Source organism: Juglans microcarpa x Juglans regia, chromosome 1S (genome assembly GCF_004785595.1).
Source record: "Juglans microcarpa x Juglans regia isolate MS1-56 chromosome 1S, Jm3101_v1.0, whole genome shotgun sequence".
NCBI lineage: Eukaryota > Viridiplantae > Streptophyta > Magnoliopsida > Fagales > Juglandaceae > Juglans > Juglans microcarpa x Juglans regia.
In genome coordinates this window covers 24,957,127-25,239,927 of record NC_054595.1, presented here as the reverse complement: position 1 = coordinate 25,239,927, position 282,801 = coordinate 24,957,127, and the positions used below count along the sequence as shown (strand labels likewise).

Sequence of the window (282,801 nt, the reverse complement as noted above, 5' to 3'; positions counted from 1 at the left end):
TAAAATGTATTAATAGAACCCTAACGATAACTCCCAACAGTAGCCATAGATCACCTTGAATAAATGATTGGAAAATTTTACCAAAAATTCTATTTTTTAATTGATGTACATATAATAATATGTTTATATAACACAATTTAATTAAAAATTTTAAATTTTAAAATTTTTTTAAATTATTAATAAAGTTTTATTAGGAGTAGATTAAAGTTGTGTTTAAATATTAAGTTGAGTTGAGTTGAGTTGAGTTAAGTTAAGATGATAAAATATTATTAGAATATTATTTTTTAATATTATTATTATTTTAAAATTTGAAAAAATTAAATTATTTATTATATTTTATATTAAAATTTAAAAAAAAATTATAATAATAAATTAAAATAAATTGATGATTCAAACCAAATCTAACTCAAATTTGACCGGAAGCTTTTAAAAGTATTAAACAAACAGATTGTTGAAAGATTTTCTAAAATGACAGTCATGTCTTTGTTTGTCTTTTCATATTTAAAGCCTGTTTTTTCCCTGAGTTTCAACTTTTATCTTAGGGTTGAAATTTGTGATGGAGGTTGAAAAGCGGTGTAATTGAAGGGTTAGAAGGTAACTAAAGATGCAACTTTAGGGTGAGTCGCATTGGACTTATGATACGGTGGAAATAATGCGATGTTAAATCAATATTGGATTTTTCATCTTTTTTTTTTATATTAAATTCCGATGCACTAATTATTCTATGGTGCGATTCTTAAGCCATCCAAAACGAGTGGTTCCTCCATCACGTAATTTCTAACTCTTTCTAAAGTGGCGGGAAAGACATTCCTCTACCACCCTATGAAGAAGTGAGTTCATATAAGATTTTGATTAAGGCGAATATTTAATTCATCTATATGCAAGATTTTCAAAGTTACTTCATAAGGGTTATCAAATGACAAAAAATAAATAAAATCTATTATATATTATAAAATGTTAAAGAGACCGATAAAATGTACCGACGCATATTTCTCTTTTTTTAATATTAAAAGAAAAAATAAAAATGAACATCGCTAACACCCTCTTTATATATTTGGTAACAAAGTGGTAGGAATGAAAATAGGAAAAAAAAAATTCACATGGTGATAACATGGATTAGGGATTTGTAAAGATTTTATCCAAACTCTAAGGATGATGGTGAAAATATTTTATTTCATCTCATCATTATAATTTTTTTAAATTTTTACAAAAGAATATAATAAATAATTCAACTTTTTTAATTATTAAAAAATAATATCTTATTTAACTTTCAACATTCATCTAAAATTATCACATCTCTTCTCACTAGTCAAACTCTCTAAAAATTTAAAATCAGAGAAGGATAAATTTATAAAATGTAAATTTTATAATATTTATTAAGTATTTAATGATGATAAGAAAATTCATGTAAATAAAAACATGTAATAATTATAAGTTATATTTTATAAGAAATGTTATTCATCGGTTACTGTTCACTCTCACATCCTATCTCTATAATCTTTTTATAAGATATGAATTTATTTTTTATAAAGTGTAAAATATAAATTAATAAACAATGATTGATGAGACAAATTTTTTATATTTTATATATTTGTCTCTTCCACTTTTGAAAAACACATGCTGCACTAGTACCTAATTGGTTCTTGTGCATGCTTTTTATTATGGGTAGTGCTACTCTCATAGAGGAAGTCTACCGAAACTATCAATAGGTAAAAGTTTTTTTATCTTTTTTATTTCAACTTTTTTTTAAATTTTATTAAATATCTTTTAAAAAAATAAAAAAAATATATATTCATTTTTAAATAACTATTTAACAATTAAATAACAAAAATAAAAATGCATTCGGTGGCCACCTTATGTGGGAGAAGCAATTTCCTTTTATTATTTCATAAACCCAGCTGGTAATCTCTGGGATGAGGCCCAGGCCTCGTGCAAATCTGCCACACAAATGTAACTTTCCAACCTTAGGCTCGGTAAAAGAATTTGGTCCATAAATATAGTCTTTATGAAAAGACAATTTGATCCATAGGAATAGGATTGGGCATAGATATCGAGGTCCAGTGAACATGGAAAAATGGGCATCGGGAAGATAAACCCAATGTTCAACGTTTTCTACTCCATACTCATGGTCGTCTGTCTTCATGTACCGGATGACACATGCGCAGAATTTATCCGTTAATTTTTTTTTAAAAAGAAGAATCTTTTTGCACTTTTTCATAATGAATTTATATTTTTATAAAAGACATGCGAGAATTTATATATTTAAGATTTGTATATATCATTATTTTTGTCTATAAGAGATATCTTTCGAGCGTTACTAATTGTATTGAGTTCGTATTAAACAAACACGTTCTATGCTAAGAAGTTTTTTACGTGCATATGGCTGTTTAACTTTTATTTTCGTTTGAATCATAAATTTATCTCAATTTATTATTATAATTTTTTTAAATTTTAACATAAAATATAATAAACAATTCAATTTTTTTAAATCTCAAAATAATAATAATATTAAAAAAATAATATTCTAATAATATTTTATCATCTCAAATCAACTTAACTCAATTTAATTTAACATCTAAGCACAACTCTCGTGTAAAAAGGAAAAATAAAAAAACAAAGAAAGAAGGTAGGGGCCTCTAGGCGACATTCTGCATCAGTTTCCACTGAATTTGAGCAAAACATCAGCTTCCACTGCATGCAATTTATTTATTTTTGTAGATTCATTATTTAAAAGAGAATTGCAGAGTTTGGTATTGGGTGGAAGATGATTGATTGTTCATGGAATGCATTATCCCCACAATTCAAGAACCCAATTTGCCAATTTACTCTATTGGACCCTTTTCTTTCCCCCCATTAACAAGCACAAACTCAATTCATCTTATCAAGAAGATAGTAAAAAGTCAACTTCAATTTATTAATATTAAAGTAATATTAGATACAGTTATATATTATGTAAATAAAATATAATATCTTTAAGAAGTATGAAATTTAATATTAAAAAAATAATTTTTTTCATATAAATCTTATATTTATTCTCTATTTTTAAAATGAGTATATTTTATAACTACAAATATTACTTTTACGTGAACAACAACGCATTTGTGCAAACCAAACCAAAACAAAACACGGGGGAGAGAATGAATATCCGTAGATAATATAAACTTGTTGTATTAAATATTATCCGTAAATAATATAAATCAAGCATTAAATAAGTAAATTTCACATTTTATGTCTATATTTTTCTAAATTATAGAAAGTATTTAAATAAAGATATCGTAAAAAATTATTTTTTAGAAAAAAAACTTTATTTCGACCGAATATTATAACGTTTTTCACTTTCGGAGTGGAGTGGTTGGTGAGTGCGTTTCAGAGGTGGCCAAAGTGAATTCAATTCCCCCAGAATATTCTCTTCCCGCGTCTTTTTCTCGTTAGCAGAAGCCTAGTATTCACAGTTGGATATCCCGATCAGTCATTAAAGTCATTAAATCCTACGACCGAGAAATGGATATCTAGAGCAAGCCACTGTAAACAAGGAGTCCTACATAATCCACGAAACGTATACCACGGATTGATCATGAAATATTCCTTTTATAATTCCGATTCCGAAAGAATTGTTGCGCTTCTCGTCCGTATACTTCTTTCCCTACAAATACCTTTACCCGTTGGGGTCATTTTGCACACACGACATTAGTTTTTGCCGGGGTGTTTGAAGAGTGGTTCTAGATTTCTGGGTGTTAGTGTTCTTGTTGTATTAATTCTTGGGAAGCAAACAATGGTCGGAATCGTGGTGGTTTTCGACTTTGACAAGACGATCATCGACTCCGATAGCGACAACTGGGTGGTGGACGAGTTGGGTGCCACAGACTTGTTCAATGACCTCCTCCCTACCATGCCTAATTGGAACTCTCTCATGGTACGTTCTCAGATTTCTTCGTGACGAACTCAGATTAGTCAGATATCATGAACAAGCATTCTAAGGAGTGATCAGGACTTTCTTGTTCTGTTCAGAGAAGAAAAACAAAAAAGAACTGATGTTTCTTTTTTTTTCCCTTTTTTTTTTGTTTTAAATTGACAGGATAGGATGTTGAAGGAGCTCCATGCACGAGGGAAAACCATCGAGGATATTGCTGATATATTCAAACGGATACCCATACATCCCAGAATTGCCCCTGCTATCAAAGCAGCCCATGCTTTAGGGTACATCTCTCTCTCTCCCCTTTCTCGTTAGGTTCTTGGAAGCTTTTTAGGGAGTGAAATATATGGTGGCAATGGAACTTTTTATTTAGGTGTGATTTGAGGATTGTAAGCGATGCAAACACATTTTTTATCGAGACCATTCTGAAGCATCTTGAGTTAAGGGAGTATTTTTCTGAGATCAATACGAACCCAAGTTTAGTGGATGAAGAAAGGAGGCTAAGGATCTTTCCCTACCATGATTCCCACAAGACTCCTCATGGCTGCAGTCTCTGCCCTCCAAACATGTGCAAGGTATTATAAATTCCTTACTTTATTTGTGGGTGACAATAGATATATAGAATCCTATCCTCTGTTGGAGCCTAATAAGGTTGGAACAGATTATAAAAGTGTTTTTTTTTTTAATTTATTATTTTATTTCTTTTGTGACCCCACTTATAATATGTGATTCAATAGCTTAAAGATTGTGATAAAATGTCTTGACTTTTGGCTGATTATTATGCCTTGTGCACTAAAGGGTCTAATCATAGAAAGGATACAAGCTTCTGTGTCCGAGGAGGAGAAGAAGTTCATGATCTATCTTGGGGATGGGAGTGGAGATTATTGCCCAAGCTTGAAGCTTGGAGATGGAGATCATGTGATGCCGAGGAAGGGTTTCCCCGTGTGGGATCTCATCTGCAAGAACCCCCTTCTTATTAAGGCTGAAATACACGAGTGGATAGACGGAGAAGACCTTGAACGCATCTTGCTTGGCCTTATTAACAAGATCATCTCCATTGAAGAAACTGATCAGTTTATTTCGGCCGAATACAAGTTGCAAACCATATCTGTGTCTGCTCATGAATCTCTTCCGAAAGCACTCTCTGTTCAGCAATAGCTAGCATAGCTTCCAGTTTTAATGTTGGACGTAGGTTTGTGAATTGTGTTGTTAATTAATGAAGAATGAATCCATATGAAATACGTCCTATCAATCTCAGTTTTTTTTGTGATTAACATGAACGTGCTTCATTAGAGTTTGATATGCCGATGACAATTGAAAAATATAAATAAACGTCATTTGTTACAATATTTTACACGGATGAATATTTTTATAAAATATATTATAAAAATATTTTTATTTTATAATATACGTTATGTTGTAAAATATGTAATAAATGTGTTGTGCCGTTACTCATGCCTATTTATTGCCTTCAAAAGTTTTCTTTTGCTTCTTGACTCTTGTCCCGAGTCCTGTCTTTCGTTTCGTCATTCATGGGATCTTTCTGTGAGGTGTTTTTTTGTTTTTTTGGCTTTTGTGATTTTCTTTTACAATTTTGTGTTTTTTATTATAAGATTTTATTCATCATTCCACACCCCATGCTAGGCCTGCAACCCGACATGAAATAACCTGGTTTGTACCCGATCCGACTCGACCCGAAAGCAATTATTTAAGGCGCCAAACCGATCCGATCTGACCCGATAAAAATGGAATCGGGTCGAACCCGTATGACTCGACATTTACTGAAGAAACCCACAGTTCCCAGCCCAAGCCTTCAACAGACGCTGCAACAAAGCCCACGACCTCAGCCTAGTTGCCTTCTCCACTTCATCTTTAACTCGAGTCATCTATTCCCAGATCTAGGGTTCCAACATGTTACAGTCAGCGGTTTGAGAGGTAAGAAAGGCAGAATCTTGGAGGTCTCGGGAAGGAACAAGACGAAGAAGTCTGGTCTGAAGTGAGAAACCCCCTTTTAAATCCCAACCTGTAGTACTGAAGTGTTACACAACATTTGATCTCCATAATTTCTCCTTTCCCAAACTACATCCTCGATCTCTTTCATCGTCCACTTCAATCGTTTAGTTTTTTTTTTTTTTTCCTGACTCGTTGGAATCGGATCCGGTTGGCAGTTGGCACAACACAAATGGTTATTTGTAGTTCGTCTTGTTCGACGAATGTCGCCACGACCAAGCTCATCTAATTACAAGACAGTCTGCTTCGATTGCTAAGGTTTCTTATGTTCTGCAAAAGAACCCCAAGTTTACTCGAAGAGATAGACTTCGACGACATTGTATCCATGGTAAACGAAGATGAACAGCTTCAAAGTTCAACCTGCTCTGTTTTATTTTGCTTTGCCATTGAGGAAGTTGAAGCAACCACTCCAACCCGAAGAAATGGCTACATTGGCGGTGAGAAATTTGCTACATTGATGGTTGTAGTGAAATGGAATTTGTTTTATTCTGCATTGATGAAGGCAAGTGGAGGTGAGAAATTTGCAGAGTATCACAAACTGAGAAATTTGCAGAATATTTGGGCGGCTCGGTTTTTTTGCACAGCCCTACCCCATGCTTATAAAAAATATCATCATATCTTATGAAAAACATTCCTAAACCTTGTGAAAAAGTTATAATTATAGAGTGTGGGAGTGAATAATGATTAATGCTAATAAATCCTTTATTTTAGAGAGTAAAAATCATCTTAATGTTTAAAAGATATCTGCATAAAACATGATCTCTCTTCCTTTGCTATTGCCAACGCTCCGTCCTTTGAATCCAATAAAAGAAATCTCAATGCAAGTTAAGTCGGCAGATCATACATTTCACGTCGTTGACATGGTAAGATTTAATTTGTAAAAATATTTAATTTCAAACTTTTTTTACAAAATGTCAACAGTAGAATGATTCTTCCATACCGACTTGTAGATGTAATTTCTCATTTCAATATAAGAATAAATCAATCTTCTTCCTCGCTATACTCATCATCACCTAATTCATTAGTTGTAGGGATTTCGGTAGGAATCTCTTTTGCAGCTCGACCAATATTCAGCCACAAGATTAGAGAAAGAGGAGTTGGTCTTCATAAGTTTTGAAGGCTCATCGTACTCCACCAACTTCCCTGCGATACAATTATTTTTACGTATTTTTTATACACATTCTATTAATGTGATTGATTGTATCATTATTTTTTAATATAAAATAATTATTTTAGTCATCACATCAGTGAAATATAAAAAGAATATATAAAAATGATTGTATGTAGCAGAACTCATCGAAAAATAAGAAGCATACTATGAGAGAGGACCATGACCATGTCACTGTCAATAACTGTTGGAACTCTATGAGCTACGGTGATCACAGTGCATTCTGAGAACTCCTGCCTGATAATTCTTTGTAGAATAGCATCGGTTGCAGAATCTATGGAAGCAGTAGCTTCATCAAGAACTAGAATTCTATTCCTCCTAAGAAGGACCCTTCCGAGACAAAAGAGTTGGCGTTGCCCTGTGCTCCAGTTGTCGCCTTCTTCACTCACTGTTGAACTACCAGGATTAGATAAAGAAATACAGGCAAATCTGCTGTAGAATTGCATCTAATTTCGACGGAAATAGGTAACATTCTAAAAAGGGTTCACCTCCAATCATTAATGCTTCATAGAAACCATCAAAGATTGTTCGTTAACCTCATAAATTTAACTCACCAGATGACTCTAGCAGATTTGGCAGGCTGCTAATTGCTGCCTTGAGCTGACACTTCTCCAAAGCCTGTATGCAAATGAAAAGGGTTATCAAATTATCTAAGGGAGTTTATTCAGGGATGGAATCAGAAAATTTGGTACGATTATTTTTACAAAATTTTTCATTACATCCTATTTTATCTAATTATTATAATTTTTTTAAATTTTTACGCGAAATAAAATAAACAATTCAATTTTTTCAAATCTTAAAATAAAAATAATATTAAAAAAATTTATTTTAATAATATTTTATTCAACTTTTAATTTTTATCTCAATTAATCTTATTTCATCTATCAAATCAAACTAGGCAAACTTTTTAAGTTGGAGGGTGGAGAACTAATTTTTATTGACCTCAAAAATTAATTTTTTTTAATGATTTTTTGAAATTTTGGGGGCCCCAAGCTTAAGTTGGGTCCGCCCTTGCTCACCTTCCATATTTCATCATCGGAGTAAAGGCCTAAAGGGTCCATGTTTGTTCGAACGCTACCCCTGAATAAAGTTGGTTCTTGAGGGATGATGCTTAGCCTTGTCCTCAAATCTTTGAGACCAATGGAGCATATGTCGAGTCCATCTATAAGAATTCTTCCACTTTCAGGCTCTACTAAACGAAATAAAGCACTTATTAATGTAGATTTGCCACTTCCTGTCCTTCCCACAACTCCAACTCTACTGCCTTCTCGGAATGTGCAAGTAATTCCCTTGAGAACTAGGGGAGCAGTTTGACGATATCTTATCTGAAACCAGAATAAACAAATAAAGTCATCACATTTAAGAACACCAGGGAGCAACTTCAGTGATGAAATTACTCAAATAACTGATTGATCTTCTTACATTGAGAGCTTGCAACTCAATCCTCCCCTTTGAAGGCCATGAAGATGGTGGTCTTCTGCCCTCCACAATATCTGGAGGCTCTGAAGATATATGCATGAATTGTTTGATCCGTTCAACTGAGATAATATAGTTGGATAAGTTGCAGAACCATCTTGTCAAAAAGACTTGAGTGCTTGTTAGGGTCAGAGCATATGAAAGGGAGAGTGCCACAAGCCCTGCATAAACCAAAAGAAGGGCAAAATAATTATCGTTTTCAGAAATCTAAAATTCGTAATTTAAACTAATGAACCGATATTACCTGGGGCTACAAAACCCTTAGGAAGTAAAACTAGGAGAAATGCTGTGGCGAAAAGGGTCAGGTTTTGAAGTGCTTCTACTCTTAAAAGTATCCATTCCATGGCAGCATTAGAATGAAAGAAAAGTCTAGCATCTGTGTCGATGAGTTTTATGTAGTTTTGGAAGAAGCTGTTCACCATGTTAAAAGCTCTGATATTGACTACTCCAAGTGATGTCTCAGCTACATAATTCATAATGGGAGCTTTTGTTGTTCCATTGATCCTTACTAGTTCTCTTGCAGAAGCTAGATAGTAACCCTATTGCCAAATCCACAAGTTAGGTACTTTATTCTATCGGTGTAGCGAGAAAGGTTGAAGAAATCAATACACTGAAAAATTGATTCTACCTGAAAATATGTTACAGCTGCCGTAGTCAGGCTGGCTACAATGACAACTTGCCATGTGACTGCGGCCATGATTCCAATCATTGTAAGAAACTCAATTGCAGAAACCACCAAAAATACCATTGAGAAAGGTATGTCAAAATCCAAAATACTTAAATCTGATGAAGCCTGTGAGATATAAAAACTGACATGAATGTCTGAAGACAATAGCTGGCCATAATGGTTAGACACAGTTTAGAGGGTACACAAAATGGCATGGTTTCAAGTCCTGCTGAGTTTGAAGAAATCTTACTCGGGTCAGAATTCGCCCAGATGGAGTTGAATCAAAGAACAGCATGGGAGCTTTGAAAATAGCATTGGTGAAACCCGAGAAGAAGGCTTTAGAAGCTTTCAATCCGAGATGGGCTGCGAATAAAGTCCTTAGATACACAAAGACAGCACTAAGTGCTGAAGTCACTGTGTAAACTCCAATCAACATGCCAGTAGTAATACTAGGAATTTGAATGCCTAGAGCTAGCCAATAAGTTGCAGCAGCCTGAAGGGCAACAAAAATAGACTGAGTTATTAAGCTTAGGCACAGAAAAAATGTCCCCTCTGAGACCTGAAGGTAGTCCCAGAATGGTTTCCATCCAACATCACCAATCTCTGTCTTCTCCTTTTCTGTTAGTTGTATTCCCGGCAAACATTCAAAGAAAATCTCCCCCTCGCTGTTTCCCTTCGTGAGGCAAGACCCTTGACACACCTCTATCTGAACAGAATCTACTTTCTGAGAAGATTCTACTTGGCTCTCGTTGTGTGAAGTATTGAGTACTGTCATTGCATCTCTATGAGCGTTAACAAGCTGTTCAAATGCAATCCCAGATGTCAAGAGCTCCTCATAGCTTCCTGATTGATTAATTTTCCCGTCCTCCATAACCTAAAAAGTGCAAAACCATGTCATCGATTCTATTTACCTAAAACACATGCATACATTAGTAATGCCAGTGTGTGTGTGTGTAAACATTAAATATCAAAGAACTTTTACCAGAATATGATCAACATTTTGGAGAAATTCCACCTGATGAGTCACTAAAATGACAGTTTTCTTTTCTAGAGCAGCCATGACACAGTTCTGCAGTTACATCTTTTTGAAATGAGTAAAATTAATAAAACCGAAGCCTTTGCCAGTTTCCATGGTCAAGGAGGATTTTTCTTACGTTGAATAAATATGCAGCAGTATGTGCATCTACTGCACTAAAGGGGTCATCCAGCAGATAGATATCAGCATCGTTGTATACTGCTCGAGCAAGTTGGATTCTCTGTTTCTGCCCTCCACTCATGTTGAGCCCTCTCTGACCTATCTCTGTGAGATCGCCATGATCGAAACTATTTATATCTTTATCTAAAGCACATGCTTTTATGGCTTTCTCATATCTTATCTGATCTATAGCCTGTCCAAAGAGTATATTATCACGGATTGTCCCACTTTGGATCCAAGAAGTTTGAGAAACATAGGCAATTGATCCATATACATTGACCTGTTGACATATATCAAAAGATAAAAATCAGTCACGCGTATTTAGTTCATGATAAAGAAAAAATGTATATTTTTTAAGTTGTAACTCACAGTTCCTGAAACTTTCGGTATCTCTCCAAGTATAGAATATAGGAGAGATGATTTCCCAGCTCCAACTGGCCCACAAATTCCAATTTTCTTCCCCGGATTAATTTCCAGATTTATTTCTCTGAGAGTTGGAGCCATGAATTCTGAATCCCAGCTGAAATTGCCACATTGAATTTTAATACTCTTATCCAAAATCTGGGATGGAGTTCTAATGATTTCATCATGTTGGAGCTCATCATCAAGCAGAAAGATATTTAGACGATCCAAAGAGACCTTGACTTGGATCAAAACTGAAAGACCCTCCGGTATCAATCTGACAGGTTCTCCCATGCATCTTAATGTTGCAAGAATTGTGAAGATTGTGCTAGCATTTAGTGGAGCACTTCTAAGAATGGCACATCCCAAGAAGATAACTGAAGAAATGATGGTTGGAGACGTCCAATACAATAATGTGCCATAAGCCTTTTTAAAATGTGCTTCAGCCAACCATTTGAATTCGCTATCACGAAGGGATTCAATCAAGTTCTTGAATTTCTCTTCCCATGATTGCAACTTTATGATTTTCATACTGTTTAGAATCTCAGAAGTGGTTCTGAGCCGCTCATCCTGGGCAATCATAAAGTTGGACTGACACTTCTGTAGTATCTTTGCAAATGGAAAATTAAGAAGGCCACAAATAAGAAGAAAGATCAAACCAGGAAAAGCGCCAATACCTACAACAGCAAAGAGGACACCAATGCCAAGAAAAAGTTGCAATCCAAAACTCCATCCTGAATGGAACCACCACGGAAATTCACCCATTCTGTAGGCATCGACTGCTACATAATTCACAATCTCCCCTGTTGAGTGCCTTTTCCTTCCCAAGCTCGTTAGCTTCAACTGCTTTTGATAGATTGCCACCATTAAGGCTGATCTCATCCTCATTCCTGACCTCCTTGAGTGGAAGAAGCAATGCCTTTGAGACAATGACTCTACCAACTTAGCAAGAATTAGACACCCTACTATACAAAGACCTTCAAATAGATCTTTCTCATGGCTATTTGCATGGTTCACGAAAGCATAGAGTATCAGAGGTGAAACGACCACAGAAATTGTCCTAAGAAATGCACAGATGGCAACAAAAATATTCTCTCTAAAATATACTTTTGCAATGGCCTGGAGAACCAGGTTGCTTGGTTTGTTTGAGACCCCCTTCCTCAGAAGGGATTCCCATGTATCAGAAAACTTCTGGTAGGCTAAATTGGCTTCATCTTCTGAAACTAGAGAAGGGATGTCTTCAAGAGCCAATGACTTAGAGTAACCAAGGCAAAGCAAAGAATTAATCCAAGAAAATGTCAACCTACTAAGAAAACTGGCCTGGCCTAGTTCAGTTTGGCCAATGTCGGACTTTTTGTCTAATAGAGGCTTGGATAGACTCTTCTCCGGGTTCTGTTGGGATATCAAGTGAGTGATGTTTCCACAAGCACAAAAGAGAAGTAAAAAGTTTACAGACCATGGCACCGTGTCAAAAATCTGAATGCTACGTTTTCTCAGTAGAATTTCGATGTTTAGAGCTGAAACTAGTAAAAAGCTTAACACCCACCAAACTGAGTTAAAAGTCTTGATCCATTTGAACCTTTGAACCAGCAAGGAAACTGTAAAAGAGACCCAAACCAGTCCTCTTACAAAGAAAATCAACGAGCTCAGATGATTGAATTCATCATTTTTGGCTATGAGATTCCAGAAACTGGCACTGAAATATGCAGTGCTAATAAGAGCACAACAGATTGAAACAACTATTGTGACCAAGTCTCTTCCATTAGAACCACTGAGGTAAAGCTTTCTTCTAGATTCTATAACCAAAATCAGATAGAAGACACAGAGAAGCAGAAGATTAACGCCATCTATGAAAGATCTTTGAATGCAGTAAGTACCCAAATCAAATTCTCCATCACATTTCCAAGAGAGCGCTCCTACATTTCCATTAATGAAGGACGCAAAAAAGTCAAAATCATAAAATTTAATGAAATTATACAGCTTTCAAAAGTATAAGAGTAAATAAACTCCATTTCATTCACTAAATGGCAAGAAAAAAGAAGGATCAAACTTGAAAACGAAAGGCAATGAATATATCAGAAAGAATGGCACTTGGGTTTATTGTCTGCAAGTGTCGACAAACACAATTCGTTATTTCATAATATAAAAAGAACCTTTCAAATTCCATTGCAAAACAACACAACACAAGCAAAGTAAGTTGCTATTGGATGTACGTAGAGTACCGAGTGAATTTCCGAAGGAAGCCATTGTTGTTGCTGGAACTTCTACGGTCAGCTTTGATCATTTAGCAGCTCGAAAGCCTATTAATAGGAATAACACTCGGAAGTATACGAGTAACTTTCTCCAGAATCAGTCCCCAAGGCATGCGTATCATGTTCAGAATCTTACGTTTTTCAAAAGAAAACTTGTTTGTTTTGGATTGCTCGTTAAATTGGCAACTTAGCTCAGCATGCAGCAGGCCAAGTGTTGGTATACGTGTGCATGCATTTGTTTGTTTCTACGACTACTTGTACGTATAAATATTCGATTCATGCATTCCTTACAGGCCCTCCGAAACGGCCCCATAATTGGATAGCACAAGCACTCAGGCACAGCCTTCCATTAAATTTTCTCAAAGCTTGAAAAGAGCCTTATCATCTCTAATAATTTTAATTAAGAAAACAACGTACACTTTGTTTTTTAGCGTTATATATTTGTATAATATTGTTGACGTGATATTCAGTCGATCAGTGGAAAAACACATTCTTCAATTACCAGCGTTTGGAGAATATAATTTTTTTTTTAAGTACTAGTTTAGTGTGGATGGGTTGAATGAATTTTAAACAAAATTTGGAGATTACATTATGAAGTGGGGTGGGCCGTGAGTATTGGATATGGGAGATTCAACAAGCATCGTAAGATCAGTGTTAGAGAAGCCCAAGACATACGAACGTTTGAGAGAGAGAGAGAGAGAGAGAGAGCAGCCTGCGCTACAATGTGCTCCTTTCCCACTGATCTTCTTCTGTTGTGTACGAAATGGGCTGAACCCAACCAGCCTACAGCAATTAGATTCGATCAGGTTTCAAAAGAATTAAAACTGAACAAGTCATGCTATTTATAAGTTGAGTAATATTAGATATAATCGTAGAGTACGTAAGTATTATGTAATTTTTTTAAAAAAAATAAATTTATTATTAAAAAATTATTATTATTTATATAGATCTTATATTTATTCATTTTATTTTTTTTTAAATCGCACAATACTTACATACTCTACGAATATAAATATCATTTCTTGCATCAATATACTATTTATTGTAGGATCTCCTTTAATTATAAAAAGTAAAAAGACTATTTATTAGTATATGTGGCATATCTTTACATCATATACATCACCGGCGTGTCCTGGACCCTGGTGTGTCAAAATATATATGAACTTGCAAATATAATTTTTCATTCTCTTTATTTGCTCTCTATCAATAATAGCAAAGATCAAGCGATAGGAGGAGAGTATTCACGAAGAAATATTTTATCAATAAAAATAATAATGATTTATTAAATTATAAAACTCTCTTTATTATAATAAGTCATAAATCGCATCAATTTATACATTTTTTTGTCATGATTTTTGTAGGCCTATCACTTATTGGATTCGCAAATGGGTTCCGTCCAAAATTAACAAGATGTCGGAGAGAATCAATATAACCATCCAAGTGTAAATCATCTATTATCTCTTCTTTGGACGGTCCGGATTGTCTTTTCTAGAAACCACGTTCTCCCTTGTTGTGTTATTACTGTATGCATGATACTGTAATAACCTTTTAGTCACACCAATTTTAACTTTTTTTTTTTTTTTTTTGAATCAAAACAATCCTCCGAATTTCATTAATAAGAATCATTTACAGCTTTTTCCTGTAGAATCAAACTATACAGACCCTCAGGGCCATCTTCCATCCATATCAACTCTTCACTTACATTCAATGAAAACTTTGTTAAAAGATCAGCTACTTTGTTTGCCTCTCTAAATGTATGAGTAACACGCCATTGAGGTCTGTTATATAGCAAACCCCGTATATCTTCAATTGTCTGACCTCTTCACTCCCAATTTTCTTCTCTATTGTTTACAGCTTTAACAATGCATAAAGCATCCCCTTCTAATTCAACTTCACCCATCTGCAACTCATCACACATCTTCATAGCTTTCCATAGAGCAGTAGCTTCCGCTTGAGCTGTTGTCATGACACTTGGTTTTGGTATACATGCAAATAACAGAATATCCCCTTTTTGATCTCGGAACACGATCCCAATCCCCATCCTCTTACTACCCTTCAAAAAGGCAGCATCCCAATTTATTTTTGTCACCCCCTCCCTTGGTTTTTTCCATCTCACCTCCCCTCTTTCTATAAAATTTCTTCTAGGGCATTATGCATTATTTGCTACTGTGTACTCAGTCCTTGTCATTTCAGCTTGCTTAAAGATACTAGCAGGACTATTGAAGCATGATTCAAATATAAATCTGTTCTTCCTTAACCAGATATTCCTCAAGACTATAGCAGTCAATTCCAATTCTTCCATACTCAAAGATTGTGACATTTTCCTCCATACAAACCCAAAATCCTATTCTTCTGATGGCCATTTTTGAACTGGACTTCTATTTTCTGCCCAGACATCCACTGCTGCAACACAACTCCATAAAACATGACAAATAGTTTCTTCATACTGATTACATATAGGGCAGCAAGGATTTTCAAGTATTTTCCTTTTAAGCAAGTTCTTTCTAGTTGGCAGGCAATTATTTAAAACTTTCCAAATGAAAAGCTTTGTAACCCTCGGGACATTTAATCTCCAAACACCATTCCATCCTTCATCTCCAAGAAAAACCCTCGAGGAGTCCCCTAGCAACCCTTTCCTCCTCTGCATTTCAAAATGGTAAGCAGATTTCACATTGAAAACCCCACTCTTAAAAGGTGCCCAAATTTGTTTATCTGGCCTACCAGCTCTACTGACAGGTAAACCACATATAATCCTAGCCTCAACCTCATTGAACACTTCTTTCACCAACTCCTCTTTCCACTCCCCCTTATCTCCATCAATGAGCACTGCCACCTTATCAACCTCATTTAAACACTTGATGGGAGATTTTATTTTATAAGAGGATAGTTGTGGAATCCACCTATCACCCCATATTTTTATACTCTCCTCATTACCAACCCTCCACACAAGCCCCTCTTTTAATAAGTTCAAAGCCCCCCACAAACTCCTCCAAATTAATGAAGGTTTACTACCTAGCTTTGCCTCCAACAAACCAAAAAGTTTAAAATACTTGTCATGTAAGACCCTGGCTGTAATAGATTTAGGATTTTTAAAAACTCTCCAACACTGCTTTGCTAGAAGAGCTTTATTGAAACTCTCAAGTTCCCTAAATCCAAGGCCACCACATTTTTTTGAAGCTCAGTCTCAACCACACTTTATCTTTGATTCCTCTAAAAGTATCATATCTAGATTTCCCCACCATTGCAGGTAATCCTAGATACTTTTCGAAGCTATTCTGAACTCGAGCACCCAAATCTGTTATAATCCTTTCCCAATCCCTTTTCCTACCATTTGAACTAAACATAATAGTGGTTTTCTATTTGTTTAGGCACTGCCCTGACGCCCTTTCATAAATTTTCAAAATGCCCCTTATTTTCACCCATTCCTTCCAACAAGCCCTTCCAAAAATGATGCAGTCATCAGCAAAGAGGAGGTGAGTAAGCTTTACTCCACCTCTTGCCACTGCCACTCCTTTAATCAACCCTGGCCCTTCAGCCTCATTTATCAAACCACTCAAGCCTTCAGCACATAATAGAAAAAGATAAGGAGAAAGGGGACAACCCTGTCTCAGCCCTCTCGATGGAATAATCACCTCTCCAGATTGTCCATTCAGCAACACAACATAGGAGACAGTGGTAATGCATGTCATGATCAAATTAATCCACCTCCTTCCAAAGCCCATTTTCACCATTATTGCCTCAAGGTAACACCACTCTACTCTGTCATAGGCTTTTGAGACGTCTAACTTCAAGGCCATTGTCTCCATCTTACCCTTTAGTCTGGTTTTCATAGAGTGAAGTGCTTCATAGGCTGCCACTACGTTATCCGTGATTAATCTATCAGGGATGAAGGCACTCTGATTCTATGAGATCACACCATTTAACACTTTCTTCAATCTATTTGCCAACATTTTTGCAATGAGTTTGTACAAGACGTTGCACAAGCTTATTGGCCTGAAATCCCTCACCACCATAGGCTCAGACAGCTTTGGAATCAATGCTATGTACTATGTACATGAAATTCAGAGATTTTTCAAACTTGCCATCATTCAGAAAACTCAAAGCTGCTTTATTGATCCCTTCACCCACAGTCCCCCATAAGTTTTGGTAAAAACAAGCACCATATCCATCTGGGCCAAGAGATTTATGAGGACCCATGTCTCGCAAAGCTACCTCCACTTCCTCCTTACTAAAGCTTTTTTCTAACTTCTCATTCATATAACTTGTTATTCTTTTATCAATGGGGCATATACATTCCTCAATAGCCTCCCTTGGTGGGGATTCAGATATATACACTTCAGAAAAATGCCTCTTAAAAGCTTCAGCTATCTCATTTTCCTCAGTTCTCAATACTGATTGAGCATCATTCACAAACAACACTCTGTTTATTTTCTTCCTCTGATTGGCACAAGCATGGAAGAATTTTGTATTCTTATCTCTCAATTTGTACCAATTCATCTTTGCCCTCTGTTTCCATCTTAGATCCTCCTGCTCAAGCAACTTCCCAACCTCTTTTTGCAGTTCTCTCAGTTCAACTACAGCCTCGGGACCCTCCATATCTTGCAATTCCTTTATCCTCTTTGTTAACTGCTATAGATTCCTTCCTATTTCCCTGTCTTTCTTTCTGAATTCTTTTGTTAACTCATCACTGCATTTTGACAACAGATTCTGCACATGTTTAATTGGCTCTAGTGTTAAATGCTTCTTTTCCCAGACTTTTTTCACAACCCCCTCACAATCATCCTCCTTTAGCCAGCTGGCCTCAAATTTAAATAGAAATCTTCTTCTCCTCTCCTTAAACTTTTCAATACTAGCAGTCATTAGCAAAGGTTTATGGTCTGAATTTCTTGCAACTAGACCTTCCACCTTGACTAAATGAAAGCTTCCTCTCCATTCCTTATTTGCTACATATCTGTCTAATCTTTTTTTTTGTAAAAGTATGATCAGCATGACCATTACTCCATGTAAAGCAATCCCCCACATAGCCCATATCAAATAGCTCATTTACTTCTAAAGCATCACGAAACATCCTCATCTGACCCTCAGGTCTCATCTGTCCCCCTTTCTTTTCATCTTGTGTCAAAATCTCGTTAAAGTCCCCCGCCACACACTAAGCTCTTCCCTCCCTAGGTTTTAAACTGGACAATAGCTCCTATGTGAACTTCCTCTTGGCAGCCTCTGGGTGCCCATAAAAACCAGTAAACAACCATTCTTTTCCATTATCATTTTTAACCATGGCATTAATATGCCATTGAGAAAAATTGATAATCTCCACCAAAACTTCACTAGTCCAAAAGAGAACCAAACCTCCCTTCCTTCCTAAAGAATCAACCACAAAACGGCCCTCAATTTTTAACTTGTTTTTTAACCCCTCTATTCTTCCTGCTTTCACCATTGTTTCTATTAGAAAAATCAAGCTTGGCCTCCTTTCCTTAACCATGAGGTTAAGGTCTTGAATTGTTCGTGGGTTGTCAAGCCCTCGGCAGTTCCATACTAAGGTTTTCATTGGTCTTGGTGGGGCTGCTCAGTAGCCTCCACCATACAATTTGAATCCATACCTTCCATCCCAACACTTCCCCTTCTCAATTTTTTTCCCCTTCTCTCCGTAGTTCTCATCCCGTCTGCATTATCAATAGCATTTCTTTTCAAAATCAAATTAGAAGGTTGAGACTCACCATAGGTTTTAAGGACACGAGCCCTCCTCTTCCAGTTACTAGCTCTTCCCTTCTTTTGTTCATTAACATTCATTAAGCTTGCTGAGTTGGATTCACTATCAGTAGCAAGTGAGAGGACCTCCTTAGGATCTTCTGTTGAGCTCACTGTTTTTGGCACCAAAGTTTGTTCTACTTTGATCAACTTCTGCTTCTCAACCCCTTGAGTCATCTCAACCACCTCTGTTGTCTCAATACCATCTTCCATGCTCCCCTTTTCCTTCCTCAATACACCTCCACCTGTCACCTCCTCTCCATTTTCCCCTTGATCAGTATTAGTGGAATTCCTTCTCATTCCCGGAGCTTTTGGTTACCTATCTGCCCGATTAAGTCTAACTGTTGAGGCCCTCATCCAAACTCCAAACTGTTTTGAGTCAATATCTTCATTTATATCCCCCAATTCTCCACCCAAACACCCCTTCTTTGAGTGCATTATACAACCACACCGAAAGCATTTTCTAGGTAGGTTTTCATACCTAAATGGAATCCAAAGCTGCTTTCCTTCAAAACTCACTGTTCTTCCTCGGGCTAAAGATTTTGTAAGCTCGCACTCCACCTTCACCCTCAGAAAGCGACCCCAAGCCACCTCATTCTCCTCACCTTCCACTTCTAGAACCTTCCCAATGGATTTACCAATCAATTCCCCCTTCTTGCAATTCATTCCTCCAAGCGGCAGGTTGTACATCTAGATCCAAAAGGTTGCCATTGTGAAATCCAAAAGGTGAGCCTGCGTACTTCCATCAAACGGTTTAAGGGCAAACATATGATTGTCAAACAGTCATGGGCATCCCGCAAGAACTCTGTTTCTATCTCCACGGTTTGCAAAGGTAACCACAAAAGTATTTGTTCCAATCTCAGTAAATTCCATACTCATGTTTACTCGCCAGATCTTCTCCATCATCTTCCTCACAGTTTCCTTACCGATCGTTCGATCTGAGCATATTTTCCCAACTAAGCTCTTTTCCCCCTTTCTCCGTAATTCCTCCATATTTCCCAAATCCACAGTTATCAGAATGCTCTCCTCATCATCCAGTCTTAATCGCTCCCATTTGACTTCAATTTCCTCCATCTTCGATCTTCACCACCACCGTCAATGGCTAACTTCAGCTCCCCTTACTCTACACGAGAATAAAGGAGACTAACTAACTTCTCCTCTGTCGCCTACTGGAGGAGAGAGAGAGACTTTTTTTTCTGTTAGATGCATCCACACCAATTTTAACTAAGCTGTAATATTAGAAATTGATAAACACGTAATTATTTTAATGAAATATAATTTTGTAAATTTATCTTAAAAATATTAAAAAAAAGTATTATCATTTTACAAAAATAATTATTCAAAATGTTGCGTGTATGTCAAGTAAATATTTTATTATACACTGGCTTGAAAATATATATATATTTTTATAATATTATGTTCTAGACTAGGCTATTGCCGTAAAAGTCAAAACATTAACTTAAATCCAACAACTTGTCAAAAATAGAATTGTCATTGAAACCTTTCTATGCCCGTCCTCTGCAATCAAAGATACGCAAACCAGCAATAAACGACAAACACATTCCATGTCCATACAGAACATCTGTTAATAAGATGAAATACAGTTGGGCACGACATGTTTTTTTTTTTCGTTGTGAGCAATTCAATGCTAATCAATTTGTCACCTCTCACTCATTTTTATATTAATTATTTAGATATATCACTCATACTGAAAATGAGAAGAATAATAATATTTATAATTTTAAAATATACAAATTTCGCATATATTTTTTTAAAATTTAAATAAGTCTGAAATTTATATATAAAAATAATTTTTAATAATATATTACATATATATTTTTTAAATTAAATATATTAAAATTATATCCAACATTACTCAGCTGTAAAAAAGGCACGGAGAATAATATCACGTTTTAATGGAAAAAAATTGCGGAAACGGGGGATAAATAATTGAAGCTGGTCTTATCAAAACAAAAGGAAGTTGGAAAGCTGTTCTCGTGGGCATGTCAGAGTGTCTTGTGATGGACTGGGCATTCTGAGCTGTAGATCAGTAGCTTTAAAGACAAGAAAGGCCCAGCTACATTTAATGAGCCAACTATCTTTAGAGGACCGATGTGTGATGGATCGTCAAAATCTTTATTTTTCTTTGTGTTTTTTTATTTTTTTGGGTAAGCTTGTCTGGTCAAAATCAAGAGTATGATTTTGGCAACCCTTAAATAAGGAAGGTGATATAATTATTATCTTTTATTATCTATTTATTTTTTTAATATTTAATACTTTTTATTTTTTATTTTATTTAATTGTTAAGAAAGTGATTATTAATAAATTTATATATTTTTAAAATTTTTTAATAATTAAATATGTTAAAAAAATACTTTAAAAAATGATAAAAATAAATAAATATATTATAAATAATAAATAGATAATAAAAGAGTAGAAAGCTATCATTACTCTTAGATAAATAGACTTTACTTTCCCAACGAATAAAGGTACTTAATTTCAATTTTAGAAACGCCTATCCCAAGATACCTAAAAATTCCAGAGTAGAAATAAATACAACTGTCATACCATACTACTCACTGCTTTCTAGGAAATTGGATAGTATATAACAAAATTACTATTAGTTGTACTTTCAATTTTCGTGTTTTTTATTAGTTTTGAGGGTAACTGCTACATATATATATATATATATATATATATATAAAGAAGTTATATAAAATAAATTTATATATTTATGTGATTTCATAAAATTCTTTAAATTTATTTTGTAAAAAATTTATTTTATAATCTAAAGTACAATATCAAAACACATCAATTTGTAAGTTTATTTTTATACATTTCTTTAAAAATAAGTCATATAGTTTTTCATTTATTTAATGTTAATATTAAGAAAGAATGAGAATATAATACTAAAATATAATAAATAACACTTATCAAGTGAGAATTAATAAAACGAGACGTTTTCATTATACTAATTTGTCAAACATACTCAGTAAATATTTTAAAAATAAAATTATACTCATCAATCATCCTTACACCATTCATAATTTTTTATCCTTAACAAGTATGTAGTGTAGAGATGATGAGAAGACAAATTTAATTAGTTTAACATAAATAAAAATAAGTGTAATGTGTAGAATGATGAATAGTAAAACTCTATAAAAAATAATTCATATAATACTCTCTTTACTCAAAACCTCTAAACTCAAAACATCATTAAGGAAATTAAGATCCCTCGAAGTTTGTAGATGAATTGTATGATTTAGAATGAGTGAGAGATATGAACTTGAAGTGAATTTTATAATATTATTCAACGTCTAATAAGAAATAACTCCGAGTATCCTCCTTTTGTGCCAAAATGATAGAATTTAAAAGTGAAAGAAAAATAGTCACTTATAATGAGTTATTTAGCCATTATTAAATATTTAGGGCATGTTTGCCAAATATGAAAACTTAGAAAAATTTCAAAATTTCTCATAACTTTATTTACAAATATTACTCGAATACAAAGTATTTTTCTAATTTCTAATTTTAAATTTTTTTATCTAATTGTTACCAAATCATTACTTAAAAATAAAAATCAATACAAATTTTATAAATTTCAAAACAAAACACAATAATCAATATAAATTTTACAAAATTAAAATAAAAATTATATTAAAAAATTATATTAAAACAATTTTTTTAAGTTTTATCCACCCACTCTCACAAAGCTCAATACAATACTTATTTGCAACATATTTTTATTCAATTATTTTTTCCTTTCATTTTTTAAAATTCAATAAAGCATTTTATTCAAATTATTTCAATATTATTCACAAAATTTTATAATATTTTTTTGATTTAAGCATCTAAACATGCCCTAGTTTAAGCAGAACCTCGAAGGATAGATCCAAATTCTCAAACAATGAATCATATTCCAGTCAACAAAATCAGGTCTTTGTTTATATTAGATATACTACGGGGATTTAAAAAATAAATAAATACAAACTATCGGTTTGAAAACAGGATTTAACTTTAATTATAAAAAATTCTCAGTGTCTGACGAGCTTATGAAATTGAGGGTCCTTGTCCCCATTTAATAAATCCAACTAAAAGACAAAGAGAACTTTCGGACGTGCTTGCGTGCAATCAACTTAATTTAATTAATTGCTAAAGTCTAAAATATAATTTACATATTAATGTAAGATAAATTAGGCAGCTGATTAGTTTGGAATGTAGTAAGATGCCGCTTCTAAAATAACTGACCTCACTTCGAAAAGCCAAGTTCCGCACACCCTCACACAAATATTTAAAAAAAATAATTTAACTACAATTTTTTTATTTATAAATTAATATTTAATATATCAAATTATAAATTTATTTTTTATTATAAAATCTTTTACACGCATATGGTACTCGTTCTCATTTAGTTTTGTTGTATATATAATTTTGTAATAATTGAGCAATTCCTTCTTGTGAATTCGAGTAAGAGGTTTGCAATTCATAATCTCAACATATTATATACTATATTTTTTTTTTTAATTTTTAAAAATTATTGTCAGTTTTATTTATTTTAAATCATTTAAACTTTTCTATTCATCATTTATACACTATATATTTGATAAAAATTAACAATTCGAATAATTTATTCACTTGAATTTGAATAAAAAGTCAGATGGCACCATCATTTAACAATCTCAATTTTAAAAAAATAATTTATTACTCATCATCTCTATATAATACACATTATATTTATATTTATTTTTTATTTTTTATTTTTTATTTTGTATAGTTTTATTATTCCTAAACTAGTCGAGTTTAGTGTGGGGTGATAAGGAAATAATGGGTAAAATTTTATAAAAAAAATTTAAAAAATCGTACGGTCGATAACAGTATTTTAACTGACACGTTCCCAGATATGCTTTTGTCTCCCTTGTATAACTAATTAGCAAGCTAAGACATAAGACAAAAAAACTATTTCATTTCGTAAAATTAGCATTAAATTAGTGTTCATAAAACAACGTAAAAGTCAAGTCCTCGAAACGCACGGAGTAATCAAGTGTTTCGCAGGTTCGAAAGCTGTAGGATCCTGAGCACGTGTCAGCGACCGATACGCCGTCGTTAAGTCGCAGTCCCCATGCAGAGGAGATAAATGATAAATCAAGCATTGGTTGGGTTACAGTTTACAAGGGGGAGTCTAGGGTAACAGCAGGCGGCCTATGGGGTTTTGCGTGGGGAGGTGACGGAGTAAACATTCGCGTGGGGGAAACGGGTGAACGTGACAGGTAAGGTGATGGGTGGGGTGACTGGCGAACTATTATCTAACCCCAGACGGCGATTGGTAACGGTGGTGGGGCAGATCTGTGGTACTACCTATCGTAATGTAGTTGGAGGTGGGCATGGTGGCGCCAGGAATGCTATTGTGAGCGCTGGGCGTATGGTTGAGAGATCACAACGGGGTTTGCGAAAGGGTATATTTCAGGTGTTATTTACGATTGTGGGATTGGGCCTGTGCGCTGAAGACGGGGTTTTGCAAAGGAAAGCATTGAGCGCTTCTATTTATTTTTGTGCTAAACTCGCGTAGAATTATTTATTTATTTATTATTATGTGAGTAATCGAATCCAAGGCTTTTATTTTAAAAGTTTGAGTGTTATGTCATCAGATCATATGTTTTAACAGTTCTAATAAAAGTTTGAAGTAAAGTAGAATTTATAAATTATTTTTATAAAATTTATTTATTAAAAATATTTATTTTTACTTTTTAATAATACTATTGAATAGTAGTACAAGATTTTAGAAATTGAAGGGGATATATATTTATAATTTTATACCATTCTTTAATTTGAAATAAAAGTATACCGGGCTGAACTTTTACCTTTCCGTCAAAAGCCAGATATTCCTCAGCCGCGCCAGCACAATTTTCAAATCTGAAATATCCGAGATATAAACGACGCCGTGTCATTCAGGCCACGACTGTGTGGAAGCTTGGAAGGGCTAATTCCGAAATAAAGTCCAAAACCAGGGGTATTGATATAGTCAAGAGTACCCCAACTTGGGGGATCCACAGAGAAATCAGCGGAACCCAAGTGACTGTGAGTCTGTGACTCATTTTGCAGACACAGATAATAAGAGGTGCATATATTTGTGTGCATGTAGTGGTGGGGGTGATGGACTCTCTCTCTCTCTCTCTCTCTCTGGGTTTCAAATTCAATCTTTCTTGCTTTAGTACGTGTTTGCGTTCTGCTCTGATCTGACGTGAAAGGAGTAGAAGAAAACAGTATAACTATCTCTTCTTTGTGTGTTTTTTTCTTCATGTTTTCTTCTTGATTGGTACTCTTTTTATATGTACATTTTTCTTAGCCGATAAATTTGTAAGGCTTTGCTGCTAAATGTGTGTGTGTGTATGCATGTTCGCGCTACTTAAAATTATTTCCTGAAGTTTCCTACCGTTTCTCAGGAACCTAACAAATATTGTCTTCAATTTCACGGTAGCGATGACGACCAGATTTTTAATGCGGGTTGTGCAGTGCTAGCAGACGGTGGAGTTTTGAAACCAGACTTAGTTTGATATTTTCCCAGCCAGTGAAACTTTTTTGCGGAGATTTACTGTCATTATACTGCCTCTCCGCCTCTCTGGTCATTTCCTTGATTTGATTGTATTTTGGTTTGACATGGAGCACTCCTAGTACTGGATTCAGTAGTGGAATCTTTGGCCTACGTTTTCTTAATTTCGTTTCCAGGGGAAAAAAAACAATCCGAGTTGCATCCAAATTCTGACAGTTTACTTTACCCTTTAAAGCTGTGTGTCTCACCGTTTTGACCAATTGATTTGAACGCTCGCCGGACTTCTACTTTCACAGTTGTGTCGTCTTGTGTTTTGTATCGGTTTGCATACCAGTGTTCGGATTCTCTTACGTTCGAGGCTTCAATCCTGGTTCTTTCTTTTTGAGCGAAAAGGGTAACTAGATCCAATGACGACATTGCCATTTTGAGAATTTTTATTCCAACAGTTCACTGGTTCAGCGCAGGGAAAAGTGACGTGAGGAGGGGGGTTTACAAAAGGGATTCGTGTGAAACGGTGAAAGGGGTCTTGTCATCTGTTGCTCTGCTAGTTCGGAATGGAACGATGAGCATGTCGTTCGTACATGTCTTGGAACCCAACATGGTGGGGGCAGAGTAATAATCCTTGTGGTTTTGTTCGTGTCGCTTTACTCATGTGCTGATGTGCTTCCGTCCTTGTATTGAAATGGTTCTGATGGGTTTCAACAATTGGATCTGTTGAACAAAAAGGTTTCTTCGTAATTGTATTGTCCATGAGTCAAGAACAGAAGAGAGGGAAGCAGGAGAAAGGCTCGGATGGAGCCGAGAAGGTTGTCGTTGCGGTTAAGGCATCGAAGGAAATTCCCAAGACAGCTCTGGTGTGGGCCTTGACCCATGTTGTTCAACCCGGGGACTGTATTACATTGCTTGTGGTTGTCCCTTCGCAAAGTTCCGGTATGTTTTCCTTGCCTCCTTTTGATTTGTACTCCTTTTCTTATCAAATTTCAGTAATTGCTAGTGATGGATGTGTTAATGCCTGTTATTGGAATACTTTTTCATATCGCTTTGGCACCTTTATTATAATTGGTGCTTTCCTTTTATTCCTTTCCCTTCTATGTTTCTGAGGATGTTAATCTTTATGTTGATTCCTCTCGAATCTATTTTGGTTTAATGTTTGGTTTTCTGGAAAAGTAATTCGCATTTTCCACACTGCTGGTCAACGTTGCTACTATTGGATCACTTTCAATTAATGTCAAGGAATGTGATACCTATTCTGTTTCTTGGGTTGTTGGGGCTGGATTTCCTTGCCTGGCCCAGAATTTATTGCAGTTTATGAAGATCACGTGAACCTTGGGTCCTCCCTCCTCTACACTGCAATTATAGTTTGCTTTCGGGAAACTAAAAATTTTTTGACATAAGTAATTAAATCCATCATTCGTTTGGCTAGTAGAGTTATTATGTTAATGGTGGTTTAGGGAACCCGTTGTCACACTGAAACCTTCGGTTTCAACTTTCAAGGTCCAGAAATTCCTGCGAGTTCTTTTTCATTTTCCAACTTTTCTGACTGATAGATAAACGCCAACTGACAAGTTTATTTTGCCACAATTCTTCAGGAAGAAAACTATGGGTTTTCCCCAGATTTACTGGGGACTGTGCTGGTGGTCACAGGAAATCTCATTCTATGTCAAGTTCAGAGCAGAACTGTGAAATTACAGATTCTTTCTCCCAAATGATCCTTCAACTTCATGATGTTTATAATCCAAATAAGGTAATATTTATTTCGAATCTTCAAAAATTTGCTTCTCCGGGTGTCAATTCCATGTTTCTCAAACTGATTCTGTTTTGTAGATAAATGTCACGATAAAAATTGTTTCTGGATCACCTTGCGGTGCAGTGGCTGCGGAGGCCAAAAGAGCTCAAGCCAGTTGGGTTGTAATAGACAAGTAATATTTTATTTCCTTTTTTTACATTCTAATTCGGCCTATATGTCTAAGCTTCTGAGGGGCATGAGGTCTTCATTAGTTCTTTCCTTTTGATATCTTGAGATAGAATTTATATTCTTACTTTTCATTGTGTACTCTGGCCTGTCTAATTCAATCAACTCTTTTTGAACAGACAGCTCAAGCATGAGGAAAAACGATGCATGGAAGAGTTGCAGTGCAACATTGTGGTTATGAAGCGTTCCCAGCCAAAAGTACTTCGCTTGAATTTGGTTGGATCACTTAAGAAACAGCCTGAAATAGCTCGTCCTTCACCTTCTGAGCTAGATGAAGCATCTAAAAAACATTCTAAACGGAAGAATGATTCCTTAAATTCTATTCGAGGGCCATTCGTGACTCCAACTAGTAGTCCAGAGTTAGGGACACCTTTTACAGCCACTGAAGCTGGAGCTTCATCAGTTTCAAGCTCAGATCCAGGAACTTCACCATTTTTCATCTCAGAGATGAATGGAGATCTTAAGAAAGATGATTCACTAGTCATTAAACAAAACCAAGATCCCAATGATACCAATTCAGACACAGACAGTGACCATTTATCTTCCTCTTCATCAAGTTTAAGGTTCCAGCCGTGGATGGCTGAATTTCTAAGTTCTAATCTTCAACCCTCACAACACATAGATGGAAGCTCAAAGAGACATATTGATGAGCCTCAAACATCAAAATCCAAAGCTTTACTAGAGAAGTTCTCAAAACTTGATGGAGAAGCTGAAATTGGAATGCTGAACTATGGAACTGATATAGACTTCAGTGGAAATGTGAGAGAAGCAGTATCCTTATCGAGAAATGCACCTCTTGGCCCCCCTCCATTGTGTTCTATATGTCAACACAAGGCACCTGTTTTTGGAAAACCTCCAAGGTGGTTTAGCTATGCTGAACTGGAGCTTGCTACAGGTGGATTTTCACAAGCCAATTTCTTGGCAGAAGGAGGTTTTGGATCTGTTCATAGAGGTGTATTACCTGATGGCCAGGCAGTTGCTGTCAAGCAACACAAATTGGCTAGTTCTCAGGGGGATCTTGAATTTTGCTCAGAAGTAGAAGTTCTGAGCTGTGCTCAGCACCGAAATGTTGTCATGCTGATTGGGTTCTGTATTGAGGACAGAAGAAGGTTGCTGGTATATGAATATATATGCAATGGGTCACTGGATTCTCATCTATATGGTAATTTTATTGGAATTGGGGGGGGGGGGGGGGGGTCAACTTGAGACCGTAATGCTATTTCATTTACTGAAATATTTTTCTTTTAAAACACAGCTTAAAGCATATGAACTTTGGCAGGTACAATGTGGAACCTCTTATTATGCTGCTTCTGAACTTGATGTTGCATGTAAAGAAATCTGAACAAACTTAAAAATATTTCACTTAATTGCCTTTAAGACCTACTCATTCTCTTTTTAATATAATTATTAACAGTTTTATTTACACATCATTATCATCTCAGATTTTTAGCATTAATTAGAATTAAGTTTCAGAAGTTAAATTTTTGCTGGCAACTCTAGTTGTCAATGTCACAAGGATTCGGCTTCGTTACAGGACGGCATCAAGATCCATTAGAATGGTCTGCACGGCACAAAATAGCTGTGGGAGCTGCTCGGGGGCTACGATATCTTCATGAAGAATGCAGGGTGGGCTGCATTGTTCACCGTGACATGCGGCCAAACAACATCCTCATCACCCATGATTTTGAACCACTGGTATGTCAATTTCATATAGTCCTATCTAATTTGGAGAAAGTCAAATCTGAAGACATCGTTCTTCGCTGTAGCGTCCTTAAACATCAATCAGAGCCTTTTTTTTCAAATTTTAAAGATCCCCTTGATATTGAGATGTTGCTTTAGATGTTTTTCAAGTTGTCAATTGTGTTATTACACTTTTCACCGTGTAGAGAAATTGTTTAGTGTTGTCATCTTGGTCCAACTTGTGCTTTGCAAGGTTGGGGATTTTGGCCTGGCAAGGTGGCAGCCTGATGGAGACACGGGTGTGGAAACTAGAGTAATTGGAACATTTGGGTAAGAATGACAACTTTTGTTTTTATCTTATAATTTCCCCATTCAATTATAGAATCCCATGAGCCATTCTGCTGCGCTGTAGGTACTTGGCTCCAGAATATGCAGAAAGTGGCCAAATCACAGAAAAAGCCGATGTTTACTCTTTTGGGGTTGTATTGGTGGAACTTGTTACAGGAAGAAAAGCAGTAGACCTCTACCGTCCCAAGGGCCAGCAGTGTCTAACGGAATGGGTACGGTTTATTGCATTCTAATTATTTTTCTGTTGATCCATAATGGCATGTCATGCTTTCTTGTGAGTGCATGCCTAGTAATGTAAGAAATAAAAAATAGTGCCCAGAAACATGCTTAACTCCTGACAAGGCCAAATAGAAAATCGAAATTGTAGATTTTGTGGTGGTTGCTCCAGCTGTAGGTTCTTTGGTTGATTCTTTGTGATTTACATATGCTTTTGGATTTGGTGCAGGCACGCCCATTGTTGGATGAATATGCCATTGAGGAACTTATTGATCCACAATTGGGGAATCGATATTCAGAAAATGAGGTGTATTGCATGCTGCATGCTGCATCTTTATGCATACGGAGGGATCCTCATTCTAGGCCTCGCATGTCACAGGTAGAGAGAACATTAAAAGATAACATTTATCGCTCCTTAATTTTGATTAAACACTGGGGAAAGGTTAAAAACGCCAGCATGTCATGTTGAAATCCTGTTTCTCTGGTGATAGGCAACGCATAGTTTGCAAATATCACCCAGAAGAAACACTAATCAGACGTGGGAACAAGTTGCTTGCCTATAGGGTTTCCTATTTTGCAAGCTAGAATCGGAGATAAAGAAGTCAGAAAGAAGGACAATTGGATGGAAGTAGGAATCAAACTAGTGGCCAAAAGGCTAGATTTTTTATTTTATTATATTTTTTGAATGTTGTACGATCAGTGGGAGCCTGTTTCTTGGGAGAAAGCAGGTTCGCTGTAGGTATTTTATGGGTTTTGGGATAAATTTCAATGGGGAAGTTCATAGGTATAGGAAGAAGTACTGTCATGAAGTGGGCTTTGAATTTCTGAAAACTTGCTTTAAATTATCTTACAGTATTTCCTTGCATACTTGCAAAGTTGAGCCAGTTGTCACTGTCATCTTTCGTTTACCTATTTTACCTTCTTGTGGTGAAGGTGCTCCGCATATTGGAAGGTGACATGGTCATGGACCCTAGTTACATGTCAACACCTGGATATGATGTAGGAAACAGGAGTGGTCGGATTTTCGCAGAGCAACAACAACAATATAGCGGTCACCTAACGAAAGAGCTAGAGGCAATGGAAGGGCTTAGCGGGAAGCTGTCTCTTGATAGTCCAAGGCCACCTTGTTGGGAGAGGAATAAGGCAAGAAGGACTTTATGTGATGATCATTCGTAAACAACCTCACCCCTTCATAACTATTGCCAAGTAATGGCACGCCAAATTATGTTAATCTCTCTTCTCCTTCTCTCTTAATCTCTTTGTTTCTTAATCTTCTGTTTCTGTTTAGTATTTTCTTCTCCCGTTTATATTTTGGTTATGTACAGAAGGGGTAGTAGGGAATGTAGCAAGGTCTTGTAATTCTTTTGGAAATGAAGAAAATGGTTTGAAATGGCCGCGTTCAAACTTCGGTGAATGAATATAGGGTTTTGCTATACATCAGCCACTATTCACTCCCACACCTCACACCTGATAGTCTTTTTTTTTTTTTTTTTTTTTTTCCCATAGTCGGGCGTTTTTCATAGAATGTGAGGTAGTGAATAGTAACTGATGGAAAGAATTATTCAATATATATTGTCTGGGGTTATATATTCTATCTCACTTGTAAACCTGTCATCTAATATCAAATCATGGGATGATGAGAAAATAGACGATGAATATATTTTTTCTATTGTCTGTGATGGTTTGCCTATGCATTATCAGAGTGGGATGTGAATGTGCAGATGACACGCAAGGTATGCACAACACATTTATATGTTTGTTCAGAATGAAAGGGGATGGCTCAGATGCTGGTTCACCTTTTTTTATCATGCCTGAGTAACTAACTACACGTAGTTAAGATCTTTAAAGATCATCTTTGAAATCTTCTTGTCGTAGCTTGATGTTTTAAATATAACCCTCATTTAATCAATCTAGAAAAAAAAAAAAAAATCCCTCCAAAATAATGGTTAGTGGATGGTCCGAAATTGAACAACATTACTCGTTTTTATTGAAAAAGGGAGTGTCGGAGAATTCGATTACCAGACATTTCTAGTAGAAAATAAAGACAAACAACATCCAGCTCTACTACACGTTGCTCAAATCTTTGTTAAGAACCCAACTCCTTATTTTTAATAAAATGATTTGTGTAAAGATGTTATATTAAATTTTTAAAAATAAAAAAAAAAGAATAAAAGTATTATAAAATTAAAATATTGTGATAATATAATTTTTATTTTAAACTTAAAAAAATATATAAATTTTGCTACTTATCACCCCACACACCAATACTTTTTTTTTAAAAAATTGTTTTTGATTTTATTTTTCTTAAATTAATTGAATTTTTCTACTCATAATTTATATATCACATATTTGATAAGCTAAAAATAAATAAATAAAAAATAGTATGTTTAGATGATAAATAAAATTTTTCTTTTGTAATGGGACCATCACATCTTGCATAATGCATTGCTGGTGTTGTCTTTTATTTTTATTTTTTTGTAAAGTTACATTTAAAAAAATAATAATTCTATATACAATCGAAGTACGTAAATGTCGTGTAATCGCTTTGAAAATTATTAAAAAATTAATTTTTTTCATATGAATTTCACATTTATTCACTTTTTTTAAAATGATTACATAACGATTGCACAAATCACGATTGTAAATATATTTTTTCTTTAAAAAAAACCTAAAAAAAAATTAAATATATTACCCTTTGTGGCTTCCCAAAGAAGTCGGAGAAGATTTGAACCACCCCTTCAAAGCACCCAAAAAATACGTAGCATGACCAATTATACCAACAAATTTCATCGATTAAAAGTCATAAAAAAAACTGGAATAAAACAAAAGCAAATTGGTGGAAAATTACAGAAAATTTAAAAAAGAAAAAGAAAAAAGAAACTAGATGAAAAGGAAGCGGAATTAATTAAGTAGATCCAGTGAAGCCAGCAGCCTCTTCGTCCGAGTACAAATCGTCGGTCTTCCTCACAGCCGCGTGCACCAGTATCACCACCACTGCGATCAACAGCGCCACCAGGATATTCACCGTCGCGTGCGTCAACAACAAGAACACCACCGTCAGCACGGCCAACACAATCAGCACCACCCTGTCATCGATTGTCCGGTTGAAGATCACCAGCGGCTCATCGCGCAAGAAGTACAGGAACAGCCACACGGCCATCATTACCACGAACACGATAAGCGAGATTGGGTGCCACAGCAAGCTGAGGAAAAGAATCAGCAGCGCCACGATGGCGTAGTTCATGCGGAAGAAGGCAACGTTGGTGCGGACCCTGGCTATGGCGTCGGCGACGCTGGCGGGGATGCCAAAGGAGTGGAAGTTGAACATGAGCTTCCATGGACGGCGAGTTCCGAGCCCGGTTTTGATTCTCTCTTTGGCACGCGAGATGTACTCAAGGTTTGTGGACGGTCCGGGTGGGGAAGAGGTCGGAATGGTGCCGTAGGAGGTCATGCTTGTTCCGGCCCTGAAGCTGTTCGAGAATTTGATTCTTTGTGGGGGTTAAAAAAGTAGGGAGAAAGGGGAAAGATGGATTGGGGAGAATTGTGTGAAAGGGAAACTTGGGGAGGTGGTGTGTTTAGAGAATAGAATTTTGGAGTATAAATTAGGGAGAGGATATTTCGGGGCTTATAAAAAGATAGACGGGTCATGCGTGTGGTGACCGAGTGAGGTGCATTTCCCGGAGAGAAGAACAGGGGCCATCAGCCATGGAATCTGGACGTGATTTCTCTTCTTGTGGGTACACTTGGGTTCTTGAAGATCAATTATGACCAACCCAACAACGGATGGGAGAATATCAATTATGGTTAAACCCCAAATCGGGTTCGGACAACAGCAAAATTCCCAAGAAAACAGGACAAAAGTCGACAAGAGCGGAAAAGCTTGATTTTACATCCATGAATGAGTTTCATCGTGTGTACTGGAGAGGAGATTGCGGGTGTATTTTCGATATGTGGAATGTTTATTTATGTTATTTTAATGCTATTAGGAGAATGAACATCGAACACCCCTAAATGCCACTCTCGGGGATTCTGACCCGTAGCTTTTTGTGTAGATGCCTGCTCCACCCAAATTATTTTAATATTTTTAAAAATTATGATTTTTTTTTTTCAAAAAATTAGTAACTCTGAAATATTGTAATGTCTAATAAATAACTATTTCTCCATTCAACTGTATGCTTTTTCCTATACCAAATTAAGACAATAAAATTAAGGAAGATTAGTTCCTGACGTGGTTATTTGGACATTGCCATTATTTTTAAGTAAAAAGATAGACATACAGTCTATTTTACAACTCTTTATATAATTATGTTTTAAATTAAATATATTTTTATAAAATAATTTATAAAAGTAAAATAATTTTACAGAAAAGAAATCTCATTTTAAAATGTAATTATATTAAGAGTCATAAAAATGATTGTATGTGCATTATGGATACTAATAGCCTTACATTTTCTTTACCATCGAGTTATTAATCAACCAATATTATCATGTAACTTGATTAAAAATAAATTTAATTATAAAAATTGACATTGTTTTACTTTTTGAGTCAATTTTTAGAAAATTAAATTTTTTAATTAAATTACATGATTATATTGATTAATTAAATTTATTTTCTTCTAGATTATGCAATAAGATTATATTCTATAAATTTTAATCCATATTTAAATAGCAAAAAGAGAAAAAAAAAAAAAAAAAAAAACTAACTGTGTAATAAATCATTAGTAAATTAAGTATGAGGATATCATTGCCCGTGTATTATTACTCTATTTTGATCAAATAGCAAAACTATTGAATTGTATAGCAAAACAAACCAATATTCATTTACACGAGAGAATCATAAATTTTAACATTGTTTTCGTTTAATTTATTATTTATAATGGTTTCAAAATCAAAGCCCCGACTTAGTTCTTCAACAACTTTCAAGCAATTATTGAGCTGCAAAGGAGTTTATGACACTCGTAAAAAATCAAATTTTGCTCTTGCTCTCTACGGATACAAAGCACGAGGAATCAAACTTGCATTAGAATAAAATTTCATAAAGGTGCAAATGTTTTGGATTTACTTATAAGTTATACATCCATTTTGTATTAATTTCTCAACTCTTTTATTTACACGCTCATAACAGTTACGAAGAACTTATCCCGTTTGGATTGAGAATCCATCTCAATTCATCTCATCTTATTCTTATAATTTTATCAAATTCTCACACAAAATATAATAAACAATTCAACTTTTTCAAATCTCAAAACAATAATAATATTTAAAAATAATATTCTAACATTATTTTATTCAACTTTTAACTTTTATCTAAAATCATCTCATCTCATATCACTATCCAAACGAGAGTTAGTACATTCTTTTCCCATTCTTTCACTATTGATTTGTAAAACAAGTTTAAAATTTACCAAATAAAAAGCATTCTAAATAACAATTGTCTAGATGTTGTTAGTTTCTAACTACTCATTCATTTTTTCAAAGAATTGGGCAAAATCCTAATTTTATTAGTAAATTATCACTTGTAGTGAATGAATATCTTATACAAGGAGAGCAAGATGTAACAATTAAAATCCTATAACTCAAGTCAGGCGGCTCAATGGTAAGGCCATTTAGGCCATTATCTAAGGCCCCCACCCTATGTAAGGCTCCCCAAAATAAAAATGAGATGTTTTTTTTTAAATTTTTGAAAAAAATAATAAACACCATTTAATTAAATAAGATTTTAAATAATTTTTATAATTTTCGACGCGTGGAAAGCTCCATAATATTAAATTTAATATTTAATATAATGATTTTTTTTATATAAGTAATACAATAAATTATTTATATTTTAAATAAATTTTTAAGATATTGTTAAATTGAGGCACAAAATCTGTGTTGAAGCCTCATTTTAAGTTATTACTGTAAATATAAATTCACAAAAAATGTATTTAAATATTTTAAATAAAATCTCATTTTATTGAACATTTTGAAAATATTTCATATAATAATTTATATTTTATTATATTATAATTACGAATAACTCATTTAAATTTCACCTTATATCTCAATACAACTCGGCTTGGCTCTTAGCTACAATAGAAAACTACTAATAATTAAAAAATTATTATAAACTGATATAAAAAATTAAGAATATCTACACGATTCAAAGTAAAAAGACGTTTGGGGAGCTCCAAAAATGGAGTAAACATGGACTAATCGTTCATATATGTTTGAGGATAAATAATAAGAAAAATATTAGTCATCATCACGTTAACTATCATTTTCTCAATATTTTCTTTATGAAATATTAAATAATCATGATCAGTAGATAATTGAATACAAGAAATAAAAATTTTAATCATTTAATATTACGAGAGAACGATAACTAACAGGAGGATGGGGTATATTAATTAAGAAATAAAAACAAAATAATTGGAAAGGTTGATAGGGTGCACGTGCATGGTAATGATTTCCTCGTTTTCCCTCCGGGTAATGCCAGGGATCCCGCTGGGATCCCGTCGGATCATCCCGTTCCAATTTTTTATTTTTATTTTATTTTATATAGTAATTAAAAAAATATTATTTAATAATAATGTGAATTTTTTTTCTTTTTTAAAAATATATAAAAGTTTTAAAAAAATGATGTGAAAAAAAAAACATAAAAAACATTTTAAAATATTTTTGTACATCTTTTTTAAAATATTTTTTTAATCACCACGTAAAACAAACCTAAAAAATAAAATAAAAAATTGGAGCGGGATGCTCCTACGGGATCCCAGCGGAATCCCTATCATTCTCTTTCCCCCTTGAGTGTGGTCGTTGCGAAAGGGCCAAAAACTTTCCAACTAATCTTCTAAGTTCTAACGAAGGATAAGTGGACTCTTGTGCGGATGAGACCACACTAAATGTCGTGGGGACGCCAAATGATAAAAGCCTTTATTAAAAGGCAACGGAAAATGAACCTCCAAAAAAAAAAAAAAAAAAAACAAAGCCTGCCGACTTGGCCACCTCCCAAGTGAATTACATCCTGTAAAAGGCTTTCCCCATCCCTGACACTGAATTATGATGGGCATACTATGTATATATAATTGCATCCTCCTCTTTGCCATATGAGATAATCGTTCTTTTTTTTGAAAATAAAATGTATTACAAATCAAACTCGTTACTGACATTTACATATGCAGTATCAATTCGTATAAATATATTTATATTTTAAATTTATTTTATTTCCGTTAAGTGTATTTACATGCCAACTTTTAGGCTTTGTTTACAATCTAAAATCATCTCAACTCATTATTACAACTTTTTCAAATCTTAATATAAAATATAATAAACAATTCAACTTTTTTAACTCCCAAAATAATAATAATATTAAAAAATAATATTCTAGCAATATTTTATCATCTCAACTCAACTAAATTCAACTCAATTCAACATCCAAACGTAACTTTAAGAAGTTATTTGGAAGATGTTTTATCTCATCCAATCTCATTTTATTATTAAATATTATTCAAACACAAATACTTATCAATTTCAAATATTTAACCTTTTATCTAATTATTAAGTAATCATTATAACTTTTACAAACTTGTAAAACATAAAAAACAATTAGACTTTTCAAATTTCAAAACAACTATAATATTAAAAAATTATATTTAACTTTTTCAAATTTCAAAACAAATATAATATTAAAAATTTATATTATAACAATATTATAACTTTATAATATTTTTATTTAACTTTTTCTCACATTTTTCAAAACCTAATAAAATATCATAACTCAAACTATTTCACCATTATTTCTAAGTTGAGAAATGATAGTTACAGTCGTAAGTATGCAAGCGCCATGCAATCATATAGAAATAATTGAATAAATACATAATCCTCATGACAAAAAAATTAATTTTATAATAATAGATTCTATTTTTTTTAAAAATGATTACACAACACTTACGCACTCAATACATTACTTAGTAAAGTACTCTTCTTGTGGAACAATTTTTGTTGCTGTCGGGACAAAAAAATAAAAGAGAATAGAGTGACTATAATAGAGAGAAGCTTAGATAGTGGGAGGTCCCATATGCTTCTTCAAGTCAGTTTTGAGCCATAACTTAGACCTAAATTTTACTAGAAAATTCAGTGAATCTATCAACTAATAACAATAGTGTAAGGTAAATTCATACTCAAATTTGAACTTGGATCTAATACATTCAAAACCATTTACGATTAAACCAAAGAATATTGAGCTACAATAAGATACTTGTGAAAAAATCATTTACAATAAAATTTGTTTTAGAAAATTATTTTAGATAAAATATGAGATTTTCAGTTTTGATATTGAATAGTGGGTAATATTATAAAGGTATGCTTGGAGAATGAGATGAGATGAAATTTTTGTAAATAATAATAAGATGGTTTATAAATAGTAGTGAGATAGTTTGAGTTAAGGTTTTTTTTTTTAAAAAAAAAAATTGGGAAATGATAGAGAAAATCTTGAATATAAATATTGTTAGAATATAAATTTTTAATATTATTTTTGTTTTGAAATTTGAAAAAATTAAATTATTATTTATTTTAAAGTCTAAGAAAATTGTAATTATTAGTTTGAAAAAATCGTAATAATTAATTTATGAAAAAAAGAGATTATATGAGATGGAATTGGATCAGAATTATTATCAAACATAGATAACAATACTCTTTCAAAAAAAGACAATACAACTTCCCAGGGTCTTGTTTGTATAATCCAAGTCTTTTTGTTAAGATATAAATTGTTTATAGTTGGGCCTGAAGAAATACCCAACTTTTGTGGAGTAATCCAATGTCCGTGATGCCATGACTAATCTCAGACGGGACAAACCTATGCCATCTCAAAACATCCATCGCAACATCAATTTAGAAGGTTTTTTTTAATTTTTTTTGGGTAACCTTACGAAAACTAGTTATCCCGCATCCGAGTACTAATACATTGGTGCGTAAGTCCTGTATATTGAAAAAGGGTAAAGTGTATCATTAAAAAAAAAAAAAAATTTTTATATGAATTTGAGATTTATTTAATATTTTCAAAATGAATATGAGAGATCTGCACATCTTAAGCTATAAATATTATGAAAAATAGTAAAGTGTATCATTAAAAAAAAAAAATTTATGTGAATTTGAGATTTATCTAATATTTTCAAAATGAATATGAGACATCTTAAGCTGTAAATATTATTTTCAATTTTTTTTATTAAAAATGATGCAAATATAAAGCTACCTAACTCGTAGTTTGCAAATTTATTTTTCTAAAGTTTTTTTATAGACTTAGGCGTCGTTTGGTTATATAGATGAAATGAGATGACAATTATATGAATAGTATGAAGATAATTTACGAATAGTAATAAAATGGTTTGAGTTAATATTTTTATGAGGTTTTGGGAAATGAAAGAGAAAAAATTGAGTAAAAAAATTATAAAGTTAAAAATAGGATTATAATATAATTTTTGTTTTGGGATTTGAAAAAAATTAATTATTTTTTGTATTTTGTTTGGAATTATGGAAAAATTGTAATGATAGTAATGATTATATGAAAAAGTTGAAATTTGAGATTGAAAAATGTTTGTATTTAAATGGTGTTTGGATATTAATATGAGATGAGATGATTTAAAAGCTTTATGAAGAACTAGGCCTTAGTCATTCATTTAAAAAATAATTTTTTTATGTGGATTATTAATTTATCTATTTTGTAAGAGTAATGCTACATATAGTCATAGAGTATGCAAGTACTGTGCAGTCATTTTGAAAAAAAAATGAGGTCTACTATTAAATAATTAATTTTTTATGTGAGTCTTGTATTTATTTATTTTTTTTCAAAATGATTACATGACACTTGCACACTTACGACTGCAACTATCATTTCTCATTTTTAAAAAAACAAATATACGAAACTTACATACCTTAGAATTGCAAATATCAATTCTCACTATCTTTTAATTAAAAGGGATGCAAATATAAAACCTTCATTTGCAAATTTATTTTTGTAAAACATTTTAGAGATTTGCCAGTTTGGATCCCAAACCCGAACCCATCCCATCTCAATTCATTTTATCTAATTATTACAATTTTATCAAATTTCAACATAAAATATAATAAACAATTCATCATTTTCAAATTCTAAAATAGTAATAACATTAAAAAATAATATTCTAATAATATTTTATTCAACTTTCAACTTTTATTATAACTCTACTCAACTCAACTCAATTTAACATTCAAACGAAGTCTTATTATTTTATTTATTTAAAAAAACCACAAGCCTTTATCTCTAAAATTTGCTTCAATAGATTAGAGATCCATATACGAATTTATAGTTAGTCCAAATATTGAAATTTATAGTGAAACTTTTACATCATTCTCTTTCAGTTGTTAGCTCGAAGAGCATCTCAATGAAACGAAGAATTGAGATGCTTGGAATTTATGTAAAAATGTTATGAACTTATTTGGTAAAATTCATCTTTAAAAACTAATTTATAAGGGAAGGGTGCTTATGAGTTTATAAACTATCAACCAATCACATACTTAGTCGATGTGGGATCATAACAACCACCACGCTCAGCAACCGACATCCACGGCGGTCCCAATGCTCACACAGGCTGGCTGTGTGCTAGGTCTTTTCCTAGCTCCAGGCGAATACTGCCATGCCGGCATTACCCCCGTGCCGCATGATTGCAACGCAATCGTCGCAACATGGCCTTAGACATAGGGTGGCTCTAATACTATTTGTTATGAATCCACTATGTATAACTCATCCTTAAAAACTAGCTTACAATGAAATTGTGCCCAAGGGTTTATAAACCATCAATCAATCTCATACTTAGTCGATGTGGGATCATAACAAAAAATTATAGGGAGCGGCTACTATGCCGCCCCATTTTGACAGCTGGGCATACCGCCCAGCGTAAATTTTTTTTTTCTTTTTTTTTTCACATTTTTTTAACATATTTAAATATATTTAAAAAATAAAAAAATACACCAATACACTTAAAATCACTTCCTTAACCACTAAGTAAAAAAAAATAAAATAAAAAAATAAATTTTGACTCGGGGTCAAATAGAGGTGTCAAATTAAGGAGGCAAAGTAGACTTTCTCAAAATTATAATGAGTGCGCTCGCCATCCAAAAAAAAAGAAAAATGCTTGTTGCAAACGGGCTGACATGGAGATATTTGATGATAGAGAGACCGAGCTGATAAGAGAGAGTTGAGGAGAGAGAGACCGAGCTGATAGGAGAGAGAGACGACTTGAGGAGCGAGAGATAAAGAGAATTGATGAGAGAGAGAGCCGATGAGAGATAACATGTGCATTTAGAGAAAGAGTAAATAATTTATTTTAAATATAATATAGTATGGATGACTACATGCCGATTATATCTATCGATTATATATATATATATATATATAAAATGATTTGGATGAACGTATATAGCAATCGCCACGTCAGCCCACCGCGTCAGGTACGTGAGGAGCACTCAGCACATGAAAGTTAACCGATAATAATGCACATCACGGGTGGGGCCACGTAGTCTGACACTCTGAATTATCAACCACGTCCGTCCATTCCTTGTAAATTTTGTTCCCGACTTCATATTTCAGTGAAAAATCCAAGTACATTGTCTTCATGTATCCACCGTAATTTGGATAAATAGAAGATAATTATATAAGATTTAAGTAGTTTTTTTTAATATTTTAAAGAGCAATATTTTAATTAAAATAAATTTAATAAAAATAATTTAAACATAATTTAATATATATAATACATTAAATCATAAAATTATTTTTATTATAAAATAGATTTACTTATATCGAATCAAATTTAGTTTTAACACTTCTCCATTTTTAATAAATTGGGGTTGCCAGAATGATTATTATTATGCCAAAAACTTGCATAAGCACTAGTATTAGTTTAACTAAACGTTAGTTACGTTCAAAATATAGATAATTTTTGTCAAAATGACTTGTATTGAACTCATAAAAAAATATATAATTTAAATTTTGAGTTACAGTAATTCTAAAATCTTCTCTAAATTTAAAGAAGTACAGTTCATCCATCAAATCTTCTCCAAATTTAAAGAAGTACAGTTCATCCATCAATCTATATTTTATTTCTAAATAATCAATAATAAGAATTAAAAATTATATATCTGCTATGTGTATCTGTTGTGTATATCTACTGTGTAATAAACTAAACATTATGAAATAAAAAAATTATTATTAAAATATATTATATTATATGACTTTGAATTACTAATATAGCGTAGACTAATTTATTTAAGATTTTGGCTTAATTTTGAGCAAATTTTAGACTTAACTTTGGACGAATCCAATGATTGGTTCATCTTTCGTTTTTGGTTAGCCATTGCTGCGGCTTTGTGACCTGTGTCCCTATCTCTTTCACCGCGACTGCGTCAGTGTACGCTTTTTGCAAAAGACTCGAAACTAATAATCATTGATGTATGGTTCGAATCTGAACACGTAAACGCAGAGAACGCAGAAGGGCTTCTCCTCTTTGATGTATGGTCTATTAGGAAATGGAATCTACTCACAGCTCTCTGGTCCTCTATCTCTCTCTCTCTCATATGATTCTCAGTTTTTATTTTATTTTTCCTGAACTGCCTGTTTGGTTCGATAGAAAAACTTGGGGGAAAATATTTGGAACGTTACGTGTCTTGGGTTTCATTAAGGATCTCGGTGTCTGTTCTATTCCCTCATGTTCTTGGTAAACGGCAGAGAAAACTCGTAGTATTTTCCATCTGAAGTTGGATTTAATTCTCTTCTTTTGTTGGTGAATTGACCAGGTATCAAGATATTGCATGGTGGGCATACTAGGCCAGACGCTATGTGCCGTGGTTAGACCATTCGTGGGCTTCATTGAAGCCCAAATAATCAGCTTAGCGCTCTGCTTTGGTCGGCAGCATCGACGCGACTGCTTTCGTTACTCCTTTGATGACATCGTCCGTCTCGCTAATACAACTCTTTGTGCGCGCAATTCTTCTTTGTTGTTGTTGCTGCTGCTGCTTCTGCTTTTTACCTGGGATTCGTCACTTCGTTTCTTGAATAAAATTTGATCATTTTGTGCTTGATCCGTTTGCAGTTACTATCAATGAAATTGAGGCGTTGCGGGAGTTGTACAAAAAGTTGAGTAATCTTGTCATTGATGATGGTCTCATACACAAGGTAATCCTATTCTTTGTTACCCAACTAAAATGGCAGAAAAGTAATGAGACATGTTAGTCAGGATGAGGAATTGTGATGCATTGCATTGCTCTTCTGAGACTGGTATGATTTTGAGTTATGTTTGATCTATAGAAATTATTTGCCTATTTGGGGACAGAATACCTGTTATTTTTATATGTGATAGATTATCTGAGAGGCAATTATATAAGATACGCCTAGAAAGTTATTCCATTACTCTCCTTATATCCAGTTAGGTACGAGGTATGTGGAAGTAGATTTTTTAAGCTAAAAATGGGTATCCTGAGCAATTTCAATATCTAGGTTCTTTGATCATCCAGTAAGTCGTTGCTTATCTATATAAGATGTTTTTGCATTGTCTCAAATGATTGGGCTTTATAGCAAAATTGCTGTTTAGAATTACTATCCTAGAAAACTATATCTAAATTTGTAATCCATTCTGTTTGATTATCGTTTGAAGGAAGAGCTCCAAGTGGCACTATTGAGAACTCCAGCAGGCGAGAATCTTTTCCTGGACAGGGTAAATTTCCTGTTATGCTTATGCAGTTATGCTCAACTCTAATTATCAGCGTATCATTTTCAAGACTCAATTACCTTTATAATTCGTATTGACGATATGATCTGCGACTCAGCTAAAAAGAAAAAATAAAAAATCTGTGACTCAATTAGTTCATTCAATGGCTACCCTTTTTTATTAGGTATTTGATCTTTTTGATGAAAAGAAAGATGGAGTCATTGAGTTTGAGGAGTTTGTTCGTGGACTCAGTGTTTTCCATCCTCGTGCTCCTGTGGAGGACAAAACCGATTGTTAGTCTTCAAGAAGCTATTTGCAGTTTTTTTACCGTGTGCAATCATAAATCTGATCTTTTCTGAATTGGTAAATCCTTTTGTTTTCTCCCTTGCATCTATGCAGTTGCATTTAGGTTGTATGATTTGAGACAGACTGGATATATCGAAAAGGAGGAAGTAAGTAGCTCTTGTGTCAAAGTTGTTCATGTATTTACTATTTAGTAAGTAAAATTATTTTCACCGTTCATCCATTACTGATGTATGTGCTTCAGGTTAGGCAGATGGTAGTTGCCATTCTTTCAGAATCCGGTATACAGCTGTCAGATGAAGTTCTTGATACTATCATTGATAAGGTGAGGATTCCATGTCTAAAACCATTCTTCTGATATTATATCTTTAGAATGTTGTGCACTTACATTGATTTTTTTTCTTTGCTTAGACATTCACTGATGCAGATGCTGATAAGGATGGCAAGATTAACAAGGAAGAATGGAAGGATTTCGTAGTTCGGCACCCAACACTTCTGAAGAACATGACGCTTCCTTATTTACAGTACCTTGTTTTCATCCACTTACTAAGTTCAATACTATCATTATCTTCATTACTGTTACCAGCCCCTTAAAAATTGTTCTGTAGGACATCTACTTTTCCTCTTAAAAAAGTTGCTTGTTAGCAAATACCTTTTATTTTGGTTCCTTTTCCATTTCTTGTAAAAAAAAAACAAAAAAATTGGTTCCTATTCCAAGCCCAGTGATTGGTTCCTTTGTTAACAGTGAAGGAAAAGAGGAATACTTTCTAAGACTTTCAACAAATCATGATTTGGAATTTCTAGTTCTGTGTATCTCTGGTTAATGTCTTAAGGAGCATGGTTTGTTTTCTTATGGAAGTTTGCCTGGGGATATTGACAGTGATTTTTTGCTCTATTACGGTTTCAGCGAAACTTGGGTAGATAACGGAAATTTGGATCTTCTGAACTAGTTGATGTGGGGATTGTACACGAAAACGAATAATTGTTTTTTATTTATTTATTAATGTAACATCTTGGCAATCTAATGGAAAATAATTTAATTCATACCAAACTAACATGCTGAACCTTATTGGACTGGATGTTCATGACTTTTGATTCTGTTGGGACTTTGTTATCTCCTCTTCTTTTGAGTTGAGGGCAGTGTACAAGCATTTTCTGGTACTTAGGCATCAATCTTTCCCTTGTAACTTTAAACCTAGTTATTTTTTCTAATGATTTTGTCATTTGCCAGGGATATCACGGCAGTGTTTCCAAGTTTTATTTTCAACACTGAAGTTGATGACTGAACAATTTTGGCAACACTACAGTCTACAGCGAGGCAAAATGTTGAAAACTGAAAGAGAAAAGCTTCTGCTGCATCAGGGACTACTGTTTCAATCTTCCATTAGTGTCAGATTGGTTTTGTCTATACTGCCTCAAGGGTCCGCTCACTCCAAACCGATACAGACACAGAGGCTGGCCAAACCCAATGCATCATCAACTGTCAATGATCAATCCATGATTTCCAATAGAAACTTCATTGGCAACAAATATACCTATTCTTTCAGACGTATTCATCAAAATACTCACTTTTGTTCAGCATGTGGTCTGTATAAACTTTTTTTTTTCCCCCCTTTTGGCCTCTCTCTCTCTCTCTGTTTCTTTAGCCGACCCTTCCTTTACACCTCTCCTATTTACTGATGTCATGACCTGGGTGTCATGACCTGGAATGAGGGAAGCCTGTTTATTGGGTATTCACGGGACAGTCATTTTATTATTAAACTAACGTAGACGACACACCATTTACATCAATAATAGGACATGACTTTGATTTATAAGAAAAAAACTAAAAGATTAATTTTGTTATGACCTGCCTAATAGAGTCTGAGAATGAGGAAACTTTTCCCTGTATTTCATTTACAGATAACAAGATATTTATATAAGAGGAAGAGAATAAAAAATGGTTACATAATAATAGAGACTTTCTCTGCAGTACTTTCTAGAGTATTCTTATTTTCTGTACAATTATCATCTAGCTTAATACGCTCCCTCGAGTCTAAATGGGTATCTAACACATTGAGACTCGACCGAAAACGAAAAAATTTGTCAGAAACTAAAGGCTTAGTAAAAACATACGCAATTTGATCTTTAGAACTAATGAAAGAAATAGTCAGACTCTAAGCAGCAGCCCAATCTCTGATGAAGTGAAAATCAACTACCATGTGCTTTGTTCTTGGGTGATACACAGGGTTTGCAGCCAAATAAGTTGCTCCAATATTGTCACACCACAATATTGGAGCCTTCGATAAGTGAAGACCAAGTTTAGAAATTAAGGTTTGGACCCAGATGACTTCAGCAACGGAAGAAGCAAGAGCCTTGTACTCTGCTTCTGTGCTGAAACGTGCTACAATATGCTGCTTTTTCAAGCTCCATGAGATCAGATTTCTGCCAAGGAAGATACTGTAGCCACTAGTGGAATGACGGTCGTCTGGACAACCCGCCCAATCAGCATCAGAGTATGCTTGCAACTGAAGAAAGGAACTTGAAGACAAGAAAAGGCCAAGATTAATTGTATGCTTGAGATACCTTAGGATGTGTTTTACTGCAGTCTAGTGAGGCATTTTCGAGTTGTGCATAAACTGGCACACCTTGTTAACCGAGAAAGAAATATCTGGCCTAGTTAATGATAAATACTACGAAGCACCAACAATACTACGATATTGATGAGGGGTCATCAACATCAGGAGAGTCAAGAATGGACAACTTGAGAGAAGCTGCCATAGGCGACGTTACTGGCTTAGCATGTATCATCTGATCCTTTATGTACTTCCGTTGAGAGAGTAAAACACCAGTGGGTAAATACTCAAGCTCTACTCCAAGAAAAAAAGACAATTTTCCAAGGTCTTTAACGGGAAAAGCAGTACCCAAATCAACAATTAATTTATTTGAAGCAGAGGTATGTGAAGAAGTAATGACGATATCATCTACATAAATGTGGATATCACCTTGATTGAAAATGAAGAGCGACGAATCAGCCCTGGATGAGTGAAAACCGTACCCAACAAGCCACGAACTCAGCTGAGCATGCCATGCCCTGGGCGCTTGCTTGAGTCCATAAATTGCTTTGTGCAATTTGCAGACATAGGTGGGATGGCCTGCATCAATGAAGCCCTGATGCTGTTGCATGTACACAGTATCAGTAAGAGGGTCATGCAAAAAGGCATTCTATATATCAATCTGTCTCAAAGTCCATCCATGAGAGATGGCAAGGGCAACAATCAAACGAATGGTGGGCATCTTTACTACCGGACTGAATGTTTCATCATAATCGATGCCATGTTGCTGATGGTACCCCTTGGCAACCAAGCGTGCCTTCCTTTGTTCAAGTGACCCATCTGTGCACAACTTAGTCTTGTAAACCCAGTGACACTCAAGCACATTTTCAGCTAATTCTGGCGGCACAAGACTCCAGGTAGAGTTACGAGTGAGAGCAAGAAACTCTTGTGACATGGCATGTTGCCATTCAGGCCATTTTGAAGCAACAAAGAAGCTTGATGGGGCATTGGGTACAGTGACAACAGTAGTGAAGCAATTTCGGGATGTGTATGGTACAGTGCCATCATGAAAGGTGCGAGGACGTGAGAAATTAGTACGGGATCTAGTGATAATGGGAGACCTAGGAGGAATTAGAGGAGAGGAGTCAGGTGCATGATAGGTAGGAGACGAACTGAGAGTAGGCGATTGAAAAGAGACAGAGGGATTAGAATGGGGGTCGTGAGGTTGAGGGTGAACTTTGTGAGATTGTAGGTGGGCCTGGGCCTGGGCCAAGAATTGATGGAGTAAGGAGTGGAAGAGGGGCTACGGAAATGGGAGGAGTTGGAGTGGAATTGTTGGGCTTGGACCGCATTTGAGAAAAGGGAAAAGAATCTTTAGCAAATAGGATGTCCCTAGAGATATAAGTCCGATTTGTTTTGAGGTCAAGGCACCGGTAGCCCTTGTTGTTTGGGCTATAGCCCAAAAGCAGACATGAGGTGGACCTGAATTGGAGTTTATGATTATTGTATGGTCTCAAGTTAGGCCAACACTCACACCTAAAAACCTTTAAAAAATTATAATCAAGAGGACGATTATGGACAAGAAAGTAAGGAGTTTTTTTATTTAGAGTTGGAGTGGGTAAGAGATTGATTAGATAGATTGCAGTCTCAAGGCTTCGACCCAAAAAGTTAATGGAAGTGAGGCGTGGGCCAAGAGGGCAAGCCCGGTTTCTACAATATGTCTATGTTTGTGTTCAATTGGACCGTTTTGCTGATGTGTATGAGGGCAAGAGAGACGATGAGTAATTCTAAATTTTTTACATATTGAAGTGAGAGGTATAAATTCCTCTCCTCCATCCGTTTGTAATGTGATTAATTTAGAATTAAACAGTCGCTCAATGTAAGGCAAGAATGTGGTAAAAATATTAAAAACATCTAATCTAAATTTGATAGGAAAAATCCAAGTAAATCGAGTATACGCATCAACAAAAGACAAATAATACTTAAAACCATTTCTAGAGACATAAGGAGCTGGACCCCAAAGGTCAGCAACAAGTAATTGTAAGGGCTTTGTATAATGGGCCCGACTAGGACTAAATGGTAATTGATGATTCTTGGCACAGGGACAATCTGAGCAGGTGAAAGAAGACTCAGTGGGGAGAAACTTCAAATGGTTGTTGCGCAGAACATGAGAAACTAATTTAAGTGATGGATGGCCCAATCTGTGATGCCAGTTGGCTATGGAGGTGCGTTCACCGAGCTGAATAAAAGGAGAAATGGAAGATGGTGACGCCGATGGAAAAACATAGAGGCCGTTTCGACTAGGTCCGGTGAGGAGGGTCTTCCCGTTCTGTTTGTCCTTCACAGAGAAGTGAGAAATATGAAATTCGAAGAAGCATTGGTTGTCAACACAGAATTTGCATATAGACACAAGATTTTTGATAATGGAAGGAACGTGTAATAAATCATGAAGAAGAAAAGAAGAGGTATGAGAAGAGAAGGAGGAGTCACCGAGATGCTGTATTGGCAAAGTTGATCCATCACCAACCCGAATTTGCTCATCGCCATTGTACTGCTCCGAAGACAAATTCAGGTTGTGAAGATCATTAGTCACGTGGTGAGTAGCTGCTGAATCTGGATACCATGAGTCATCAGAGAATGATCTAGACGAAGTGTAGTTTGCCGAGAAGGAATGAGGGGCATCAAGCTGATACGAATGGTTAAAGCAATACCGACCCTGTAAGGCAACGTGACCCTGTTTGTTGCACACTTGACAGGTTGGGCAAGGGAAAGCCTGTTGAGGTGCTTGAGTGTGGGAGGAAAAATTTCGTCCACCCCAAGAGAACGAGCTAGATCGCCCACGCCCACTTCTGCCCTGTCTTCCTCCATGTCCGCGAGAAGGACGATTTCCAGTAGAGATAAAATTAACCGATGGTTCAGTGCCATTTCCATTTTTATTAGCCGAGTGCACCTTCCATAAGGGATAGGCGCTAATGTGCACCTTCCATAAGGGATAATTTTTGGAGGTAAGTTTGGTGGTCACAATATGGGAGAAAGAGGAGATTACAGAGGTATTTGGGACAGACGAATTTGAGAGGGCCATGGATCAGAAAGAGACAGCTAGTCATGCTGCTCTGATACCATAACAGAGTCTGAGAATGAGGAATACTTTTCCCTGTATTTCATTTACAGATAACAAGATATTTATTCAAGAGGAAGATAATAAAAAACGGTTACATAACAGCAGAGACTTTCTCTATGGTACTTTCTAGAGTATTCTTATTTTCTATACAATTATCATCTAGCTCAATATTGCCATGTGAATGCTAAGGAGGAATTATCCTCTACTCCGACATGCAAATACACACATTTATTTATGAAAAATGATAAACACATCATTTTTCACAAAACATTACATAACTATGTTTTAAAATGAAGGGTATTTTGTAAAATATCTTATAAAAGTAACATCATTTTATAAAAATATTTTCACTTTAAAACATGTGTTGTGAAATATGTTGTGAAATATATTGTGAAATGTGTTGTGTGTGTATTGTTACTCAAGCCAGTCACAAAGTCGAAGAAGCCACTACCTAGAAAGCGGAGGTTTTTTCATAACTGATTTTTTTTTTCCTTTCTCAGCCAAGAAGCCATTTTTAATATAAAGAAATGATATTTGCAGTTTTAAAGTGTATAAGTATCGCGCATTTCTTTTAAAAAAAATCGATAAATTTGAGTTCACATAAAAAAAAAATATATTTTTTTAATTATAGATCTCACTATTTATGCATCCTAAAACTATATTTAACATTACTCGTTTTTATAGATTTATTATCGGCAAGTCTCACCTGTCTTAGTTGGATGTACAATGGTTTTATGTTGATTTCATGTATGAGGTGTTTTTTTTTTTTTTTTTTTTTTCATTTAAAAATACTTAAATCACCACATTACACCTCGAAATTATAAAATAAATCTCGATAGTTAGATCTAAATGAAATGTATTATTTAATAGTCAACGATAGTGGTTTATACTTTAAGATGCGAATTATAATATGTTATGTTGGATGCTTTAAGGATGACAAATACATTTAATATTTTTTAACATATCCATTTCCTATTCCTCTGCCTCGATTTGTTAGCCCATTCGCGTTGGATTTGGATTATGAACGAAAATACAGAATTTGATTTGATTATTATTTTAGGAGTCGTGCTAGGGCCACGAGGAGTCTAGGAAATTGTCTACCGAGTACTTTTTTTCTTTTTTGTTTTTTTATCAAACATTTTTTGAAACTATTTAAATATTTTTAAAAATAAAAAATTTACAAACTCATTAAAAAATAATTCCTTAATTATTAAATAAAAAAAATATAAAACAATTCGGTACAAAAATTTGGTGGATATCTTCAGTGGGAGTAGAGTTTTCCTTATTTTAATTAATTTTATAATTATTAAATTAAATAATTTAATATTTATAATAATCAAAATACTTATTTTATTTTTCTACATAATTCTCCTCTAAATATAAATGTATGCTTTATACTTAATTACATTTAAAAATAATAAAAATGTAATCCTCAAAACCTTCTCCGTTCTCCTCGCACTCTCTTCTCAATCTTAACTTTTTCTATATTTTAAAATTACTATCAAATGCATCATGAATTTGTAGTCTTTTTTTCACTATTTTTAAATTTCATTCAAAGTGACTCAATATCGAAAAATTATATTCATTATCTTTATACTATATATTATATGTAATTTTTTATTTTTGTCTTTAATGTATAAATATACATATTTACATATTAATATATATGTCTTTAAATAGAAAGAAAAAAAATAATAAATTATGTATTGGTATATAGGGTTAGAGATGATGAGTAAAAGTTTTGACTTAAGAGAGAGCTTTATCCGGAGAAGCAAGGAATCTAGATATCTTCCGTATAGACATTGAAGGCCATCATTTCGTGGTTGACCCGAATTAAGAAAAGCTGGCACAAATCTATAATTATCATTTTGTCATGAAGTCCAACACGAGTTGAATTGGGACTGTAACCTGTCTATGTGCAAATTATTCTTTGAATGAATATTTTCGTATTTATCTACAAGTTATAGTCCGCCGAAATTTAAATTAAAAAAAAGATTTTTTTTTTTTCTCAACAAGTTAGTTATTTCATTATAAAAATTTGGAAAAGAAATACATAATTTGAGTATTAAAATATTACAAACCAAGAGGATCATTTTCACTATAAAATTTCAGCAATGTTAGTGGAATGGTGGAGAAGGGTAAGTTTCCATAATGATGATTGGAAGTAGTCTATTGCGTAATTTCATGCGCACATCGATTTTGTGATCGATCAATTTTACTAACAACTCAATCTTCAAAGGATTGAAGCATATATCTTGAGTCCTATGAAATATTTTGAATTTTCCAATCAAATCTAGAATTATAGTCTGAAATGGAATTAATCACTTATTGGGAGTCTCTTTCAATTTGTAATTTTTTTTAGATTTATGTGATGTGCCTCTTGGATGCCTTCAAATGCCGTTGTTGCTTCACCCACAGTAGGATTGACGTTGTTAATGAAACTTGTGGTAACGAAGATGGGGCTGCCATCACTTGATCTGCAAATGGATGTTGTGGTGCATCCTTTTCCTCTAATTGCCACATCAAATTTAAGCAGGTTAAAGTCTTCTCTAATAATGTGTGCTCTGACTATAGGATGATCAAACTTCTTAGCCCAAGCTGAGAAGTGGTCCGAGAAAAGAGAGGTTATAGATGAGACAAGCTGAGTTGGTGACGGTTTGAAGGCTGTGTGGATGACTTTGTTTTTTAGGAACCAAATGCAGTCCATAGCTAAAGATGCAAAGAGTTGAGAATTTTGGGACTCTTCTTTAGGAATTAAAAGAGAGTTTGAGGGATTGAGGATGTTGTTTATCCAGATTATGATGGGAAACTCATTAAATTCTGAGATGTCAATGGGCCAACTTGACTGCCTCCATGAATTCTGGCAAAGGAGCAGTTGAAGTACAGATGGTGGAGGGCTTCTTCTAGTGATTCGCAAAGGGGACAGAGTATTTGATCACCATTAAGATTGATGACTATTTTGAGAAGTGATTTTGTAGGAAGAATGTTATGAGCAACTTTCCAGATTAGAAGTTTGAGGCAGTCTTGAATTTTGAGTTTCCACAGCTTTTTCCAAGATATGTCTGAGACAATTGTTTCGGAGGTATTAACCAAAGTTGCATAAGAAGACTTCACAGAGTAATTTCCTGAATAGTGATGAGTCTATTTTATTTTATTTCGCACTTGGGAAAAGTTATGCCTTAATAGAGGGATTTTGAGAATTTCTTGAATTGAATGTGGTGAGAACAGGGTGTGTAGAAGGAGAGAGTTCCATCTCCTAGGTTTCTTAAGTGTAAGCTCAACAACCTTGAGGTTCAGATCAGTGATGGGATTATCTGGATTTGGTTCAGGGATGTGAGTGTCCATTGTTGGAATCCAGGGGTCTAACCAGACCCGAGTTGAGACCCCATTGTTAATCTGAAAGCAGATACCCTTTTTGAGAAAAGTTCTATGTTTTAAGAGGCTTTTTCAAGAATTAAGAGTCAGATGACTTTTGCTGAATCTCAAAAATGCCGAAATTTTTCAGATATTTCTTTGTTAAAAAATCTTTACAGGGGCTACTTGAGTTGTTGATGAGGGACCAGATGAATTTCATGTTGAGGGCATTATTGAAGAGATGACAGCTTTTAAGACCAAAACCACCAAGATATTTTGGTATACAAATTGATTTCCAGGATTTTGGGGTGAATCCTTTAGTAGAATTCTGATCCTTACCCCACTAGAATTTTCTGAACATGCTGTCAATGTGAGTGGAAACAGATTTTGGCATTTTGAGGGTAGTCGTAATGTATGAGGGGATTGAAGCTGCCATAGATCTAATGAGGGTTGTTCTGCTAGCTTGGGATCAAACTTTTGTTTTCCACCCCTGAAGTTTGTTTTCGATTTTTTCAATGGTTTCTTTGAAGATTTTTTTTTTTAAGGCCCAATGAAGAGTGGTAGGCCTAAGTATATGAGTTTTTAGGGGCAAGTCTTGAAATCCAGAAAGTTTTTGATTTCCCTTTTTGATCAAATTGGAGTATTATTGCTAAAATGGATAGTGGACTTGTTGTGGTTGATCTTTTGACCAAACCAAGCAGTATATGTATCAATGCAGTGAGCAAAGGCAGCTGCTGTGGAATGGTTTACCTTCCCAAATAGAATGAGGTCATCTGCAAAGAGAATGTGTATTACAAAAGGACCTCCTCTAGATATTTTAATACCTTCAAGATGGTTGAGATTTTCTTCTCTAAAGATGAGGCGGGAGATGACCTCGCTTCCAATAATGAAGAGGAATGGGGAGAGTAGATCTCCTTGTCTGAGAACTCTTGATGGTTGGATAAAACCAGAAGGTGAACCATTTATAAGAATGCAATAAGAGATCGTAGACAAGCATTCTTTTATCCAACCTATCCATTTTTTACTAAGTCTTTGAATTTCAAAGATTTTGAGGATGAAAGGCCACTCCATATAATCAAAAGCTTTTTCCATATCAATTTTGATGGCCATAAGACCATTTTTGCCTTTTTTTCTTTTTGAGAAAGTGAAAAATTTCTTGGGCAAGGATGGTGTTATCTTGTATAAGGCGACTCGGGACGAAAGCTGATTGGTTTGGAGAGATGATTAACGGGAGAATTGCTCTAAGTCTATTTGCAAAGATTTTTGCAATCACTTTATAACAAATATTTACCAGACTAATTGGACAGAAATGATGGACCTAATTAGGAGAGTTGACTTTTGAAATAAGGGCAATGTTTGTGTGATTTATTGCCTTGAGCAGCTTCCCTTGGGTAAAGAAATTGATGACGGTAGCTATGGGTAAAAAAATCTATTTACAAGTTGATTTATGCATCTCGATTTAAAATTTTACCCATCAATTAACTTAAAATTTTATTTTACAATTTATTTATTTTTATAATTATAATAGATATCGAGTACAAAATACTCATATTCTAAATATTAATTTAATTTAATATGATTTGTCTATGGAAAGGCGTATGGATGCTATGAAGAGAAATGTTATAAGGAAGTCTTACATTATATATTTTCACTTAATCAACATGTGATTTGTTATTTTTATCTTTATATTTAAACACATATTTAATATTAAGATAAAAGAATAAAAATAACGAATCACATATTAATTAAGTGTAAATATGTAGTAAAAGACTTAAAACATATAGAATTTCTCATGTTACAAACCCAATGTCACCCTCACATTAGCTGGATTTCGAATTGTGTTTTGATTTTTTGGGTTGACAGCCAAGAGGAGCAAATTAAAATTAGATAATAGTAATTAATAGAGCTGTAAATAAATTAGTCTGTTCGATAGCTTGCTTGGTACTTGTTCGGTTAAATTCGAATCGAACTCGACTTATAAAAAAAAAAAGTCCACCCATGAAAGCAGATACTTGCTCAATTAGTAAATGACATATACCTGACAAAATTTGACTCGACTCGGCTAAGACTCGTTAAGGCCTGCACGTTTATGCCCGAGTCGACTCGTTAGCTTGACTCGATTAAAACTCATTCATATATTGATAAATATATATATATATATATATATATATATACCTATGTATATAAATATATATATATATGTATTAGCTGATAATATAAGCATAATATTTTTATAATTAAATATATAATATGTAACATAATTACTTATGTCTATATATTGAATATATTTCATAATTATATTTTATCATTTGTACAATAATTAGTCGATAAGATTTAATAATTTCATATATTAATATGTGGGAACCATATATGAAATAGATATATACTATCACATTATGTGTATGTATTAATAATTTTTGTGGGCATATAATATATTGTTATTATGGATAAATATCAACTAGTTAGATATTAATTATTTATAAATTTTCAAAATCTTAAAATTCAATTTTATCTATCTATCTAATTTATTAATTATTAAATCTTATTAAAAAAATAATAAATAAATAAATAATTTGAGCTGAGCTTGAGCTCAAGTTAGGAATTTAGTTTACCGAGTCGAGCTCGAACAAAGAATAAATAAAAATTTTGAGCTCGAGCTTGAGCATTATGAGTCGAGCTGAGTTCGACAAGCCAATGACCGGCTTGGCTCGGCTCGATTATAACCCTAGACTAATGATTAGGATGGGGGACCCCCTAGATTCCCAACTTGTGGCTACAAACAGAATCCAAGTCAAAAATACCGTTAACCCCAACATACGGGGCGTAACAATATGTACAGGCCAGAGAAAAACTGAAAAGAGTAATTGAATGTATAAATGATTTAGTTTTTTTATGAATGAATGTACAATATGTGAGAAATGTTTTATGAAAAATGAAAATATTTTTTTTTTTAAAAAAAAAACCCGACTTTATAATGTATTCAAAAGAAGTGAATGTTTTATGTAAAGTATATAGAGGAGTGATGAATGTATGAATAGAAACCTATGTTAGTATATTTTTACAGTATGAAGTAATGTTTATTGAGTCTTCGACTCATTTTGTTTTTATGTATGTCCCTCCCCCTCTTAGACATGGTCTAAGAGAAGAGTGATAGAAGCCTAGGCACATTTTATGTAATGTATGAAAATCAATTTTTGTAAAATAATTTTTAATTTAATTTAATTTAATAATTTTCAATGTAAACCCTTTTTTAATTTATAGAACATGTTTTAATTTTAAATATAGAACCTTTTATATCCTAAAAAAAAAAAAAAAAAAAAAAAGAGGTTTGGTAATTCCCTCATTTTCTAAAGCTATTAAAGTCATAGACCAACCTCATCCCATCTCTAGTGTTCATTCCATCTCGACACGGAAATGCAGGAAACCGAGAAAGACTTTGATGTACTGGTTTATGATTCTATCGTAGGAAATGGATTCCCCTGATTATAGCTGTCAGGTACTCTCTCTCTCTCTCTCTCATACGAGTCTCAGTTTTTTTATTTGTACTTTTTATTTTATATGTTTCCTGAACTACCTGTTTGGCCCGCGAGAAAAAAACAAGGGGGGAAAATATTTGGAACGTCTCATGGTTTGGTATGCAGTCTCAAAGGCTACGAGACGTATACGAAGAAAGGACCATTTTATAATTATTTCATTCTTTTTTCTATTGTTGTAATGAATTTACGATCCATATTTTCTCAGCTCTTTTGTTAATTGGGCCCAGATTGAATTAAAATAACATCTTAAAGAAGGTCCACATGCTCATACAGTAGATTTGTTTGAAAATAACATAATTTTCAATTATAATTTTTCATCGTAGGTTGATTTTTTTTTTTTTTTTTGTATTTATTCATTATAAAATTAGAATCAGAAAAAAAAGCCTCGTTTCGAATTTTTGCCTCCTTGCTCTCAGCCTATATATATCGACTCTTTTTGAATCTCGGCGTCTATTCCGACTCCATTTTCCTGGCAACCGAACAGAGAAAAAACTTGCAGTATTTTTTCTATCTGAGGAGTTTGGATTTAACTCTCTTGTTTGGTTGGTGATTTGATCAGAAATCAATAGGCGACAGGCTATTTGCCGCAATTAGACCACTCAGGGGCTTCATTGAAGCCATAATCTTCAGCTTCGCTCACTGCTTTGGTCGCCAGCTTCCGCGCGACTGCTTGCATGAAGACTCCTTCGATGACCTCGACTGTCTAGCTAATACAACTCCTTGTGCGCGCAATTCTTTTGCTGTTGTTCTTGTTGCTTTTTTTTACTTCTGAGTTGTCACCTTCGTTTCTGGAATATAATTTTGATCATTTTGTGATTTTTATCTGTTTGCAGTTACTGGGAATGAAATTAAGGCGCTACGCGAGTTGTACAAGAAGTTGAGTAATCTTCTAATTGATGATGGTCTGATACACAAGGTAATCCTATTCTTTATCACCCAAATCGTGATGGCTCATCGTGCTGAAATGGCGGAATTTCATAGATTTTTTGAAGCTGAAAAAGGAACCTTGAGCAATCAATCAATAATCAGGTTCATTGATGGTCCAGTAACCGGGGCCAGGGTTGGACACAAGCCACCACCCCAAAATTTTGAGCTATTTTCTCTATTTTTTTAAAAAAAATAAAGAAAAAATCGCTACTCATAAATATAGAATAATGTCATTTCTTTAAATATATATATATACACACATTATTAAAATTGATAATCTAACCTAAAACCTTATAAAAGTAGTATTTCTATATTTTTTTAGTCCAAATATTTTCTTATTTTCTTACGCTTCATCTTTTCTACACATCCTCCCCGAAAGACGAAAATCTGTACTCGCCATTGCCAGTAAGGCCGTAACCCATCTCTGATCTGTACAGTATATTTTTGGCAATTTCTCAAATGCTTCTGCTTGTTTGTCATTTGAAGGAAGAGCTACAAGTGGCACTATTGGGAACTAGAGAAGGCAAGAATCTTTTCCTGGACAGGGTAAATTGTCTGTCACATTAATGCTTAACTCTTTATAATCAGCGTATCCTTTTTCCAGACTTAATTACGCTTATATGTTGAATTGCTGATATCAATTGTGATTCGGTTAATTCATTCAGTGGCTACTACCCTTTCTCATTAGGTATTTGATGTTTTTGATGAAAAGAAAAATGGAGTCATTGAATTTGAGGAGTTCGTTCGTGCACTCAGTGTTTTCCATCCCCGTGCTCCCGTGGAGGACAAAATCGATTGTCAGTCTTCACGAGCTATTTGCAGTTTTTACTCACTGAATTTAGAGATGTCAACTTTTATTATTATTTTTATATGTATCGGTTAAAATCCATTGATTTGTTTTCTACTTTGCATTTTTGCAGTTGCATTTAGGTTGTATGACTTGACACAGACTGGATACATCGAAAAGGAAGAAGTGAGTAGCTTTTACACTCTCGTCTCGGGTATAGTCAGGACTTTATCCTAAACATCTGGTGCCAATTCACAAGAAAAAAAATAAAACCAACACAACTCCCACCAAAAAAAAAAAAAAAATCTTATGAAAAATGCATTTTACGGACATTTTTCTCTTGAGTAACGATAGAGACACAACTCTTTTACATTTTATTTTAAATTAAATGTATTTTTTTAAAATAACGATACAAAAATGTCTTCCATTTAAAGCAAAATTGCAAAAAATAAATAGAATTAAATTGCACAATAGGAATGTGTCGTCATCATTTTTGTTCCTTTTTCTTAAGCATGTATTGACCGAAAATATTGTAACACAATTAAATAGGAAGAACCAAATACACTTCTGACTCCGTTTAGATTCAAAATTCGTCTCAACTCATCTCATTTATTTATTATATCTTTCTTAAATTTTTATATATAAAATATAATAAACAATTCAATTTTTTTAAATTTTAAAATAATAATAATATTAAAAATAATATTTTATTTATCTCATCTAAAATTATTTAAATTTATCTCTAAATGTAAATCAGACTAAGTCTCGTTTAGTTTGAAAGATGAAACACAAAATTTTAAAAAATTTTCTAAATTTATCGGACATTTTTTAAAAATAAATAATTATTTTTTATCTCATCTTACCTAATTTTATTTTATTTTTTATTATTTTATTACTATCTATCAACTGTATTAGTGGATCCCAGTGGCAGTAAATTTCTTTACGAATAAATGACTTATTTTATCACTTTCGACAGGGTTGGGTCCCAGTGGTTAACAGGTGCCAGTGGCAGTAACGTACTAACGCCGAACTGTGTGGAAAAAAAATAAAAAATAAAATAAAATGCAACACAGCCTACTACTAGTGGGTCCCAGTGGCAGGAAAACGGAAAAAAAAAATCCAAAACAAAACGCAACACATGCAGCCTACCACTAGTGGGTCCCAGTGGCAGGAAAATTAAAAAAAAAAAAACGAAACGCAACACAGCCTACCACCAGTGGGTCCCAGTGGCAGGAAAATGAAAAAAAAAAAAAACGAAACGCAACACAGCCCAGGTAAAAGTAAAAGAAAAAACAACGGCTGTGGGTCTCACAATCACAAATATTTAAAAAAATCAAATTAATCTCGTCTCATTTCTATAAATAAATACAATTTTATTTCTTCTCATTTTATCCATATTTAACATATCTCAATACTATTTATACATATTTTAAAAATTTTCAACTTATTTTTATCTCATCTCTAAAAATAAATTAGGCCTAATAGAAATATATTTTTTCGATAGTATGCCTCCTGTAGTCAACCGGATACTTGTTCTATGTGCTTCGAAAGATGTGAACGTAGCATGTCAATTGCTCATGTTTTCATCCACTGATACCGGCAGGAATTTTCCTGACAGTCAATTTTCGCCGTCAATTCATCACTGATGTATTTGCTCTCAGGTTAGGAAATTGGTAGCTGCTTTTCTTTCGGAATCCAGTCTACAGCTGTCAGATGAAAGTCTTGAAGCTATCATTGATGAGGTGAGGATTCAAAAATTCATTTTCTGACATTTTATATTTATACTGAGATGAAATAATTTAAATAAATTAAATAAAATATTATTTATTATTATTATTATTATTTTAAAATTTTAAAAAATTAAATTATTTATTATTTTATATAAAAATTTAAAAAAATTATAATAACGAAATAGAAAGAAACTATTTATATATGTTTGAAACTTGTGAACTTCCATAATCCATTCTTGTTTAGACATTCTCTGATGCAGATGCCGATAAGGATGGCAAGATTAACAAAGAAGATTGGAAGGATTTCGTTGTTCGGCACCCAACACTTCTGAAGAACATGACGCTTCCATATTTACAGTAATTCCCTTCCATTCACTTATTAATTTCATTACTATCATTACTATAGTTTTAACCATTGAAATTTTATTGACTGTATAACATCTGCTTTTCGTCTCCCCCCAAAAAAAAATACTGTTTAGAAAATCCTATCATTTGGGTTCTTTATCTAAACCCTTAAAAAATGATGTTATTGAAAGGAAAATGGATATCCGAGACAAAAATAATAGACCAACAATTTATTTACAACTTGGATTAGAATAATATATTTTTAAAAATTTTGGTTTTGACTTTTATTTTGATTTGATGTAATTAAATATTTAAGAAATATTATTTTACTAACAACTGTAAATGAGATGCGACTAAGTTGTAAGCTTATCAATACCCTTTACGAAAATGGTTACTTTGCGAGACTATCAACCTAGCAGGTTTAATTTATGTACTGTGTATATCCTGTTTATGTTTTCAGGACCATGGTTTGTTTTTTTCTTTATTACTCTGTTAGGCTACTCAGAAACTTGGGAAAAATAATGGGAAATTGAGTCTTATGAAGTAGTTGAAGTTGGGATGGTACAGAAGAATGAAGATTCGTGCTGTAAATCACATTGGATTGTAAAACTTAACTAAGATGGGCTAAAATGTATGGGCATTTGATTATCTAACCCTTGGTTAAATTTAACTTTGGCTAAAAATCTATATAAATTTGATAGTTACCGTTACTTGGCTAAACATTAAGATATTTTACTCTATTTTTTGCAAACTTCAGTTGGTTGCTTGGTTAAAACATTACAGTATTATTGCTTGGATACTGTTGTTTTTGTATGAACTGAATTATTTTGGAACAATGTTATTATGTTAAGATATTTCATGTGATTGTTTTGGAACAATGTTAAATATCTTGGAACACTGATATATTGTAATAATATAGAATTTATTTTGTATGTTGATTAATCATTAGCTTCATTTTATTTTTTTGAACATTGGATAAAATAATCATTAGATAAATGTATGTTGGATAGAATAATAAACATGACTGCTTTATAAAATAAAATGAAGAAATAATAATAAAAATATATTATTTTAATAGTTTAGCCAAACTTATAATAAGTAATCCAATGTGGGATGCACTTGAAATATGCTAATAACTAAATTAGCTAAAAGTTTAAGTAGAAATATAACCAATCCAATGCTCTCCGTCATCTAGGATCCTCCCAAGGAGCCGCCACCATTATGGTCATGTCTAGATAGAGAGTACCAACCCCTGCTCTCACTTCTAAGGAAAAACAAAATCATGATTCCGAAACGTTTTGGACGTGATGTTTATGACATTTGATCGGGTCGAGCTTTTTCACTAGGATTATTCTCTGCTATTTACCCACAAGATTTCCCCGATGATTTTGATCGTGTCGAGCTTTCTTTTTTTTTTTTTTTGTTCTCTAATGATTTTGTCGTTTACCAGGGATATCATGGGCACGGCAGTGTTTCCCAGCTTTAATTTCAACACTGAAGTTCATGACTGAACACATTGCCAACGATAAAGTGAGGTTAAAATGTTGAAAATGAAAGAGAAGCTTCTGCTGCATATTTTGGACTACTGCTGGAAATGAATTATGTAGCTTAAGTGGCATGCGTAAGTACACTTGCCATGAAATTCATTGTGCTTGTAAAAAGTCAAAACACAATTATTTTCTTCTTATTTTAACCGATATGGAGACCACCTGATATGGGTTATGCTTGGTGCGTTACTACACTTGCAAGTACAATTTTTCTTTTGTTTACACTGCCTCTACTCCAAAACCGATACATACCACACGAGAGCATCTTACAATTTTTCTTTTGTTTACACTGCCACTACTCCAAAACCGATACATACCACACGAGAGGGTTAGATGCATGCTTGGTATATTGGGGGGTCATGGATCATGATACATGATGCAGTATGCACTCCGACAGATGCCACCAGACAAGCCTATTATAGCTGAGGCTAGCCAAACCCAGTGCATATAATCTATCTATTCAGTTCATTGCATGCAAGTAGGGGTGTAAAAATTAAATAGAATACAGAAAATTAGTATTACTTATAGTGATATAGTAATACTAATTAGTATTAGTATAACTATCAGTGATATAATTATACTAATACTATTATATAGTTATATTAATCTATTATATAGTTATATTAATCACTATAACTATATATAGTATTAATATCACTCTTTAGTATAATATATAATATTAGTATCAATGTATTATTATGTAATATATAATCCATAATGTATAACATATAGTATTAGTATCACTATAATATATATATGTAGTAGTAACACTATAATATATAGTATCAGTATATATTATAAGAGTTGTAACATAATATATGTAAAATAGTATAGTTAACTTAATATGCTAGTATTAATATCACTATAACTATATATAGTATTAATATTACTATTAGTTTTGGTATAGTCTATATTTTATAAATAGAAAACTGGGATTGCTCAAGCCAATCCAACCTCCATGAGAGACCTCAAAAATTACAAATTCCAAATATACCTTCTGCTCTCCTCTTTTACATTTTTATTCTTTTGACACTATAATAGATGAAAGCAAATACTAAACTAACAGCAGAAATAACCTCCTCCGTCACAAGATAGAATGCTGCTTACATAAAATGTAGTGTTTTGATACTTGCAATACATAAATAAAAGACACAAGACTCATCATAATTAAAACGCCATGTATTGAACCTTCAACAAATCAACAGCTTGCACCAAGTCTAGCTCCACACATCATTAAACCATCCTTCCTTACGCATCGTTTTGCATTACTCTAGAAAGCTACTGCTCTGCTGAAGGTTCAATACAAAACGTTTTAATTATGATGAGTCTTACATCTTTTATTTCTATGTTGCAAGTGTCAAAACACTACATTTCACGTAAGCAGCGTTCTATCATGTGACGGGAAAAGTTATTCTTGCTGTCAGTTTAGTATTTGCTTTCGTTTGTTATAGTGTCAGCATCAGAAGAATAAAAACGTAAAGGAGGAGAGTAAAAAATATATTTGGAACCTTTAATTTTTTAGGTCTCTCATAAAGGTTGGATTGGCTCGAACAATCTCAATTTTCTATTTATGAAATATATACTATACCGATATTAATACTAATACTATATACTATACTAATAGTGATATTAATACTAACATATTAAATTAACTATATTATTATACATATATATTATGCTATAATTCTTATAATATATTAATATATACTAATACTATTAGTGTTACTACTACATATAGTATGTATATATATATATATATACACTTTATAGTGATACTAATACTATATATTATACATTATGAATTATATATTATATAATAATACATTATTACTAATATTAAATACTATACTAATAGTGATATTAATACCATATATAGTTATAGTGATGTAGTTATAGTAAATCAGTGATTAATATAACTATATAATAATATTAGCATAACTATATATTAGTATTTATTATAGTGATTTTAATTTAGTATAACTATATATTAGTATTAGTATAACTATCAATATAACTATATCACTGATAGTTTACTAATACTTGTATTACTATATCACTATAATATCATATTGTGATATAGTATTAATATAGCTACTAATATTATAATAATCTATATAGTTCTTTATATATATACTTAGATTAGATTGCTAATACTAATAGTATTAGTATTAGAGCATAAAATGTAATTAATATATTAATGTATATTAATATTACTAATGTATTATATATTTATCAAAAAGAATATATTGACAATTTATTAGGCCATAAAATGTTATTAATAACCCTATTACTACCCATCTACCACCCAAGTGCATTTCAAGTTTTTTATTTTTTATCATTTTATTTTAAGTATTTTTTTAACATCCTTGATCACTAAGAAAACAAAATAAAAAATATATATAATTTTACTAATACTCACTTCCTTAATCATTAAGTAAAATAAAAAATTAAAAAAAAATCAAATACAAAAATAGTAGTAGATGAATAGTAATAGAGCAGTAACCCTATCATTATTCAAATTATAATCACATCTTATTTATAATTATAATTTATATTATTATATATAATATAAAAATTATTATATTTAATATTAAAAAAATTAATTTCAAATATATAATATACCGAACCAGCCCGTTCCTAAAAAATATAAAACCATGACCAGATCGGAATCGATTAGTTTTCTAAGGAAACCGGTTCCACCGATTCGGACGGGTCCGAACCGATTTTCTAATTAATTTTTACACCCAATGACATCCTTTTCTACAGCCTTGGGCCTTGAGCCAGACTTGTCTTCAGGAGCGGAGAATCGCAACTGATTTTATTATTTATATTATTTTCTTTTCTCATACTCTGATCTACAGTCAAGATCGTGACATCGATGTTGTGAAATGAGGCGGCCATATTAATATACCATCCCTTCACCGTACATTTTTAAACGATTTCTATTCATATCCAGCATTTACCAGTATTATCCCCGTATTCACTTCACCTGTTCGAGCTGGACTTAAGAAACAAACGTGTTCGAAAAATTTGTTCTGTCGTTGGAATCAATGTTTCGACCCAGATTAACCAAAACTAAACTCCACAAAATTGTGTGCGTGTTTAAAAGAAAACATCGAAATTGAGTCTCGGTATCAACTTTAAAGAGTACCATTCAAATATTTAACTTTTACGCTTAAGCTTCGAAAGCCTATTTTATTTTTATTTTTTTGCAGCAAAACCATCCCAACCCCTCAGCTCGGCTCAAGATCGGGATATCTAAGAACAGAAGCAAATCATGACGTATAACGACCACGACAGTCACAAGGCACTCCTCTCCAAAGCTTCACCTCCTCCCTTGATAACATCCTTAAAGCAGCTCTTAAAAAAATTAAGAAAAGTGGAAGAAGAGGGGTAATGTGGGGTACCTGGCTGGTCTTTACCCTGAATGAATGAAAGCTGATTTGAGGTTTCAAGAAAACTCAGTAAACCCCAGATCTGCCTCTGGAAAACAATTTCCAGAAACGGCAAACTGCTGCTGCTGCTCCGGTAATGTGGTTGGAATATATCTGCTGCTTGCCTAAAGCACTTCCAGCACCTTACAGAACATGCAGTAAGGGGCAAGCATGTATGAAAATTGCTGAAAGCAACCAATTGTGATGCTAAATATCCACTAAAAGACCATTCAGCCAGCATCGCATAAGTTTATCTGACTCATCCTTTCCCTTCCCCTACCTTCCAAGCAAAAGTACCAGCCTTCTATCTGCAGTACACAATATTAATAAAATCAGTGAAAATCCACTAATTGGAAATATCAACAAATTACATACAATTATAAAAACGCACTCCTAGGAAGCATGTAACTTTATATAGGCATCAAATTACCATAGTTCTACAATAATGTATTAAAGGGTAAAACGTAAACCAGCCAACTTAGTGGCACCAGACATGCACACAATACCATTTGGTTCCATATCCACAGTAAAATTTACAGCTCATATATCCTGAATTATTCGAGTCATGCCAGCGGATCATAAGACTCCTACCATGCAAAGAGCCTCAGAGACCATCAAATTCCAGAAGGACAATCCCAACTTTTGCTAATTTAATGCTAATCCTGGTACATCCGACCAAATTACTTTGATCACCATAGTGAAAAATATATTGTGACCATATAAAACCACTCTCTTCAAACCTATATTGAACAGATTACACTAGGACAAAAATCCCCATGAAGCAACAAAGCCAACCCACCATCCGTTACCAAACAATCAGATTATAACAAGCTAGATGTATGTAATTAGTCTACCTAATGGATCCAAGTCAATAGAGTGGGCATGTATATTCAAAAAGCACATCTACTACCAATATTTAAGGTCTAAGTGCTGAACTTGAACCATACCATATTTAACTTATGGTCTTCAATCGATCAAGAAAAAATTATGGTCTTCACTTCCTTAATCTATAATTTCATTTGTGAGACAACTAGGCTCATGCATCAGATAAAATTGGAACAATAAAGAGCCACCTGTGAAAAGAACCGGTTTTCTGCTCTACAGTAATCAGGCATCTCCAGCCCAACATCAGATCATTTTGAAGATTATATGGTACAGAAATTTGTAAATTCTTTTGCCACTGGCCACCGATACCATAAAAATCCAACAGGCATCCACCAGTTTCAATAAACTCCAAGACAATCGTCTCTCTACAATTATTGGATCTAAATGAGAAGGGAGACCCGATGTGCAGAATGAGACCATTATAAACAATCAAAATGGTCAAAAGTTCCCATCTTAACCTCATAAACTACAACTTTGGCATACTAATCTGGACGTGCACTACAGGCTAAGACCATAACAGCCTGTCTATCACGGAACATACTGAACATTTCTCCTTCAAACAGAGACTATTTTTCTAACTCCCAGCTCCTTCATATATATCTATATATATATATATATATATAAATCCAACAATTTATGTAACACAGCAAGATATTGAATAATTCCAAAGAACTGACATTTTAGCTGCTATTCCAATACTACCACTTCTGATTACATTTAAGAGGTGAATAATTCATCAAAACCTGATAAACGCATTTAAGTTCGGTGGCACAGTGCAAAAGCAAACTGTGAAAATATCTTTACGGATCCCTGGTGAAGCTAATGAACAAATAACCCCAAAAATAGCAGAATCAGGAGCACAGATAAGGATCTTCCAGTGAAAAGGCTAGTGAAGTTTATAATAAAGTTAATACCACTGAATGTGAGATTTGATGTGTCAATGGGTATATAGCAGTTATAAAGGCTAAAATGTTAGGATAAACAAAGGGCCACAACAACGACCAAAAACCGAGAGCCTACTGAAAGTATAGTTCTATATGAAAGCAACACAGAGGCCCTAACCTTAGGACACCATAGGGACATGCAACCAGTACTTCCATACCAATAACAAGTCTAGTTAGGAAAAGAAACAAATCCAGACCCATGCAACTGTTAAAAGGGCAAAATACTTGCCTATGAAGCTCAAATCAGCACAGCCTCTTCTCACATGGCATGGCCACCATCATTTCTTCCAACATCCCAAGGTCCTTTCGATGGTTGGAGTAATTTCTTACTCATGGAAGTGGCCAGATATCTTGACTGCCGAAGAGTTTACAGGGTTAAGACCCAACTAAAGAAAGAGAAACTTTGTAATGACATGAGTCAAGCTGAATTGTATAACTCGTAAATTTCCAAACCTGTTTGCAGAGGGTATATAACCATGATAGAAGAACACTCGTAAGAAGGCTGTCCAAGAAATTCTAAAGCCTGTGTCTATAATATATTCTTACCTCCATTATGCCACCCACATCCACTATCATCCAGATCCAAAAAATTAGTCATTCAGATAAAAGAAACAAACCTTATAATCCCCTTCCAACAAATTAGGAACATGCAGCCTCCAGTTCCTCCCTCCATTTTGGGCAAAAATTCCCACTTTCAAACAAAATTTTATCAGGTATCATAAGCGAAACTTCACACATTTTCGGAATCGAGTAAAACATAAATCCACCATCAATATTGTTGGGAGAAACACCAGAGATAGCCGCCCTTTGATGCACTCTTTTTATATTATATGTAACACAGCATGATGATACATCCTTTGAAGAGAAGTAAGCCTTAAATATTATCATTTTTTATTCTTTTAATCGACTAGGACTCTCTCCTCTTACCATTTAAAATATACGGAGCTATGATTCTAAAAACTCTTCGCCTGAGACTTAGACTGTCCGGACCATCTAGAGACTTAAGAGTCTACATGATAGCCTAAATATTGATGGACCCCTCAAACTATTCTTTTGAGAAGCCAGCACTATCAAGAAAGACAGATCAATGGCAGCCCGTCATCATAGTTTCACATCAATTCCTCGCACAGATGATGCTCCAACATCATCTTCCCATGAATGCTTGTTGTGGCCAGTGCTTCCTTGGTCTTGTCTCCATAAAAAAGTACCATGATTTTGTACACTCAATTTATGATAACAACAAAACAAGACCCATCTATGACAGATAAATGAATGAGACAAAAACAGAATTCATCATTACATTCAATGAATTTTTAAAAGCATGACCACTTCAGCTGCCAAAACCCAGCACGCCTTGTTCAAATGCAAGCTTTAAAAAACTACTAGAGCTTGGAACTTAACAATAGTTGCAAGAAACTATTTGCTTTTCATCTATCCTTTCATCTAAACAAATAAGAAATGCTTGGTGCACCTCACTGCAGAACTACAAAATCTACTGCAGCAACAAACTTCAGATACTGTACCAAAGCTGAGAATTCCACCCGAGCAACAGAATTTCACAAATACCCATGAGAAATCACTCCTGATCACCAAATCTAAGATGATAGCAGCCCAAGTACACATAACGTATACTAGATGAGCACCTACCTAAAAATGAGAGAGAGAGAGAGAGAGAGAGAGAGTCATGTAAACTCAGCCTGTTAAAATCTATATAAGCTGCCCAAAGGAATGATGTATTGAGAAAGAAAATTTAAAGCTCCTCCACTGTCTACTCGCAGTCCTCAAAAGTTCTTTTTTTGATAAGCACAATTCTTAAAAGTCTATCATTCTTTTCCCTACAAATAAACCACTCTAGACAGATGGCAATCATCTCCCACACAGCTGCAATTTGTGGGTTACCATATAACTCTCTTCAACTGGCAAAGAGATCTATTGTTACCATCCTTTAAGCATAACCCAAGAGGAGCCAATTGACTGAAAAAGTCATTCCACAAGGCACTGAAAATCTTACAATGGAGTAAATGACTTTAAACTCCAGATTCTCTTTTCCCAAATAGAATGGCATGCATAACAATATAATTGCACTCCCCACCAATGTCCAGAAGCATTATCTTAATACCTTCAGCAACAGACTTCCAACAGGGAAAGAATACACCAATACCAAATTAATTTACAATCATCATGCTAGATAACAATGTAATTCATATTAGAACTTGAAAACCAAGCCTCAACTGTAGCAGCAGATCACATTATCTATCAGTCAGCATCATGGATCTTCACTGTTGATTCCTTACAACATATTAATACTCCAGCCTCCAGAACTCAGCAAAAGATGGGATTGATATACCAAATACCGCAGAAATTTGAAAGTCTTATGGGCATGATATATTACCACACTATTCCAGAATATTAAGCTTGTAGTAACCAACAGAGAGAGACAAATTTCATCAAGATAAAGTGCCCAGGATAAAGAGACTTGGACAAAATAATAGTGGTTGACACAAAACTTAGAGAGTGATAGAGCCACATATTCCAACTATGCTTCAAAGCAACATTATAATCCTATATACGTTAAATTAGGATGCCTAAAAATGTATTAAGATAAATTACTTTTGATATGGAATGCAGACGTAGATGAAAACTAACACTTCTTGCCCATTTATATATGAATAACGGACATCAAAAGAAACAGGTAAGCCAATTCTCCAATCGAACAGTAATCACCCAGATCTCAACGACGAGTCGTGCGAGGCTTGTCAAGTCCTCCCAATGAAGCCGGACCCAGACCATACCGAGGACCTTTGTCAGCAGTGCCCTGATATACATAAAAGATGAGATATGGAAACCAAAAATAGAAACTTAAGACTAACACAGTAATAAAATGACCTCAAAAGGTCAATAAAGATAATTCCTTAACGTGAGCACACGTACCAGGTGAACCCCATAGCCATCTCCATAAGGTGCAGAAAAGATGCTATCTGAGCTGCTGAATTTTGTCCCATATGGTCCACCTGCAGAGACCAGATATCATTAGAAATATTAGAAGCGAATGTGTAACCCAACCTTGGAACTCCAAAAAGTCAAGGAAATAATATGCTTGCTCTACTAGGTTGTTCAATTGCATGACATCTAGGAAGAGATTGCAAACACTGAACAAGCAACGAAACAATTAAAAGACTGTTTGGTCTCAATTTAAAGATCATAAACTACAATGTTCCAACCACCACTCCAAACTAGCAGTAGGACCAAATTCTTAAATGCTAACAAGCAAACATAGATTGACTACAAACACAAAATTGACCATGATACCAATTGCAAGGGCTATAAAACAGTTTTCCTAGCAGTTAATTGTGTCTTGGATCTTCAAGGACTTATTTTCCAAAAAATGAAAGATAGGGGATCATTGGTCTCTGTCTCTGTGTATGTGCATGAGAGAGAGGGAAGACCATGCCAACCACTGATAGGTCCATTTTAAAAGGAATCTCACGTTTCCAAAGGCATAACATGAATCTTGGCATACTAAGGAAGCTCAATGGCAGGAATTAGGAGAAGATCCTGGAAATTGGAAAGTCGTAGAGAATGTGGAATAAAACCCATAATCTATGAAGGGAACCCCAAGCTATGAGAATGAGAGTAGGCTAGCCATCTGCAATAGAAAACAACCAGTAATTTTCCTCACCATCCATGATAGGAAACAAATGCAGAACATATATACTGCAATCTGTAACATGAAAGCCTCCTGCTTGCTTTCCTCATCAAAGATGTCTCAATATTCTAACACTTTTATTTATTTAAGTAATGATATTGAATGTTATTATTTTTATTTTTTTTTAATAATTAACGATATTGAATGTTATTAAAAATCACAGGGGATGGCTTGGGTGATGCATATGAAAGTAGTGGAACTACTTACGTGTTGGACCAGAATTCAAAGTTCTCCTGAAGTGGTTGTTATGTGGAAGATGGTTCCTTTGTGTCTTAACAGTAAAAGCGAGAGAGAACCCTAAACACCCAAACCTGCCGCCACCCCTCCCCCACCCTAGCCGGCATGTGGCATCTCACCACCGCAACAGACTTGGTTGACGGGCCCCGGCCCTCCCTCAGGAGACCGGATTTCACAGCTTCTGTCTCGGTTTCCGTCGTCTGTGTAGTCCTTCTGTGCCATTTGTTGCAGTTGACTGTCCCTGTCTCTGCCTCTATCTCCGTCTCTCCATCGTTTGCCTCTGTTGCCGAAACCAGATCTGTCTCTGTCTCCCTACATAAACGCCACCACCCTCCCCACTCTAGAACGGCATGTGACCCCTCATCGCCGGCACAAATAAGGTCGAAGGGCCCCAGCGACTCCGCCTAGGGCCGTCCGGCGTTAACCCTCTCTCCGAGACCGGGTTTTTTTTCGAAAAAACCGACTTGGATGAAGCTCTATTCTTTTACTTTAAGAAGATGAAGTTGGAGCAGTAGGGAGTAATGGACACAGAGGGATTTGACGATGACGATGCGCGATGTGGACTCGTCTCAGTTGAAAGACGAGAGGTGGTTGAAAGTGGAATAAAAAACTTTTGTTTTTACGAAAGAGGGAAGAAATAATTTTCGTGTTTCTTAACGTAGTAAAAGGATAGCTAAGTTCATGTGTCTAGGGGGGATGACAGCTTCGTGGCTGGCTAAGGGGATTGAGGATTGTTTTGAACTTATCTGCCATGAAGGTTTCTTCAGAGAGTTAAGGATGGGTAATGGAGTTTTTATCATTCAACATCATGCTAACGCAAGGGGCAGCTTTCTACAACTCTCAGAATTCTGGAATGGAAGGAGGAAAGGATTGTTGGTGATTCTGGAGGGCGCTAATGGCATTGGATGGAAAGGCTTTCTGCAGTCCATTCGAAGTGTTATTGGGGAGTTTGTAAAAACAGTGGGAAGGCCGTCCTCAGTCAAAGGTGCTTCGTACGCTGTGGTGTTGAGGTCATTGGCTAGTAGTCCGGTCGAGAACAGCTCAACGGCAGAAAGAAAGAGTAAGACACTTGTAGGAGACAAAGGCCGTCAGGTGACATTGGGAGAGGTGGAGGGGATCTTGTGGGATGTCAAAGCTCAATTGAAGGGAGTTATGGAGTATGTGAGAGATTTGATGATTAAAGTGGATAAGGGGCTGGACTTAGTCGTGGGTTTTGGCGGTGGGCCGAGCATGGATGAGGGAGGGCGGGGGTAGATCCTTCGTTTGAAGGCCACAAGTGTGCCGGCAAAGGGCGTTTCAACGCCTTCACAGATTGGGTCATTGGACGCTGGCATCTTTATCCATTCCAGTGTCACCATGCCTCTTGAGGGAGCTGTAGGACCTCAATTACCATTTGCAAATGGGGTTGGTACTTCTATACAGGGTTCATCCTTTGTTGAAGACGGGGGACCCTCCACGGTCTCGAATATTTTGGATGAAACAGTCAAACCTCTTTTGAAAGATGCAAACGAGGTTACAAAAGGTAGTGCTTCCCCTTCCTGTGTTACAGAGGGAACAGTAGGGCCAAACAAAGCGACACGACAAGGATCGTTGGGGGGTGGTGCAAAGTCAAGCAATGTTGGTGGAGGGGAGGAACCTGTAATGGTGGCAGAAACAAAGGACACTAGCAGTTTGTCGTTGGTGCCTCGTGTGGGAGAAGGTTTGGAATTGGGAGTGCAGTTGGGTACGATGGCTGGAGATAATGTCGTTCCCTTGGTTTCTATCCCTCCGTTAAATGATATAGCGGGTTCACCATCAGATTGGGTTCTGAATAAAGTTAACGGACTTCAATAAATCTTGGGGCTTTCATATGGAGAACAAGGAGAATATGAAGATCAAGTTAAAGCTCTCTCACTGCGATTGAGGCGAGTCACGCGCTTGAAACCAAATCTCATTTTAAGAAAAGCAGGGAGTTAAAGCGTCTTCAATGTTCAATCAACTACGATGCTAAGGGAGGTAGGACGATCTCGTTGTGGGATGTTCAGGTAGAGGATTAGTTTTATGAAAACAAGGGGTTGGGGTTGGGGAGGTGTGTCCAATTCGGGCTTGGTGTATTTTGGGTAGGTTTCATGGAATTTTTGGGTCATTAGGGGCTCTCTTGTATGGGCTAGGTGTTTTCTTGTATACGTCCAGTGTACTTAGTTACTCCTATTGATTTATATATATAATATTTTTACTTATAAAAAAAAAAAATCTTTGGTGGGAAAGGAACAAGAGATGTTTTAATAACAAGGAGCAAACTATGGAGAAAATCTGGACATTCTTTGTGTTTTCTTTATGACAATGGTTGTCAGCTATAGTGCTTAATGGAGATTCTGTTCATGATTTCCTGTTTTCGTTTTCTTCTTTATAGAATGTAATCAGGTGTTTTCTTTTGTATACTTCCTGTATACCGCCTATTTCATTCGATGAATAAAATTCTTTCTCACTTCTTTTTCTAGCTAACGTGCTCCCTTTGCAAAAAGAGGCTAAAGTTTGTTCAAAACGAATGTGGAATGGCTTCATCCATTTATGCATACATCGTGCTAAAACTATGAGATGAGAATGAAAATTCAAATCAAAACATATTTATGTATTCCAATTAGCACCACACTGTGATGGTTTTTAAGGTGCAACAAAAAAATGAAAACCCAAGGAAAGTTCAAAGGAAGGTGATTGAAAAAAAAAACAATACATTGCTCAAGGTAGAGTTGAAAGGCTATTTTTTCTTTCCTTCTCAGCTGCGGCAGGGATAAGTAATTTGGTGACTCCACGAGAATAAAAAAAATGCTAACTATTACTCCCCATAACATTGACAAGTGAAATTAAAGAACTCTAGTAAACAGAACAGCCAGTTTATACTTCTAGGTGCAAAATATAGCTATGATGACATGAAATATCCATAGAGAAATTAAAGTGTGTAATACAATATCTCAGTAATGTTCAATATCCAATGAAAAATAAAACTTCTAGAGAGGAGTAACTCAAGCAAATAATACCAGAACCCCATGGCCTACTGTCAGCATTTGCAAATTCTGCACGTAGCCTCTCAACTTCACGAGCCATGGAAACCAAGTTCTTTTCCATTGTCTGTCTCTGTTCCATCAGCTCAATGTTTGCCTTCTTCTCATAATCAAGTGCCGCCCTACAGAACAAAGCCTTCAATTAGCCTAAAAATGTTAAGCTAAAAGTGTTTTCATGATGCAAAAGATAGGAAAAGAAAGCTACATATGAAATCTTAACACAGACCTAGCATGCATAAGCTCCTGGTGAATCCCATCAATATCTGCCCTTAAAAGAGGAATCTGTTGATTATCAGCTTGCAACCTTACACTGTCTTGAGTGAGGCTCTTAACTTGCGTTGCAAGGTCCTGCCTTAGGTTATTCAACTTCTGAACTTCTGTGCGAAGTTGTGCAGCCTCATTTTTCAGAGGCTCGGCAGCTCGGAGATCAGCCTCTAGCTTCATACCTTTCTCCCTAAGCTCCCTAAAGCGGATTTCTTGTTCTGCACGGACATCAGCAACGACGATATTCATGCGATGAAGCTCCTCCTTGGTAGCACCAAGCTCTCGATGCAGAGCCATACGGTCTTCAACCAGCATCCTATTATCACCTAAGAGCCTCCGCATCTCAGCATGCTGCATTTCAAGCTCTTCCTCCAACAAAGCAGGATGGCGAGGAGGAGGAGGAGGAGGCCTAGGCATTGGAGGTCCCCGAATGAAAGGCCCTTCAAGTGCGTAACCATGCCTGTCATTGAAGGTTTCACGGGGACCACGGTTTCTCCCAGCCATATCAAATTACCCTAAGAAATACTAAAAACGGTAAATATGAAACCATCAAATTTGAACAGAATACTGCTATTACACCATATATGGACCTCTGCGAGTTCAATTAATTACAAGCACCATTAAAGCAAAACTCGCAATTGAATTTAAATCATATACCACTAACTAACATGCATGTGCGCGCATGCACACATGAATATCAGATTTCATACACACAAACACTCCAAAATCTCATACTTGTATACACAAATACATATAAACATACGTGCACGCGCGGACACAAGATTTACGTAACCATTCCATAGCAACCAACATCTTCGTGAAGAAAGACACGGATCCCCGCAGGAAAACAAAAAATCCTTGCAGGTAACGTTTGCTAACTGAGAAATTTTTAAATTCGAAACAGATTATGTTTCTGAATGATACGTTTCGCGTGGCTTTTAAGAGCTAGAGAACGATATTTCCAACTCCCTCTTTTTCTCGTTTACCTACCATATTCCGGCAACCAAACAAAGAATTTAGCACTAAAATAAAAAATAAAAATAATCAATACTCATACAAACCTAACTCGCTTAACCTATCTATATGTTATTAACTTCCAGATTACAGATAAGGAGGTTACAACTTACTTCCAAACGCAAGTTCTAAGCCAAAAAACGAGAGAGATGAGAGAGACTTTGAGCCGCCTGTTGAATTTGGTCTGTGCAAGGGCTCGAGTGGCTTTTGTAAACAACAATCAGACGATTCTGCAATTTGTGAGAACTGCTTGTATTTGATGCAGGCGATGGAATATATTATGCGGCGTCGTTTAGATTGTCTGATTGTGGGTGTTTGGCTACAGCTTGCCGGTGTTTTTGTCAGGGTTTTGTGAGGGTCGTTTCTTAAAAAAATAATAATAAAAGGTGAATATTGTTTTCAACTTTTTAGGTCGATATGAGTCGCTCCTATAGGGACGAACAACACCAAGAGGCTGCAGAAAGCTCTACTAAACACCGAGTTGAAGTGTCCATAGGACCATAAAATCAATTAAGTCGCTTTAATAAGGTTGAAAATACTGGTTTTCAGGGCTAGTTTTAATTAGCTTCAGCAAAAATTAATGTAAGGTTGAAAATACGTATAGTCGATAGATCTTGAAGATAAGTTTAAAACTTAAATTATTTTTTTAATATTTATCTATCTCGATTTATTATCTATCTAACTCATTTTTAATATTTTTTTAAATAATTATGTAGCTTCATCTTCAACAGAAGCTATTGTGAGTCTCTCTTCCGATTCATACTGAAAAGAATTTAGAGTAAGTGCTTTCTTCTTGCATAATCTTACTTTCTTAAAGTATTATGTAGTTTCTTAAAGGAATCATCCCAATAAACAATGTAATATGTAGTTTTTGATTTTTTGCAAATAATTTGTTGTCTATTAGAGTTTAATTAAAGCAATGTATGGCTTTTCAATGTTTGATTCTGCAATTAAAAATATTTCATATCTGGGGTACCACTTAATATGAAATCTCATTTCTGTAGGTGTTCTTTGGTCATAGTGATGTTTGTGATGTGTTAGGAAATGAGTTACCTCGTCTGATTTATGTTTCCCATGAAAAGAGCCCTGGGTTTGAACACCACAAGAAGGCTGGGGCCATGAATGCTTTAGTAAGGCTGATGTCTATGATAATGAGTTATCTCAAATGCTCCTTATTTTCTGAACGTTGATTGTGATCATTATATTAACAATAGCAAGGCACTTAATCAAGCCATGTGTTTCATGATGGACCCCACATTGAGAAAGAAGGTTTGATGTATGTGTACTCTTCTTATTTGTGTGTTGTATCTATCCACCTATCTATTTGTTTAACTATATATTTTTATGCACTTCTTTGTTATTGCAAAGTCCAACTTCTCCACTGAAAGCAGATCAACATGAAAGGCTTAGATGGTTTACAAGGACCCATATATGTTGGGACTGGATGTGTTTTCAGAAGGCAAGCACTTTATGGATTTGATACACCTGCCAAGAAGAAGCCCCCTAGCAAAACCTGCAACTGTTTGCCAAAATGGTGCTACCTATGTTGTGGTACTGAAAAGTAATGTTGGAAAAATTTCTGATTTTTTGCAAACAATTTGTTGTGTATTAGAGTTTAATTAAAGTAATGTATGTGTTTTATAATATTCTTAACAAATTAGTTCAAACAATGTAATATGTAGTTGATTGCATCTTGTATGTCATTTTACATGATGAATATTGATCTTTTTATTTTTACATGCATTTAGTTAAAAATTTTAATTAATTGTTTATAGGCTCATGTTATATTATAGGCTTATGTTTTATTGAGAATATGATTTGAACTTCTAAATGGAGACAAAATATTTGAAGTCCAATTAATAATAAAAAAGCTTTTGTGTAAATAATAAAAAAAAAATCGGGTTCAACCCGAAACCCGGAATCCGGGTTTTGAAAAACTCGGATTTACCCGAGTTTCAGAGTTGGAACCCAGATGAACACTCCATATATGCGAGGCATACATATATATCATATTTAACGGATCCAATATCAATAAAAACACAACCCAAACAAAATCCAATAGAGATGTGGTATTAGATTAGTATATATGAAAATGTCAGTATGTCAGTATGACTCCCAAATATGCCAACTCATATTTTTTTTTTTATTTTAATGGTTAAGAAATTGACTATTGATGAATTTATATTTATATTTTATTTTTTTAATAATTAAGGATGTTTAAAAAATGCTTAAAAGAAAAAAAAATAAAAAATAGATATTTTAGCCACAAAGAGATTACACAAAAATAAATCTACAAACTGATGTGGCTTGATATAGTACGTCAGATTGTAAAGTTACTTTTACTGTAAAGCAGATCTAACGCATCAAGTGAAGTCACGTCAATTTGTGAGTTTACTTTTATCTAATCCATTTGTATATACAGTAGTTCTCAATAAAAAAAGAAAAAAAACTATTTGTACTAGTTTGCATATTTGGAATACACATTTGGTGTGCACTTCAACATTGTACTCCATATATACTGATCTTTTGAGCCATGACCAAGAAAACAAATATAAGAGGGTAAGAAGGAAAGTACATATTTATTTCATGATTATGATGAACTGATAGACATGTTTAATTATTTTTGAAATTCTTACTAATTTTATCATAGTTAGTAATATTGTAAGACTAATTTTATGGGTCTAGAACTCGAAAACTGGAGAGAGAGTCACGATATATTGATTCAAGATTTTTACAAAAAAATCCAACTTCAAATTTAGATTTAATATATTTCCCAAGTTCATGCATGAGTCTAAAGATTTTACCTGTGGGAATATTTAGGCCTATATCATGAGCTCGTGGATACCAATAGAATGTTTGATGGGTTGAGGCCTTCTCTTTCTCAAATCTTAAATGTTCAAGAATTGGTGGGTCACATCACATGCCTTCTAATACTCGGCCCATATTGAGTGAGTTCAGTGACAAAAGAAGATGGATATTAACGTCTCGTTCGGTTATATAAATTATCTTATTTTATTTTATTTTATTTAATAATTATAATTTTTTAAATTCTCATATAAAATATAATAAATAATTAAATTTAAAAAAAAAAATTATATATTTTAATAATATTTTATTTAATTTTTAATTTTTATCTGTAACGTCCAAACAAGATCCTAGACTATGTTTGGATGTCAAAATTACTTCAATCTATCTCAAATCAATCATGATGAGGTAGTGATGATGAGATCTATTACTTTTTTAATTTTTCATAAAAAATCAAAACTCATATCAATTTATTTCATACATTCAAACACATATTTTAATCTATTTATATTTAAATATATCTCAATAGAATTTACAAAATACCATTACTTACAGATCAAATGATCACCTCAACATCCAAAAGGAGCTAGATTATCAGCTACACCCAAAATCATCCGATCTTTCATGAATAATGGCTAAGTTAAACACGTTGTGACTGTGTACATCAAGCTGTATTTCTTTTTTTATTTCCAGTTACTACCTTTTCAAAAGCTGCATGGTATAAGCATGAGTTAATTAATGTCGTAAACAGTTTGAACGAATTTGAAAATGGAAAAACAAAAAGAAAAGCCAAAAGTAGCTCCTGCATGCTTGGTTTCCCTTTGATTCCCATTTTTACAGACAAGTTGCTAATATTAGAGGGAATTTCTTGACCAAATTACAAGCAAGAAGACGAAGAAGAAGAAAAGGTTGAAAGAGAAAAGAATCGGTGAATAACTAGCTGGGTCCTACAAAAGTTTGTATTGATTGATCTGTTCATGTCGATATATATATGTACGTGCAAATTATGACTATGGAACAGGACGAATATATATATATATGTCAGCTTGTGATGCCCCCCACACGTGTGCACTGAGACCAAACTCCTTATCACTTTCATTTCTGTCTGTTTTCATGCACGATGCCTTTGCTGCATCGTTGTACTGAGATTACTTCGAATATATATATCTCCGCTGGGGCCAGAGCAGCTGGCTGCTGATTATTAAGGGTCACCTCTCCTTTTGGTTTTGACCCATATTGGCATCCTCCTCTTCATTCTTACAGTGGGGAAGTTAACAACTGTATCTTCCTCAGCCTCCCAACTGCAGCTTGGAGAAGATCAAAATTAATATATATTCAAAACTCTTAAAATATAGTACGCGTACTGCATGCCGAGGTGTATGTATATATATATATATATATATATATATATATATCATGCATATTGTGTATACATACATATAAATGCAACCCTAGCTAGCTAGCAAACCCTAATTAATTGTGAAGTTCCATACTCTTGATTTTGGTCTAACCCTGAATTGTTGAAGACATTATTGGATTATTATTTATTGGTAATTTGTTTAAAACGAAGGAATTAGTCAATGGAGTACTAGCTAGAACAAACACATGAGCACAGATCATGCGGTTTTTCCATGCTAATAGAGCAGAACATCTAGATCGACTAGATTAATCGGGACAATATTCTATGTTGATTTAACTATAGATTGACCATATATATAACATACATTTCGCAAGATCATGTAAACTGGCTGGCTGGCTGGCCTGCTACGAGGATTACAGGCCATGCACTTTATGGCAAAAGATCACGAAGACATGATCATAAAAGGAAGGCATGCATTAGGATATATATAAGTTTGTTCGAGAATCGTACTGTTTCGAACCGGTCAAATGTTTCTTGGATATCTCAATAGATTTAAAAGAGAGGTAATGCACAAACTCAGTGGTCCAAAATTAAATGAAAAATACTTCTTTGCCCACTTTATTTACCTCTTTATTTTGAAACTTTATGTATTTTTTTATTCAATAATTAAGGAAGTGATTATTAGTGTATTGATTTTTTTTTATGTTTTTTAAAAATATTTTAAAATGATAAAAAAATATGAATAAAAAAATTAAAAAAAAAAAAAAAAAAACTAACAGTAAAATAGTGCGGTGCACTATGAGCAGCAGAGCACCGCTCTAAATTAAATATAGTCCAAGTGAAGTACTCAATATCTCATGCTGCATGCATCACTATCTGAAAATCCAATTGGGACACGAGGGTCTGTACTGTCATGAATTAAAATGTTAAACATCTGCATGCATGTGATGGCCTCTCTGATGGTGTCTAGCTACAAGGCTTTAGTAATTTTGATCTTATCCATGGTACTCATGATCCTCTGCAGTAAATTAAAGATCATCTATATGGTAATTGTGCATCCAGACAAATTAATCTTGGCCGGTTTGTCGTCTGTCCAGGCCCACTTGGAAAAATCTGTGGAATCTATTTTTATTTATTTATTATTATTTTGGCTATGTTTTGTCTTTAATCATGTGCAAAATTGTAGAAACAAATGCAGGGTTGTTTTGGTCGCGACACTACGCAAAGGTCAATGACTTGATCCTCTGCCCATTTCTCCCGTATATCACTTTATCATGTACAGGACCGAAATTACTTATATAATAGTTAATTTTTAATAATATAACATCCTCTGATATTATTGTAAAATGATTAAATTGGGGGGAAATTCTCATAATTATTACCTGAACCGAGTGACCAAGTGGTGCAGGAAGATGGAAGCTTCCAGCCTGGCTAAGTCAAGGCCCGGACACAGCCTTTGGCCACCTCCAAAAGGAGTGAAATAGTTACAAGTAGTGCTCGTGTCTTTGTCCTGTCCGGCCCCCCAAATTAAATCCATCACTAAAAACCTAAAATTTAAAGAAATAACAAAAGATGCTATAACAACATTAATTAAAACATTTTTGGAAGAAAAACACTTGATTATGGTCGAAAACGGTTATTTCCTTACGAGAATAGACTCATTCTCATTGCAAATATATGGTCATCTCGATCATAAATAATCGATCACAAATAAGTATTTTTCTTATAATATTAGGTTTCATAATTAATTAATTAATTACCTGCCACCTCCATGGATTGAACTTGTAAGGCCAGTCGTAGTGATTTTCATCCAGATGAATCGATCTAAAATATGCGAAAAAACACCATCCTTTTGGTATCAAATACCCTTTTATCTCGACGTCTTTCATTGCCTTTCGCATCACACCAATTATAATGTTTCCCATCCTTAAGGTTTCCGTAATCACCTATAAATTATTAAGATGAGTAGAATTAATTAAGACAACGTCATTTATTAATTAATTTAATTAATTTCCTAATTTCTTGATCTTTTAGAAGATATAATATTATATGTATATACAAGTAGTACTTACGGTTTGTGTAAATGGCAATGATAAGTAATCACTCCAACACAAAGGCTGTCCAAGCTGAGCTTTGAGTTTTTTCAGCTCCAAGTTTTCCTCCTGACGATGAGGATCAGATATTTATGATCAACACTAATCATTTAGATTACAACATAAGAACTAACTAAATATATATAATAAGTACTAATACATTGAACCAATATTTTTTAATACATGCATGTACATGATATATATATACATGATAAGCAGTCACACATGCAAATGACATCTCACTAACCCAATAATATTCGGCCCAACCAATTCATGTCGATACACAAGCTAGCTAGCAATATTAGTACCGGAAATTTGAAGAAAATTTCTACACGCATCCTACAGAAAAAAAGCTATATTTTTTTTCCATTAACTAATAGCGGGATATTCTTTTGAAAAATAACATTTATATATATATATTATCATTACTACAAGAAAAATGTTTATATATCACTAGTTATTTATGACAAAAATATTATTTTTTATAAAAATGAGTTTATTTTGATGAGAACTGTTACATATACAAAAAAATTATATAAAAATAAATCTACAAACTGACATGATTTTATGAGATCTATTAAATCTACTTTACAATAATAAAAATAGTTTTATAATATGACGTGTCACATCAAACCACATCAATTTATAATTTACTTTAATATAATTATTTTGTGATTAAAATATTTTTCTGCGTAATGATAATTAATATCAACCTTTTATATATATATATATATATATATATATATATATAGTACTTTTGGCCTACTCACGCGTCACAAAATTACTACGTACATACGTAGTACAGTGGACAAACCCTATATATGTAGCTAGTCCACTTCTACTATTAGATCTTTGACAAAATCAATCCGAAAGGAAGTAATTAGCACTCCTAGAAATGACAAAGCAATCGAAAATGACACACCTCGTGATGATGATCATCATGAACAGTACTACTAGTACTAGTCATGAAAAATGAATCACATGATCTCGCAAATTTGCAAAAAAGCAGGCAAATTGCTGAAATCAAGCCGTATGATAGTAATTCTGAGAGCATATTTTGGTTATAAATCCATTAAACAGAAGAAAATTAACTTCGTACGTACGTACCGTTAATTGCTGCAGAGCAGAGGGGCAATCCGAGAGGTATTTCACTGCAAGAGTCATAAGAACCGGCACTGAATCCTCTCCTGGAATCATCATGTCAATCATGTTATCTGCAAGTAGATCGTCCGTTAATTGCTCGCTTGAATCATTGAGTAAAACATCCAACACATCTTTTGGAACCCTGGCCGAGATGCCATTTCTTCTTCTAGCTTGGATTATATTTTGTACCAACTTAGCCATTTTCTTCTTTGCCTGAAATTCATCATGTGATCATTGAGAAATTAAGAAATCAGTAGTATGCAAACAAATTATAGGCAAGTTATAGACTAATTATAAATTACTTGCATGCCTTTAGTGATCGATATAGCTGAGTTCCCGGAATGTTTATGGGTAAAGACATGAGTCCAGAGATGAATTCTTGGAACTGTTTCTTTAGAAGCTCCATTTCTTCACCTGGATCCAAACTAATCAATGCCTTGACTAGTACTTGAAACGCAATCTGGAGAGGCAGAAAGTCCGGCCGACCAATTCTTAGTTACTTTTCAAAAGTACTAGGTAATGTAATAATTATGAATCTAATTCTCCCGACAAGTACGATTTTCATGCAGAATTGTTATGAACCACACCACATAGACAACTGGGTTTCTTAATTTAAACCGAAATCATCTTCAAACTTAAGTAGGAGCCTGGGAAGCATTCACACCTGGACGATTCCTATTCATGAGGCTTTTACTTTCTTATAAAACATGTTAAACACGGTAGAAGAAGCCATAATATAGATCTAATTAAGAGAGATGCATGGCATCTTTTGTTTTGTCTTGTGTCTAATTAGAACTCTCACCTGATCAAACTTAGAAGAAGCAAAATATAGCTAGATTAATCCAACTTAAACGGCAGGAACTAGCTTCCCTAATCCGTATAGATTGGGTCTGAGAGAGAGAGAGAGAGAGAGAGCTAACGTTTTTGGCTTCATCTTGTACGTATATGGGATGGTCATCTTTCCAAGTTTCCATCGATTCCTGAACATACTTGTGCATATCTTTGGTAATTTGAGCCTTGAGATGTGGGGACTTGAAGAAGGCTCCAATAAGTCCATGGATTTTCCTTTGTAGGCTCCCATTGATGAGCAAAATGGAAGATTCCCCCATCAACTCCGTGAGAGATTTGGGGTAAGACGGCACGAAAGTCTTTGAATCACTTTGAAGAACAAATTTACTCACTTCTGCATCCGTCGAAACAATGGTCGGGCTTCCAAATATATGTGACTTAAACACCTTGCCATATCTGCAAAAACCCAAAGAATATTTATTACTCACATCCCTTTATCATCACCAGCAAAATAAAAGTATTCTTGTGCTGTTAATGCACAAAAGAAGTAACAAAACGAAAACAAGATTAAGAGTGTCTGATTACATATATGGTGGTTATACTAAGTAGATTTGAATGTAAAGCTAAATCAGTAGGAAATAATACAAGATTTGACGCGGGTGCAATTAATAGAGAGTAATGATCTGGGTACTGCTTATGCTAACCCCACTTACATGCGGCAACGTTTATCCATGAATGTCTCAGGGCGGTCAGAGTAAGCAAAAGACACAAACTCAATTGTTTCCCCGATAAAAGGCCATCCAAGAGTCCCTAAAGGAAGTGTGCTTCTCTGTAATGATCTGAGTCTAAACTTTTTCCTATAGAGAATCATGGTAGACAAGAAAATTGCTGACCCTAACACAATCCACATACTCATGTCCATCATGGATAAATTTCCCGCATGCACGCTCTCCCTCTCTCTCTAAGCTTTGCCTTAGGTATGCTTAATCATGGTGACTACTGCAGCCATGACTAACATTTTCGTGATGAAAGAACGAGTGTGCATGCGCACGCGTGCGGAGAGAGAGAGAGAGAGATTGGGGCCAAGCTAATGTAGAACATGGAATATTTGCATTGGGACAGGCATAGATTTGGAAGAATTGCCTTGAGTTGTTTTCTATAAGCAGGCTTTGTCTTGTTGCTGGGTTTACCTAAGGTTGGAGGTTTTCTCTTATATTCTCGTTTTTTATCAACAGTAAGAACTGTATTTAAGAACATTTTTTTTTTTTATCATAATAAAACTTGGGTTTGAAGCTTAGCCGGGTTATATGGATTGATTGGCAGCCAGACCCAGAATATCTTTTATCCGAGACAGGAAAACTTTTCCTACTTATTCATGCAGTCTGATCAAAAAGTAAGACTTCAGTTTAAGATAACGCTAACTTTTGTCATTTTGACCAATAATCCAATTGAGTAGACCATATATACAGTAATCCAGAAATAGAATAAGTAATGTTACTCATCATCTTAATTCTCATCATCTTTTCGTTATCTCATAATATGACATTAGATGATTTGAGAATATTTATTATATTTTATTTATGAACCTATCATCTAATGTCACATCATGAGATAATGAGAAGATGATGAATAAATAAATGATGAATAAATTTTTTCGAAATGAAATAGTTTTTTTTTATAACCGTGGGTTTCCGGACCAGCTTGCGTGCATCTCAACTAATCCTATGAGGCTATGAAGTTAACGACCAGGTAAATTTTTAGTGACCTTAAAGAGATTTGAACTAGTGATCATTAGAGAGTAAACTCAAGGCCGGATCAGTTGAGCTATCTCAAGGGTTTGAAATAGTGAATACAACATATCTGGGTTTTGATATTTCAGTTGGGTTTCAGTTTCAGTAGCGTGCATTTATGCTGAGGTTATAAAAAGTACAGAGAGCAATGATTAAGAAATGCTTTCGAGGATATTATGATAAGTTTGTTCAGAACATAAATATACAAAGAGTGAGAAGCCCCCACAAGTGCATGATTGTTCTTGTGGAGTCCCCGCACCCCCCCTTTGGCAGTGGCAGCTGGGCGGCCTCGTGCATTCATGTGAGATTCAATAAATCCGACCACAATCCTCCATTATCATCCCCCTGCCTCACAACATGTGTCCCTCTCTCTCTCTCTCTCTCTCTCCACACACACACATACAGAGAAGGCCAACCTCTCATGTCACATTCATTCCCCATCATTTTCTCATTTTATATGGTAGAGGCCACATGTATCTCCACCGCCTTGCCACGAAAATACTGTTAATCATATCTAAATCTCTTAATCAAAGCTGAAGAGTAATTGGCCATAATTTTCTATGAGCACAAAAATGGTTGTGAAGTAAATTAGCCATTTCAAGATCTCTCTTTGACCGTTTCAAAATAATATTAAATTCTCAGAAATGGCCCATTTCTGATTATTGCTTATGTTTTTAAAATGCTAAGCTCCCATTCCTCTGCTTTGCTTTATCTCTTTGTTCAAACTACCTAACTTATGATTAGGTATCTTGCTTAAAAATTTGTACTTAAATCAAATATCATCATTGCATCGTATTGCTTCTCTCTCCCCCACGCTATTGTGTTTGTTTGTGACTTTTATTTATTCATTCAACCATATCTATGAGAATCCTGAGAATATTGTGGATATATTTATATATTGATTGAAAGGTCTGGTAAGATTAATTGGAGCCTGTTTTGGGAGTGGTAGTTTGGTGTTGGAAGCTTGCAAGTGGTGGAAAACCTTTTAGTACGCCTGTTGGTGTTGGAAGCTTGGAAGCTTGCAAGTGGCCCATTTGGATAGTGAAAGTTTCATCTTATCTCATTTTATCATTATAATTTTTTCAAATTTTCACGTAAAAATATAATAAACAATTCAATTTTTTCAAAACTCAAAACAATAATAATATTAAAAAATTATATTCTAATAATATTCTATTCAATTTTTAACTTTAATATAAAATTATCACATTTCATTTTACTATCCAAACCGCAGTTGGACGGTTTTGCTCAAACTTGGGAGCGTCCCAAATAGAGCAGTAAACGAAACAAAAATCAAAGGAAAATATTCCTTTCCTCTTTACCGTCTTTCTATTTTGGTCGTTCAGGAACAAACACTTGGCCTAATTACTTTTGAATCCCGAGTCCCGACCCGGTTTTCATAAGCCAACAGATACAGGCAGACATGACAGGAAAAGTTGCATGGTTCACGTTAGGGTATAGAAATTACGAAGACAACAAAACACTTTCAAGTGAAAAAAGATGCTTCCATGTTATTTCCATCTTAACATAGGGTCTATGTTTCTGATAGCTCCATAAAGGATCTAACTGTGTCGTAGTCGATTCTTGTTGACAAAATCATTTTCTGTTTGCAGACTTTCAGCTTGTTTCAAACTTTCCAATAAAAATTATGGCTTGGTATTTTCTAGGAATTATTGTATTGCACTTGAACAACAATGACTTCAAAAGCATGGTTGGAATTAGATGAAGTTTTTGAAGATATCATTCAAACAGAGTTGGGAATCCATTGGTATTCAACATGAGTATAAACTACATTCAATGTCAATTAACATGGAAAAAGGAAACCAAAAGATGATACTTTCTAGTCGTCTCTAAAGTTGATAGTGAATGTTCAATAATTAGATACTCGGGATAGATTTTGCTCGAATAAATTGTTTGAGAATGGCTTTCTCTTCATCAATGCGCTTTTTTTCTTCAGGATCTTTTGTTTTGACCTTCCTTTTCTCTTCCAATAACCACTTGAAAAGTTCGCGCTGCTGATCCTCTGGAATTGGTTCCCTTGATTTCACAGCCTCTGTGATGGTTGGAAAGGGTAAGGGTTTTTCAGGAACAAGAGTAGTTGTTGCAGCCTCTGTTGAAATGGGTGTCGCCGCAACCTCTTCCTCTACGTCTGTCTGTTTCTTCTTTGTCCTCATAACGAAGTACGCTATATGGTTCACACAAACCTCAAACTGATAAGAAGCACGTTAAGGGCACTATAGATAATTTTGCCAAGTGACTAAATCAAAAGTTTCAAGACAGAAATTCACCAACTTTAAATAAATAAAAAGAAACTTACACTAGAAACAGAGAAGAAAAAATCACTCCACAAAACTATGAATACCTCTCAAACAAATAGAGGACTAAAACATGTTAAGGATATATTCCCTTCATAAGAATCTATTCATTCTGCTTACATGTCAATGTAATGAAACAAGTTTACCACCCTTGAAGTCTTTGCATACCTCAGTGACCTATCTCAAATCTGCCCCAGAAACCGAACATGATTCAAATATGATCGCCTGATGCAAGTCCTAAATGTTAAAGCAATCAATATTTGCTCAGAAATTAGTTAAGTAGGCGAGCGAACTTGGGGCAAACAAAAACTATTTTTAATCACCTGCACTATTAATATTTATTTTCAAGTACTCTTTTGAGCTCCAAGACAAAATCTTCAACCTCTAAAATGTTTATACACAAGGCACAGTGTTTTAGCTTCAATTGCTGGAGATTATTGCAAGATCTGATTGAACTCTGGCTTACTGATTTTGAAACTAGTAGTTTATTCTCTTCTACTCTCTCTCCATGGATTGCTCAAACACGCCAAACAATTGTGTTAAATATGTATGTCTTTGATCATTAGGGGTTTAGAACGATTTCCTCAAGACAACCTCTTAGGTTACTCTTATGTTCCATGGATTTATGGATATTCAAGTTCAGTAAAGTGGATGTCCAAAAACTAAGATGCAGAACTATTTTGGATTGTAGGATGAAGAGAGGTAGAAGTTACACATTTTAATGATTCAGGTGTTTCCATGAGTCCTAATACATGGACAATAAACAAGCATGATGACTAGATGCATAGTCCCAAATCTAACATAACTTCTTTTTTTTTTTATAATTAATAAGAGAAATTTTTATTCCAATTAAATAGACATAGCCCAAGTACACAGGATGTATACAAATGAGAACACCTACTTACAAGCTAAAACAGAATATAACTAAAGCAAAATATTACAATCTTTCCCATTCCTTACAAGATTCTTCACCCAAAAGCTTAAAGTACTAAGGAAATACTCCCTAAGTTGCCCTATAGAACGTTCACAATTGTCAAAGCACTTCCATTCCTCTCTAACCATAAACACCAAAGTAAACACAGGGGGATCATCTTCAACACAGCAGTGCTGTTACTTCTCCCCTCGATACCTTGCCAACATGCAAAGAAATCTGCCACATGCATAGACATCACCCATAAAATGCCAACCCTTGCAAAAATCTCATTTCACAATGATGTCGCTACCTTACAATGAAGAAAAAGGTGATCAATAGATTCACCTTCCTTCTTACACATAAAACACCATTCAGTCACCTGAAAACCTCTCTTCCTCAAGTTGTCTGTGGTTAATATTTTCCCAAGGGACACCAGCCAGCAGAAAAAGGCAACCTTACTAGGCACCTTGGCTCTCCAAATACATTTCCAGGGATAGTCTTTGATCCCATGACTGGTTAACAACTTATAAAAATAACTCACTAAAAATCTGGAATTAACTGTTTGCGCCCACAGCAGACTGTCTTCCCTGTTCTGATCAAGCTTCGTCTCATATAATCTTCCTAAAAAATCAGAAACTTCACATACTTCCCAATCCTGCACATCTCTAATAAATTCCACAGACCAGCAAATCAAATTGTTAGAAAAGTGATAGGAATCAGCCACTGCAGCCCCTTTGTCTCTAGCAATCCTGAAAAGGTTAGGGTAAACAACCTTAAGAGGTGAATCCCCACACCAGGTGTCATGCCAAAAATAGATATTTGCCCCATCCACCACCTTGAATTTGGAATTCTTGACAACATCTCCCCATCCCAGCCGAATAGACTTCCACAAACCCACCCCAAACATCCCTCTAACTTCATTCGTGCACCAATTCCCCCACATCCTCCCATATTTAACATCCACAATATTTCTCCGAAATGCATTAGTCTCATTATGGTACCTCCAAAGTCATTTCCCAAGGAGAGTTTTGTTGAAAAGTCTTAAATTTTGCACTCCCAACCCTCCACAGGAAACCGGAAGACAAACCTTTTCCAACTCACCAAATGAAACTTTCTTTCCTCCCCATTACCATCCCACAGAAAATTCCTATAAATCCTCTCAATTCTTTTAGCAACCCCAACTGGTAAAGGAAAGAGAGAGAGGAAATAAGTAGGGAGATTAGTCAATGTGCTCCTAATCAAGGTAACTCTTCCACCTTTAGACAAATATAATTTTTTCCAGCCAGCTAACCTCCTCCTAATCTTCTCAATCACCCCATCCCAAATAGAAACTAAATTGTGAGGGTCACCCAAAGGTAGTCCAAGGTATCTCATAGGTAACCAAGCTACCTTACATCTCAAAATATTGGCCAGATCCAAAATATTCTTGACCGTACCCACTGGAACGATTTCAGACTTGGAAAGATTAATTCTTAAACCAGAAACAGCTTCGAAACATAACAGTTAGGCTCTCAAAACATGAACGTGATCCTGATTGTTATCACACAGAATCAAAGTGTCGTCTGCAAAAAGCAAACGTGATACTGAAATACTATCCTGAGTCTCATCACCCACCACAAATCCCAACATAAATCTTCCTTCGACAGCCGCCTCAAGCATATGACTCAATGCATCCATCACTATTACAAATAGAAAAGGAGATAAGGGATCTCCTTGCCTCAAACCCCGAGAGCTGTTAAAAAAGCCAACCGGACTGCCATTCACTAATATGTTAGATTTACCCAAGTCTAACATAACTAAGTTGCTTTGAAAGTTATTTTGAGATGACTGGCACTTTTACTTACTGTTTTTCTCGTGCTACAGTGCTACCCATATATTGTAACACAACTCACACTCTCACCACATATAAAACAGGAGCAAGAGCCATGAATTACCATTCTCAAAGTACAATGTTTACTTATTAACCCCAAATTCACCACCACTCTTCCGCTTGAATTCCAATTCAGATCTAAAGGTCATCACATTCTTGCGCCATTTCTCGACCAAGGAGAATCATATATCCCATAGAAGCCCACCCCTGGAACCCCTCTTAACACATTCCCTTTCATCCATAACCATTAATCAGCCTCCCACCCATAGAAGAAAAAATATCAATGTCTCATGATCATAAAGTGAACCATCCTCGGAAAAGTGAGACTACAGAATATCCGCCAACAACAGCATCAAGAAAAACACTCAAGAAGCTCAAAATTCAGTCTTTCAAGCTGAAATATAAAAATCAATTACACTATTTTATACATAAAAACAAAACACTAAACAATACACTTAAGTTTATGGGAAATTGAAAAAAGAAAAAGAAACTTTATCACATAGCTGAAGAATTGAAGAAATGGACCTCCAACAGCAACATTCACAGCCAAGAGCATGGGCCAGACAAACTTGTAGCGCCGAGCAAATGACTCTTTTGGGGGCTGCTGAGGAGGCGGAGCTGAAGACTGAGGCCCCATTGATGACGACAACGACGACGACGATGAAGGGAACTCCTGGGCTTTCTGTTGCTGCTCTTGAAATTGTTTCAGTTGCGCTGTTCACAAAATTCACAAGCAATCAATCAAAAGTCAGATACCAAACCCCGCAAAAACAATAGCAGGAGATTTTTTATGGCAGATGACAATCCATGTGTATTTTTTCAGAAACAAAAGGCAAAATTAGAGAGGAAAAAAAAATGAAAATTTTAGTTACCCTTTTTGGGTTTGTTGGTATAAAGCTTTGGAGCTTCGCTCATCGTTTAAGCTTCACTTTCTTGATCGCCAATCTACTTTTGTCACAGTGACGCTCTCTCTTATTAAAAAAAAAAAAAGAACATACAAAGCTGACGCTTCTGATCCTTTAATAAACCCACTTGTTTATGAATTTGGCTAATTTTCTTAACGAAAAAAAAAAAAAAAAAAAAAAAACCCAACAACAACAACAACAACATCATGTAATTCTTAAAAGTCCATTTATTTAACGCAAAATATGAGACATGAATTACTTTTATCCATTTTTTCTTTTTTTTTTTATGAAAAGTACCAGTTATTGTCATTTTAAATGTCATCATTTCATTGTTCTCGCATCAAATGACTATTAAAATATAAATAAATTAAATTATAAAAAGCAAATATCACGTTTATTTTTTAGAAATATATAAACAATTTCTGCACAAAAACGATAATTTCATAGATTGCAATTTTACAACTCTTTCATCTGGTCGATGGAAGAAGAATCGATAAGTAATTAGATCAGATCAGACAATGTTGTAGGTAAATCATGATTTCTTTATTATTTTTTCTCTTTCTTTAAGCAAGTTATCATCAGCCAAGCATTTGATAATGAGTTTCCTCCTTCCTCAGTACAAAATGAAGAAGAAATAATACCAAATCGAGGGGGTCAGGAGCGCATATAAATGGATTTGTCAATAAGAAACACAAGTTTCGTATATTCATGGCAATCAATGGGAGAAAATGAAAAAACTAATACCAGGCTTGCAGAAATTGAAAACAGCAAGTTTGAGAAATGTGCTTGAAACTAGAAAGACTATTTTTTCCAAGTTCTATTGCATTCGTCCTCAAAAACTTCAATTCGCTGATATAAACAAATGTTGTCTTTCACACTCGAATACAACCTACAGTGAATGGAGAGAGAGAGAGAGAGAGAGAGAGAGAGAGAGAGAGACCCTAAAGTTAGTCTCCTAGGAATTGACCCAAAAATCAACAGGAAATGGAGGTCCAATGGACAAAGACATGGAAACTAAACTCCTGCCCTCCAGGCTCCAGTCACACAAATCATCCTTAGTTCTGCCCACCAAGTACAACGTGCCAGACTTCGCCGCTTGTAGCGAAGCTTTTCTCCATAGCCATCGAGCTCATAGTTGACCTTCATTAATTAGTTCCAAGAGCGACCACCACCATAACCCCTCCCCCGATCTCGAAAACTCCCATGACCTGATTGATTGATTATCAATGGAAACGTACTTTCAGTAATCAATTTCATTAAAATACATGCAGATCATGCGCACACAAGTGTGGGGATGGGTGGGTGCCTGAAAAAGCGTGTGTGTTCTCCAAGATCAAGCTAGTCAACTAACCTATCGGGGGAGGTGCACCACTCCCCATTGCTGCCAATTCAGGACTGACCTTCTGACCAGCTTCCTCCAGTATGCTAATGAGTTCCTTCGCAAATCTGGCATTTGAAGCTGTGAAGAAAGTGTATGCAGTTCCTTTTGCCCCAGCCCTTCCTGTTCGACCAATTCGATGAACATAGTCCTCAAGTGAACCTGGAAAGTCGTAGTTTATCACATATTTCACGTCCTTCACATCTGCCACAAAATGAAAGCACATTACACGTAAAATAAATGTCATAGGCTCACAACATCACTTCGGAAATTCATTTTGAATAGAGAACCAATAGCCCAACGGAATTCTGCTTGCATGCCAGAGTATACACAGTCTTGTGGTAGCACGTATCAGCATAAAAGGTCAGATGAATAGTCAACAAGTATTGAGTCAATTATGACTGTAGGGGAGGAATACGAGGGTAATATCCATAAGCACGAAAATAAGTTCTGAAATAGTCATATAAGCAGCATCGATGTGAAAAATAACCCGAACTTAGATAAAAAGAATGCTCGCAGTACAATTTACAGGCAACTAATTACGCAAGGCAATAACTAAATAGAGTTTGTTATAATGAACAAGCAGCAGCATCTGGAATTCCGGATGAAAAAAATACAGATGAGTGCAAAAAAATGAAAATTAAAAATAAAGGTGGGCCCCCAATAGATAATACGCAACAACAAAGAGCCACAGCAAATGTTCTGCATCGGTTTTTAATCAATGAAAGCAATATTTTTTTTTTTTTTTAAACGAAAGCAATATTACAAAATGCTCAAACAAAAAGGGCATCCCTACTTAAAAGGTAAACACAATTTCTTAAACAGGATATATATTAGGACCATAAAGCCATCCAATAAAATTGAGGGAATGCTTAAACAGGGTTGACAAGAAGATGAAGATATGGAGATTTCTTTTCCTCTAAGAGAAGATGATTGGTGCTGTCAGTTGTTGTTACAACACAATTTCTTTTACTGAAATGTAAATCTCTACAGAGTCTGAGAACAAGCATTGATTTTTTTATCTTCATACCTAAACCACGAGCTGCAACATCTGTTGCAGTCATTATAGGACTCTTGCCAGCTTTAAACTCCGACAGGACCCAATCCCTTTCTGCCTGACTTTTATCTCCATGAATTGAGAGGGCTGGCCAACCATCCATGCGAAGTTGCCGAGTGATCTGATCACATCCTTTCTTTGTATCCATGAAGATCAGTATCCGGCTGCCATCCATGATATCCTCCAGCAACTTCACCAATCTTGGAAATAAAGCTTGTCAGTAACATGACCACATCAAATCCCATATGGCATATTAAAAAAAAAACTGGAATCTACAAGAACACAATGGCAATGGTGCTTACTTGTTATATTTCTGATTCTCAGAAACAATGTCCACATGCTGGCGTATGGCATGGTTAGCTTTCAAATCCGAAGACCCTATTGTCACCTATACAAAGTCCAAGATAAGGGACAATTAGGCCCTATTTGGATTCAGAGATGGTTTCATCTCATCTCATCATTACAATTTTGCCAAATTCTCACACAAATTTAATAAACAATTCAACTTTTTCAAATCTCAAAACAATAATAATATTAAAAAATAATATTTTAGCAATATTTTATTCAACTAATCTAAAACCATTTCATCTCATCTCATCTCATCTCACTATCCAAATGAACTGTTAAATAATCACACATATAGCACGATAGATAGAGCTTTGAAAAGGGGCATAACTGCAGAACTCTAGCAATAACAAACCAAGCCATTATTATTGCAGGAAAATTACCCATAGTTTCAAGATAAAAAGTGGAGGTACCAATGCAACAGAACACAGCACCCTCAAAAACGGAGTAAAATGACATATCATCACTAGAATTACATAAATTAAAAGTAAAATAAAAACCGAATTGCATAAAAGAACCTCATACAAGAGATCCCACTATGTGGTAACAAAACCAAGTTCATACCTTGTACGGGTTGTAAAGGAACTGCCTAGCAAGTTGTTCAACCTCCTTAGGCCAGGTGGCACTCCAGTATAAAGTCTGACGGTCTGGGCGAATCTGCATAGAGAAAAACATTAGAAGGGAAGAAAAGGTCCCATTGCATTGCCATTGATATGTGCCAATGGGGGCTAGCTGGCATCTTCCATATGTTATACTTCTATCACTTGCCAAGCATATGCGTTATCAATGTGAACAAAAGCAATCAGTACCCCAGAACCAGGCCATTCATCTATCTTCTCAAACATATAGATGACTGGTTTATCAAGAAAGAAATTCAAACCTGAGAAACAAGTTTTCGAATTTGAGGCTCAAAACCCATGTCTAGCATCCGGTCTGCCTCATCCAACACAAGATACGTAACCCTTCGCAAGTTTGTATGATGTGATTCCAACATATCAATCAACCTCCCCGGTGTAGCAATAACAATTTCAACACCTGATCCAGAAACGGAATAAATTCAACTTTAACGTCAATAAGAAGAATAAGCAATTATAATAACCAAAAACCTGTTCATGAAAGTAATAATTAATGGTTAAGTCATCTCACATGATAACTATCTACAACAATATGGCCCACGTTCATAGAAATATAAATACAATAAGACAAGTCATTTAGAACTTAATTGGCATCCTACCTTTCTGGAGATCACGCACTTGAGGTCCCTTCGGAACCCCACCATATATGCACGTGTTTTTAATCTTTGATGATGCACCAAATTTAGTTGCTTCATTTTGTATTTGGACAGCAAGTTCACGCGTTGGAGCTAATACTAACACAATTGGGCCATCTCCAGGAGCTGACAAAACAATATGGAAATTACAGAAAGTTACTCTCAAGAATTGCAAACAGAACAGAAGCACATAAAGTTCAGATTGAAAGATTCAATCAATCCAAATTCTATGTCCTTACCTAGAATTGGCTGGGCATTAACATGGACAATGGCAGGCAACAGGTAGGCAAGTGTCTTCCCTGACCCTGTTTCAGCAATACCAATGAGATCACGACCCTCCAAAGCCATTGGCCATCCTTGAGCTTGAATAGGAGTGGGTTCCACAAAGCCAGCTTTCGTAATCTCTTGCATGACATAATCTGTTGTGAAGAAGGTACATCCAAATAAGTAAGCAATTCATTTTTTTTTAATAGGCACCAGGTGTCTGGGAACAGCGTCTCGACTAATCCCAAGGGTGCACAGGAGCAACTCAAATTGTCTCATCATCCAAAATAAAATTCTGCAAATTGAGGTAAGGTTCACTAAATTTCAACAAACGATAAGGCACACTGAACATAGACGAGATAATTAAGAGTTCATATAGTCTGCCCTCTCCAAGCAATATCTAGACGTAATTTCCATAAAAATGTGTTGCTCATATTGTTGAAAATACAAAAGTTGATATGCTCTATCAACTCCTTCACTTTTTTGCTACGCATCGCCACTTTTTTTATTTCTTTTCTAAAAGTTCCAAAGGTAGGGCAGGCTCCGGCTCAGGAGCAGGAGAAAGATTGAGATCAACAAGCAGTCATTGCGAAGGGCTGGTGCTGCTTCCACCGCCTCTGATGGAAAGAGGCAGGTTCCCCATTGCACCATTGCAGATAGAATCAAATCCATTAATTGTAGAATTGATGTCTGATCAGTTCCTCCAACTTTGGCGGTTTTCTTCCTTGGGATGTAATTGAGGGAAACGTTCACCAATACATATGGAAATGCATTTTCATTCCAATAGGTCAAATAAATGCAAGACAGATGCCAAAGGCTTTCTTTCTCGAGATGAAATTGATGGGAATGCTCACCAATGCATACGGAAGTGCATTTTCATTCCTAATAGATTGAATAAATGCAAGACAGATGCAAGATATCGAAAAAGGTTCATCTGATGTCTCTATGTTAAACATATACAAAACCTCAAGCAATGAACAGAACCAGTTTTTCTTCAACAAGCTACCTGGAAATCCAATATCACGAAAACTCTTGACAGGCTTTGGAACATCACGGCCTTCAACAGTAATTTCCCTTCGTTTTCGATACTCATCAACCTCCCTGTCCGACATTGCTGCCACTGATGGCGACTCAACATAGAAGTTCTTCTCAAAAGGAGTCAACCCATCCAAATCCAACTTCTTCGGTGGCTCCAGACCAACGTAAGTATTCCTGCTAGATGAGGACCGAACTGAGCCACTTTTGCCTGCAGACCCACCGAACCCCGAATCGCTAAAACAACAAAAAGTTCATTAAAAAAATCCAACCAATTCTAGCAGTGGTGGCTACTGGAAGCCGGAAGAAAAATCCAAGATTCACACAATTAATATCCAGAAAATAGGTCAGTACTTGACAATGGGTCACTGGACAAACACATCTATATGGCATACCACAAATCTGAATGAAATTCGAACAAAACTAAGCTGTTCAGTAAAATGGTCGCGCTCAGAAAACTAACTCGCAAAACTAGGAGAGAGAGAGAGAGGGAGGGTTAACTTTGGAGTCAATAGAGATAGTTAGAGATGGAGACAGAGAGTGCAAAACTCAGTCACCGAGCAAAATCAAATTTCACAAAACAAGACTGTACTTGATAATTAGTCATTGAGTAAATACCATTCAGACACACTCCAAAAAAACAAAACAGAGTTTTCATTTGGGCCTAACTGAGAGATAGAAGAACCAGAATCACCGAGTAAACCTAAAATCCATACTACAACAAGAAACCCAGAAGTTTGATGTATATAAATCAAGTCCACATGTATATACAAGCAAAGCAAAAAATAAACCTACACAATAGATTAAAGGAAGAGATATTCATAATAAGTAGGGAAAAAATTTAATTCACATGAAATGAAATTAGAAGAAATTACAAAAAATCTAACGAAGCTCGCGTGTAGTTTAATCCCGGTAACGCATAAAGGTAGGCACGCAGTACTGTATGTATGCGTGTCTGAAAGAAATGAAGGTGAGACACTGAGAGTTACCTTCTGCGGTCACGGTAGGATGTGGGGTCGCCGGAGCGGCTGTCATAGCGGCTCATGATGCGAGTGTTTCTACCGGTGGTGAGGTTATCAGACTGAATTTTACAGAATCGAATTGGGAATTTGCTCAGGGAATTCGGAATACTAAAGAAAGAAGTAGAAGAAGCAGAAGCAACAAGCTGGTGCTCCGAGGAAAGTAGACCAACGAAGGGGGAAATTAGAGCTTTCCGCGGTACGCTAACACGACGCCGTTGTGTATCGAGTGCGGAAACCTCCAGCAATAAAATGACAGATGTATATTTCAGAATACTGTACGCATTACTTCAAATTTACTATAAGTTGACGTGCAATTGAAAAGATTCATGCTACACATAAATTTTACATTTTATACATCATTTAAAAGTATATAATTTTATTTTTTTATTTTCATATTTCATATTTCAGATTTCATAAAATCTGAAGGTAAAAGAATAAAATCACATATTTTTATGTGGTATATCAAAATGTGAGACTTATACCTAAAATTTTTCAATTGAAAATCAAATGTATATAAGTAATTTTAATAACATGTTATTATTTGACTGGGAGAACCGCATTATTTTTAATTTGAGGGGAGGAGAAAATTCTATTTATCATTCTCTACATCACACATTAATATAAGATTTATCATTTTATTTAAATACATATATATTAATGTGTATATAAGTATGGTTTGAAGGAGATGCAAAGAGGGTGGTGGATGAGGTGAATAAGGAAGATGAGGATGAATCATGAGAGGGTAAGTGGTGGGGGATCCGCAGAAGAAACTTAGAAGTTGTAGAGGGCGGAAACTGAGTTTAGAGATTGTAATGAAGTGGCACATAGCCTTGCTAAGCTAGGATTATCTATAGAATTGGAAAGGGTATGGATGGAATGTGTCCCACCTGAGATTGTTCAGAAAGTTGTATATGACAAATATTGTAATAAGTTGAATACATAATGAAAGGGAAACATACAGAGGTTTATTTCAAATATATATATATATATATATATAACAATAAAATAACAAATCATATATTAATGTGGTAGTGTATAGATGATAAGTAGCATTTATTCTTTCATAGTATCTAATAATTTATCCTTGCATTGGCCAATAGAAAAAAACAAAAGAAAAGATATTTATATGAAAAAAAAATCAAGGAAAAAAGGGTATGCTTGGTAAATTTATAAAAAAAATTTTACAATAGTGATCTCAATTTGTTTACGTTTAAATAATGAGGTGATCTCAAATGATCTGTAAATAGTAGTAAAAAAATAATTATAAAATATTAAATAATAATAAAAGGTAGTAAAAATACGTGAAAAATAATAAAAAAATATTGAATAACTCCACTACCCAAACACAACCCATTATTATACAAAATTAAAAGAAAAAATATATTCATTATCTTAACTCTCATCATCCTCCTATCATCTCATGATGTGGTATTAGATGATAAGTTTATAAATATAATGTAATAAATAATTTACAATCACCTAATGTCACATCATAAGATGACAGAAGGATGATGAAAGTCGGATGATGAGTAACATTACTCAAATTAAAATCCTACTTTTTTCGAAATAACCAAATTGAAACTTTTGTTGAAAAGTTTTCCGCAAATAATACTATATTTTTAAAAACCATTGTAACTAACGTATTTTTTTTTACTATAACTAACTTTAAAAACTTTTTAAGTGAACGTTTATCAAGCAATAAACAAATTTTTCATAGTAAAAATTTTTAGAAAGCTCTATAATTAAACGATCTATTGTGAAAGGAAAATATTATAGACATAAAATAATATCACTAAGGAATCTTACACACTGATGCTAGTGTGCCACGTCTCCCTTTATTTTTTTTTCTCTTTTTCTCCCCTCGTACTACCACCCTTGCCCTCTTTCCATGCCGATCATGGCGGTCGGGGATCACCTCAGGATGGGCAAAATACACCAACAGTCCAAGCGGCATCACTAGCGTGGAACTCACGGCAGAGAGAGAGAGAGGAAAAAAAAAAGTGACGTGGCACACTGCTGCTAATGTGTCACATCAGTATGTGAGATTTTTTTTGTGGGATTATTTTTGTATCTCTAGTAGCCCTCATTGTGAAAAGCTCTATTTCTTGTCACAAACCCAAATAAACACGTGTAGACAAGGTTTGAGCCTTGCACATATACTAAGGCTCTGTTTAGATAGTGAAATGAGATAAAATAGTTTGAGATGAAAGTTAAAAGTTGAATAAAATATTGTTATAATATTATTTTTTATATTATTATTGATTTGATATTTGAAAAAGTTGAATTGTTTATTATATTTTGTGTGAAAATTTAAGAAAATTGTAATGATAAGATGAGATGAAACCGTTTCTATATCCAAACGAGACATAAAACTGATAAATGTTTTATTATTTACATGTTTAATAGCAAAATCAGTACCTAGGATCTCATATTTTCAAAAATGAAAACCCGAGCTTTTACACTAAAATGCTTTTGCCAATATTCTATTACAAAACTAACGTACACTTAATATTCTAATGTCACATATTAATTTTATTTGGCCAATATGTGGCATTAGTATGTCATATTGCCGTCTATATGGGATCAATTAATATTTTTGTCAATCTTTCGTTAGAAAGCTATCGAATGATTGTAATGTGGTATACCGATATCACATATCAAGTTATCAATCTATGGTTAGTTAATATATGACATCATATGTCAAATGAGCCAAGAAAAAATTAACACGTGCTATGAATAAAACGTGGGGCGTTGAATTTACAACAACAAAAAAAAAATTAAAAAAAAATAAATAAATAAAAAACCTGTTTTTTCCTCTGTGTATGTCGTGGACTCGTTTGGACATTTTGTAATATTTTATAATTAATAAAATAGTTTATAAATAATAGTGAAATATTTTTTAAAAAAACATGTCATTTAGTTACATAAACATAGACAAATACATCAATATAAACAAACTTCACAAGCAAATAATAAAAAGTTAAACATTGGGGAGTGTTGATTTATCCACAAAGCGGCTAACAACAAAATCTGGAGGATCTTGCCACTATTGTACAATTTATATCAGACACCATGTGTGCATGACGCGCCAAAAGATATGCAGCCGCATTACCACGTTGATCAACATGAACAATGTCAAAGGAATAAAAAGAAGATAGCAAGGTTCTAATCACCTTCGCCAAAGGACCACAAGATTAGGAGTGCTACTCACACCATACCGTGCGAGGTAGCCCCTTTCCCGCCTCCCGCTCACTTTAACAATAGACTATACTTCATTAGGCCTAAAAATTATTCTTGAGTCAAAAAGTGATAAAAAAACATATTTTTGAACTCAAATTGTAAATTTAAATTTGTAAATATGACAATAATTTAAAAACTTGCTAGTGTATATTTTGTGTAAATTGTAGTGTGGTAGAGTAGTCTTTTTATAGGTTGCCAATGTAATACAAGAATTTCACATTGGGAAACTTGTATTGTGAAAGCAATTTATAAATGGATCACTCTACCATACTACAACTTATACAAAATATTAAGTAAAATTTATACTTAATACATATTACTATATTTGTATATAGTATAAATATATATAAATATATATTTATTTAATAAAATATATAAGTATGGAATGGGGGTTAGGCCCTCCCTACCCCCCGCCCCTATTAGGGGGCCAGATGCGGGGAGGGGCGAATGGGGGCGGGGCAGCAAGGTGCGGGTCCCCGCTGCCCACCCTTACATAAAACGAGAAAGACTCTTTCTCATAACACAAAACCTCTATAATAATCTTTGAATCACCTTCAAGAATCAAGTCTAAAATCTCTATGGATATTGTCATTTGGATGCCCCATAATGCTGCTAAAGCCTCAATGTCTTCAACCCCATAAATTCCTTCCTCTTAACGACGCATTGCCATAACCATATCACATTTTTCATTCCTTAGTATAGCACCCACACCATATTTTTGTAACAAATGAAAATTAAAGCCATCAAAGTTAAAGCATACATTTACCACATGGAAGAGGTTGCCAACATAGCTTTAGGAGTTGTTTACTACCCACATGATGAGATTTAACTTGATGGAAACTATCCACACAATCAAGATTGTTAACAAGAAGATCATAAGGTTCAACAACAGATTCATTAAACAACCTCATGTTTTGATACTTCCACATACTCCATGCTATAGTTAGGAACCTTTCAAGGAAAGACTGATCAGCAAGCTGCATCACTTTCCAAACCAACAAATCAAAACATCAATGCTTATGAAAATTGAAACTATTACCTTCAAGAAAAGTCATCTACAACCAAAATATAATAGAACAACTAAACAAAGCATGGAGAGCACTCTTTACTGCCATCTAACAGAATTCACACACTGCATTACCAAGAATGTATCTAGTCACTAAATTTTGTTTGGTTGGTAAGCTATTTCCACAAGCACGCCAAGTGAAATGTTTAAGCTTAGTAGGAAGATTCAAATTCCAGATTTTTTTCCCAAAACATGCCATGAAACTGTCTGTAAGAACTATGTCCTTGTTCCACCGTGGAAATGATTCCCAAAATGACATCGACTCCATCTAGTATCATTTCTTGAGTAATTCCAAGCTGCAGCTATGGTTTCCTCACAGCCCAAGGACCCTACCCACATGGCTTCAAAGTGGAATAAGTGTCTCCGACCAGGAGCTGAATTATAAAAAACCTCAGTGTCAACAACAGACAATTATGGTCACAAACAAGAGTGCATATATTCTGAATATGGAAAGAGGGGTATAACTATAACCAATCCCAACTGTCCAAAAAAGGATCCAGCCTCTCCTTAACATATGCATAACTCTCTCGAAAATTATTCCAAGTAAATAGTTGATTCGTTGTGTTTAACCCACGAAATTGGCAATAATTAATAACATGTCTAAAATCTTGCATCTGCCACTCTGGACGCACTCTACCACCCGATTTCTCAGAGTTTGAGATAATTTTCTTGGAATTTTCAGAACATAACAAAGTCTGAAAATATTATAAAGTTAAAAAATTATTATAATCTTTATTTAAAATTTAAAAAAGTTGTATTTTTTTTAATTTATTTGAAAGTTTGAATGAGCTGTATGAATTTTGTGTGCAGATAATAATTAGATTAAAAAAAAATTAAGATTCAAAATTAAAAGATATTTTATATTATTCGGAAATTATAAAAGGTTTTGAAGCACGTTATCCAATCAAGGGCTTAACGTGGCCGTTGAGTTTAGGAAGCACTCCACTGCCTGGAGTCTCAGAGAAACCCCGGTCCCGCCCACAACACCACACCCAGAAGAAGAATGCAAACACTATCCGTGCCTTCGCCGAGAGTGGCGGTCAGAGCCTCATGGGACACGCAACAGAGGCTATCTTACAACCCCAACGCCCCACGAAAACCCCCCAAAAACCCTAACACCACATCTAAGCCTAAAACCCTACCAACCATTACCTTATCCGTCGCAACGACCCGTTCTGAACCCTCCGTTTTGGACCTCCTCAAGCGCCCCAGCAGTGTAGGTGATTACTCTCTGTATATATTTGGTATTTTAGTGAGCTTTTTCTTCTGCGTTGTTTTGGGTGGCTGAAAAATTTGTGGGAAGGGAAATAAACGGTGATGGAGAATGTTGAATTTCGAGAAGTCCCATGCAAATGCAATCCAATTTCCCGCATTATTCTTTTCTTTTTTTAATCTTTTTGTCTGTTCCGTTTTTCTTCATGTTAGCGCTTGTTTCTTTTTAAAAAAGTATATTTGTTTTTCTATAAACAATAGTTATTAGAAAGAAACAGATGATAATGGTTTGATATTTTAAGTTGCAGTCAAATTCTTTGATTTAATACGTTTTTCACCATGATATAAACATAGTATTATCGTAATGGTTTTTTAATTGATTACCGATTTGTAGAAGAAATAGTGGAACGGGATGAATGTTATATGGGATACGAGCGGTGGTTACCGAGTCCTCCAAAAGTGCAGAAGCCTCGATCCGCGTTTAATGCAGCGTCATTAGCATATATTGGTGATTGCATCTATGAGGTTCGTTTATAATTCTGGTGGTTGACATGTGGTAACTACGATTTGCTGCTAATGAAAATGTGAAGTTTGCAATATAACGACTAATATGATTTCTTTTCTGGTGAATTTTATCTTCCTGTACATCTTACTTCCACTAATTCTGAAAATATGCAGCTGTATGCTCGCAGGCACTTTTTGTTTCCTCCACTGAATATTGAAGAATACAATGATCGTGTGACTGCAGTTGTACGTTGTGAAGCACAAGTAAGATTTTGTTCCGGCATTTTTTGAACATTTGAGTTGAATAAGCATGATCATGGGGGTGTTATGAACCTTTCTTTTTTTTGGATTGGGATATTTACATATAATTGTTACTTGAGCTTCCTGTGCTGAAGATGATTTTGCTGTCTAATGCAGTTTACTCTGTTTCTATACCCAAACCCCCACTCTCCTCAACATGTAAAACGTCCTGTTTCTTCTAGAAGTTATCTTTGTTAGAGTCAGATGTGGGCTCGCTCCCAATAGATGTCTTGGGGAGATGGAAGTAATAGAGTGTGGTTGTCCTTAATGTTTTCTGCTATTGATTTTCAGGCTTACCTGTAGCTGTCCAGTTCCATTTCTTTATGACTACTAACTTGTATAGGACTGTTTCCTCATTCCTGAATCTTTTTATGCTGCTGTTATGCAATTTTTAATTTTTTTAAAAAATTAAGTTCTGCATTTTCTCTGTTGGGCGGATGAAAATAGACAAAAGATGTTAACATTGGTGTTTCTTCTTTCAGGATGCATTGCTCCAGAAACTTCTTAGTGAGAAATACTTATCAGAAGAAGAAAGGTACTAGAAGATTTATGGTCTTTATCATCTTACTCTACTTTTGCCGCCATGAACCTTCATCTTGTAAAGAATTATGAAATGCGAAATTTCTCTTTTATGCCTGTTCTCCATGTTGACAGCTGGAAAAGAATAGTCTGGCGGCATAAGTTTCCAAGGACGTTCAATATTCGACCTATTCCTGTCATTGGAAACACAAACCATCTCATCTCATCTCATTTCAAGGAGTTTCTAAGGACAGGAATAGGTTGAATATTGAATCTTTAGTGAGTGGAGGTAGGAAGAAGAGATTTGAGTTAAAGTCAAGGAATTGAATTGAAGGAAAATTTGCTTTGTGGAAGATGAGAATGACTGAATGAGTATGGAGTGAAAATGAATGGACAACTTGGGCACCTAGTTTACTAGTTAAAACTAAGGAAAGCATGTAATTTTGAAGCATCTCATGGCTTAAGGAGATCATGTAGAGTTATCCCCAAAAGAAGTAGATGAAGTTCTCGTAGAAAATTTGCAAGCATCAGTGAACTCCATAATCTGTTTACAAATAAGTAGATAGTCCATAGCTTATTTAGATGGTGCTATTTATGGGGAAATATATTGTTAGTGACATGATTGATGGAGGTAATTTTGGAAGTTTCAGAAGTTCACATTGTCCCTCATGGCATATGTGATTATAAGTGACAAGGTTTTTAAGCTCAATAGGTTCACTATTGAGGTTGGGTTCTTCAGAAGCAACTAAGAATGATTTCATGACTTTTAAGCTCAATTGTCACTTGGATTTGATGCTAGCCTTCATACATGTAATATTTTGTTTGAGATTCAAGTATTGATACCTCTCTAAAACTCAATTGAAAGCACCTCCAAAGACGTTGTGGCTCATAGTCAATACTAATACTTGATTAATTTGTGCATGGTCGTCTTTGAGGGTAATAGGCGAAGTACAAGGTTTGGCAGATTGGTTGGAAGAATGACTTTCAGGGATTCCACAATTTTGAAAATGTATATTGTGGCCATTAGTAACGTGGGTGTTATATCTACAATACAAAAATAGCAGCACATTGTGTGGCAAAAGTTGGGGAGTATTCAAGAGTAGGATTGATCCATTCACCAACAAAATCATATTTGTTCTGCCCTAAGAACGATTATGTATGTTCTATGCTTTGTATATTCTTTAAAAAAAAACACCTGCTTAAATCATTTATGAGTTTATTGCTAAAACTCCTTTTACCGATCAGAAAAGTTTATTGCTATTTGCTAAAACTATGAAGGCATGTTCTTTGTGTGTAACAGACCACTACATTAACTTGCAAAATTTATGTTTTAAATTGCAGGGATGTTCTTCGCTGGGGAAAGAATATTGGTTCAGCTAAAACACGGACAAAGAGACGTGCTGGTGCTGCAGTTTATAATAGAGCATCTTCACTGGAAACATTAGTCTGTTTCTTGTTCCTTTGTGGCCTTATTCAGATAATACTGATCAAAATTAAAATGCACATTTGGTTGACAGTTGCTTTATTATTTTGAAACTTGTCAGCTCAGCAAGGAAGTTTTTTTTTGTAAGTAATAAGAAATTTCAGCAAGGAAGTTGACCATCAATGTTGTTTTCAGCTTGACATGTTGTGTTGAGATATATCTATTTGTAGCATGTTATTTGTGTCTTCACTTGGGGAAACTTTACAAATGAACCTGGCTACATCATTTATTTTCATTGTGGCAAGAAAGAGATGTTCTTGTGATCAAATTTTTGATGTTTTGAGAAGTCAAGTGGTGATCAGGAAATTGTTTTCACTTCTTAACCAAGCAATTATATACTTTGTAGGTTGGTTATCTCTACTTGAAAAATGTGAAGCGCTTGGAAGAAATCATGCTAAAATTGGGATTCACAACAGATTCTTCTATGCAGTTGATTTTGGAGGAAGCAAAGAGTAAGCTAACAGTTATCTCAGAGTACAGTTTTTCTTTTTCTTTTTCCTTTCATGGGGGATTCATATCAAGTATCCTAGCTATTTTGCAGTGCTCTTCTTACACCGTACTCTTAACCTCCTGACGTTTTATATACACCTACTCCTGTATGGTAACTTATGCTTCTCTCTTGTTTTTATATAGACAAATTCACCCTAATGCCATTTCAGGTTTCCTTTGAATCAAAGCTGCATCTGTATCATGAAGTAACGCTTTGTTTCCTTTGGGAATTCATTTCAAGACAACAACCATTTTTTAAACACTTGCTAGAACTTTTTGAGCATTGCATAGGTTTTTTAATCTTTTATGGTGATTCTCTCGAATAATTGATAAAGTGGTTAGCTTAGATATGAGAGTTTCTGTGTAGTTGTGCACTTGCAAGAAACTTCTTACCAAGGGCCTGTGCACTCCCGGGATTAGTTGAGACTTTATCTTAGACACCTGGTGCCAATAAAAAAACAGAGTTTCTGTATTGTTTTCTTTTTTTTTTTTTCTTTTTCCAAATGTGCTCGAATTTTTCAACAATTTTGGGATTTTGCATTTTTTTGGGTTGAATACACTTTTCAACCCAAAAATCCCAGGTGTTTTATGCTTTGTATTACAAACTACTAAAATTGACACATTGTAACCCCCAACTACAGTTGACTGTCAAATTGCACCCTCCATTAAGCTCTAATGATAAGATTACTCCACATTGCCTATCTTTCTTGATCTTAACAGTCAAATTTGGACGAATATTGCTATTTGCCAACAATTAGCAGACTCCTGACAATGTTCCACAGCACTGTTTACATTATATGTTAACTCAAAAGCTTTTGCGCATATCTCTAGACATTTATCCTGTAGAAATACAATAGCTTCATTACCTAGTTTCATTCTATTCAATAAAGCTATCTAGTTACTTATAAAAAAAAAGAAATACAATAGCATTGAAAAAGTTTATATTTGGAAATTGCTTAGTAAAAAAGCAGGGTAGCAAAACTACCTTGAATGGGATTTTTAGTGCATCTATTCAAGGTGCATCCTCTATCCTGTTAAAGTGATTATTCCAACTGTGGCTAGCTTTATTAATTGGCCAGATCTCTTGGCTGGTCCATGGCTATCTGATTCACTAGATTTACTCTTTGTCTGTCTTGTTATCCCTTCTCCCTCCCAGGCAAGCAAGCAGGATAGTGGATGAAGAGGGCATTGAATCCCAAGTTACAAGGGGTGCCGATTGACCCGTATTAATATTGGTTTGTTGACTTTTGCTAGCAATTTGGAAACTCTGTATATCATGCAAAAAATTGGCTTATTTGGCATCATACCGTCTATGAGATTATTTAAAGATAACCGCATGATATAATAACTGTTGAGTTTCCTAGTAGTAAATTAGATGGTATGGTGTCCCTGTTTTTTGGCATATTCGGTGAGTTTGCTGAGTTACATGTAATAGTGCCCTGTAATCCAAGTTATTTACCTTGCACAATTTCTCAAGTTGAAAGACGCTTGTTTTTCTTTCATGTTCTATCGAACTAACATCATCTAAACAGCAAAACAAAATGCGTGTAGTTTTTCGCATTTAGGTCCAAAAATATCTTTAACAAGAAGTGTAATACACAAAAGGTTAAAAACCGGGGGTTTTTGTTTTGAGCTATTTGTATTCAATCAACTGATCTATTTAAAAATATAGAGAAATGATATTTGCAATCTTGAAGTGTGCAAGTTTCATATACTTCTTTTGAAAAAAATGGATAACTATAGGATCCATAAGAAAAAATTAATTTTTTTTATGGTAGACCATATTTTTTCAAAGAGTGTTCGAGAATTGTACACTTTAGAACTATATTTAGCATTGTTTTTTTGTGACATTTTAGTATGATAATGTAGGGCCAGAGCACAAGCATTATGGATAGGGCTCATGGAAATGAGCTGATTGAATATGTGGCGATACGATCCATATGCAAAGATAAGTCCGATTCATCGTTTGCACGTTATCCATAGCAGTATCTGAACTTGATTCTATAAAGTTGATCAATAGTTTAAGAGCATGATCAACTTTACACTCATTTTCAAGCTTTTAAACTAATTAAATAATTCAACACACTAAAGTAGTGAAAATAACAGATCTCTCTCTTGTGTTGGCTTATAGGACCTATCCATTTATCTTATATCACTAGTCACTACCACTGAAACTGTATGGTTTTCAAAAGGGATAACTGCCAACAAGTTGATTCATGAAAGCAAAAACATTATCTTGTTTGGTGATAGAGAAGTAGGGGCTTGTTCTCTATATAGATAAGCTTAGGTGTCATGCTCATCTTCTGATTAAGTAGGCCTTGTTCACAAAAATAGTCAGCAAAAATTAGCGGCTAGTTCAATTAGCTTCTATGATTAGATCATGATTCTTCGAAAAAAAACTTGACTTAGATATTTAGTTTTAAAATATACTATTCTTCATCTTTAATTTTATTATTCTCAGTAATACATTTGATACGATATATTTAAATTATTGAATTATGAAACTACTAAAAACGTGTGATATCAATTGGTGTGATAAAGAGTAACATTACCCTTTTTTTTTTCTTTCTTTTTTTTTTCATTCATTTTGATATATACATTATATATGGTTCAGAAAAAAAACTTAGGATTTGGACAGATTTGATAAGGTGGACCACGATGTAGGGCCGTAAAGGCAAATGGTTGGACCCTTTTTGCTGCACAAAGACATGAGAGAATCTATGGTGGTCAAGCGCATAGCTCAACTTATTGTTTAGCCTATTCTACGTTCTGCTGCTGAGGTTGCAAATAATACTGTCCTATGGGGCTTGGTGTTTGAGACCTTGGTCCCTAATGCTTGCAAAGTTTGACCAAAAGTGCACACAATCTAGAAAATGTTATGGAAATGACAAAATGGTTTGTTGGATTTGCATTTATGAAGTTAGATTGGTCTTAAATGTTTCCAAAACCATAGGTTAAATGGTAAATAATTAAGGTGGCGTTGATGATCCAACAAACCATTCAGATCATTGAGATCTTCTCTACCTAGTATTAGTATGACCAAAAGGCAATTCTCTAGTCTCCATGACTGAAAGAAAGTTTTGATCAGGAAAAAATTTATTCATCATCAATTTTCTCATCATCCTTTTATCATTTCATGATGTGGTATTAGATGATAGGTTCACAAGTAAAATATAATAAATAATATCCAATTATCTAATGTCACATTTTGAGATGATAAAATTTGAAATGATGAGTAGTATTACTCTTTAATTAGAGTAGATCCCATCAACAGAATAAGACCAAAACCTCAAAAATGAGCACAATCTTGCTTGAAGATGTTTCTTTGCTCAAACTACCATCCAATTTGCAATCATCTCTCGAGTTATCAACATTTCAATCATTTTCAAACTATCAAAAAAACTGCAATGTATATACATAGTGCACAATTTTCTAATCGAATATAGTACTCTTCAAAACTACCTAACTTTGTTCTTTCTTTAGAAGCATTCTAGCATACACCAGTTAGGCAGAAAATCTTTAGCTTAAGGGCATATATCAGGCAAAAATACAGGGCCATTTTTAGTGACTGCATAAATGAAATTGTTTCATGGCTTACATTTAGTTTTGTCGTTCAGAAAAATTCTATATGGAATATTTATATCACACGCTTCTACCTAATCAATTCGTGATTTGTCATTTTTGCTATTCTATCTTACTACTTAAATATGTATGTGTTTAAATAGAAGGATAAAAATAATAAATCACATATTTGTTAGGTGAAGATATATGGTGTATGTAAGATTTCCTTGTAACATTTTTTATCTAGAGTATAATAAAATAATTATCAAATTTATCTATTCTCATTAATTTAAATTTTTAAAACAAGTGATAATTTAACACGATAACATAAATAGAAGTACTTTTGAATCCAAATTGACTTTAATAATAATTTAACACAGATTGAGCATGGATGTGCGGATGACTATAATATCAAATGATCAAATGGTTCTATCATGTCAAAAGTGATTCATCACGTACACAAGGAACTTCAAAGCTCGTCCAGTACTTTAGATTAAGCATTTGAACATGATATTGCATGTGCATATGTCCATAATATCAAATGGTTCCATCACATTAAAAGCTCATCACATTAGGATGAAATAGCAGATGCTTATCACTCTGAAATCTGAATGCTTTTCTGATCTTTTGGGAGAGTAAGAGGCCCAGACATTCTACAAACCAGTTGTTTTAAATGGATTGAGGAGGACCCCATGCAATACGTACATCATGCAGAAAGGTTACAGAAATGGCTAAACAATTACGTGGCATAGCAAGTATTCAGATAACTCCTTGTTCTTTCGGTTTGATTGATCATGCTGATATATCATCCTATTTCTAAAGCTGTAATTAACGGCAACTATACTCATAAAAAAGAAAAAAATGTAACATCAAAATGTGATAATCTGTTATCATATAAATGGTCCCATTGGTTGCATTGTGTTGATGTGTCATGATCATCTCTTTGTGGCCCCACTGTCTCATTTGTGTTGCATGCTGACGTGCCATACTCATCATTTTATAGTGCTTTAGAATTATCGTGTTATCTTTTGCTAGATATATATATTCATTTTCCATCAAACTCCAACTGCCTCCGATCCCTCCTTTCTTTCTAAAATTAAAAAACATAAGAAACATAAAAAAAAAAAAAAAAAAAAAACAAATGTTCCAATACCTTTTGTAAATTTTGATAAATGGAACAAATTAGCAAGAACGAAATATATAGGACTCTTGGATAATCGAAATATATAAAATTATTCAATGCTGAAGTATTGGTACACCAATTAACGAACCGTGAAAATTAATGGAAGACAGCATACAGGGTGCTTGGCATTGACCTTTGCACAAGACTTGGGACCCATCAATCAATATGAATTAGTCGCATATATCCTACTCGGAATTCTACTGATCATATTTCAATCTAATGAGAGAGAGAGAGGCCAGGGTGGGGAAATTTTGCTTTTAATATATTCAAGTGGGTTTGCAAGATTTTCTCGACATGATTGATGCATTTGTTTGTGAATTACACAACACCAATGACAACTAATTATGCAAGTTGGAAAACAACTAATTGATCATGACCATCCTGTCACATGGATCTATTAGAAATTATATATATATATTATATATATATATATATATATATATATCCAATCATCCATTGAATTAATTAAGAGGCTAAAAGGTAGCCTAGAAATTAAGTTGATCTACGCTCTTTTTTAAGTTTGAACCGATGATGATTCTGCTTGCATGGTACTTCTCAATTATCATCCATTGGCAGACATGGGTCGCATTCTAGAGCATGGGCTGTTTTTTCAGAATTGAACTGACATACATGAGGAAAAAGAATAATAATCCTTTCATTCAAGATCATTGTTGATCAATTGGCACTCCCTAGTTAACCAACCCATGCAATATATTTAAAGGCACGCCTTTTTTTAAAGGACCACACTGATCAAACTTTATCAACATCATCGATCTTCAATATTTTTAATATTATTAGGTAATTAATTAATACAATTAATTGTTTTGCATACGTAGGAAAATAAAAATATCATTTGAACAATTGTTTTCATGATGATCTACAACAAACATTTTGTATATTTGTTTCTTTTTAAATTATATATATAGTGTTTTATTAGAGAATATATATATATAGATTGAAATTCATAGCCCGTTTCAGATCGATAAATATATCGTCTTGTAAATTAAAGATGATGTCATTTCTAAGCCTTACCATGATTAAAGTACTAAACGATCGAGACCCCTATGATCCATTTATTTGAAATTATTGTCTTGGCCAATTGGCGTGGTGGAGTAGTATGGAGCACAGATGGAGCTTGAGAAGGTTGGCTCCGTTGCGCAGATAGGTTCCGTCAAGAGAGGTGATTTTGTATTTGGCATCCCAGATTCGACACGGAGAGGGAGAGAGTATGAGAGAGATAATTTTGTGTTTGGTTGAGAAATGAACTCAAATTCAAGAAGGAGAGGGAGAGGAAGAGAAAATTGATTTTATATTTGGCTGAGAAATGAACTCAAATTCAAGAGGAAGAGTGAGAGAAAATTGATTTTGTATTGGGCTGAGAATTCAAAATGAACTCAAATTTGGGAGGGAGAGGGAGATGAAGAGAGAATGAGAGAAGTGATTCTTCTTACTATAAAACAAAATCTATTACATTTTATTTTATTTTACTTTTTCATAAAATACCTACATAGCATATTCTTATTGATCGGTGGAAAAACACTTTTGACATCCATCCGGCCTGAAGCGCAACACTACATGGAGAGTCATGTAAATCCTAGCACTCGGAATGAGAAAAAAAAAAAAAAAAAAAAAAATATGGTAATGCCAAAATCCCTCCGTTTTTAAACACACGAGGCGCCGGCCTCAAAGCGCTGCGCAGATTTGTTTGACCAATTAACCTTTTTTTTGTTTTTTTTGACCGATCCTTTGCAACTTTTTAATTAGCCCGTAGGTTAGCACGTGAACCGTTCGCGTCCTATATTTAGCTTTGTACTGTTGAGTACTGTTACCCGTGAATTATTACATGCATGGGAATGAACATTAAGGTACTGTTTAGATAATAGAGAAATTCTATTATACTGTCTCACTTTGACTGTTTTATTTAACTGCTTATCAATTTTTTTTTTACTTTAACTGATTTTAAATATATTAATCTATTTTTTTATTTTTTAAATATATTTAAATATATTAAAAAATATAAAAAAATACTAGACAATATATTCAGTAGTAAGAGCAAGACAGCATAGTAATCCTACTTTTAGATAATAAATTTAGATAATATAAATTAAGATAAAAATTAAAAATTAAAGAAAATATTATTCTTAATATTATTATTATTTTAAAATTTGAAAAGTTAAATTATTTATTATATTTTATGTAAAAATTTAAAAAAATTATAATAATAAAATAAAATAAAATAAAATAAAATGAGATGAAATGAAATGAAACAAATCTTATATCCAAACCAAACGTAACATTGTTTGTCATTATCACCACTGCAATTTCAGAAGAAACCAAAACTAAAAAATCCCTAATTTCTTTGAATAATAACATGATCTTATATATATATATTTATATATTTCTAATCCATCGATATATTTTATGTCCGCAGCAAAATATCATTCCGTTTGTAAGGTCAGATCTAGCTAGCAGAGCAGCTTGCATCGCTGCCTGTCTGACAAGGTTTTACCACTGAGCAACACGCATTGGTTTTGGGTAAAGATCATGTTCGAGCCCCTTTTTAATTGATGCACATTCCTCAAAACTTCACGAGACTTTGCATCTATGATCGTAAAGTTACGAGTAATGATATACTCACAATTTTGTATAATATGTTATATAATAATATATTAAATGAACAATATTTTTATAAAATTATATTATTTTTATAAAATATTTTATAAAAATATTTTTTATTTAACACATTGTTATGTTATATAAAATATTATAAATAAATTATTTTTTTAAAATTATACGGTTCAGAGCTAGATCGACATGAATGCATGCTACAAGTTCGTGGTAAGTACTAAAAGATGTTGATACGTATTCCAGTTGGCGAGGGACCAACGTTGTTTGATTGTCGTCGTCGACACATGATTCATGTCCGAGCGAGACATTAGTCTTCAGACTTCATATACATGTCTTAGTAAATATTTAATGTTTTCCTCCTCTCTGAAGTAGTAGTGAAGGAAAATTTTCATGCAATTATATATATGATGTTCAATGATTAATTGTGGTGGCACCCACAATGAAAAATGCCTACCTAATGCAATTATAAACGGTTGGTAATGCCACGGTTGGGGAGTACTTCAGGCTGCATGCATTAAAGTACTCCGATCCATGATGCATATCACAAGCTAGTAGTTAGATGATCTCCCTTGCAAGATATCATGTGTCATTAACTCTTTCACTTTAATACGTAAATTAATATACTTTATTCACCTTTTTTTGGTTCCTTAATTCACAATACAGCTTTCCTAGCTAACTTGTTCTTGTCCCATTACGTATTTTTTAATGCACAACACTTCTATATATCTAGCTAGACAAAAAGATAATAAATATTAAAAGAGTAATGCTATATTCAGTTGTGGAGTACGTAAGCGTCGTACAATTGCTTTAAAAAAGAGTGAGGTCTATCATTAAATTTTTTTTTATGTGCATCCCGTATTTATTCATTTTTTTTAAATAATTGCACGACACTTACGCACTCACAACTGTAACTATCACTTCTCGTTATGGAAATGAAATTTTTGCATTGTTTTGATATCAATAATTTCATCCAAACGAAGTTCCCTGATATATGAATTTACATGAGCTAGCTAGCTAAAAGATTCATCAAGTTAATTAACGCGTTCTTGTTCTTCAAACACATAAAAAAATATGTTTTATGTCATCAAAAATCAAGGTTTGCGTTGCGGGAAAACTTGGGAGATGATGTATATATGGAGGTAGCTAGGTGTTAGTAATCATGCACGGTTGAGTTGGGGGAAGTACTAGTGCATCAACCATGCATGCAATTAAGCGCGATATATATATATATATATATAGGGCTAGTTTAAATTCAGAGATGAGATGTGATTTTAGATGAAAGATAAAAGTTAAAAGTTAAAAAAAAATATTATTAGAATATTATTTTTTAATATTATTATTATTTTAAAATTTAAAAAAATTAAATTAAAATTTGAAAAAATTGAATTATAAATTATATTTACAATCCTAATAGAGAATTGCGAATTTACTTTTCTTTCCTTTTAATTATTAGATATATATCCTTTTCTCTTTCTTCTCTCGACAAGTAAGCTATCTATTCCTTTATGCAGGATTCTCATGAAAGCGAAAGATTCCCCCGTTTTCCTTTATGGCTCAATGAATTAAGATCATGACATGAGCATGCATGCATTTTCGATTGTGTTTATCAAATCTTCAGTATATTATATATATCCATTGTAATTAATTAGGATCATAATTTGAACTGCTAATTATATATATATATATAATTAAAATGCATGGGATATTTAATTATAAGACGGTGATCTCTAACGTGTGTACCACATTGCCTACGACAGTATCGACTTTAGATTTGTTCTTATTTGATTCCCTAGCCTGTATGTATGATCATGACTTAATTAATATATCGAGCTATCATTATGTGGAATTTTATACATGAATGCTAATTTTATAAAATTGAAATTCATGTCTTGTTTGTAGTGATTAATTGTAAAATGAAATTCAATGATAAACCGAAAAGATTGAAACAAAAAACATTGGAACGTAATTACCGGTAAAGATGTTTACTGTTTGATTTTGTTTTTTAGTTACACGCATATACCTCTGGACCTGAACTTTACTGCAGAAATCAGATCCGTGTCCAACAAAATCAACCACTTGGGGTGTAATTATTAATATGGTAATTGCATGTTAAAGCCACGCCGATTAAAATATAATATTAGCCTTCAAAAAACAAAAAAAAGTTGCGTGGGGTTATGATGCAAAAATATATATATAAAAAATCGTAAGGTACGTAAATATTACATAATTTTTTTTTTAAAAAATAGAGTTTATTATTAAAAATTAATTTATTATATATATATCCTAAATTTATTTTTTATTTTTTTTAAAAAAAATTAGACGATACTTATAAACTGTACGATGATAAATACCATTTCTTTAAATTCATGGGCTGATGATTTGCAGTTGGAAGCGCAAATGATTCGAGTTTGGGCTGAGAATCTTTATTATTATTATTATTATTTTATTTTTTTTGCGTTGTCAAAACGTTAACAAGCTGCCGAACATAAATTTGGTCTTTACTAATTATTATTGTTATATTACTCCAAAAAATATTTCCTTTTTTAATTAATAGAAAAATTAAAGTTCATTGGATGAAGCTCCGCGTCATCTGTGTGAGTCCAAAAATAAAAAATAAAATAAAAATATTAATTGTGAGTGTTCAAAAAGCACCTTCAATGTAGGCCCCACTTTCACTTTCAGGCTTCAGTGTTTAAAAGCCAGCAGAGAGCATCTTCATTTTGCGAAGTTGCCAAACCATTTCTAATCGCAGCGCAAAACCCACGGTAATGTGCTCTGATTATGCAGTTGGAAGCTCGTTTTTCGGTGTTTTGGTTAGTAGGAGTGTGAAGCACTGAAACTTTCTCAGTCATTTTCTGTATCTCTTCCTCCCTGCTCAGTTTTTCGAGGAGGAAAGGAAAATAAAAGAAAAGATAAGGAGCCAAGAAAGACATAACCAGCTGGCTTGTTTTCCTTGTCTTCCTCTTTCTATCTCCAGTAAAAGAAGCTTAGAATAAAGTGCTGAGAGAAAGAAAGAATAACAACATTGTTTTGTGAAGCCCAACAAAGAGGGTCTGCTTTTTCACGGTCACCATGGCCTTGAAGCATGTAGTGTGGGATGTGATAACGGTGGTTTTGTTTGGTGTATGGTTTGGTTCTGCCAAAGCATCTGTGTCCTATGACTCTAAGGCTATCACCATCAATGGGCAGAGAAGGATTCTCATTTCTGGATCCATTCACTATCCAAGAAGCTCCCCTGAGGTAGTACTCCAAATGTGCTTACCGGGTTTCAGTGATTTTCTGGTTTTTTTCCCAGTTTTTCTCGTCTTTTGTTGTTTCTTCTTTAACTGGGTACCTCTTAAATTTCCACCCTTTTAGTTTATCATTTTGTATTCTTAAAAATGGTTCAGATTTTCTCTCTTTTGTTTTTTAAGTTTTGAATCTTTTGGGTTGTTGCAGATGTGGCCAGATCTTATTCAGAAGGCAAAGGAAGGAGGTTTGGACGTGATTCAAACTTATGTCTTCTGGAATGGGCATGAACCTTCACCTGGCCAGGTACTGGATAATGGCAGCTTTCTCTTTTATGCGCTTGAAATTTTATTTGCATTGTCATTTATTTTTACTGACAGTTGTTATTTGTTGTAGTATTATTTTGAGGGGAACTATGATCTGGTTAAATTTATCAAGTTAGTGAAGCAAGCTGGCCTTTATGTTAATCTCAGGATTGGTCCTTACGTTTGTGCTGAGTGGAACTTTGGGTAATATTATAATTGTCTGATTTGCAAGTGTGAAAATTTCTCTTAATTTACTGTGAAGTTTTGAAAAATAAGCAGAAGTTTCTATTTTTTTTCTCTTTCTCAGGGGATTCCCTGTTTGGCTGAAGTACATTCGAGGTATCAATTTCAGAACAGACAATGGGCCTTTCAAGGTTAGAGACTTCCGATTCTTACACCTTATGTTACGTAATGGATGTCATTTTCTCTCTGTTGTCGTCGGTTGTGATTTATTTTCTGTACTGAATTTGGTTTTTCGTTTGTTATAATGCAGTTTCAAATGCAAAAATTCACAAAGAAGATTGTCGATATGATGAAAGCTGAAAGGTTGTTCGAGTCTCAAGGTGGTCCAATTATTCTATCCCAGGTTGGCATAGCACTCTATTCTGGTCTTTCTCTTAATCCAATGAACTGCTATAATCTTTTCCAATTGAATTTGAGTCGGACTTTTCTAACTTCGTCAATACCATCATGAGCTATTAAACTCAGAGAAGTATCTTTCTCTGCAAATGTTTGATACAGATTGAAAATGAATATGGACCCCTGGAGTATGAAATTGGCGCACCTGGTCAAGCTTACACCAAATGGGCAGCCCAGATGGCTCTGGGGCTTGGCACCGGTGTCCCGTGGATCATGTGCAAGCAAGATGATGCCCCTGATCCTATTGTAAGGGCAGCCAAGCTCATTCCTTTAAGTATTATCTTTATTTCTTCTTAGCATGTTCACTAAATTCACTCTTTAGCCGTCCTCAGTTACTGTTGTCATTATTTAATTCCCTTTGACATTTGAGTTTTTCAATGACAGATTGATGGCTCTGTTTACTAGTTGATTATTTACACGCACATGCACTTTTGAACTTCATTAACTAGTGGGTCATATGAAAAATTCCTGTACCTTTCCCTAGCTTTAAAACCAGCCATATTTTCATAATGCACTTTGTGTGAGTGATGTTTATTTGGCTGTTCAAACCATAGTTGTATCACCTCCTCGGGTTCTGCAGGTTGATTCATCCTAATTTTTTTAATATTTCCAAACAGATTAACACTTGCAATGGTTTCTATTGTGACTATTTCTCTCCCAACAAGGCTTATAAGCCCAAGATGTGGACAGAAGCCTGGACTGGCTGGTAACTCCGTGTGCTTATAGCTTGAATTTCACACAATATTCCTTAGTTCTCTGTTGAACAGATCAATTTCTTATCCTTGTACCACTGACCAAGAACTAATCCTGATTGCTTATCCTTTCTTTTCCCTGTCACCCATACAGGTTTACTGAGTTTGGAGGTCCAATTCCTTATCGACCAGCAGAAGACTTGGCATTTTCAGTTGCAAGATTTATACAGAAGGGGGGATCATTCATTAATTATTATATGGTAACTTCATTGCTTGCACGGAGTGGGCCCAATAGCCTGAATAATTCAACTGACTAAACTGATGTTCATTTTTTGTTTTGTTTTTATGTTTGCAGTATCATGGGGGGACAAATTTTGGCCGAACTGCTGGTGGTCCTTTCATTGCTACTAGTTATGATTATGATGCTCCTCTGGACGAATATGGTATGCACAATGAAATTAGCATCACAGAAGAAATGTTTATTACTATTAGCATTTGTAGCTCTCTTCTTCAAAGGTTATGTTTAGAAGCTGAAATCAAGCTTTTGGCATTTTATCCTCTTCTTGACTATTTCGTATTTGGAATTTGTATGTTCCGTAAATCTTTCCTTCATATTATGTAGATTTATTTGATTGTTCAGTTCCTTCATACTTGACTAGCTTTTAAGCTGTCACCAAGAGTCATCTGTCACATCACGGTGGAATAGGTGCTGCTGTCACTTCACCATAAAAACAAGACACGATTCTGTTTTTCAGTACCTTCGTGCTAGTGAAATAGAGACTATAACTGTCCATATTATGTGTTGTTCTTGTGATGACAATATTATGATGATATCAATGACATTGTAATAGGTGACAATAATTTAATGATGACACTATATATCTTGTAAGCAAAACAAATGCCAAATTTGATTGGCGAAACCATTTATCTAATAAGCAAAGTTCGACAAAGATGACTGCAACTGGCCTGGTTATATTTTTCCTCTTCAGCCTTCGATTATATAATCATCTTGTGACCAAAGTTTGCCAAAGATGACTGAAGTTTGTGATGGCTCAAGAACTTACTATGATATGACTGCAAAATTTTGGATGGATGCTACCCATCATCCGTGGGTCCTTCAGCTGTCAAATGATCAAAAATAGTTTTCATTATATTTATAGAATATTTTTTTATTTGCATTGAGCATATTTGAAAGTTCTTTGACTATCTAACCATTTTTCACCCAAAAATAATGAAAGAAAGAAAAATCCTCCCTTATGTTTTCTTCATAATCTTTTTCCTATCTAAGACTAACTGCATAAAAAAGTCTGAAAAGCTTTGTAGTTTCTGCTTGAATTGAAGGTTGCTATTTCTCTCTCTATGCAGGACTTTTGAGACAACCTAAATGGGGTCATTTGAAAGATTTGCATAGAGCAATAAAGTTGTGTGAACCAGCTTTAGTATATGGAGAGCCCACTGTGACACCACTTGGAAATTATCAAGAGGTTAAACCTGTTTTTTTTTTTTTTGAGAGAGAGGTTAAACTAACTTCAGTTTTCCAAGAATCATCCAGCCAATTTTAAATTACTTTGGAACCAAAGCATACTCAAAAAATTTCGTTATTGGCTTACAGGCTCATGTATTCAAGTCAAAGTCTGGAGCTTGTGCTGCATTCCTTGCAAATTACAATCCAAGATCTTTTGCAAAAGTGGCGTTTGGGAATTTGCACTACAATCTGCCTCCTTGGTCTATCAGCATTCTTCCAGACTGCAAGAACACTGTATACAACACTGCCAGGGTGAGAAAAAATACCTTGTGATAAATTGAACTCTCTTCTCCCTCTTCCACTTTCTCTCTTAGTTAAATTTCTTTAGTCATGATTGTCATGTTTAGTGTCTAAATGTTTGGTGGTTTTTTATTTGTCATATACTTCCTCAAAAAAGAAAAAGAGAATTTTGCCTTGGAGGATGCATTTTTGACATTATGTGCCAAAATTCACATACAGGTTGGTGCACAAAGTGCACAGATGAAGATGATTCGTGTTCCTGTTCATGGAGGATTCTCTTGGCAGGCATACGATGAAGAGACAACCTCCTATGATGACAGTTCATTCACGACGGTTGGGTTGTTAGAGCAGATTAATACAACAAGAGATGCTTCAGACTATTTGTGGTACTCAACAGAGTGAGTAACATAAATCTATTCATCCTTTTTTTTTTTTTCCATTATTTTCCTTGTGATTCTTTTCACTAAATATTTTCTTATAAATTTTATGTCCCTTAATCCCCAGAGTTAAGATTGACTCCAATGAGGAATTTTTGAAGACCGGAAAATATCCTGTTCTTACAGTCTTATCTGCTGGTCATGCACTGCATGTTTTCATCAACGGTCAACTATCAGGTAGGCTGCACTTAGCCAGTTTCAGGGCATTCATTCCTTTTTGATCGGTAGTTTCAGGACTTTCTTTAATCAACATCTATAGATAGAAATTATTTCCCTGGCCACTGGAAGGTTTTAACCTATTTTATTTCATGACTTCAATCAGGAGTGCTTGCTTATAGCTTGACCATTTCTGCCACCGTGTTACTATCTTTATTTTTTTGATCAGGAACCGCCTATGGAAGTTTAGGATTTCCTAAAGTAACATATAGTGAGGGTGTGAAGCTGAGAACTGGAATTAACAAAATCTCACTTCTAAGTGTTGCTGTTGGTCTCCCGGTTTGTCCCCTTCCTCTCTCTGTCTGTCTCTCTCCCACACCCACACACTCATTCACACATCTGATTTTCTGTGACATGGGATTTTGAATTAACTTTCCTATTTATTCTTTCTCCTGTATGATCTAAGTTCAGAATGTCGGTCCACATTTTGAGAGATGGAATGCTGGTGTTCTCGGCCCAATAACATTGAATGGCCTCAACGATGAGAGAAGAGACTTGTCATGGCAGAAATGGTCTTACAAGGTTTGTTTTCAAAGATATATACTGTCTTCTTTCCCTGACATTATACAGAATCATTTGATTGCATCTTTGTCATCAGATTGGTCTTAAAGGAGAATCCTTGAGTCTTCATTCGCTTAGCGGGAGTTCCTCAGTCGAGTGGGTTGAGGGGTCACTTGTTGCCCGAAGGCAGCCTATGATGTGGTACAAAGTAAGCACCCGAAACCTTAAGTAAAGCTTCTTGTTACTCTTCTGAGGCTGGAAATGAAATGCATGTGAAATTTGTCAGCTGTTACTTAGGGTTGCATCAAAATATATTTATTTGGGTAATTGCGTCATTCTTGACTTGGCACTTTCTTATATCTTGGTTTTAGTTCTTAAAACAAAAACATACCTATAAGAAAGGTTCTTAAAACAGAAACATATATGTTTGCCATTTAAGCCAGGGGTGACTTACAGCTGTCAAAATATGCTTGTCTTGAAAAAAAAAAACGATACTTAAGGTCGAAATCTATTTACAAATGAGAAAGTGCATCCAAGCACATCCTTTTAAGCGGCACTTTTCTGTTAAGGCTAGATTTGACATCCTTCCATGTTTCAGACTATGTTCAATGCTCCTGCTGGAAATTCTCCGTTAGCCTTGGATATGGGCAGCATGGGTAAAGGTCAAGTGTGGATAAATGGACAGAGTCTTGGCCGCTACTGGCCTGCATATAAAGCATCTGGTACTTGTGGTGAATGCAATTATGCTGGAACATATAATGAGAAGAAGTGCTTAAGCAATTGTGGGGAGGCTTCCCAAAGATGGTAAGAGAAAAACTCTAATAATGAGCCAAGCTAGTATTTGCAGTGATAACTGCTTGCTTCCAATTATGGAAATCAATAGTTCAAACCATACTCAACTTAATATACCTCCTGAAATATCGCCCGTCTTAGAACTTTGTTATGCTGGTAATGACTTGTTAGCAAACTGAATAATGGCTAATAATTTCAGGTATCATGTTCCTCGTTCGTGGCTAAAACCAACCGGGAATCTGCTGGTTGTTTTTGAAGAATGGGGTGGAGACCCAAATGGGATCTTTCTGGTTAGAAGAGAAATGGATAGTGTATGTGCTAATATCTACGAGTGGCAGCCAACCCTCATGAATTGGCAGATGCAAGCGTCTGGCAAAGTCAATAAACCTCTCAGACCTAAAGCTCATTTATGGTGTGGCCCTGGGCAGAAAATTTCATCGATAAAGTTTGCTAGCTTTGGAACACCAGAAGGGGTTTGTGGAAGCTTCCGGGAGGGAAGCTGTCATGCCCACAAATCATACGACGCTTTTCAAAGGGTATTACTACAACCTTTCACTACTTATGTCATCTATACTTGTCGATAAGTAAGATAATTTTAGCAATGAGCAAAAGGTGCAACCAGGTACACTATATACATTAGAAACATTTGAGTGGAAAGTGAAAAAAAAAAAATTGAAAATAAAACACTCTGGAAAAGTGAAGTTGGAAAAATTTGAGGATGCTGCTATCGGGCGATACAGAGACCTGGAGAAAAATTCCTCAATCCCCCCATATTTCTAGCAGGAGAATCGATTAGCTTATCTGTAACTTAACCTCAAAATCCCTGTTGGGTGTATCAAGTTTGAGAGATGGGTTTCTTGGCTCTGCTCATCAAACTCATATTTTTAGAAGTATGCTATAATAGGTCTATACTTCTACTTTTAATGCTCGAACAAATGCTCCAACAGGACCGAGTTATGAGGCAAAACTTCTTAAAACTTTCAACCTTTGAATCCTCTAAAATGTAGAATCTTCAGGCCAACTGAACTTTTTTTATCTCTACTCATTTATTTTGCTTTCCTACCGGGTTCTTGTACTTATGTCCTTTTTCCCATCCTGGATGCATGCTAAACAATGACTGCTTCTTGCAGAATTGTGTTGGGCAGAACTCCTGCTCGGTAACTGTGGCACCTGAAATTTTTGGAGGAGATCCATGTCCAAATGTCATGAAGAAACTTTCTGTGGAGGCCATTTGCAGTTGAAGTAAATGAGATAAAGGTCGTAGATTGATGTTCTTGGGACTCCAATAGATCATCTTCAGAACATCTATTTTCAGATAAATTATCAACACATCCAGATCAGCATGACCATTCATTTTGGCGTTTCCAAGGTGAAGTTGTACAAATATACAACACACCATCTGGTTGAAAGCCTATACAGATTGTTAAAATGATTGTGGATAAGCTTTATATGCATATAGCAGCATTACTTTGATTGATGACCTGCAAGCTATATGAAGGTAGAAAGTGTTTAGTCAAAGCACATTGAGATGATAACAAAAAAATTGAGTCCATGTGCAACCTCTTAGTTTTAGAATCTGGAAGCCTCTGGTTCCATTAATGCTATCTCTATATATATATTTGAATTCCCTTGCAACCTTTTAGGAAGCAATTGTTTTGTCGGTTTCTCTTGTAAGAATGGCATCGAAGCAAATAATGTTATAAAGCTTATATGAAATTGTGTGTTGAGCATCTTATAATGATGTTGAAACTTGGAGATGTCTTTGTTGGACATGTCTTTGCACATGAAGGGACACTCAAAACATTACACAAAAGATGAAGCGGCTTTATTCAAACGGGAACCAAATCCCATTCCTCATGCATGCCACTTTAGTCAGCACTGAGCTCAGCTCAACATTCAAATGCAGTCTTAACTTTCTGTAAACTTATCTTGACTATTGCATGTGCTAAAAGTTCACTCTTTCAGCAGCCTGAGCTTTCGAAGGGCAACAATGACAATAAATCTAGAGATTCCGTAATGCAATAGTTTAACACCGTTTTTAACATAAGAAGACATTGCGTCTTTCTCACTGCAATTTCGACCTATTATATAATATCTGAGGAAAGTCGCTGCATTAGGTGGTCGTGTTCCCGTCGGCCATTGACGTTAATAATACCATAAATGCTTTCCAAAACGTTAACGACTCTACTTTTAACATCGAATGCCTAGTTTTATAGGATGCGACACATTTAAGGGTCAAGGTTAATAAAACCTTATTAGACAGATATTATCCCCTCCCTCCCAAATGGGTACTTGGAGATATATCTTTGACTGCATGACCCATTGATTGGTCATGACTCATGCACACACAACCCTCACAGTTTTTTATTTAATTAAAAAATGGCGAAAGAGTCCAAGTCGAGAGGTACGGAAAGGATTAGAATGTTCTAAAGTTTGATGCACGATGCCTCTTTTTAACTTTAATTATCGAAATATGACATTATCTCGTCAACCTTTAAAATCTTTTTTAAAGATCGATCTAAAAGTGATGGGGACTGATATATTTTTATCTACAAGTGTTATGTTTTACATAATGAGACGAGAGCGGGTTACATAGTAAGAGTAATAATAGATACAATTTTATAGTTTATAAGTTATGCACATTATTTTTAAAAAATAGTGAGATTTATACATTTTAAAACTGTATCACACATTTTCCATTCTGTATATAATAGACGTACACGTGATTAAAATTAAAAACTTCATTGTTATTATAACTAAAATTGAATTCTGTATACACGTGATTAAAAGTAAAATTAATATTAAAACGACGTATCGTCTCGCATAACTGCAATAAAAAGGATGGATTTTTAAACATAATTCAGGGAAAGAACCTTCATAGCATTGCGTACGAGGAACATAATTTCAGTCTCATCTGAAGTTTGAACCCTGCCTCGCGTATATAATAATCTCAAAGTTCAACAATTCCAACACCACCCACAAAATTCTCTCTCACTCAATCTCTCTAAGTGACGCGCTATAATGGCGGCTATGCATTCGTTCATGTTAAATTTTGAATCCGTTTTTCTATTCGTAATGGAGAATCTCTCACAAATATACGAAACTATGTTCTACTTTTGCTTCTTGGTCTTTTTTTTCACCTTAGTTCTCTTCATTTTCTCTTACCCTTTGTACAAAAGACTACAGAAAACCGAGCAGAAGCTGGACGAGGTACATATCCACAATCCAATTCCGAGCGACCCTTTGAGATTGGAGCGACATTCGGCAGAAACTGTGGGTAAAAGCCATGAACAAAACCCAACCCATTGGGGCCTTCCGCTGCTTTTGGAGATCTTGCCCTCTGTTTCCTCGAATGTAGAGTGTTTGTTCAGTGAAGAAAAGAGTGGTGACCAGGATTCAGACGGGTCGTGTTTGCATGACAAGGGGGTGGAGTCGATTGGAGATCAGACGGCGAAGAAGAAGAAGAAGAGGGCCAAGAAGAAGAGGTTGAATTTGCAAGCTGAAGAGGGTGGTGAAGACAGGTGCGTGGGAAGAGAAATTCTGGATTCGGGTTATCGGGCCAATAATGATTTGGTTTGCCTCTATCCGTTTACCTCGTCAAGTAGTGCTATGCAGAGGAGGATCAAGCAACAGTACGATGAGCTTGTGAAGTGCAATGAGACCAAGGGACTAACACTGGCCCAGGTTTTCTAATTTCTACCCGATATATATGGTTCATTTTTTTTTTACTTTTTAAATCTTTTTGTTGAATACATTTGCTATTAGATAACTTAAAATTGATTTTGTTATATATTTTGTTGTGTAAAGATTGTGCATTTTTAAGAGCATTGGGTGTTTCTTGCTCCTTTTTTTTTTTCTTTTTTTAAATATATTAGTGGGTGTTTGTTTTTGTGCTGGGCTCACTACCAATGTTGAATATTGTGATAGAAAAGGAATTCTTCTTCTACGTTAACGCAAAACAAGAAGAGAGTTGTTTGACATGATAGCCCGGTCCCTTTTTGGAGCGACATGTTTGACTTTCAACCAGATTGGTTGTTAATGCACCTAGAATAGTTGTTGGATCAAATTAATTGGAATTAGGATCACGATCCCTAGAATTTATTGACATATAAACTAGGCCCTACAACATATATTGAACATTTATTGTTGTTCAGGAGACTCATGCAAAAATTCGAAAGTTTGAATATTGTTGATTTAAGCACACCGGCATCTTCAATGTTATTATTCATATTGTACTCTCGTATTGCAGGTTGGAGAGTTTGCTAATTGCTTGATTGAGGCTAGAAATAAGCTACAGCACAAGTATGTTCGAAATCATTTCTAGGAAACTGAGTTTGTATTCTTACACTTCTCATTCTGTAAATGTTGTTTGCAACCATTGTTGTAGAATCATCCTAGCCTGTATAACTGCTTTAAGTATATGTAACCTGGACTGTTATTTTCCGTTAGTAATTTTCAAATTTTTCGTGATTGCAGTACAACTTTTTTGTTGTTGTTGAGGTTCTCCAAATGTTTGAACTTTTACAAGTACTGACCGTACTTTGACATGATAGTTTCCCAGCAACTCTAATCCCCAAAGTATTCCTTGAACAGTATAATCTTTATTTCTTATATGCATAACAACGATTGTTTTCCTAACAGGGCCGAGGTCATCCAACGTAGGTTCACCATAACAAAGGCTCTACTATGCAGGGCAGACAGATCATCCTTCGACCGCCTTCACCAGCAGGTTAATACCTTTTTTCTGAATTTGGTGGGAAATTGAGGTTATTAAGTATTGTATTCAAATCCATAAGTGGATCAATGCATTGATGTTTCAGATATACAAAGTAGAACTAGAACAAAGGAGACTAGAAGATGATGCATTTGTTTATAATTGGCTTCAACAGCAGCTTAAAATCTCTCCAGCATACAAGAAGGTAGTTTTAATTTTATTCTTCTAGATGGTCTGCTTATAGAAGTTAATTGTGTGGCCGAGCAATTGTTAGTGAAGCTTGTCTCCTTTCACTACCATATTTTCCTACTTCTACTGAACCAGATGAAGTCTGCAATGTCTTTTACCACACCCATTCTGATAGGATGTCTGATGATTCTGACCTTCTCTCTTTCATAAGATGCTTGAAATTAGTGCTTCCATGGAGTCGAAGGCCAAATCTAGTGAGCTGATGGAAACCACAGATGCCGACTTTGCTGACATTTCATTTGAAGAGTTATTAGCACGAGAAAAGAAGGATTCATTTTGGTATGCTCAAGTGATGGTTTTTCCCCTGCCCCCCTCCCTTGTTTGGACCGTGCTTATATTAATGCATTTTCCATCACATGTGCAGGCAAAGAAAATCGAGATCATGCTCGGGGCAAAAACTATATCGGTTTTGCTGATTCTGCTCACGAGATTCAGTTCCGTTGTATGTATATCTGATACTGCTACGTAACGGGGACTTTTCAGCTGCCTGTGCTTCTTTGGTCACTCTTTTAAACAGGAAAATAGCCATAACTTGTGTTCAAATTTTCTTTTTTTGGAATTTCCGGTGGATGCTAGTCAATCTTGTGTATCTGAAATGTAGCATACCGCGTCCATTCTTTTCCTATCGAAAGCATTGAGTTTCCAGTTGTGTATGGGTTTTAGGCAGTGGACTTGTGTGTCTTGTACAAAGACTACCTGTAGGGGACCATGCAACAGAGCCCATCTCGCGAGGATAATTCCCTGGGGCAATGCCTCTGCCCCACCCGTCTAAATTCTCTGCGGCTTTCGAAAGGTTGCCATGGTAAAACTCATGTAATAAGGTGGTAATTTGTGTTTGGGGTCATTAAGTCATAGACATTCGATTATATAGTTCAATTCAAACTCGATCATTCAAGTAAAACAGGTCAAACATTTAAATTTTAATCCGATTTATTTAAATAACGGGTTGTGTCAATTGTTTTAATCCATTTAATAATTAATTATAAATATGTCAACAGAACGCGATTCATTTCAATCTATTTCATTTAAGAGTAATGATATATAAATAACACATTATACAACAATGTTATAAAATGAGAGTATTTTTATAAAATAATATTACTTTTATAAGATGTTTTATAAAAATATCTCTCATTTAAAATATAATTGTGTGAAGTGTTGTGAAAAATGTAGTGTGTAAATCATTTTCCTTCATTTAAATTGATTGGAACTAATATGCATAATTTATTTGGCTTGATTAACATAATTTATTATTAGCTAAAATATCTAAAAAGAACGATAAGTCCACTTACTAACAAAAAAATCAATATTTTTAAAATTTTATCCTATACTAAAACTAATATTATAAATTATACAATAAAAAATGAGCATAAATCTAGAATTATAATCACAACAATAAAAACATAAGCATATTAAGAAATATTAATATTACAATACAACAATAATAAAACTATAATTTTAAAATAAAATTTAAACTGATTATTACAAGTTGATTTCAGATTAAACAGGTTAACTCATTATTGACTTGTTTATTAATCGTGTCTAAATGGGTCAACTATTTTGATCTGAACTTATTTATATTAAATTAAAATCCGTTAATCTTTTGTATCATATTCGTGTTAGGTTCATAGGTCGTGTCACGTATTATCATCTCTACTTATGTTAGTCCATGGCCATGCAGTGCATAGGAAAATCAATAAAAAGAAATGATTTGTACAAATCCGAAATACACAAACAAGCCCGCCCACGTAAAAAAATAGATCTACCCAAAAAAAAGAAGTATTCTCTATTATATGTAATGTAGCTATCATGATATTTAATGTAGTCATCATAAAATATAAATTTAATTGACATGACATATTATAATTATAACATGATAGGAACACCGATTATTCATACCGTGGGATTACTTAACAATTACGCAAGTGGGTTACTGTCACGAATATAAAAAGATACAAAGTGAAAGCTGGACCAATTTCAAGCGAGACCTCACATAACCCTGTGTCAAAACTAGAAAGCTAAAGTTTGTTGGTAGCAACAAACAAATAAACCACACATTTCCGTCACCCCACAGTAGTCCCATCCAAATAATGAGATTCCTCTGCTTATACTGGGCTGATTGTAGCAGAAATAAGTAGCCGACGTTACATTTATGGTGTGAATTCTTGTTGGCTGCCAAGTTGAGGACTAAGGTAGATAAGCCCTCCCTTGTACTGTATGGTCTGTGACATAAAATCTTGCCAAGTCGTTTGCAAACTTCGGTTAAACGGCATGCCATTCACATCAAACGCAAACTTGGGTAGCGGCATGCCACTAGAGCAGTATTAATAACTGTTGTAAGTATATGGATAGCGGACATATAATTGTTGTAAGCATATGGATATCGTACAAGTATCCATACATCAAGGTCCCTGCTCAAGATGCTTGCAAGGTAACTACTGAGGTACAGTTCATGACATTAACAAAGGTGTAAAACTAAAAAATAGGCCAAGCCTCATGCTACTATCAACAAGATGGAAATGGTTTTTGGCGAGTGGGAAGAAAATTCCTCTTAAATCTTTATCCCTTCTCTGCTCTCTGATGGTCATGAATTCATCTTCCCCATATTACTGCATCTTTTGATCAGTCGATTTTAACAGATGAGTAGATCTTCCTAACAAACCAGAAGCATGCATAGAAGCCAATAGTACCCGTCAAGACAAAGAAAGCGTACGACACAATTATCATGTATCCAAAATAAAGGATGCCTGAAACCAGCTTTGTGATCTCCAACTTGGTCAAGAAGTAGAAGACGGAGTAGAGGAAAAGATAGAGTGCAGAGGAGCCAGCAGTCAGGTAAGATCTCCACCACCAGTGGTAGTCTTCACTGCACAACTGGAAGTAGCATAGAACAACCGTTATCTCCGCACAAGTGATTAGAAGGATTGTGAACACTATAAAGAGAAAGCCGAATATGTAATAGAACTGGTTCAGCCATATTGATGTCAAGATGAAGAAGAGCTCAATGAAAACAGCCCCAAATGGAAGAATGCCTCCAATGAGAATAGAGAAGATCGGTTTCATGTACCATGCCTGCTCTGGTATTTGCCTAGGAATTTTGTTAGTCTTCACAGGGTCTTCCATGGCTGGTTTTTTGAAACCCAAATAACTACCCACAAAGACCAAGGGCACTGATATGCCAAACCATAAGCAGACAAGAGCAAACATTGTCCCAAAGGGCACGGCCCCAGAAGATTGTTCCCCCCAGATTAGGGCATTCAGAACAAAGAACACTCCAAAAAGAATACCTGGAAACATAAATGCAGTTTTCAAGGTATTCCTCTTCCACTCTGTGCCCCTGAACATTTTGTACAGACGTGCTGAGGAGTAACCAGCAAACAAGCCCATGAAAACCCACAACAGAACCATGGCAGTCATAAGCCCTCCTCTGTTGGAAGGAGATAAGAAACCAAGCAATGCAAATATCATTGTCACAAGTGTCATTGCAAAGATCTGAACACCCGTACCGACATAGACACAAAGTAAACCAGAATTGATCGGTGGCCTGAAAACGTCTCCATGGACAAGTTTCCATCCAGTTTCTTCTTGAGCCTCATCTTGGGTTTCCAATTGATTATAGTTGGCAATATCTCTGTATAAAGTTCTCATCATGATCATTGCCACCATGCCAGAAAGAAAGAGGACAATCATCAGAGAGTTTATGATGGAGAACCAATGGATCTGATCATCATTCATGAGGAGGTATGTGTCCCAACGAGATGCCCATTTGATCTCACTTTCCTGAGAAAAGACAAGAGCAGCACAAGTTAATACCTGCTAATTAGGGACAAACGAGATGTGTAATGGAGGAAAATAGGCAAGGGCTTGATAAGCAGGTACCTTGAACGTAACGTCATATGTAAAAACAACATCTTTATCTGTGTCAACTTCTTGTGGCACATTGTTACCTTGCACTAAATTTGTGGTGTCTTTGTTGCATGTTGCTAATTGAGGATTCTTATCATCCCAATCCTTGTATTCATGATTAATGCTGTTTGGAGCATTACAAGAGTCAAATGAGAAGAGAACAACAAACTAATCTAATTATTACAGCAGATAGCGGGCAAATTTGCATTATTCTTCATAAAAAGTTTGCTACAGTTTATTCTGTAATCTATTTTCAACTCAGAATCACATAGAACGCCTATATTTCATCTTTTCTATAAAGTTCAGCAGGACACTCCAAAAAGATACAGCAAACCGCATGCAAAAAAGCAACATAAACAAGAATCTGTAATGAAAACTCCCACATACTCCTTAAAATCAGAAGAAATATTAACTTACATGAAAGACACTGAAAGCAGGAAAGAATGTAGCATGACAGAATATGATATAAAAAGGAAAGGAAAATATATTTCAAACAACATTGCAACATCTAATAAACAGAAGAACATGTTGTGGGATTAAGGCTAGCTCAGTTCCAAATTAAATTTTACACTAAAGCTGTAAACAAACAGAGAAAAGTTATAGCATTTCATTCCATAGACAACTCTTCCCTAGTTCGAACCTTATTTATGAAGTAGCTAATTCTGAATAATCAATCTCTTGGTAGGATCATCAAATCCATCCACCTTTTCCCTCTCGTATTTCTGACAAACATATGTATCTTTCTTTATGTTTTTTTTTCCTAAGTAATAAGAGATTTTATTAAGGCAAGTAAATAGGCCTAGCCCAAGTATACAAGGAGTATGCGAGCGGAAACACCTAAATACAAGCTAGGGACTAGGAGCTAGGAAATGCTAAAAGAAAATCATTTATATTATCCCCATTCACGTACCTTTCTTTATGCTACATTTATCCACATCAATAACAGCAAAAACATGTTTACCCTCAAAAACATCCTCAAGCAAAAACCTTTCCATTTGAATGAAAGGACCCTCTGAAGAATCAACAATGAAGTCATCTTTATTCTCTTATTTTCCATCTAATAGAACTTATCAATTGAAGGTGCAATAGCAGTCAACACAATTAATTACTCATTGCTCATACACAACATAGACTCAATAGAGCTAAACTAATATTGCACTGCAAGAAAAATGCAACACCAACCAACAACAAAAGCAAGACAAAAAGAACCTGACCTGTATGGAGTAACCTCAAAACCAACTATCCGAGCAGAATCAGTCTCCGGGTCTTTGTGATACATGACTCTAAAGCTCAAGTGATTATTTATGAAATATTTCTCCTCTTTGCTCTGTCGAACAAATAAATGTGTAAGATACCATAAAAGCACTTGGTCTAACTGGAAATTGGATTCCAAAGCATACCCCAATATAATTTCCTTTGAACCCAACACGGAAACCGTGTTCATATGTCGTTGACTGACTTCCATCCCTCCTCTGTCTAAGAACAGCAACAGGAAGGTTATCTAAAATCCTGCACATTTTGGAGATTTCAGAACAAAGGGGAATATATTAGGCATTTCTGTATTATTTAATGCTTGTCATCAACGAAAACAGGTAAAATCCATAACAAAACAGTGGAAAACCATCAAAGGTGACAAAAAAAGTTGTATACATCAAACAGGCAGTATGTTCATTGCTTACATGTTAACGCGATATTCATCATCAATTTTTTCCTTAAAATTCTTGGCAGATCCAGCGTCAAGATGACTTTTACATGCAACTTTGCACGAATGATCCTTCCTCATTTGGAACTGGGGTATAATTCATAAATTTAGACCCACGATAAACATTGAACAAGAACCAAAATTGAGTATATGCAAATGTTTTCTTTGCAATTCGCATTCTTAACACAAAAAATGGTATTAATACGCACAGTATAGACAGAATTTTCGATGCGGTCACCTCGGAGAACTTCCCCCAAATTTTCTGCATTGTTCAAAATCTTTGGAGGTTTGCAATACTTTAAGTAGTAGTAGTCATATGGAAGTTGTGTCTTAGTAGATGACAATTTGTTCACTTTGACAGGCAGTGGATCACCCTGTTCAAAGTAAGCAGTAAGTCAATGTCGGCAGCCAAATTCAAATGGTGGCACAAATAAAAAAGGATATTTCCTCATATAAGACAGAAAGAATACCACGAAATCTATAAGTCAATGTACATTCAAACTACTTGTCTAACTTAATGTGCACTTGAAATAATGAGATATTGAGAAAGGCTTCTTATTCTGCCAATAGTGATGATAGCACTGATTTTGTAAAATTCATTCCAATAAGAATGGCTTCAGGTACCATGTAAGACAACAGAATCTCTAAAAGTATGATAGGATACCTAAACTAATCCTATTAGAACACTCCTACCACCTGCATAATATCCTTTCTTGGGTTTGTTGGGTGGCACCACCATATGCATCATACAGTCATCCATATTGCTAATAAGTAATAAGTCCTACGGCTACGCTAAATTCCCAGCCATGCACATTCAATATCTTATCCATGAGATGCTCATTCTCCAAGCAATACCCGTCAATGCTACCACATCATTTCAACGAAATATGTTCAACACTTAGATTCCATTGTTCAAACAAGAAAAATAGAAGAATAAACAACAGTGTCAAATCCCAAATAGCTTCCATGCTTTCTATTTACGGATTTGTACTAGTTTTGTGTCTTTTTTTATTATGTTTTATTCAGCCTCTTAATTCAACCTTCTTCTTTTTTTCTTCTTACGAAACTTGCACACAATTTCTACAGCATATTTAATTTTCAACCAATAAAACCATAAAGCATGGCGTTAAGTGGCATCAAAACATGCGCATAGATCAGACTAGTCCTTTATTTGTTAGATCTAATAATTAACAACGTTCAAAAAACCCCATTCTTAAATCACGAGGTCCATCTGGCACGGTAAAGGCAAACAAACGAGTAACTTCAACAAAACAACCAGATCCAAACAAACACAAAATCAAAAAAAAAAACAACCCCATGGATACAATAACACAATAAAACAATAAAATTTAGATCAAACCCACATACCCAGATCCAAGACCGTCTCACTCATAGCAGAGAGAACCCACAATGCAACAGAACACACAGACTAAAGAAACCCACAATAGACAAAAAAAAACAAGCAAAGAAAGAATCAGCAGAGTTCAAAGAACGAAACATTAAAAATAATGAAGGGGTTAGAATTTCGGGAACAATACAGTTAAGAAATCGCGAGGAGCGACGCCAGGGAGGTAGAAGGAGTAGGCTGAGGAGACGAGCAGGAGAACCAAGAAAAGAATAATCGTTGTCGTATGGCAGTGGAGAGTACCCATATCCTCTTCTTCTGCGAGAGGGAGAAAGATGTGAAAGGGTCTGAGGTATTTTCTGGAGTGATTAGTGGGAAGAGAGATTGGGTAATTAATTGGATATATATGGATTTTGCTACGTACAGGATTGGTTTCTACTGTCCACGGTTCCACCTATTCCTTTTCTTTTCTTTTTCCTGCTCGTCTTCTCTCTCTTGCTTGCTTTCTTTTCTCTTTTTCTTTTTTTTCTCCTTTATTATTTGTTCGGTTGCTTTATTTTTCGGTTTATTTTTTATTTTTTAGGCAATGCTAGGAAAACAGTCCCTTTGTAAAAAAATAATTTTTTTACACTTTTTAAGATTCGGTCCATATTTTTACAAAAATCCTATTTATTTTAAATTTATACAAATCATTTCTCTTTATTTTTTGGCCTGTTTAACTTATTTGTATATGAATTAACTCGGGTGTGGGATCAACTCAAAGTGCCAATATGTTTTTTTTTTTTTGGCATATAAGTTGATGTGTTATCGATGACTTATTATAACTTGAAAAAAAAATAAAATTTCAATATATTTTAAAATAATTGATGTGAAAAAATTCTACATTAATAGTGTAATAGGTGTCTAACCTACATGAGATGCATCTAAAGAGGAAAAACATGATTTTTGCAGTTTCATAGCAATTTGTAGAGGATGAAATTATCGTAAAACAAATAAGCGTCCACACGTCACTTATTTCCATTCCTATCACGAGACGGCATACCACTTGTGCATTACGAAATTGATGTAGTCTAAAGGCTTAAGCTCCGTTTAATAAGATAATATAAAATAAAGTTAAAAGTTAAATTAAATTTTATTTTTTAATATTATTATTATTTAGAAATTTAAAAAAGTTAAATTATTTATTATATTTAATGTAAAAATTTAAAAAAATTATAATAATAAGATAGAATAAAACGGTTTCTATATCTCAATAGACCTAAAAAGTTAGGTTTGCTCTCTTCCTCGTATTCCATTTCAAAATTAGAATAATATAAAAAAAGGTTCATGAGCAAACCTTTTTTTGTTGACAGATAATCAAAGATGTTATAAATAAGCGCAAACAGAGCAGCCCAAGATAAGCAACATTAACAAGTCGTTTATCTAAGTAAATATTGGAATAATATCCATCTCACAGACACGAATCATGACAGACTTGAGTGCAGTTCCTGCACCTACCGAGCCAAGCGAGAGGTACTTCAATGACAAAATCCAACCAACCAAATACTATACTAAGGTTTCCTTCCATACATGACATGGAAGTCAATGACCTGAGAAAATTAGAAATCCAAAGTTTTTTTTTTTAACTTCTTTAATTAGAATCAAGAGGAACATGTTAAGATGTGCGACTTGAATTTATCCAGCTCAGCCAGGACCTCTTCCTCGGGCCTGTATATCAAATCTATCATCCGCCATATCTGCACCAAAACAATCACTCTTTCATCCAAGGGAATGTACAGTTTCCATAACCTAAATGATTATCGTATCTTCGAGTACATTCTCGTATTCATCAAGCCATATATTATGAAAGCTATCCCTTAATACTTTTTGCTGGTATATTACCAAGCAAAAAATTACAAGTTCTTAAACATCCTGATGCCACAGTCGAGAAATATGTTGATTACCTGTAGTGTGCCACCACCTCCAGTACTTTCACAATCATCAGACACACTGACAATAGTCCATGGATCAGATGCATTCCAATGGAAGTCAACAACCTTGTCCCTACATTCATTAAATAGAAGTCAGCAACTGAGTATGGAAGCATTAGTCAGAAAGCGCAACGTACTTGTTCATCGAATAAACTAGTAATAAGACCAAAAGTAGTAAAACAATTCAATACAGATCCCTTGTCTAATGGATAGCCAAACACACATACACAGAAAATACAAAAAGTTCATACCTATGCCCAGCATGTCGGAAGAATAAGCCGGGAGGAAAATTTGGCATTTTTGATCCTATAGAGTCATGCTTTTTACCAACCTGAAAGGAAAAAGGCAATAGAATCAGTTATTCATATAACATGGGAAACTTAATTGTTAAAATGACTAGGCATGAGCAAACTATGAACAAACAAAAAATTGTTCATTTCCTGATTCTTCAAGGAAACGGGGTGTTCATATTAGCTCACTTGAAAAACAATTAAAGACACGAAATAGGAAGTTGGGGGACAATTATCACCTTCCCCACCCAACTCCGCCCCCCTACCCACCCCTTTCAATGATACCCTTGATATCAAAGCACGGCATCCAGCATATGTACTAAACAGAATTATTTTCAACACTGTCAGGAGCTTGGTATTAGCAAAAATTAGCACTCTGAATAAGCATGGGAAAAAAACCACCCTCAATACCAATCAATGGTTAAAACAGCCTTATTTAGGAAATCAGCTGGTGCAAGGACCAATTCCAACAGAGAATTCAAGCCACATTTATAAGACAATTGTGTCAGTGGAAAGCAGCTTGAACTTGATGGTTTTCACCATATTCCCCAAGTACAAATCTTTTTTTTTTTTTACCAGTTATTCCCCCATTACAAATCTTCCCATGTGTAGATCCATCGCTTTTTTTACCATGAAAAAAATAATGACTTTCCTCATTGCTGTCACTAAATAATTGGATATCCATGAGAGGGAGAGAGAGAGGGAACACAAAGCTGTAACAAAATACAATTCATAGCTTTCCACCTTCTCATGATCCCAGATGTTCAGAATGCCATCCTCAGCAGAACTTCCAAAGACGGATGACTTGTCTGGAGACCACTGGAAACAAATGCATGATTTCTGTTAAAATTAAAAACTTGCAACATGAAGCTGAGAATATAAGCCCAAATGTTCCTATCACCTGTACACAGAGGACAGCAGCATTGTGACCTTCAAATTTATGAACAGGTGATCCAACATCTCCAGAAGTGAGATTACGGCGATCAAACATGTGAACAGTAGCATCAGCAGACCTGAGACAGGAAAAAAGAAAATGCAAGTAAACCAAAAGAACTGAAAATAGGCCATTTCAGCAAATAAAAATGCCAACTTAAAATAAGTTAAGAAATTGACAAAGATGCAAAGCCTGAGATAGTTTAATACCCTGTCAGGATAAAATTTACATCATGAGGATTCCAATCAACACAATGTATATCAGCACCATGAGCTTTCTCAACCTGCCCAAATGACAGCAAACATTGCAGAGACAAATCAAACATCAAGCACAAATTTATGAGAAGAAAAGGCAATAGCATATTCAGTTCTACAACACAAAACCTACTTGATAAAAGAAAGAAGTGGGATCAGATCACTAAAACGATCAAGACAAGAAAAGAACTGAAACTCGTGTACAGGAAAACTATGCCTATGTAGAAAAGCTTTAGTACTGCAGCACAGCTTTCCAGGTCATAGTAAACTGATAGACATAAACGGGAGAATTGCAACCTTGACAACTGGAGTAGATCCCACTCTGGCATCCCATAGTATGAGACAAGAATCATCACCTACGCTACAGAACTCCTGTGCACTTCAACACCCACATGGAAAATAACAAAATGCATATCAGAAAATAAGGAAAAAGCATTATCTAACATAACCGTTGAAAAAAAAAGGGACATAACATTCGCAAAATAGGGGAGATCTTCATTTATTCTCAAAATGTCTTCACGGTGTTAATTTCCGGGTGATAGATATCAAATGAAAAGAAAATAAAGAGCATGCTTATATCAGCAACTGAAAATGCAAAATTGCAATTATATGAACACCTATACCCCAAGAAGAAAAAATAATGGACACAGAACCATGTAACAATACATAATTGAAGCATTTGACCATGATTGAAGAGAGCTACCTCGATGGGCAGAACTGCACATCTTCTACAGTATCATTGTGCCCTTGGTAGATACCTCTTGGACCAATAGAAGGGCTGTCGATGGGTTTATCTGCACTCCCACCAACCTTAGAGGCATGTTTACTATTGGTGCCACCTGACCCTGGAGATTTTGTAGTTCCTGTGTCTGCTGCTAAAGTAGAAATATGATCATGGATGCTCCACAAAACAACAGACTTGTCCTTGCCTGTCACAAAAATTTCTCCAATCAATAAGATGATTTCAGAAAAAATAATTAACAAGTTACAAAGAGTAAAAAAATTACCAACTCCAGTTCAACATCACAAAGGGGATGTGAGATCTAATTCTATACAAGAAAATATGAAGTAAAGTTATTTAATTACAAAGGCGTTATGACATCCCTCCACAAATTAGTGAGAAAAAGTTCATACCATGTGGTTAATAAGTTGGCATCACTAATTAGAAACAAAATGGCATCAGCGAAGACACAAGATAAACTATAAATTCATCAAGCTGTATCATTATCGTTGAATTGACAATATTAAAAGAAATCAAACCTCCAGAAAGCACAAAGGGTTCAGTAGGGCACATAGCCAGAGCAAATTCAGCATTATCTTGATGCCCAGTCAATATCTGCAAGATGATGTGTTTAAAGTTAATAATTGCCTGCTGTCATAAAAAAGTGCGAATAATTGCCTGCCTTAAATTGTAATACCAGCCTCCAAAAGAAAAGACACGACAAATAACATAGCTATTAGAAGAAACGAATTCCCAGTTTATTTGAAAAAGAAAAATAAGACCTATCCTAGAATTTACTAATGGCCATTAACAGCTAGCGCAGATTTCAGATTGCCAATCTAAATAAATTAGAATATATTAAGAACTGTAATGTACAAAGGGCATACCAGATCTGGACGAGAATTTGTAGCTCCCAGAACAGCATGACGATTTGGTTGAGCCTCAACATCCCAAATTAGAACCTGTCCCATCATATGAAAACTTAATGCATAGATGTGTATTGAGCTCCCCTAGTTTTTTTACTTCAAATTCAAAGATAACACATAGCTTGAAACCTTAAATACTCGATGCTCAATAAAAAGGGAAAGAAGAGAGCAGTGGGAGAGAGTTAACGAGTGAGCATGAAAAAGAAACACTTACATCAGGACTGTCAGTGTGTGTGGCCACGATCTTACTATTCTGTGGGAGTTCCCTGATTCTGTTCACCTGCAAAAAAATAATAATAATAATTTGATATTCTGTTGTAGAAAAGGACTCAAAGCTCCTTCATTTTCCGTCGTTCTAAAAAAATGTACTTTTATTTGAAAGCCACGAGTACCTCGCCAGGGTGTATAATAGTTTTGTACTTCTTCACAAAGGGAGAACGTGCTTCCTCATTGAACTGTGAGATCAAGCAACCAGGGGATACCAAGAGCACCCAATAAATGAGATCAAATCTTCATGGAAGAACAAGGAAAAACAGGGGGAACTGGAATTATGAATAATGCATTTGGTCGGTATATCACCTGTGATATGTGCTCTGCAGCTGCAACTCTAGGTTTAACAACCTCACAGTTTGCTATGACAAGAGTATTTGGAACACTGCCATCAGTCTGAGTAAAAAGGCCAAGGTAAACAAATCCGCTAGAATAAATCCACATAACAATTCCAGTGTAAAAAAGATTATGCACAACAATAGAAAACAATATCGCACAGTGATGTAACATCAAACCCATATTAGCAGGCAACAAAAATGTTTTTTATTATTGGATATACATGCAAGAAGTTCAACAAAGCAGACCATTTTTCATATCACACATAATTGTGATACACCTTCGAAAGTTGGATGGTATAATCTAGAATGCATAACATATTTTCAACAAAGCCCTTTCGTGATGGGGCTTTTTTTTTTTTTTTTTTTTGCCACCAGAAGTAGGTGCTTCAAGTTCCTAGAAGACTTGTGGCTGCACTTTACTTACGGATTTACTCATTTTCCAAAATAAACAAATCGAACTAATTCCCATAAATTATAATAATTAAATCAACTAAGGTGGTAATTACTCCTTTCCTTTACAACAAATATTGCAGATCAATACAACGCTGACACAATCATTAATGAGATGCAGATACAAACGCTACAAGAGAAAATCATCTTGCCTGTTCAGAAAGGTAAAGACGTTGACGATTCTTGTAAGTGGCTTGCTCTAGTTGCGGACCCCATCTATCAATACAAAAGCCATAGAAAGGATCGTTTAAAATCTATTAGACTTGAGTATAAATGAAGTATAGCCACATCACCTAACAAACAGTGAGCATTACCCATAACAAACCATTTATCCTTTCCTTTACCCACATTTTCCCATCTGCCAATTTTTTCGTAAGCATTCTGAAAAATAAATTATCGTCGAAAATTTGAAAATAAATGAAATCATGTTTGGGTAGTATAAAGAAAACCCAGAGACAGAAATAAAGAGAGTCTTGAGTCTTGACAACTCCTCATCTCCTTCCATTTTAGAGACCAATACCTCATAAAACCAAAAATCAACGCTCCTCATCCAACTATTTTCCTCTCTTCTATTTTTCTTTTCTTTACCCACCGTTTCCCAGCATTCAAATAGACAGAAAAATCAACATTACGAAACAAAACCCCAAGAAAAGTAAATGCATTTAAAGAGTAGGACGTCTTTAAAGAAAACCCTCAATAGATAGTCGTAAGGAGCAGCTACATTGCACTTTCTTCCTAAGTTTGCATCAAATTCCCAAAACGAACGCATCGTAAAACCAACAAACCAACAAACACCGCTTCAATCTACTTCACTTTCCTTTCCTCTTCTTCCCTCCTACACCCCCCCCAACAGTTCCGAGCTTCCAAGAGAGACACCGAAACCCAACATTACCTGACTTCAACCCCCGGGGGGGGGGGGGGGGGGAATAAAAGTGAAACCCTAGAGAGATGAAAAATGGAGAAGGTGGGGTTTTAGAGTGAGTTGTACGGACCGGCAAGAAAGAGAAGGCCAGACGAGGTTGTGGTTGGCGAGCCAGTCGTAGAGCACCGGCACTAAGGACTTCCACTGCGTGTACCTCTCATCCACCGACGGTTCAGTGTCTTGACCTCTGTCCTTCATTTTACTCCCCGATTCTCTCTCTCTCGCTAGCTCGGTAGCTCTCTCGCCTCCTCCTCCTCCTCCCTCTAGAGTATCCGACTGTGTTCGAGTCTTGACTGTCAGTGTATTTGTCCTATTTTACAGTCTGTCAGTAATGCAGCGCGGAGGCGCGAATGGAAAAGACACAGTCATCGCTGGGCGCTCCCGCCTCCCGCTCGTGTATTTTATGATTTTCTTCCCTTTTTTTACATATATTTTTTAACATTAAATATTTTTTAAAAAATAAAATAAAATTCACAACATTCTTAAAAAATATTTCTTTAACCATGAAATAAAATAAAAAATCTCATCGTACTAAAAGTTATATGAAAAATAATAAAAAATAGTGAAGTATTCCACTACTGAAACTAGGTCTTAGGCCTATTTGCACAATAAAAATATTTCATCTCATCATTATAATTTTTTTAAATCATTATATAAAATATAATAAAATTTTAATTTTTTAAATTTAAAAATAATAATAATATTAAAAAATAATATTTTATTTAATTTTTATCACAACTCAATCCATCTCAATTTACTATTCAAACTACACTTAATATAATAAATTTACGACTTGAACAATAATTATTTTTAATATTAACTTTATTATTTAAAATAAAATGTACGAAATTTGCGCGTTACAAATTTACAAGACTGTATTTAACGTTTCTAAAAATAAAATAAGGGCTGAAATAACGTCTCATAAAACTTGCTAATATCTCACTATTTTTTATTTTTAACTATCCGTTTAAACTTCAATCACACCTTAGATTAATCATTTCATTTTTCTTAACTATTCTTATTATTTATTTATATTTTATCTAAGTTTTTAATGCATTTTTTTCATATATTCATAATTTCTAGCGACCTAAGTTACTGTGTACATTATTTATTTCTATAAGATTATAAAATATAATTTTTGTAGGAGAGGGAGAGAATAAAAATAGATGACAAAGTTATTGTGTGCCCACAAAATGTTTAAGCTACGCCTAAGTTAATGCACTTTATCTTTCACTTGAAATTGGTCTATTTTATTATTGATATGTTAAAAATTATGAAATTATGAGTATTGCATATCAAATTATAAGTACATGTCACGTTACTCTATATTAATACCATACATCTTATTTATTTTAATGTAAGATGTAAAAAATGGTAATTTGACGATATAAAATATTTTATTTCTTGAGATGAATGTTAAGCTCATGATAAGATATAGAGTCCCGCTTCTAAGTGGTCCGACCGACATTACATGTATAACAACCTCCCTTTCATCAACTGCCACGTCGTAAATCTCACCAAACACACAAAGTCTCATTTACACAGTAGTATAACCCTCATTTGCAGAAAAGCTCGATTTCACTAGCACGATAACTGATTTTGCCTACCTCGGTGTTGCCCACCATCTCAGTCCTTCACCCACAGATTTCGAAGGGGCCCAGCAAAATCATAACCAAGATCTAAGGGATTCGAGCAAAAGCCATAATTTATATATAGTCGTTGCATTGCATATTGATGAAATCCCAAAGGGTCAAGGGAATTCACTATTTGCAGCCCCGAACAATCATCCCTGCAATTGAATGTTTGGTTGTGTTGCTGCCAGTTCAGTGTAATAGAATCATCTCTTTAATTTTTTCGGTCTTCATTTCTCTTTCTTTCTTTCTTTTTTCGTGTGACTAAGTAAGTCTCTGTGTTTGATTCTTCAGAGTTGTTGTTCTGGACCATCACAAAATTGCGGCCGAGAAGCTATCAGAGACACCTATTGGTGAGAATGTAAGTAAAGTTATAGACATGGAGAGAAGTGGGGCAACCATTGCTTTTGATTATTTCAAGAAAAAAACTTATTCATGGGCTCAAGCTTCTTAACCAAACAGTGGATGCGGTAAAGGGTGGGCATTAGCCTTTGTGTCGCTAGAGGGGACGAAGCCGTGTGAAGGCTCAGCCGTGCGAGAGGGATGCAAAGGAGTTGAGAGTGGGGGTTAACCGGTGTGAAGGGGCTGAGAGTGTGAATTGCGAAGGGGTAGTCGAAAACGCTAAAAGCCTTTATGTAAATTCGATAATCCAATGTTGTGCATGTAGATGATAGTTGTGGTGGGAAGCCTACGTGTCACTTAACTATTGACAGGCTGGTAATTGGGTAATGTTGGACGGACTGGTTCTAAGGTTTTCTCATAAGATATAAGTTACGGCAATTTGAAAAGACATATTTTTCAAAGTATCGTGCTATTTTGCCGTCCATACTTACCGTTGGCTGGCAACTTGGCATGATGGTTTGGCATTCTGTATTTTTTATTTTTCTAAACATTACAAAAAAAAATATATAAATTTTATTACGGTAACTTTGTAAATATTAAAAAAATTAAATTAAAATAAATACACTGGTCAAAATCAGGGACAAACTTAGAGATAATCCTGGTTTGTTTTCAAGATTAAAACTCAAAATTTTAAAAACTTTGAAAACCTCTCATTTTATCATTACAACTTTCTCAAATTCTCATACAAAATAAAATAAACAATTCAACTTTTTCAAATTTTAAAATAAAAATAATATTAAAAAATATATTCTAATAATATTTTATTCAACTTTTTAATTTTAATCTCATCTCGTCTTATATCTAAAAACAAAAGAGGCATTTTCTTTGCGTCGTGAGAATTCGGAACAAATTGACGTTGGACTGTTGAATGTGATAAATAGACCTCCTTCACCATGCATGCTATATGCATCTTAGTGATTAGGGATGTAACCGGTCCGGTCTGATTTTGGACAAAATCTATATTCAAACCGGTATGTACCGGTTTTGTATTTTTCAAAACCGATTACGCCCTGGTTACCCTCCTAAACTGGTACTTCTAGTTCTACAGGTTTATGATCCGATTTTTTGATTTTTTTTAATTGTAAAAAACATATAATAAAATATTACTTATTATGATAAAATGTTATTAATAATTTAATATATATTATTTTTAAAGCATATGATCAGTTAAATTTTTATTTTTAAGATTAAACTTTTATTTTATAAATTATAATAACATTATCTTATATATAATTATATTAATAACATATGATCAAACAAATTACAAATTTTCATATTTAAGATTAACATTTTATGTTATAATTTATAAATTATAATATGAAATTATTTTATATATAATATATAATTATATATATTATATATAAAACTTATATATATAAATATTTTGTATAGTATATAAAATTAATTTGTATATATATATTTTTTTCCAACTGGTCCGGTTCGCCCCGGTCCGGTCCTGAAAACTACAAAATTGAAATTGGACCAGATTTGGCCGGTTTTCATAATATAGGAACCGGTTCTGGACTGGACCGCTCCAAACTAGACCCGGTCCAGTTTTGTATGGTTTGGACCATTTTTTGGTTTTTCTTTTTAAATTTACACCCCTATTGGTGATAAGTTCATGAATATGCCCCATTTTGTAATCTTTTATAAAGTGAGTAGAGATAGTTTTATATTAATTAAATAAAATATTATTTTTTAATATTATTATTGTTTTAAGATTTAAGAAAATTAAATTATTTATTATATTTTATATAGAAATTTGAAAAAGTTATGAAATGAGATAAGATCGTTTATCTATCTAAACAAGCATTCATGATATCAATCCAACTAGTCTATTTGGTTCTAATCCGAGTTATAAGACTCGAGCAAATAAGAAAGAATGATGATATTGATATAAGTATTTAAAAACCAATGTTATAATCAATCAAATGATGGTACGGGGTGAATTCAGTACGGTCTAGTTGGTTTAGAGGGTGTTTTTTGGACTAGACCGAATCCTTTCGGTCCATAGTTTTTTCACCCTGAACTGGACTAGTCCCTATTAGTTTGGTTGATCTTTTTTTTTTGCACGTAAATTAATAAAAATTTATTTAAAGTAGTAAAATTAAAATTAAGTAAACTATTTAACTCATCAAAAAAATAGTTAATTATAATTATATTTATAATGTTAATTGCTAATTTGTTATTAACTTAGAGGATGTAGATGTATTATGATAGTTAATGCATAACGAGTTATATTAAACTTTTTATATTTTGTATATTATTAATAACTAATTGTCAATTTGTCATTAAACTTTATCACATTATTTATGATATATTATTAATTGATAGCATATATTATTTAATATTTTATATGATGATTGATAATAGATTATATGAAAATTATATTAAATTATATAATTACTACATCAAAATAACATATTAAATTATTATAGATCCTGAGACCGAATCAAATTTATTTGATCCATAATGTATGGGATCGAGACCGACTGGGGGGATTTGGTCCGGTCCGACCGAATTTTGTACACCCCTAATGGTACACTTTTTTTTTTTTTTTTTAAATGATAGTATCGCTCTATAGATCAGATTAAATTTTTCTTTGACTATCAAATTATATATATACTACCTTATATTTAAAATTGAAATGGCTTGTATTTTAGGAACCAAGTATTCTTTATCACAAAAGCCTATAAACAAAGGCTGATTTGAGTGGTAAGGGCTTTGATCATAAGATACGTTATTTTATTTTATCTTTTTTTCGGTAAGTAAAATATTTATAGATAAATTAATGGATAAAAGATACAAGTTCGTTAGGATGAGAGTCTTTTATAGTATTATCAAAATTAACACATATTATAACATAAAAGTAAAAAAATAAAAAAGATGATCGGAGCTAAAAGATTTACTCCCACCCAAGGTTTGAACCCTTACATGCACATGAATTATTTGAGTTACGTTTCATAAGTGAAAAGTCAATGACAGACCCGATCCATATGATATGAACATGTTAGAGTGATTCGACATTTAACTCGATATAAAACAAGTTGCGTTTGTATAATTTTCAAGATTTATCACTATATAAAATGTATTCCCTATAATAAATCCTATATTACTCAAAACATCCCAAGTTATTTTCATTAAAAATCAGATACTTTTTAAAAAAATAAAAAAATAAAAATCAGATCTTATGGCAAGAGAGAAAAGTCATAAACAAAAATGAAATATGTACGCGACCTTTCGACTTGGTACCATATTTAAATTAACATTATTTATTAGTGTTAACCGTAGGTAAGAAAAAACCACATCAGTCCTAATTTTATATTTGTAATTCAAGTACTCGAGGGCCTAGGTTTACTGCCTGTTCTTTCTTGCAGAGGAACGCACGTAGGGTCTGTGACTCAGTGCATGGCAATCCGAGATTCGCACGTGTGGGATCCACTGCGAAGTTAAAGACAGAAAGCAGCACTGTGAAGCGTGGATTTTTAAACCGCCCATTTCCCTTTTTTTGGGTAAAGGATCCGTGGGCGGCCAGTGGGCCCCATTAGGTCGGTGGACGATAGTGGGGGGTACTATCGTCTTGCGCACCAACCTAACCGCCCATTACCAACCTAACCTCCCTATTTTTTGTTTTCATTTTTTACTTTCTCTGAGCTGGAATTCTCTTCATTTATGTTGGCCATGGTCGTACTATCTCTCCATCATCCATCCAATGAATCCTTGCCAAGTCAGCACCTAATGAAGTGATGGGAAAAGATCCGGTACATTCGATTGTATTCGAAGTGCAGGAGTTGGGAACTTGAGATTACCAAATGGGGTGTTCATTGCGCCTTGGGGCCCAACATGATCATAGTTTATATATTAGTTGATGACTAACGACCACTTATAAATTTATAATCCAAATGTTGATATATTTTTACCTTTTAAATTGGATTCATTCTCCCACTTTTTTATATATATTATCCTAATAATTCTATGTTTTTAGACAAATCTTATTATGGATAAATTGTTTTTTGAAAATTTATTATCACTTTTAGAACTTAATACTGTACTTTGATTTTCCCTTGCTTTTATTTATTTATTTTTATAGCAAAAAGTCCCAGTTTTTAATTTTTTTTATAACTCCATTTTTTTAAATTTATTTTATAGACAAAAATAAAAATAAAATTCTAAATAAGCTATTTTTTTAACCAAACATTTACCAGGTCCTGTGAATTTAGAAACGATTTTATTTTATTTAATTTTTTTAAATTTTTATATAAAATATAATAAATAATTTAATTTTTTTAAATTTTAAAATAATAATAATATTAAAAAATAATATTTAATAATATTTTATTTATTTTTCAATTTTCATTTAAAATCATTTCATTTCATCTCACAAATTTAAAAAATAAATGCAAAAAAAAGAGAGACATGTTTTAGGTGCATTTTGGATAGTAAGATGAGATGATTTTAAATGAAAGTTGAATAAAATATTGTTAAAATATTATTTTATTAATTTTAAAATTATTTTGAAATTTAAAAGATTTAAATTGTTTATCATGTTTTATATAAAAATTTTAAAAAATTATAACGATGGTACGCGTTGAAATGAAACTTATTGTATCCCGCTTTATTGATTAGATCGTACGAAGCCAGGAACAATTGGACAAAGACAGTCAAGCCCACTCTTTTCAGAGAAGAAAAGCGATCAATTTCCCTCTGGGATCGGTCCCTGTCCAACCCCCCTTCTCTCTCCGTAAATCAAATCGATCTCTGTCTCCCGCATTTCCGAGCTCGGAATCTAAGGCTCAATCAACCTTTACGACATGGGTAAATTTCTGACTCTTTGATCCATCTGATTTATACTACAATCCCATAATTATGACTAGTTTTCATTAATTATACGTTTCCCGTGCATCCGATCGATTGGATTTTTCTTTCGAATGTAACGGAAAATTGAAGTTACAATACCTATACGCTTTGGTCTTGTCAAGTTTTATTTGGGTTTACTGTCTGGTTGGTGTTTTGAAGCCGGTTCATTTAATGGGTCCGATTAGTTATTGATGGTATTAATTTTTGGAAAATTTAATCTAGGTTTAAGGTTTTGAGCAGTTTTAATTATTTGCTCGTGGCTTGCCGTACAGACTCTTGCATTTCTATTTGTTTGGTTACTGAGAAAATGTAGGAAAAGAAACTGGGTTAGTGAGTTTTAATATTTGTTGCTTTTTAGGTCGTGGAACTACATGTATGGTATTGCAAGGCTAATTCCTAATATGATTTATTTGGATCAGTGAGGAGCCAAACTACAGGCTGAAATTTGAATTTATTCTGGGTTCTGGGGGTTTCTCAGTTTTCTCCACAACTCAATATAGGGTCAAGTGGAAAATACTGTGATTGTAATTGCCCTGTTTATTTAGTTGGTGCCAGAAGATGGCAATGATTTAAGGCCTAGCACATAGACATGGTTATCTTGTCTATTCTGGGAAGGCAATGATGTAGTTATCAATGGCTTGTATAATCAGATGGCTGCACTTTTTGAATTGAAAAGGATGGCAGGAGTGTTTTGCCAGCCTAATCTTCATGAATTCAATTACTTATAAACAAAAAATCTTCATGAATTCAGTTCACGAATCACAACAATACTTGTGATGATGATGGATAGTTTATATGCGTTTAATTTACTTATTTTCTGCCAAGTCATTTGTATGATTAATTTGAAGCTTCAGAACCTTTACTTTTACTTTTTTCTCTGATACATGAACCATTTTGTTATACAGCAAGGAGTGACGAGTGTTATTCAACTCAACTTATTGATGGAGATGGCATATTCAATGCCACTGGAATTGAAAGCTTTATCAAGGAGGTGAGATTAGGTGAATGTGGACTATCATATGCCGTAGTCTCAATCATGGGCCCACAAAGTAGCGGTATGCATTCTTTTCTTTATAAGCCCATTGATCTTTAGTTTTATCCTTTACCAATCATGCTTTTTAGGGATGTATTTACATGCAATAAAATGCTATTTTCCTTTTAATCTTTTGAGCTTTAAGAATGCTGTTCTTGTGATTGAAATGGGTTTTTTGGATGAGACTTTGTGCGTTCATAAAGCATGATAAGTTGGAAGTGGGTTTACTTTAATCTTGCAGAATCTGAGGCATGGCTGCCATACTGAAATAGGCCCCGTTTGGATAGTGAAAGTGTTTCATCTCATCTCATCTTATCATTACAACTTTTTCAAATTTCCACACAAAATATAATAAATAATTTAACTTTTTCAATTCCCAAAACAATAATAATATTAAAAAATAATATTCTAACAATATTTTATTCAACTTTCAACTTTTATTTCAACTCATCTTATCTCAACTTACTATCCAAACGGCACCTGAATGTTACATCTCTTCTTATCAGATTTTGTTGAGCTGGTTACTGAATACGGTTTAGTTTCTTTTTGTCTTTTGCTTTTAGATATTAGGATTTCACCTTTTCGCTGTGATGGAAATTTAATTTGTTTCTTCATTTGTAACTGTAAATCACATCCTACATCTGTCTTAGTACATGGAAAATTTGCATTTTCACACTATTTTCCATGATCTGAACAGGGAAGAGCACTCTACTAAATCATTTGTTTGGTACCAACTTCAGGGAGATGGATGCTTTTAGAGGAAGGCATGCTTTCATGGTTTTCTTAATATATATTACTTTAGACTTTGATCGGAGAACTTAGACTGTCTGGATCTGCTGCATTTTTAGGTCCCAAACAACTAAAGGTATTTGGTTGGCAAATTGTGCTGGTATCGAGCCTTGCACCCTTGTTATGGATTTGGAGGGTACAGATGGAAGAGAACGTGGAGAGGTGCCTCTTTGTCCCTGATTTTCCAAATAAATCTTTCAATTTCCGAATGCTTCTATCATGGCATGCATCCTATTGTCTTTGCAGTTCTTTTATTATTGGTTGTTCGCAAATGCACTAATCACTTTTTGAATGCGCTCTCATTTGTAAGTAATTAATTTTGCATTCTCCGTGCATCCCGTCCCTATACATGCAGTTTAACGAGAAAACATCTTAAATTATGGAGCAATTGTGTCCTTAATTTATCAAGCTTATATAGTCATATTTTGTTTTCATTTGGCGATAAATTCTTCAATTTAATAATTAAGTCGTAAGACTCGTTGCAGGTTTTTAAAACTGGTACATGCAATCTTTATCTGGGACTAAGTTTTTACTTAGTTATTTTACCATCCACCATTTGACATTACATTTTAAATTTCTTAAGTATCTGACCTGGTAGTTTTTTTGTAAGGAACTTCAGAATTCTTCAATATCTGTCAAATTTTTTTACAAGGAAGTAGAGATCATTCTCAATACATTATAATTATAGAGTTTGAATTGAGGAGTGTGTATATGGATGCTTACTGATCCTTACCTGATTTTTGTTCCGTTGAAGTTAAGAGAAGGTACTTCTCAAAAGGGGAAGAGATATGGATAGCAGTAACTTTGTGCATCTGTTTAATTATTTTTCATCTTCTTTTCAGGATGATACTGCATTCGAGAAGCAGAGTGCCCTTTTCGCTCTTGCTGTTTCAGATATAGTGCTCATAAACATGTAAGTTGTTCTGGTGTAGAGTTACTAAAACTTATGATTATTTCTGTTTAGTTAAGTGTTTTGCGTGGTGGCTTCTGTACTTTATAAATTATTTTCTTGAGCCTTTTTTTTTAATGCAGGTGGTGTCATGATATCGGTCGTGAGCAAGCTGCAAATAAGCCTCTTCTGAAGACTGTGTTCCAGGTATCTCTGTCGACCTGCGAATATAAGCAGCTATTCAGAATTTTGAAAGTCTCATTCAAACAACTTTATGCTGGTATCTGCTTACAGGTCATGATGCGATTGTTCAGTCCACGCAAAACAACTTTGATGTTTGTAATACGTGATAAAACAAGGGTGTGTTCCTCTCTTCTGGTGTAATTCATGCTGAAGCTCGAGGGAGATCTTTCTTTATTGGTCTCTCATTCATGTTTTAGTGCTGTCATTTTTTGGTTAAGTGGTTCAAAGCTTCTCTGTTTAGTTGAGATGAGTTTTTAATTGTGTTTAACCTTGTGTTTTTTAGACACCACTGGAAAATTTAGAACCTGTTCTAAGAGAAGATGTTCAGAAGGTAAGAGATTTGTGCATTTTTTCTTATTTTGTTGATCTTTGATGATTCTTTAAGCTACTATTACCATTATTTTTATCTTTATTCTCTTTAACTGCAGATATGGGACTCTGTTTCTAAACCCCACGCGCACAAGGAAACTCCACTAAATGAGTTTTTCAATGTAAGATGTCATGGTCTAGCTTAGATAGGTTCTCATGCATTTATGGTGTATATTATTAATGATTGAATTTTCAGGTTGACGTTGTTGCTCTTTCTAGTTATGAAGAAAAAGAAGAGCAATTTAAAGAGCAGGTATGCATCCACTTATTGAGACTGCCCTGATTAATATTTTTTTTCAGTTATTTAAATAAAATAATTTATTTCTAATTTTCTCCCAGTGTCCGGTTGTTGAATTCTAATAGAAATATTCTTTGCCTACTGTATAGAACTTGGGGTCTGTCTGGAGCATTGTGCAAAGACTTTGGCCAGATGAACTTATCTAAAAACTTCATGTGTGTGTGTTTTGTTTATACACGTGTAATGTAGGTTGCTAACTTAAGACAACGATTCTTTCATTCCATTGCGCCTGGTGGGCTTGCGGGAGATCGACGTGGTGTAGTCCCTGCTTCAGGGTTTTCCTTTAGTGCACAGCAAATTTGGAAAGTTATTAAGGAAAACAAGGACCTTGACCTTCCCGCTCACAAGGTAAAATTGGTTCAACAGAGGCCCATTGGTGCATGTTTGTTATCTTGTTTATGTCATGCAAGATCCATCCATTTTTAGGTTATGGTGGCTACTGTACGCTGTGAAGAGATCGCTAATGAAAAGTATTCATCTTTTGCTGCAAATGAGGTACCTGCAGTTCATATAATCCAATGTTTTTAAACAATCCTGGTTAATATTGTGAACCACCAACATCCAAATTGCTTTAAATGACCACAGGACTGGTGCCACTTGGAAGAGGCTGTGCAATCTGGTCTTATTCCTGGCTTTGGGAAAAAGCTCAGTTCAATTCTTGATGACTTTCTATCAAAGTAAGTGTATCTCATGTACCTTATTGGTGGTTTAGCACCATAGCAAAGGAGTTATGAGATTTTATGATAGATGAGGCTTTCTGGTCAGTGCTCATGAACGTTTGACGGATTTGTGTAGTTGTATGTTAATGCGTGTTGTCTAATTGGTGTTCACCATTCCCAACACTGATGTGAAGTGGTCAACTTTGGAGAAGAGTATTGGTCATTCATAAAGGGACCCCCAAAAGAAGAAAGCAAATTAACATGCTTGACTGAAGTATCTTTTGACTTTGATGGGTCATGTTCTCTTCTGTTTGTTTATTTCTATGTTTTCATATACTCATATAGATTGATAATTGATATTCAATTATAACTGATATATGGCTTAAAGCATTATTAGCGAGGGTGGTGGCATATGGTAGATATTCAGGTTGTTTGGTCATGTGTGAAGGAGACCTAGTAATGTACCATTGAGAAAGTTTGATTTAATTCAATGATGGAGTGAAAAGTGGTAGAGGAATAATTAGAATACATGGGTTGAATGTATGAAAAAGGATATGTTCATTATATGGGAGGGAATGATGGAAAAGAATACATGGTAGAAGATTCCAATTAATTAATGAGGTTCCATAGCTGACCCCCTATTTAAGTGTGCTTATGGTTTAGTTGGTTTGAGTGGAGTTGACTGTCTTGTTACCTTTCCTAATACCACCATGATGACTATATCTGTTCATGCCAGCTTCAAGTTATAAACTGAGGTTTGAAAACTATCCTTTAAAATCATCTTTCCCCCTCCTTCGTGTCTGTAGAAATATTGTTAAATATGGTTTTCTTTTTAAGTATTGAGCACATTATTCCTGTCATTCTAGGTATGATGCGGAAGCTGCATATTTTGATGAAGGTGTCAGATCTGCAAAGCGGAAGCAACTGGAAGAAAAATTGCTACAGGTAATTCATCTCTGCTGTAGTCCTGTGCAGTCTTTGGCAGTTTCCCACCTGCTTTGGGCATTTGTGTTTCTGCCGCCATTAGTTGTGATTAGATCTTGATTCTGTCAAGTTCAGTAGATGACTGGAGTATCAAAGTGAAACTGAGAATTTAGGATATTGGATTATTAGCAGTACATTTCACTCGAGTTGGTAAATTGACTCATATTTGCCCGTGAGCTGGTGACTTATACTTGCTTATTTATTAAATTGATACAAATGAAAACCCTGTGCAGCAGATATTGTTAAGTGGATCTCTTGTATACTTTGTACCAGGGTTGCACCCTCTTTTGTTATTATAGATTATTATTATTATTAATTTTTATTAAAAAATCTCTTTTGTTTTACTTTTTTTTTTTATTAGCAAGAAACTTTATTGAACGAATGAAACTAGGCGAAGCCCATGTGCACATGTAGTATACAAAAGAAACACCTAATTACATTCTAGAAACCTGAAAAGAAAACAAAAACTCATGAACATTCCCTCCCTCAAGTACAATAGCAGAAAACCACTGAAGCAGAGAAGACAGAAAAAATTTCCAGATATCCTCAACAACTCGCTCCTTGTTGTTAAAGCACCTCTTGTTCCTTTCCATCCATATACACCACATTATGCACAAAGGAATCGTCCTCCATGCCGCTGCCAATTGAGAGCTACTATGATGCCTATTCCAACATGCAAGTAGATCCACCACTCTCTTTGGCATAACCCAACTCAACCCAGCTCTACTAAGAACACCAACCCATAACGTCCTAGCCACCTCACAATGTATGAGTAAATGATCAATCAATTCATCATTATTCTTACACATGAAGCACCACTCCATAACAATCATACCAATTACCACGTTTCCTCAAATTGTCAACCGTCAAGATCTTCCCAAGTGCAGCTGTCCAAGTAAAAAAGGCGACTTTAGACGGCACAAAAACCCTCCAAATGCTATTCCATAGAAAAGAGATATGCTGTTATACAGCCAACACCTTATAATATGATTTAACTGAAAAATTTTTGCTCCCCGTGTGTATCCACATCATTTGATCCCTCCCATCTCCTCTTATATTCAGAGAATACAAGAAACTGAAAAAATCTGCAATCTCATCAAGTTCCCAATCCAGAGCATTTCTAGTGAAAATAACATTCCAATGCACAGTCCCATTAGCAGGCACAACACCTTTGAAACCGTAGCCTGTTGAATTCCAATAAAGCTGAAAACAACCGGAAAAACAGTAAAAAGAGCTCTCTCACCAAACCATTCATCAAACCAAAAACGGATTCTTGCACCCTCTTTAACCTCTAACTTTATGTTTTTCAAAACTGTTCCACCCCTTTTTGATAAATTTCCATAGACACACACCATAATACCCCCTGCCCTCCTTAGAACACCCCCTCCCCCAATTACATCCATACTTCCAATCAATAACCTCTCTCCACAATGAATCCCCTTCCATTTGATACCTCCACAACCACTTCCCTAGTAATGCCTTACTAAAATTACTCAAATTTCTCACCCCCAAACCTCCATTCACAATCGGATAGCACACCCTATGCCAACTCACAAGATGAAATTTATTCTCTTCTCTCATGCCACCCCACAAAAATGCTCTAAACAATTTCTCAATCTGGTTTGCCACACCAAGCGGTAATGGGAATAAAGAAAGATAATATGTAGGAAGATTGGAAAGGGGCTTTTAATAAGGGTTAATCTCCCCCCTTTTGATAGATATAGCCTCTTCCAACTCAAAAATCTTTTCTCAACCTTCTCTACAACACCATCCCAAATATTCTTTGCTTTGAGAGACGCCCCCAATGGAAGCCCAAGATATTTCATTGGAAGAGAAGCAACTTTGTAGCTCAACAAATCCGCTAAGTAGTTAATATTCCTCACTTCTCCCATTGGTACCAATTCCGACTTACCCAAGTTCACCTTAAGGCCCGAGACAGTTTCAAAACATAATAATACAACCCTTAAAGTTTGAATCTGTCTACTATCAGCATTACAAAAAAAAGTGTCATCCACAAATAGTAAACGGGAAATTGAAATAGCACCGTTATTATTGTTTCCCACCGAGAAACCAGAGAGAAAACCCCCTTACTGCAGCCTCCACCATACGATTCAACGTCTCCATTACTATAATAAAAAGAAAAGGGGATAACGGATCCCCTTGTCTCAAACCCCTCGAACTTTGAAAAAAGCCACAAGAGTTGCCATTTACTAAAACAGAAAACCGAGCGGTTGAAACCAGTGTTTTAAATTTTGTACCGTACCAGCCGGTACGACCGAAATTTTTCATTTCGGCCGTTCGGCCGGTACAGGTACTATACCTGTTCCGTACCGGCCAAAATACCGGCCGTTCGGCCGGTACCGGCCGATATTTCGGACTGTGTTTTTTTTTTTTTTTTTTTTTTTTTTTTTTTTTCGTTTTTTCAAACCACAAGCTTATTTTTTAACCTCCAATTTAGACTAGACTATTTATAATTTATATATATATGTATTTATATATAATTTATTTATATATAAACTATTATTTTGGAATATAATTTTTATATATATTTATATATATAATTTATTCATATATCGACTATCCCGAAACGCTATCCCGAAACGGTATCGGTACCGAAATATTTTGTTCCGGTGCCTTGACCGGTACGACGTCCGGTACAGTATTCAAAACATTGGTTGAAACACAGTGTTTAACCCATCCACACCATCTATCCCCAAAGCCACATCTTCTTAGCAAATAAAAAAGAAAGTCCTAGCACATGTGTTCGTATGCATTTTCCATGTCAAGCTTGCAAAGAACCCTCGGGATACCTTCCTTCATTCGACTGTCCAAACATCCATTCGTAATTAGAATCGAATCCAATATTTGTCGTCCCCGAATGAAAGCATTTTGAGGTTTAGAAATGATTTTATCCATCACCGTACTCATGCGGTTAGCTAACATCTTTGATATAATTTTATAAATCCCGCCTACCAAATGAATAGGACGGAAATCCTTCAACTCATAGGCACCAGCTATCTTCGGAATGAGGGCAATAAATGTAGCATTTATGGACTTCTCTAACTTATGACAAGAATAAAATCCTTAGAAAACCCACATCAATTCTTCTTTCACTGTATCCCAACACTCTTGAGAAAAAGCCATCCAGACCCGGAGCTTTATCTTTTACACATTTCTCTCACCACCTGATACACCTTAAATTCTTCAAACGGCCTCTCCAACCAGCTTGCTGCACATAAATCCAGCTGGTCAAAATTCAAACCATCAAGCTTAGGACGCCACTCCGCTGTCTCGGTTAGAAGATCTTCATAATATTGAACAATGTGATCTTTAATCTCATGAGGGGATTGAAACACATTGGTACTGGAATGAAGTACCTCAATGGCATTATTGCGCCCATGTGAATTACATCTTGGGAAAAAACTTAGTGCATTTGTCCCCTTCTTTCAACCAATTCAACCAAAGCACCTTTGATTTTTGCCTCCAAGATATTTCTACCATCAACAAAACCTTCTCAATTTCGGTCACCACCTCATTCTTTCTTAACAAGGACTCCTCATTTTCCTCCCCATCCTCCAAGCATGCAGCTCATCCCAAAGTAGATTTTTCTGCACTTCAGTATGCCTGAAGACTTCATTATTCCACTTCTTTAAATCAATCTTTAGAGCTTTGAGTTTGCCTGTCAAAATAAAACTAGGAGTTCCAGTAAAGAAATAAGAGGCCCACCAATTCCTTACCTTCTCCACAAATCCATTACTTCAAGCCACATACACCACAGTCAAGCAAAATGAGAAAATGATCAGAACAGACACGAGGCAATCTCTTCTGACATAAATTAGGGTAATGCGTCTCCCAAAGAGAAGATACTAGAAATCTATCCAACCTTGACCACCCTCTACTGTTAGACCAAGTATAAGCCCCCCTACCAAAGGAAGATCCACAAGATTCAGATAAAAAACCAGCTCCAAAAAGTCTTCCATAGCCACAGTCGAAGTAGATGCACCTGCCCTCTGACTGGGGAACCGAACAATATTAAAATCTCCACACAAACACCAAGGCAAATCCTACATGTAATACAGACCCGCCAGCTCCTCCCACAAAAAACTTCTATCCCTATCCACATTAGGCTCATACACTCTTGCAAAAGCCCACCTCCACCCATCCTCAATATTTTTAAAAGAACCAGCCACAGAATAATTCCCAATGCATTCCTCTACTAACTCTACCACTCTCTTATCCCATATCAACAACACACCTCCTGAAGCACCTAACGAAGCTAGATAACTCCAACCCACAAAAGAACAACCCCACAAACTATGAATAATGGTTCTATCAATGAAACTCAACTTAGTTTCTTGAAGATAAACAATATCAATTTTCCAGCTACGAAGAATGGATCTAATACGGAGACGTTTGTTGACTTCATTAATCCCCCTTACATTCCAAGAGAGGATTTTAGGCTTCATTTGATGACCAAGACCACCACCCTTTCAACCTGTCCCTCCCCACACTTCCCTCATTATTATCGTAATTAATGAGAGCATTTTAATCGTTTAAACTCCCTATCCTTTTTCGCTGCAGACTTCAAAGCCGTAGATCTTCCTGCTACAATAGCAACAAGAAGAGCCTTAAACCGCTCTTCAAAGCCTTCACAGGATATCCCCATACACTCCTATAATTCCTCCACTTTTTTAAACACCCAGTCTGATGCTAATCTGGAAGCTGGCTTAGGGGGAATAGGACATAACGGAATCAGGCTGCCCATATCTTCCTTGTCGCCCTCTTTCTCACTGACTACCATCTGAAAGCTAGCTTCTGTCACCACATTTTGTGAAGGACTAGCCATCTGCAAAGCACCATTCAATTCCGCTGATGATACGCTGAGAACTCCATCAACCTCCCCAACCATTTCTAGATGCTGAATCTCCTCCTCCTTTGGCGAAATCTGCTTTACCAAACTTGGAAACAGATCCCTCGTATGAACTCCATCAGACAAGGGTTCATAATCACTATTGGGTTAAGGAACCCCCCATCTATCTCCTCCCCACTGTCACGATACTCTACCAACTTCCCCATCTTCTACTTCCTCTGGCCGAGAGTGCTGCACCAACCCACCATGAGGTTCAACGACGACCGGCAAAACTATCTACGCCGGAGCTGGAACCGGCAACTCATGTGTCGGCTCCGATGAGGAAGAAGTAAAAACCTTAGCCGATACACCCGATACCGAAATGTCTGATGAAACTCGGCCCTTCTCCTTCCATACCCACTTTGGGCCTTTATTGGAACCCAACCCAGTTTCTTTTGAAGTACCTTTCTTTCCAACCGCTTCCTTACGGCCCACACCAGAGACCAGCCCATAACCCTTCTCTCCATTCATACTACCCACCTGGGCCTTACTCAAATTCTCATGGCCCGAGAAGCCCAAACCCATACCCAGGTCCATCCAATTTAACAAACAATCCACTTTATGATTCAAGTCCAATAACAGCTCCTGCATGGCCCTCCTCGACATCACCTCCCCTTCCCCTTCCCCAGACAACACACTTGTTAAAGACTATTCATCTCCTTTAGGCATATGAACAGGCTCTTGCATTAAATTCTGAGGAAACTTCACCGAGTTACCCCTGCATCCCCCACGCTCCTCCCTATTAGTCACCAGCCCCGACAATGATGGTTTTCTCAGTGACTCCGCATATGAACCCTTCCGTCCATCTACCGCCCTTGAAACAACTACTAACCTTTCTATAACTCAACAGAGGGTGGCGATATCACCTCCTTCAAAGTTTCACCGAACTTCCTCCATCCCTCCCCCTTCTCCCCTTTCGGCACCACAATCAGGCATTGCCTTTTCTTGTGACCAAACTTCGATAATGACAGAAACCGACCATAGTTATTATGACACCTCTGCGCCACTAGCACCCGATTCCTTTTCCTTCAAGTTCTAAGAAACTCGGAATAACCCATTGAGGCTGCACAGTCCCTCACTGCTGAAACCAACCACACCATCGCTTCAACATCAATGGAAATAAATTTCACAACTCGGTGACTGCTCTCCGTAATTCTCCACCACGTCTCATTCTCCTTTTTCATCTCAAATAACTTTTGATCAATAAGGAACTTCCGACATGACCCCATTGCAACCAACCAATAAGAAAACAAGCAATCTTGACAAATATCACTGAACACCTGGATTACGAAGACAACTCATGGCAGAGATTTTACTTCTAAAAAAAGAAGTTTCTAGGTCTTTTAAGAGTGAGTTGCTGTTGCATGATTTTCTTTTGATGTTTATATGGAACCACCCCATGGCCGATTTGGTCAATAGTACTTCTAATTCAGGATTTACTTAATTTAATTACTTAGTTTGTTCTATTTTCTCATTGCTTGTACTTCCTAATTTGTTAGCTTATCCAACCGGCATTCCAATCCATGCTTGGACACCTAAGGTCGGGAACTATAGAAAAATTTAAGGAAGTATTTGACAAAGCTCTGAATGGGGAGGAAGGGTTTTCTTCAGCCTCTCGTAACTGCACACAGTTTTGTATGGCTCGATTTGATGAAGGATGTGCAGGTATGGTTTAATTTGAAACTTCTGTTCCATATTTAAAATCGATTGGAATCAACACAAAAGCAAAGGTCAAAGGAAGCAAAAAATTGCGAGGCTTTTAAATTAAAAAACTATGAGGACAAAAGAAGTTGAAATATTCATTGTAGTCCTTGAAACATGTTTTTGAACAAAACAGTTTGGTCTTTGGTTCATTTCTATGAATCAATTATAGGAAAGTGATAAAATCTGGAGACTAGAGAGGTTTAGTATTCTGGATGGTTTTATGGATAAGTTATTTGTGAACGATGTGTATATTAACACATTAGCCTTGCAGATGTTGTTATTGAACAAGCGAAGTGGGACACATCTAAAGTCAGGGATAAACTTCAACGCGATATAGATGCACATATCACTTCTGTCCGTACTGCCAAGCTTGCTGAAATTACTGCTCACTATGAGGTAGTTTACATTATCCTTTTTTACTCAACCTTTTTAACTCAACTGACTGTCTTCAAGCTAAGTGACAATGCTAAGATTCCAGAATTTGGTGAATTGGTAAAATTTACAGTTGATGGAAAATATATTAAAATAGCATGGTCACTAGTGTACATTATAAGTTTAAGCCAGAATGTTCATAGACCAACAAAGAAGAAGAAAAAAGCACTTGGAAAAGACTAAGTGACTATGACATGATAATGTCTCTATTGCTGACAAAAGAAGTATATGCTGTTATCGATACTGGGCAATGCCTTCTCTCTTCTATTATTTAAATTTTATTTCACCTATCAAAAATAAAATTCTCTGTGCTTGTGTATACCCTTTGGGTTTTAATGAATTTCGATTACTTATAAAAAAGAAGATTCGTTTTTGTATTGACTCAATAACTACGAGCTAGAAAGTTTTTAGCCCAATCAATAAGTTACTAGTAACATCATTGGTAATCAATTTGATTAAAGCCAAACAAGTCCCTTTCAAATTTTACCTTTTGAATTTCAATAGGCCACTGTCCTTGCACACAACTGGTTGTGCCTTTGTGATTAATGACCATTTCATATGGTCATGGCTTTCATAATAATATGGTGAACTTTGTTTTAGTGGTCTTCAGTCTCTTGATATATAAAGTTAGCAAAATAGGCCGTTATAACCCTTGCTGATGATACTTACAAATTTGCAGGCAAAATTGAAAGAGGCATTATCCGGACCTGTCGAAGCTCTTTTAGATGGAGCTAGTAGTGACACCTGGCCAGCAATAAGAAAACTTTTTAGGAGTGAGACTGAAGCTGCTGTCTCTGGGCTTTCTGGTGCACTTTCTGGTTTTGACATGGATGGACAATCTAAGGATAAAATGCTTGGAAGTATAGAAAACTATGCAAGAGGGGTGGTTGAAGCAAAAGCGAGAGAAGAAGCTGGAAGGGTCCTGATCCATATGAAGGACAGGTAGCAGCTCCTAGCAACATCCAAATCCAATTGTTTGTTCTCTCTCAGATTATTTTGTGGGGATTGACTTTAAGTTGCAAACAGGTTTTCAACATTGTTTAGTCATGATTCTGATTCAATGCCACGGGTTTGGACTGGGAAGGAAGACATTCGTGCAATCACCAAAACTGCTCGCTCTGCAGTATGCCACAGTTTATATAGTTTTTTTTTTTTGAATCTGTATTGTATTTTTGTTAATTATTTCTATTAACTTGTCCAGTCCTTAAAATTGCTGTCTGTTATGGCTGTCGTCCGTTTGGATGATGATGATAACGATAGTATCGAGAACACTCTGTCTGTTGCTTTGGTGGATTCTGCAAATGCTACCCTTAAAGATAGGAGCACCACAACATTTGATCCACTGGCGTCAAGCACTTGGGAAGAGGTGACTTTTGGTTATGCTGAAGTTCTTATTTCCAAACTATATAATTCTGTGCTGACAAGTTAATTCTCGAACCTTGATGGTATAAAACAGATAATAATTGACTCTAAAAGCTTTTTTTGACTAAAATCTTATGAAAATTTGTAAACGACTCTATTTTTGGTGCTTTTAGCTCCAGCTGAAGTCAACAGGTCCATGCTGCCAAGTGGGTTAATCTAGTTCAGCACAAATTTCGACATGTATTTTCTTTAAGTAATGTAATTCATTAAAGAATCATCATAAGGGGCATGAACCTAGTACACAGTATGTCTACACAAAGGATAGGATAGAATGACGGTGAAAAGTAGATGTGGTTGTCCCTAATTGGTTGATAAGGATCTATGGAGCCAACCCCAATTAAATTGGGTTTGAAGCTTAATTTGAGTTGAGAGCTGAGTACATATCACTTAAATGCTTGCTTATCATAAAATAAAATAAAATAAAGATAATGATAGTAATAAAAGCAAATATGGTCTTGATTTCGGAAACTGATTACTTAAGGCCACCAAGCTACGAGAGTGGACTTGAGGGTTTATTATGATTCCATTTCTCTATCTCATTGTTTAATACCATTGGTTTACCCTTAAACTCTAATTAGTTAATGTGATTGCCCTTTTCCATACAGGTTTCACCCGCAAAAACATTGATTACACCTGTCCAGTGCAAATCTTTGTGGAGGCAATTCAAGGCAGAGACTGAATATAGTGTCTCTCAGGCCATTGCTGCACAGGCATGATACTTTACATATTAACCGACATTCTTATTTTAAATATTGATTCTGTTCTCTCTCTCTCTCTCTCTCTCTGTGTGACAGCTAGTTGAAGGTGTACATGAATGCATATTTCTGACGAATTTATCAATCATTGTCGCTTAAGCTGGTAATAATCATAAATCTGTTTCACTCTTATTGGTTCTTTCAGGAAGCCAACAAGCGCAGTAACAACTGGTTGCCGCCACCATGGGCAATTGCTGCTTTGATAGTCTTGGGATTCAATGAATTTATGACGCTTCTAAGGTACATATTTTCACGTATTATGAAATTTTATATTGTTTGGGTTAATGTCGTATCCTCATGTTCAATGATTTAATTCATACTACTTATAAAAGGAAATGATTTAACTTGTAGATTTTTTTTTCATGGCAGAAATCCTTTGTATTTGGGGGTGATATTTGTTGCTTTTCTACTCATGAAAGCCTTATGGGTGCAACTGGATATTTCGGGTGAATTCCGTAATGGTGCGGTGAGTATCGTGTTCTACTGTGACTGTTTAAGCCCCATTTTATTGTTAATCTGTGGTTGGTTCCAGCAATGTTGGTTTTTTGAAAGCTCTAAAGCTGGTTAATTGTTTAAAAGTGCACCAGGAAAATAAAACTCGAGTCCTGTGTACTCGGGTTTCGTCTATTTACTTGATTCAATAAAATTTTATTTTACCTATCATTAAAAAGAGAGAAGAACTTGAGACTCAAATTCTAATTCAACTAATTTCTGTTTCATATACTAATAGGGTCTTGAATTAAAGTTCAGACCTGATAAGCGCAAATCACATAATTGAAATTCTTACTTGAACCAGTTTTGAATGAGCAGCTTGTAGTTGTCATTTTATTTTTCCTCTCATTTTTCTGTTTGTACTCTGAAGATTAGGGTTTAGAAAAATAATTTGATGGAACTTACCTTTGTAAGTTGATTCTGCTGGTTAGTTGACCGTTTCTGAACGATTTGGTGAGATTTTAACCAACAAAGTCTGTTTATAGGCAACCAGTATTAAGTAATAATAATTCATTAAGGAAATTGCAGAAAGGAGCACCTGTATACACATCGTATACAAGAGCAACACCAAAAAGCAACATTGAATATCAATTAAGTTGAAGTCGTTTTTCTTCCAATTATCACAAAAACGCCTTTTTGAGTATAGTTTTGTGTCTTTGACAAATCATTTTGTGTTTTTGCAAAAGATTCTAACAAGGTTCACCTGTGACTGTGTAACTCAACAGCTTCCTGGTCTTATCTCCTTGTCTTCAAAGTTCCTTCCCACGGTAATGAATCTTCTTAAAAGATTAGCAGAGGAGGGGCAAGTGCCTGCAGCTAATGATCCACAAAGAAACCCTTCACTAGCATCAAAGAGCTTTAGGAATGGAGTTAGCTCCAGTGGTGATACGTCATCCAGTGCTTCATCTGAAGTAACTTCATCTGAATACTCCAGCAACTCAAAAGAAGACTAAGGGAACTAATCCTTTTGATCAAGGAGCAATTTTCTTCGGTGTTCTACCTGCTCCTTGGCAGGTTGTTGCATCTGTATGGTCCACGAAGTTCAACTCTCACGAGCCTGCGAGAGCGAGAGGAATAGGTTTTGAAGGCATTGATTTTTGTTGATGTGCCGGAAGGGAGGGGGGGGGGGGGGGGGGGGCTGCGGGTTTGCCGCAAGGAAGCCCCATTATTAGTTTTCACATAAAAGTTAGGTGCTCTATTATGATTTTTTATTTGTTGGGTAAGCAACAGGTCTCTTCTGTCACATGCTGATGGTAGTTCATTATGCTGGTTTGTATTCAATTTTGTACTGAGTTGTAATGTTGTGTGATTGTAATTTACCGAAATTGCTTAAATGATGCTACTCTTATGTATTATTCTCCTCATTCAGAAGCCAGCTGGAAACTAATTTGGCAGTATAATTATGCAAGAAATATCAGTTATTGATAAACTTCACAGCTGTGTAATTGAAACTCCAGGCCTCAAGGCTGGGATTCTAATTCAACTACTATGTTGTTGACTCTTGAATTAAGCAGTATACATTGCTTTGTATCTTCATATGATGATAATATTACATCATTTGACCGTTAAGATAATGTTAAAGAGTTTTGAGTCTTCTGCACCTAGTTTGAACTTTGAACTCTTTACAATACAGCAAAATTCTCACTATCCAAAAAAATATTTATTAAAAAAAAAAAAGGAATAAAGTCCTGTTTTCGGATTAAGATTGCTTTACAATGGAATGCGCTCGATGAACTTTTGAAATAAATCAAAATTAATATCAAAACATCATTTTCTGAAAAAATAAATTAAATTAAGTAGGGCTGAAAATACTATTTTGTACCAAATTTTATTTCTTCAATGTCACCACGTGACACACCAAAATAAAAAATAAAAAACATGAAAATATGACTCTGATATTATTGTTTCCAGGACATATTCAAGACAATTTATTATTTTCGGAAAGGTAAGTGAGGTAGGGACCTTGTGGTTTTAACAGGGGCTTTCACTTTCAGCATAAATAATAAACCTATAAAATGAAATATATTTTCCAGCATGATATTTCATAAATTTGCTGCTGCATCTCTATTCGTGGCAATGTTGTCTTGCTCTTGTGAGAAAAATATGTAAGCTGGAGGTAGATGAGAATTGTATGCATGCTCTGGATGCATACAGGACCACAATTTCTACTATGTCCAAATGTAGTGTTTCTATGTTAAAATTTTAGCTAATGATTTTGACAAGCTCATAGTAAAGAATAATTATGTTTGCAAGCCAATGTGGATGGATGATGCTATATCCTCCGCGTTACTGACATGACATGATTTGATTTGATCTATAAATCAAATCTTGTTATGTCAACGGTGTAACATGTGTACGAGTAAAACACACCAATTTGCAAATAGAAATACTCTAAGCTAAGGGAAATTCATGTTCATCTAGAGACACACTATCATTTTTCATACAGCCCCCACAATGATCAGTCCTATTTACAGATTGCTCTGTACATCAATGAGACAGGGTCCTGCTGTTTTGCTGTCAAAATTGTTAACTGCAATATTGGTGTCAAGTTTGGGTCCAGGCATTGGATGAAATAAATGAACCTGCAGGCACGAACTGCAAACTTCTCTATTTGATAGGGGAAACGATCTTAAAACACACCAAAAGAGATCAGCTTTGACTTTTGCACTGAGCATTGGGATTTACACATGAATAAAAACATAGAAAATACAATAATTTCAAAAGAAAATGCTTGTTTGCCCTCTAAATGTGTTCCCAAAAGTGCCCTTAGTGTATTTTTATTTTTATTTTTTTAAATGTTTAAAAAAGTTACTACTAGTGAATTTGTGTATGTGTTTTTTTAACATTTAGAAAAAAAAAAAAAGCAAAAAAAACAAATGCACTAAGAGGTACATTTGGAGGGCAACCTAGCATCTCCCAATTCCAAATGCTTATTTAGATATATCATCAAGCGGCATGTGAATGTGCATGGTGTGTTTCTACAAATATATATATATATATATATATATATATATATATATTTATCTGAAAGACTCACTCATGCATGCATCAAAGTCACCAAGAACACTTCATCAACCAGTAGATAATTCATGGACATCCTATATATTGCTTTGCTGCAATGATCTGTAACACAACAAATGCTTCGGAAAATGCCACCTATTCCATGCAGAACCAAACCTATATATATATATATATATATATATATCAAAAGGTTGACAACATAATAACAATGGCACATTTTTCCATCTCCATCAGTTTTAGTTTTTGAGACAATTAATAACTTTAACATAACATAGTATATGAAACGATACATTGAATTCCAATACTTCACCCCCACGTTTCAATTACAAATTGTAGATATAAATCAAATATTAAATTTGCATTTTCTTTCAGTTTCTGGAAATTTTGATAATTTAACAGATCTAAACATCAAGAAATGATATTTACAATTATGGAATGCTCAAGCGCCATAAAAAATATTAATTTTTTAATAATAAATTTCATTCTTTTTCTAAAAGAATGCACGATACTTATATAATTCATGACTGTTTCTAACTTTTCTCGCTTATGCATTGCCTCGAGAAACTAAACCATAAAAAGTCACTTTACAATAAATGTATTTTGGAGCCGGAAGAAACAATCACAGTTGAAAATTGTAGCAGGGCCTATGAGTGGGGCAATGGCAGAAAATTGGAGGTGATTCTAAGCTATTCTTTCCTGACTAATCAACCTTTTTCCAAACCCTTCAAAATCAAAATGAAGTACGAATTTTCATTTTATCACAAGATATCATATCATATCAATTAAAATTAAAATTTATCTAAATCATTTTAATTATGGATTACGTACCTAATAATAATTTTTCCCTACTCCAGTCTTCAAGAAATATATCTATCTGCCTAAATTAATACATATAATATTTCTCATAATGTAGGCTGGTGAGTGAGCTGTCACATGCATGGTCGGACATGATCAGATTACTCATTACAAAAGGAGTTTATCCAACGGCCACGAATTCATAAGTCCTACTGTGGCATTCATTTCGGTCATCTTAAATGCAAATGACAGCTGAATTTTGTATATTTTTTACATATATATATATATATATATACACACACATATATATGTATATACCGTGTACACTCATAAAACACAGGCCAACCAGAGAGCCACATTGAGGTCATAAAGATCAGAAGCCTTCTTTCTGTAAGAGTTCATTCTGGGAGCCTTTGTCTGCGGTTTCAATGGCTTTAGTTGGGGCAGGGAAGCTCTTTTTCTGTTTGGTTCTATGTCTCTTGAGCTCACACTCTCATTCTCAAGGTTTTCTGCTTGCTCACATTTCTTTCAACATATCAAGGCATATAATTTCTTATGGCCATATTGTTTTCCATGTCTCTGTGTTCAAAGTACATATATATATACTTCTTTGTTTTTGCTGTTCATAACTATCTAGCAAGATCTCCTTTAGTACTACTGGGTATCCTTTCTTTGCCTTTAGTTATGAAGTTCTAGCTGCTGTACTGAAAATGCAGTGAAGATGAAACTTTTCCTGAGTAAAAATATGAAATGCATGGAAATTGTAATGCAGGTAAGGAGGATATCTTGGAATTCAGATATCCATTTATCAAACGAGCGAGCTCGTTCTCATCATCATCACCATCATCATCATCATCGCCGCCGAGTGAAGGCAACATTAATGCAGCTTATGACTACATAATTGTGGGAGGTGGCACAGCCGGGTGTCCTTTGGCTGCCACCCTGTCTCAAAACTTCAGTGTTCTGTTGCTTGAAAGAGGGGGTGTTCCTTTCTCTAATGCAAATGTCTCATTTCTAAGGAACTTCCACATTGCCCTAGCAGACACTTCTCCAACTTCGGCTTCCCAAGCCTTTGTTTCCACAGATGGGGTCATTAATGCTAGAGCTAGAGTTTTGGGTGGTGGTTCTTGCATCAATGCTGGCTTCTACACCAGAGCAAGCTCAAGGTATATATATATTTTTTTGTTGGAAATATATGATTCTCAAACACATCTCATAATAAATAATTTTATAAATTAAAGTGACTACATCGTATCTTATCGTAAATCTCTTTTTCAAATAAGTTGCATATAATATATCACGTCAATTTATAAATTTTATTTTATAAATCTAACACTTTTCTTGACGAAAAAATAGAGTTAATGAGTTGAGGGAAGAAAAATTCTTGAAATAAAGAAATTAGCATTCTGATCCCAGTGACTAGAAACTCTACGTCTACAACTAGATTGTGGAAAAATGAATTATCCGTAGTTGCAAGGCTCACAAAAAGTAAGTAGGTGTGGGAGTCTCCTCTTCATTTTTTTTTTTAATTAATGAGAAATTGATTTCATTCATTTATTAAAGAAAAGTTACATCCATAATAGGATACATACAGAGAAATTTTTAGATCACAAGCCAACTACTGCATTTATTATTATAATTTATTGCCTAATTCGGAATTATATAGTTATTATTATTTTCTAAAAGTATTGATGGTTTGGAATATGGTCATGACAACGCTATTTTTCTTTTTTTGAGATACATGACAATGTCATTGTATCATGTGACAGAATATTTATGATGCTAGTCATGGTCCCTTTCCACTCAATTTTTCCAGCAATGTTTATTTTTTAGATCTAGGAGGACACTGAACATTTAAGGCAGTCATAAATTTTTAACATGACATATTGGATACGTGGTCCCTAGGATATTACAACTCACCTCTACTTTTCATTTATTTATTTTTTGTTACCAATCCACTTACCTATTTTATCTTTTTTCTATGCACCTACCCATTTCAACCGCTAATGAAACTTATTTTCTACTGTATTTTAAATTAAAAAATATTCTAACCACAAATGAATTACATAAAATTAATTTCATAAATTGATGTGATATAATGTGATTCGTCAAATAATAAAATTAATTTTATTATAAAATATATCTAACGAACTATATAAATCCACATCAATTTATAGAATTATTTTTATATAATTTTTTTTTTATGACTGTAGCAGTATTCTTTTAAATTTGTTGACACCTAGGGATAAGAGAGTTCAATTCTGATATTAGTGTTGGGCCGGGTTGAGGGTTCTCGGACCTCGTGTTAAAGAGGTAGGCTGAGCCCGGTGAAAAAGCTTAGCCCAAAAACGGGTTTGTAAAGTCCGTTCACATTCCAGGAACCAGAGCCCAAAGATTAAGGTTGAGTTACGTGAAGTTCATAAGTTTGACAATGACAGAATTGGGCCGTTTGCCATGTGCTTTAAAAGTGACATGGACCCAAACCATGTATAGAATCCTATTCAAAGATTAATGTAATTTAAATTTTATAACGAGTAAAATTGAAAAAAATTCTCTTACGAACAGTCATTTTTGTGTGTACACCTTATTAACGTGTGATTGATCAAAATAATTATTTTATATTAAAAAAAATAATGCAGTCATTCACATTAATGAAGTGCACTAAAGAGTACGCAAAACAGTCTGTGTATAATATTTTTGAAATTTCTGAAACTTTCTGCTTATATAGCCATCTTGATGTAATAAAAAAAAAAGAAAAAAAAAAAGGCGTTTGAAGGCATAATGCATTTTTGGTCATACATTACATACAGCTTGATTAAGCAATTGTAGTGTTATATATACGCAGTTTTATAGAGAAAATGGGCTGGGATGCGAAGCTAGTTGAGGAGTCATACCCTTGGGTCGAGAAGCAAATTGTCCATCGCCCTAAGCTTGCGCCATGGCAGAGAGCAGTAAGGGACAGCCTTCTCGATGTTGGGGTGTCTCCTTTTAATGGATTCACATACGATCACATATATGGAACCAAGATTGGTGGCACCATTTTCGACAGGTTTGGCCGCCGCCATACCGCTGCCGAACTCCTTGCTTCCGCCAACCCTCAGAAACTCACTGTCTTGGTCCATGCGACTGTCCAGAATATTGTTTTTCAAAAAACACGTACGTTAATCATTTCATGTTACTATATGTTCAAGTTGTGCTAAGAGTTTCATGAGACCGGTAATGTCTGATACATGCAGGAAAGCAACCCAAGGCTGTGGGGGTCATTTTCAAAGACGAGAAGGGTGACCAGCATCAGGCACTTCTTGTCAATAGGCAAGGGAGTGAAATCATATTATCTTGCGGAGCAATCGGGACCCCTCAAATGCTACTGCTGAGTGGTATTGGACCAAAAGCTGAGCTTGAAAAGTTGAACATTCCTGTAGTGCTTGATAACAAGTTTGTAGGGAAGGGCATGGCGGACAATCCCATGAACGCTATTTTCGTTCCCACTAATAGGCCAGTTGAGCAGTCTCTCATCCAAACTGTAGGGATTACAAAGAAGGGTGTGTACATTGAAACTAGCAGTGGATTTGGACAGTCCAACGATAGCATTCACTGCCACCATGGCATCATGTCCGCCGAGGTAAGAAACATAAAAAAATGTTTGGTTCACAAAATAAATAAAAATCACAAGCTGAGGTGACTTGCTACTTCTATACATATTAGATATAGTTTATAATAAAAATATTTTATAATCTAATGTAATCGAACAACAAGGCATAATAACTTGCTAGCTATATTTTTATCAACAAATATATTCATTATCATTTTTCTCATCATTTCATGATGTGACATTAGATGATTGGTTCATAAATAAAATATAAAATATATGACATTATATATATGACATTAGTCTCCAATTATCTAATGTCACATCATGAGATGATGAAAATGCAACGCAGAAACAACTAAAGCATTAAGTATGGAAAACAAAAACAATGGGGCTGTTGATCAAGTACTAGTTGAGCTATAATATTGTCTAGGAACTTAATCTAATACTCCTCCTGAACTGCATGACCAGATTGGACAACTCTCCACGATTCCCCCAAAGCAAAGAACACCAGAGGCCATTCAAGCTTACATCAAAAGCAAGAAAAATTTACCCCATGAAGCATTCAGGGGAGGCTTCATTCTAGAAAAAATTGCAAACCCCATTTCAACAGGCAAGCTAAGATTGGACAATACTAATGTGGATAATAACCCCTCTGTCACCTTCAACTACTTCAAGCATCCTCACGATCTTCAACGCTGCGTTGATGGGATTCGACTGGCCACGAGGATTGTGCAGTCTCAACACGTCACAAACTACACAAAATGCAACAAGGAAACTCTGGAGAAGATACTCGGTATGAGTGTCAGGGCTAATGTTAACCTCGTCCCTAGACATGCCAATGACACCAAGTCCATAGAACAGTTCTGCAAGGATACTGTTATCACAATTTGGCATTACCATGGTGGGTGCCGCGTGGGCAAGGTGGTTAGCCCTGAGTACAATGTCCTTGGCATTCACGGGCTCCGCGTTGTTGATGGCTCAATCTTTAACGAATCACCAGGCACAAATCCTCAAGCCACTGTCATGATGATGGGCAGGTAAGATTCATTACAAGAAAGAACACAACGTATTTATAGTACTAATGTCTTCTGCTATATATATATATATATATATTAATTTTAATTTTCTCAACGTGCTTTTTTGGTGATATTCAGGTACATGGGAATGAAGATTTTAAGGAACAGGTTAGGAAGAGAAGCTGGCATATGAGGAAGCAGCTTGGAAGTAGATCAGGTAGGAGGGATGAGACAAGTGTTGGCTGGTAATGGTGGAATTAATGTATCTAGTATTTTTTAGTACTTTGCAAGCAGCAGTAGTAGTACTATGTACGTAGGAAATGCATCCATCCTAGCTAGCTAGCCTTTTGTAATGTTCCTAAGTATCGTTCTTCATCTTAAATTTTCTTATCTTCAATCATACCATATAAGTTGATGTGTTATATTTTAAGTGACTTTTTTATTTAAGTGATTAATGATTTGTAAAGTCACTTAAAATACATCACATTAAATGGCGTGTGACTTAAGATGAGAAAAATAAAAATGTACGATTTTATTGTGTATTCTCTACAACTTTTGATATCATGATCATGATCAGTCCCTTTGGTTGCATGCTGAGAAAACTGTGGGAAAGAACTATTATATATATATATATATATATATATATATATGACTTCGTTTTGCAAAATAAAAAGGGAAAAATATATAAAAGAAACGAAAACTACGTCTCATGCAACTAAGCTAATCGCAAGCTTATAGCATTCAGGGGAAAAATATAGGTTCGAATCCACTTGTTTCCTCCTGTATTCCTCCTCCCTCTGGGTACTCCAGGCAGGACAGGTCCACATTTTCCACATGGGTTTGGCTATCTAGTGCATGCTACTGAGTTTCATCAATTTGTTGCTTAACCATTAAATGCTTGTTGGATTTGTTATTGTTGTTAATCACATGTTATTGCGGCAATGAAAGGAAGTGTGGTTCTATTGGTGGGTGTTCCATTTTTTTTTTCTATTGCAAATTGAAGAGTTTGTCGACTTTTGCGTTAGAGGTAAAGCAATAAATTAATGGAATGGTATTTAGAATCAGAATGATCATAGTATTAATTGGAGACTCAGGAATTGTTGTATTAATTGGTGCGTGCGTTACGAGAGTTGATATATAGAGGATTGGTGGTGATATTCGAAACTGGAATATTCAAGGTTAGGAAGTAGATCAAGGAGATGGTGCATGGTACATAACATAGATCATCTTATGCCCAGAGAGATAGCTAGGCAGCTGTCTACACCTGGAGGGATCAGTCCCCTGAAAATAGTCTTATGTGCCATTTGCAGATAATGAAAAAGAAGTCGACATGGATGTATGGCCTAGACATTGGGCTCAGGTTTTGATCTATTATCAAACAGAGAATAAATCATAAACATAATAAACTAAAAAATAATACCGTACACCACCAAGGTGGTAGCCTAACTAGTTGGCAAAGGCTAGGGTATCCTTCTTTCCTCTTTTGTCCGATGTTATAAGTTCGAAACGGTTTGCCTTAATAAAACTAGTAAGTTTTGGAGACCTTTGCATGCTGGCAATTTAGTGGGGTTGCGGTGACGGGCTGCCCCTCCCAGGGGTTAGTACTAATGGTTCAATCCGAATATGTTGCAGCGAGTGAAGGCTCTTATGGTCACGCCTAGTGGAAAATTAGCTACACTGGCCACCCGTCCCCACTCTTTTTAAAAAAAACAATAATACCATACATGCAATATCCTTGAGAGCCAGACTAATTGCTCAAAAGGTCTGAATTTTGTGACCCCCAATGCCTGCCCGAAATGAATATAAAATGTCAGTATAGCAGAAAAGGTTTTCAAGGATTCGAAACTTTTTGGTATCCACATATCCTTTTTGATATCTAGATGGATATCGGCCTTTAGCTTCTCTAGTGGCCGGTCATCTTGTTTTGAGTTGAAAGGGAGAAGTGACTAACTGCACACTTGGCATAGAGTTCTGCTCAATGTGTTAGTGTGTAGTGTTGCTCAAAAGCTTAATTTCTGGTTGAGTGCAACAAACCCATTGTTTGTGCAAACAGCAAACACAATAATATCACAAAATCTGGCTTTAATATAGGACCCATTAATTAACTTGAGTGAGTCCAAGAGCAATTTCTGTCATGTTTGAGAACAGAGACCGAGCTTGGTGTGATGAAATGGTTATCTAACTGCTTGCAAGCATGCATTTCATGAAAGAATTTTATTTTTCATACAATCGTACTGCTTTTCCAGTCACTTGCTTTACCAAGAAGGAAAATAAATTTGGTAGAATAGAGTCTCGAGGTCTTTGTTGTGCTTTGTTTTCTGACCAATAAGCAATCAATCAACAAAGTAAGTCAAATAAGTTTCTTATATACGGATTTCTGTTTCTTGATACCCAGATAAGGCTAAAAGGAATCAGAACCTAAAGTAAACTCTTTTCTTGATACCCAGCTTAGGCTGAAAGGATGGCTGGTAGTGGTAGAGAAGCCATTGATGTTACGAGGGTGTCTGGTTTTTAGTTACACCTGAAAATGTTTGAAAATCCACCTTACTTTTCTGGTGGTGAATGTTTGCATATATATAATTTTACAGATCTATGACTTTAATACAAATCAATTAATTTACAATTGAAAAGGAAACAATATACAAATAAATCTCCTCCAATCACGTTGGTCAACTTTGACATATATGGGAAGACTATGATTGAGGAGTGATATCCTCAACACCCCCCCGCAAGCTGAGTGTTAGATTGGATCGGATGTGGAGCTTGGATCGAAAAAACTCAAATAAAGGTCGAGAAACACTCTTAGTAAAAATGTCAGCAACCTGCAAATGAGAGGGGACGTGTTGTGTACGTAGTTTGCCAGCAACAGCAAGTTTGCGAAAAAAGTGGTAGTCCAATTCAACATGCTTTGCCTGCTTGTGAGAAACTGGATTGGAGCTCAAAAAAATAGCACTTTTGTTGTCGCATAAGAGAAGAGACGGCTGTGCGATAGGTACCTGAAGATCATGCAGTAAATGGGTGAGCCAAATGAGTTCAGCGGCAGTAAAGGCAAGGGCACGATACTCCGATTCACAGCTGGAGCGGGAGACAGTGGGTTGTTTCTTGGCACTCCAGGAAACTAAATTATCACCAAGATAAATAGAATAACCAGAAGTCGAACGACGAGTATCAGGGCAGCCGGCCCAATCAGCATTAGAATAAGCAACAAGCGTACCAGGAGAGGCAGATGGTCGAAATGTTAAGCCAAACTGAATGGTGCCTTTAACATAGCGGAGAATACACTTAACAGCCAAAAAGTGATCGTCAGTGGGAGCATGCAAAAATTGACTCACAGAGTTGACAGCATGAGCAATATCAGGACGCGTGATGGTCAAGTACTGAATTGCGCCAACGAGAGATCTGTAAAGAGTGGGGTCTGAAAACAGAGGACCATCAGAGGACAGATGCTGAGAAACAACCATGGGAGTGTGAACAGGCTTACTGTCAAGTAACTGAGCTCGAGAGAGAATGTCCCGTGCATATTTGAGCTAACTAATGAAAAGGCCATAAGAAGTTGAGGAAGCTTCAAGACCAAGAAAGTAACTGAGAGAGCCTAAGTCCTTGGTGGCAAACTCAGAACTTAGTTTGCGAGTGAAGCTTCAAGAAGAGAAGAATTGTTGCTTGTAATGATGATGTCATCAACATAAAGAAGCAAATAAATAATATCCGACTTCTGATGAAAGACAAAAAGAGATGTGTCAGCATGACTGCAAGAAAAACCAAGATGAATAAGAAAAAACTGAAGCATTGAAACCAGGCACGGGGGGCCTGCTTGAGACCATAAAGAGCTTTCTTCAATTGGTAGACATGATTGGGGAAGCAAGGATCAATGTACCCTGGAGGCTTCTCCATATACATTATCAGTGAGAGTGCCATTAAGGAACGCATTCTTGACGTCAAGTTGGCGAAGAGGCCATTTCTGTGTCACAGTAAGAGAGAGCACAACTTGAACTGTAGTAGCCTTGATGACAGGACTGAAGGTATAAGTGTAGTCAAGACCAGGTACCTGCGTATAACCCTTGGCAACAAGGCAGGCTTTGAGGCGCTCAATAGATCCATCGGGCAAATATTTGGTCCGAAAAATCCATTTGGAGCCCACAATGTTGGTGTTGGTGGGTCGAGAAACCAAAATCCAGGTACGATTACTCTGCAGTGCATGAATTTCTTCATCCATGGCAACTAGCCAGGCAAGATTCTTAGCAGCAGATTTGAAAACTTTAGGCTCTGTCGATGCAAGAAGAGCAGGAAGAAGACCAGAGGAGCCCAAGAAACTAAGATGCGCCGGATGACGAGTCTTGAAAATACCAGCTTTAGCTCTCGTAAGCATAGGATGAGAGCCTAATGGAATTGCAGCAGGAGTGGAATCTGCACGGGGCTCAGGAGGAGATGGACTAGGGGCCAACTGCTGCAAAGGGGAACCTGCAAGAGAATCAGGGACCTGCAAGGACTCATTCACTGGATTAGTACAAAGAATACACGAACTAGACCTGGATTGAGTAATATGTGGGGAATGGGGTGCGGAGCAAGAGGGAGGCGGGTCTGTATGGAGAAGACTAGGTTCAAGGAAATTAGAAAATTGAAGTGAGGATATAAGTTGAGCTTGAGAGTTAGCAAGGGAAGGAAAATGAGTTTCATCAAACTGAGCATGGCGAGTGATGTAAAGCCTAGAGGTGGTGGGATCAAGGCAACGAAACCCTTTGTGAGAGGGACTGTAACCCCAAAAAAATGCACGGAATGCTGGGAGGAGAAAGTTTGTTAGGCATATGATCACGTAGACAAGGATAAACACGACAACCAAAAAGATGAAAGTTTTCATAATTTGGAGAGGTACCAGACAAAATCTCAAAAGGTGATTTACCTCCAAGAAGCGGTGTGGGCAAACGGTTAATGATGTAGGCTGCAGTACTGAAAGCGTCAACCCAAAAACGAGGAGAGATGTGAGAATGAAAAAGAAGTGCTAATCCTGTCTTAGTCACATGGCGATGTTTTCTTTCTGCACGACCATTTTGGGCAGATGTGTATGGACATGAAAGCTGATGGTGAATGCCAGAAGAACGGAGATGGTCTTGAAAGAAATTACTAGTAAATTCAGCACCACCATCACTTTGAAAAATTTTGATACAAGCAGAATATTGATTTTCCATAAATTTTTGAAATTGAATAAAGACAGGATAAAAATTAGATTTTAATTTCAAAGGATAGAGCCACGTGAAGCGAGAATGGTCATCAATGAAAATGACATAATAAACAAACCCCAAATTAGATTTGACGGGGGAGGGACCCCAAATATCGCAGTGAATAAAATCGAGCACATTAGACGACCTATATTCATTACGAGAATAAGACAAACGGTGACTTTTTGCAATTTGACACGTGTTACATAAAGTAGGAGAAGGCAACAAAGAGGTAAGATAAAGCTGTCCTTTTTTATTTAAGAGAGAAATAACAGAATGATTGACATGACCAAGACGCGCATGCCATAAATCATATGACGCATGAAGCGATTTATTTTTAAGGACAAAAATAAAAACAGAATTTCCGTGCTCGAGCACATACAAGCCTCCATCACGTTTGCCGGTTGCCACCACCCTTCCTGTTTTCCGATTCTGAACAGTGAACAGATTATTAGTAAAGGTAATAGATAATGAAAAATCAGATGTTAATTTACTAATGGACAATAAATTTTTTGTGAGACGAGGAACAACTAGGACATCTAGGAGATGGAGATTCGGGGTAGGGGAGAGGTTACCAGTGTGGGTAATGGGTAGTGATGCACCATTCCCAACAATTACGCAATCCTTACCCATGTAACTTGTAGACTGGTCCAGTTGAGATGAATTTGAGGTCAAGGCCGAGGCCCCTGTATCAACAAACCAATCAGAGCCCACATCTTCGGAGAGGGAGCACGAATTGGTGAAGGCCTCGGCAAGTTGAGCAGAGTGCTCACTCCGAGCATAGCGCTGGTTGCAGCGATCGGCATAATGACCATCCATCCTGCAAATTTGACAGCGAGGGGGATGACATCCTTGAGAGGAGTTGGAGCGTCCATGTCCGCGGTTGGAAGAGCCACTGCCATGGCCATTGGTGCTACCTCGTTGGTTGCAGGAGAAACCACCACGATGAGAAGAATTCTTGGTAGCAGTAAAAGCCGTAGCAGAGGAGGAAGATGAGTCTAGAGATTTCTGGAAAATCTCAAAACTCTCTGCTTTTGAGATCAAATCCGCAAATGAGGGGAGAGGAGTTTGGGCCATTTGAGCGGTGGAGAAACTCGAGAAGTCGGGCCTTAGGCCGCGGAGGAACTAGTGCACCTTATCGGTGCCATCAACAGGCCTTCCAATTGCATGGAGTTGGTCACATAAACCCTTGAAGGCGCGAGCATACGCTGCAACAGGGCGGGATCCGCGCTTCATCAACTGGAGATCATCCTTGAGACGGAGTTCTCATGCCTTCGAGCGATCGTTGGAGGTATTTTCCATGGATAGCCACACCTCATGAGAGGTGGATAGGCCTACAGCTTCGACCATTGCTTCCTAGGTGAGGGAGGAAAGGAAGAGGCTGAGCAAACGCTGGTCCGTGGCTTACCACGCCAGGTATTTGTTGGAAGGTGTCTGAGAACCTACGGGTTCGAATTGAGGGGCGGCACAAGTGTGCCATCAACATGACCTAGTAAATCTTGACTCTCAAGAAGGGGAAGAAGTTGGCTCTTCCATAAGAGGTAGTTGGATGATGAAAGTTTGATGGTAACCATGTGAATCATGGTGTTGAAGGGAAGGAGGGTGGGTGCAAAATCAGAGGCCATGAGGATCGAAGGGTGTTAATCCATATATGGCTCTTGATACCATGATAATGTTTGAAAATCCACCTTACTTTTCTGGTGGTGAATGTTTGCATATATATAATTTTACAGATCGTATGGCTTTAATACAAATCAATTAATTTACAATTGAAAAGGAAACAATATACAAAGAAATCTCCTACAATCACGTTGGTCAACTTTGACATATATGGGAAGACTATGATTGATGAGTGATATCCTCAACAACACCAACATCTGGATCTTGTCCAAAGTTTTTGAGGTTTTGGTTCCCGAGTTTTGGGGATATAGGATTTCTAGGTTCATGTGTTAGAAGTTAGAACTATGCGCAGAGAAAGAGAGAGATCATTAGCTTGAGAGTCTGGAAACAAAGCGCCAACTCCAACTACCCTTCCAACAACTGACATTTTCTCCGTATGAACTGGTTGTCGGTCAAACATTATTCGTATATAATTAAGTTATAAATAAGTTAGAATATAGTTATACTATAGTATAAAAAAGTGTAATACTAATGTATAATAATATCTAATGAGACACTGGAAATAAGTCTAGCATATAAATAAGTAAGACACTAGTATATTATAATAACATGTGATAGTACCATAGTATAATAATATGTAATTAGATACTATAAATATGTCTAGCATAGAGTTAGATTATAAATAAGTTACACACTAGTATAATATTATAGTATAACAACATATAATTAAACATTATACCCTATAGTATAAGTCTATAATAGGAATAAGTTAGACATCAGTATAGAATATTATAATGAATTAGTAACATGTAATATTATAGTATAATAATATGTAATTAGACACAAGTTAAATAATAATAATTAATAATCAATATTAAAAATTAAATATAGTGATAAAAAAAATTATAAAACCTATAAATAAAAGAACTTATGCCTGAAACAAATATGAAAATTGGTTTAGGGTTTAGAAAAAAAAATGCCCAAAATCCTGGCAGCAGCCCAAAAGGCTTAAAACGGCGTCGTTTGGCATAAAAAATCCTCACAACACAGACGCACAACTCAAAAAAAGGGCGTCGTTTTAGTGGGTCAGACGGCGCCGTTTTCAGAGAGTAAGACGGCGCCGTTTTACGTGGTTACCCCGGCATGTCATTCCCTCTAGCTCTCAAAATTCCTCCTCTTCTGCCGTCGCCGTCCCTGCGCCTGCCCGTTGGCCTCGGCCACCACCCAGCCCTTGGTCGGCCTCCACCCACCTCATCGTCGGATTCTCTCTCTAACCCTACTTTTCTCTTCTAATCCTAAGTTCCTCTTTTCTCTCCTCATTCTCTCCCTTCCTCCGAACCAGCCTCCTCTCTCTCCTCATTACCTGAGTTGGTGAACATCTAAGGACGGGAACCGCTAATCTACCGATCTGCTGCGACATTCACCACGTAAGCTCCGCATCTGCCGATCTGCTTCCAGATTTGGCCTCTGTAAATTAACCCGTGAAGAAATCCATTTTCGTTTCTAGACTAATGTCATTAGTTTGCTTCCAGACTTGGGGTTTTCTTGCAGTGTTGCACGCCCAAGTTTGCTAGCAGATTTTTGGAAATTTATTCTCCACAGTAAGTCCCTCCACTGCCCCTCGCCATGTTTGGTTTTTTGCTGAATCTTTGATATGGTGGTTGTGACTTAAGGCTTCGGTAATTTCTTTGCCACTTGAATCTGTGTACCGATTATTTTTTGTTAATTTTTTATTTATTATTTATTTTGCTACTTGAATCTGTGATTGGGTGTTAATTTTTTTGCTGGTTGTGAATCTGTCAATCTTTGTACTGGCTTTTTTGCTGGTTCTTGGTCAGTCAGATGGACTTTATCATGTATGGATTAGAGTTGTAGTGATGACAATATTGCCTGGCTCCTTTCTCTTTTCTTTGGGTGCAACGATACACTTGCCTATTCTATGACCTACTCTACGATCAATCAATATAAATGAATCATTAATAAATTTATAACAACTCAGAATGGGGCTTGTTGGGCTACAACATTGGCTTTACTCCCGCGACAGAACAAGGATATGCCTAAGCAAGAATAATGGGATCCAGGCCTATTTAAATGGGAGGAAAAAAAAATTCCAAATTAAGAAACATAAGAAATCCGAATTTGGTTTGATAAAGATAGGTTGTCACAAAGCTTGCAACTTTCAGCATTTGAATTATATGTGGGGCTATCAACAATTTTCAGCATTTTAATAGGTCATTTTGAGTTAATTTGGAATTCATGTAAATTCAGTTTTGACATAATTGTTTTTTATTGTGCTGCTGGTATATTGTAAGATCTTGACTGCCAAAAATAATGAACTGAGTTTGTATCATGTTGCAGTATGGGCCCTGATTTAGAGCTCCAAGGAAAGTCGAAAGCTGCTATGGAATTTTTGGTTAGTAAGGACAACATAATCGCCCCTGAAGGCTCAGAAGAAAAACTTCTGCAATGTGCAAGTCATTGTGAGGACAACACCTTTGGCGTGGAAGAATTATTAGTTGAGCGAGCTGGTGAACACGATGGAATTGAGAATATGGAGCTTAATATAACCGACATTATTGATACAATTGATGCTGTACCGGTTAAAGGTGAATGCGAAGATGTGACTGAGCATTCAAGTTCTTTTGGTGGTACAGAATCCAGGACAGACGGTGGCTTGATGTTGACTGATGACGAAATTGAGTCACACGTGTGTGCAAGTAATGCATCAATATATGATGGATGCTTTGATGCCTTTCGAATAAGGTACTCGCTGGTCTGAATTATTTATTGTATGTATTACTTATTTCTTATCTATTGAGTAGCAGTTATAGAGTCCATAAGCTAAGATCATGGTATCCATATAAAGTTTGGAGAGTTGTTTTTTCCTTTTCCACATTATGTTTTTTTAGAGGTGAAATCACACTTTTCACCCACAGATTACCACCCATTTCTCATTGTGCATTATAAGCTGAAAAAGTTTCAATTAGCACCCTAGGCTACCAATATATTTCCCTTTGCCCCCTCCATTCAAACCTAACTGTTAAGATTGTGCCATATGACTAATTTTTTTGTTCATCTTAATGGCCCAATCGTATTCATGGTGCAAATGGAAAAAAATATATAGTTTGGGTGCAAAATGAAACTTTTTATACTGTAGGGTGCAAAGCAAAAGATGTGGTAGTTTAGGGGTGAGAATTGTAATTAACCCTTTTCATGTCGGTTGTTGAGTAATACTTTCAAGTTTTTAAGGAAAATGATACTGTTGAGCTAAAACTAAAAGGTTTGTGAAATGGAGGTTTTCTTCCATGCCTACCCATATCATTTGGGCCTGTTTGCTTTGATATCTTCAACTTCAGGACTTGAGCCAGAGTCTTTCTGGCTGGTCTTAGATTTATAGCAAAACTCTTTGTAATTGGGTATCATAAACTAATCTGATGAAATTCTTGCAAATTTCCATGCTTTCTTATAAGAGAATGATGTTATTTAACTGTAGTCATTACATTCTTTTTTTTTTTTTAATTTATCTTCTCTCTTGGGGAGGGGAAAGGAAAACTTAATCGAGTGAATGGATACCATTAAGAATCTTACCTCACTGGGTGCCTCCAGTGAAATGTTTTTTTTTTTTTTTTTTCCTGCTCTGTAATTTTCTTGGATGGATATGGATCTTTATGGTTTTTCCCAAGTTTTTTGGTTGAATCTGGGTTGGTTCGAGGTTGTTCAAGTAAATCGAATTGGTCTGCCTAGTTTTAGGTTTTAAAAAAAACCCACTTTATAAAATTGGCTTCTAACATTCGGATTCTACTTATAAAAAAAATGTTTGGATTCTAATAGTTGTGCTTGATTGCGGGTCTCATGCGTCTAGCAAGCCCAAAATAGCAATTTTTTCTCACTTCTGGTCCCACGAAACATCTAGCGAACTTGTTGGAATTGGGCTCAACAAGCAGGTCCGATGAGTGTCAAGTGAGTGTCTAATGAGAGTCTAGTGAACTCTCAATTTTTGTAATTTCTGATCTAATTTCAGTCTAGAATGTCTTTAACATATTTACAATTGGATGAGACCAAGTTTTGTCATTGAATATGCCAAAGCAATTTTTTTACATTCATGGGATTGTTCATTGTGATCATGCAAATACACCCTAACTGAACTTTAACTAAGCTGGCAAGCCCACTTGATCAAGCTTTCTCGATTCCACTAAGCTAACTGGAATATATAGTTTGGATGCTGAATATTTAGTGCCCAAAGACCTTTAAAAATAAGATAGAATGTTCATGCACAATATTCATAATTTCTAATTTCATTAAGGTTGTGGTTGATGATTACTATTATAAAGAAGTCAACCATAGGCTGCATCATACTTTCATGCATCACCTTGAACCGTTCTGCCATTACTAGCGTGAAGAGTATTTAGGGTCATGTACATACTAATGAATTTCATATTTTATGCGAATCTTCTCTTTTTTAAATCTCCTGTGATTTCTGATGTTATTTAAACTGTTGATATAGTCAAATCTCAAGAGTCAACAGATACCTTCTCAAAATCCCTCAAAGTGAGATCTCTTTATTCTATTCTTCTCAATCCCATTTCTCCTGCCCTTGGCCTGTTACATCCACTGCGATGTCATATACTACATCTGCCGCAAACCAACATAGTGTTTGCAGACCACAGTAACACAAAAACCTTCTCAGCCAAATTAGACTGATACAATGTACTTGCTTCTTCTCTGTTCACGTAAAGCAAGTGGGAATGGGATACCTATTCTTTCTTATTATTTATCTTTCCATGCATGAGAACATATTGTTGCCTCTATTAACTGAAAAATTCTCTCACATTCACATGGTTTATTTGTGCTTCTAACATCCAGGAAGAAAAAGTTAACTGTTCATTGGAGGAAGTTTATACATCCTCTTATGTGGCGCTGTAAATGGATAGAACTTCAAATTAAGGAGCTTCAGTCCCAGGCACTAAAGTATGATAGAGAACTTGCGGTATATGATGAAAGAAAGCAGTTTGAATTTGAAAACTTCACCTTAGAAGGTTTTGATGCAAAGTCTCTACCCTTTCCCAGACAACTTAGAAATAAGGTCATGACGAGGAAGAAAAGAAAGAGAGTTGAAGAGACGGCTGATGTAATGCCATATATATCACAACATAACCTGTTCTCCTACTATGGTATGAAGTTTAAAATTTTGACGTTTGCTGAAATATTTTACCTCATATAAGTATAATTCATGTTTCTTTGTTAAACTTCTCTCTCTTTTTTCCCCAGAAAGTAAGAGGTCTATTGCTGATGGTGCTCCTATAGAAGGGTATTGTGGTAATCTAGGTAAGAAGTACTAAAGTCGATTTAATAGACTACTAGTTAGGCTGTGAATGTTGTATCAATGTCCATTTGTTCAGTTAGTCACTGACAAAAAAATGTGCATTTGCTTGTGTTTAGTATATGTGGTAGGGTCGATCTAATTAGTTGAAACCATTTGATGTTCAAAATATTAATGAGACAAAAAGAGATGGCCTTTTACGTGGCATTTTGCAACTATAGAATTGTGTGTGTCTGGGTGTGCGTGTGAGCAACAAATTAATGAAAGATATATCTTTGATTATAGCTGTAAATGAACCGCGCCATCCATGAAAATATTTAGCTTGTTTTATATAAAATCAACTACCTTTCAGTACACTTAGGTAAAAGAACTGAGCTTTAATATTTTGAATCATTTATTAAAGGAGCTCGGTTTGTATAAGCTTGGTCCTGTTTGAATGAGCTTGTACAACTTCATATCTATTATTGAGTAGCTTTAAATACAATCCTATGGTGTGCAAGTCTCACGCGGGTCCTTTGGGAAAAAAGTGAGACCCACTAGGTCCCATATTTTTTCAAAAGGCTTGGGTGGGGCATGAATGTCCTAGACTTGCACTAGCCATTTTCCTCGAGGAAATATACCTAAAATCCTTGTGAGCGTGAGTTCTTTTGAAAACGTTTTGTTTAGACTTTCTCTCCACCAATACTTATCACCACTAATTTTCTCATGCTGATTTCTGCAGATAAGATTTCTAATGGCAGTAATGAGTTTGGGATAAATGATGGATGGTCATCTCTTGAATTTGGAAATGGTGATAATTCATTGGAACAGATTCTCTGGAAGATTGAAGTGGCACATTCTCAAGTTCGCAAGCTGAAGACCCAAATTGACAAGGTGATCAGTGAAAATCCTGGAAAGTTCTGTTCCATAAATAAGTTGAGCTTGCCTGTACCATCTGAAGCATTGACCCGTTCTGATCAAAGTCCTGCCTCTCCTCCTGATAATGGACATAGGTTGCCAGCCAAATCTCCATTTACTTCTCGGCTTATAGCTGAGGGTAGTATGGGAGATGTACCTATGTCTGAAAGTGCAGTTTTCAGTCTTGGGGAGGCAAACCCTCTTTCTAATATAATTGAAAGCATTGACCAGTCTCAGGTGAGGGGTTTATATGAAAATGCAAGTGTTTATTTTGTGGCATGATTTACAGGTATCTGCTTAATTTTTGTTTGTAGAATATTGTTGTAACTATGATCATATAAGACTTCTTTTCTGCCTGTCATTGGTAGCCCATGGATAGCAAACTGAGGATGAGAAGAGGTTTTGGTTATTAGTTCACTTGTTATAATCTGTGCCATAAAACTATTCAAAGTTGTCCCATTTTATCAGCCGCTCAGTGAAATACAGCAAGTTCAATTTTTGCTGTACATGAAAGCTGTTAAAGTTGTCACAGTTTCGGTGATTTAGCTGCTAATGTTTCTCGTCTTTGGTGCACCTGTGGGGACACTGGTATCCTGTGGGTGCACCTCTGTTCATTTGGTAGTTACAGATCCCGAATGAACCCGTTATTTGTGACTGTGAATTGTATATTGGTTGAACCACCAAAGTTGCTTGAACATTTTATTATATGCAGCAACTAATTTGTTCTTCATGCCTGTAGAAGGAAGGAATTCTGATACATAATCAGGCTGCCAAGGAAGAGTTGGATGATTTTGGTGAAGTCAGAGGTTGGCTCATAAAGAAGCCTCAGGTACCGCTGAAAGAGCAGAAAACTATTCCTCAAGACCTGCCCGCAGGGACAGCGATACCCAAGCTTCAATCTAATGTAAAATCACGTTCCCCTTCCAAGTCAAGTTTCCCTCGGCACACAAGAAGACGGGGGCAGAGAAAAGCTGGCTCAAAGAGGTGGAGCAGGAGATCTTTAGGTTAGCTAGATTTTACAAGCCAATATAGTTTTTTTCTTATTTGTTCTAAGGATGAAAACCAAAATATTCAAAAAGAATGTCAACAGCCTCCGTTGCTCTTCAGAATTTGTATATGCTGCTTATTTTACAGTTTTACTGTATATCTTCTCCCTCTCTCTTGTAGCATTGATTTCAAATATAAAAGTTGAAAATTGAGTTTTACTGTATATCTTCTCCCTCTGTTTGGATTTGAACTCTTGTTGCCAAGTTTACGTATTTTTTTTCACTTTTTGGTGGATATCTTGAGAGCAATTTGGAATATCTGTAGGACTAACCCGATGCTTTCGTATCCCCCTTACCACTCTGTTTGGATGCCTTGTAAAATAAAGTTCACCGTGAAATTATTTTTGGGATGTCAAGATGCCCTGCCCTGCCCGTTGCAAGTTTTTGGTTATCCGTCCTCTCATGATTCCGTCAAGCTTTTAAGCTTTGATCTCTAGGACTTTTAAGCTTCGTTTGGATAATCAGATGAGATGAAATAAAAAATATGTGAATAATAGTGAAATAGTTTGTGAATAATAATAAAATAATTTGAGTTTAGATTTTTATTGGATTTTAAAAAATGAGAGAGAAAAAGTTGAATAAAAATATTATAAAGTTAAAATTTTATTAAAATATAATTTTTATTTTGAAATTTGAAAATGTTAAATTGTTTTTTATGTTTTATGTGGAAGTTTGTAAAAATTGTAATGATTAAATGAAAAAGTACGAAAAAAAGTTGAAAAGTGTTTGTGTTTCATGAGTAGTATTTAGATATTAAGATTAGAAGAGATGGGATGGGATGGGATGGGATGAATATCCAAATAGGGGGCCTAAGGGATAGAATGGAATAATTATCATTCGTCTTGACGTGATTCAGCCTTCAAACATAAATATTAATACAATTTTTATAAATTTTAAAATAGAAATAACATTTAAAAATTATAATCAAATAATTTGTTAATTTTATAATATTTTTATTCAATTTTTTTTTTTTTCCAAAATTCAATAAAATACTTTTACTCAAATCATTTTATTACTTTTGATTATGAGATAACACGCCCCGAAATCTTTGAACAATTTTAGCTGCTGTGCATTTAGGAAGTGCGAAGATAACTCAGTTAGACTTGGTACTGCTTGAGGTTATTTCAGAAATTAACAGAGATGAGATCCTAATAACCAAGAGGACAAATGGGAATGGTCTTGATCATTTGTAGTTTTTTTTTTTTTCAAAGAAAATGGTATCCTAATTTTATTGATAGCCCTCACTTATGAAGGAGAAAAATCATGATTACAATTAGAAACCTAGGTGTTACATATATTCAAGAAAGACCAAAATCTAGGCTCTAAAAAATCCTAGACACCAAATCAAAATTATAAGATGTCATAACCAACATAAAGACAAGGAAAATAAACCTTAACAACAACCTGCAGGAAAAAGTTAGCACATGCAGATCATAAGATAACAAAGAAAACAACTGGAAATAATAAGTACCTCATGAAGATATCTGCAAATAAGGAAGACCAATTCTATCCATCCGAAGAATACCTCTTAACTTACTAGCAAAGGAACTCTATCTTCAATCCAATCCATATTAAGACCCCCAGCTCTTTGTTTCGCAAGAAAATCAACCACAACATTTCCTTCATGAAAGACATGGCTTACTCTATACTCCAAGCATTCAAGACAAACTTGAAGCTCATCCCAATAATACTCAAGATACCAGATATTGCATTCTCTCTTATTGATCCAATTAACGAGAATTTGAGAATCTATCTCAATATGAACTAGAAAAATACCCAACTGACAGCACCTCCAGACTCTTTCCAGCAAGCTTCTCAACTCAGCAAAATTATTAGAACCTTGACCTAAAGAAACTGAAAAAGCTGCACACATCTTACCACTGGCATCACGGATGACACTCCCAGCCCTAGTTGGACCAGGATTTCCCAAGCTGCTCCCATCAGTATTAACTTTAACCCAGTTCTATAGGGGCGGGGTCCATTTCACCATAGAAACCTTATTTGCTTTAGGAATTGAAATCAAAATATCCAACCTCTTAAGAATGATAACATCCTGGCTAGGAAGTCTCAAAGTATTCATATTCAATTGCATAATTATGCGAATCCAAAGCTTAATAACATGCCAAACAGACTCAACCGTATCACCCCTACCTTTATACTTGGCTTTGCAACGCCTATTCCATAATTTCCAAGAGACAATGGAAGGTAGGAGGCCAAAAATAGTCCGAACCTGAGATGGTTTACTAGCATGACGAAACAAAAAATTTATTTGCTCATTCCAAGTACGAAATTCACTCATATACACACCTGTTGAATAGAAGCCATACGCCAAATTTGTCTAGCAAAATCACCTGTGCAAAGGACGTGATTAAGATCCTCAATCTGGCCCAAAGAACAACAATTACATTTAGACACCATAAGGATCCCACCCATTCAAATCTTTTCATCCACATTCAAGCAATTATTAGAGACATTCCACATCATAATGGAAATTTTTTAAGGAAGGTTATTGTGCCAAATCTAATGGGTCCAAGGTAAAGAAGGCGTCCAAACCCTAATACAATCTCAGGCACTTTTGGTACTAAAAGTTCCATCATTCTCCTTCATCCAAACTAAAACATCTTGCCCCTCTTTTCACCTAGCCAAGAACTGATACAATTCAGTAGCTTTTTGTTGACCCACAAGCCTTTCCAAGAGAGGAACATCCCAACTATTTTCAATACGACACTTTTTAATCTTAATCAAAGGATGCTTAATCATCGAAAATTGGACAATAAGAGGATCACCCTCCTCCCAATTATCATGCCAGAAGAAGATATTATCCTCTCTCACAAGCCATTTTGAGTTATCAAGAACATCGGGAATGCTATTGACTATAGACCTCAAAAGACGAGTACCCTTATTTGGCACCAAAAGAGATAAATGATTGCCCCTAACATACTTGTCTCTAAAAAAATCCGTCCACAAAGAGTGACCCAAAATCAAACGCCAAGCTAGTTTCACATGTAAAGCTCTCTGAATATCTCCAAAATTCTTAATGCCCAACCCACCTTCAATAGGACGACAAATCTTATTCCAAGCCACCCATTTTTTTTTTCCTTTCCCTTTGCATTCTCTCCGGCTCTCTCTGCAGTCACGACTACTAGAAGCTGTGTTGTTACTATTCCGGTGAGCATCATTTAAGTCTGCCTCGATCCTTTGTTGGGATTGACACACCCTCAATAAGATCAAGGAGCACTTTCAACCTCTCTAATTGATGATCTTTTTATAATTCTAAGGGGTGCGATCATCAAAATGTGTACTCTTTGGAATGACATCCTCTACATAGTGATGGTTAAGAAAGTGTCAAGAGACACAACCTATTGATTTAGTCAAAAGGTTGTGTGTGACTAGTGAAATGTCAAAAGATACAACCTTTTAATTTAGTCAAAAGGTTGTGTCATTTGTCAACCAGTGCATGATGGCCTATAAATAGGAGTTATTGGTGTACAAATCAATTCACTCAATTTTCTTTGTTTATCACTAACTTGTAGAACAAATACCTTTACGGAAGTGTCACCATATTGTCAAATTTTGTTTCTCTTTATTCTTCATAATTCTACACTTTTGCCTCGTTCCATTTTTCAAACACGTACATGCCTGCATGCATGTATGCGTATGGTAAATTAGTAACGCATACACGTGGGCTTAGGAGAAAATTAACGAGAGGATCAAATGAATGTGCAATGATCTCTCCACCTTTCATCTATGGCATACATGAAATTTCTCAACATGACATATATACTTTCCATCATTTTGTGGTTCCATTTTTGACTACTTAATTAATTTTTTAATTCGTACTCTCTCGGTCCTCGTAACAATATCAGTCCTCATAACAATATCGGAAGAGCGCTGAAATCGCGACAATAACTGAAATCACTGGGAAAAAGAACTACTATTGCGACGATTTTAACACTTTTTGCGACGATATATATCGCCGCAATTAACTTTTTTCAATGATTTAATGATAAACGGAAAGGCCATTTCCGTCGATTTTTTGTACAGTTGTGGCGGATAAAAATCACCGAAAATAATAGTTTCTTGTGACTTTTTTTCTTATCGTTGAAATTGATAAAAAATGACACTTTAATTTCGTCGAATATGCAACGAATTAAAAATCGCTGCAAATAATCAATTGCAACGATTAGTATGGATATTTGCGACGATTTTGAACATTGAAAAAAGTCTGATTTCTTGTAGTGATCGAGCTAGCTAGCATGCATCCACAATATATATGCGAACAGAAAAGAACTCAAGATTAATTAATATCCCGTACTTAACCTTGTGAGGCATACTCTCAATCAACTGCTCATGAGCTCATCCCGAGCACCCAGCCCTCCCCACTCCCAGAAGATATATCGATATACATGAGCGCTAGCCATAGTACTGCTCCTTCTTTGGGGTAAGCTAGCGCAAAATATAATTCTTCTCCATTGCTTAATTTGAACCATTTGATCTAATTCCCTTCCTCCACTACTAGACCACTTATATATATATATATATATATATATATATGATTACAAGCAGACAAAACACCAAGCATGGTCGTTATTTCATTTGGCTTATGTCTTTCTCGTCGCATTTCCATCGATCCAAGAAAATCTCTTAACACTTAGCAAGGAATCCATTTGCTGGTTTTTTTTTTTCCCACTTTCATTAATTAATGGATCGAGAGAAAATTAAATAGAGTACTATATACTGCTGGGATTTTATTTATACACGACTTTAGTCTTTCTTAATTTGTTGTCAACCTTATGATCATCGACATTACAACAACTATATATATATATATATATATATTCTCAAAACTTATAAACTACTACTGGATCTATATATTTCTTTATTATTTTTCAAGATATTTAAAAGCTGTATTTATTTGAACAAGACTTTAAGAATTTAGGGTCATGAAAAACATGGCCGGCATCCACTTTCTAATTAAATTATTCCGAGTGAATTTGACGTACCGTAGAGAGCGAGCGAGCGAGAGAGTCCAAAGCTGGTGAGAAGGAGACATCTTGAGTTAGTTGAGGGTCGGTATAGATCCACGATCACCTGGGAATTAGGTCAATTACCAAACATCGGGAAAACCCAAAATTAAATAATTGAATTGAGAGAGTTTACATATCTTATCTTGTCTCATTCTATTATTCTAATTTTTTTAAATTATTATACAAAATATAATAAATAATTTAATTTTTCTAATCTAAAAATAAAAATAATATTAGAAAATAATATTTTAATAATATTTTATTCAAATAGAAATAAAAATTTAAAGTTGAATAAAATATTATTTGAATATTGTTTTTTAATATTATTATTATTTTGTGATTTGAAAAAGTTAAATTATTTATTATATTTTGTATAAAAATTTTTAAAAATTATATAATGATTAAATGAGTTGAGATAAACTCTTAATCTAAATGGATTATTTATTATATTTTGTATGAAAATTTTAAAAAATTATATAATGATTAGATGAGTTGAAATAAACTTTTAATCCAAATGGGACCTATTGTTTTTGGGGTACGAATTTTCATTTGTGTGACGGTAGCTGTTCTTTTCATTAATTGTGTATAAATAATAAGATTTATATTAATAATTGAGGTGATAGATTTATACATCTAAATTATAAGATTGTAAATAGAATATTAATTTATAATTAATTTTTACAGATGAGATTGTGTGCAAGTTGCAAATTAAAGCTGCCGTAAGAACGTGGGATGGTCGTCCTTGGTTGTTGTTATCATGTTGTTGTCTCTCTGTCACCATTTCATATCCCACCCTTTCATCACTTCACAGTTCACATCCTTAATTCCACTCTCTCTCTCTCTCTCTCTCGTCAAAACAAACACCTTTTGGCCCCTTGGGCTCCAAAACAAGCTCCATTACTCTCTCTCTCTGAACCAAAACAAAGAGCTCTCACAGTCTCACCTCTCCGGCTCACCCTCCTTCCTTTATTTACATACTCCGAAGAAAACCAGACACCTTTAGTTGTCTTTACTCTCTCTCTCTCTCTCTCTCTCTCTCTCTCTCTACCAACCAAAGCAAGCAGCTTTAAATACTCTTCCCTTTTACAGTACCCAACATTACAACCTATTTCTTCCCCTCTTCTCTCTCCCTCTCTCAAGCCCGTACAGACTCATACACCAATATGACAGACAGGGTCTTTCCCTCTTCCAAGCCCGCCACCAACGGCACCGCCCCCGCTGCCAACGGAACCTTCCCGGCCACCAAGTCACAATTATACGGCACCACACGCCCCGCCTACCGCCCCCAACCCCACCACCGCCGTCGCCACAGCCGTAGCTGCTGGTGCTCCTGCTGCCTCTGGTTCACCCTCACCATCATTCTTCTCCTTCTCCTAGTCGCCATCACTGGCGCCATATTCTACGTCGTTTACCGCCCCCATCGCCCGTCTTTCTCGGTCACCAGCCTCAAACTCTCCTACCTCAACGTCACTTCCTCTTCTACTCTCAACTCCAAGCTCGACCTCAACATCAACGCAAAGAACCCGAACAAGAAGCTCGTTTTCATCTATAACCCCGTCACCATCTCTATACTCTCCAACGATATCAATATTGGCGACGGAACTGTTCCCTCCTTTGTGCATGGCAAAAAGAACACAACCCTTTTGAAGGCTACTATAACGAGCAGTGGCAGAGAGCTGGACAGCGAGTCTGTTGCAACTTTGAAGACGGGCATGAAGAGCAACAAGGGTCTGCCATTGAAGATAAAGCTCGAGACAAAAGTGAAGGCCAAGATGGGAGGAATCAAGACCCCAAAGATTGGAATTAGGGTTTCTTGTGATGGCATTAAAGCTACCGTTCCTTCTGGTAAGACGGCGGTGACTGCTTCTACTTCGAACGCCAAGTGTAAGGTTGATATCAGAATTAAGGTCTGGAAATGGACTTTCTGAGTGACAGTAAACGGAAAAGTGAAATTAGGTGTGAATTAATTTTCTTTTCTTTTTCTTTACTCTTTTTTTTGTTTTTAGTATATATAATTTTCTATTATTCTTTAGTCTTACCTCTTTTTTGTGGTCAAGTAAATGGTAGAAAAATTGGTGGGTTGATTGTATAATTGGGAGACAGAAATAATTTGTTATTTTCAAAAAGTCTGTTAATTAATTTGCCTTTACAATAGTGTGCCCGGAGAATTTCATTGCCACTTTTGGGCTACATATACTTAGTTTATTTATTAATATAATCAGGGCATAATATTGTTAGCAGCACAGCCGTACTTTTGTGTCAAATTAATAAAAAATTTTAAGTAGAATCATTTTTGTATATTTTTTGTATATTTTATTGATGTGATTGACTGTATCATATTTTTTTAATATAAAATAAATTTTGAGTTCCGTCATATTAGTAAAATATATAAAGAGTATACAAAAATATTGTATGTAGCATAATTAGAAATTAATTTCTGAAAATTGACTTAATAGTTGTCGGCTTAAATATTTAATTTGTCTATTACATGTAATTTGGTCCAATGGTCAGTTCCTGCAAGTAAGTACGGTGACATGAACATGAATATAAACCAAATTTTAACACTAGAAGTAATTATGATTACAAAGAAATTTTATAAAAATAAATTTATAAGCTTATGTGATTTAATATAGTACATTAGATTATAAAACTATATTATACAAGCGATTATAAAGAAATTTTATAAAAACAAACCTATAAAAGTTTATATAATACGTTAGATCTACTTTATAATAAAAATAATTTTATAATCTAACGTACCGTGTATAACATCAAACCGTCACATAAGTTTGTAAGTTTATTTTTACAAAATTTTTTTGTAATTAAAGTATTTCTCTTTACATAAATAGAAAAAAACGAAAGAAGAGATTAGAAAAATTGGTAGAAACAATCAAATAATGTTTGTATTCGATTCGTTTTCTTGTTTACTTATAAAAAAAAAAAAAGATGATTCGTTTTCTTGTGGATGGCAAAAGCTTGCCAGATTCGAATATATATATATATATCTTATATATATATATATCTTATATAGAAACGAAACTTGCATATATGGAGGTAGCTACCAATTTTATTGTGATATAATAACTAATTAATTAATCCAAAACTCTTCAGAGAAAAAAAGAGAGAGAAATAATTAACTGGCTCCAGCTTCATCTTTGATATTCATAATATAGGTAGCTGGCAATAATGGTGGTGATCATGATCTGGTTCGACGTGTGATTGACGATATTAATCATAATTAATAAAATAAAGGCAATTGGGGTTGATAGGCTTTAATTAAGTCGCTGTGAAAAGGTCCCTTGAAAGCTTGCATGCAAAAGTCTTTAATTAATTATTTAATGTTGTTTAGTGGGTCTCATTTCTTGGTGCATGCATGGTGTGCATGATCTCATCTTTTTGTGTCGGTGGGGATTTTTATTCGGCAGGCTTGAATTATTGTCGTTGGCCGGTGTGAATGCAGTGCGTATATACTGCATGCACTGCTAGCTAGCCACTAGCTAGGGCCCCAGAATATATATATATATATATATATTTTTTTATAAGTAAAAATTATATGTATATAAAAAATAAGATGAAGCCATAATTACTCTTTTTAATTTGGAAATCAAAAGTTAATAATCACATCGGTCCACAAATCTTAATAAGATCATGATTGATATATAGGTACTAATTCCATCATTATTTGATCCGATAATTATCGAATTATAAATTGACATCATTTCATATGATACGTTAATTTATAAATTAACTCTTATTATAAAATAGATCTAACGTATTATATAAAAAATAAATGATATATATAAATTTTAAATATGTAAGTCTCACACAATTATTTTATAAAAAAATGGATCATAGAATAAAAAAATATGAAACACCCAATTTTTTCTTGATGAAGCTCACATGTTTTATAAAAGATTTATATATATAACACTTATATATAGCATTATTTCCTGCAAATCATGAGTTTATATTTATATTAACAGTTGCATTTAAAGTTAATGAGTTGAGGATGAACATGAATACGTGGTTTACACGTGTCTTCGTACTATCCAATACGGTGCTAATGAGATGGCGGACGTCATTATTCCACTTTTCAATCTGCCGGCCACAATTTAGAGATGCCGTTGATGTGCTGTATATGAAGTATGGAGATATTTTTATATTTTATATTTATAATTTTTTTTATAAAGTATAGAGATATTTTTATAAGAGGTTGGATGTTTTTCAATATAGAGAGATGAATAATGATTGACGAGAAGAATTTTTCAATATATTAATTTGATTGCACGAGTACAAGCTGTGATCATCCAATTATATGCCCCAGCTATTTTGTCAAAATTATACCACAAAAAAAAAAAAAAATACTGTATACGAACGAACAGACGTACGTACGTACTGTTCAATATTCTAGCTAGCTAGTACTAGTCATGATGATCTACGGACTAATAACAAAATGATCATGGGGTTTAATTGCTACGATTCCTCTCTCTCTCTCTCTCTCTCTCTCTATATATATATATATATCCTGCATGCTATGTATATATACGCGTATTATTTAATTAATACACGTACGTACGACTTACTAATTTCTCAACTATTACATTAATTTGTGAGGGTAAATAAAGTAGCTGCACCTTTTAGATCATGGTCCTGATCATCATCATTAATATCATCGTGATCATGAGCTTGCTGGATGCAGGAGCCATCTTCTGCATTGCCTATCCTTAACATGGCCTCGCAACTGCAACCAATTTTTTCGGATTCGTGAGTTCTAATAAGAACTGAAAGCGACAAAGTCATGAGTCATGATCGGAAAATAATCCTTCTTTTTTATTAAAAAAAAAAAAAATGTGTCTCCATCAAGGCAATTATATTAATAAAACCAGGAGTAATATTTAATGCAAATCTTGAAGAAGATCATCCTAGAGCTATATAGGGGGAATTGAGGGCGTCTGCCTAGATCTTTCTAGTACGTAGCATCTAAATATAATTCCCGATCGAGCAGACGCCACCATTTATTGACTCTTAAGATCAGTACTTGTTTATGTCAAACGATCAATAAGAAGATGATCATGCATGCATGCAAATTAAGCTATTGGCAGTGATAATCTGTTGTATTTAACTATATATATATATATCGCTACATTATATTCTAGCTAGAGTACTATGGTCAATGGTACAAACCTCCTTTCGACTCTTTGATCTTCAGCCTCAAACTTCATCTCGTTTCTTTCACAAGATCTCTCAAAAATTGGTTTGGTATCATCGCATTCATCGTCTGCGCCATGCTTAATGTGCAAAGATGACATCGACAAAGAATCCTGCACGGCCCATGCATTAACATCTTCTTGCAAACTATCATTATTAATAACAAAGTATGGTTCTTGATGCTGTCCAAGATAATGATATTGCACTGATGCGTTGAATGAACCCAGAGTCGGATCTGCACTAATATTAATATGATCATTCTCGGAGTTGAATGCAGCATCTAATACGTTTGGAACTAGGGAGTGATCAGGCTGTTGATCATGAGCCTGAGCTCGGCATATGGCAAGTTGGTGAAGAACAATATCGAGCTCGGCCTTGTTGTAATCGATCAAACGCTGCAAATCCCGTATCATTCTGCAACATCCACCGACAGGATCATTGGCACGGACGTTGGACTGGAAAATGATGGTGCGCATAGCCTCGTCCTTGTCGGGTTGGTCAAGATTCTTGATGATCTTGATGATGTTGCTGACTCCAAACAATTTATGTGCGTTGAGGAACTGTTTTTGGCGATCGTGAGGAAAATAAGGGGCGAGAATGCAGTCGGGAGCGCACTTCCTGCGTTGGTACCTACACGCAGCGCAAGCTTGGGTGGTGCCGTTACCATGTCTTGGACGAAGGTTCATGCCTTGTAGGCTGTACGTTTGTTTCTTGTTGTACATGTTGGGTCGTACGTATTGGGAGTGGTGGAGATATCGGCTGCGTTTCCGGCGGGTATGGATCGAATTGCAGCTTTTTTGGCTTGATGATGGGGCTTGGTTTTCGATCTGGTTCTTTTCTCTCAAATGTGAGACGGGGAGAAATGAGAGGAGAAGGTAAAACAAATTAATATATATTATCAAAGAGAGAATATATATCCTAATTACGAAAATATTGTGTGCATGAAAGAGTTGTGTTTTAGATGTCTCTTGACAATGTCAACTGAAAATAGGATGTGAAAAATAATTAAATTAATTTGTTGTAATTGGCTCATATATATTTCCCTTAATTTGCAAAGGGAACGTCGATCGGATTAATGCCATTTGCATTGCCACTAGCCCTATGATTGTAAATGTTCTCTCATTTGACCATGCAGTACCATGCATGTTATTTTTTCGTGCGATCTTGAGTAAAAACAAATGAATTAAGTCATATATATATATTTATATATATATATATATATATATATATATCTAACTGGATGATTCATTCGTGTATTAGCTTAATTTGGATGCTGATCATGATCATGCATGCTCTTTGTTTTCAGAATTCATTTTCTTCTTTCAAATAATAATTAAGAAAACGGTAATTAATCAAACAGAAAATCGCAAAACGCGGAGGATTTTTTGACCTTTTCCAAATGAAAGATAAAATTTAGCCAGATCATGAGTACTGTAAGATTTGATCTGCTTTGATATAGTCAAGAACATATATACATAATGCATGGGAGGATCTAACAAAAAGCTAGTAACTCGGATTGATACAGTCATAATCATGAGCACAAAACTTAATTTGTCACATGATCTTATAATTATATATATATATATATATATAAACGCGTGTACATGAATATATATTATTATTACAAATTGTAGCGTGCCACAATTAACGTAATTAATGTAAGTAGCAGGGGTGAATTCAGTCCGGTCTGACGGATCTATAGGGAGTTTTTGGAATCAAACCGAATCCCTTCAGTCCAAGATTTTCCGACCTTAGACCGGACTGAATATATATACCCATATGGACCGAACAAGACCGTTAATTATTGGTCCGTCCCAATAGCAAATAAATAAATTAATCTTTATTTATTTTAGTAGATAAATTAATAAAAAAATGATTTAAATTACTAAAATTAAAATTAAGTTAATTCTTAATGTGGATTATGTAATTAAAAAAATATTTAATTAAAATTATATTTATGATGTTGATAGTTATAACTTAGACTTCAATATTCATAATTATTAATAATGGCCTATGATTTATGATATATTATTAATTAATAGTATAAATTATTTAATATTTTATATAGTTAACAATAATAGAATAGATAGAAATTATGTAATTAACTTATATAATTATTATATAAAAATAATATATTTATATATATAATATTTAAAAATATATATAATACGGTCGATTTCGGTCCGATCGGATCCAAAAATACCCACCTCGTAACCAGACCGAAAAGCATATTCCTCACAAATAGAGGATCGAAAATGACCAAATAAATTTTTGGTCGGGTCCGGTTCAATGCCGGTTCGGACCAAAAATTTTACAGCCCTAATACGTAGTCATGACAAAGCCCGTACATGTGAAAACGTACAACCTGCATGGGTACGGTCAAGACCCAAAATGTGATATTCAAGTAAGAAAAACGCTACTCTACCGTGCCGTCTCAAATGTACCGCTCGATTTAACTTTTTAATAATTTTTTTTATTATTATCAAATGATGATAGAAGTGATTTTAAATGTATTGATGTATTTTTTTTATTTTTTAAAAATATTTAAATATATTAAAAAATATAAATAAAAAAATTATTTTTATAATTAACAGTAACACTAAGCGATGCTACTGCTCTTCAAGTAATTTGGGTTTGGAATTTTGCTCTTTATGATCAGGGATCAAGAATTAACTAAGTCTGGAAATTTATGACTGCAACCAATAATGTCGGCGGCACTGTATGCCTGAAACTTCTTCAATATCTAACTCAGTAACAAATGATAGATAATAATAATTGAAATAATATTGAGAGCAGTCCCTGTTTTGAATCATCCGGATCACACCCTATGTGTTACTAAGTAAAATGACTAAAAACACTCCACAACAAAACTCATTTCCCTCTCATTTCACACATTTCATTTCTCTCTCTCTACCCCGTCTCGCTCGAGCCCCCCGTCCCCGTCCCCGCCCCTCACCCATCCTCTCCCCCACCCCCACCCCCCGCCGAAGGCATCCTCACCCCCACCCGGCGTCTGAACCGTGGGTGGTAGCGTACGGCTCGGTAAGGGGCAGAACCCGTATGGGTGAAACCCATTTCGGGAAAGAGAGGGAGAGGGCTGCGTGCTCAATGAGGCAAGGGGGAAGTCAAGGGGTTCGGTAGTGCTCGATAGTGGGGCTGGAAGCTGAAGACGGCGGCGATAGTAGCGGCAAACTGTGTAGGAGAACCCATTTTGAGTTTCGCGTGGGGGTGCTACGCGTGGGGCTTCCGTGGAAGTTTGAAGGTGGTTGGAGGTTGCCGGCGTTAGGAGGAGTCGATGGTGGTGGGCGGTGGCACTGCAGGTGACGCACAGCGGGACTGGGTGAGGCAGTGAGCCGAGAGAGGGAATCGGGTGGGGAGGGCAAACGGGATTTTTTTTTTTTTTTTGTAAAAAAAAATAAGAAAAAAAAAAGTTGCATACATAAGATGTGCATACAGGGACTAATCCGTAGCATTACTCATAATAATTTAAGAATAAGGTGTCTAAATTATAGTTGATCATGGATGATCTGGTCTAGAAATATAATATCATTATCATGAACTGGCCATTGCATTGTACTCTTAATATATATAAAATGGTGCAATTATTTTATCCCCCGAATTCCTAGCCCAAACGATACGTACTGTAACAGGTGGAAGTGAGAGAGAGACCAGTGATTGGTGCAGCATTGTTGTTGGTGTTTCTGAAGCTAGCAAACGATGTTGTTCCTGCTGTACGTTGTTGCGGTTGGTGACCGAGGTAGAGGGGGTCCATGATTTGAGGGTGTCGAGGTGTTACTGCATGCGGGTCGGGGAAGACTGAAATCATCGCCCAGCTTCCTCCTGAGAAATGGTCCATCTCTCTCTCTCTGAAGGAGTTCCCGCTAACCTACACTCCCGAGCGACTCTACCCCCTTGACAGATAGACGTCAAATTAAAGCACGATGTCGCGCGTTGCGAGATTGCATAAAGTGCCTTAACTCTTGTGACCGTTGGATTTACTGAATCTTGAGGAGCCGTTGGATGTAGTAGTTAACTCCGGTTCAACGTCGTCGTTTTACTACCACAAATTTTGCTTCATGAAATGATGAAATGTTATACCGTCTTACGGAGCCCCGTGCTCGTGACAGACCTCATTTCTAGCATCGAGAGGAAAAAAGTGAAAAACGGTACAGCCCGCGGCATCCGTGCATCCCCCTCTCTCTCTCTCTCTCTGTGTGCCAAAGAGGTTCAACTCTTCGACGGGATCGACGTCTTTCCCTAAAATCTAGGTTCGCTCTTGAGTCTATAACTCTTACATTATGTTTTTCTTGTATCCGTTGTTGGGTTGTGAAATTTGTGCTTGGATTTTATTCCTGATGGATGAAACCTGGTATGTGAGCTGACATGTTTTCTGGGTTTTGTTGATTTGTCTTGATTTTGTAATAATCGACTAATTTGCAGTTAACAGAGATACAAATAAGAAAATATGATTTTTTAATTAATTAATTAATTAATTAATTTTTAATATGGGAAATGTTCTACGGAGCGATAGAACATCAATTTTAAGAATGTTCGTCTCGACTATATCATTTTTCCAGCCAATTTCAGGATTTACTGGATAATTTTTTTGTATTTTATGATTCTTGTTCGATATAATAGAAGCTCAATTAGTTAAACCTAACAATTATGAATGCAAGCAAATGTACGTGTTGGTATTATGCAAGAACTATGCATTTTTCATTAGATATCAGATGAAATGAAATATTTTTGTTGTTTTATTCTTCCCCGTTTTGGCTCTTTGGTAAAAATGCCTTGTCTAGGTTGGAGCTATGAACCTTTAGTTACCGAAGTGGGAGACTGAAAACTTAAGAGGCTGTTTGGTTTGTATATGCTAGAAATTCTAGATCAGTCTACATCGGAAGCAATGTTACCTCTAGCGGCAAATCTTGGATCAGGTGCAGTTGTTCCACAAACTTTTCCACCATTGCTATTCTTCCGAATTCATCCTCAGCAATGGTGTATCTGTCAAGTGGTAAACACCAGGACAACACTCTTTTATTCCACAATCTAAATGTCAGGACTAAGATACACTTATTTTGAGAGAGATTTTTGTTTTTGTAGAAGAAGCAACCCACTCTAAAGGGGAAGGAGCTATATATATATATATATATATATATACCCCCCTCTAATTGTAACCCCTGGCTAGCCTTAAAGGCCCAACTATCAAAGCCCTTGAAGTGGCTTAATAGCCACTTCATGTGTGGGCATATGAAGCGCAAGGGGTGCCCCCTATGGGTGCACCCTTCATACAGTATAAATTACTTTCTTGCTTCTCGAGCAAGAATCAAATTGCTGTAAAAAATAATGAAAGTGCTTTCCAGAATACTGCACCTTTGACTCTTCTGTTTTCTGGAAGAAAATAGAGGGAGCAGGGCAAGTTGTGTCCCTGCAGTTGCTTGCTAGATGGCCCTAGTATCGCCACAATTAGGAGAGCCATTAATCACCATATTTGTAGATTCCCGTCCTTTTTTATGCTTATTGGGGGGTAGTTTTGTAGAATGGGTACAATGTTGCTGGTGGGATTGGTCAAGGGAAAACAATGTCACTGTTGCACTTTAATGTTCTGCTATCCGTTGAAACAATGAACTGGACTACACGTTCAGAAATGAAATCAACTTATAAAAAAAAAAAGGTTCAGAAATGAAATCAATTCATCTTTGAAAGTCAAAACCTAGAATCTTGATCAGGGTGTTTTATGATTTTTAGAGATCAAGGTGGGAGATGAATGGATCTTGTTGGAGAGCATGGAAAAAAAGGACTTTTCCTGGTGGACATGCAAAAAGAGCTAAATATTTTAAATTGGTGGCTCGTTTTCTTTTGCGCCAGTTCTTGTTTTGGTTTGTCGGTAAGTACATCCACCTTTACCTGCCACCCTCATCCATCACCACACACTTTTAGGAAGTCTCCACCCTCCACCCTCCACCCTTGGGTTTCCTGAAAAACCAGAATGTGATGACGAATGGTCTTGTTGGAGAGCATGGAAAACATGGTAGACATGCAAAAAGAGTCAAAATTTTTAAATTGGTGGCTCATTTTCTTTTGTGCCAGTTCTTGTTGTGGTTTGTTGGTAGCTAACATCATAGGTCCTTAGGTTCTGCCATGCATGGAAATCCCTGCTGATTACCCTGGGGCACCTGATGTTATTTTCCAGTCAAAATTATGCGGCATATTGAACTAGTTAAAACACCTTAAATGGTAGAACTGTAAGGCTTGTCAACTGCTTCTAATGGTCAATAGCAGAGTCTTCTGAAAAGAACTGCTGCTGAGATGCCATCCAATCTAGCTAGGTTTTTCAGGAAACCCAACTAGGGGTGCAAATGGTCCGGTCCGGCGATGGACCGAATATTATTTTTCCGGACTAGACCGGACCGATAGCTAGTCCGGTCCGATCGGTCCATTCGGTCCGGCCTTTTTTTTTTTTAAATAATTAATAAAAAAAATTTATTTAAAATACTAAATTAAATTAAGTGACTTATTAATATGGATTATGTAACAAACTCAATAAAAAAATATTTTATATGGTCAATGATAATAAATTAGATGAAAATTATATTATTAATTTATATAATTACTATATAATTAACTAATTGATGTTATATATTAGTTAATTCATAGAATATTAATAAGTGTTAATAACATATTTTAAATTTTATATTGTTAATAGTGATAGGTTAGATGAAGATATATATAAAATATTGTTAATTTATAGAATATTAACAAGTATTAATAACATATTTAAAATTTTATATTGTTAATTGTACAATTATTATATAAATAATATATATAAAATATTTTTTTATTTTTATTTTTCATTCGGTCCGGTCCGGTCCGGAAAAACCCTGGACTGTGGATTGGACCGAAACTTTTCGGTCTTCTAAAATGTGGATCCAGACCGACCGGTCTCAGTCTCGGTCCGGTCCGATCCGGACTGAAACGTTCTGTCCGACCGGACCATTTATCACCCCTAAACCCAATGGTGGAGACTTATAATAGCGTGTGGGTGAATTTTTTTTTTTTTGGCACCGTGTGTCCAGGAACATTGTCCCGACCAGTCATCCGCCTTAGGAGCTGCTACAACAGGTACCTCACCGCCTCCAACCAACCCTTCTTGCTCGGAATGACTGGTCGCAAGGTGGTCCAGTCTCTGCCCCGGAGGCCAGACTTCTCACGTCATTAACCCCTACTTAATCCCCTTGTTTGCACCCAAGGGGATTTGAACCTTAAGACCTGGGGGAAGCATAACCCCAAGCCCAAGGTCTTTACCCCTTGAGCCAACCCCTAGGGGTTAATGGCGTGTGGGTGATGGATGGGGGTGGTAGGTAAAGTTGGATGTATGCAGTTCTGTGGCCATTTTGATAATGCTGGCTGTAAATTGTTTTTTATAAAAAGACTTGTAAAAAATTGGATGTGGTCTTTTTTTTTTTTTCCAAATTTTACATATTTCAAAAGAATGGTTGATCATCAAGGCTGTGTTTGGTTGCATGCAATTGGGCCCTTGGATTTGATATTGCATTCCTAGTGTGTAATTTAGTCGTTCAATGCCTTAAATCAGTTCGGTTGCATGTGAAAAAGGTGGATTTGGAGGCCAATCCCCTTCCAAACTCATTATTTGATGGTTCTATGAGCTGCATGGGTTTCCTGCTGAAAGCAGAATTTGCTAAGGTTTGTTATAAAAGAATATCAGTCGCTTTGATTTGTCAGTAAGACAGGCAAGATGAAGGTGATACCAGTTAAATAAATTTTCCATTTAATTTGAACCGCCAGTGAACCTTGGCGTCTGCCTGTGTTGACAACCGTGATAATATTTTATGAGGACCATCAGCTCCCTATGTTAGATCTTGAGGTCTGTGATTACATGTAGTCTTCAAAATGTTTATGGCCTTGGCAATTGAAATATTTAAGTATAAATATCTTGTTAGTATTTTTCAACAAAAAATAAAAGAAATTTTTATTAGAAATATACTTATTTTTCAGACCTATAAGAAAAAAGGAAAAGCAATGCCTGTGTAATGATTATACCTCGTAAAGATTATTTGTGGTTCAGTGTGCGTGGAATGTTCAACTATCCAAGTTAATGGTGTGGGAAATTGCAGGAAACACAAGGTATGGCCATAAAACCGACAGTTGCTTTGAGGGCATTACTTGTGGGAGGAGTGGCCGCATTTGCAAAAATAGCCGGTGCAATGAAGGCTGCAGGTGGCGTGAAGTTGGGAGCAGCAGCAGCTGCTATGACAGCAGCAGCAACTGCAGCAGTGTCAACAAAACAGGAGCCAAAGGATGTTTCGAAGCATCCTTGAAAGTGACTCCCAAGAATGGTTAATCAGTATTAATCATGAAGTGAGGTTTGGGGGTTAGCTAGGTTGATAGTAAAAGAATGTATGATAAACCTTCTGAAATTAGAGAAATGACATTGTTGATCATCTACATTCAACTTGGTTATATGTGAAATTTTTGTATTGTCACATCGAGAAACAAAAGAAATTAATGACATTATTCCCAGTGAAAAATAAAATGACCCTCCATGCAAGATGTTTATCTGCGCAGTCTGCCATAACTCATAATGGGGCAATTAATTTTGAACTCCATGGTAGTACTGGAGAACTCACTGAAAACCCTCGTTTGTTTGTTTTTGTAGATGAGATAAGTTGAGATTAAAGTTAAAAGTTGAATAAAATATTATTAGAATATATTTTTTTAATATTATTTTTGTTTTAAAATTTGAAAAAGTGAATTGTTTATTTTATTTTGTATAAAAATTTAAAAAAATTATAATAATTAGATGTGATGAAATGAGAATCGAGATGGATTGTGAGGAGTTGTGAAAACAAACGAGGTTGCTAATTTCATAGCATTAGCACAAGCCGTTTTCACAACTCCATTGGTATTAGTTCTTACAATATTTATTTCCGTGTCTTTAAGATCCGTTTCAAAAAATACAATCAAAGATCAGACACTTGATTGGTATAATTAATTAGCTAATTATTCAACTCCTCTTATCCCCTTTTTTTGGGGGGGTTACATAGTGCTAATTTCATGCATTAAACCTCGCAAAACCAACAGTTGTGCCATTGTTTTCTTAAAGATACAAAAGAGACATGATGACCACTTGGCATCATCCTAAATAATGATTGTATCTTTTTATGAGCGCTAAAATACAACTCATAAAATTCTCCCTCCGTCCTATATATCAAAAAGGAGAAGTGTAGTAATAAGTAGCATTCGATAAAGTTAAATATTTCAGGGCAAATGCTACCATAATGCATGAAATCTGAAAATACAGGTAACCGACCATATAAAGGGAGCATATATGGGTGGACGAGAGGTACTTTAATGTCAAATATATATAAAGGTAGCAGCATTATTATAATTAACACATGCATATAAAAGGAAGGAGAGCCAGCATGTTTATTCAATGACAAGTCAACTGATCGTTCCTTCATAGCAGCAGCAGCAGTACTACTACTACACCTAGCCAGCCATTGATCATCGATTGATATTCATATATCCCTGACAACGCTCAGCTTTGATCACCAGCTTTTGGAGGTACCACCATATAATGTTTGTTTTTCCATCTCTGCCCGACAAAAAGCCACCCTACATTAACACGGCATCCATCGGCACCGAATATCAAAAAAGGAACATGGGTTTAGGAACCATGCATGCCCCCACCATCCTACACTTTTCTGCAATCACCTTCATGTCTAGGTAGTGATCAAAGATAGCTAGTTAGTGGGTTTGCTTTATGAATTTCCAAACGTTAATGTTTTTTTTTTTTTAATTCTTCACAGAAATCGTTCGTCTTGAGAGAGAGAGAGAGAGAGAGAGAGAGATCATGATGAATAAATGACAAACATGGAATTGTTTTCAGCGTCCTAGAGAATTATATATAAGTTCCTTCCTGATCATTTTGTGTCTTACCCGATCTCATATATATCTTCAGTACTCCAGAGCAAACCATGTACATTACATTTAATATCAAACACAATTTTACCCAAATATTTAAACTATTAGCTCTAAATTATTAAATTGAATGAATTATTCGATGAGTTTTTTAAAACTTGATGCCCATGTACATGGATTATACTTTTTTGTATATTTCTAGCTAGGAACTTGATACTCGGGCATGAACTCACGACAGACAGATAAAGCGATCGAGAGGACCACTTATCATGAGCATATGCATGCATTCTCCTATACTCCATGATTATATATATATATATATATATTATATCATTATCTATACACTAACATATAATATATATATATATATATATATATAGAGAGAGAGAGAGAGAGAGAGAGAGAGAGAGAGGTGGGGGTTCAGAGGAATCTGTAATTTATCTTAACTTTTCGACTATTAAAGCTAGTGATTGACAGGTGCCAACACTACTTTCAAAGCTAGAGCTAGCATGCATCTCCCTCCCATTGACCTAACACTGCAATCTTAGGGATGAGCATCTTTTCCGCATGCATGCATCCTTCATTTTATAAAGCTCTCACTGCACCACTTTACCTGATGATAGACTAATCATGATACATATACGTACCTTAATTTTGTGATAACACCCACATTGCTTAAATCTCTCTCTCTCTCTCTCTCTCTCTCTCATCCTGAAAGAATGAGGCCAGGCATGCATCTCTGCATGAGAACATGTTCCGGCCAGAAACAGTAATTCTACATATATATCCTTCTACATAAGAAAACTTTGACTGTTAAGTAGAATGGTTCCATAAAAACTATAAGATTGCATGAAGCGCTTCCATGGAAGTAAAGCTCAAAATTATTAAGAGACATTTGGGTCCCTAATTATTTGTTCAAAACTCACATATATGCACTACGCGAACATCCTAGCTATTAGAATATTCAAGAGTTAATATATATATATATATATATATATATTAGTTTTTAATTTCCTTTTATAAAAATCTGCCTTTGTGAAATTGATCAATTGTCTGAATGGAGGTGTTCGATTGATCTACCTTTTTTTTTCGGGCCACGCGATATTCAAGCATTAAAAAAGATCACAAGATCATGCACGTAAAAATAAGGGAAAAAAAACATAAAGCCCATTTTTTTTTCCTAAGCATAAAGAGCATTACCTCTTTAGTGTAAAATGGTAAGAATGGCTCTATATATATAAGCTGCCAAACGAACATGAGTGACCCAGCTCGATCGATCGATCCCTCGGGATTGAATCCCATTCGGACCCACATCATGTGTCAAACAGCATCTCGTTTTTGTTTTTGGAATAAACAGATCACATAATATCTAAACTAAGACGACTTGAAAACCTCTGCACTCTAGACCGCGAATCTTTCCATTAGAGAATCCAATGCCTTTTGTACCCATCATCTGCATATCCCTCAAAACTTTATACAGAGACATGTATGCACATAATTGGCGCCATATTCAAGATGTCTTGCTTAAAAGAGAGCCCTAGACCTAGACATATCGATTCATGTGGGGGTGATGATGATCAGTTCGACGATTTGGTTTAACTTAGATATATATATATATATATATATATATATATATATATATTTGTAATGATCTTTTGTCCTCGCGTTGTTTCGTAGCTATGGTTTTATATCCAATAATTATGCATACATAATTATAAGATATATATTGTTCTTTGTCTTATGTTTTTTCATTCCGAGTCACAATTATTCATATGACATATTTTAAGTAACTGTCAATTTAAGTGGTAAATATATATAAAATGTATCATGTCAACATACAGTACGTGTGACTGATGATAATAAGACTTGTATATTAATTACTCTAATTCTAATATTTGTGCCATTGTGCCTACCAATTGGACCTCCATGTTTATATATATATATATATATATATATGAAGTGGGATCAAATTAAGAAATTTTACCCATAATGCAAAAAGTATACTTTACACAAATCATAGACAGAAATGTTTATAATCAGCCATTGCTATTCAATCATGCATATTATCGATGAAAATATCTATGATATTTAAGAGCCACACACACACACACACACACATATATATATATATATATTATATATAGTGTCATAAACTAAAGACACATTAATGGGCGCCACATGCAATATCTAGGCGATATCCAAAAAGTCAGGTCAATAATATATTATAGTTTCTTCATGTATATATCCAGTCATAATCCATAATGAGTTTATAAGATATGCCAATAAGAGTCCCTACACACGCATATAATTCAAACTCATGATTTTATTATTATAATCTCTTACATTCAAATCCTATATAATATACTTAATTGCATGCATCTGTGGATTTGAGAAACTTCTATCGCAAGGCTAGTGATTATGAATATACCAAAGTTATTCTGAAAAGTAAATATTGGAATAATCCCACAAAAAATGAAGATGTTTCTATATATAGCATATATTGCTTTGTGGAGGATGATATATATATAGAAAAATTCTAAGCATAAACCCCACACTCCTGCATACCATTTAAAAATATGTAATCTTACCTTTTTACCCTCATATTTCACGAAATATGAAATATAAAATATGAGGATAAAAAAGTAAAATCATATATTTTTAAATGATGTGCAAAGTATGAAATTTCTGTATAACACGACTCATATATATATTATTTTCTTTTGAAACACCACTTCCTTAAGTACTACTGGTGCGCATGTAATATTTCTCAAATTGGAAGTACCTTTTCATTATATGTTGATTACAAGTTTATGATTTAGGCTGCATTTGGATGTTGAACTGAATTGAATTGAGATGATAAAATATTGTTAGAATATTATTTTTTAATATTATTATTATTTTAGGATTTGAAAAAGTTGAATTGTTTATTATATTTTGTGTTGGAATTTGAAAAAATTGTAATGACGAGTTGAGATGAATTGAAATGAGTTTAAGAAACAAATGAAGCCTTAATTTCATTCAAAACTAATCGAGTAAATTAGTATTATATAAAAGATCACCTCAATTGACGACATTGAATATAAGAAAACAAATTAGTCATACTTCTTGAAGTTTTTTCGGTACTCAATGAGAAAAGCCATGCATTTCTCCTTGAAGTTGCTCAGTATCATTGTTTTTAATGAAAAAATAGGTTAATTAGCTAGGGTTTCTTTTTCCAGGATTTTATTTTTAATATACATGATGAGAAAGTTACAACACGTTAAAGTAAAAGACCGATCGATCGACCAAAATTCATAAAATAGCTAATATATAACATTAAAATATTAATATTTCAAATGTGTCCTTCCCTTTGGGAAGATTGATAACCAAAAAGGAAAAGATAAGAAAAGGATCGAACAGAAAAATTTAAATTGTAGAAAAAGAAAGAAGAGAAGTTTCATATGTAGAAGCTAACCTTGCCAAGGTTTTTGGGATTGCGTAAGATGCTCATTAGAAGTGTTCATGCAATTCCCAAGACCAGCAATACTGAGAATGTCACTATGAGAGAGAGCTCTAAGACCCAAAAAATCTCTAGTCAAACCTTCACCACCACCACCACCACCACCACCACCATTACCACCACTTTCATGAGCCCTACCAAGATGGCTGCTGGTGGTGAATGTTTTTGAGAGCGTGTCGTGCGAATTACCATCTTTGTTTGAATTCAAGATCCCACCAAAGGCATCCTCAAAAGAAGTTCCTTCAAACCCAGTAGTAGAAGAGAGAGAACCCACCATGTCATGAAGAAGGGAAGGTGGAACACCTGATGCCGCTCCAGTACTTGCTCCTGTGGCCGCTGCAGTACTGGCAGAAGGGCCTGCAGCTTTATACTCAAAAGAAGCCAGACCATGAACAAACCCAGTGGCCATCTCTTCACGTGAGGACAAATTCGAGCCAAATTTCCCAGTTGTATTGCTGCGAGAATCAGCAGCTGCAGGCACGTGAACTTGCTGGGTGGACCTCTGCATCATGGTTAGTGATGAGCCAGTATTGTTGCTCACCGTTGCGCCCATCTGTGCTGCCTTCTGCAACAATGCAGTGGCTGACATGTGTGGAGAGGATGCTGGCTGGTAGGGAGGGAGAGTGGGGCCGAGAATAGGGTTAGGGTTTGGTGGTGTTTCGTGGAGGGCTAACTCTTGGTGGGACTGTGTGAATTCTTGATAATCTGATCTCGTCGAGAAGAATGAAGATGAGGAGGTGATATCCATAGGTGGTGGGCCAGGAGAAGCTAGCCATGGGGGTATCTCTGGCCTTGGACTGAAGCTTTGTTGCTCTTTCTTCAATGAAAATGCGTGGAGGTCTTGGGGATTGTATCGGGGTGGGCGCTGGTTTATGTGAGACGCTGAGGGGCCAGCTTGAGAGGACAGAAGTTGGTTTGTTGTGATGGCTCTTGCACTCTCCTCTGCCAATGCATCACAGAAAGCTCTGTGGGTGATGAAACTATCCCTCCTGAAAACCAAAAAGAAACGGACAGAAGAAAACAAAAGCAAAATGTCACTAAGCATTGCAAAAGTATTGACCTTCTCTCTTTGCTTCTCTCTATTTCTTTCTGCAACCATTCTTTTTGGCTTTCTAGATGTTGCATTAAATATTCTACATACCGAGCCCCCCCCCCCCCCCCAACTCCCTTTCTCTCTCTCTCTAGGGTGTAACAGTAGGAGTCTGGTAGTTGTATATTCATGGATTCTTCATTGTATCAGATACAAGAATGTAAATTTATTATCCAGAGACTAAAATGATTGCGTACATATATTTATGGTTTACTCTCTGGGATAGAGAAATCCCATACTCTATCAACGAAAAGATCCGACTGTAGTGCTTTAAATAGGACTCATGTAATTCATATGCATCCCTAAAATGATCTGGTATAAGTTACCTTGAGAAAAGGGTTCCACAGTCACATCTGTACTCCCTGGTGCCACAGGTCTTGGAGTGAGCTTTCCAATCTGATTGAACTGCATACTTCTTTGCGCACTTGTCACATTTCCATTTCTTCTCACCGTGCTTTCTGCTGAAGTGTTTCTTGATCCCAGTCAAGTCCCCAAGAGCCCTTGATGGGTCATGGTGCACGCAACTAGGTTCTGGGCACACGTACACCTTCTTCTTTACCTCTTTACTTGTTCTTTGCTTTAGCTTCCATGGCAAATTATGCCCTCTTCGATGAAGTTGAAGATTCTGATCCCTCTGAAACCCTTTGTTACAGATCTCACAAATAAATCTATTTGTTGCCATGAGAGTCTTGGGAGACAAAGCTATCACTTCAGCATCTGGGTCTGATTCAAAACCATAGAAATAATTAAACGAGAAAGATGGAGATTTAACAACACATAAAGTACACAATTCAGATTGGACGAAGACCTGGGTTGCCTGGAAGGTTTCTCTTTTTCTTCACTGGTTGAGTTTGGGGTGGCGTTGGATCAAAATATTGTTGAGAATAGTTTGTCCCTATCTCGGTTCTGTTGCCTGGAGAAACACTTGGCTCACCTGACGCAGAAGTCAAATTAGACATGTTTTCCTCCACAACTGGCTGCTGTATCTGTTGTTGAAACATCAAACCTTTCATCATCTTCTCGCAGGTAAGAAATTCTTGAATATCCTAAGGTTCCTCCATGGCCGTAGATCTATGGGGAAAAACCAAAGAAGAGGCGGCTAATTATTTAATTAAGTGAAGACTAAAGAGAGGACCCAATAGAGGCAATAATTGATTACCTATGTGTAGTGTGTGAAACCCATAATCCCCGCTCTATACCCTGATGGTTTCTTCTCGATTTGGCACCAACCCAAGAGACAACTTTTGTTTTTTCAGAGCTAAAAAGAAACAAGCAGAGAGAGAGAGAGAGAGAGCTGAACCAGACCCTCTAGCCACTTTTCTCCTTCATGGTTCAATATCCAAGCAGCTTGCTAATTCTAAGAAAATCCAACAATAGCCACACAAATATGAACAAAAAACAAATACCCAGTTCGATCTTAAGATATAGAGAGAGATGTGGATGTGAACGGACACCCTTCTGTAATCCTCAAACAGTCCAAAACAACACCCCCAAAACCACAAGCCAATGGAGCCCTACGGCTACGGTTAACTCTGACGTCGCACCTTCTGTCTTTTCCTCTGTTCTCTTTCCCAGCCCCAGAAAAATCTCTTTTTATTTGTTTTGTATTTGCTTTTAAAAATATTTTAATCTTCTGCTAAAATCTTTTGTTTGATCACTAGCTACCAGTACTCCCACCTTTACCATCTCTCATAAAGCAAGCAGGAAAAAAGAAAAATAGAAAGCCACCATGCAAGAAGAAAGTATGCTTTTAGTATATATGCACAGAGTGAGATCCCTTATTCATTTGTATATACATAATCTGTAGCAGATCCCTCCCAGCTTTCTTCAATTACATGAGTGACATGATTGATCAATTGATTAATTCCTAACCGCATTCCTAAAAGCTTTTTCAACCTTTTTGTTAGCATTTTTACTTCCTTATAAGCTTTCATTTCATTATCACTATATATATATATATACTGTAACAAAGCTGGAAATTCTGACCCTTTTGCATGCATGGCTTATCAAATTAAAAAAAGTTATGATATAAATAAACGCAGTGGATTATAATTAATTCAATATACAAGGAATCGTAGGCTGCCTAGTTAGTACCCAAATTGCCAATTGACCTGATCCTCTTTCCTGATCTCTCTCGTTTCAATCATCATAGTATGAAATTAGAATTGTACTTTTCGTCCTTGTCATTTCAGCATCATTGATATATAAATAAAGTCCATCATCCAAATTCAAATCGAAACTTGAGAGAGCCATCAAGTTTTTTGGTGAACTAATAGCTTTTTTAATGGAAGCTTTATCTTATCTTTTAAAATATATTATTAAAATATATTTTTTTATTTTATATATTAATTTTTATGATATGTCATCCATCAGCTTATTTATTTATTTTTATATCATTTAACTATTTTTTTTATTCTTTTTAAATATTTCATTTCTACTAATAAATTTACAATATCCATATATTTTTTTATATTTGCAATTTATTTTATATATAATGTAAAAGAATTCAGTCCTATACACGTAAAACAAAAATATATAAACCAATAAAAATTAAAAATAAAATCAAATATGAAAAAATTGGTTTAAAAATAATTCCAAGATATTTTTTAGAAGAAAATGAAATATATGTGTTTTAAATGATGAGGGATTAAATGAAATATCAACAAATATATATGTGTTTTACATGATAAAAATCAAAGTAAATAAAAATGAAGGAGTAAATGAAATATCAACAATAAAAAAATTTTTACAGGATGAACAGTACTCTGCTACATGTAGCGGACTATTGTAGCTAATTGTATTTTACAATTCATTTTACATAATCGGATGGAGCTTCTTTTTAGAATAATTCTTCAAATTATTTACATTTTTTGTATAATATAAAAGCTATTGGGAGTGCTCTAATTGTTGCCTAACTTGACCGACTCGGCAAATTTGTAAATAAAAATTTTCTTTATTAAGGAGAAATATGTAATTAAACGAGGGAAGTGTAAAGAAAAAAAATTCGAACTAGGACTTTTACTTTGATACAAAAGTAAATTTTATAAGCCTAATAAACAAATATGATAAAATCTAATTCATTTTTTTTATATTATTAATATACAATGAAGAAATATATAATTAAAGAGAAATGTTTTAGCCATAGAAAAATTCACAAAAATAAATTCACAAATTGACGTGGATTGATGTAGTACGCTAACTTATAAAACTACTTTATTGTAAGGTAAATATAACGTATCATATGAAATTATGTCAGCCTGTGATCGAGTTTACTTTTGTGCAGTTTATTTGTGGCTATAACATTTTTCATATTTAAATAGGCCTTTACTCTTTGATCTTGCAGTAATTGGAAAACTCATTTGTTAACAAAGATATAATAATCATATACCTCAAAGGGTTCAAAGTTATATATAAAAGTGTATTAAGGATCGTAATTTATTATATATGTATGAATACACTTGTATAAAGAATATATATATATTTATATACAGATTAATGCGAGAACATATAGTACTATATGGAACTATATATGTACACATGTCTTTCTGTTGGGTCATGTTTTCAATCGATGTGTACGTTCGTGATATATATAACGTACCCCACAAAAGAGAGGTTTGTTTTTTAAAATAATAATGGATATAAAAATGATTTTCCTTTTGTCACTTTCTTGTTTTGTTCTTCAATGGGATCTCGCACGACATGAGTGGTCTCTCGATATGCTATCCCAGCTCATATTTGCCTTAAAAAAAAAAATGGACGTTGAGATCATATATATATATATATATATATATATAAGTGTCAAGGCCGAGCAATTTATAAACTAAAAATATAAACTTTAAACTAATGGGAAACAAACGATGTACATGTACTGACAGCTAGCAGCTAGGAAAGATTTCATGACTGTTTTGAGTCATGTCTGTCTTCAGTGCTAGCTATATATCAAATTATGTAGATGCTGCATATTGCATATATGCGAAGATGAACAAAATCTTCAAGGAATTATTAGGAATTAGAAGATATGGTTATGGATAGAAGTTTGGTGGCTTCTGTGTCTGGGAATCGAATCAAATCTGTCGGTGTAAGGTCCCCCCCTGCATGCGTACGTAAGTTTTCTCACTGCCATTAATGCTCAGATTAATGGCCCTCCTACACGCGCCCAATCGGGATGAAGACCAACCGTCGATCTTCAAGACCATCAAATTTGGCGTTCATCGGAGTGGAGCGTAGCCCGCATGCGCGGGACAAAGCTTCGGATCTCATCGACGCGTGCACTTCACGCGCCACCATGGAACCCTTTGCCGATGCCATGCTCGGCATCTCTGGACTCTTTGACTTTGGGGCTTCAAAGATTGACCGTCGGTTTTCCTCCCTAAGTGACTTGTACCCTGCACGCGCCACTGCCGACGCATCATGCACTGTTCATTCGCTTGGGTCTTCAGTTTCTTTGTTGTTCTATCCCAATTTTTTGATGCGTTTATTTTTGTGTTCTTCTGTTCCTTTGTTGACCCAAGTAAAGTGTTGTGCCTTTGGATCGTCCGTAATCTGGGGCAAGAGCTATTTGAGAGTGGGGGGCGATGTCATGGCCGGTGATATCATACGACCAGTGCTCGTGCGTAGGTGCTACTTGCGTAGTGGAGACTGTTGTGTCCGTGCTTGAGCTGGGTGCTCGTACCGTCGGGGCTCGAGATGCCGATGCTTGCGGTGGGCGTGATGTCCGGGTCACACTGAGGCTTGTGGTTTTGTAGTTTAGTTGTTAGTTGTTAATGTGTTTTATTTGTTTTCTTGTTATTTTAATTTTTAATAATATAGAAATAGGCTATTGGATTTAGTGTCCATAGCAGTGTCTCGTACTTTGCCTCCCTAGGAGGATAGAGGGGCCTTCAGGTTCTATTTACAGAATGCTTTCTCTGTTAGGAGAGAGTTTATTAAGAAGTTAAGTCAATGTCCGTCACAAAGAAATTTGTGTATGGAGAAGCCCAGAGCTTATGCGTAGTTGGCTTATAGTCTGAATTTTTCTATGTATTGATAAGTTACAGTTGTAACTTCAGTTCATTAATAAAATGAGACTATTTCCATTAAAAAAAAAAAAAAAAAAACTACAGAATTTCAAAACAGATATTGCTAGTCATTTTCAGCCATTTTTCACAATATTTCTTTCATTGCTCTTAGCTAGCTTATTTTTACGTACGTACCATCATGCACGTTTTTCCTTGCTAAGCGTGGTGCTGGAGGTTTAAATTTCGAATGGCTTGGTGATCATTTGCTACTTGGTAATCTTAGAGATCTATTTCGCATGGACATATATAATTGTTCTTCCTTAATTGCGGATCTCATAATACTGTTTACTGGCAAGTATTTTTTTGGTTATTTTGTTTCTCTTATTCTCAGCTGCTTGTTTGTTTTTCTTGCAGGTTTTATTTGTTTGTCTAAGGTTGGTTCTATAAGGTCTCGTTTTGATTTATCCTGTACTTTCTTTGATATATTGTACTCTAAATGGAGGTCTTAGTAATTTTGATGTTTGGGTTTGGTTTTCGCTTTTATGTATCTCTCAGGTGTCTTATTGTAATTATAATTTTCTTCCACCACAAGTGAGGATATATCAATAAAATTGAAGTTCTGTCTTCTTTAAAAAAAATAAAATATAAAAAAGAAAAAGAGCTCTTACATGAAGTCCTTCATATTCTTTTGAAATAATTAATATATAATTCCCAACGTATGGTTAATTAATGTTCTCTCCTAACAACAGGTGTTACCTGTCATTACTACTATGTATTGTACTTTTTTCATTACTATTATGTTTGATAATGTTCGTAAACAGTAATAAAATAATAATAATAAAATATTAAATAATAATGAATAATAATAAAATAAAAAATAATAGTTAGAGTGTTTGAAAATATGTCTATATCCAAACGTATTTGCAACAAAAATACTAAATCCATTGAGTTTGGGTCTCGAAAGTGTATCCCAAAATCTTTTTGTTTTTTAACTTAGTGATTAAGAAAATATTTTTTTAATAATGTTGTGAATTTTTTATTTTTTTAAAATGTTTATAATGATTAAAAAAATACATAAAAATAAAAAAAAATAAAATATACTTTCGAAACACACGTTCGGTATAAATTTTATTCATGAAGCACTTTGGAACCGGACCTGTACGTGGTACAAGTTCACGTGTGGGATATATTTTTCTTTTTTTTTTTTCCTAATTTCACGTGTGGGATACAGTACTATGATTTTATCGCGAGTCCGTTACAAAAAAAAAAAAAAAAAAAAAAAGGTAATGAATGATTTTCACGTATCGTAATCATATGCCCAACCAATGGGTCCCACGATACCTATATAATTGACATCTCAGGGGCCCATAAAAAAAAAATGCTACAAAAAAAAGGACGACCTCAATGCCTCATGAAATGACGCGTGGGTGGGGTCGGAACAGTCAAATAAAGATGCCCACGTGTACGGCTACTTTGCCGAGTGTATATGTGAATGCGAGGAGCATGCTCATAAGTAGTCTCCTCCTATGTCGTTATTATGCTACTGTTACAGCCTTTCACCGCCTGCTTTCCACAACACCCGTGACAAGGACCAGTCGAGGACCCACCCGTCCTTGTCCCGACAACTCCACGTGCTCACTCACTATTGGACAGACTCAGGCAAGGGGCGTGACTTGACCTCCTCTCTCTATCTCTCTCCAAGTCTGACAAGAAAGTTCGTTGTCAGAAGAGCGGCAAAATTCCTTTCGACACCTGTCATGGCCTACTTTTTAAGTATTAAAAGTGTACTCTTCATGCATAAAATAAAAAGTGCTACGTACATATAAAAAAAAAAAAAAATTACATATTAATTTTTTTTATAAATTAATATAATTTTATAGGATTTGTAGATTTATTTTTTAATAAAAGTAAATTTAAAATCTGATATATCATATCACGTTGCATCAACTTGTAAGTTTATTTTTTTATAATCTCTTTAAACAGTATTTTAACTTCTATAATACTGTTTATGTTATTAGAACATTAATAGTAGAATTAATCTATGTAAATTTAATATATCTACAATATTTTTAACTAAATTTATTTTTATTGACCAAATTTGGCCGGCCTGAGTTGCAGGCCAAATCTTATCGCAGGCATAAAAAATATATCAGTTAGAACAATATGTCCATTGTAAAAAAATACCGTTAGAAAATGTTGAAATAATATAAAGGTTAGAAAATTAATGTGTATTTTTTAATAACAAATAAATATTTAAATTATAATTATAATTAAAATAAATAAAAAGGTCAAAAGTAATATTTTAATAAAATAATGATAGATTTAGAGAGTGTTATTTTATATTGTTAAAAAGTGACTAGTTAAATTTATAAAAATAAATTTTCTAATAAAATTTTAGCCAAACTTTGGCTAGGCCACTACTACTAATGCTCTTAGAATATTACAAAGCAACGTAGTTTTATTAAAAAGGCCTGTATGTTAGTGTTCCCAACAACCTTTCCTTCAATGTTTTTTTGAAATGAAAATTGATCTTTGTAGGAATAAAATATATAAATTTGCATATTTTTAAAAAACAATAAGTAAATAAAGAATTTATATGAAAAAAATTATTTTTTTAATGATAAACTATGTTTTTTTTCAAAAGAAGTGTGCAATTCTTACTAACCCTAATATTATATCTAGTATTATTCTTTTGAAAAACCACTAATATTAGAACCTGAGTCATATATACATTCCATCAAATTGATCTTATATCATGCTAGCTAGCCTGTTCTCGAATTTAAGCTAAAAGACATTATTTACAAACTCGTTTATTGATATACTAAATACTTAATTTATGTGAAAACCTTCTACGTCACTTCGTGTAAAAAATATTTTAGTTTTTTTTTTTTTATTATTTCTTTTATATATATATATTTTGAATCTCAAAATAAGGAATGTCTTGATACACTAACCTGTAAATAAAAAAACTCTTAACGAGTTTATAGTTTTGTTTCTTTTAAGCTGATCTGGATCATGTGCTATCTGGGTTTGTCATGTCAAAATTGCAGTACCTATCCCAGGCTTGCTATGATGTCAAGGTTTTTCCATGCCAGACTCACATAATAGTGTAAACTTTCATGCTGCAGGGTGCAGAGACAGAAATTGGACAAGAACCTGAAGATCAAAACCAATTATCTTTCCGGCCTGCTTGCTACTAGAATTTCTTGGAAAAAGAAAAATGTTCTGAGGACCAGAAACAACAAAAACCACATTACAAAGGGGCAGATACCCTCATCCCACACAGGGTGGGTGGGATAGGAGATTATATATGTCCCCACCCACTGCCGTGCAGTAGTGGTGGAGGGGACGCCTAGGATGTGAGCACACTGAATAATGTAGTTTAAGATGATAAATCTCAATCTATCTAAAAACTCATCATTTCCCTCCCAAACCTGTATCAAGGTGAAAGAGGTATACAAACTAGTGAGCAAGTTGGAATGCCAAGGGAAAGCGAGCAATATGCTCGGCTTGGAGGCTAATCATTCTTGTGAAAAGTGTTCTCTTTGGTTGGATTTTCCGTACCTTCTCCAAAGCCTGATATAGGGGTAAATAAAAGCTTAATGTCTTTATCTTGAGACCATAAGTTTATTATAGTTTTACTAAAAGTCAAGTTAATGTATGAAGTTAATGCTAAAGTTATTACTAGTTACATTCCATGTATCTGATCTGAAGAGTCAGAAATGTCTTGGTTAAAGTTCAGTCATTGAGATGTAATCCAGCAGTAAGATCAGGAGATACGTACTCCTTTCTGTCAACAATTTATTCTTCATTTCAGTTCAACTGATTTGCTAATGCCAGTCTGTACGGAAAGAGGTCATAGAAGTTTACCTTTGGAAGTCTGAAGTGTGCTGAAGAACACCAATATGGCCTTAAAGCATCCTGAAGAAGTCATTTAACATATAAACCAGACGAAGTTTCTCTTTGTGGATTTCTATAAATGTGTGTTTATGATAGGAGGTGACAATATGTGATACAACCCGTGAACTCAACACAAACACGACACAAAATTAGCGGGTTTCGATTTGTTGTTAATGGATTCGAATAAAAATGGGTTGACCCGTTAAGATACGATTTATAAACGGGTTAATAACAAGTTAATCTGCTTAACACAAAATCAACCTGTTTTGACCCTTTTAGAATTTATTTCAAAATTAAAAGTTTTTATTATTGGTATTGTAATTTTAGACCTATGCTCAAATTTGTTCTTCTATGATTTGTAAGTTTGATTTTATTATATGTTAAAAATTAAAAAATATTGGTATATATTTTTTAAGATATTGTGGTTGTTAATAAAAAATAAATTTTAACTATTATGTGAAATTATGTTAATCAGGCAAATGAGTTATGCGTTTTAGTTTAACTAATTTACATGAAACAAACAGGTTTAAATGAGACGTGTTGTGTTTATATATTTATAATTAATTATTAAACAAGTCAAAATGGGTGACACGACACGCCCCGTTATCTAAATGGGTTGGGTTAGGATTTGAAAGTTTGACACGTTTAGCTTAACAGGTTGGGTTCGGATTTACTTATATTGTCAAATGTTCATAACTTAATACGACATGAATACGACCCGAAAACACAATTTGCCACCCTTAGTTCATGACAGTAAACAATGTATTTGTTCGTATTTTCTACATGAGAGAGAGAACATAATCTGGATTTCACAGTCATTCAGAAGTGGATAAGTTTCTTAAGATATCTCTCTAACATCATCTGCCGGTCATTGGTATGGAGAAGTTTTGTCATGCAAAATGTACTTTGCAAATGCGAATGAATATATAGAATTCAGATCATTCTTGTATTCTAGAACATGGTCTATTTTAATTCATGTTATGATGTCAATTTATGTATTGATCCATGTTTCATGATCATTTAGTCTATGTCTATATGCACACTAAATCCTGTAGAACAAACTCAAACTAGGGGTGCTACCCGCCCCTACAAGGCGGGGCCACCCCTTCCTCGCACCCTCCCCCCCTCTCCCGGGTGGGCGGGGTGCTAGGCGGATTCCCAATCCACCCCGCCTCATGTCAACTTAAAAAATAAACTATATTCTTCTAGGTTTAAAAATTATTTCTAGGTTCAAAAGTAATTAAAAATATATTTTTAGACCCAAATTGTAAATTTAAATTTTGTAAATATGACTATAATTTAAATTTGCTAGTGTATATTTTGTGTAAGTTGTAGTGTATTAGTTTTTAAACTATGTAGTTTTTAAATTTGCTAGTGCATACTTTGTGAACATGTCTAACAAATTGTAATATATATTTATATATACACAATTTGTAAAATTTAAATATATATTTATGTTTTTATATATAAATATATATTTATGTTTGTATATAATATATATATATATATATATATATATAAACATGTAAGCGGGGGCGAGGTGGGGCAGGGGAAATGCTGGGTGGGGCTGGGCTCTCCCTGCCCCCTGCCCCCCACCCCTGCTAGGGGTGATAGATGCGGGGCAAACGGGGGCGGGGCAGCGGGGTCCCGCACCACACTGCCCACCCCTAACTTAAACAATAAGAACACTGATGTCAACAATGTCTTTCAACATCTCTTAAGCATTGGTTATGATGTCACTCACTATATATGTCTAGCATATACAGTTAATAACCTCCCTTAACCATATGAAATTATAACGCTTCTATATCTCTTATATGTATGAAAAAGAATATGGTTCCATTTAAATCGTATTCTGGCCAACACCTGATAGATAACAATCTGCAAATTAGTTTAGGGCTTCTTCCTTTTTTTATGTGGAATTTCCTAAAATGAGCATAGTATATGGATGTTCTCCTAGCTAAAGTCATCTACCACGAGTCATTAAGCATGAGCAGATGATTACTTTAAAGAATAAATAAATTAGAGCTCAAGGAACTTGAGCATAGAGGATAACCAGCCTTGTTCTGATTACTATGGTGTAACACCCTTATATCATTGGCTTACTTGGGAAAGTACCACTGCTATTATTTGAGTGAAATCCTGGCATTTGATCTCTACAATCATCTTTGTGGCTCTTGTTCTGCAGTGCCTCTGTGCTATTGGTTTTACCTTGCCCGTTAACAGGTCCTTGAATATTCCCAGGTTCCGATTGTCCCAAAGGCAGGAAACCATTGAAGAGCACTGTGATAGAAAAACCTGCAATGAAGTATTTCAAAAAAAATATAAAATAAAATAAAATAAATCTCTCACAAGAAAGATATATGGTATGGAAATAACAAATAATGCTGATCTCATCATATGTAAGTCTTTATTTTCTCCCCATTTGGATGACAGGATTAACAATTATCATCAATAATACTTCACTAGTATCACTATTATTACTAAGATACCTCAACATAGGTGAAACTCCAAACCAACCAAGTTTACAAGACGGTTGATGAGAGAACGTGTGATTCAAGCAAAAGATGGTACGTCAAAAAGAAATTCTATTATAAAGACATAGACATAGTTGTAACAAAAACTCGTTTCACTTGCTTTCCAGCATTTATCAGAATGTTACACCATCCAGAGAACGAATAAGGATGAAGCTTGTGTTGAGTCTTCTATTTTTATTATCTGGTTCCACAGCTTTTGAACAAACGAGCCAAAACCAAAAAGCAATCTTCCAACAATCAAATATGTCTTCTGCGAGAACTTTGATCAATCCCCTCAAATAATATGATAAAGTGCCCTAAGCACAACAGTTCTGCAGCCCTACCGCACATATCTTTAAAGGACTTGTCAGATAGCTAACAAGTAGAATCCCTTCACTAGATTCTTCCCCACAAAATATATAATGCAATTCCACCATGTTCATATGGAATCAGAGCGTCAAGAAAACAATCGGTTGACAAAACATTTCGTTTTGTTCATATACAAACGTCAACAGAAGCTTTTGCTACCAATTGTAAATAGAAGGTTGAAAGCACTGTCACCCCCAATGCTAGTGCCTTCATAGCATCAACAGTGAAATGATTAATTACAAGAATCTTCCCTCAATTTAGATCATTGTCATTTTAACACCCTGTAAATCCTTTTATCATAAAGAAAAAATATTCTCATCAGTCACTATTCACCATCCCACACTCTATAAAAAAGTTATAAGTGTAGGATATGAGAGTGAATAGTTGTTAATGCATAGTAAATCCCTACCATAAAACGCTCCTCAATTAAGTATAGTTTAAAAGTTTTGTTTGAATCTAAATGCATAGTTACTGAATTTCTGAAGATTAGACTTTTTTGGGCCGGGCTTGTCTGATTTAGGACTTTTCCTTTCATAAGTGGGCTTCTTAAGCTTAACTTGGGTTGGGCCAGCACGTTGAACTTTAGCGCACACAAATAAAATATTGACAAAAGTTGAAATGTTGGATCCAAGTTGGACCAACCCATATATGCGCTTTGTAGACGAACCGATACAACAGCTGGACTCAACTTGGGTGTCAGAGGGCTGCAGGATGAGGAATATATCTACATTATACATACAGACAACTGTTCTTTATTAGAATATTAGAATATTCGAAATGTCTAACAAACATGTGCTGCTTGTCTTGTAACTGATCTGTGGTATCATTGTCGGGCCTCCGCTCTTAATTATATCTTGTAACTATTATTTATATATATATATATATATATATATATATATATAAGGGGCAACGTGCAATGCACGTGTGGCTAGTTGCAAAAATATAAAAAAGTAAAATTGATAGCAAATGATAAATGAGAAAGTGAGTATAAAACTCCAAAACTTAAAGCATCTTTCTTAAATATATATGTAGAATTTTATCGATGTGGAAGAAATGGTTTTCCTTCAATGACATTTTTTTAACTGTAAACAGTTTTATTAACCCTTTTTTTTAACAACAATATAAAAGATTAATGGCAAAAAAAAAAAAATTTTATGAACATATTTAGAAATAATTATGAACTTTTTCAAATTCCCACAGTACAAAATATAATAAACAATTCAACTTTTTCAAATCTCAAAATAACAATAATATGAAAAAATAATATTTTATTCAACTTATTTAAAACCATCTCATCTCATCTCATCTCATTATCTAAACCAGCCCTAAAAATACAAAAGAAAAGCTTTTTCATAAAATTCTCATTGTCTAATCGTAACATTACATCGCATATACAACAAAAATAGGATTTAAATAATTATTACGGAGAAATATTTTGATTGTATGTCCTACCTGAAACAATTAAAAATTAAAAAAATCCAAACAAAAAATATCCTAGACATTGATATTTTTTTTGGAAACAAAATGATATGATAAAGGTAGCATCACCAATCACACAATATAATAAAACTATTAACAAATAAAGAACACACCAGAGAGTAGATGACAAGCAAAAGAACAGTGGAAGTCAAAGAAACAAACAAAAAAACACAATTAGAAAGAGCAAACCGCCACCTGCACAATCAACCGACCGGATAGAAAATATGCACTAAAAAAAGGCCATATAATAATTGTATTTTTGGATTCTTCAAACCATACTATATTAACTAAATATCTAGATCTATTTAAATATTTTATTTAAAAAAATATAGTGAGATATAATCGAAGTAGAAAGTTAACATGCTCTATCAACCTATATATATTCATATTGTGTTTACATGCATATATATATATATATATATATATATATATATATATATCTAAAGTATGCAAAACATATTTAAATAAAATAATTATAAAAGATGTTTATTGAACTTTGATAATTAAAATTAATGTTAATGATAAATTTGTTATATTTCTATATAAAAAAAAGATGGGGTGAATTCATATGCATGGTTACGAGAGAAAACGTTTTAAATTATGGACTATACTCATGAAAGATTATTGAACAACTTTTTTTGTTTTAATTTTATCTTCTTTATGAAAAGATAATTTGTTAGTAATTATTAAACATTTTATTCATAAATATGTAAAAAAAAAAAATCCAATATTATATAAATTTTCAGAAAAGGAAAAGATTAGAAATGTTCTAGTATATATTAACATATTCTAGACCATATTATTCAGTACTACATATTCTAGAACATGGTTGACGGCTTAGTACAGGGGAGGGTGAGAGAGATCGAGAGGGAGATGTTGAGAGAAGGAGAGAGAGAGGATATGAGAGTGAGGGCGAGAGGGAGGAGGGGTTCGGCGACGGTGTGGTGGTGCTGTCGACAACAGCATCGCGGGCTAGCTGGGAGGGTTGCTAAGCACGGGAGGGAGATGGCACAATAAGTCTCACATTGCTTAAGTATGACCATTATATTGCATTGACCTTCTGTATAAAGGTTGGCCTAGGGTCAAGACAATCCAAAATACAATTCTAATGAGTTTATATTCATTTTTAATGTATAAATTTAAATTATATTATAATTTGGGTTTTAAAAAAATTTTAGACCCAAAAAAAATTTATAGGCCCAATGGATCATTGGGTTAAGCGGGGGGCGGGGTGAGGTGGGGTGTGGATTCAACCGCTACCTGAGGGTGGGTTCGAAATCCCTCCCCCCCGAGCCTCGCAGCATGGTGCGTGGTGGGGGGTGCCCCCACATCGTATGGTACAGGTAGCACACTCCTACAATCCACCAAAACCCTAAAACTTTTTGTTGTTCTTCTCTCTCTATCTCCTTCCTCACCTCTTGCGTCGACACCCTCAACAATCTCTCACAAATGTCTCTCTCACTCTCCCATGTCTCCATAAACGACACGTCTTGTGTCGAAACCCTTCCTCACTTCTGAAAGCCATGTTCTTTCCCAACACTCTGTTTATTCAAAGCCAATTTTTTTTCCTTCTTTTCCTCTCTCATTTTCTCCTTTTTTCCCTCCTCAATCGAAACCCCCTCATATTTGTTAAAATCGCCTCTCTCTCTCTCTCTCTCTCTCACACACACACACACACACATTCTCACACACACACAGAGTTTTTGGTCATTATTATCTCTCTATCTCCTACCATTACTTACCACGAGAGCTCATCGCTACCTCTTCTGTTGCCAACAAATTCCAAAGAACCTAGGATAACTCTTCTCTTCCATCTCTCTCTCTCACTCATCTCTGTTTGGTTGGGGTCCCACCAATTGTCACCACAACACTTCACAAAATCACAAGAGGCAAAATCTTAGGGTTCCTAACACAGCCTGGTCTGAAGAGAGGTAATGAAAACACCAACGGCGTGCCTCTGGGTCTAGAAACTCTCTTTGTTCCGTTCGGCTTCCACCACCAACAACCGTCACTCTCCACAAAATAGCATACAACAGCGTGTGATCTGAAGACAAGCAAGAAAAATGGCAGCCCTGAGGTCTAGATCAAAAGATTTATCAGATCTAATCTCTCTATTTCTCGATTCGTCTGGGATTTTTTTTTTTTTTTACATCTAAACACATAGTTTGTATATTGTTTTTCAATTTGATTTAATTTAATGCATATGGGTAGGTTTTCAGATCTACTCTTTTTATCTCTAAAGTTCTCCGACCGAATTTTGTTTTCCCCTTAGATCTGAACAATTTCAAATCTGTCCTCTATGTTTGTCTACTCCTAATGACGAATTATTATTATTTTTAGATCTGAACATATTTTTTGAAGATTGTTTTTGAGTTTGATTTAATTTAATGTATATGTGTATGATCTGAGATCTACCCTTTCTGTATCTCCAATCCTTTGAACGGATTTTTTTTTTTTTTTTTTTACATCTGGATATATATTTGACTGTATTTTTTAATTTGGTTTAATTTAATGTTTAATCGTATGATTTTTTTACGCATGCTATACAAATTCAAACATCTTCTACTGAAAGAAGAAAAACCATATCCAAGAGATGTTGCAATTCAGAAGAACGACAATCAATTCAAAAAGTCATAGAGAAGTTGGTGTGGAAAAGTGAGGAATATTAGAGATGAGAAGACGAGAAAGAGGAATGAAAGTGTTTCTGAAAAGTAGAGATCAAATAAAATACAAAACGTGTAAGAGATAGCCTTTAGAAATGTAAAAAGACAATAAACTTAGTCGGTAAACAAAGAGGGGGCAAACTGTCATTTACAAATGCACAGCGATAAAATCGGGAAGCATATATAATGGAAGACGAAAAATTACAATTACTTTTTACTTTGACGCTTTTATACATAGAATAGATATATATAAAATAAAAAAAACATGTGGCGGCAGGGACAAAGTTGTATGTTACAATTTAATTAAAAATATTATCTATACTTACAATTTTACTGATGTAAATAATGTTATATACAATTCTAAATATGCAAAGTTTGTGCATTATCTTTAACAAAATAGAATTTATTATTAAAAAATAATTTTTTCATATAAAATTTAGATTTACTAATTTTTTTCAAGCAGAGTATACGGAATTTACATATCTTATAAATATAAATATCATTTCTCAATTTATATAACTATACGTAATGATGTCTCAACTATTAAAATTTTAAAATTTATATTAAAAAAGAAAATATTAAAAAAGAAATTTCTCAATTTCTTTTTTTTTAGTTTTTCGGTAGTACCATTCATCTTTGTCGATCTGTTGCTTTTCGGCAACCTAGGGTGGACACGCTTCCTTTCTTAAGCTTCTCCAGGTGCCGATTGTCAATCTGGCAGAAGAAATCCGCCCATCTGTGCAGCGCGTTCGCCTCACGCGCAGCTTATACTGTGTGTGATCCTCACGCGCCGTTGCGTTTCGGAGAACACTCTGCCACCACGCGCGGCAGTTTCAAGATCTTCGGCTTCGGATCTTCCAGATCCAACTGTTCTTTTCACTCCAGCTGTGGCACGTGACCTGCACACGCCGCCACCGCCAGTAACACCCTCTCGCCGGCGATTTGACAGAGTTTTCGATTGCTACACTATGTTTTCGTTTTCCCTAACTAAAGATCGAGTGAAAGTGGATGTGATAGTTTCATCCAGCCAGTCCAGACCAACACGTTGCAGCACACTCCTTTTTATAGTCTATTTATTAGACTATTTAAAAACTGTCACCAAGCGGTCTCCCCTTGTGAGAATTGGATAGGAGTCAATCTTTTGCTCCGATCATCCACTTTATTTTGTTACTTTTATGTTGTAATGTGTGTTGACTTTGAAAAGATTGTAGGGGACTTCCACTCTACCGAACGTGTATCTTGTATCCATTAATTTATTTATAAATATTTAACTTGCCGAGAAAAAAAAAAAAAAAAAAATGAAACCCCTCTCTCTGATCAAGCCATTTACATTGATTCTTGACACGTTTTAAAAACTTGTGTAGTTTTTTTTTTCGTGGATGGCTCTCCAGCTCCACGCATTGCAAACGTACGAAACAACATTTTTTTAGTGCAGGCTGCTTCAGATCACTCTAACCCACAATAATGTCGACCTACGGCAATCAGAACTTTTGCACATTTCTCAGCTTACCCACCGACAATTTATCGTCTTTTTACCCTTCAAGTCTCCTAAATTTACTGCTTTATATTTATATAATATATATCTTCTTATATTTGATATTTGATGCTTTTATTTTTCATTAATGCCCTGCACAAAACTTTACTTTTTTTCAAGTAAAGTTGCGTCCTTTTTTCCGCCAGCCCACCATTCCTTTTACTTTTATATTTTGCAACCCGTGATTCATCTATTTGAGTCTCTCTTGAATTTTACTGTAAAATATTTTATTGGTAGGATGCCGAATGGGTAAAACGTGTACAATGGAATTAAAGGGATCCTTATTTGTTTATAAAAACGTTGCTTTTCCATTTTTGATCGGTTAATGTTGTGCTTTTATTGGCTTAAAAAAAAAGAGAAAAAAAATAAAAATAAAGAATAGAATATCAAAGATATATTGTGCATGTGAAAAAATATTGTTCAATTAAATCACAAGTTATAAAATTAAGCATAAAGTATATTATTAACTAATTTAATTCACAACTTGGATTCATACCTCTTAACTATTTCTTTTTATCTAAAACCAATAATAATGTCATGAAATAATTGAAATATATTAGTTCTAGATGTATAAAATATATAATGATTCAGCTCAATCAATACTTCATGAGCTTGAAGGTTCTAGATTTGAGTTATAGGTTGGTTAAATTTATTACTGTTTAAATTAGTAGTTTTTAATTGGAATGAATTATATTATCCTCGTAGACCTTATCATTAAATTTTCTTCTTCTACACTGAATGTTTATATTTTAGAGTAATTTATTTTATAATAATACAGTATAAACGTGCCTCGCACGTAATCCCACTACTTATATATATATATGTAAGATCATGGACGTACTGCTAGTTATTTTTATTTTTTATTTTATTTTAAGTATTTTTTTAACATTATTAATTATTAAACATAAATAAATATATATAATTTTATTAATAATTACTTTCTTAATCATTAAATAAAAATAAAAAAATAAAATATATTAAAGATATGATTGAAGAGATTCCACTAACATTGGATATTGATTCAAACTTCAAAACTAAAACTGAATAAAAGCACCGTAACTACAAAGCTTTATAAGAGTCATGTTTTTCAAGCTATCATCATGTGCGCTTTGGATCTTTATATATACGCCCTATTAGACAAAAAAAGCCAAAGGTAGAAGCATATCTTGAGTTTGCAGCTTTTGTTCTTAATGCTCGAGATGATCTATTTAGAACAAATGCAATGTTTCGTAGAAAAAAACAAAATCTAGATACGTAGGGCTCACATGATTTTTTTTTTTTTTTTAATATTTGGTTTATATCTATATATATCCTTTTATTTTTACATTTTGGTAGTGTATCTATCTCTATTATCTATTAAATAAGTGCCAATAGAGGAGAAACACCGTTTTCGTCCAATAATTTTTTTCCTCTTTTGCCCCTGATTTCATCACGAATTTGCCTTATGTTTTGTCTTCTTTTTCTTGCTTCTGCCGACTTCTGGGTGATATCTTTTTACAGTACTTTTCATTGAGCTTATCTCTTTCGCAGGTTTTGTATTTCATCTCAGCTTCCTACAAACATTTTCTTTGCTCTCTCGTTTTCTCATTATTCTTATCCTCACTTTCTCACATAAACTTCTTGGTGGTGTTGGAGATCTCCTTCTTCCTTGTGAGTCTCGGCATGACGTGGGTATGCTTTTGCTTAGTTTCTTTTCTCACTTGAAGATGTTTGAATCTCTGCAAACTGATTAAATAAATCATATGTATATGCATGAAATCAAACCAAACTCAAACACAAGTAGTACGATATTTCAATTTCTACAATTAGTTGACTAAAAAAATCATACGCACATACATGAAAATAAATTTAGGGATGGTAATATTTGATACGATCCGTTAACTCAACACGAACACGATACAATAATAACGAGTTGACACGATTACTTAATCGGTCAATCCGTTTTGACCCGTACTGAAGAAAGTTAAAATTACAATTATACCCTTATACCTAAAAGTAAAATTGTTGAGATTTTAATTCCGATATTTTTATTATTTAGATTGTAATTTTAGACTTGTAGTTACTTTTATATTTTTATAGATATTGTGATTTTAAAATTTATATAAAATTATGCTAAACTTAATCAGGTCAAAATGATTAATTTTGGGTCTATTCAGCCAGTTTACATAAACGGGTTGAAACAAATTGGGTCAAGTTAATTTATTTCGTAGTATTCACCAACGGGTCGTGTCATGTCAACCCGTTATGTTAATGGGTTGTATTAGGGTTTGAAATTTTAACACGATAGGCTTAACGGATCGTGTTTGAGGTTGACCCATATAATATAATATACGTTACTTGACACGACACGAACACGATTCGTTAATACGATTTGACACTCCTGAACAAACCAAACTAAAAAACAATATGTAATATATGTCTAGATCTAAAAAAAAAAATATTCCTCACATGATTTCTGAAAACAGAGGGATGGGAGATCTGAGAGATCCTTACACCCAGACCACATGGTTGCAATTTTTGTCTTTTTTGTTGAGACCAAACACTGCTTCGTGTGATTTTGTGGAGGGTTACAATTGTTCTTGGTGGAAGATTGACATAATAGAGAGAAGGGAGGAGAGATTGGGACTGAGTGATGGAGAGAGAGAATGAGATGGAGGCAGAACAGAGGACTTACTAAGAGACAGAGATATATAGAGAGAGGAAGAGTGTGGTGGTTGTTGATGGTGGAACATTGGCGAGACGATAAGGCGAGGAGAGAAGAGGAACTGTTGTAGTAACAAATAGAGAAAGACAGAGAGACATGGAAGACACATTGTTAGGAGAGAGGTTTTTTGAAAAATTGGTGAGGTTGTCAATGCAAAAGGGAAAGAGAGATAACGAGAAAGAGAAAAAGAAAGAAATAAAGACAAAGTTTTTAGGGTTTAGTGGGGTTGGACAAAACCGCGTCATATGAAATTTCAGGGGCGCTTTGGATGTAATTTTTTTTTTTTTTTTTTTGGGCTTTGAAAAATGCTATTTTCACTGATAGTTGGGTCTCAATTGGTCCCGACAATTTCTTTTTTACTTAGTGGTTGATAAAGTATTTTTAATGATGTTGTAGTTTTTTTAAAATGTTTAGGGGTAAAAAAAAAAAAAAAAAAAAAAAAAAAAACTTTAAAAAAACTTTCTTATCCTTATCGGACCCCTGTGGGTGTAGCACGAGCCTTACACGTGAATAATGGGTAATGTTACAAATCAGTTTGAGCTTTACAATTGGCCTATAGTATTTTTTTTTTTTTTTTTCCAAATTGGTACCAATTCTTCATAAAATTTTAATAAAAAAATAAATCTTGAAAAATTAAACTTTAATATTGTGCAGCCTTTTATTTCCTTTAATTTTGAATTATGTAAATATTGAATTGAATTGTTACATTTTAATATAAATCTACAATTTTCCCTTTTATTAATGATTTTTGTTTAATGATTTATTAAGAAATAAACTTTTTTTTTTATTTCCGGATAAATTGAATAGTTTATTAATTAACCTGAAATTAATTACACTATTTGAGGTAGATTTACAGTTTCTAATATACTATAGTTTGTTTAATTTTTTTTTAAATGTAAAGGATGAGACTTTATATTATAAATATATGATTAAATTATTTAATACTTACCACTGTAGTTTTGAATTTTAAAATTAACACATTATATATTTATTCTGGAAATAACAAATATACAACATACGCATTCAACTATAACAATATTTAAGAGTAATAATTGTAGGTTGGTTAGTATAATTATAAATTTTCATAAGAAAATAAATTATAATTTCTTAATAATTTAAAAATATAATATGTCATTATTACTATTTTATTTAGCCAGGTGTGAAAATGTTAAATAAATTAATGTTTTTCATTGTTATTATTTCTTATAGTGCTTCTGTTTTAGTAATATTAAAAAAAGATTATGAAAACTTTAGAAGGAAACTACAACTTTCCAATTCATCTTATCTCATAATTATAATTTTCTCAAATTTTCACACAAAATAAAATAAATAATTCAACTTTTTCAAATTTTAAAACAATAATAATATTAAAAAAATAATATTTTAATGATATTTTATTCTACGTTCATCTAAAATCATCTCATCTCACTATCTAAACGAGCCTGATGATCTGGTTTACATCCTTAAACTAAGAGCTAAACTGCCTTTGGAGTAACGTAATGATTAAATCATGGAAAATGATAGGGTTACTACACTTCTACTACTCATTTACTATTCTTTTTATATTTATTTTTTTTAATTTTTTCTTAATGATTAAGGATGTTAAAAAAATACTTAAAAGAAAATAATAAAAAAATAAATACCCTATAAATAATAAATAGGTAGTAAATGAGTAGTAACGCTATCACTACCCTTAAATCATTATTTGTAGTGCTCAATAATATGGTCTAGAATGTGTTAATATATATTAGAACATTTTTAATTTTTTCCTTCTCTGAAAATTTGTATAATGTTGGAAATTTTCTTTTACATATTTATGAATAAATGTTTAATAATTAATTACTAACAAATTATCTTCTCGTATAGAAGATAAAAATAAAACAATTTTTTTTTCAATAATCTGTCAGTATAATCCGTAATTTAAAAACGTTTTCTCCCATACCCATATGAATTCACCCCATCTTTTTTTATATAGAAACCTAAACAAAATTATCATTAACATTAATTTTAATTGTCAAATTGTAATAAACATCTTTTATATTTTTTTTTATTTAAATATGTTTTTTATACTTTTGATATATGTAGGCACAGTATGAATACAGATAGATAGAGCATGTTAACTTTCTGTTAATTATGTTTCACCTTTTTATAATTCATAATAAAATTTTAGTATTAATATTTGCATTATTAATTTAAGCTTTTATTAAATTTTTCTTATCAAACTTCTCCGTATTGTAATTATATAACTAAATAAAACATGACTTATATGAATCTATCACTTCTGTTAATTTTATATTAGGTTTACCTCAGGTTATGTAAAAGGGTGGCTCTACTTGCAGCCAGCGGTAGCTCCCAGCTACCAGTGGGATTACTAATATTTGCCTTTTTTTGTTTATGAGTGGGATAATTATGTTGCCCCAACTTACCGTCGGGTGTACCGTGCAGTGATTTTTTTTTATTTTATATTTTTTTAATACATTTAAATATTTTTAAAAAATAAAAAAATATATCAGTACACTTAAAATTACTTCCTTAATTACTAAGTAAAAAATAAATAAAAATTGACAAGCGGTCAAATGGAGCAATCAAAATGAGGAGGTATATTAGTTTTATTCTTAGCTTATAGGTGGTGCTAGCATGAGCTAATACTTAGACTGCATTTAGATATTGGATTGAGTTGAATTGAGTTGAGTTGAGAATCGATATGATAAAATATTGTTAAAATATTATTTTTTAATATTATTATTATTTTGAGATTTAAAAAATTAAATTTTTTATTATATTTTGTATTGAAATTTGAAAAAATTATAATAATGAGTTGAGATAAGCTGTTGGGAATACTGCTAACACAAATATGTAGTTTGTATTTTTTATCATTTTTTGTAAATATTTTTTTAACATTTTCAATTATTAAAAAATAAAAAATATATAATTTTATTAATAATTATTTTTTTAATTACTAAATAAAATAAAAAAAATTAAAATTAAAATTAAAATATTCTAGCAGTAAGTTTGAGAGTTAACGTTGAGGACGGACGCTAGCATTTTCCTTTGCTTTGTAGGGTGAAGAAATCGTACGTACACAATCCATAAAAAGAAGTGAAACTGTGAAACAAAGGAAGAGAAAATCGTACCTACATCGATAACAAGATTAATGCCCATACTGTTTGACCACCTTTCGTACATCCTGATATTTTTTAGGATCGAGTCCTTCTACAGTCACTCAATAAATGCTCCGAACAAGTGTTCGAATAGTGTATTTTTTTTTTTATGTATTCTTTTAATTATCAAAAATATTTTTTAAAAAATAAAAATTTTATAATATCATTACAAAATATTTTCTTAATCATTAAATAAATAAATAAACTCGAAACACACTTTCGGTTTAACATTTCTAATTAGATAATGCAGTTTGAACTTATAGATAACCTATGATTGACCAATTTTTGTTTTTGTTTTTTAAATTTTTTTAGTGATTAAATAAGTGAATATTATTGAAACAAAAATTTAAAGATGTTAAAAAAAATAATAAAAGAAAAGCAACAAAAAAAAAAAAAAAATCTAAAATGCACTTATGGTTGGATTTTTGGTAGGGACAGTTAGCATCATCCTATTAATTATGTGTGCGAACTTTGGAGCATGATTTATCCACTTACCCATTTAGGAAACTTGCCTTATTTTCTAATTTCCACCTTGCTTTGAGCTTTCCAGATTTTGATCCGGCCCTTAATTATTACAAATTGGTTATTCTATAAAAAGTAATAATGTTAAATAGAATTTTAAGATGTGCAATTAATCACATTTTACGTAAAATTATTTGATCTAATTGTCTTGAATAAAAGTGTGGTCATGAATATGGTCTATATATATATATATATATATATATATATGAGTAATAAAACCTTCAAAGTAAAAGTACTTTAGGATTCATGCAGGTGCGTACGTACACTAGAGAGTTAAGCGGACAGCCATAATTACATACATCATCATGTCCAGCTACTTCTCTTTCACTTGATGATCTAATTATTTCCGATTTATATATATATATATATATGTATATCTGAAAAGAAGGAATTACTAACTAGCTTGGATTAATTTCCCTTTAGAATTCATGTTACATCCTGAGTATATATAGTTTAATAAAATTTATGTCACGATCCTCGAGACCCCCTTTTTAATTTTCTTTTTTTTATGTTCAACTACCTAGCTAGTACATAATAGATTCAGGCCACACATGATCTTCATTATATAATTATATATGTCACATTCTTTCTATATATATATATATTTATATATATATATATTATATATACAAAACTTTTTCAGACGACAAGCCAGAGGTAGTTTGCAGCTTAATTCGCTTTGGGTAGGTAGGTCGAAGCAGATCAGGAATTAAAGTGAAACCGACCCATGCGCTTAAAGTTTTTACTGCTAAGAACATATATATATATATATATATATATATATATATATATATATATTTGTGTGTGTGTCTAAATCTGAGTAATCTGACTAATAAGTACGTACGTGACACGAGACGAGAACAGGAACTAGTGGCCATGTAATTGATATTCAAATATTAAGGCATGGTAAGCCCTCCGATTTTGTACTCTCTAAATCAATTTTCTTAAGATGTCCAACACAATCGAGCGCATGTTAAAAAAAAATATTAAAAATAAAGGAAAGAAAGAAGAAGAATATTAAATTGTTAATTTCTTATATATATATATATATATATAAATTTTATGTCTCTACGAGTACTTTGTTGTCTTTCACAAGCACCGAATTCTCTGTGTATGGCTACGAGAAAAGAATGAGGAAAGAAAATATTATGTTTTAGGCTAAAATATCAACAAAAATGAAATTTGATGCAACTAAATAAATTGAGCCAAAATATTAAGAATGTTGATGCTCATGTGGTTGAGAGGCTCAAAATAAATGATGAGGTAGAAATATGAATGTCAAAAAGTTTCAAAGCTGTGGTTGTTGAAGCCGGGGTTACGAGAATGTGTCATTCAGGGAAGAGTGTCGAAACTACATTGACAAAGTACGACAATTCAACTTCGCCTTGGGGTTGGAGGTGTTGAAGTTTTACATAACTATTTTCAAGATATGAAAAAAAAAACTAGATTTCTACTATCAGATAGATGTGGACCATGCGTTGCAGTTAAATAATATGTTTTGGGCAGACGTCTGAAGTAAAGCTGAGTATGAATCATTCGGGGATATAATTACATTTGATTCAACATATCTGACTAATGCGTATAAGATGTCTTTTGCACCATTTCTATGTGTGAACCACCATGATCAGTCAATCTTATTTGGGTGCGAATTGATATCCAATGAGGACGCACATATCTTTGAATGGTTATTTGAGTCATTGGTTGAAATGTGTTAATGACCAAACATATTTTTAGTGCGTCGTGCCGCCCCCCCTCCCCCGGTTACACACTTGAAATATACACTACGGAAGCTCTTAATATTGGTTCAATTGCTCTATTAAGGAAGATTGCACAAATCAAGCATAAGTCAAATGAGATTAATTTTAGGCTACAATCATGGCTACCACAATCCGGAATATCTGTAGAGTGTAAATATAAGAAGATTACAGCCACAACACTTGTGTAATTACTTTCAATAGATTTGTAATTACTGTATATATTCTATAATGATCATCAATGGAATGTGTGGAAAAATTTCATTGAAACAACAGAGTAGTGTTCAAATTTCTATATGCTCCTCCAATGCAGGTAGTGTTGACATGAAATATGGGCAATAATATGCTATTTTTTTTGATATGATAGAAATGACTTTTTGTACATTTAGACACAAATAAGAGGATTGTATCTCTCAGACTAGGATGATTATCTGACACATTATTTCTAAATGATGTAGTGTTGGTGGAAATGATTAACTTTTGGTGGAGATAAATACTTTTTGGTGGAGATGACTATTTCATTGGTGGAGACGACTTTTTTGGTGAAGTGTCATTTGTGGAGATGACATATTTTCTGGTGGAGATGACTATTTTTAGAGTGTCTTGTCTCCATAAACATGCGGCTATTGTAAATTCCAGACGTCGTTGTTCTTGAGTATTTCAATGCTTTATTGATCAAGTCTGATCTCTTTTTTTTTTCTTTTTTTCTTTTTTTTTTATGATATCTTATATGTAATATTTGCACATAAGATGAGTATGATAATTAGCATATTTTGTTTCAGTTTGTGTACACAAAGGATGGATTTTAATACAATGTGATGTATTTCTTGTCCTTATTAAATTAGGTATTTGAGACACAACACTCTCATGCTTTACACCTTATACCAATTTAAATGTATAAAATCCATCATCTTTATGTTATTAAAAATGGATGCATCTTCCATGCATGACTCTATCTTTTAAAGGACCCATTAATTTATACGTTCTTCTCAAAATATGATCCTCTCTTAGGAGATTATACAGACTCAAAAATGAACATATGAACCAACTTGCTTGTTGACAATAGTGGGGAGTTATGATAATAGATTATAGTCATTGAGCTCCACTCGTGCCTCATTTAGCGACTTTAGTTTTCGGCAGGGATAGTTGGTTTCCGAATAGATTTTTTTTTTTTTTCCATTTCTTTCCTGTTTTTCATTCTTTGTTATTTTTTCTTAAATGTTGACATGCCTGCCATGTCAGTTGTGTGCACGTTCAAGACTTGCAAGAACTGATGGATCATACTCCATTCTCCTTAGTTGTGCATAATGTTTGAGTTATGCTTTAAAAGATCATTTTTTTAGTTTGGCAAATGAGGATTGTACTCCTTTGGATGACAACAGTATATCAAACTGGAACTTAAAAGCACTGACTGCAAAATATTTTTTTGTTTATTTAGCATTTGTTTCCTTAGTTGAAAAAATAAAAACTTATTTATGTGGCACCTGGAACATAGGACATAGTAGTCATTTGATACAAAGAGTGAATGCTCAATGAGTAAATTTAAAAAGCTTCAAGCTCTATGTAAAATAAAAACAACTTCATATAGGATCATAAATAAAGTACACACGACATGAAAATTACATCTTGCTCACATTGTTTTCTCAGAATTTTTCAAAATAAAATCATAAATAAAGTACCCACGACATTGAAATTACTATATCTAAACTGACACTCTCAAGTTGTCTCTTGCGCCTCTCAACCTCTATTTCTAGTCGATGTCGAGTTGTTTCGATATCTCTTTTTACACTATGGTGGTATTTCCGGATCATAACAACAAAAAAATAGCAAGAATGCCCAGCTTACAAAATCGAACAACAAATATTAGCAATACAAGATTACCAATCATTTCTTAGCAAACAAGAGTATCAATAAATAACATATCTCAAAGTTTTGGCAATAGAAAAATCGGCGCCCCTCATTATCCTCCATATGAGCAATTCGTCGACATGTTTTAATAGCACAATAACATATTGGGTATTCATTTTGACGAGAGTTTCTTGAGCTTGAGATATGGCTAGTGCTACTATGCGCCTCAGACATTGTGTCAATATGAATTGCAAAAATCTTTCACTCCCTATGATATTTTCAAAACTATCAACCCAGAAATTACACTCAAGAACTTTCAACCCCAACAATTACACCCCAACAATATTTTCAGAACTTTCAATCCCAACAATTATACCCCATTAATATTTTGAGAACTTTTAACCCCAGCAATTACACCAACAACAATCACAACAATATGATGAAACCAATATAATCGTAAGCTTCCAAAAATAAAACTTATCTCCTACTGTCTCACGATACCAAAAGACTCCCAAACCCAAAAACATATCACATGAACCATAAAATCAACGAGAATATTACAAAAAATAATAAATAGGCACTAAGCTCTAAGCAGAAGAGAATTTTAAATATTATATCGCATAAACAAAAAACGTGAAGGTAATTTAATAACCATGTTACACTGTAAATCGAGCTTAGAAATAGACTTTGTGATCGAGCTATCTGTGACTAAATGGGGTGGCCCCAAACCATATACATATATAAGCTAAAAATTTAATGTGGGTTTTTCAAGATTAATGGAGTATTCATTCAATAATCAATCAAATATATACTTCTATGTATCTCTAGTTATAAAAAAAAATAATACCTCGTAAAATTATCTATATGCTACTTCAACAGCTAGGATTGAGATTGGTTTTTAAGCTGGAATACAAAATATAAATGACATTGAAGGTTGATGGTATTAAATTACAAAGCAAGTGGCAGTAATCAACAATAATTATACCCTGTGGTCCACTAGAGACTTTTCACCAAATCAAAATCAACACAAGTTGGGAAATATATTAATTATGAGACTTCAACAAGAGGTTAAGATACCCCATCTATATTAGTCATCATCAAATAAGTTTGACTCTGCTTCTATTAGTTAACAAATCTATCAAAGTTTAGATACAAGACAATCAAAGTGGTATTTGTTCCACCCATAAGTCTATAACCTAAACTCATGTAAAATACATAATTATATTTTGTGTTTGTGTAGGCTTCTCGTTTTATGAGACTTCTACAAGAGGTTGAGATACCCCATCTGTATTAGCCATTATCAAAGAAGTCTGACACTGCTTCTGTTAGTTAACAAATCTATCAGAGTTCAGAAACAAGACAATCAAAGTGGTATTTGTTCCACCCATAAGTCTATAACCTAAGCTCATGTAAAATACAGAACTATATTTTGTATTTGTGTAGGCTTCTCGTTTTAGACTTGCATCTTTAAGTAGGGTCTGATTAACACAGAGGTCAAAGGTTTTCGATAACATTACTCTGTACCGGGATACATGGAATTGTCCAAAGATACCATATAGATAAGTAAAAAAAAATCAAAGCACTGGACTACCTTAAAGTTAATGGCTTCAGAAGGGCCTCGATTCTTATCAATGGCCCTGCTCTCCAACATCCTTATCAAGTGCATACCATCGTTGTTGGCTAAAATCTTGATACTATTGTCACTAGTTGTGACTGCCAACAATGACCCCTCCTTGTTGAATCTTAGTCTAGAACTAGCCTACCAGAGAAGAAAAGAATGAATCACTGTTGGAGTTAAAATGAAAATGAAGAGTAAAAACAGAGAAAATGAAGGGAAAACTTAATCCTTTAATCTGTAGGATTGATTCTAGAAATTCCTTGTCCTTTAAACTTTTTGGTTACAGACTATATAGTCACATAGATACACACGAGGCATTAAATGGGAATATAAGTCCCGATACATGTAAATTAAATATAACAAGTTAAATATAGCAAATCATTAAACAGAACATGCAAAGCAGTAATTATGAAAAACTGCATCAACTTTAATACTCCTCCTTGATGTATTTTTCAGAAACACCAAGCATCATTCGACGAAATTGAAACTTGACACTGGGAAGTGCTTTAGTAAATATATCAGCCATCTGTTCTTCACTGTTACAGTATTTCAGATTAACTTCACCGTTTGCTTCAGCTTCCTTAAAAAAAAATACTTGATTGAAATGTGCTTTGTTCTACTATGATAAACAGGATTCTTAATCATAGTTATGGCTGACTTGTTGTCACAAAATACATCAACTGGTCCTGGTTTTTTCTCACCCATGTCCTCCAGAAATTTCCTTAGCCAAATAGCTTGACTAACAGCCCCTGCAGCAGCCACATACTCAGCTTTAGCTGTTGATTGAGAACCTGTTGGTTGCTTCCTTGAACCCCATGAAAAAACTCCTATTCCCAGATTGAAACAAAAGCTCGAGGTGCTTCTCATGTCATCAAGTGATCCTGCCCAATCACTATTTGTAAAACCTGTTAACTTGGGCTGTGAGCATGACTTGTACCAAATTCCCAAGTCTATGGTTCCTTGCACATATTTAAGAACCCTCTTAGCTGCTCCAAAATGAATTTGACTTGGACTTTGCATAAACCTGGACAACAAACTAGAAACAAACATCAAATCTGGCCGAGTAGCAGTTAGATACAACAAACTACCAATTAGACTTCTATAAGTTCTTGCATCAACCTTCTTTGCTCCATCTTCCTTTTTAAGTTTCTCATTAGCAATAAAAGGTGTAGCCACATGTTTGCATCCAAACATTTGAAACTTTTTCAACATATTTTCAGAATATTTTTTCTGTGAAATAAAAATTACACCTTCTTGATGAACTTCCATTCCAAGAAAATAGTGCATAAGTCCCAAGTCACTCATCTCAAAAGTGTTCATCATATCTCTTTTGAATTCTTCCATCATCTCTATATTATTTCCAGTAAAAATTAAATCATCTACATATAGAGAGACAAGCAAAATACCTCCACTTTTAGCTTTGACATAGAGAGTAGGCTCACTCTTACTTTTGCTGAATTCTTTTTCATTGAAATAATTGTCAATTCTGCCATACCAAGCCCTTGGAGCTTGTTTAAGCCCATACAGAGCTTTCTTTAATCGAAGCACTTTGCCTTCTTCTTTTATGAAACCCTCTAGCTAATCAATATATATTTCTTCCTCTAAAACTCCATTCAAGAAAGCTGATTTGACATCAAGTTGAAAAATCTTCCAACTATTTTGAGCTACATGTGCACAAATGGTTCGAATGGTATCCAACCTTACAACTGGTGCAAAGGTCTCATTATAATCAATACCAAGCTGCTGTGAATAGCCTTTAGCCACAAGTCTTGCATTGCACTTCTTCAAAGAACTATCAGAGTTAAGCTTTCTCTTGTAGATCCACTTAACCCCAATAATGTCTTTTTTGTCAGGACAGTCCACCAAGTCCCATGTTTTGTTCTTTTCAATCATTCTAATCTCCTCCTCCATTGCATCAATCCAAACTTTGTCTTTCATAGCTTCATCAAAACATTGAGGCTCAACTGAAACAAAGTTGCATGATTCATAAATTTCAGCCAAAGGTCTTAACCTTCTTGGTGGGGATTCAGGTGAGGACATTGCAATTGAAGGAGATACTGATTCAGCTCTTGGTGATACCACTGGACTGACATTTTCTTCATCTTCTATTGCTTTTCTTCTTCCATTTTGATCTTCAGAATTTAATGGCATTGTTTCCAACACTTCTGGTATAGAAACAGATTTAGTATTTATCTTTTCTTCATCCCAGTTCTAGCTAGCATTTTCATTGAATTCAACATCTCGACTGGTTACAAGTTGCTTTGAATCCAAATTATAGATTCTATATCCCTTGGATTGAGAGCTGTAACCCAGAAAGACTCATTTTTCAGATTTCTCTTCAAGCTTGTGCCTCTTTTGTGGTGGTACATGAATATAACACATACACACAAAAATCTATAAATGACCTACAGTAGGTTCTTGACCACTCCAAGCTTCTATTGGAGTTTGAGTTGGCACAACCTTTGTTGGACATCTATTCAACAAATAGACTGATGAGTTAACAGCCTCTGCCCAAAATCTTTTTGGAAGTCCCTTCTCAAGCATCATGGATCTTTCCATTTCCATCACAGTCCTATTCTTTCTTTCTGAAACTCCATTCTGCTGAGGAGTATAGGCAACTGTAAGCTAATGTTCAAGCCCTTCTTCTTCACAAAACTCATCAAACTTTTTTGAGTTGAATTATGTTCCTCTGTCACTCCTCAATGCCTTTATCTTGCTGCCACTTTGGTTTTCAACCAGGAATTTGTACTTCTTAAAGATGCCAAAAACTTCAGAATTTTCTTTAAAAAAGTAAACCCATGTCATTCTTGAGAAATCATCAATAAACAGTATAAAATACCTGTTTTGACTCTGAGAAAGAGTTCTCATTGAACCACACACATCAGTGTGAACAAGTTCGAATACCTTTTTAGCTCTCCATGCTTCACCTTTAGGAAAAGGTTGTCTGTGTTGCTTCCTTAACATGCAACCCTCACATACAGACATATTAGAATCAAGTAGCGGCAGATTACTGATCATGTTCTTTTGATTCAAAACTCTCAAGGCATTAAGGTTATAGTGACCAAACCTTCGATGCCAAAGAGTTGTATCATCAAGCTTAGCAACCATAGCTTTTTGATACTGCCATTGTATGGAAAAATTCCTACAATTTCCCATTTTAATTTCTGCCACAACCTACTTATGATGTTTTAAATCACAAATGGTACACACTTCTTTCTCAAACAATAAAGAGTATCCATTTTGCATCATTTGACCAACACTCAATAAACTTTGATCAAGACTTGGAACTAAAAGAACATCATTAATAAGTATGGTTCCTTTCTTAGTTTCCAAGGTGATTGTGTCTTTTCCTTTTGATTCTACTAAATAACCATTTCCAAGCTTCACTTTTACTTTGACAGAACTATCAATCTTTGAAAACATACCTTCATTTGGAGTCATGTGATTGCTGCAGCCACTATCAAGGAACCATTCTTCACTTTTCTGGTCAACAGTGGCTTGACATGCATAGAACAATTGCTCATCCTTTTCTTCTGTGTAGTTGGCTTGCTGATTTTTATTCTTGAATCTGCAATCTTTTTCAACATGGCCAAACTTCTTGCAATTAATGCATTGAGGCTTCTCTTGATGATAACAATCATTTTCAAGGTGATTGTTCTTTTCACAAATACCACAAGGAGGAAAATCTCCTTTTGAGTTTCCTTTTCTTTGAGAACTTTCTCCTCCTTTTGTTCCACTTTTGTACTTATTTTTAAAATCTCTTGGTTTCTAATTTTTCAAGTTAACCTTAGACTGAAATGCATTCTCTAAGGAACCTTCACTTCTTCTATCAATTCTTTGTTCATGGGCATATAAGGATCCCATTAATTCAGTAACAGAAAGAGTAGAAAGGTTTCTAGTCTCTTCAATAGCAGCAACCATATGGTCATACTTCTCTGTGAGACTAATAAGAACTTTTTGAACTATTCTTGCATCTGTTATTTCTTCTCCATAAACTCTCATCTGATTTATGATCTCAATAAGCCTAGAACAATAGTCTTTTACATTTTCAGACTCTTTCATTTTCATATTCTCAAGTTCTCTTCTTAAACCTTGAAGTTTAATGGTTTTAACTTTGAGATTACCTTGAAACTCTTGTTGCAGGATCTCCCAGGCTTGCTTTGAAGTCGTGGCCCTCATCAATCTTGGAAAGATAGCTTCACTGACAGCTTATTGTAGAGTAAACAAAGCTTTAGCATCTCTTTGTTTGTCTTTCTTGTTTTGGTTTGTTTCGAAGGTTCCTTCTGCAGTAACAGTGACCCCATTTTCTACCAAATCCCAAAGATCAAGTGACAAGAAGAGAGTCTTCATTTTGATACTCCAATAGTCATAGTTTTCTCCACTGAATATTGGAACAGTAAGAAAAGAACTAGGTGCTGCCATATCGCCCTTTTTCAGATCGAACCTGACTCTGATGCCAATTATTGGAGTTAAAATGAAAATGAAGAGCAAAAACAGAGAAAATGAAGGGAAAACTCAATCCTCTAATCTGTAGGATTGATTCTGGAAATTCCTTGTCTTTTAAACTTCTTGGTTACAAACTATATAGTCACACAGATACACACAAGGCATTAAATGGGAATATGAGTCCCGATCCATGTAAATTAAATACAACAAGTTAAATATAGCAAATCATTAAACAGAAGATGCATAACAGTAATTATGAAAAACTGCATCAACTTTAATAATCACGTTTCATCCTTCAACATGATACCAATAATTAAATGGGAAGGCAACAATTTACTAATTAAATGGAAAAGTCTTTAGGCCTTGGGATGGAGGCGACAGTGGCTCAATGGTGAGGGGCTTGGGTTTCAGGCCTTGGGATGGAGTGACAGTGGCTCAATGGTGACACTCTAGGCCATGGGGAGTCAACGATATTGGGTTTCTAATTTGGGAGAGGGTGGACGGGAGGGAGGGATGGAGGAGACGCTTAGGGTTTCTTGGATTGGCGACGGTGGCAACGATGGTTGAGTGGTGATGCTTCTGGCCTTGGGGAGTCGACGATTGTCTTAGGGTTTCTGATTTGGAAGAGGGTGGACGAATGGGAAAAATGAAGGCCAAGACACTTAGGGTTTCTTTGAATATGAGATATACGTTCTTCATTTCTTTTATATTTAACATAAATCTATTTTTTTTTTTTAATTTCAGCAGGCTGCATTTTTTTAATATTAAAAAAGCCAAGAAAGATGAAGGCCAAGACACTTAGGGTTTCTTTGAATATGAGATATACGTTCTTCTTCATTTCTTTTATATTTAATATAAATCTTTTTTTTTTTTTTTATTTCAGCAGGCTGCATTTTTTTAATATTAAAAAAGCCACGTGGCTTTTACCACGTCAGTCGGGATAGAGTCTCGGGAGAATTAGTCGGTGGCTAGAGGCTTTTCCATTATTTTAACCTTGTGAAGAGAGTGAAAGGGTACTGGACCACTGGTGCCTTCAAAACTCTCCTTATAAATAGCCATAGAAGTATTGCCTTCCCTCTCATTCCCGAAAAGCCAACCATGGCCATCTCTACTGCTAGGCTAGTCTTTTGTTTTCTTTTTCTCGGCCATGGTGTTGTTGAGCTTGAAGCTTCCCACCAGGTTTACAGAGACCTTAAGCTTTCTTCATCTCCTCCTGAACATCAGCCTTATCGAACTTCTTTTCACTTCCAACCCCCCAAGAACTGGATCAATGGTATTCCTTTCACCGTACTTTCTTTCTTGGCTGTCTCTCGTACTTTATATCTCTAACTCTGTTTTTTGCTTTTTGTTTTTATCATCTTGACGTGGCCTGATTATGAAACTGATGATAAATGGGTGCATGGCTTTGGATTTGCAGATCCTAATGGTCAGTTCATTTCTAGTTTTTTTTTTTCCCAACGGTTTTTAGCCGCCCCTTGGATCTTAATCTCCACAAATGTGATATATATTTAGTAAAGATTTGGGGTCTTCTTTCGTTTAATTCCTATGTTGTTCTAAAGTAAATGACTTGATTTTGATTCATGTCTGCATGCAGGACCAATGATTTACAGGGGGCTTTACCATCTGCTCTACCAATATAATGCCAAAGGTGCAATTTGGGGCAATATTGTCTGGGCCCACTCCACATCAACGGACTTGGTGAACTGGACCCCACACGAGCCGGCCATCTACCCATCACAGACATCGGATATCAACGGTTGCTGGTCGGGCTCCACCACAATCCTTCCCTGGGGCACCCCAGTCATCCTCTACACAGGAATTGATACCCAGAATAGGCAAGTCCAGAACATGGCCGTGCCCAAAAACCTCTCTGACCCATACCTTAGGGAATGGGTCAAGTCTCCCAAAAACCCACTAATGGCACCAACTGCAGCTAACCAAATTAATGCAAGCTCCTTTAGGGACCCAACCACTGCTTGGTTAGGTCCTGATGGGTCATGGAGACTGCTCGTTGGAAGCAAAAGGTACTCCCGTGGAGTAGCTATTCTGTACAGGTCTAAAGATTTCTTTCATTGGGTAAAATCCCAGCACCCACTTCACTCTGCAAAAGGCAACGGAATGTGGGAATGCCCCGACTTTTTCCCGGTTTTGATTAATTCCAAACTTGGTGTTGACACATCAACTATGGGCACAGATGTTAAATATGTGCTTAAGTTGAGCTTGGATGACACTAAACACGATTACTATACTGTTGGAACTTATAACATCAACAAGGATATCTATATTCCTGACAAGGGGCAGGTGGACAGCGACTCGGGCTTGAGATACGATTATGGAAAGTTTTATGCTTCAAAAACTTTCTTTGATAGTGCAAAGAACAGAAGAATTTTGTGGGGCTGGATTAATGAGTCTTCGAGTGTCAACGATGATATTAAGAAGGGATGGGCTGGAGTTCAGGTAATTCATTTAGAATTATCACTGTAAAAGGGTCTAGGCCTAGCATCTCTCAAAAGTTAGACTACAGCACGTACGTACAACATAAGATCTGTTTGGAGTTGTATTATATGTCAAAGCTGTTTTGTTTTTTGTTCTTTTTGGGCACATTTTGCAGGCAATTCCAAGGACTCTTTGGCTTGATGTATCCCAAAAACAATTGGTGCAATGGCCCATTAGAGAAATTGAAAAGCTGCGTGGAAATGAAGTCCACTTGCCTAAGCAAGTGCTTAAGGGAGGATTAGCTCTTGAAGTTTCTGGTGTCACAGCATCACAGGTGATTTTTCTTTTTCATAGATTTTGCAGCATGCATGTAATCACAATACATATCTATACAGACCTAGTACTATATATGTGTTTTTTACTGGTTTTTGTTTTAAATGTCTTGTCCAGGCTGATGTTGAGGTTTCATTCGGAATAAGTGAGCTGGAAAAGGCAGAAGTGCTGGATCCGAGTTGGAAAAATCCGCAAGTGCTTTGCAGTAAAAAGGGCGCATTAGTTGATGGGAGTTTAGGACCATTTGGAGTCTTGGCTTTGGCTTCAAAGGGTATGCAAGAGTACACGGCAGTGTTCTTTAGAATATTTAAAGGGCATGCAGACAAATATGTGGTGCTGATGTGCAGTGACCAAAGCAGGTTCAATTTCTCGCATGCAGTCTCTTTCTCTCTCCCAGATCATCTGTAGCTAGTTTAATTCGCCATTTACAATGCCTTTTCAAGAACTTCCAAAGCTTTTGAACTTGATCGATCTGTTTGATCATGATGATCATTTTATGTGTTGAGCAGGTCTTCCCTGAATAACAATAATGACAAAACAACTTATGGGGCTTTTCTGAATGTGGACCCTGTTCGTAAGAAAGTACTGTCACTTCGAAGTTTGGTAAGTTGTGTGATTATTCCGTTTATATACCAGAAATACTTTACAAATTCACACATGATTTAAAAATGCTTATGCAAGATTGTAAATTTATTTTTATAATAAAATAGATTTAACTATCGGATGGTATAAAATCACGTCAATTTATGAATTTATTTAATTTATGTAATCTAATGTTTATGTCTGTAACACTTATTTTCAGTAACTATATGTCTTATAAATGATTAAGATGGACATATTTTCTAATCTAAGAAGATAAAAAAAGACCGCACAATATAATAATCTGCATCAAAAAATATTTTAGCCATAAAAAGATTTCACAAAAACAAACTCACAAACTGACTTGACTTTATGTGGTACGTTAAATTATAAAACTACTTTTATTGTAAAGTAGATTTAATGTATCATATGAACCAACCATGCGATCAGTTTGTAAGATTATTTTTGTAAAATCTCTTGGTAGCTGTATCACTTCTTATTACCGAATAGTGGATACTAGTAAAGAAGAGGATCCACCTGGTGATCACTTCCCTTCATATCCCATTTTGATAACTCTCGACCACCCCCTTTTTTTATTTAAGTGATAAGGTTCTAGTTCCTGACCAGTACTCAATTTGAATAAATGAGTTGAGAAGTGTTAGGTCTATAAATAGATCTTATAAAAAAAAATAACACATCTATATGACTCAATATAATATGTTATATTTACTTAATAATAATTAGAAAAAATTACAATCTCTCGTGCTATATCGAGTTTTATAATATCGATCTCTTTGTACATCGGCTATTTTTCAAACATGTTCCATGCACGTACTAACCTTTCGCAAAAATATACACCCAATATATATGGGGGGCCATGCATGCACAGCAAATGCACGAGTTGTTAAACTTCGTGACGTTGTGCGGGCATACCAATTTTAGACTGAATCTTCCTTTTTTGGCTATTTCCTCAGTGTCTTTTTGTCCCAATATTGAATGCATTTGATGAGTAGGACATACAGTTTTATTTAGCCGGCCTTCTTGTTCCCATGCACAGATTGATCATTCGCTAGTGGAGAGCTTTGGTGGAGAAGGAAAAGTATGCATCTCGGCTAGAGTTTACCCCACATTGGCAATTGATGACAAGGCCCACTTGCATGTTTTCAACTATGGAACTCAGAATGTCCAGATCACAGGCCTCAGTGCTTGGAGCATGAAGAAAGCTCGAATCTATTAAGACTTTGATTTGTTGAAGCTGAGAAAACTATCATGAGAAAGTAGTGAGGATCATCATGTACTGCTAACATAAACCTCTTGAGACTTTACGTACACTACAATAAATTTGCCTATTTCGAATTCCCACGAGTTCTTTTTCCAAGACCTACGTTGGTGGCAAATATTTAGTTGATGTGGAAAAAAAGGGAGAAAAATAAATAAATAAGCGAGCAGATCATGATGTACTGCTAGCTAGTTGTGTATGCACTTTCTTCAATATGTGTGGCATTTGACATTGAAGCCAGCATGCATACATGCATCATGGGCTGCAAAATTCTTCATAAAATCAATTGATTAAAAATTCTTGTGCCCCTATACATGATGATGATTATATGTGGTACGTAGAGAGAGAGAGAGAGAGAGAGAGAGATCAGAGACCAAGCTCCTGAAGTATTCTGCTGAATCATTTAAATTAGTCCAAATGGCTTGACAAACCACACACACACACACACATATAGGACATGACTGTTAGCTAGCATTTCGCCATTAATACCATTTCTGCAACTTGATCAGGATGTGGACCAAACTTTATAACATACAAATCCATGCAGCTAGCTAGCTAAACTGCAAAATTCATTGTCGTGTCCGTAAACGGCAATCGTTTTAAGGCATACTCCTCGATCTACCACCAACTACGTACCCAGACGAATTTGTCAGTTCCAATCTCTAATAAGAGAAAAGGGAACACGTGAGGTTCACAAAAATATTTCATAATATTTAAGTTCACAAACAAACTCATTTAGCTTAATGTGGTGCATCAAATTATAAAACTCTTTTGTTGTATATCAGTATATACATCTAACGAATGTAAAATTTTTTGTGAACCCAATATTACTTCTCATAACAAAATGTCTACTATACAGTCACTCACGTGGCATCTAACTATTGGACAATAACCCTATAGCTGTGGGCGATTGAGTAATGCTAGATATAATCTTAAAGTATGCAAGTCTTGCATACTCCCTTTGAAAAATGATGGGGTCCAATATTAAAAAAATAATTTTTTTCAATAAGTCTCATATTTACCCACTTTTTCCAAATAAAATGCATGAAACTTGCACTCTCTAAGACTCTAAATATCATTTCTCATTTGATGTTTCATGAGCCAAGATTCATGACATGCATGACATTCACAAACAAGTAGACTGGCTCTAGGAGCATTCAAGAATGCTTTTGATATTGCCATGCAGATCTCAAACTCTAGTAAACTTGCACCCTAAACTTGCAATCGTTATGGTTGGCACTGCTTTATTGATGTCCAATTGCTTCCAATGACATTCTGCTTGGCACTGGTCTTCAATAAATTTTAAGCCAAGTATTGATAAATTTGTTAGATCATCGTTCATGTCGGTACGTACTAACCAATGCGGAAGCTAAATTGTATGGGAAATTAACAGGCATGATGATATCATATACATAGTCATGTGTAATCAAAAGAAGCGCGGCATGAATTGATAGTCTAGTGTACGGTACATATACTATCGGTAATAAACACAATTGATCCAATAAAAGCTCAAAGTAAAAAGAACAAAGAAAAATACAGAAAATAAAAGGCATAACACTACTGCTGCTTGCATTCAGGAGGGCGCTCACCTTGCTCCCTAGCTTGAGGCTTTCTGCATGCTTTTCTGCATTTTGTTAAACCCAATATACAAGTTACTATCTCCCTCACTAACCCAAAATAAGAATTGGTCAGACTTATACATCAAATTACCAGAAAATACGGATAGCTTATCTCACCTTGGGTCCAGCGGATGACTACAATAATCAAGAAAATGAAGGGAAAAGAATGCATTAGCATTTCAAACATTTATCCGCCATTCGGGACCTGTAACAGTATTGGATAAGTGAAAATATCGATGATGTCTATACCTGCTTCCTGCCCTTGCCTTCCTCTTCTTCTTCATCATCCTCCTCGTTATCATCATCATCTTCATACTCATCATCCCCCTCATCATCATCGCGATCGTCATCATCTCTGATATCCTCAAACTCATCCCCTTGTACAGCCTCCCCGTAAATCATGACACTGCATGAGGGATAATTTTGTCCCGGATTGTTGATCTACACAGCAACACAAACAAAAGGTCATTTCGGAGAAAAATAAGAGAAGTACTAGGTAAGTTTACAAACTGAAGCGACTCGATGTGATATGTCAAATCTACTTTATAACAAAGGTGCTTTACACTACATACCATATCAAGCCACAACAATTAGTAAATTTTTTTTAAGATCACTTTGTATACCAAGCATTTCTCAAACAATAATACATTGAGACCAATGGGAAAAACACAAAACCCCTTCCCATGATATATACTGTTTTAAGCACTTGGACGACTGCAGAACAAAATTAATACAAAAAAGTGCATAAAATATCACAGCCCGAATGGATCTTACCTAATTCACTTCGTTTTTCAGAATATGTGAAGCACAAACCATTCTATGTCACAAATCCGGAAACTACAGGAATCTGTTTTAACACAATGGTTGTTCAATCCTCTTCCTTTGCAATGAATCGATTTAATTAAGAGCATTATAGATTACATCGATTCATACAGATGCCTATCAAACTCCCAAAGTAACCAATCAAGCAGGTTGTCACATGTACAGAAAATGCCTTAAAATGTTGAAATGTATATTTTCACTGAAGTTAAAGGATTTCTCATCGATAGATAAGCCAGGAGACAATTTCTCAGACATTACAAAATTAAGTTTTATTGCCCAAGCAAAAAAATAAAAGATGATTTACCCAATGTCGTAATCCTGCTCCATTTGATTTTGAAGCTCTTCAACCTGTCAATATATCACAAAATTAAGGAACACTAGTTTTAGTCCTTACAATTACATAGTCATCTTGCTAGACAAGGAAACCAAACTTACAGTATCTTCATCAAGATCTTCATCATCCTCGGGAATTTGTGGTGTATTAAAGAAGTTAAAGAAGCTTTCACAATTCTCAGTTTTTGTGGTGGGTTTGGCATTCTTCGATCCCTTTATTGGCTTCTTCTTTAGGATCTTATGCGTCAACTTTATTGGCTTCTTCTTTAGGATCTTCTGCGTCAAGCTTTTACCTGGATACCATTCAATCTCAGTCCTACAAAATACCCCGGCATAAATAGAGACTCTGAAAAATAGAGAACAAAATATTTAAGAAAGAAAACAGAGATTGAATTACCCAATTGCTTTCTCCAATATAGGCTCATCGTCATCAATCATATGATACGTTTTCGTAAGGAAAGAATTCTTGAAATACGGATTAGTATCAAAGAAGAACTCCAGCTTAAAACCTTTTGGGTTGTCAATTCTACACCACTTGATATCTTTGAGGTACTTGAGAGCCCCTTCATCACACTCCTTGATCTACCCGAGGAAACAGTAAATAATAATTCAACAATCGATTCAATAGAGGGATAACAAACCTTCCCATCTCCCCAGCTAGTGCGTCATTAGTCTTCGTCGCTGTAAGCCAGAAGTCAGGCACTCCTTTTTCTGCATTGCCAGATGAAATCAAATGGGTAACTCCTTTTTCTGCATTGTAAATGGAAAATTAATTTAAGTTTTGAGCAGCACCTTCAGCATCTTTATCTCCTTCTTGATCCACAGAAGTCTCTTTTGCAACTCCAACTTCAACTACACCATTCACAATCTCATATCTCTGCAAGGATCAAATCAACAAATGAACATGCATGCAAACCTTGTAAACCAAAAACACTGAGTTGTGGTTCATATACTTTTTTTTTCTTTTTTGAGAAAGTATTCCAAATATATATATAATATATTCCAAACACTAAATATGAGTTGAATAAATATGATGCCAATTTTACTGCATGTCAGTATCACAGATACCTTTGTGTAAAGTGGTTCATAAAGCTTCGGGTATTTAGCTTCCAATGCCGCTCTCTCCTCAAAAAATTTTGCCTCCAGCTCATCATGTTGGCTCTGCAAAGTTAGAATGTGAAACATTATCTTCAACTCTATATTAGAAGATCTGAGCCAGCACTCCACCCACACAGACCACTGAGTTCAAAGGAAAGCTGGGTGCCTGTGAAAACCCTTGAGATGAGGTAACTTTAGAGAGGCGCCAAGTAGTGCCTTGGAACAGATACTACAGGTATAAGCATAAATCTAACAAGTCCAATCACTTTTACTTTAGTGTTCCAGATTTATACTGAAGTACATGTTACATTATTTGAGTGATATACTTGAGTGTGTGGTTTACATTCTTACAGTTTGTTCAATACTTCTGTAAACCAAAGTCTAGATGAAAAATAAAATGATAATTTAACAAACATTGACCCATTTGCCAGGGTGGGTAGGGAGCAATACAGTATGTCAAAGAAACCATGCTAAGCAAACCCATTATTACACCAATTACAATAATCGTGGAACCGTGTAAAGGGCCAAATATGGCTATTATACATACATCATATCATGCAAATTCCAATAAAGAATATAGATTAATCTTAATCTTAGCATTAACGGATTGAATTTAGGGGCAGGCTAACCTGAATCCCTCTCAGAAACTCAACACGCTTCCTGACTTTGGGTGAGAGAGTTTCTAGAATATCTGATTGCCCAGCAGCCAAACTCTGGAGTTTATCCTGCAAAACAATCAGAACATATATATCCAACAATGCACCATCAGAAAGTATGCCACCAAAATCAAAACACCCAATTGCACTGCAATTTAAAACTGGATCATTGAAAACGAAAAGGAATCCCCAGGGCCTTATTCGCTTTCATTAAAAATGAACAAGACGACCACTTTCTCTATGCTAAAACAAACTAGTTCATGGAAATAGCCACAAAAACATATGTTTGCCATCATTTTCATTACCCTCTTGCCAAAAACAGAAAACCAAGCCTGTTTTTTTTTTTCATTAACTATACAAAAACCATGTTTGTTTTGCACAAAAAAACTTGCCTTGAGAGCATTAATCAGACAAAAAGTCTACCTGCACCCGGGGTGGGGAACCCCGGCGTACCCCGAGATGCCACGTAGACACTAGTGAAACGGTGCGTTTGCACCGTTTTGATTTCTGGCTTCTGAAATTTATGGAACCCCACATTTTCTTCTCGCACAGAACACAGCAATGGAACCCCACAGAATACAGCAAGCTTCCCAAGCAATCTTGACGCCTAGAACTTCAAAAGATTAATAGGGCCAGTAGCAAGAGAAAAATTTAGAAAGAAAATCTCAAAGATACTGAAATTTATGTTTCGATTGCGAGACTAATTGACTGGGTTTCAGATTTTTTCGGTTCGTAGATAGATTGAATTGAATCATGATTTAGGGAATGGACAAGTATAAAATGAATTAAATAAATGAAGGGAGAGAGAAATGAGAGATAGTTGGGACCATGAGCCTGGTGGGGTTTCGGATTACCTATGGATATGGGGATTTCGGAGAGGGAGGTGTAGCGAAGGCTGAGCTCGGGGGGATGGATCGCTTTTGCTGGTTGAACGGAGAAGAAGAGAGTGGAAACACCGTGGGCCGTGGCTGGAGCTCTCGGCAGAAGTGGCTGATGCACTTTTTTATTTTATTTTTTATTTTTTGGGCGATGTACCTTTCTTGTTTTCTATTTTATCTTCTCTCTTCTTTTTCTCAGAAACATGCTACTCGGTGCAATTTCCTCTCAGTCAACGGCCAATGCTCAGTCGACAAGTTCTCGTAGTTTCTTCTGGCGCAGTTTCGACGGCACGAAGACAACAAGTTGATGGCCAATGCTCAGATGAGTTCGACGACACAAAGAGGATCAAGTTGATGGCCAATGCTCAGTCGACAGCACGAAGACGACAAGTTCTCGCAGTTTCTTTTGCGCAGTGGCGCATATGGGTTAGCTGAGATGCAAACAATGTCTGAAATCGATTTTTTTTTTTTTTTTTTTAAATAATATCGGCAACGTCAGCCGATTCCCCAAAACTACCCAACGGCGGGTACCTGCAGCAGAATTGTTAATCAGACCAGCTCGATCCTCCTCACTAAGAGCTATAAAAAACAACAAACACGTGGCTTAGAACTTATTTCAGTTTGAATAGCAGAAAGCTAGCATAAATTTTTCATTTTTGAACCAATATACAACTCAATGATACAGGAGAACTATATGAATCATCTTAGAGAGACAGATACTAGGACTCAGGGATTGGTGATACCGGCAGCGACGGCGGGGAGGGCGGAGCCCAAATCTGACACGTCGAAGTTGTCGTTACTCATTTCTTATTATTTTTTCTTTTTTCCTTTCTTGTTCTCTGGAGATTTATGGGGCGAGAAAAAAAAAAAAAAAACAAACCCTAAGGGATGGAAACCGAGGGAATATGGAGGAGGGAGGGTAATTATTAAGAAAAAGAGAGGGAGCGAGCGACTTGAGCGAGGAGTTCTGGGTTTCATAAGACGGAGAAAATGATGACGATGATGATGAGGGTGCTGTGGGTCACGTGAGTATGTAGAGCGTGCAGTGCACAGGCCAATCAAGTTGTAACTACGTGTGGGTATCACCGTATCAGTTGGACCCCGCAAACTGTTTTTATTTCTTTACACTATTATTTTCAATCGTACGATGAAAATATTTTTCAATAATTAAGATTTTATAAGTATTAGTCTCCATATAAATACGTGTGAAAACTATATAAAATCAAATTAATTTGTCAATATTTGTGAAATCGTAACATACAATATATAGATCATTTTCATTTGTGATAGCAAGTCAGTCTTGCATGGTTTAAATAAATAATTGACATTTTCATTTTTTCAGAAGAACAAACACCGCGCTCTCTTTTTAAAAAAAAATAAATAAATATAAGACCTACATAAAAAATTAATTTTTTTAATAGTGAACCACATTTTTTTTAAAGAAATATGCGATACTTGCACAATTCATAACTGTATCTAGCATTAGTCTTTAGAATATTGAAAGATCCCATGGTTAACCTTTTCCAGAGCCATGCCTAAAATATGTCTCAATCAAGCATTCGAGGAATGATAAGTTTATATCACATAAAGAGAATGAGATGGAGCCACTGCACCTAACCAAAACATCAAAACTAAATGCAGCATGATGTTGAAGACTTTCTCTTTCAACATTTTAACTTGAAAGATTCCATCTTTTACAACATAAAATGAAATTCTTTCTCAGACAAGCTAATCATGATGCAAAACAAACTACATATACGAAACTATTCCTCCCTTGAAATTGACAGCAACTATTCATCCCGAGTATCATTTCCAAACTTATGTACCTGGTCCTTCTATTGACATTAATCATCTATTTCTTGGTCACAGTCATTGTCATCTTCAATTAATTCTTCTCCTCCCTCTTCTTCATCTTCATCAGATTCTTCTTCTTGTTCCACATCATCATCATCATCATCAACAATAAAGCCTCCAAGTGTTTCATCATCATCATTTGCATCACCTATAGCTTTCTTTTGAGCAGAATCTCTGCTAGCTTTTGCACCTTTTGATCTTGTGGGATACTTAGGTCTCTCAACCTTTCTCAGTTTTGCAACAAGCTCACCGTCATCACCACTCTCGCCAGTCCAATTGTCATCATCATTGCCATCAGCTTTCCTTCTCTTTCTCATCACACCCCTCTTTACCTTCTTCTCAAGATATGCATCGTCATCGCTATCTCTTCCAGGTTCCTCAAGAAACCAGTCCCAATTTTTTATATCCCGGATCATTTGCTTGGGATAGTGATCAAACTCATGCCCCATCACAAGAAAACCAAACTCTGCAGTTTGTGGACAAAAATAATTAATCGAAGCATTGTGGCATAAAATTTGAAATTTAAATAAATTCAACCGGTAAACCTGCTTACAGACACTTGAATAGAATAAATTTGCAGAAGTACAATTATGTTTCGTAAGAAGGCAATAGAACAAACCACAATTCAGCGTGGAAAATAGGTTGTAGGTATCACAGGGTCTCCATATGCATATGCTCACATACATACACACTTTGCAAAAGAAAAAAGTATCCATGCCAGAAATAGCTACAACAAAAAATATTTCTCCAATGGTGACGTTAAGGTCAATATTTTAGAAAAGAGAAAAGATATTTGTAACCGTGAATTGTGCAACCGTCGCGTAATTGTTTTGAAAAAAGTGAATAAAACATAGGACCCACGTGAAAAAAAAAATTAATTTTTAATAGTGGACTCCGCTCTTTTTCAAAGTGACTACACAGTGTTTACGCACTTCATGGTTGTATGTAGAATTACTCCATATGTGAGGTGCTATTGCCAAGCTAGAATACATGCCACCATGAAAATGTAAAGCAAAATTAACATATATGATACATCTTTACTATCAACAATGATCGTTTCCTCACTCTAATCATTATACAATTCCTAAGCGGGAGAAGTAGGAGAGAATGTTAAGCCATGGATTTAGCATAAAAGAATAAAAGCAGAGATGTAAATTCTGTGACAAACAAAAATCGACCCCATATTGGGTAGCCATAAACCACTTAACCTCGTGAAAGATATATCGGCTAGTGAGTCAGAAGATCATTCAGATGTATATGCTGAGCTAATTGCTGAAAATATCGGTAATACAAAATGGGGAGACGGGTGATACGACACACGCCAGCATGAAGAAGTAATCGGAATTTCCTAAAAGGCTAAACTACATATTGATTTTCCGTAGCATACTGATCCTCTCTACTTTGATAAAAACCAAGTTTGTCCCCAATAATTTGGACATAACGAAAAAAATCCCGAGTCAGATACCCTAACCTTCACATCGATTTGTTTTCCTACATTTTTCTCAGCAACCAAACACACCAAATTATAGCGAAACATGTCAGAAACCGAAAAGGCATACCTTTAACAGGGTCAATCTCTGAAACATCAATCCCACCAAATTCAAACCCACTCGTCAAACTTGCATCCAACTCATCCTCACTACCCAAAACCCTCTTCTCTGCCGCTCCAAATCCCCTTCCCCGGACACTGAACCGAACAGGCCTCTTACCAGACAAGCAGAAACAATCACCGGCAGCCACCTCACCCTTCTCACCGCTCCTATGAACCCTGATCTCTCCACACCCACTTTTCTTCACCCAAATGGGGTTCTTCCCAACAACCTCAAACGAAACCGTAGTCCCCGTTTGGCTCCGGCTTTTGTCGTCGGAGGTTTTAACTTCAAACAGAACGTGACGACGAGACACGGTTCTGTCGTCGGTGTGAAAACCTAAGCCTCGTCCAAAAAAGGTCTTGTGGTTAGGGGCATTCTGTAGTGCAATCCTTGAACCGTCTTCGCCTTCGACCTCCATAGCTTTCCAACGGCTTCCACTTTGTAATTTCTTTTCCTTTTGATTTTACTTCCCCTTTGCCGCTGTCTGGTCGAGTTTGATGTCGTGTCAGTGTCACCAACACACATTTTTAAGACTCCCACACTTTACATATTTTAAAATTATTTTTTATTTTTTTTTATTTTTTTTAAAATTATTCTATTTATCATCCAAACATTACATATTTATTATAAAAAAAATTAAAAATTAAAAAAATTTATTATGCATCAACTACTATTCACTCTCACACTCCACACCTATAACTTTTTCGTAAAGTGTAAAAATATTTTTTATAAGATATAGAGATATTTTTCATAAAGTGTAAAATATGAGAAGGTAAATAATGACCAATGAAAAAAAAAAAATTTGTAAAAGTGACAACAAATTTTAAATGTTTGTTTGTTTGAGAAAATCTTGGAAATATTACAAAATACTTGGAACCAAAATATTACGAGATGCATTTCTTTAGGTTTTTTGTGAAAGTAATTTTTATTTTTTTCCCGAATATTGAGATTAATAAATAGATTAATCCATACTTGGACAGAAAATTTTTGAAAAAATAATTGAGAGAATTTTTTTAAGTACACAAACAAGATCTTAGTAACCCATTTGAATGAATAAGAAATACAAAATCAATTAGTTTGAATAAGTTTAATTACATAAATAAAGACTTTTGGGGAATCAATAAGCCAAGTTAGTACTTTAGACTCATCGGCATGTGATGTAATTACATTTCCAGAAATTCTTTAGTCTGGTGATGCCTGACATTTCATGCCACTGCTTGACACAACTGCCTTTGCCCCGGAGCTGACCTAGCCATGTCGCCGCCTCTTTTGGCCGTTAATCTCGGCTTCCTACTCATGAAAACCAGGTTTAGTTTCTCCAGTGAGACGAACAGAAGAAGATAAAAAGTGAACAAAGCTCACCCTTGTCTGGAGCATATGCTTTAGGCCAGCAATAAGCTTGAAAGAGTACTCATAAGCAGATTTGTGAGGCTCCTGCGGTGAAACACCTTATGTCTAGACCTTTTATGGAGTGTATAGTATGGGTAATAAAAACAGACGCAATTACCTCTATGCCGGGAGGCAGCGGCAGTCCTTCCACCTCAGGAACCTGGGGAACTTGAACGAGCTCGGTGCCACCCGCGTCATCAGGGAACAGAACACTCCAAGAAGGGGGATTAGAAATGCCCAGCTCCTTGAAGTCAACCCCAGAAGTCATCTCAACTGGAGAAGAATCTTGCGATGGAGAGATGGCAGCAGTTGAGGTTTCTCCATGCTGATTAACAAAGAAAGTCCATTTCGTCATATGATTTAATTAATCTAACATTGGTGTTTAACATATATTTTTATTTCCGATCAAAAAATAATATCATAGGTGAAAAGGAGAGAGCTGCTAGGGGCACCATAATCATGCCTGAAGGCCATGGACCCTCAAAATAAACAAGGAAAAACCTCTCAAATTCAAACTGTATCTGTGACAGCAAGAGTTACCAACCTTGAGATTGGTTAGTTTTTCTAACAGATCGCACTAGAATTGGACACAGAAAATAAACCTATTTTTTATATGGATTTTTAAAAAACCCAACTCTTTGGTGATAAAATACTTTGGATGCTTTCCTCCCGAGCAAAAAGGTGTAGTTAGGTCTTCAGGGATCGGTCCTTAATTGTACAATTAATTAAAACAGCACTGGAACCTAATTACTTCTACTTTCAAATAAAAGCCTACCCTTCGTGCTTCTAACATAACACAATCATGCTTTAGGTAATCCAATATGTCTGTTTATCAAATATCTCTGTTAAACAAGGGAAGAAGGGAAAGATTATTTCAAAAAAGTGATAATGAACTACTAAGAGAATAAAAGCCTCAATACATGTTAATCGCAGAACCATATATTCACTTACAACCAAACAAAATAAAAATGCGCGCTAATTTTCCTCAAGAAGCTATAACAACTTACCATTGGTCTGAGATCTTGTTCAACTAAATATCTTTCATCTTCATCATCCGATGTTGCTATCTCATCTTCATGATTAGATGATGCCTTCTTATCTTCATCGTCAATAGTGACAAAAGGATCTGCCTGCAAAGCAAGTTGCATCAGTTAATTGTATATGCTCAAGTAGGAAGAACCTTTAAAAAGTTTTAATTGGTCATTTCCTCATACTAAAAGATGCACATTGAGCATGAAAACATATCAGCGTGCAATAGGCCCAAATCAAGCCTCCCAAGAGGCAAAGTTTCCGTCTATAATTATTGCATTATTTTCTGTAATATAAATATATTTTTTCCCATTTGTAATTCCTTGTCCCTCATTTTTTTCTTCTTGCCTCCTCACTTGAGAAAGAAATGGTGTCTTGTAAGTACACATGTTCTTAAATGGTTGGATTCCATGCCTTTGGTCTTTCTACAGCTTTGAATGAGTGGAAGGAAGGAATCTCAAAATTAGGTGACCTAAGTACCGCATACGCTCCTTCATTGGCATACATCTTTCTACCGAACTGCAAGATACACAAGTAGTTGGATGAGATAGGATACGACTCCTGTGCTAAACCAAAAAATATTACAGCTTATGTAGTAGTTGTCATTAGTAATGCACGCTGTAGAATACACAAAAACTAGCAAACTAGCAATAAGCAACATATGAGAAATTATGGGAATGAATAGTTGAATGTAGTTTAAAAATTGTTAGGTAAGAACACCAAAAGAGCAGACCAAGAGTGCATTGGATTCATCATTTTCTGTTAATATGAGTTCGAGGCCTCTCAATCTTGACAGACTGATTTAATCAAACGGCCTACTAACTGTTGCAATATCCCTATGGTTTTAGCACAATTGCAATTGTAAGTTATATTAGTTAAGGAAGTCCATTCACATTGTTTGTTAAGGGTATCAGACAAGATCCAACATGTCAAGGCCTTCATAATGCATTATATTTAGAGAATAGGCCCCCACCACCCACCATGCAGGTGTTGGATTTTCACCAACTGCTGCAATTGGGTATTAATGACACCAAATGAATATATGAGACAAACTTTGTTTTAACATGACTACAAGATGGACTTTACATGTAAAATAAACTTAAACACGGGAACCAGTTGGACAAACATAAAATTTTTCATCCTACTTTCCACGTCAAAGTCACTAATTCTAGTCCTGGTTATAGACTACAAAAGTTACTTTCTCAATTGAAAAGTTAGATGACAGACAAATATTGATTAATTATAAAAATTCAAGCACCCTATATGGGCATAATATTAGAATAAAACAATTTAAATGTAAACCGTCCACACACACCATGCTTGTAATTTAGCAAAAAAAAAAATACAATATGTAGCTAGTTGCAAAGGTTCTCCCTATGTGACAATGGAATGTTACTCACAGGATCAATAATACAAGAAAAATGGAAGCTAGAGATAGGAACCTCAACCTGCGGATAATCTGGAGCACTAAACAGGGTATATAGCTTCCCTGAACCTACATCATGATCCATGCTGTACCCACTTAGCATATCACCAAGATGACACTGACCAGACCTCACATCAGGGCCTTCATGTGATCTAATGATCAACTACAGTAGAGACAAAAGATAGTGTTATACAAGCATCACAAAGTCTATATGTTAGTCTCTTTCCATGTGCGAAACAAGGAGACATGAGAGCTAAAGCAAGAAAATTGAACCAAGACCTAAGTTTAGTGAGTGGCTGGCAATTTATAAAATATTTGCTTAGTGCCTAATAGGTACTCACGATTGTATGTGTTATTAGTGTTGAAAATTCTGAGCAGCTCATCATTGTAAGTGGTGCAATTTTAGCAGAAATAAATGTCCCAACCAAAAGAACACTCAAAGCATTTAATACCCTGATACTTTTATTTTATCCGACATAACCTTGAAATGCCCAGCATCCTTATAAAAGAATGAATGGAAAACAGGCCAGGTCTATATTGCTAGAGTTATCTTTACTTCACTCCCTACAAAGCAAAGAGAATGATGACTTTGGGTTGCACCAAGTCCTAAACCAAGTGGATTTATTTCTGCCAATTTATCAGAATCTTGGTCTAAAATTCCTTCCAGAAGAACAGTCTTAACTTTAACCTTACTTAGATTTGAGAAAAAATCTCAACAATTTGTTGAGCTGGGACCATTTAAGTGTGTCATCACTAGTAACACTAAGCTTGGAAAGAAAGGCATAATCCAATACTAGAGAGAGAGAGAGAGAGAGAGAGAGAGATGCAATAATAAGATAAATCAGAAAATATGTGATATTTGTTTCATACAGATAGAACATCTAAAATGAGTTCCGTTGTAGCGAAATAAGATATAGACAAGTCCTACCTTTAACTTGGACATTTTCAAGAAAGCCTCAGTGTAATCACAACCCCACCATAAACCCCGTCCTCGAGCTTTATTTTTACTCAGACCCTGTCTGTGTGATGGATCTGACCATAGCACATCAGCTAATATTATATTCGAGCCCTCAATTGGAGCATCTATTAGAGATCTCTTAACCTCGGATAACTCTTCCAAAGAGCCAAGTTCTAGCCTCTGTGTCCTTTTTCTTCTAGACCTTCGAGAATAGGCAAAGTGTGTACTGCGGAAAAGCCCTCCGTGTGTGGTATAAACAGACCCAGCTATAACTGAAGCCAAAGGGAGTTCTTTAAAGCAATCCAGACATTTATTGTAGACATATTCACCTTGATCACCAAATTTGGTCTTCACCTCCTTCTCAAAACCATATGCCAATGTGCATTCTTTTGACTCATGATTCCCACGGAGCAAATATACTCTATGAGGCATCAAGACCTAATTATCAACAAGTTAAAAATGAAAACTGAAAGATAAATAAGCAATAGAATCAGTACTAGTGCTTATTTCTTTGACGAAAAAACAGCTAAACCATTTTCAATCAATTATTGAGATGAGGCAAGACAGAATAAGCAATGCAAAGATATTTGTCCAACTCATTTAACAGCTTACAGCCAATAGTAAAATATAATTTTTTTTTTTTTTTTAGAACAGAAACGGAAATCAAAGAAACAGACAACCACTACCATTTTAAATAGTCATTAACTTCATCATACCTTCCAAGCCAATAAGAGCAAAAATACCTCCAAACCCATGCCCCTATATCTACATAGTTACCATTGAGTACATAAAACTGATTCTCGGAAGGCAAACCCGCATTTTCAAGGAGATAGAGCAAATCATGGAACTGTCCATGAAGGTCACCCACTACAACAACTTTCGAATCCTCTCTTTGACAATCAATCTTCACACAGTTTAATTCTTTGGAAAAGATACTTGAAGCATTATCAATCAGTTTATCCACCACAGTGATTGGCATTATAGCATGAAACTCGGAGGGGGTGTTATCCTGTGATAACTGCTTAAGGATGGATGTCATATTTTGAATCCAACCTAAGGTAATGCGGTCATCTGGAGGCCAGATAAGAGACTGCAGAAGCAGTGGTCGTGATGAAATCCCCTGCACCTGATTTTCAGCATCATCATTTCTTAACTGAGCTTCCCCCTCTAATGACTCATGTTTAGACATTTTCGTTTGTGCCTCTCTATCTTGCACATCATTATCGCTGGCACGTTTTGCCCTAGTCACAGGCCTTTTCTGCACCACATTATGACCATCTTCATTTCTCACCGCAATTTCCACCTCCTGAGACCCTTCAATCATCAGAATTTCTGCACCTCCAACCAGAACATCTATGTTGCTTGGTCGCATTTCCTCACTTTCCAAGCTTTCTCTAATCCACGAATCACTCCCAACACTTGCAACTTTAGCATGTTTACCCGCAATCTCCTTCACCCTTAATAATGAATGAATCTGTTGGTCATCTAAGCCGTTATATGACATCTTACTTAACTTATACACGATATCCCTGCATGCATTAGCCTGCGTGGCATTATTGAATCAATCATCAAGTAACGATGAAAAAAGGTAAAACAACTTTCCATGGTACAAGTAGTGCTTACAATATTCTCAATACTAGTGTGCAAAGCCCTGGTCACATCACTCTTTGTTACCTATAAAACAACAATACAATTAATGAGAGTGATTCGCGTGATAAACCAAATAAATTCCACATACTCACTTCTCTCCCTTACCTTTCTATCTCGATTTTCAACAACCCCACGTGCTATTTCTCTCATTAACACTAGAGAATGCACCCGTTGGTCATCTAAGTTTACAAAAGACATGGCATTTATGCACTCCACAATCTTCTTGCATGCATTTTTAATTCTCCCTTCACGGTCCATGACTACAGGCAGTAATCCAACCCAAATAAGGACAAAAGTATTTACACTTCAATGCAGGTGTCCATATGGCTTGCTGATAAGCTAGTTTAATGGCTCACGAATAGAAGAACAAAATCTTCTATGAAGGTCACAAGCTAGTTTAGTCAAGGAACAAATCTCATGTCAGCTAAAACCCATCTATTGCCCAAATCAGGACTCCAATTTAATTTCCACCAAAACATCGATTTCCCAAGCACGTCTTCTACTGTAAAGCTTCTTACGATCCGCCATATCCAAATCTGCCATTAGACATGCACAGTTCATCGTCAGGTTGCGGAAGCTACATTTATAACTAGGAAGCACCGATACCGATACGGATACGAAATACGAATACAATAATGATAACGACAGTGATGCATCGATACTTGAAAATCTAGGATACGGATGCAGTAGCGGTACTTATTAAAAAAAATTAAAGAAGTGTCCCTCCATTTCCTGGAGTATCTGGATGGATATACACGATGCTTCATAAACATCGCACAGGGCGTCGGATCCCAATGTTGCAGAATCCAAGTCTCCCTTTCTTTCCTTTGAAAGCCGTTGTTTGGATATTGTGGAAGTAATAAGGCCATGAATTATTTTCTCAAACATGGAAGAAGAAGAAGAAGATAGTGAAAATGTACCTGATCTGGTTTTAGTTCTTCAATTCGCTTCAGGAATTGAATTTGAGGTCGTTGGAACCCTAGGATTTCAAAAATTGAAGGCCATTACGACTTAGAAACGATAATACGACAAGCGAACCATTGATGTTTTGTTACTGTAATTCTTACAACACGTGAGAGGCAGCGACTTCGCCGACTTGTAGCTTTACAAACTTTGCTGAACAGGAGGAGCAATTTATCTGATATTCCTATGATTATTTTACGGTTAATTATGTTGGAATTTCATTAAAAGTTTTTTTATTTAAATTTTAAATTTTAAATAATTAATTTCATTTAAGAAATAATTGTAAAAATGATTGAACAAAGAAGTTTTTTTTTTTTTTTAAAGAGCCATGCTACAAAAAATCATTTTTAATGTATTAGGAGACCCTTTTTCAGAGCACTGAAAAGAGAGATAATGCTTCGAATGCCAAATAATTAACAATGTTCCTGATTTATTTCTTTCAGCTATGGTACATTTGGAACCAAATGCATCATGGTTGAGGGACAAGGACACTGTATCATAACTTAAGAGGAACTATTATTCAACCAATAATTATGGAAAATACTTTAGACACGAAAGAATTATATAAAAATAAACTCACAAATTGATGTGGATTGACGTGGTACGTCAAATTATAAAATTACTTTTATTATAAAATAAATCTAACAGATTTTATAATACAATTTTCTTTGTATACGTGACAATTTTCTTTTAGCTATATTACCTTGGTGCCACACCTCCACAGTTGCCTTGTAATCAATTTCACCAACACATCGTTAACCTTTTGTTACATTGAGGAGTATAAAAAGGATTTTATATTTTAGTTGTATTATGATTGATGTCACCCATAATAAATATTATGTTTATAGAAGAGAAGACAAAATACGTGTTTTTATATGATATGTTATATTTACTTTATAACAACATACCACATTAATTTGTAGATTTGTTTCTACGTGATCTCTTTTTTACTAGAGAATAATAGTTTACATTTTTTAAAAAGTTGTATTTTATCAATTATTTAGAGGGAAAATAAATACTAATATATAAAATCAATGCTAAGACTGGTTTGAATAAAATCTACAGCTGAATAATAACAAATATCCTTGGATTTTTTATTTTGAGAATTTATATATATTTTTTAACAAAAATTTTATATGCAGTCACTTTTGCGTACTCCTTACGTATTCCACTAATGTGATTAATTGCGTCAATTTTTTTAATATAAAATAAATATTTTGATTAATCACGTCAGTAGAATATATAAAGAGTATGCAAAAATAATTATATGTAGAATAATTATTTTTTTAAAAGCTGTTAACTTTTTTTTTTTCCATACAACTTTGGGTGACCCACCTAGTCTAGTAACTATACAAAATTGAAAATACACCTACTTCTTTTGTATTAAAAAGAGAGGAAAAAAACCACATGTACATCTTAAAAAGTGGCTTGGTCAATAAATGTATTTCTTACTTTCTAACATAATAAATGTCAATTTATCACAAATAATATATGAAAACCAAATTTGGCAACTTGCAATAATGTCAACTTCCAAGTCCCAACCGATCAATTATTTACGTGTGATGTTTTTCATATAATTTATTTAATGTTGCCCACTTCAATAATCAAGAGTAACTTGTTTGTACTAATTCCCACAATATTTATTATTCTTTTTTATTTCTTATGAGTTGTGTCGACATCCTTACATTGTTTATAATACACCAATGTATAATTTTCAACAATCTTTGCCTGCAATTCCACTCATGAATCAATAATCTATGCTTCTCCTCTTATCATGTATTATCTCCTTTGAAAGTTTTGCCAAAATTCAGCAATAGCTTTGTTATTATCCGTGTAAGTCACCTTTGATACACATTGGCATCCCTTCTCAAATTTGGTAAACTAATTTCACAAACTCAATTATACTTTCCCCTGTTTTATATATTTTTAAAAGTGATACTATCAACTCTTATAATTTAATTTAAAAATCAAACTGACATGATTTGATATGGTATGTTAGATTGTAAAATTATTTTTATTGTAAAGTATATTTAATGTATTATAAAAAATTATGTCAGTTTATGAATTTATTTTTATGAGATCTATTTGTGACTATAGTACACCTAAGAAAAATAAACATAAAAATTAAATCACACCACCACATGTGTCATGATATGCCCATAGCATTCTTGTTACAAGTTCCATGTGATAACATGCGTTTTATTTGTTGTTTTTCTTTAAAATTAAATTTTATTTATAACAACGATATTCGTATGCTCAGCAGTTCCAACAGTTGGAAACTTGTTGCAGATGCTTCTCTTGCGGGTGCAGAGTGAGTGATAAAGGTTGTAGGTATCTGAATCCGACATTGACTCATGGCAAAAGTTACACTAACTGCAACTACAAGTAATCATTCTCTCTCTTTCGAAAATAACTCCGTTTGAAGCGGTCCATCTATTCTATCCTTTGCACTTTCAGCGCTTTCTATCCCTCCTCCTCTTCCTCCTCCTAATTCCCCTGCATCTCTCTCTAGGCTTTTGATTCCATTCGTCTAGACCCAAAAGATCATTCTCGCCCTCGCCCCTTTTCTAGAGAATCTCTTGTGTCTATCCTATGACTTCGACTTCCGCGAAGAACAACTTATTCCCTCCTGGTCTCGTCTCCAATCTCCAACAAGTTCTCAGCAAGAAGAACAATGAAGGCGAAGCCAACAGAGAAAGCGACCAAGCCAAAGACAACGTCGAATCCACTGACCCATCTGCTTCCACCTCGGAGGAGGCTATAGACACTTCCAAGCCCATTGTGCTGGTCACCAATGCTGACGGGATTGACTCCCCCGGCCTTGTGTACCTCGTTGAAGCTCTGGTTCGTGAAGGGTTATACAATGTCCATGTCTGCGCTCCGCAATCGTGGGTTATCCCTTTCGATTTTCCGCTCTCTCGTGTTTTTCTTTTTCGCTTAATTTCCTCCTGTGCTTCATCATTTTTTGTTTTTTTTTTTTTTCATTTTACTTCTTGTTTCCCTTTATTTTATTTCTGGGCAATGGCATGTGATTTTTCCTTTTGATTGTTTGATTGCTTATTAGTATATTTTTGCGCTTTTTTCACGTGGGCATCTTTCATTTACGGCATTGGCATTTGAGCTTTTTTTTTTTTTTTCTATGTTCTGTTGCTTATTTATGTCAGTTTAATCATTTTACATGCGGTTTCTCTGTGGTGATTAACTGATTGGTTTACTTTACTTTCTGTGCTTGTTTCTCTTAATTGCCTCCTCAGGTTATGTTGGTTTTTAAGTTATTTTTGGTTTCGTATTCGTATAATTTTACAGAGGTATATGGTTTTCTTTCGTTTAGAGTATTGGTATTGAAGCTGGGATTCTATTATGATTTGTCAGTTTATGATTCGGTTGCTTTAGGGACAAATCACTGTCGGGTCATTCTGTGACTCTTGGAGAAACGGTTTCTGTGAGTTCTGCCGAGTTCGATGGTGCCCCAGCTTTTGAAGTTTCAGGTATGCAGCATGATTTGTTCCTTATGTTCTCGTACCTTGTTCTTTTTGTCCCAAGTTTTTTTAATCAATCTTTTCGGATGTGCTACCATTAAAATTGTTTTCTATTTTTTGAACTTTGCTTGTTTCTTTTCATTTATGCTTATAAAATGGGGCAATCATAATGTGGGCTTGTGCTTTCATCGTGGTTGCTGATGGTAATAGGCCTGATCATGATTCTTTCACTCAGGAACTCCTGTGGATTGTGTCTCATTAGCATTATCAGGGGCATTATTTTCTTGGTCAAAGCCTCTTCTGGTTAGCATTTATATGATGTCGTCAATGTGACTATATATAGATTCTGGTGCCTAGAAGATTCATAAATGATCTGATTTTCAGGTGATTAGTGGAATTAATCGGGGACCAAGCTGTGGCCATCACATGTAAGTTTAGAGCAGTGAGCTAACCTTTTCCTAGTATGAGAGGATTGGAAAGGAGTACCTCTTTGTTATTTGTATTATCCTGTTTTACTCTAAATTGGGGTGAAGTTTGGGATTCATGTTTAATCACATTTGCCCTAGTTATATATTTCCGGTGTTAATTCTTTTCCTTGGTAGCTTCTAGCCCTTATCTGAAGACCCAGGATTTTTAATAACTGAAATTTCAACCAGGTTTTACTCGGGTGTTATTGCTGGAGCTAGGGAGGCATTGATATGTGGTGTGCCATCATTGTCAATATCACTGAATTGGTGACCTGATTATTCTTTCTCTTAGGAATTTGAGCTCTTATCTCTTATTTAGTTGATAGAGTAATTCTCTGGTGGTATAATCTATTGCAGGAAGAAGGATGAAAGTCAAGAGACTGATTTTAAGGATGCAGTTGCTATTTGCTTACCTTTAATAAATGCTGCTACCAGGGATATTGAAAAAGGGCTTTTCCCCAAAAGCTGCTCTCTGAATATAGAGGTTCCTACTTCTCCTTCGTCAAAAAAGGTGTGGACCCTTGAAGTACCATATTAAGGATATAGGTTGCTAATTAAAAGTTTTGTTTGGTATGTTATTTTCATTTCATAGATGTATTTAAGGTGTATTTTGAAACCCTTTTCAGGAAAATAACCTTTCATCAGGCAATTGTCTTTGTAGTTAAGGTGAAGGTAGACTCTTTTGGGAGGTTATTAGGAGTGAGAAACCATGTACCATATGGTGAAAGGGTATGAAAAAAAGGTTTAGTTATTAATGATAGATGCAACCTTTATTGATTTGTCAATGAATCTGTATAACGAACTCTTGAGAAGAGTTCAAAATATGTTCAAAATTCTTGCTTCTTGTTGCCAGTGAAGTGCTCTTGGTTGTATTATATGAGTTGGTGAAAGCAGATGTTCAAATGCCCTTTCTTGATTCTTGGAGAAGTAGTCTTATTTTTATGTTTGAAATTTAGAAAGAAAAATGTCTCCATGCTTGAGACATTAACCCTTGTCCCATGTTTAAACCCTGGAATAACTTTATCAACTAAACTAGATTGCTTGTGTTTTGCACACTTCTAATTCCTCTAGATCCTCTGTTGGGAAGCCACTCTGACTTAATCTGCCATGACCTATTGAGTTTCTCGTCACTTGTTTTAGTATAGCTCCCCCCACCTCTGGTCAGTTTTGTATAAATCCTTGCTTTGAGGTCCTGAGGATATTAAATTCTTTTGGGACTAATTATTTTACTTTCCCTGAGGATATTAAATTCTTTTGGGACTAATTATTTTACTTTCCCTTTTTATATATTTGATGAACAGGAGGTGTCGGAGGGAGGACTGACGAACTATTTATTGTGGTTGGTTAACTAACTACTTTACTTGAAAATCTTTTCTTTTTTGACAGGGTTTCAAATTGACCAAGCAAAGTATGTGGAGATCCACGCTTAACTGGCAGGCTGTTTCAGCTAACCGGTATCCTGCTGGACATTTCATGTCCAATCAACAGAGCCTTGGCATTCAGCTTGCACAGCTTGGCCGAGATGCCTCTGCTGCAGTCAGTAGCTCTTACTGAGAATCTTGGAATTCTTTTTTTTAAAAATATTTTATTATAATTGGGAACTCTTTAAGGAAAATTACTTATTCAAAAAGGAAAATAATTATAATGATAATGGATTAGTAAAATATTAATAATAATGGAAGGGTTATACTGCATTTTTTCAGTTTTCATTTTGGACTCTATTGTTTTTTGTAATTCAGGGTGCAGCTCGCCGTATGACCACACAAAAGAAGAATGTGGAGATTGAATCAATTGGAGTTGCAGGAAAATCTGATTCCAACCGAGTGAAGAAGCACTTCCGGCTGGAGGTATACAAAACAAAAATCTATCAATTTAGGTTACTTTTAGAAGCAACTTTATAAGTGGTTTTGACTGCTGCGAAAATGCTTTTTGATAATTACTTACAAAAAAAGAAAGATGCTTCTTGATAATTATTGTGGTTGAAAAGTCAAAAAGGTCTCTAAAATTTTTTAAGAAAGGAGTTTTCCATATTGCTGTAAGGCTTCAAACCACCACCCAAAATAAATATATAAATAAGCCCATCCCAATGAAAGTATTTGAAAGTGTTTCGTGAAGTGATGAACTAAGGCATGGGCATACTTATATTTGCAGTTCCTGGATAAGGATCAGGAAGAGACTGAGGACGATCTGGATTTCAGAGCACTTGAAAGTGGATTTGTAAGTAGAGAATATGTATTTTAGGATTTTCCTTTTCATATTATCGTATCATTTGATCATTTAGAAATGAAATGACTAGATTTAGATTTTCACAAGTACCGTCTGGATGGGGTCTGCTCCTTTTCCCACTGTTTTTTTCTCCTGTAACTCTTCCAGTTTAAACAATTTTAATAAATGGCTAATTGTTCCAATGAAAGAGTGGATTCCACTTGCCTGTACGATTGGTGATTGTACTGGAAAGGGATGAAAGAAAAAGTACCGGGAAAGCAATCCTAGAAAACTTTAGTAATACTTAGCATGTGCAGGTAAAAGTTGTGATGCATATGGTCACAGCAGGAGTGCTTGCCATAATCATTGAATGAACGTCGCTCTATTCATATTTAATTTCTTGGCTCAAACTTAATGTCAGTGAGGAATCTCTATAAGTTTTGAATAAAACACAAATGATAAATTTTAGTCTGATTTTTCCTTTGCCTGAAGCATATTCATGCTTGATGTCTTCCATGTAAATTGAAGTAATATTTGAAGTTTGAACTGTTAGTTTCTGTTTGGGGGTGGTAGATTCAGTATTTGTAGCATCTGCATCCTCGTCTCTCATATGATTTGGGTGCTTTTCTGTCTTTTTCGTTGTTACCATTATCTTCCTTGGTTGCTGAATCTTGTGTCTCCTTGGTGGGGCAGGTTGCAGTAACTCCTCTTACTGTTTCTCCATATACTGAGAGGGACATTCTAACAGCTGCCTCAGACTGGATCTCTGCTGCACTTCATGGAAAGCAATAAAAGCTTCCTCAGTCCAGTATGATTAGTGTGCATTTGGAATTCTGATGTATAAAAACTCTTATGGATCTGCTGTTCTGATAGTCTAGTCATTAGTGAACAATTTACTTGCTGGCTTTCTCCATTGTTCTAAGTTCTTTAATCTCTTATTTCTGTTGTGAGAAGCAAACGCTTCCTGTCATCTTTCTGACATGTTTTAGAGTGTCTTTTTTTTTTTGGTTTTTTCTTTGTAACACAGTTGTCTTTTCCGTACCAAAATTGTGGATCAGCTTGTAAATGGACGGTTTCTTCTGTCTGCTAGTTTCTGTTTATATAGTACACAGATTGACTTTTGTGTTTTCCCAGAAAGTGAATCAAACAAAAGAATCTTATGTTTTCTAGCTTCAATTCAACTTCCTGTTGAGTACTGTCAGTGATTTGAAATGAATGGAAGAATCTGGTTTGTACAGGAGTAAAGTATGATTGAATTTGAAATTTGCTGCAAATTGAAGATATGAGAAATAATTTATCCAAGTCATAAATGCACAAATTTCACCTAAGTTTTATATAAAAAAGTGGATTAAAACCGTGAAAAAGTGTAAAAAATTCACTTTTTTTTTGTGGGGTCTAAATTTTTACAAAAGGTTTGTGCAAGGTTTATATATTTGAAAATTGTATCTAATATTACTCGTTTAACTGGATTTTTTTAGTCTTTACTTTTTGAGCAACTTTGAACCTAGTTTGGTGACATTTTATAATTGCCATAAGCAACGAAAATTGAGTTTTACTACTTACAAGTTGTTTACATTATTTATTATGGAACGAAGATAATAATAAAGATTTGAAAATTCAAATTATATTTTTCTCGTAACTTATATGTGAGATTTTTATATCAATATTGTATTTGGCGTGTTAATAAATAAGTTTATAAAATAAAATTTTCTCTAATTTTAGGATGTAATATTCCCATGAAGCACATACAACAAACAATTGACACCAATCCCGACTGTAATTGACCAAGGTAATTGAGGTGCGGTTTGGATAGTAAGTTGAGATATATTGAGATGGTTATAGATAAGTTGAATAAAATATTATTAGAATATTATTTTTTAATATTATTATTATTTTGAGATTTGAAAAAGTTAAATTGTTTAATATATTTTGTGTAAGAATTTAAAAAAATTATAATAATAAGATAAAATAAAATAAAATGAGTTAAAATTACTTCTCAATCCAAATGAATCCAAACGGACCTGAATCAGTTTAATTTCATTCTATAACTTAACTAAAACTATTCTGAAAGCCCTTGCAACCAAACTCGGCCTTACATTTTGTCATCAAGCCCACCATCATTAACGGCCCAATATCGTCCCCAGCTAAAATCCCACATATACCCCCACCCCTTTCTCATGCTCTCTCTCTCTCTCTCTAGGGTTTTAGCAGAACCATTACCATTTCTTTGCGAAAGAAAAATGGCTTCCAAGACCCTATTCCGAACCGGAGCTTCTGTTCTGAACCGCTTCTTTGTCAACCCGTTTCTTCACCCAAACCAGAATCCCAATAACCAAATCGCACCTCACGTCCTCGATATCTGTCCGAAGCTCCTCCCATCGCTCTCCAAGTCCCAGATCTCCTCCGATTGCCGCAGAAAAATGACGCCGAATCTCTGAGAAAAGCTTCCTCTGAGGGGTTCCTTTACCCCTGTGGCCTCCCTTCTCTCAGGTTCTTCTTACCAGACGGTACTCTCTCTCTCTCTCTTTCTGCGCGCGTGCGTGTTCAGTTTCGGAGTATAAGGATCGAGTAGATTTTGTTTTTGCTCAGTTGGTTGCTTAGAAAACAGAGAAACAGAGTACATTGCAAATGATTCTGTAGTTTCTAATTTTTACAGAAAATTATCGGAGGATGAATTTGTATGTTTGAAGAGTTTGTTAATAAGAAAGATTTGGGTTCTGTTTGCTTGCTGAGAATATTTTCCGCGTTACTAGAGATACTTGTTTTTTTTTTTTTTTTTTTTTTTTTCTTTTTTGGTGGGGGTTGCGATTTAAACAGTGCATGATCGTGATCGTGCTCCAGTGAAAAGTATATTTAGTTTTTTCTGCTATTCTCCATTTCCATGATAGGGAAAGAGAATAGTAGTGCATTTGGATATATAATCGTCAACAAATAGGTTTCTTCCATTAATATTTATTTTGTTTTTAATAACTGAACAAGACGATCCAATTTCCATCAAACTTTAGTGTTCTTCAAATATGACAAACGAAAGATACTTTAGTTGCTTTAGCCTCTGCTGCCGTTATTTTTTCGTTAAGGGGAAAGTTCTTGGACTCTGCAGAAATAATCTTACCTTGGAATTCGCTTTGGCAACTTTGATAATTTGCAATTGTGCTTCTTCCTTAATTTCTTTTCCTTTGGTTTTGGGAAGGATGGATCTGCTGATGGTGTATCCAGATAGCTAATAAGGCATTTTTTTAATCAGAAATAAATTAGGAAGCAAGGTTCAGAATTTAAGGGGTATTGCCATGCAGGTTTACACATGTTGGGGCGATGATATTTTCAAATGTCATGGTGCAGTATCTGGGAACTGATATTATGGGAGGAAGATGTTGGCTATTACAGGGACACATTTGCCTAAGTATTAATAATGTACAAAGTCTTCTCAAAATTCTGCCATAAGCAATTGTTTCCACTACTAGTTTAATACAGAAGCAGGGTTTTGTAATATATTTTTTGAACTTTTTTTCGTCTTGTGTTTGTGTTTCTATGTGCGTGTTGTGAGGGTCTGAATTACTAGATCATGATGTTGGCAAGTGTTGCGATATGGGAACTGTTTTTTGAAGTCATATCCCAATAAGACTTTGGCTAGACTCATTGAGCGTTGGATCCAAAGTTTAGTAATCTACATCACTTTATCTGTTCCCTTTTGGTTTCTGCATAACTAGTAGGTGTTATGTTCTGCAGGAGATGTTTCTTCTTCAAATGAGCCAATGCTTTTATTTCCCAAAAGGACTTTCCAACCTAGCCTCATCCGGCGTAAGAGGAATCATGGCTTCTTTGCTCGGTACATCTCTCTCTCTCTCTCTCTCTCTCTCTTCCAGTCCCCTCCCCAACAAAGAAAAACCAAGAAAACCACAAAAGAAAAGACGCTGCATAAAATATTTATCAAAAACATTCGATGGTTTTGCTAATTACATGAGATATATGGTGCATTAGGCTATCAGCTTTTAACTACAAGGGTCTGTGGGCCTAGTGTGCTTCATGTTGGCCATATTTGAACTTCTTGGGAAATCATATAGCTAGTGTACTTGCATGTACAGGCCTAGTGTGCTTCATGTTGGCCATATTTGAACTTCTTGGGAAATCATATAGCTAGTGTACTTGCATGTACAGTTTGTTTTATTGCTAGATAGAGCTTATTCAAGTGCTCATATGATCAATCTGAAACCTAAATCGGATATTGTTTGAAATCTTTTCCTCATATTGATGGTCAAGTATCTGGCTTCTGGCTTGTGTTTAGTGGCTTTATGACTGTTTTACCTTTGTAAGAAAATTTGTGAATGGTGAAAGGAAGATGTTCCACTTTTTGTTTGCATGTTGGCTGATGTACATTTTCACGCGAACAGCAAGGCAACCAAGGGTGGGAGGAGAGTCATTGCTCGAAGAATAGCGAAAGGCCGGGCAAGAATTACGGCCTAGCTAGCATATTTGCCTCTTGTTTTGAGTGAAATCAGGTCCTATATATTGATGAACTTGTAGCTTTATGTGTTTGATCTTTTTGTTTTCCTACCTCATGGAAATGAATTAAAGTTTAAGATGGTCCGGAAAGTCTTGGAATACAGATTAGCTTTTACTAAGGATACAAGAACTTTGCAATATTTGACATTGTTTTGATGACTTTTTCTTCTTTGTATAGGTAGAGAGAAAAAAAAGAAAAAAGAGATGAGTTGGAGAAAAAACGGAAAACGTATGTTAGACAGTGTATAAATAAGGGAATTCATCTCATCTCATTGTATTTCATTGTATTGTAGTGCCTATATATACATGAAGGAAAAAATGAAAAAGAGAATAAAGTTTGTTACAAATGATAGTAGAGAATAACAATATATCTCCTCTACGGTTCTACTCTAGACTGCACACCAACTGTTTGTGTATTGTTCTACTATTGTATGGCTGAGGATGATGACACATGGTTACATCCGTTTGTAGTGTAACTAACTTGGTATTAAAGAGAGTTTCAATAAATGGTGAAAAGGAAGAGAAAATTTGAGTGACATCAGATTTTAATTTAATTAGAAAAATCCAAGTGAAACAGGTGTAAGAGTCAACAAAGGAAAGATAATATCTATAACCATTTCGTGAGACATAGTGGACTGGGCCATAGATCGGCACATATTAATTCCAAAGGCCTAGTATAATGAGCTTGATTTGAAGAAAACGAAAATTGATGACATTTAGCAAGGGGACACTCGGGACATTGAAAACTAGATTCTGTGGGGAAAAAGGGCAAGTACTTGGCATGCAATACACGAGACACTAATGCTAAGGAGGGATGTCCAAGTCGTCGATGCCATTGATTAATGGATGTTCTTTCACCAATATGGACAGATGGGGACGACGGAGAAGGTACGGTTGAGGGAAAGATGTAGAGTCTATCACGCGTTGGATAGGTGAGGAGGAGTTTCCCTGAATGCTTGTAATGAATGGAATGAAACTCAAAATAACAAGAGTTGTCAATGTAAAATTGAAGAACTGAAACAAGGTTTTTAGTGATGGATGGAATGTGCAATAAATTGCGAAAAAGAAAGGAATAAGAGTTGAGGGAAAGAGAGAAGTCATTGAAGGTTTGGATGGGAAGACCCTTGTTGTCACCCACTTGAATTGTCTCACCACCTGCATATGCTTCAGAGGACAGATTCAAGTTAGAGAGATCATTAGTGAGATGATGAGTTGTTGCAGAATCGGAGTACCAAACCGAATATGAAGGTGGAGTTTGGGTAGAGTAATTTGCAGAAAAAGTTATTGGTGCTTCAAATTGGTAAGAATGGTTGAATCAATGGATTGGAGCGCAACATGTCTGACTTTATTGCACATTTGACAGGTGGGGCGTTGAGCATTGTAGTGCTGGGAAGAGTTGGTTGCAAAGGGTGGTCTGTCACCACGACCATTGTAAGGGTAGTGTCCTCGGCTACGACCTTGTCGTCCTCTCCTAGAGAATACTCGACCACATTGGTCTCGTGTGAAGGAACTAAATTTTGCAGATGGCTCAAAAGAAGAAAGAACATATCGGTTAGTGTGAGATAAATCTATTTTCATGAATGAGAAGGAGTTGGTAAAGTTCATGAGAGGAGATGAGTTCAAATCGGATAGTGATAGAGTTGACAAATGACTCATATAAGGATCCTAATCCATTTAGCAGATAGGTGACAAGCTCTTTGTCTGAGAGGGGGACTACCAGTAGCAGCAAGAGAATCGGCAAGGAGACGCACTTTGCCAAAGTAATATGAGATTGTTTGCTCACCTCGTGTGAGGTTGGTGAGTTGAAAACGGACTTGAAATTCTTTGACCTGGGAATGGGAAGAAAACATAGAGGAGAGGGAAGTCCATAGTTGATGGGTTGTGGTAGATGATAAAACATGGCCTAGAATGGATTTTGATAGAGATGAGAAGGGTATGCTTAGCACAAGCTGGTCTGTACGACGCCATGATTGGAATGTTGGATTGGGTTTTGGTACATCATCAGAGGTATCAAGGAGAAATTCTAACAGATAGGGATATGAGCCATCAACAAAAGAAAATAAATCCAGACCTCGTAGGTAAGCTGTAGTTTGCACCTTCTAGAGAAGGTAATTGTCGATAGAGAGCTTGGTGGTAACAATATGGGAGAAGGATGAGGTAACAGAGGAAGGAGGGGAAGAAGCAGCCAGGGTGACGATTAGTTGCTTGGCTCTGATGCCATGTTAGATAGTGTAGAAATAAGGGAATTCATCTCATCTCATTATATTTCATTGTATTGTAGTGCCTATATATACACGAAGGAAAGAATCAAAGAGAGAATAAAGTTTGTTACAAATGCTAGTAGAGAATAACAATATATTTGCTCTACAGTTATACTCTAGACTGTACATGACCAATTGTTTGTATATTGTTATGCTCTTGTATGGTTGAGGATGACACATGGTTATTATATAGCTTGATAACGTATATGGTTTAATTAATTAATATTTCCTCTTTCCAAGAATATCATAAGAAACCATATCAAATTCATCGGATGATTGCATTTTCTGTATGCTTTAATTGTAATGATTCGTACCATGTTACCCATCACACGTACGTACGGTACTCATAAGTGGCCATCACTCTTTGCTAAAAGCTTTATGGCCTAAAATTCCTACGTGTTGACTATAGGTACTCGTAATGATGTTCTCACTCACGAATCTCTCCTAATAATATGAGAGAGAGAGAGAGAGGGAGAGAGTGATATAAAACTAGAAATAATCGATCAATATTATTGTAATTCTGAAAGTAAAGAAATTTGTTTCCATGTAAAACTACATCGTCATTTTCTAAATCATATTCATATGTAGATTGTGGACGTTAATTAAGGATTTAAACTTAATCATGATCACGCAATCTTGAGACCCAATCTATGCATAACTCTATATAATTTTAGACCCATGAAACGTGGTTCTCGTAAAATTACCTCATTATTTCCCAATTAATCATAAAATCTGAAAATTTTGAAGATTGTTATTCTATTCTCAATTCAGTGCGTAGAGCACATTATCTACATAACTTAAATGGTAATATTTGATTTGTAAAATTTAAATTTTAAAACTTTTCTTCTAAATTTAATTATGCATGTAATTAAGCACTTTACTAGACGTGTTATCCACGTGACCAAATTATAAATAGAATTTTTTTTAAAAGATTAATTAAACTTAATTATGAGTGCGCTCAAATTTGAACTCCAATTAATAAATTTTAGATGCTTGGAAGCCATTTGCTCTATCAAGTAATTAATTATTCCTACACTTAAAAATATAACAAAATTTAAATTTTATTTTATACAGGCTATGAGAATTACTTATATACATTAACACCTTACAAAATCATTTAAACCAATATTATTCCTATGATTTGTATAGTTTTTTTCCTACATCTAACAATCCATATTTTCCCATATATATATAGAGGCAGATTTGAATTCGCTAGATAGAATAAAGTTAAAAAAATAAAAGAAATTAAACAAGAGTAATATTAAGTACAGTACTTATAAGTTGTATAAGAGTTGAGTACTCATTTTAAAAAGAATGTAATCTACTATTAAAAAATTAATTTTTTCTTGTGTATCTAATATTTATTCTTTTTTTTTTTTTTTTTTTCAAAATGAGTACCTTAGTGGCACTTATGCAAATAAATATTATTTCTCATTAAACAATTATATTTCCAATAAAACATTTAATATTTCCGTGAAATTTCGGGTCAACGGCTAGTATCCAAGAATAGCGTAGACTTCGCGTAAAACAACTAGCGCGCGCGCATATATATATGCACCCATGAATGTAATTATAACTGATCAACTCGAACTGATCATAGACAATATCCCGATTACTTCTTGTGTAAATGCATTGTACATGCATGCATACATGGTACCTATATAGCTCCAATTAAGTACCATATCTTTAAGAGTCCCAACTTGGAGGAAAATGAGCGTTTGTGACAAATTGGCCGCTTGAAAATGGTGAGAAGGAACATGCCGATGGAGAAGATGATGGTGTCGTGATGGCGTTGATGTACTCCATTTGAAGGTTGGACATCATGTGTACTGGATCAGGTGGATAATTGGAACCAGCAGTTGGAAAACATGGAAGTTCTGATCTAGCAAGTGGGTCAAGTAATTCACAATCTTGCGAAGAAGATGAAAATGGCATGCTACAAACATCACCATTAGTGATCGCACAAAGCTTTGGCATAGCAGGCACTGTTAACGAATCCTCATCATGATCATCATAATGCGGTGCTGTGATGGTTGGACCCAATATAAGGTTATCTTCGAGATAATGCCTTGTTGCCCCTATGCTGAAATTCTTATGTTCTTGACTTGGATCGAGTTGATGGGACCATAGGGGGTCACTAGAGGAAGATTTTGATGGTGGTGCCATTTGGGGAGGAAAATCATGAATCAAGTTGGCACCAAAATTGGTGTTCTGATCTAACTTTAGATCTCCATGATCAAAGGTTACTAACTCATGTAACAATGGGGTTGGAATGGGAGGGTATAGCTGGTTCTGTTCATGTTGAGATCTAAGGATCCAACTATGGTTTGCATTTAGAGAGAGGAAACTTTCCTGATCAGAATTACCATGATAACAGTACGTATCGGGAAAGTTATTGGTTATAGCTGCAGGAGAAACCTCTTGAGAGATGAGCTTCTTCTTTATGCTGGAATTCCAGAAGTTCTTAACCTCATTATCTGTTCTTCCTGGTAGGTGCTTGGCTATCTGAGCCCACCTGTCCACAAAATATTGTACAATACTCTTGCTTGAAAAACCTTATAACAATCCACAATAATGAAGAAAAAGATCATGAAGAAAGCTACCTGTTTCCTAGAATGTTATGGAGTTCAATGATGAGGGCCGCTTCTTTAGGAGAGAAGCTCCCACGTTTTAAGTCAGGTCTGAGATAGTTTATCCATCTTAATCTGCAGCTCTTTCCACATCTCTGCAGGCCTGCGTCACAAAAACCAAACGACGAAAAGAGAAGGGGAGGGGGGGAAGAGTAGAAATAGCATAACGAAAATTAACCTACAATGTAGAGGCGAAGCAACATATATATATATATATATATATATATATATATGAAAACTAGTGCAGCTGAAATGGCCGTGAGAGAGAGAGAGAGTGTGTGCAGTTAAAAGGTTACCGGCATGTTTTGGGACAGAGCTCCAGCAACCATGGCCATAGGTTGAAATGTAATTGACGAGTTTCTCATCTTCTTCCGGTGACCATAGCCCTCTCTTCACCTTCTGCTTGTTGCAGCATGAGTGATATCCCATCCTGATCTCCCTCTCTCTAAAAGCAGTGGTGCAGCCAATGGCAGATCAAGATCAATAATTTAAAACGGGGAGAAAAGCACAGAGAAAGGCATAGCTCTAGCCCTAGACGAGGTTTTGAAAGAAGTGATAAAAAATCAGGAGAACAGAAGACATGATGTTAATTTGATATGGGAGTGAGGTGATCATGAGGCCATGCATGAATTTAATGATGGAGCTGTACAATGGTGTACCATATATATATATATATATATATATATATATATATATATATATATATATATATATATATAAAGGGCAAAACTTGCAGCACCCTTCTAGAGCTGTATTGTTTATAAAGAATTCTTAATTTTTCATGTCGTAACAGGTATAAACTTTTAATTTACACCCGCCAATAAGATGGGACACATAAGAGACTCACTTAATTTATCGTGAGTACTCACTGAGAGTATTTCTCCTTATTTCTTTTTCATTTATCAAAAGGCTTCCCTTTCACTCTTGGTCTCTCTCTCTCATCACCACGAAACCTGTCCCCACCTCTCTCTCTCTCTCTAACTTTGTTCGTAGGTAAAACAATTGACGAGGTCGCGAGTCTCTCGCAAACTCTCTTTCTCTTTCTCGCAAACTTCTCTCGTGCACTCTCTCTCTCTCTCTCTCTCTCTCTCCAACAGAAGAAGCAGCCAAGATCTCTTTTCAACGGGTCACAAGTCAAGACTCTACCACCTGCAAATGAAATAAGAGTGACTTTTCAAGATGAACCGTCGATATCTCTCTTTGAAATATAAATCGTCAAATCTGGGTTGATGTTCTCAACCTTTTTCTGAATAGGTTGTGAACTCGTCGATTTCTCTCTTCTCAATATGGAACCCATCTCCTTAATTAATCTCTGTAAGTGGTTTAATACTCAATTATGATTAATTTTAATACACTTTAACGTCTTTTAAAAACTCGATTTGATTTCTAGAACCCATCTTTTTAATTAATTTCTGTAAGTGACTTAATACTCAGTTATGGTTAATTTTAATACACTTTAACATTTTTTGAAAACTCGATTTGATTTATAGAACCCATCTCCCTGATTAACGTTTTATCTCTCTCTGTTTGTTTAGTTAGAATGGAAATGGAATGTGTGAAACCGGCATTGAAGACTAATTTTAGGAAGGAAATGTCTGTAAAATCAAATCCCACAAGTGGTTTTCAAGGATTTGTATATATATATATATATATATAATATGATTAATTTTTAATCAACCAATTAAACAGTAGTACTATATAGTTGTTGACGATGAACGAAGATCATCGACGTGATCGGGGGGAGGCTGAGTTCAACCTCTCTGCTTTGGACGTGAGGATCAGCAGTAACACTTGACTTTCAATGCAAGCTGCTAGGCAACCAATGATCATATCCTAGCAAGGTTTGTGATTGCATCTAAGTCGAGGTATTATTTACTTTATTATTATTTTTTATCTATTTTTTTTACTATTAATTATTTTTTATTATTATTTAATATTTTAATTTTTTTTACTGCTATTCACAAATATTCTCAATACTTCTTATATATTCTCACTATTCAAATTCAACGACTATTGTAATAGGTTTTGTAAAATCTAATTTTATGTAAAATTTGAAAAAAATTATTAAATAATATAATATTTAAATGATGTAACAAAAATATATAAATTGATATATAATATATTATAAAAATAAACATGAAAAAAAAACTTAATAATATATTTTAAAAAATAAGATACATAAATCATTATTTATCGTGAGTAATTATTTATCGTGAGTGCTCTTATATTTCATCTTGGCTGATGCTGATCCGGTAGACTGACGTCACTGACTTGCCAAAAACCTTGTCGTTTTGTGAAAAACGAGTGCATGTCAATCGCTAGCTGTACGCACGTTCATCTTAAGTTGCTCAAATTACGCGATGTCTGCATGATGAGTTTTATTGATACATTGATTTGACATTCAACATGACCGTTTTCAAGTAATTTTGTTTTGTTTTTGTTTTTTATAATTTCTATATATATATAATGTATATTAAATTTAAGCCATATATGCTATATATTAATTTGTTTAGAGTTTAGAAATTCGGGTGATCATCTCATTAATTAGATGCAGAGATACTTGTAAAAGAATCAGGCAGC

At 35.0% G+C, this 282,801-nt stretch overlaps 27 protein-coding genes, 1 long non-coding RNA gene and 2 pseudogenes across 53 annotated transcripts; 15 read left to right on the top strand and 15 right to left on the bottom strand.

Annotated features, from left to right (window-relative positions):
* The first annotated feature begins 3,488 nt into the window (after positions 1-3,488).
* Positions 3,489-5,095, top strand: LOC121246159 (inorganic pyrophosphatase 2-like). The gene is made up of 4 exons (XM_041144185.1): positions 3,489-3,913; positions 4,076-4,197; positions 4,287-4,488; positions 4,712-5,095. Exons 1-4 carry the CDS (start codon positions 3,773-3,775, stop codon positions 5,069-5,071), a joined length of 825 nt encoding a protein of 274 aa, XP_041000119.1. The 5' UTR covers positions 3,489-3,772; the 3' UTR covers positions 5,072-5,095.
* A 1,739-nt stretch (positions 5,096-6,834) lies between these two features.
* Positions 6,835-13,204, bottom strand: LOC121247801 (ABC transporter C family member 8-like). 2 transcript variants are annotated; one of them, XM_041146250.1, is made up of 13 exons: positions 13,054-13,204; positions 10,799-12,747; positions 10,389-10,709; positions 10,217-10,303; positions 9,485-10,108; positions 9,196-9,360; positions 8,812-9,106; positions 8,514-8,728; positions 8,111-8,416; positions 7,646-7,709; positions 7,240-7,479; positions 6,917-7,066; positions 6,835-6,883 (listed from the first exon to the last, which is right to left on the bottom strand). In XM_041146250.1, the coding sequence occupies exons 1-12, from the start codon at positions 13,076-13,078 to the stop codon at positions 6,945-6,947; spliced, it is 4,413 nt and encodes a 1,470-aa protein (XP_041002184.1). In that variant the 5' UTR covers positions 13,079-13,204; the 3' UTR covers positions 6,835-6,883; positions 6,917-6,944. The 2 variants fall into 2 exon arrangements, with proteins under 2 accessions (XP_041002184.1, XP_041002185.1); XM_041146251.1 differs by lacking the exons at positions 6,835-6,883; positions 6,917-7,066 and having other exon boundaries at positions 7,349-7,487.
* Positions 13,205-24,952: 11,748 nt separating this feature from the next.
* Positions 24,953-30,981, top strand: LOC121246224 (inactive protein kinase SELMODRAFT_444075-like). Of its 3 annotated transcripts, none has more exons than XM_041144300.1 (10): positions 24,953-25,088; positions 25,835-26,305; positions 26,965-27,119; positions 27,200-27,294; positions 27,467-28,509; positions 28,882-29,042; positions 29,281-29,357; positions 29,440-29,587; positions 29,821-29,970; positions 30,525-30,981. In XM_041144300.1, exons 2-10 carry the CDS (start codon positions 26,125-26,127, stop codon positions 30,765-30,767), a joined length of 2,253 nt encoding a protein of 750 aa, XP_041000234.1. In that variant the 5' UTR covers positions 24,953-25,088; positions 25,835-26,124; the 3' UTR covers positions 30,768-30,981. The 3 variants fall into 3 exon arrangements, with proteins under 3 accessions (XP_041000234.1, XP_041000235.1, XP_041000236.1); XM_041144301.1 differs by lacking the exon at positions 24,953-25,088 and having other exon boundaries at positions 25,504-25,976; positions 26,081-26,305; XM_041144302.1 differs by lacking the exons at positions 24,953-25,088; positions 25,835-26,305 and adding an exon at positions 26,759-26,869.
* Positions 30,982-32,217: 1,236 nt separating this feature from the next.
* On the bottom strand, positions 32,218-33,554 carry LOC121246231 (PRA1 family protein F3-like). Its single transcript, XM_041144316.1, has one exon. It carries the CDS (start codon positions 33,040-33,042, stop codon positions 32,497-32,499), a length of 546 nt encoding a protein of 181 aa, XP_041000250.1. The 5' UTR covers positions 33,043-33,554; the 3' UTR covers positions 32,218-32,496.
* Positions 33,555-42,005: 8,451 nt separating this feature from the next.
* LOC121246229 (calcineurin B-like protein 9) lies at positions 42,006-45,219 on the top strand. Of its 2 annotated transcripts, none has more exons than XM_041144310.1 (9): positions 42,006-42,155; positions 42,399-42,579; positions 42,695-42,777; positions 43,256-43,315; positions 43,494-43,602; positions 43,709-43,761; positions 43,857-43,937; positions 44,024-44,136; positions 44,844-45,219. In XM_041144310.1, the coding sequence occupies exons 1-9, from the start codon at positions 42,132-42,134 to the stop codon at positions 44,896-44,898; spliced, it is 759 nt and encodes a 252-aa protein (XP_041000244.1). In that variant the 5' UTR covers positions 42,006-42,131; the 3' UTR covers positions 44,899-45,219. The 2 variants fall into 2 exon arrangements, with proteins under 2 accessions (XP_041000244.1, XP_041000245.1); XM_041144311.1 differs by lacking the exon at positions 42,006-42,155 and adding an exon at positions 42,168-42,319.
* Positions 45,220-55,966: 10,747 nt separating this feature from the next.
* On the top strand, positions 55,967-61,713 carry LOC121246230 (calcineurin B-like protein 9). 3 transcript variants are annotated; one of them, XM_041144313.1, is made up of 9 exons: positions 55,967-56,117; positions 56,717-56,879; positions 56,991-57,073; positions 57,571-57,630; positions 57,797-57,881; positions 58,005-58,057; positions 59,533-59,613; positions 59,846-59,958; positions 61,397-61,713. In XM_041144313.1, the coding sequence occupies exons 1-9, from the start codon at positions 56,091-56,093 to the stop codon at positions 61,455-61,457; spliced, it is 726 nt and encodes a 241-aa protein (XP_041000247.1). In that variant the 5' UTR covers positions 55,967-56,090; the 3' UTR covers positions 61,458-61,713. The 3 variants fall into 3 exon arrangements, with proteins under 3 accessions (XP_041000247.1, XP_041000249.1, XP_041000246.1); XM_041144315.1 differs by having other exon boundaries at positions 57,773-57,881; positions 59,862-59,958; XM_041144312.1 differs by having other exon boundaries at positions 57,773-57,881.
* A 2,845-nt stretch (positions 61,714-64,558) lies between these two features.
* On the bottom strand, positions 64,559-75,339 carry LOC121246227 (protein FLX-like 3). Of its 7 annotated transcripts, none has more exons than XR_005937085.1 (6): positions 75,132-75,335; positions 73,967-74,519; positions 73,717-73,862; positions 69,688-69,767; positions 69,367-69,571; positions 64,559-65,235 (listed from the first exon to the last, which is right to left on the bottom strand). XR_005937085.1 is itself a non-coding variant. In XM_041144309.1 (6 exons), the coding sequence occupies exons 2-5, from the start codon at positions 74,506-74,508 to the stop codon at positions 69,488-69,490; spliced, it is 852 nt and encodes a 283-aa protein (XP_041000243.1). In that variant the 5' UTR covers positions 74,509-74,519; positions 75,132-75,336; the 3' UTR covers positions 64,559-65,235; positions 69,481-69,487. The 7 variants fall into 7 exon arrangements, 5 of the variants coding, with proteins under 5 accessions (XP_041000243.1, XP_041000241.1, XP_041000242.1 ...); XR_005937084.1 differs by having other exon boundaries at positions 69,403-69,571; XM_041144309.1 differs by having other exon boundaries at positions 69,481-69,571; positions 75,132-75,336.
* A 3,409-nt stretch (positions 75,340-78,748) lies between these two features.
* On the bottom strand, positions 78,749-84,323 carry LOC121246226 (3-epi-6-deoxocathasterone 23-monooxygenase CYP90D1-like). Of its 2 annotated transcripts, none has more exons than XM_041144304.1 (8): positions 83,922-84,321; positions 83,340-83,664; positions 82,730-82,879; positions 82,384-82,632; positions 81,256-81,345; positions 80,944-81,129; positions 80,566-80,693; positions 78,749-79,124 (listed from the first exon to the last, which is right to left on the bottom strand). In XM_041144304.1, the coding sequence occupies exons 1-8, from the start codon at positions 84,131-84,133 to the stop codon at positions 79,025-79,027; spliced, it is 1,440 nt and encodes a 479-aa protein (XP_041000238.1). In that variant the 5' UTR covers positions 84,134-84,321; the 3' UTR covers positions 78,749-79,024. The 2 variants fall into 2 exon arrangements, 1 of the variants encoding a protein (XP_041000238.1); XR_005937083.1 differs by having other exon boundaries at positions 79,053-79,124; positions 80,566-80,730; positions 83,922-84,323.
* A 2,417-nt stretch (positions 84,324-86,740) lies between these two features.
* LOC121246232 lies at positions 86,741-91,148 on the bottom strand. 2 transcript variants are annotated; one of them, XM_041144318.1, is made up of 4 exons: positions 90,969-91,148; positions 90,622-90,810; positions 87,079-87,183; positions 86,741-87,021 (listed from the first exon to the last, which is right to left on the bottom strand). In XM_041144318.1, exons 1-4 carry the CDS (start codon positions 91,009-91,011, stop codon positions 86,876-86,878), a joined length of 483 nt encoding a protein of 160 aa, XP_041000252.1. In that variant the 5' UTR covers positions 91,012-91,148; the 3' UTR covers positions 86,741-86,875. The 2 variants fall into 2 exon arrangements, with proteins under 2 accessions (XP_041000252.1, XP_041000251.1); XM_041144317.1 differs by having other exon boundaries at positions 86,741-87,183; positions 90,969-91,138.
* Positions 91,149-91,787: 639 nt separating this feature from the next.
* LOC121246225 (DEAD-box ATP-dependent RNA helicase 20) lies at positions 91,788-97,624 on the bottom strand. The gene is made up of 10 exons (XM_041144303.1): positions 97,340-97,624; positions 96,322-96,587; positions 95,291-95,470; positions 95,016-95,177; positions 94,662-94,816; positions 94,346-94,438; positions 93,739-93,824; positions 93,410-93,636; positions 92,353-92,583; positions 91,788-92,209 (listed from the first exon to the last, which is right to left on the bottom strand). Exons 1-10 carry the CDS (start codon positions 97,393-97,395, stop codon positions 92,151-92,153), a joined length of 1,515 nt encoding a protein of 504 aa, XP_041000237.1. The 5' UTR covers positions 97,396-97,624; the 3' UTR covers positions 91,788-92,150.
* A 4,948-nt stretch (positions 97,625-102,572) lies between these two features.
* Positions 102,573-107,687, top strand: LOC121247586. Its single transcript, XM_041145961.1, has 8 exons — positions 102,573-102,621; positions 102,666-102,898; positions 103,285-103,415; positions 103,569-103,658; positions 104,177-104,229; positions 105,555-105,657; positions 106,043-106,148; positions 107,342-107,687. The coding sequence occupies exons 2-8, from the start codon at positions 102,682-102,684 to the stop codon at positions 107,356-107,358; spliced, it is 717 nt and encodes a 238-aa protein (XP_041001895.1). The 5' UTR covers positions 102,573-102,621; positions 102,666-102,681; the 3' UTR covers positions 107,359-107,687.
* Positions 107,688-116,223: 8,536 nt separating this feature from the next.
* Positions 116,224-123,848, top strand: LOC121246602 (beta-galactosidase 1-like). The gene is made up of 19 exons (XM_041144786.1): positions 116,224-116,797; positions 116,996-117,091; positions 117,182-117,294; positions 117,398-117,464; positions 117,584-117,676; positions 117,832-117,975; positions 118,347-118,435; positions 118,576-118,681; positions 118,777-118,864; positions 119,787-119,905; positions 120,034-120,198; positions 120,406-120,584; positions 120,691-120,800; positions 121,009-121,118; positions 121,251-121,361; positions 121,438-121,548; positions 121,939-122,144; positions 122,332-122,668; positions 123,263-123,848. Exons 1-19 carry the CDS (start codon positions 116,630-116,632, stop codon positions 123,371-123,373), a joined length of 2,523 nt encoding a protein of 840 aa, XP_041000720.1. The 5' UTR covers positions 116,224-116,629; the 3' UTR covers positions 123,374-123,848.
* A 1,113-nt stretch (positions 123,849-124,961) lies between these two features.
* LOC121244217 lies at positions 124,962-127,824 on the top strand. Of its 2 annotated transcripts, XM_041142239.1 has the most exons (6): positions 124,968-125,816; positions 126,382-126,434; positions 126,774-126,861; positions 126,953-127,051; positions 127,247-127,374; positions 127,460-127,824. In XM_041142239.1, exons 1-6 carry the CDS (start codon positions 125,154-125,156, stop codon positions 127,509-127,511), a joined length of 1,083 nt encoding a protein of 360 aa, XP_040998173.1. In that variant the 5' UTR covers positions 124,968-125,153; the 3' UTR covers positions 127,512-127,824. The 2 variants fall into 2 exon arrangements, with proteins under 2 accessions (XP_040998175.1, XP_040998173.1); XM_041142241.1 differs by lacking the exon at positions 127,460-127,824 and having other exon boundaries at positions 124,962-125,816; positions 127,171-127,312.
* Positions 127,825-129,444: 1,620 nt separating this feature from the next.
* Positions 129,445-134,552, bottom strand: LOC121245921 (transmembrane 9 superfamily member 7). Of its 3 annotated transcripts, XM_041143837.1 has the most exons (8): positions 134,242-134,533; positions 134,072-134,132; positions 132,942-133,077; positions 132,681-132,790; positions 132,402-132,510; positions 132,216-132,328; positions 130,975-131,125; positions 129,445-130,875 (listed from the first exon to the last, which is right to left on the bottom strand). In XM_041143837.1, the coding sequence occupies exons 3-8, from the start codon at positions 132,969-132,971 to the stop codon at positions 129,718-129,720; spliced, it is 1,671 nt and encodes a 556-aa protein (XP_040999771.1). In that variant the 5' UTR covers positions 132,972-133,077; positions 134,072-134,132; positions 134,242-134,533; the 3' UTR covers positions 129,445-129,717. The 3 variants fall into 3 exon arrangements, with proteins under 3 accessions (XP_040999771.1, XP_040999768.1, XP_040999770.1); XM_041143834.1 differs by lacking the exon at positions 134,072-134,132 and having other exon boundaries at positions 132,913-133,077; positions 134,242-134,552; XM_041143836.1 differs by lacking the exon at positions 134,072-134,132.
* Positions 134,553-135,672: 1,120 nt separating this feature from the next.
* Positions 135,673-141,512, bottom strand: LOC121245922 (WD-40 repeat-containing protein MSI4-like). Its single transcript, XM_041143838.1, has 15 exons — positions 141,194-141,512; positions 140,354-140,417; positions 139,723-139,809; positions 139,536-139,598; positions 139,358-139,423; positions 139,105-139,179; positions 138,757-138,832; positions 138,200-138,425; positions 137,794-137,875; positions 137,452-137,525; positions 137,210-137,321; positions 137,053-137,127; positions 136,270-136,349; positions 135,992-136,091; positions 135,673-135,784 (listed from the first exon to the last, which is right to left on the bottom strand). The coding sequence occupies exons 1-15, from the start codon at positions 141,319-141,321 to the stop codon at positions 135,689-135,691; spliced, it is 1,404 nt and encodes a 467-aa protein (XP_040999772.1). The 5' UTR covers positions 141,322-141,512; the 3' UTR covers positions 135,673-135,688.
* A 6,271-nt stretch (positions 141,513-147,783) lies between these two features.
* On the top strand, positions 147,784-164,420 carry LOC121246222 (protein ROOT HAIR DEFECTIVE 3-like). Its single transcript, XM_041144294.1, has 23 exons — positions 147,784-147,971; positions 148,919-149,068; positions 149,744-149,810; positions 149,895-149,997; positions 150,678-150,748; positions 150,868-150,931; positions 151,019-151,084; positions 151,251-151,298; positions 151,396-151,458; positions 151,533-151,589; positions 151,824-151,982; positions 152,061-152,129; positions 152,220-152,311; positions 153,160-153,238; positions 159,686-159,851; positions 160,162-160,286; positions 161,002-161,264; positions 161,349-161,445; positions 161,524-161,688; positions 162,350-162,454; positions 162,645-162,739; positions 162,869-162,965; positions 163,717-164,420. Exons 1-23 carry the CDS (start codon positions 147,968-147,970, stop codon positions 163,942-163,944), a joined length of 2,433 nt encoding a protein of 810 aa, XP_041000228.1. The 5' UTR covers positions 147,784-147,967; the 3' UTR covers positions 163,945-164,420.
* Positions 164,421-167,135: 2,715 nt separating this feature from the next.
* On the top strand, positions 167,136-171,952 carry LOC121247873 (protein HOTHEAD-like). The gene is made up of 6 exons (XM_041146337.1): positions 167,136-167,311; positions 167,580-167,973; positions 169,653-169,963; positions 170,044-170,429; positions 170,868-171,436; positions 171,554-171,952. The coding sequence occupies exons 1-6, from the start codon at positions 167,236-167,238 to the stop codon at positions 171,606-171,608; spliced, it is 1,791 nt and encodes a 596-aa protein (XP_041002271.1). The 5' UTR covers positions 167,136-167,235; the 3' UTR covers positions 171,609-171,952.
* A 7,407-nt stretch (positions 171,953-179,359) lies between these two features.
* Positions 179,360-185,697, top strand: LOC121247647. 3 transcript variants are annotated; one of them, XM_041146044.1, is made up of 7 exons: positions 179,365-179,849; positions 180,607-181,011; positions 183,112-183,216; positions 183,316-183,419; positions 183,517-183,573; positions 184,290-184,702; positions 185,205-185,697. In XM_041146044.1, exons 2-7 carry the CDS (start codon positions 180,608-180,610, stop codon positions 185,472-185,474), a joined length of 1,353 nt encoding a protein of 450 aa, XP_041001978.1. In that variant the 5' UTR covers positions 179,365-179,849; position 180,607; the 3' UTR covers positions 185,475-185,697. The 3 variants fall into 3 exon arrangements, with proteins under 3 accessions (XP_041001979.1, XP_041001978.1, XP_041001977.1); XM_041146045.1 differs by having other exon boundaries at positions 179,360-179,849; positions 183,112-183,419; positions 184,290-184,441; positions 185,205-185,669; XM_041146043.1 differs by having other exon boundaries at positions 179,367-179,849; positions 183,112-183,419; positions 185,205-185,669.
* Positions 185,698-191,331: 5,634 nt separating this feature from the next.
* LOC121247525 (NDR1/HIN1-like protein 6) lies at positions 191,332-192,673 on the top strand. The gene has a single exon (XM_041145870.1). It carries the CDS (start codon positions 191,702-191,704, stop codon positions 192,464-192,466), a length of 765 nt encoding a protein of 254 aa, XP_041001804.1. The 5' UTR covers positions 191,332-191,701; the 3' UTR covers positions 192,467-192,673.
* A 2,366-nt stretch (positions 192,674-195,039) lies between these two features.
* LOC121247101 (LOB domain-containing protein 22-like) lies at positions 195,040-196,630 on the bottom strand. The gene is made up of 2 exons (XM_041145438.1): positions 195,723-196,630; positions 195,040-195,279 (listed from the first exon to the last, which is right to left on the bottom strand). The coding sequence occupies exons 1-2, from the start codon at positions 196,466-196,468 to the stop codon at positions 195,141-195,143; spliced, it is 885 nt and encodes a 294-aa protein (XP_041001372.1). The 5' UTR covers positions 196,469-196,630; the 3' UTR covers positions 195,040-195,140.
* Positions 196,631-199,838: 3,208 nt separating this feature from the next.
* LOC121247579 lies at positions 199,839-204,328 on the top strand. The gene is made up of 2 exons (XM_041145952.1): positions 199,839-200,014; positions 203,879-204,328. The coding sequence occupies exon 2, from the start codon at positions 203,891-203,893 to the stop codon at positions 204,080-204,082; it is 192 nt and encodes a 63-aa protein (XP_041001886.1). The 5' UTR covers positions 199,839-200,014; positions 203,879-203,890; the 3' UTR covers positions 204,083-204,328.
* Positions 204,329-205,013: 685 nt separating this feature from the next.
* Positions 205,014-211,826, bottom strand: LOC121246632 (protein indeterminate-domain 7-like). Of its 5 annotated transcripts, none has more exons than XM_041144842.1 (5): positions 211,580-211,826; positions 211,083-211,345; positions 210,601-210,997; positions 209,140-210,173; positions 205,014-205,379 (listed from the first exon to the last, which is right to left on the bottom strand). In XM_041144842.1, the coding sequence occupies exons 2-5, from the start codon at positions 211,288-211,290 to the stop codon at positions 205,303-205,305; spliced, it is 1,716 nt and encodes a 571-aa protein (XP_041000776.1). In that variant the 5' UTR covers positions 211,291-211,345; positions 211,580-211,826; the 3' UTR covers positions 205,014-205,302. The 5 variants fall into 5 exon arrangements, with proteins under 5 accessions (XP_041000776.1, XP_041000775.1, XP_041000779.1 ...); XM_041144841.1 differs by having other exon boundaries at positions 211,434-211,581; XM_041144845.1 differs by lacking the exon at positions 211,580-211,826 and adding an exon at positions 211,434-211,579 and having other exon boundaries at positions 211,083-211,260.
* Positions 211,827-244,857: 33,031 nt separating this feature from the next.
* LOC121246507 (beta-fructofuranosidase, insoluble isoenzyme CWINV1-like) lies at positions 244,858-248,611 on the top strand. Its single transcript, XM_041144682.1, has 7 exons — positions 244,858-245,058; positions 245,203-245,211; positions 245,380-246,242; positions 246,397-246,555; positions 246,672-246,913; positions 247,064-247,157; positions 248,191-248,611. The coding sequence occupies exons 1-7, from the start codon at positions 244,884-244,886 to the stop codon at positions 248,368-248,370; spliced, it is 1,722 nt and encodes a 573-aa protein (XP_041000616.1). The 5' UTR covers positions 244,858-244,883; the 3' UTR covers positions 248,371-248,611.
* Positions 248,612-249,777: 1,166 nt separating this feature from the next.
* Positions 249,778-253,955, bottom strand: LOC121246508 (annotated as a pseudogene).
* A 33-nt stretch (positions 253,956-253,988) lies between these two features.
* Positions 253,989-254,930, bottom strand: LOC121246509. The gene is made up of 2 exons (XR_005937125.1): positions 254,562-254,930; positions 253,989-254,397 (listed from the first exon to the last, which is right to left on the bottom strand). It is a non-coding gene; the product is annotated as an uncharacterized LOC121246509 (long non-coding RNA).
* Positions 254,931-255,510: 580 nt separating this feature from the next.
* LOC121247544 lies at positions 255,511-257,772 on the bottom strand. 3 transcript variants are annotated; one of them, XM_041145899.1, is made up of 3 exons: positions 257,232-257,772; positions 256,292-256,402; positions 255,511-256,138 (listed from the first exon to the last, which is right to left on the bottom strand). In XM_041145899.1, exons 1-3 carry the CDS (start codon positions 257,680-257,682, stop codon positions 255,663-255,665), a joined length of 1,038 nt encoding a protein of 345 aa, XP_041001833.1. In that variant the 5' UTR covers positions 257,683-257,772; the 3' UTR covers positions 255,511-255,662. The 3 variants fall into 3 exon arrangements, with proteins under 3 accessions (XP_041001833.1, XP_041001834.1, XP_041001835.1); XM_041145900.1 differs by having other exon boundaries at positions 256,292-256,399; XM_041145901.1 differs by lacking the exon at positions 256,292-256,402 and having other exon boundaries at positions 257,232-257,769.
* A 525-nt stretch (positions 257,773-258,297) lies between these two features.
* LOC121247032 (serine/threonine-protein phosphatase 7-like) lies at positions 258,298-264,820 on the bottom strand. Its single transcript, XM_041145365.1, is given in 12 exon segments — positions 258,298-258,554; positions 258,627-258,698; positions 258,772-258,978; positions 259,661-259,783; positions 260,097-260,201; positions 261,131-261,271; positions 262,037-262,504; positions 262,783-262,817; positions 262,820-263,609; positions 263,690-263,740; positions 263,822-264,252; positions 264,637-264,820. Coding segments are annotated over 11 exon segments (2,187 nt in total). The 5' UTR covers positions 263,975-264,252; positions 264,637-264,820; the 3' UTR covers positions 258,298-258,512.
* A 2,129-nt stretch (positions 264,821-266,949) lies between these two features.
* On the top strand, positions 266,950-271,951 carry LOC121247695 (5'-nucleotidase SurE-like). The gene is made up of 10 exons (XM_041146102.1): positions 266,950-267,567; positions 268,073-268,167; positions 268,394-268,461; positions 268,543-268,586; positions 268,815-268,892; positions 268,983-269,136; positions 270,012-270,161; positions 270,365-270,472; positions 270,777-270,842; positions 271,524-271,951. The coding sequence occupies exons 1-10, from the start codon at positions 267,272-267,274 to the stop codon at positions 271,620-271,622; spliced, it is 1,158 nt and encodes a 385-aa protein (XP_041002036.1). The 5' UTR covers positions 266,950-267,271; the 3' UTR covers positions 271,623-271,951.
* Positions 271,952-272,983: 1,032 nt separating this feature from the next.
* Positions 272,984-275,677, top strand: LOC121247574 (annotated as a pseudogene).
* Positions 275,678-279,164: 3,487 nt separating this feature from the next.
* Positions 279,165-280,880, bottom strand: LOC121245776 (transcription factor MYB24-like). The gene is made up of 3 exons (XM_041143634.1): positions 280,518-280,880; positions 280,195-280,324; positions 279,165-280,106 (listed from the first exon to the last, which is right to left on the bottom strand). The coding sequence occupies exons 1-3, from the start codon at positions 280,648-280,650 to the stop codon at positions 279,278-279,280; spliced, it is 1,092 nt and encodes a 363-aa protein (XP_040999568.1). The 5' UTR covers positions 280,651-280,880; the 3' UTR covers positions 279,165-279,277.
* Positions 280,881-282,801: the final 1,921 nt, after the last annotated feature.

What these genes read in the sequence shown, in the direction of transcription:
- LOC121246224 (XM_041144300.1), top strand. Translation starts at nt 26,125, where the DNA reads ATGAGTCAAGAACAGAAGAGAGGGAAGCAGGAGAAAGGCTCGGATGGA. An exon ending in ACTGGATTCTCATCTATATG is followed by an intron (nt 28,510 to 28,881) that starts GTAATTTTATTG and finishes GCTTCGTTACAG; the next exon opens with GACGGCATCAAGATCCATTA. An exon ending in AGCAGTGTCTAACGGAATGG is followed by an intron (nt 29,588 to 29,820) that starts GTACGGTTTATT and finishes GATTTGGTGCAG; the next exon opens with GCACGCCCATTGTTGGATGA.
- LOC121246229 (XM_041144310.1), top strand. Translation starts at nt 42,132, where the DNA reads ATGGAATCTACTCACAGCTCTCTG. An exon ending in ATGATGGTCTCATACACAAG is followed by an intron (nt 42,778 to 43,255) that starts GTAATCCTATTC and finishes TATCGTTTGAAG; the next exon opens with GAAGAGCTCCAAGTGGCACT. An exon ending in AGAATCTTTTCCTGGACAGG is followed by an intron (nt 43,316 to 43,493) that starts GTAAATTTCCTG and finishes CTTTTTTATTAG; the next exon opens with GTATTTGATCTTTTTGATGA.
- LOC121246222 (XM_041144294.1), top strand. An exon ending in AAGAGCAATTTAAAGAGCAG is followed by an intron (nt 151,590 to 151,823) that starts GTATGCATCCAC and finishes CGTGTAATGTAG; the next exon opens with GTTGCTAACTTAAGACAACG. An exon ending in GAATTTATGACGCTTCTAAG is followed by an intron (nt 162,740 to 162,868) that starts GTACATATTTTC and finishes TTTTCATGGCAG; the next exon opens with AAATCCTTTGTATTTGGGGG.
- LOC121246226 (XM_041144304.1), bottom strand. Translation starts at nt 84,133, where the DNA reads ATGATGGACATGAGTATGTGGATTGTGTTAGGGTCAGCAATTTTCTTG. An exon ending in CATTGCCATTTACACAAACC is followed by an intron (nt 81,130 to 81,255) that starts GTAAGTACTACT and finishes AATAATTTATAG; the next exon opens with GTGATTACGGAAACCTTAAG. An exon ending in TCAATCCATGGAGGTGGCAG is followed by an intron (nt 80,694 to 80,943) that starts GTAATTAATTAA and finishes GGGGCCGGACAG; the next exon opens with GACAAAGACACGAGCACTAC.
- LOC121246227 (XM_041144307.1), bottom strand. Translation starts at nt 74,508, where the DNA reads ATGGCTGGGAGAAACCGTGGTCCCCGTGAAACCTTCAATGACAGGCAT. An exon ending in CAGTAGGCCATGGGGTTCTG is followed by an intron (nt 69,768 to 73,716) that starts GTATTATTTGCT and finishes TGGTCTCTGCAG; the next exon opens with GTGGACCATATGGGACAAAA. An exon ending in ATGGCTATGGGGTTCACCTG is followed by an intron (nt 69,572 to 69,687) that starts GTACGTGTGCTC and finishes TATGTATATCAG; the next exon opens with GGCACTGCTGACAAAGGTCC.
- LOC121246232 (XM_041144317.1), bottom strand. Translation starts at nt 91,011, where the DNA reads ATGAGCGAAGCTCCAAAGCTTTATACCAACAAACCCAAAAAGG. An exon ending in TACCAACAAACCCAAAAAGG is followed by an intron (nt 90,811 to 90,968) that starts GTAACTAAAATT and finishes TTTTGTGAACAG; the next exon opens with CGCAACTGAAACAATTTCAA. An exon ending in TGTGAATGTTGCTGTTGGAG is followed by an intron (nt 87,184 to 90,621) that starts GTCCATTTCTTC and finishes TGAACCATATAG; the next exon opens with CGTACTTCGTTATGAGGACA.
- LOC121245922 (XM_041143838.1), bottom strand. Translation starts at nt 141,321, where the DNA reads ATGAAGGACAGAGGTCAAGACACTGAACCGTCGGTGGATGAGAGGTAC. An exon ending in TGGCCTTCTCTTTCTTGCCG is followed by an intron (nt 140,418 to 141,193) that starts GTCCGTACAACT and finishes TTGTATTGATAG; the next exon opens with ATGGGGTCCGCAACTAGAGC. An exon ending in TTCCGACATGCTGGGCATAG is followed by an intron (nt 136,092 to 136,269) that starts GTATGAACTTTT and finishes TAATGAATGTAG; the next exon opens with GGACAAGGTTGTTGACTTCC.
- LOC121244217 (XM_041142239.1), top strand. Translation starts at nt 125,154, where the DNA reads ATGGCGGCTATGCATTCGTTCATGTTAAATTTTGAATCCGTTTTTCTA. An exon ending in AGGGACTAACACTGGCCCAG is followed by an intron (nt 125,817 to 126,381) that starts GTTTTCTAATTT and finishes CTCGTATTGCAG; the next exon opens with GTTGGAGAGTTTGCTAATTG. An exon ending in TCGACCGCCTTCACCAGCAG is followed by an intron (nt 126,862 to 126,952) that starts GTTAATACCTTT and finishes TTGATGTTTCAG; the next exon opens with ATATACAAAGTAGAACTAGA.
- LOC121247544 (XM_041145899.1), bottom strand. Translation starts at nt 257,682, where the DNA reads ATGGAGGTCGAAGGCGAAGACGGTTCAAGGATTGCACTACAGAATGCC. An exon ending in AGAGATTGACCCTGTTAAAG is followed by an intron (nt 256,403 to 257,231) that starts GTATGCCTTTTC and finishes TATTTTTTGTTG; the next exon opens with TAGCTATTTCTGGCATGGAT. An exon ending in ATTTTCCACGCTGAATTGTG is followed by an intron (nt 256,139 to 256,291) that starts GTTTGTTCTATT and finishes CACAAACTGCAG; the next exon opens with AGTTTGGTTTTCTTGTGATG.
- LOC121247525 (XM_041145870.1), top strand. Translation starts at nt 191,702, where the DNA reads ATGACAGACAGGGTCTTTCCCTCTTCCAAGCCCGCCACCAACGGCACC.
- LOC121247801 (XM_041146250.1), bottom strand. Translation starts at nt 13,078, where the DNA reads ATGGCTTCCTTCGGAAATTCACTCG. An exon ending in TTCCTTCGGAAATTCACTCG is followed by an intron (nt 12,748 to 13,053) that starts GTACTCTACGTA and finishes ATGGAAATGTAG; the next exon opens with GAGCGCTCTCTTGGAAATGT. An exon ending in TTGAGTTGCAAGCTCTCAAT is followed by an intron (nt 8,417 to 8,513) that starts GTAAGAAGATCA and finishes TTCTGGTTTCAG; the next exon opens with ATAAGATATCGTCAAACTGC.
- LOC121246632 (XM_041144842.1), bottom strand. Translation starts at nt 211,290, where the DNA reads ATGATGAAAGGTTTGATGTTTCAACAACAGATACAGCAGCCAGTTGTG. An exon ending in AAACCTTCCAGGCAACCCAG is followed by an intron (nt 210,998 to 211,082) that starts GTCTTCGTCCAA and finishes GTTTTGAATCAG; the next exon opens with ACCCAGATGCTGAAGTGATA. An exon ending in TGTGGAACCCTTTTCTCAAG is followed by an intron (nt 210,174 to 210,600) that starts GTAACTTATACC and finishes TTTGGTTTTCAG; the next exon opens with GAGGGATAGTTTCATCACCC.
- LOC121247586 (XM_041145961.1), top strand. Translation starts at nt 102,682, where the DNA reads ATGCAAACACTATCCGTGCCTTCGCCGAGAGTGGCGGTCAGAGCCTCA. An exon ending in TACTTATCAGAAGAAGAAAG is followed by an intron (nt 104,230 to 105,554) that starts GTACTAGAAGAT and finishes TTTAAATTGCAG; the next exon opens with GGATGTTCTTCGCTGGGGAA. An exon ending in CATCTTCACTGGAAACATTA is followed by an intron (nt 105,658 to 106,042) that starts GTCTGTTTCTTG and finishes TATACTTTGTAG; the next exon opens with GTTGGTTATCTCTACTTGAA.
- LOC121246225 (XM_041144303.1), bottom strand. Translation starts at nt 97,395, where the DNA reads ATGAGCCGCTATGACAGCCGCTCCGGCGACCCCACATCCTACCGTGAC. An exon ending in GAGAATCAGAAATATAACAA is followed by an intron (nt 93,637 to 93,738) that starts GTAAGCACCATT and finishes TTTATTTCCAAG; the next exon opens with ATTGGTGAAGTTGCTGGAGG. An exon ending in TGTTGCAGCTCGTGGTTTAG is followed by an intron (nt 92,584 to 93,409) that starts GTATGAAGATAA and finishes ATTTTGTGGCAG; the next exon opens with ATGTGAAGGACGTGAAATAT.
- LOC121247579 (XM_041145952.1), top strand. Translation starts at nt 203,891, where the DNA reads ATGGCCATAAAACCGACAGTTGCTTTGAGGGCATTACTTGTGGGAGGA.
- LOC121247873 (XM_041146337.1), top strand. Translation starts at nt 167,236, where the DNA reads ATGGCTTTAGTTGGGGCAGGGAAGCTCTTTTTCTGTTTGGTTCTATGT. An exon ending in TACACCAGAGCAAGCTCAAG is followed by an intron (nt 167,974 to 169,652) that starts GTATATATATAT and finishes ATATATACGCAG; the next exon opens with TTTTATAGAGAAAATGGGCT. An exon ending in TATTGTTTTTCAAAAAACAC is followed by an intron (nt 169,964 to 170,043) that starts GTACGTTAATCA and finishes TGATACATGCAG; the next exon opens with GAAAGCAACCCAAGGCTGTG.
- LOC121246507 (XM_041144682.1), top strand. Translation starts at nt 244,884, where the DNA reads ATGGCCATCTCTACTGCTAGGCTAGTCTTTTGTTTTCTTTTTCTCGGC. An exon ending in AGGGATGGGCTGGAGTTCAG is followed by an intron (nt 246,243 to 246,396) that starts GTAATTCATTTA and finishes CACATTTTGCAG; the next exon opens with GCAATTCCAAGGACTCTTTG. An exon ending in TACTGTCACTTCGAAGTTTG is followed by an intron (nt 247,158 to 248,190) that starts GTAAGTTGTGTG and finishes TCCCATGCACAG; the next exon opens with ATTGATCATTCGCTAGTGGA.
- LOC121247101 (XM_041145438.1), bottom strand. Translation starts at nt 196,468, where the DNA reads ATGTACAACAAGAAACAAACGTACAGCCTACAAGGCATGAACCTTCGT. An exon ending in GATCAAAGAGTCGAAAGGAG is followed by an intron (nt 195,280 to 195,722) that starts GTTTGTACCATT and finishes AATTGGTTGCAG; the next exon opens with TTGCGAGGCCATGTTAAGGA.
- LOC121246230 (XM_041144312.1), top strand. Translation starts at nt 56,091, where the DNA reads ATGGATTCCCCTGATTATAGCTGTCAG. An exon ending in TCTAGCTAATACAACTCCTT is followed by an intron (nt 56,880 to 56,990) that starts GTGCGCGCAATT and finishes ATCTGTTTGCAG; the next exon opens with TTACTGGGAATGAAATTAAG. An exon ending in ATGATGGTCTGATACACAAG is followed by an intron (nt 57,074 to 57,570) that starts GTAATCCTATTC and finishes TGTCATTTGAAG; the next exon opens with GAAGAGCTACAAGTGGCACT.
- LOC121247647 (XM_041146043.1), top strand. Translation starts at nt 180,608, where the DNA reads ATGGGCCCTGATTTAGAGCTCCAAGGAAAGTCGAAAGCTGCTATGGAA. An exon ending in TAACCTGTTCTCCTACTATG is followed by an intron (nt 183,420 to 183,516) that starts GTATGAAGTTTA and finishes TTTTTTCCCCAG; the next exon opens with AAAGTAAGAGGTCTATTGCT. An exon ending in AAAGCATTGACCAGTCTCAG is followed by an intron (nt 184,703 to 185,204) that starts GTGAGGGGTTTA and finishes TCATGCCTGTAG; the next exon opens with AAGGAAGGAATTCTGATACA.
- LOC121246159 (XM_041144185.1), top strand. Translation starts at nt 3,773, where the DNA reads ATGGTCGGAATCGTGGTGGTTTTCGACTTTGACAAGACGATCATCGAC. An exon ending in CTAATTGGAACTCTCTCATG is followed by an intron (nt 3,914 to 4,075) that starts GTACGTTCTCAG and finishes TTAAATTGACAG; the next exon opens with GATAGGATGTTGAAGGAGCT. An exon ending in GCCCTCCAAACATGTGCAAG is followed by an intron (nt 4,489 to 4,711) that starts GTATTATAAATT and finishes TGTGCACTAAAG; the next exon opens with GGTCTAATCATAGAAAGGAT.
- LOC121245921 (XM_041143834.1), bottom strand. Translation starts at nt 134,355, where the DNA reads ATGGGTACTCTCCACTGCCATACGACAACGATTATTCTTTTCTTGGTT. An exon ending in CTCCTCGCGATTTCTTAACT is followed by an intron (nt 133,078 to 134,241) that starts GTATTGTTCCCG and finishes TACTTTGAACAG; the next exon opens with GGTGATCCACTGCCTGTCAA. An exon ending in TCGAAAATTCTGTCTATACT is followed by an intron (nt 132,791 to 132,912) that starts GTGCGTATTAAT and finishes ATTATACCCCAG; the next exon opens with TTCCAAATGAGGAAGGATCA.
- LOC121246231 (XM_041144316.1), bottom strand. Translation starts at nt 33,042, where the DNA reads ATGACCTCCTACGGCACCATTCCGACCTCTTCCCCACCCGGACCGTCC.
- LOC121245776 (XM_041143634.1), bottom strand. Translation starts at nt 280,650, where the DNA reads ATGGGATATCACTCATGCTGCAACAAGCAGAAGGTGAAGAGAGGGCTA. An exon ending in CTCTGTCCCAAAACATGCCG is followed by an intron (nt 280,325 to 280,517) that starts GTAACCTTTTAA and finishes TTTGTGACGCAG; the next exon opens with GCCTGCAGAGATGTGGAAAG. An exon ending in CATAACATTCTAGGAAACAG is followed by an intron (nt 280,107 to 280,194) that starts GTAGCTTTCTTC and finishes TTTTGTGGACAG; the next exon opens with GTGGGCTCAGATAGCCAAGC.
- LOC121247695 (XM_041146102.1), top strand. Translation starts at nt 267,272, where the DNA reads ATGACTTCGACTTCCGCGAAGAACAACTTATTCCCTCCTGGTCTCGTC. An exon ending in GCCGAGATGCCTCTGCTGCA is followed by an intron (nt 270,162 to 270,364) that starts GTCAGTAGCTCT and finishes TTTGTAATTCAG; the next exon opens with GGTGCAGCTCGCCGTATGAC. An exon ending in AGAAGCACTTCCGGCTGGAG is followed by an intron (nt 270,473 to 270,776) that starts GTATACAAAACA and finishes TTATATTTGCAG; the next exon opens with TTCCTGGATAAGGATCAGGA.
- LOC121246602 (XM_041144786.1), top strand. Translation starts at nt 116,630, where the DNA reads ATGGCCTTGAAGCATGTAGTGTGGGATGTGATAACGGTGGTTTTGTTT. An exon ending in ATGAACCTTCACCTGGCCAG is followed by an intron (nt 117,092 to 117,181) that starts GTACTGGATAAT and finishes TATTTGTTGTAG; the next exon opens with TATTATTTTGAGGGGAACTA. An exon ending in CATACGACGCTTTTCAAAGG is followed by an intron (nt 122,669 to 123,262) that starts GTATTACTACAA and finishes TGCTTCTTGCAG; the next exon opens with AATTGTGTTGGGCAGAACTC.